We start from the raw sequence: 242655 nt of genomic DNA on the forward strand, positions 1-242655 counted from the left end.
ACGTATCCAGGTGTTAGAATGGCCAAGTCAAAGTCCAGACCTGAATCCAATGGAGAATCTGTGGAAAGAGCTGAAGACTGCTGTTCACAAACACTCTCCATCCAACCTCACTGAGCTCGAGCTGTTTTGCAAGGAAGAATGGGCAAGAATGTCAGTCTCTTGATGTGCAAAACTGATAGAAACATACCCCAAGCGACTTGCAGCTGTAATTGGAGCAAAAGGTGGCGCTACAAAGTATTAACGCAAGGGGGCCGAATAATATTGCACGCCCCACTTTTCAGTTTTTTATTTGTTAAAAAAGGTTTAAATTATCCAATAAATTTTGTTCCACTTCACGATTGTGTCCCACTTGTTGTTGATTCTTGACAAAAAAATTAAAATTTTCTATCTTTATGTTTGAAGCCTGAAATGTGGCGAAAGGTTGCAAGGTTCAAGGGGGCCGAATACTTTTGCAAGGCACTGTATATAGAACTAAATGCAAAATGACAGATGACAGCGGAGTTAGAACATGTATAGAGAACTAGATGCAAAATGACAGACTTGCCGGCATTAGTAAACAGCTGCCATCTTAAAGCAGTAGACTGCTATGGAAGGCTGTATTGTAGCGAACCTAATTAACTTTATATCTAAAATACTCCTAAATCGGCAAAATCTTGGCTTGAATCTATCTTTAAAACAGTTTTAAAACCTTCACATGTCGAAAGTAGACAGAAGGGAAATTATGGAATAAAATTGTTAGTCCAATGGAATATCTCAGTGCCCAGGTCACCCTGCCCCCCAGCTGAAAAGCCAGTTTATGCGGCAAAATTTGGTGGAATAACTGACATGTTTATTTGCACAAAACCCTGTACTGCGTCAGTAAGAGCGTAAGAGTAAGAGTACGTCGATAGGCAATGTCACCATGTTTTGTGTGCGTGCGGGCGCATATGTACGTGTGTGTGTAAGGAGAGAGTGATTAACATTCATTCATTTTCTATGCCGCTTTTCCCCACGAGGGTCGCGGAGGTAGTGATTAACACAAAGAAAGAGGTGAATTAGTAGACTAGACTTTTAATTTACAGTGGATAGGGTAGAGTAGGGTAGGGTAGGATATAGGATGTAGGGTAGGGTAGGGCAGGATATAAGGTAGAGCAGGGTAGGATATAGGGTAGGGTAGGATGTAGGACATGTACAATATAGGATACGGTAGGGTAGGGTAGGCTAGGATAGGGTAGGGTAGGGTAGGGTAGGATATAGAATCAGGGCCGTCCCAGCCTATACGCAGACTATGCAGCTGCTTAGGGCCCCTGACCACTAGGGGGCCCCCCAATCTGGCAATTGTTTGATTTATATTCTATTTTGTTTACTGCAGTTTGCTTTATTTGACTTTTGTGAGTTTTGATACTTGATTACAAGCTAAAGAAAAAAAAAGTTCTCCCTTCACTTCTTTCTTTCCTCTTTTAGAAAAAGGTTTGGCGCTATCTAGTGTAAGTACTGACAATCATTTGGGGTGAGAAATTTGAAGTATGCAGTGCAATATAATCAGATTAATATACAAAATATGGACGTATGGGTTGGATTGCATGTATGGGTTTCACAGTACACTGTGACGAAATGGTAGGATATAGGGTAGGGTAGGATATAGGATGTTGTGTAGGGTAGGGCAGGATATAAGGTAGAGTAGGGTAGGATATAGAGTAGGATGTAGGATATGTACAAATAGGGTAGGGTAGGGTAGGGTAGGGTAGGGTAGGGTAGGGTAGGGTAGGGTAGGGTAGGGTAGGGTAGGGTAGGGTAGGGTAGGGTAGGGTAGGGTAGGGTAGGGTAGAACATAGGATATGTCAGACATAGGATATAGGGTAGGGTAGGGTAGGGTAGGGTAGGATATAGCATATAGGGTAGGGTAGGGTAGGGTAGGGTAGGATATAGGGTAGGGTAGGGTAGGGTAGGGTAGGGTAGGGTAGGGTAGGGTAGGGTAGGGTAGGGTATAGCATCAATTATTCAGCTGATGCTCAATAATGGACAAGAGGAAGTGCATGTGTGAGAGAGATACTGACTTGCCATCAGGCCGAATAGGACTTATTATCATTGCAAACATGTACTGGAGTCAGTAGTGATGGATGGTTTACGCTCATGAAGGACACACAGCATAAATGAACCTGGAATGGGACATGCATAATCCTCCATCCGGAAAGCAAGTGTGTTGCCATGACAACACTAAGGTCAAGCGGAAAGTGTTGGAGGTTGATCTTGAGTCTTAGTTCCGGTTGGCACTTGTAATTGTCTAAAAATAAATAAATAAAATCAATTGACCTTTTCCTGCATTACATACATATTTACACTACTGTTCAGAGGTCTGGGGTAATACTTACAAATGTACAAAAAAATTGTGTCCATATTACTAGAGATCGACCAATATGGAATTTTATTTTTATGGATATATATTTTATTTTATGGAACGCCGATGCCGATTGCTGATATCCAAAGCCAATTTTTGTCCCCCGATATTTTAAACCCACCGGAACGTGACGACAAGATGTAAGCAAGTGAGAGTTTAAGAGGACGCTAACCATGCTAAAGTTAATGCTAACGTGAATGCTACACTAACACTACGAGTTACATTTCGGGGTGTCAAACTCATTTTGGTTCGCAGTCGGGCTGCAGATATTGATTATTTAAGTAATTGATTCATCTATCAATTAGGTAGTTCGAATCATAGTGTCATCGGATAACATTTAATGCGTTGCATATTACATTTCAGGAGATGTAAAAGAAAGGCTTGCTAGGATTGCATTTAGAAAAGAACTTAAATGCTACAAATTTCTAAATTGTTTATTTTACAATGCTTTTAACAAATCGTTCAAACACATATCCCACAAAAAATGCAAAAATACCTTTAGACTACATTACGAATGTATAAACAATTATATTAGCTAAAAACATACATTTCATTCATTGTTACTTATGGTATTTGGTAACACGTTATTTAACAGCGGCATCATAAGACCGTCATAAGACCAAATGCGCAATCATTAAGCTTTGAACCAATTGGCTGCAGAGCTTCATTGCTTCAAAAAGCTTCATTTGGCCATCACTGCTTCCTTGAGGGAGACACTCAACCTCTGCTCCCACCTGCTGTCAACACTGTTGTCGTCCAGCATGCCTCCTAGCATGCATTGTAGTGCTACAGATGTAAATAACAATCAAAATTCATGTTCTGTGCTAATTATTTCTTCAGTTACCGTTCTAGTTGTTTCATTCATTGTTAGTTATAGTTAGGGTTGTTCCGATCATGTTTTTTTGCTCCCAATCCGATCCCGATTGTTTTAGTTTGAGTATCTGCCGATCCTTGCTTTTTTTTTTTTGCTCCCAATTCAATTCCAATCATTCCCGATAATTTTTCCCGATCATATACATTTTGGCAATGCATTAAGAAAAAAATGAATAAAACTCGGACAAATATATACATTCAACATACAGTACATAAGTACTGTATTTGTTTATTATGACAATAAATCCTCAAGATGGCATTTACATTATTAACATTCTTTCTGTGAGAGGGATCCACGGATAGAAAGACTTGTAATTCTTAAAAAATAAATGTGACTTTGTATATTGTGACTAAATATTGCCATCTAGTGTATTTGTTGAGCTTTCAGTAAATGATACTGTAGCCATTTAACTCTTCCGCCCAAATGCATGATGGGAAGTGCAACCATGACTGTACGTAGTAGTACCAATTGATATATCGTCTCTGCGTTGGGAATTAACATAGGGTGTTAAGAAAAAGATCAATTACTACCTTTCTTCCCCACATTGCTACCCACGATATTTCTAATCGTAGAGAGAGGGATTGTAAGGCTTTAGCCAATAAAAAAAAAGGCTCCAAAGGCTGCCAAAATTCACTCTACTCATTTTAGGCTGCCTTTTAGCTCTATATATAGGTAAAACGGCGCCAATATAGATTGAATGCGACAATGCGTGAGTGGGTCGTGCAGCGCATGCGGTAATTGCGTTAAATATTTTAACGTGATAATTTTTTTTTTTAATTAATTACCGCCGTTAACGGGATAAATTTGATAACCCTACCTTAAGCCTAAAGACTCTGGATGAGTGTAACATATTATGTCTGTAACGTTAAATACAATTAGAAAACGATTTAGTTAAAAAATATCCTATTGTTGTCAATCGGAGGCAAGAAAAAAGCCTATGACGCAAATCCTAATCAGATCAATATTTTTAGAGTCCATGAAAACAGCGCATCCTATCATCATTTAAATCCAAAAACTAATCGGATTAAGAACATTTAGTCTATGTAAACATAGCCAATGTAAACTTGAGACTTCACTCCGGTCAGTCCAAAATTTGTAAACTCATACAGTGTATGTAAACAATTGGTTTCATTCGCGACACTCCTCAAACATGTTGCTCATAGACTGCTGACCTCCCAGCAGGTGATTGGCTGTGACCGACCCTCTCCCCATTGCCACGTGCCGTAGTTTCATTCACATTTAAAGCCTGGCCACAAAACAGCCATTAGACAAAGTGACACAAGGAGGATAAGAATGGACCAAGTCAAATACACCGGAACGCTTTTGCACATTGAGGACATGGGATCGAGACGTTTGTCCAGGGAAGCGGTGAAAAAGCTGATCTACCACTCTCAGGAGGCAAAGAAGCAAGCGTACTGCCCTTACAGCAAATTTAGAGTGGGAGCAGCCCTCCTGACTGTTGACAACTGCTTGTTTACAGGTAGTGTATACGATTCACATATTTAAGTTGCACTATAAACAGTCCATTTGGTCAAAATATATTCAGGGAGGGTCTTAAATGTACGTATATATATGTTTGTGGAAGTCTTCTTACCATATTGGGATGAATATACGCAATATAAGTGTGTGTGTATATGTATATAATTTCACACACACGCCTAATGTGCTCCAATACAGCACAGCATTTATTTTGAACAGGACTTACAGTTTAGACTAACTTAAAACTTAACTAGAACTTATAGCTTGATACAAGTGGAAATTCAGTTGAAACACGGAGGAAAAACACTTAACTTTTAAGTTATGTGTGTTATCAAGTGTAATGACATCTTTAGGTAAGAAATATATATATATATATATATATATATATATATATATATATATATATATATCAGGGCTGTCAAACGATTAAAAATTTTAATCGAGTTAATTACAGCTTAAAAATTAATTAATCGTAATTAATCGCAATTAATCGCAATTCAAACCATCTATAAAATATGCCATATTTTTCTGTAAATTATCGTTGGAATAGAAAGATAAGACACAAGACGGATATATACATTCAACATACGGTATATAAGTACTGTATTTGTTTATTATAACAATAAATCAACAAGATGGCATTAACATTATTAACATTCTCTTAAAGCGATCCATGGATAGAAAGATTTGTAGTTCTTAAAAGATAAATGTTAGTACAAGTTATAGAAATTTTACATTAAAACCCCTCTTAATGTTTTCGTTTTAATAAAATGTGTAAAATTTTCAATCAAAAAATAAACTAGTAGCCCCCCATTGTTGATGTCAATAATTACTTACACAATGCTCATGGGTGCTGAAGCCTATAAAATCAGTCGCACCCAAGCGCCAGCAGAGGGCGGCAAAACTCCATAAAACACAATTAACAAGTGGGCATTTCACTCTACTGTCATTTAAATCTGTCTGAGCAGGACGTGCGTTAATTGCGTCAAATATTTTAACGTGATTAATTAAAAAATTAATTACCGCCCGTTAACGCGATAATTTTGACAGCCCTAATATAAATATATACAATATATATATATACATATACATATTTTTGTTTTGTTGTTCTTTGTTTTCTCTATTGCTGACTGAGGCAATCGGCATTGAGAGTTCTGCCCTCCCGTTACATGTGTCAGGGAAGGATGTATACTATGTAACAAAACAAAAAACAAAACAAAAAAAACAGGTTGCAGGAAAATAGTTTATTTATTTTGATGATAATTGAGAACTCGGGGTGGGGTTTTTCTTTGTCCCACTCCCTTTCAGGCATTTTTTTGTTTTGTTTTGTTTCTTTTTTTCTCTGTGTTTCTTGAAAGGAAAGAACTGAATTCGTGAAAATGAATGTAACTGCCTGAAAAAAAAAAAAAAAATTCCTCTTGTCTTTAAATTTGTTGGCTATATTGATCAAAATCAACAGGAAGCGACCGAACATCAACACCAAATGACCTGTAATTCCCCAAAATGAAACTCATTGGTTTTCTTTGCCTGCCAAAGACGTCCAATACGTTTAAACTGGGAGGGATGACAGCAAATGAACCGAATTTCAAAAGGAAGTGACTGAAAATCAACAGCCAAGGACCTGAAATACCAAAAATGAAAAGCATTTCCTGACCCATGTACCGATAATTGTTGTATCGCTATTAGTGCTGCAACGATTAATCGATTACTTTGAGTAATTCGAATAGCAAAAAAGCTTTGAATCAAATTTAGCTGCTTTGAGTAATCGTTTAATTAGAGTGAGGTTGCCATGGTTGTTTGTTTTCTTCATGGGGGTTCATTTGGTTTTATGACGGTCTTATGATGTCACTTTCAAATAAAGTGTTACCTATAAAGTGTAAAGTCTTATCTGTAGCTCTGCAATGCATGCTAGGAGGCATGTAGGACGACAACAGTGTTGACAGCAGGTAGCAGCAGAGGTTGACTGTCTCCCTCAAGGGAGCAGTGATGGCCAAATGAAGCTTTTTGAAGCAATGAAGCTTTGCAGGCAGTTGGTTCAAAGCTTCATGGGGGTTCATTTGGTTTATGACAGTCGTATTTTGCCGCTGTCAAAAAAAGTAGAGATGTCTCGATCGGATCCGATCACATCATTTTCAAAGTATCGGAATCGGCAAAAAAATATCGGCCATGCCTTTTTTTAATATATATATATTTTTTAATTAAATCGTTTTCTAATTGTATTTAACGTTACAGACATAATATGTTACACTTATCCAGAGTCTTTAGTTTAGGCTTAAGGTAGGGTTATCAAATTTATTCCAATAATGGCGGTAATTAATTTCTAAAAAAATGTATCACGTTACAATATTTAACGCAATTAATGCGCTGCACGACCCACTCACGCATTGTCGCGCTCCATCTGTAATGGTGCCGTTTTGCCTATATAGAGAGCTAAAAGGCAGCGTAAAATGAGTAGAGTGAATTTTGGCAGCCTTTGGAGCCTTATTTTAATTGGCTAAAGCCTTACAATCCCTCTCCCTTCGGTCAGAAATATCATGGGAAGCAATGTTGGGAAGCAAGGTAGCAATTGATCTTTTTCTTAATACTTTATGTTATTTCCCAACGCAGAGAAGATATATCACTTGGTAGCACTACGCACAGTCATGGTTCCACTTCCCATCATGCATTTGGGTTGAATGGCTGCAGTATAATTTACTGAAAGCTCAACAAATACACTAGATGGCAATATTTAGTCACAATATACAAAGTCACAAGTCTTTCTATCCGTGGATCCCTCTCACAGAAAGAATGTTAATAATGTAAATGCCATCTTGAGGATTTATTGTCATAATAAACAAATACAGTACTTATGTACTGTATGTTGAATGTATATATTCGTCCGAGTTTTATTCATTTTTTTCTTAATGCATTGCCAAAATGTACTGTATATGATTGGGAAAAATTATCGGGAATGATTGGAATTGAATCGGGAGCACACAAAAAAAAAAAAAAAAAAAAAGCAATCGGATCGGGAAATATCGGGATCGGCAGATACTCAAACTAAAACGATCGGGATCGGATCGGGAGCAAAAAAACATGATCGGAACAACCATAATTTTAATGGTTTGATTTGAAAGTGTTTGCATTTAGTTTGATTGATTTGGGTGGATACACTGCCCTCTAATGGCAACAGTGAATATCACATAACTCATTTCACATGGCTGAATCCAGCTGCTTCCTGTTAAGCCCAACATAAGGCAAGTTTTTGTTTGAGCTGATATGTTTTTTAATGCATTTTTAATTAGTTTATAGGTATATTTAGGTGTTTTTGGTGGGAAAATGTGTTTGAACAATTTGGAGAATTGTAAAAAAACAAAAAAAAACAAAACGGTAGCATTTTATAGCATTTAAGCTAGCGGACTTTTGCTATGCATGTTAGCCAAATGTTCTTTTTATATATTTAGATCCTCATTTATTTTTTTATTTTTTTTTACAGTTTGAGGCTAACTTCAAGGTATTTTGTTTTGAAAGTGCAATACCGCATGTTTGAAGAAACGCTTGGGAATTTTATTTTGTATTGTGCAATCTTGGCAAGCCTTTGTTTTACTTCTCCTAAAATTGATTCTGCAACACATTAAATGTTCCTAATCCGATGACTCGATTATTCGAAGTAGCTAGTTGATAGATTAATCGACTACTGAAATAATCGACAGACAAAATGATTGCCATATTGTATCGCGAGCTCCAAGAAGTACCCACCTCTATTACATAACCACATAGGTTGCGAAACAATGTGATTTTTCACTTCAAAATCAGAACAAAAAAAAACAACATTAGATAACCTTTATGAGGGGTAATAAATAATTTCAGTGCTGAAAACTATAAATGTGTAAACAAAAAAGGCCGTAAAAAGGTGCACGTGGACCACTGTAATAAATAACTAGGCGGGTGGGTATTGCAGGAACGGCGGAAGGGGGGGCTGAGGTGGCAGGAGGTCACAGAACAGAGCAGAACATTGAGCAATGTGTTTTTTTGTTCCCGTTTTGCTCTTATGCCAGATAACGGGAAGGCACATTTAAAGTTTGAGCAAACATTTTAATGTGATGCAATCATAAACAACAATAATGGAGTTTTGATTTGAAATATGCTAACTGGTATTGTACAGTATATGGCGGAAAACACAGACAAGACTGAAAAAGCAGTTTTTGCTCTTGGACTCTTCTTGAAAAGAAACTGCAGTATTTTAAGCCAAAACAACTATTGTGTTTGATAGAAAAATATGTCTATATGCTGCCATAGCAGATTCATGGCGCATTAAGCCCCCAAACTATTTTTAATTTGTCCGTTTTACCCTGAAAACGCCCGTTTACAGACACCGCGCAACCGTTTTTGTTTCAACCTAGCCATAAAAATAAGGTAAGTAATTATATTTATTATTAAAAATGTCATTTTTGGCTTAGAATCTTTAATTTATGTCTAATATTTAGTTTAAAAAAACAAAACGTCTTTTAAAAATTATTCTAGGGCTGTCCAACACACCTACAGCTTAAAAATTAATCAATCATAATTAATCGCAATTAATCGCAATTCAAACCATCTATAAAATATGCCATTTTTCTGTAAATTATTGTTGGAATGTAAAGATAAGACACAAGAGGCTATATACATTCAACATAAGGTACATAGGGACTGTATTTGCTTATTATAACAATAAATCAACAAGATGGCATTAACATTATTAACATTCTGTTAAAGCGATCCATGGATAGAAAGACTTGTCGTTCTTAAAAGATAAATGTTAGTACAAGTTATAGAAATTTTATATAAGAACCCCTCTTCATGTTTTCGTTTTAATAAAATTTGTAAAATTTTCAATCAAAAAATAAACTAGTAGCCCGCCATTGTTGATGTCAATAATTACTTACACAATGCTCATGGGTGCTGAAGCCTATAAAATCAGTTGCACCCAAGCGCCAGCAGAGGGCAGCAAAACTCCATAAAACACAATTAACAAGTGGGCAGTTCACTGTACTGTCATTTAAATCTGTCTGAGCGGGGCATGTGCGTTAATTGCGTCAAATATTTTAACGTGATTAATTTAAAAAAGTTAATTACCGCCCGTTAACACGATAATTTTAACAGCCCTAAATTATTCACTCGCATATCTTAAACTTTTAAACAAATGACATCACAATGAAAAATTTGGCGTCTGTAAAAATGTCACGGATATCTACTTCATAACTATCGCTTAATTGTATTTTCTTTGTTACTGTCACATTTTCCCCGATATGTTAGATGATAAATAATCGATCCAAACAAGGATAAAATGAAAAATAACGTTGAGAAGGGTAACTATATGAAAAAGAAAATCTCAACCACTCCTTGTTGTCTGCGATTTCTGCATAGCGACCCTTTTTATATCACCATGTTTCACCCATAAAATCCCCCGAAATCTGGCTGTGGCCATTCACAGCTGTGTCTTGACAGTCGGTGATACATGCTACAAGGAGTTTTTAGATCGAAACAAGGTAAGTTCGCGCTAATATCTCGTTAAAATCGTGGCGTCTTTAATTCTGCTCTTGCGTGCTCTCGCCTCCAGCTAGGGTTTTGCTGTTAATTTTTTTTTTTTAAATGCCTTCCTGTTAAAAAAAAAAAAATCTACCCCCAGAAAATAGAGATTTTAAGCTTTCCAATGATGTATCACACATGCATATCGGACAATTTTGAAATTTGGCAAAATTGGGGGTCTCAGAGTGGAACTTCAAGTCACCTGAGTGTTTTCCGCCATATATATATTTTTTAAATTGATGGTTGCTTTGCATGGATTGTAGATACTCGTATTTTGTATCTTCATGACTTGACATTCCAGAGAACCTTCATGGCTTTTGTTGTCATCCAACACTTATTCACTTATTACGTCACTTAACGCCACCCAGCCAGGGATTTTCAATCATTATCAACAGTTGTGTTTGTGTTGTCGGGACTGTGCAAAGCTTTTAGCTATTCATAGGTTGTATGCTTGGCAAAACGTTAAGGTGGGGGCTGGGGGAGGCCAAAGAGTTGAGAGTGCAAAGGCTCTTTTGATTCCCAAAAAGAGCTACAGGTGCCGCCACCTGTGGATTTTAAAGCATTTTTTTTCCTGGCCCATATACCTGAACAGAACCATTGTACCGTAACAGTTTACAACTTTGTATTGGCACATAATGGACAAGGAGATTTTTTTTCTTCAGGACAAAATTAACTAAGGGGGGGGAGACAGTAAACAAACTTTTTACCACTTTTATTTGGAACACGAAAAAATCTAGGTTGCGTCCTATGTATATGAACGAGGAGGACAACGTTTTCCAAATTTAAAATGGTACTACTGGGCTGCTCAACTACAGTGGGGCAAATTTTAGTTCTCCTACTTGAAAAGATTAGAGAGGCCTGTAATTGTCAACATGGGTAAACCTCAACCATGAGAGACAGAATGTGGAAAAAAAACATGACATTGTTTGATTTTTAAAGAATTTATTTCCAAATTATAGTGGAAAATAAGTATTTGGTCACCTACAAACAAGCAAGATTTCTGGCTGTCAAAGAGGTCTAACTTCTTCTAACGAGGTCTAACGAGGCTCCACTTGTTACCTGTATTAATGGCACCTGTTTGAATTCATTATCGGTATAAACGACACCTGTCCAAAACCTCAGTCAGTCATACTCCAAATTCCACTATGGCAGTGCTTCTCAATTATTTTCTGTTACGCCCCCCCAAGCAAGACGTAAATGTTTCGCGCCCCCCCAAACTCTCCGCCGCTACAGTAAATAGTATTATTCGTCTATAAAATTACTATTATAAATATGAATCTGCCAAACGTTGTCCTTTTTTTCTAATAAAGAAAAAAAGTAACAGATCAACTTATAATAAAGTATAACTTTATTAACATTGTTTTGTTTGTAACAGAGAAGACTTGACGTGCATCAATTTGCCTGAATTTAAAAAAAAAAAGTCACATTCAAACTGTAAAAATACACTCATGGTATTTTTGACCATTTGATACAGAAAAATAAAATGTAATAAAATCCGTAAATAATAACAAATTCAGATTGATTAGAAACATTTACTCATGAGGACAATATGCCAAAAAATTTGACCGAAAAAACAAAAATGAATAACGGAAAAAAGACAGAAGGACAGTTTTTATTTTTGCAGCTCACACTCAGTATTACCTCCTTTGCAATGGTGTGGAGTCATTTTGCAATGAGCATGCTAACAATGCTCACTGGTTTACTGATATAACACTGACAAAGCAGGACTATTGTTGGCAATATTCGGCACGTTTTCGCTGAAAAACAATCAAGCGGCTTATCAATGAGATTGGGGTCGAATGTCTTTAAGTGGCGTCTTAACTGATTTGGCTTCTGGCAGTCCGCTATAATTATTTTCAGACACAGTAAACGGTAGTCTTTCCTCATCACCCCACTGTATTAAAAGTCAAAGCTAAAAGGCAAACGGCACGAAAAAAGCGCATTCTCGGCGGCCGAGGTAGAACCGTAGGTGAGGGCGGTCGTCGTCACGATCCCAAGCCGAAAATGGCACTCCTCGGGCGGCGACATGAGAACCAGACAAGACTCGCTGCGTGAGTGAGTCCGGTCGGAAAACGGCTTTCGAAAACGGCGGCGGCGCACTGCTCTTCATATCTGTTTTCTGTGTGCTGAGTGCTCTTCCTTAGTTCAAAAATACTGCACGCACTCTGAAAATGAGAGCGCCACTGCCACCCACTGAGTGGATGTGCAAGTACACTTTATTCCAGTCCGGCAAAAAAAAAAAAGAAAAGAAAAAAGCATGTTCCCCGAGGACACATGCGCCCCCCCTGGCATCGCTCTGCGCCCCCCCAGGGGGGCGCGCCCCACTATTTGAGAAGTACTGCACTATGGCCAAGACCAAAGAGCTGTCGAAGGACACCAGAGACCTGCACCAGGCTGGGAAGACTGAATCTGCAATAGGTAAAACACTTGGTGTAAAGAAATCAACTGTAGGAGCAATTATTAGAAAATGGAAGACATACAAGACCACTGATAATCTCCCTCGATCTGGGGCTTCATGCAAGATCTCACGCCGTGGCGTCAAAATGATAACAAGAACGGTGAGCAAAAATCCCAGAACCACTCGGGAGGACCTAGTGAATGACCTACAGAGAGCTGGGACCACAGTAACAAAGGCTACTAGCAGTAACACAAACGCGCCACCAGGGACTCAAATCCTGCACTGCCAGACGTGTCCCCCTGCTGAAGCCAGTACAAGTCCAGGCCCGTCTGCAGTTCGCTAGAGAGCATTTGGATGATCCAGAAGAGGACTGGGAGAATGCGTTACGGTCAGATGAAACCAAAATAGAACTTTTTGGTAGAAACACAGGTTCTTGTGTTTGGAGGAGAAAGAATACTGAAATGCATCAGAAGAACACCATATCCACTGTGAAGCATGGGGGTGGAAACATGCTTTGGGGCTGTTTTTCTGCAAAGGGACAAGGACGACTGATCTGTGTAAAGGAAAGAATGAATGTGGCCATGTATCGAGAGATTTTGAGCGAAAATCCCCTTCCATCAGCAAGGGCATTGAAGATGAGACGTGGCCTAGCCAGTATCCAGATCTCAACCCCATAGAAAATCTGTGGAGGGAGTTGAAAGTCCGTGTTGCCCAACGACAGCCCCAAAACATCACTGCTCTAGAGGAGATCTGCATGGAGGAATGGGCCAAAATACCAGCAACAGTGTGTGAAAAGCTGGTGAAGAGTTACAGAAAACGTTTGGCCTCCGTTATTGCCAGCAAAGGGTACATAACAAAGTATTGAGATGAACTTTTGGTATTGACCTAATACTTATTTACCACCATGATTTGCAAATAAATTCTTTAAAAATCAAATAATGTGATTTTCTGTTTTTTTTTTTTTTTCACATTCTGTCTCTCATGGTTGAGGTTTACCCATGTTGACAATTACAGGCCTCTCTAATATTTTCAAGTGAGAGAGAGAAGTTGCACAATTAGTGGTTGACTAAATACTTATTTGCCCCACTGTACATATCAGATTTACAATACATTTAAGATGTACATTTACAATTTAAATAAATATTTAGTTCGGGATTTACACATTCAAGTCCAATACTTATTTTTTAAGAATAAATATGTAAGTTGCCAAACAATGTTGTAAATGTGCAGAAAAAAAGTGACTGTAAAAATTTCACAATACGTTTTTAACACTGTGTGGCGCTAAATGTGAGAAAATGTTGTAATTTTCAGCATGATCTGCTTTACAAACAGCGCCCCATAGTAGTCAAAAATTTGACTCAACTGAGAGTAGAATTACTTCAAAATAATATTTATTACTCAAGTAAAAGTAGTCATCCTAAAAATGTACTGAACTACAAGTAAAAAACTATCATGAAAAGAATACTTAAAGCAAAACTAGGTAACTTTTCAACCTTTATAAAATATTTTCATAACACTTGTGATATGTCCACTAGAGCAGGGCGGTAAACCGAAAATTTACCGTTACCGAAATTCTTCAAGATGACCGATGTAATTTTTACCATGTTGGTAAATTCGCTAATTTAATAAAACAAGAAAATATAGTCTTTTCGTCCCGCTTTGACTCTGTGTTGTTCGGCTATGTTCATTCCCCTTTAAGAAAGCAGACAGTGTTCTTACGTATAGAGTCACGTGGTTTTCAGGAAGCCAAACAAACCGAAGCCCGGTACGCTAACGCTAGCGGCTAACGCTACATGTAAACGGGATGGAGTCGGGCTTAAGTTAGCTTCGGCAAACTTTCACCCGACATTAAGTAAACTCTCGGCGGGTTCCAGACGGGCTTTCACCCGCTATCCTCCCTGGTTCTCACAATATCAGGAGAGGATGCTTTCAGTGCTTTCTTCTGGTAGCTAAGCCATAGGCTAACGCTAGCGGCTAACAGCAATTACAAATGTACGCGATGGAGTCGGATAGCGGCGCTAACCTTGTCGAAACGGCTGAAATTAATGAGTGGACTGGCAATCATTATGTCACGTTATTTGGCATCGCTGTGTGATTTCTCTGAAAGCTTTCATGATGGTAAAGCACTCAGCACAAAGTATAATCCAACAGTGAAGCCTATATATGACAGTTTAATGGCCACAGCTATTTTTCCTGTATGTGTTTGCTTTATTCTGCCATCATAAAACCTTAAATGTTTCATTGGCATCAGAGCAACTTTAATCTGGTCGTGTCTGTGTGGGGGGTGTATGTATTAAAAAATGTTTCGGGAAAAAAAAAAAAAAAACTGAAACCTTGACGTAAACACTTGTGTTGAATAATTATGTCACAGCAGCCATTACCAATAAGTTGTCTGAAGTGTACTGTTGAAGCTGCAAGTCGTTTGTGTTTGAATGACATGTTTGCACAGTCGTCACATTGATTTTTATAATGTTGTACATTTTTCAAGTCATACAAGCTGTTATAAATGTTCACACTAGAATTCTTATTGTTTACAAGATTTTTTTTAATACTTAATGTTTAGTATGCATGTGCAATTGTTAAATTGAAAGCTGGTAAATAAATTTGACGAGAAACAGTTCATTTGTATTCCATGCATTGATTCAAATTTTCAAATTATACAACAGTCCGTTTGGGCGAATTTATCGTTATCGAGGTAAATCTGCTCAATTTATCGTGATACGTACTTAAGGCCATATCGCCCAGCCCTAATGTCCACTGACAACGAGTTGAATGATACCTCTTTTATATCTTGAGGGGGTCTGTATTAGAGGTTCAACTAATCAATTATCAAATTAATCGACAACTATTTTGATAACCAATGAACTAATTTGCTCTTGAAAACACGTATAGATACGTTCTATTTCTAAAGGTTTCTTTATTTATTATTTATTTTCCCTTCAGGCATGACAAATCCAAACATACATACAGCATTTATATGTGTTTACAATGAATTCAACCCGAAAAGAAAAGGGCAGCCGGAAGAAGCCAAAGCTTATTGAAACCCGCCCCCAGTATACCATAGGACGCAGAAAATATCGAATAACAATTTTTAATATTCAAATTACGTAGTGATTACAAGGATTTAAAAAAATTTTTTTATTTAACCATCCGCCCTTTGATTGTTCATTTTCCCAATAGTCCATTGTCGATCGTGGCAATGGGCTCGTTATGTTGATTAGATCCAGTAGATTAGTTCATAATTCAGTGGTTAGTTTATTCAGTTGATTCGATCCAGAAGATGGGGAAAAGCTGAGGACCGATGGCAGGCCGTGTCCGCCACCCCCCTTTCGTCGACTTAATCCTCGTCGCAGTTTTCATTCCTTGCTGCCTTGTTTCAGTGTCCCAAAAACGTATTTATACATCTGTTTTCCGAAATTTCCAGGTTCGCGGTGAATCAGTAACAGGTACACTTTTGCTCAATAGACAATGTTTATTGATTAGAAAATGCAGAATAAATGAGATTTATTGATTACAATCCAACAAAAGCAAGCAAAAAAGTATCAGCAAATGTCAACGATGACACTAGACTTGAGTTTCTCAACCCCAGAATCCCCACGTTACCGTTACAGCAAAACGAAATGTCCCTTAGCAATGAAAATCGCTTACCGTGACAAACGAGCGGGGAGCCAACACACTCCGGTAAGGCGGCGAAGGAACAAAGCCAGGCGATCCGTACGTGACCCACTGGCGGACTTCACGGGTCGCCCGGAAATGTTCGGTTTAGTAAGGACACACCCCTCGGAGGCAAAGATGCCAACTTCCGCCCCCGAGCGGCGCGGCCCCGTCCAATGACAAACATTAAAGCTATTTTTGGTTCAGCCCCCTTGAACAAGGACTTTTTACATGGGAAAAATGAGCTGTGCTGCAACAGATGTAAATATTATGGGTGTAAAACAAGTTATCTTGTGAGATTCTATGGGACCCAGGCGTGTAGTAAAACAATAAAACAAGTTATCTCGTGAGATTCCCTACTCAAGCGCGTCTCCTACCTATGGGACGAGGTGAAAAACAATAGATGTTGTTACAATCTATGTCACAGAAGCAATCATACATCACAAAGGCATAATGTAATATTTTCCCCCATTATTCCGCCCTTTGACCCGGATTGAATTTATCATACATCTTTTAGGTTTTTTTCACAAGAGACGTCTCTAGGTTCTGATCCAACTTAGCTCCAAAGCACAATGCTGAAAATCCATTTTAAACCAAAAAAGCTGGCCACTGGAGGGCAGTAGTGCATTTTGTAAGACCCGCAACCAGATTCTGTTTATTTATTTATTTTTTTAATGCCTTCCTGTTACAAATTTTTCTTCCCCCAGAAAATAGAGATTGTAAGCTTTCCAATGGTGTATCACATATACATATCGGACAATTTTAAAAGTTGGCCAAATTGTGGGTCTCAGAGTGGAACTTGAAGTCACCTGAGTGTTTTCCACCATAGACAAACATATATTAGCTGAAACAACTTACAGCCCAGGGTACAGTGTATCATTAATCATTAAAGAAAATACTTTTGGACTTTTTGGATAGTTGTTTTGGGGTACTTAATCCTTATTCAGACGGAAATCCGGTTCACGTCGCCAGCGTAGGAACGGGACTTGTTCGTACCCCGGGGACTACCTGTATAAAGATGTGTTTGGTAACCAGTGTTGTCACTGATTACTTGAAAAAGTAATTTAATTACCGATTACTGAATACGCCTCAAAAAAGTAATCTAGTTACTTAACTGATTACTTCATTATCAAAGTAACTCAGTTATCTATCAGTTACTTTTTACACATTTTTTCTCCCTTTGCCGCCTCAACATAAGAATGACAACAGAAAAATGTCATCACATGTAATTGACTTTCCGATGATTGAATTTAAAGGGGAATATCAGAATTTCGTGCTAGCTTAGCCACTCCGGAGCCCTGAAACTAACAAATATCTTACAAACTGCTTGGAATTTGTTGAAATCAACTCCACAGACCAACTAAACCCCGCTAACTCTAAGATCAAGCCTCATGTCAAAACTTCTGAATTTCGGGTTATGGTTAACAGCATATCAGTGCCAATGTAAAACAATGCAAACTGACGCCACAATAATCAACAACACACAAACGGATTGTACAGTGCAATAAACACAAAAGTGGTGGCGGGCGCGGATGCGCGTGCACAACCCGGAAGTACTCCTTCTCAACACACACGCGGTTAATTTGGCCACAAAACGTGGCGGCAACTAAGCACTTTACACTCAGTCGGACTTACAACACATCCCAGAGATGCTAAACAAACACATCACCTCACGGCATGAATGTGCAACACGCTTGCCAACTTGGAGCGATGACTGCCCGTCGTTGCTACGGCAAAGCTACGAAACGGCCGCGCATGTAGGGGGTCCAACCTTTTGCTGATACCCTCCAGAATAAAGGAAAAATACTCACCTTCATCCATGGATATCCACAGATCAACATTCCCTCGCAACGTCTCAATACTCGGCGCGAATGTCCACCTGCCTCAGTCCCACAACACGTGACGCGAGACCAAAACAGGAAATAGCTAAGAGGTTGTCATGGAAACATGTACCGGGAACCTTTTATTTTAGCATTTTCTATTCAAAATGCTCTTCGTACATGACTACAATATTCTTCATTCTACATACATTATGAGGCAATGAAAAAATAGTAAAGCAGAGACACTAATGAAACTAACTTTAATCAGATTACTGGTGTACAAAAATGAACGCGTTAGATTACTCGTTACTGAAAAAAGTAATCAGATTACAGTAACGCATTACCAGGGCCGGCCCAGCCTATACGCGGACTATGCAGCTGCTTAGGGCCCCTGACCACTAGGGGGCCCCCAATCTGGCAATGATTTAACTTATATTCTGTTTACTACAGTTTGCTTTATTTGACTTTTGTGAGTTTTGATACTTGGTTATTACTTGATGGACGTATGGGTTGGATTGCATGTATGGGTTTCACAGTACACTGAAACATGGAAATGGTGGGCAAAAAATATGGGCCCCTTGGCACTATTTTGCATAGAGCCCCCAAATGGCCTGGGCCGGCCCACTGACAACACTGTTGGTAACCCAAACAATGTTGTTTTTATTTCAATTTTAGTGAAAAATTGTCATGGAAAAACCAAGAATCCATCCAACAACAAAGATATTTCATCTCCTACTTTTGATCAGAAGATTGGAACATTAAAATGAATTTTGCACGGTTTCACGCAGGTTGCAACGTGGAGAACGCGTGCTACAACTTGGGCGTATGTGCGGAGAGGAACGCTATTTCAAAAGCTGTTTCTGAAGGCTACACGACATTCAAGGCCATTGCAATTGCTAGGTAAGATTTTTTTTTTTTTTTTTTAAGTATGATCTGAAGGTATGACACAATCACTATGTTCAAAAACATGACTTTGTCCTCAAACATATCTAATGTTTTTTCAATTTACAAAACAAGATTCTTTCTTCTGGGATGGACACTACGAAAATGTTGTCTTTTTCTTTCAGCCTGGGGAGATGTGTTCAAATGTAACCTGATGGTTTCTTTTTTTAATCTGTTTCTGTAGTGACTTGAGTGACCAATTCATCTCGCCATGCGGTGGCTGCAGACAGTTCATGAGAGAGGTAAAAACGGCACTTTAAGATAATAATGCTCAGTTTGCTGACAGTCGAAGACATTTGACAATATTTTAGAATCGGATATTATCTATCATTATTCCAGGCAAAAGTTAAAGAAGCAACCCCGAGCGCCTCAGACTGAACTAAACTGCACATGAGAGACTGAGGTCTAATGTAGACATGATTATTAGTTCCCAGACAGATGCAAACATGGACAGCAGTTAGTGAGAGGTAGTGAGAGGTTATGAGCGAAAAGTGGCGACGCAACCCAAATTTCCGCGTAAATCGGAATTAACCCTTGAAGTACCCCTAAATCTCAAAATAACTATCTAAAAATATGGTATTTTGTTTAATGATAGAGGCTACACTGCCCTGTGATGGCAGAGTTGGGTCTGGCTGGACTCTTGCCTTGTATTGACTGAGGAGCAGACTCGTCTGACGTGGGTAGACAAGGACATGGATATCTCTAGTTTGGCTCACATAAGGCTGTAAGTTGTTTCAGCTAATATATGTGTATAAATTTGTAATGAAGTTTACAGCTACAGTTTGTGGAGTTACATGTGAGCGATTTGCTATTAGAATTGTAAATACATTAGCATTCGTAGCATTTAAGATAGCGGACCTTTGTTCGGCAAATTAGGCTAATTTAATCTACTAAATTTACATATTGATCCGACAAGAAGGACCTTTGAACACCAATTGTTTGGTGTCAAGTGTTTTATTGTTAAAATGCGTGTCGTTTTGAACATAAGCGTACATATGTGTGTTACAGCTTTACAAATTATCAAAAGTGAAGGAAGTCAAAAGCTTCAAAATGCACAATTTCCTTGTTTGATGTCTGAAGATGAACAACTTCACGTTTAGAGAAAATGTAACCCCTTTCTTTCTTTGCTGCGACTCTGTGCTGTGTTGTTTTTTTAAAAATATTTCCAGGAGACGTGGATGGTTTCGACTTTTTATTGTCGGCACAATACACACGCATACAATGAGAGCTGGTCAGCCTCACAGGCCTCGCCACATGTCCTAGAGAATAATCAATATGGTTAATAATCACGTTAAAATATTTGACGCAATTAACGCACATGCCCCGCTCAAACAGATTAAAACGACAGAACAGTGTCATGTCCACTTGTTGTGTTTTTGTCTCCCTCTGCTGGCGCTTGGGTGCGACTGATTTTATGGGTTTGAGCACCACGAGCATTGTGTAATTATTGACATCAACAATGGCGAGCTAGTTTATTTTTTTATTGAAAATTTTACAAATTTTATCGAAACGAAAACATTAAGAGGGCTTTTAATATATAAAATTTCTATAACTTGTACTAACATTTATCTTTTAAGAACTACAAGTCTTTCTATCCATGGATCGCTTTAACAGAATGTTAATGCCATCTTGTAGATTTATTGTTATAATTTTATAGATGGTCTGAATTGCGATTAATTACGATTAATTAATTTTTGAGCTGTGATTAACTCGATTAAAAATTTTAATCGTTTGACAGCCCTAAAAAATGTATTTTAATAGTAGGGCAAAATTATTTTTCGAAAAGATCATGTGACTAGCAACTTAGACGGTCATTTGCTTTGCATATAATACACCCCCCCCCCCCAAAAAAAAATAGGGGAGGGTAATTATATTTTTCAAATGATTTTTTTTCTTTGATTGAAGCAACTTTTTTTGGGGATTGAATGATTTAGCCACAAATGTCCGACCCATAATATGACCCAAACACAAAAATGATTTCTTCAATCAAAGGCAACTTTTACAATGAAAAATTAAGTGTTTAAATGTAAATTTTTCAATCTCAAATATTTTTTCGCATTCAAAAACTTTTTAATGATTGAAATTTTTCTTTTTTGATTGAAGTGATTTTTCTTTTTGGAAATATTTTTTGGGAAGCAACTAACTTTTTGATTGAATAATAAAGACAAAAATGTCCTAGCCAAAATGTGGCACAAATCACAAATCAACATTAGTTCAATCAAAAAAGTTGCTTCCAAAAAAAAAAAAAAAAAAATCATCAAAGAAAAATAGCTTTCACATGCAGACACGTTTTTTGAGTTTCAAATTTATTTTTGCATTCACATTTATTTTGATGGAAGCGACTTTTTGGGGGTTGAAAATATATATTTTGATTGAAGCAACTTTTTTTTGATTGAATAATAAAGACACAAATGTTCCTCCATATGGCTCCGCCCAGGGGATATAATTTTCCACTGAGGTAACTACATTGGCACGACACCGGCAGACGTACCATATTCAATGGATGACGATCTTGACGAAAAGTATAGCTGTCCTAAGCAGCCTGATTTAGAATTCCCCTCTAGAATGATGGGAGACAAAAAAAACGCTCATTGTCAACTTATTATTATAAATATTCTTGTAAGTTAATTTTATTGCTGACACTGCATTTCGGGGTCACCAACATGTTGTGCCCCCCCGCCCCAAAAGTCATACTCCGCCTGTGGTCGTTCGTACCCTGGGGATTGTAATAAGTTTTATTGCTGATGCTGCGTTTCGTTTGAGTCCCCCCCACCCCCCACAAAAGTCAAACACTCCCTATGTGTGCCTTCCATTGTGGATAACAACACATTATATCATAATCAGCACGTTTAACACAGTATTTTCTCATTTGTATGTTAGTTCGGGCCAAGCTGGGACGTTTACCTGTCGAAGCCTGATGGATCGTACACGAAGATGAGCGTCAACCAGCTGCTGCCGGCCTCGTTTGGTCCCGAAGATCTGGACATGAAAAAAGTCCTGGACATCCCCAATGAATACTGAAACTTCTGTAAAGTTTGCATTTATAGCATTTTTTTTGTAGGTTAGAATTCTGTAGATTAGGCTTGTTGCTCAATATTTCCTTTGTATTTTATTGTAGATTATGTATATAAAGCAAACAATAAGTGCTTGTGTTCATTAGAAACGGGACGCTACGTTTAAACTCGCGATATGATGCACCTTGATATGCCAGGGTCACAATAAAAAATGTAAAAAAGCAATTCATTCAAACTTTTTGTTACATTTTGTGGATTTCGAGCTGTGAAAGAATGTAATCTAGTGCAAACTAAATACAGTAGCTTCCACAAAATTGAGTCTTGTCCATTAAAAAAAATGATTTATTGGTTGAAAAAAAGAAAATGCCATATACATAAACAATATATAAATAATTTAATAAATACACATTTTCAAACTCTTATCCCTTAACGCAATAAAAGACTCATTTTTCAGCAGCGAATCAATTCATACCACTAAAAAACAAGGTGTCATTACAAGCTCACTAAATGCTTTTTTTATGGAGTTGAACTTCAGATTTCATGCATTTTAAACGAAGCAGAAAAAATATGGATGGGTTTTAATGTTCAGGCTTCAACATCTTAACTGGTTCAATGATTTATTATTTTTCTAAGCGGTACCCGCCTCTGGTTCATGTCATGCAGAACTAAATATGTTCAACCAAACTGGATTGGGCGTCTATCGCCGTCAATGATAACAAGTGAGTTAACTTATTTGGCCAAAAATAAACTGGTTCGGCCCCACAGTCTCATAATGAACACACATTTTCGATGCCACTGCAGTTAAACATTTGTTCAGTATACATCTTAGTGATTGGACGATTCACTTCAAGTGCCTGTTGTGCCCTAAAATAATAATTAAAAAAAACAAAAAACATACAATTTTTTATTAGGCCATAGACTTCATAATTATATTGACAGCTTAGATTTGACGTTCACTGCACCACACCTTCAAGTAGGGGGCCATCCCACAATCTGCTTCGGTCATTCCAAGTCGGCCGCACCGACACATGCAGCGATCCAACGCCGGATCTAGGTTGAAAAAGTACGAAAGCTGTACCGCATACAAACAGTAAGGATTTTCTCAGGAGTGATTTGTTCGAGGACTCAAGGTAATTATTGTATTTTTTGTTTTTTCACAAAAATTTTCAACGTAAAAAGCTCTTTGTTGTAAGGCTGCCGCCACATTGTCGGACAGACTAGCATCATTCTTTGACATATTTACGTAAAATAAATGCTAACTGCACGTTTTTTTTGCTTTTACTCAAGAATCCAGACCGTTTTAAAAAGCTCTGTTTACATAAGGCGGCCGCTAAATTTGCTTACTGACTAGCACCATAGTCGGCAATATTTACATAAAATAAATGCTAACTGCACGTTTTTTTGCTTTTAACCAAGAATCCAGACTGTTTTACGGCCATATCTATAAAGAATTCAGGGATTTAGGCATTTATTTAGAAGAATTTCAACTGGAAAAACTGTTTACATATGGAGGCCGTCACACTGACTAACAGACTAGCATTGAACTTCAACATATTTACGTAAATAAATGCTAACTGCGCTGTTTTTTTGTCTTTAACAAAGAATCGAGACTGTTTTACATCCATATCTACAAAGAATTCAGGGATTTAAGCATTTTTTCCAAAAGAATTTTCAACAAAAAAAAAGCTCAGTTTACATAAGGCGGCCTCTACATTTACTTACTGACTAGCATCATACTTCGACATATTTCCATAAAATAAATGCTAATTGCACAGATTTTTTTTGCCATTAACCATGAATTGAGACTGTTTTACGTCCATATCTATAAAGAATTAAGGGATTTAAGTATTAATTGCCAAATATTTCAACACAAAAAGCTCTTTGTGGTGATAAGGCGGCGCCACAGTGACTCAAACACTTGCAGCACATTCGATATATTTACGTAAAATAAATGCTAACTGCACGTTTTTTGTTGCTTTTTTTTTTGCCTCTAACCAAGAATCGAGACTGTTTTACGTCCATGTCTATCAAGAATTCAGGGATTTAAGCATTTATTCACAAGAATTTTCACAGGAAAAGCTCAGTTTACATAAGGCAGCCGCCACATTGACCAAGAGACTAGCATCGTACTTCGACATATTTCCATAAAATAAATGCTAATTGCACAGATTTTTTTGCCATTAACCATGAATTGAGACTGTTTTACGTCCATATCTATAAAGAATTAAGGGATTTAAGCATTAATTGCCAAATATTTCAACACAAAAAGCTCTTTGTGGTGATAAGGCGGCGCCACAGTGACTCAAACACTTGCAGCACATTCGATATATTTACGTAAAATAAATGCTAACTGCACGTTTTTTGTTGCTTTTTTTTTGCCTCTAACCAAGAATCGAGACTGTTTTACGTCCATGTCTATCAAGAATTCAGGGATTTAAGCATTTATTCACAAGAATTTTCACAGGAAAAGCTCAGTTCACATAAGGCAGCCGCCACATTGACTAACAGACTAGCATTGTACTTCGACATATTTCTTATTGGCGCAGAGGTTACCGAACTTGCCTGCCGACTAGAATCGTCGCGGCGTGCGGGTTCGCGTCCCAGCCTAGTCAGAGGTGGGAGCGGAACGCGGGGCGGCACAGAACAGACTCGGGTTACAAATATCTATATAGAATTCTGGGATTTAAGCATTTATTCACAAGAACTTTCACTGGAAAAGCTCTGTTCACATATGGCGGCCGTCACATTGACTAACAGACTAGCATCGTACTTCGACATATTTACGTAAAATAAATGCTAACTGCACTGTTTTTTGTCTTTAACAAAGACTCGAGACTGTTTTACGTCCATATCTACAAAGAATTCAGGGATTTAAGCATTTTTTCCACAAGAATTTTCAACAAAAAAAAAGCTCCGTTTACATAAGGTGGCCTCTACATTTGCTTACTGACTAGCATCATACTTTGACATATTTACATAAAATAAATACTAAGTGCACAGATTTTTTGCCATTAACCATGAATTGAGACTGTTTTACAACCATATCTATAAAGAACTCAGGCATTTAAGCATTTATTGCCAAATATTTCAACATAAAAAGCTCTTTGTGGTGATAAGGCGGTGCCACAGTGACTTAAACACTTTCAGCACAATCGACATGTTTACGCAAAATAAATGCTAACTGCATGTTTTTTTTTTTGCTTTTAACCAAGAATCGAGACTGTTCATCTATCTATCAAGAATTTTGGGTTTTAAGCATTTATTCTAGGGCTGCAGCTATCGAATATTTTAGTAATCGAGTAATCGACTGAAGATTCTATCGATTAATCGAGTAATCGGATAAAACAAATATATTTTTAGGTGAAGAGCAATTATAAATATACATGAGAAACAAGACATTTAATCTAATCTTGAACCATTTTCAGTCAATCAATGTCTTTATTTTCGATGTATATTGTAGCTAGAATTAAAAAAAAAAGACTAATTCACTGCTTTCACTCAAAAAGCTTTTAGATCTTATTTAAAAAAAAATATATATATATATATATATATACATATATATATATATATTACCTAAAAATGCCGTTACGCTTGATAACACACATCACTTAAAAGTTAGGATTTTTTCCCACGTGTTTCAATTGAATTTCTCTTTGTGTCAAGCCATTTTTAAGTTCTAGTTAAGTTTTAAGTTAGTCTAAACTGTAATTCCTGATAAGATTTTGAGTTTTTGCAGTGTTCAAAATAAATGTATGATACAGGCTGTATTGGAGCACATTAGGGACCAGTGCTACTTGGTGTTTTATCCAGCAATGACTACTGAGCTAAAATTGATAGTTAGCATGATTAAGTTTTTATTTTACACCCTCATCACTCCACAATGCTATGTTATGTTAAAGCCTGTATGTAAGACACGTTAGCCACGCAACGACAGTGGTCATAATTAATTGAAACCTAGTCCTCCGCAGGGCTAACTTTACGTGAGCTAGTAGCGACAGTAACGTTAATCTTATATATTAGCGCTTAGCGCTCTTTATTAGCGCTTAGCGCTGTACTGCTTTAAGATGGCGGCTGTTTGATAACGCTGCCCAGACACGGCCGAGTCTGTCATTGCGCATCTAGTTCAACATACATGTGATCTTTATGAGACGCATCAGACGCTAGGTGTTACCAACTTAGCATCGTGCGGGCTAGTATTTGGCAACGTCGGCGTCGTTTGTGGCGGCTGTCAGCTGCAGTGTTTTTTTTTTCCCTTCTTCCTCTCCGCACGTGACAGCGCGTTGTCCCGCATTAAAAGTAGTCCGAGCAAAACGTGATGCTTAGAGCTGTCAAAATAAACGATTACTCGAGGTGAATAAAATTACTCGGATCAGTTTTTAAACTCGAGTTACTCGAGTTGCTCGAGTACTCGTTTCAGCTCTAATTTATTCACAAGAATTTTCACCGGAAAAGCTGTTTACATATGGCGGCCGCCTCATTGAGTAACAGACTAGCATCGTACTTCGACATGTTTACGCAAAATAAATGCTAACTGCATGTTTTTTTTTGCTTTTAACCAAGAATCGAGACTGTTTTACGTCCATATCTATCAAGAATTTGGGGTTTTAAGCATTTATTCACAAGAATTTTCACCGGAAAAGCTGTTTACATATGGCGGCCGCCTCATTGAGTAACAGACTAGCATCGTACTTCGACATATTTCCGTAAAATACATGCTAACTGCACTTTTTTTTTTTTTTTGCTTTTAACCAAGAATCGAGACTGTTTTACGTCCATATCTATAAAGAATTCAGGAATTTAAGCATTTATTCACAAGAATTTTCACCGAAAAAGCTCTGTTTACATAGGGCGGCAGCCGCATTGACTAACAGACTAGCATCGTACTTCGACCTATTTATGTAAAATAAATGCAAAATGCATTTTTTTTTTTTTTTTTGGCTTTAAACCAAGAATCGAGACTGTTTTACGTCCATATCTGGAAAGAATTCAGGGATTTACCCTAATTTTCGCACTATAAGGCGCACCTGACTATAAGCCTCAGCTCACCAAATTTGGCCTTGAAAGATGGAAAAGCGCTATATAAGTATAACACCAACACCAACGAAAACGGCATTTGTTCATAGATAAGCCGAACTGGACTATAAGCCGCAGCTGTCCTTACTGTATCATGGGATATTTACACCAAAAAATATTAACCGGTACAACCTTATTTGACAGCGGCATCATACAACCGACTGTCATAAGACCAAATGAACCATCATTAACTTTGAACCAATTAGTGCACAGCTTTATTGCTTCAAGAAGCTTCATTTGGCCATCACTGCTCCCTTGGGGGAGACAGTCAACCTCTGCTGCCACTTGCTGTTGACTGTTGTCATCCAACATGCCTCTTAGCATGCATTGCAGCGCTACAGATGTAAATAACAATCAAAAATCATGTTCTGTGCTAAATATTTCTTCAGTTACTGTTCCAATTGTTTCACCAATTGCTAGTTATGGTATTTGCTAACACTTTATTTGACAGTGGTGCCATAAGACTGTCATTACACAATCATAATTATGACATGTCTCTGTCCTAAGCATTCATGAATGCTTATAACAGATGTCATTAAGTGTTATCCGGCAAATGATCTCACTTTTGAATGGATGCAAAAGATCCAAGATGTCCATCTTGGATCTTTTGATTGAGTTAGTGACATAATTTGCCAAATGACACTTAATGACATAAGCATTCAGTAATGTCCATGATAGTGTCATGTCATAATTTTGATGATCTTATGACAGTCTTATGACACCGCTGTCAAATAAAGTGTTACCTAAAAAAAAAATCAACAAATAAGCCGCATTGGACTATAAGCCACAGGTATCAAAATGAAGGAAAAAAAGTAGCGGCTTATAGTCCGAAAATTACGGTAAGCATTTATTCACAATAATTTTCACCGGAAAAGCTCTGTTTAGATAAGGCGGCAGCCACACTGACTAACAGACTAGCATTGTACTTCGACGTATTTACGTAAAATAAATGCTAACAGCAAGTGTTTTGCTTTTAACCAAGAATCGAGACTGTATTATGTCTACATCTATATATAATTCAAGGATTTAAGCATTTATTCATTAGAATTTTCACTGGAAAAGCTCTGTTTACATATGGCGGCCGCGACATTGCTTAATAGACTAGCATCGTACTTTGACATTTACATCAAATAAATGCTAACTGCACGTTTTTTATGCTTTTAATCAAGAATCGAAACTTTTTTACGTCCATATCTATAAAGAATTCAAGGATTTAAGCATTTATTCACAAGAATTTTCAACGTAAAAAGCTCTTCGTTTGTGATTCCACTCGGTCAGCTTTGACGGCCACGCCAACAATGCAGGCCCTGCACCCTGTGTCCTGTCAATATATTATGAAGTCTATGATTAGGCGTGATATATATAAAAGCATTCCAAATGTTGGAAACTAGCAAATGATCACCACGCCAGCTCTGCACAGGCACAAAGAAACATCCGTAAAAGTTGCCTCCCTATCAGATGCAAATTTATATAAAAATGATATCAATCTTTTGTGCTGTAAAAAGTTTCATTTGTGCCACTATCGTTTTTACGACATTTACAAATCAGTTAAAGGTCAATCTGAGGTCAACCAGGCCCCTCATTTTGATTAAACCGTCTTAAAATGGAATCGTTTAATTAATTGGCTGATTAATCGATTAGAAAAATAATGGTTAGTTGCAGCCCTAAACGTAGCACAAATTATTGACATCATTTTAATATACATTTGCATCTGATGGGGAGCCAACTTCACGGAGGTCACAAAGAAACCTTAGTTAATAACTTCACAAACAGCAGAATTTTAACTTCAAACAAAAGAAAGAGCACTAAAGGTGAGTACAACCTCGGTTTTGTCGGCTTCAGCTCTCCGTGTAGATGTTTTCAGCAGGTTGAAGAGAAGGCCAGGACGGCACGTGCCATCTCGGCAGAGTGCCCTCCATCAGCCTTTCCATCCAAAGTCCCAGGCGATCGAGTTTGTGGTGTACTTCTATGCTCGTGGCTCTATTCGAGCCCTTCTTGAATCTCGCGTCCTCCCTGGAATGGGAACGGGATCGAGAGTCTGAACTAGACCGAGACCTGGATCGGGACTTTCTCCTGCTCCCGGAAGAGAAGGACGCATCGCTAAGGTCGTCCCCTGTGAAGACGGGTCTGAAATGGCAAAAATATTTCTTGTAACCGTTTAAAGCCAAGACGTGGCCAGGGTAGTCCGAGGAGTCCTCGTCCTCGTCTGAATAATCCCCGCAGGGTGACGCGTCGGAGCACGAGCGCAGAAGTAGGGGCATCCAGTGGCGGTGTTTGTCAGCGTTAAGGAAGGAGAAGTGGATTGTATGAGTCCTACGGTGAGGAAAAACATCCAAACAATCAAATAAGCACATTTCAAACAAAATCAAACTAATTATCTCATTTCCTCCCAAAAACGTATAAATATGTTCTATTTTTAATTGTTTCAGTGTCCCAAAGACGTATTTATACGTATTTTACGTTTTTTTTTTTTCCCAAAAAAGTCATCTTTGGGTTGTGATTCAATTGAGCTCTAAAGCACAAATCTGAAAATCCATTTTAAAGCAATAAAACTGGCCACTGGAGGGCAGTAGCGCATTTGGTAAGACCCGCAACCCTATTCAACGGCAACGAGAGCCGCAAAGTCGGGGCGCCGGCAGAAGACGACTGAATGAATGCCAGGCGGCGGACACCAAGCAGAACAACCGGTAGGACGCCTGGGATGCTGGGCGCTGGACGACCGAGCAGAACGACCGGGACCACTAGATGCCGTTGAGCCCGTGCTGCTCGCGAGCAGAGCCCACAGAGACTCAAAAAACTTCATCTTTTTGAAACGGGCAACGATGATGGAAAAGTTTAACCGGCCGTCGCGGCTACAATAGCGTCATCTTTCAGTTAGTTATGCGTAAATAAATTGTTACTTTGCTATCAAAAGCCCTATTTGTCTTGTTGTTTCTGTTATATTGTAAAATGAAAACATTATTCAGATGTTTGGGATGGAACTAAAGCAAAAATAGCTGTGTTAAAGTTATGTTTGAAATGTATGCTTTCACAAAAAGCTCAATTTCTCCGTTTTTTCATCAGAAATAGGAAAATCGCTCAAACTAAGCTATTTTCTAATGTTGATTTCTCAAGATTTGGAAAAAGATATGAACTTTCTTTTTTTCTGCTGAAAGAAGAGAGTCTAATCTTTCTTTTGGTGGGTTCCATGTTTATATAGCAATAGAACAGAATTTTCTGTGGGCCTTGCAAGATCAGTCAAAATCCAGTAAAACGGCCAGGGGCGAAGGGCCTTGCTCCGGTGAAAATCGCTGGGAGTGAATGAGTTACAGTGCCCTCCATAATTATTGGCACCCCTGGTTAAGATGTGTTTTTTAGCTTCTAATATTTTTTTTTAATTCAAATAATATGGGACATTAATGGAAAAAAAAGAGAAAAATCCAACCTTCAATACAAGTGCATTTATTCAGTGGGGAAAAAATCCCACATAAAGAAATAATCATTTGACATCAAATAATGTGTGTCACAATGATTAGCACCCCTGGTGTTAATACTTTGTACAACCCCCTTTTGCCAACAAAACAAGGTCTGGGGACTGAGATGGCCATGGGAGGAGCTTGATTTTGTGTCTGGTGAACCATTTCTGTGTAGATTTGGTCTCATCTGACCAAAGCACACGGTCCCAGGCTTCACCTGGGTCAGATGAGACCAAGATTGAGCTTTTTGGCAACAAACACTCTAATTGGGTCTGGCGTGCCACGAAAGATGCGCATGCTGAAAAGCACCTCATACCCACTGTGAAGTATGGGGGTGAGTCAGTGATGCTGTGGGGCTGTTTCGCTTCCAAAGGCCCTGGGAACCTTGTTAGGGTGCATGGCATCATGAATGCTTTGAAATACCAGGACATTTTAAATCAACATCTGTTGCCCTCTGCCCGAAAGCTGAAGATGGGTCGTCACTGGGTCTTTCAGCAAGACAATGACCCTAAACATATGGCCAAATCTACGCAGAATGGTTCACCAGTCACAAAATCAAGCTCCTCCCATGGCCATCTCAGTCCCCGGACCTTATTTTGTTGGCAAAAGGGGGTTGTACAAAGTATTAACACCAGGGTTGCTAATAATTGTGAAACACATTATTTGATGTCAAATAATTTTTTCTTTATGTGGGATTTTTTTCCTCACTGAATAAATGCACTTGTAATGAAGGTTGGCCTTTTCTCTTTTTTTCCATTAAGGTCCCATATTATTTGAATAAAAAAAAAATAGAAGCTAAAACACACATCTTAACCAGGGGTGTCAATAATTATGGAGGGCACAGTATGTGCAATTATAGGAGTATTATTTTAAATCTGGCTGCTCCTTACTCAAGACAACAAGAAATACATTATTACACATTCATACTACCTATGAACATAGTGGTGCTATCGTTAGCTAATTATATTTACCTGCGAATAATATGTGGGGGGCCTGATAACCGAGGAGAAAGAGTGTAATCACCTGTAAGAGTGGATATGTTGACATTCTGTTCTATGCTACCTGATCGCTAATCCTGGAACCGACAATGTCTTGACTTGAGTGGGTCTAATTGCACCTAGTCATGTGTGAACCCACTCGGACATGTGATAGTCCTGCAGAAAAGTGGAAATATTGTGTTGGGGGTACCCCTGGTCCCTGGCACCGCCCACACCAATCACAGGGGGAACGAGCGCGGCTAACGCCTCCTCCCGCAGCTCCGGCAAAGAGGCCACCGTCATCACCCCGGGACCTCGGGCAGTTCCCCAGACCAGCCACGCCCCCATTAACCAGGTCTCAGGGAAGGGACGAGGGAACGTGCTACCGCCGGCCCACACCTGCCCTGACATTTGCCTGCCTACCCAGACCCCCAGCTACCGCCGCAACCCCCCCCCCCCCCGGTGATGCAGCACACCGGGGGACCTCCACGGCCCACTAGGGCGGGGCAGGAAAGGATCCCTACCTGAAGGGGGCGACACCCCGCCGAGGCCCAAGGAGGATGCCCAGGTAGAAAAGGGCAAGGAAGGCGGAAGCATGAGAACGATTTTGACAATTTTTTTGCTCATGTTAATTCCCAAATAAGTTATCAATAACAATTCACGCAAGCTTTGCAAACCAAAAATCCAAGACGGTAATAAAGTCCAGTTATTGTCATAAAGACATATCAAACTCAAGACCTGAAGGCCAAGTAATGATAGATGTATTCATTATTATTTGCCTGGTTTGTTTTTAAAAGTGCTTTATTGAGTTTTTTTTTATTTTTTTTTACTCGTGACTGCCACCTCCGGCCTAAAGCGTAACTGCAGCTCGTGCATGGCGCGCATGCTTGTACGAGCACGGACATAAAGGAATGTGTGTTTGTTGCGTGATTGCTTATGATTAGAAGCAAGTCTTAAGTGGGTTAGAAAAGTGTTTTTGCAAAGATCAGCCCTCACCTGGTCACAAAGTCACAACTACAAACCAAACCTGAAAACTTGGTGTAATGACTGACTCAGACCTAAGTTTGGACAGCCATCTAACGTTTGTCACTAAATCTGCTTACAACCACCTAAAAAATATAGCCACAGTTAAAGAGCATATGACACGAGAAAAAGTCTTAAATGGCATTATTATGTGAATTAGAATCATATTTTGAGACGATTCGACTATATACAACAATTTAGCAAAGCACAGATGACGAGAAATTAGTTTTTTAATCTGCCGGTTAGCCACGCCTACCATTATAGGGCTTTAGCGTCCCCAACAGGTGGATGACGTCAGCGGTAGACTGGGCTCATCGGTTTTACTATTCAGCCCATTGAGGGGGAATTATTCAGAACGAGGAAAACGCGACGAAGAGAGCCGCAAAATGTCATTGTTTCAGTCTCTCTACTCCAATATTTTTACAGGATATTCTTTTTATCCAAGTATTTTCCCCAATTGCTAAATAAATGGCATGGTCATGACAAATAACAGTCTTGTGCTGAATGGAATATGAAATAATAAAAATGCATTTATTCAGGACGACATGGCAAAATTACTCCATAACGGTCAAAACTGTCGACTTCACCTTTACTGTCGCACCTCCCGAACGATATTTTATGACACCTAAATCGGACATATGTCATTTCCCTTCCCCGGCTTCGGAGAATGTAAACAAACCAGAAGGCGTGACAGCTAGCCAACATGCTAACCCGAACCGAGTGATGTTTCAAAGTCTTCGAAGCGGTAAATCACACATAACTATCCTGGATTATTTGACATGACGACCCGGTTGTCGATTGTTTTTGCGGATCGGCAAACCGCCCGGCGGAGAGCAATTTACAGTTCGTTCCCCGGAGGAGGGTGGCTGGAGTTGTTGTGCAGCTAACGGGCTGCTGCTAATGAGCATTAGGAGAGCTTTTTACATGCCTATCAATGATCAAACGTAAGTAGTCCTTCATTTAAAGGAAGTTTGTAGTGTTTACTTTGTAATCGCTGTATTCGTATTTGACATAACACAAAACAAGATGTTTACTCACTTCCTCGTAAGTCCAATGGCACAGTAAATATCCACGGTGAATGGGAACCTTTTGAAACTCCAAAAAGGCGCATACGCCTCTCCCTCATACAGAATGATTTTTCTGAAGCCGTTTGGCTGGCGTGATGCGAAAAATAAACGTATTAATCCCCAAAATCAGCTGAATCCTTCGTCCTCATACACAACAGTACGGCTGTTTAGTGAAGAGGACGTCTTCTACCGTACACGTCACAGCGCCCTCCTCCTCAATGCGAGACCGAAGCCGGAAGTCACTCATTTTCATGCCGCGGGATTCAAAAAACTAAATAAAAATAGCGATCGCTTCCACACACATCCAAGCGGCCCATATCATTCAGGGGCATAAAATACCGCGTGTATTATGAAATAAACATGCTTTTTCGTGTCACAGGCACTTTAAGGGGCTTTAGTTCAAACAAGACACAGTAAAACCTATCCATGCGTTCATTTGTAGTAGACTGGACTATTGTTATCGTATATTAACAGGTCTTAACAATGACAAAAATCAGGAAGCTCCCAGAGTCTTTACAAATACAAGGAAACTGGATGATATTATTAAATAGTTAAACTGGCTTCCTATGAATTAAAGTCAGAACAGAAAAGTCCATTTAATGATGCCAAATTGTTGTTAACAATGTTCATAATTCCTGAAAAACTTACCCAGAGAAAGAAAAGACTTCTTTGGCAAACTTGCGCAGCAAGGCATTCTTCGAGGCGTTGGTTAGCACAAGTACAACGTTGATGTGGCCCGGCCGCAGCTTGACTAAGTTACTGGTGTATGTGACGTCTGTCAACTCTGTCACCTCCACAAAATCCTTCTTGGGGGGACGGCTGCAAGGACCAAAAGGAAAAAAAAAAACTTTAAGAAACTACACACACACATACAGTGGGGATAATAAGTATTTAGTCAACCACTAATTGGGCAAGTTCTCCCACTTGAAAATATTAGAGAGGCCTGTAATCGTCAACATGGGTAAACCTCAACCATGAGAGACAGAATGTGGTAAAAAAAAAAACAGAAAATCACATTGTTTGATTTTTAAAGAATTAATTTCCAAATCATGGTGGAAAATAAGTATTTGGTCAATACCAAAAGTTCATCTCAATACTTTGTTATGTACCCTTTGTTGGCAATAACAGAGGCCAAATGTTTTCTGTAACTCTTCACAAGCTTTTCACACACTGTTGCTGGTATTTTGGTCCATTCCTCCATGCAGATCTCCTCTAGAGCAGTGATGTTTTGGGGCTGTCTTTGGGCAACACGGACTTTCAACTCCCTCCACAGATTTTCTTTTGGGTTGAGATCTGGAGACTGGCTAGGCCACTCCAGGACTATGAAATGCTTCTTACGAAGCCACTCCTTTGTTGCCCTGGCTGTGTGTTTAGGATCATTGTCATGCTGTAAGACCCAGCCACGTCTCATCTTCAATGCCCTTGCTGACGGAAGGAGATTTTCACTCAAAATCTCTCGATACATGGCCCCAGTCATTCTTTCCTTTACACAGATCAGTCGTCCTGGTCCCTTTGCAGAAAAACAGCCCCAAAGCATGATGTTTCCACACCCATGCTTCACAACGGGTATGGTGTTCTTCGGATGCAATTCAGTATTCTTTCTCCTCCAAACACGAGAACCTGTGTTTCAACCAAAAAGTTACATTTTGGTTTCTGACCATAACACATTCTCCCAGTCTTCTTCTGGATCATCCAAATGCTCTCTAGCGAACCGAAGACGGGCCTGGACGTGTACTTTCTTCAGCAGGGGGACACGTCTGGCAGTGCAGGATTTGAGTCCCTGGCGGCGCATTGTGTTACTGATAGTAGCCTTTGTTACTGTTGTCCCAGCTCTCTGTAGGTCATTCACTAGGTCCCCCCGTTTGGTTCTGGGATTTTTGCTCACCCTTCTTGTTATCATTTTGACGCCACGGGGTGAGATCTTGCATGGAGCCCCAGATCGAGGGAGATTATCAGTGGTCTTGTATGTCTTCCATTTTCCAATAATTGCCCCCACAGTTGATTTCTTTACACCAAGCGTTTTACCTATTGAAGATTCAGTCTTCCCAGCCTGGTGCAGGTCTACAATTTTGTCTCTGGTGTCCTTCGACAGCTCTTTGGTCTTGGCCATAGTGGAGTTTCGAGTGTGACTGACTGAGGTTGTGGGCAGGTGTCTTTTATGCCGATAATGAGTTAAAACGGGTGCCATTAATACAGGTAACGAGTGGAGCCTCGTTAGAAGAAGTTAGACCTCTTTGACAGCCAGAAATCTCGCTTGTTTGTAGGTGACCAAATACTTGTTTTCCACTCTAATTTGGAAATAAATTCTTTAAAAAACAAACAATGTGATTATCTGTTTTTTTTCCACATTCTGTCTCTCATGGTTGAGGTTTACCCATGTTGACAATTACAGGCCTCTCTAATCTTTTCAAGTAGGAGAACTTCACAATTGGTGGTTGACTAAATACTTATTTGCCCCACTTTATATACACTCCATACATACAGTATATACTAATATGTAATGCGGTTACCTGAAGGTAGCGGACCGATTTGATGTATCGTCGTCTGATTGAGGTTGCTCCTTTGTTGCCGGTTTCCGTGGTTTGGTCTCACCTGGTTCACTAAAATACAAAAAAGTGAACACCCAGGTCATTAAACATTGTTCTGCCCTATACAGTGGTATGATAAAGTATCTGAACCTCTTGGAATGTCTCACATTTCTGCATAAAACCACCATCAAATGTGATCTGAACTTTGTCAAAATCACACAGATGAAAAAACAGTGTCTGCTTTAACTAAAACCACCCAAACATTTATAGGATTTCATATTTTAAAGAGGATAGTAAGCAAACAATGACTGAAGGTGGAAAAATATGTAAGTGAACCATCACATTTATTATTTTGTGGCAGCAATCATTTCAACCAGACCTTTCCTGTAGCTGCAAATCAGTCTGGCACATCGATCGGGACTAATCTTGGCCCATTCTTCCCTACAAAACTGCTGTAGTTCTGTCAGATTCCTGGGATGTCTGGTATGAATCGCTGTCTTTAGGTCATGCCACAGCATCTCATTGGGGTTCAAGTCTGGACTTGACTTGGCCACTCCAGAACGTGTATTTTGTTCTTTTGAAACCATTCTGAAGTTGATTTACTTCTGTGTTTTGGATCCATGTCTCGTTACGGCCCCCATCCTCTTTTTAGCTTCAACTGTCTGACAAACGGCCTCAGGTTTTCCTGCAAAACTTTTGAATTCATTTTTCCATGAATGATTGCAAGTCATCCAGGCCCTGATGTAGCAAAACAGCCCCAAATCAAGATGCTCCCTCCACCATGCTTCACGGTGGGGATGAGGTGTCGATTTTGGTGAGCTGTACCATTTTTCCTCAACATATGACATTGTGCGGTATCCCCAAACAATTCGACTTTGGTTTTAGCAGTCCACAAAATATTTTGCCGAAACTTCTGCGGAGTGTCCAAGTGCCTTTTTCGCGAACATTAAACGAGCATCAATGCTTTTTTTTGACAGCAGTGGCTTCCTCCGTAGAGTCCTCCCATGAACACCATTCTTGGCCATAGTTTTACATATAGTTGAGATATTGGACTGTGCCAGTGATTTCTGTAAGTCTTTAGCAGACACTTTAGGGTTCTTTTTTTACCTCTCTGAGTATTCTGCGCTGAACTCTTAGCGTCATCTTTGGTGGACGGCCACTCCACGGGAGAGAAGCAACAGTGCCAAACTCTCTCCATTTGTAGACAACTTCTGTGACTGTCAATTGATAAACATCCAGACTTTTAGAGATGGTTTTGTATCCTTTCCCAGCTTTATACAAATCAACAATCGTTGATCGCGGGTCTTCTGACAACTCTTTTGATCGAGCCATGATGCATTATGCTTTTCATCAAGACATTTCTTACCAGGTGTGTGTTTTATAGTGGGCAGGGCAGCTTTAAACCAGTCATCAGTGATTGGGTACACACCTGACTTCAATTGTTTGGTCAAAATTGGTTTCGACTGCTCTTTAAGGCCATGTCCACATGTAGCAGGGTATTTGGCAAAAAGAAGATATTTTTTTAAAGTTTGACCTGTCATCCACATGCGCACGCAGGTTTAAACCAGGGTTCTTAAAAACGACGGAGAAGGTGAAGATTTGTGAATTCTGCGTTTGTGGCTCCATCATGTGGACACTGATAACCGAAGATTTACGTCACTGGCTGTGACAAATTTTGTCCTCACGTCACACATGAGACCAATTTTTACATTTGGAGTATATTAAATAGGCGCTTTTTTGCTTCCATTTTTTTTTTTTTTTTTTTTTACAAACTCTTGCTGTGCTTCTTATTGAATAATAGGTATTTTGGCAAGGCAAGGCAAGGCAAATTTATTTATATAGCACAAATCAACACAAGGCAATTCAAAGTGCTTTACATCACATGAAGACCATAAAAATCACATTTAAATCAACACAACGTAAAAACCAAGACAAATGATCGCATTTAATCACAGAATAAAAATAAATAAATAAAAATAAAACAAAAATACAAATAAAGCAAAAACTACTACTACTAATAATCATTGAAATCAGCAATGGAGATGAGCACAAGAGGAATAGAAGGCAGGTAGATTGAAATATATAGACAGTTATGGATATGCAGTGCTAAACAAAAGCGTTTTTAGCCCTGATTAAAAGGAGCTAACAGTTTGAGCATACTTCAGACGTTCGGGTAACTTGTTCCAGAGGTGAGGAGCATAATAACTAAATGCTGCCTCACCCTGCTTGGTTCTTGTTCTGGGAACATGCAGAAGACCCGTTCCAGACGACCTTAGGGGTCTAGATGTCTCATAGGAATCTAACAAGTCAAGCATGTATTTTGGTCCAAGGCCATTAAGTGTTTTGTAGACGAGCAGTAGTATTTTATAGTCTATCCTTTGACTTACTGGAAGCCAGTGTAGCGATTTCAAAACCGGTGTAATGTGGTCCAGCTTCCTTGTATTTGTGAGGACTCTGGCTGCAGCATTCTGTACTAGCAGCAGCTTCCTGACTGATTTTTTATCAAGACCTGTAAATATACCGTTGCAGTAGTCCAATCTGCTGAAAATGAATGCATGCATAAGTTTTTCCATGTCTTGTTGAGTCAGAAGCCCCTTAATTCTGGTTATATTTTTTAGGTGGTAATAAGCGGATTTAGTGACGGACTTTAGATGGCTATCAAATTTTAGGTCTGAGTCAATAATTACGCCAAGGTTTCTGACTTGATTTGTAGCTGTAAGTGACATTGTGCTAAGTTGGCTGCTTATCTTTGACCTTTCCTTTTTTGGCCCAAAAATGATCACCTCTGTCTTCTCCACATTTAACTGGAGAAAATTCTGGCACATCCATTCATTGATTTGACGAATGCATTTACTCAGGGAGACTAAGGGACTATAATCATGTGGGGACACAGAAATGTACAGTTGTGTGTCATCTGCATAGGCGTGATAGGAGATGTCGTACTGTTCCATTATCTGAGCTAACGGAAGCGTATAGATGTTAAATAAGAGTGGTCCAAGAATTGACCCTTGAGGGACTCCACACGTGAATTTGGTTCGTTCTGACTGATAGTTTCCAATTGACACAAAGAAATCCCTATCATGTAAATAGGATGTGAACCACTGAAGAATAGTGTCAGTAAGCCCTACCCACTGTTCCAATCTGCTGAGTAGTATGTTGTGATCAACCGTGTCAAATGCGGCGCTGAGATCCAATAGTAGCAGAACAGATGATTTGCCTGCATCAGTATTCCGACGAATATCATATAGGACTTTGATAAGCACGGTCTCGGTGCTGTGTTGTGGCCGAAATCCAGACTGAAATGAGTTAAAAAGATTGTTTTGCATCATAAAAGTCTGGATCTGTTCAAACACAACCCTTTTGATAATTTTCCCCAGGAATGTCAGATTTGATATTGGCCTGTAATTACTAATGATTGAGGCATCCAGAGTAGGTTTTTTTAGGAGAGGTTTTATTACTGCAGTTTTTAAAGTCTGAGGAAACTCTCCTGTTTGGAGGGAAGTATTTATAATCTGAAGTATGTCTGGGGCTATGCAATGAAAAACAGTTTTGAAAAAGTTTGAAGGAAGGATGTCAAGGCAGCATGTTGTGGGCTTTAATTTCGACACAATTTCTGTTAAAGTGGCATAGTCCAGGAGGCTAAACTGTCTAAGATTGACGTGGGGGACATTTTGGGAGGCGTTTAGTGTAACATTTGTTAATCCGGAGTTGCACACAGTCTGTCTAATCTTTAGTACTTTGTGTGTAAAGAATGCTGCGAAATTATTACGGGACACCTCAGATGCCAAATAATTTTGGACAAATATTTTATTGTTTTGAATGTACTTAAAAATGAATGAAAGCGGTTGGCTGTGGAAGTTTTTTTGTTTGTTTTTTTTCTCTACACAAACGTGCAGGTGATGACGCAATTATTTTTCCCCGACGTATTGGGGCAGAATCCTCGTTTAAAAAAAAAAAAAAAAAAACTGCTACGTGTGGACACGGCCTAAGTCTCCTTAGGCAGAGGGTCCACTTACTTATTTTACCCCTTTCTGTCATTGTTTGCCTGTTATCCTCAGTAAAATACAAAAACCTATAAATGTTTGGGTGGTTTCAGTTCAAGCAGACACTGATTTTACATCTGTGTGATTTTGACAAAGATAAGATCATATTTGATGATGATTTTATGCAAAAATGTGAGAAATTCCAAAAGGTTCAGATACTTTTTCATACCAGTGTAGTATAATTTATAGAGCAGAAAAAGCTTATTCCCCAACCTGAAGGCCTGGATGATGACCGTCCCGAAAAGAATGAATAGCGCCGAGAAGATCAATGAGAGGATGGGCATCATCTCTCGCCTTGAAAAAATAGTCATATTCAATCTTACTGGAATGTAGTTACATAACAGCATTACAGGTAGAATACATACTGATGAATGTAGTAGTCTTACCAGTTTGAGTAGAGAAGGTCATCATAAATTTGATGGATGTAATCACGAGCGGCGTTCATCCATTGAATCAGAAAAATCTAAATGGAAAATAAACATTTCAACCGGGGAAAAAAAGATTTGTGATTCACGTTGGTTTGAGCTGTCTTACAGGGGCCATCTCATTGTTGAGTTCTGGCAAAGTGGCATCCGAGGTCAGATAGGTGGGGTCCTTCTGAACCAGCTCCAGATGCTCGAGGAGACGGGATTTATCTTCTTCGCTGCCGTTCCACCCACCAATCACAGAGCGGTACAGCACCTTGCCAGCAGGGCTACGCCTCTCCAGAATAACCACCTGATAGAGGAAACATTCAATGGAATGCTACACTTTGGAAGTGACCCGACATCAACAGGAAGTGACCCCAAAATTAACAGGACGTGACACAATATCAACAGGAAATGACCCGGACATCAACAGAAGGTGCCCCCAACCTCAAAAGGAAAGGGGCCGTCCCACACTCAGCTTCATTTATTAGCAGTCGGTCACATGCACTGATTTAACGCCGGATTTAGGTTGAAAAAGTACGAAAGCTGTACCACATACAAACAGAAAGGATTGTCTCAGGAGTGATTTGTTCGAGGATTCATGGTAATTATTATATTTTTCGTACCATTTTGAAACGTGAAAAAAAATCAATGGGAGAAATTAGCCGCGACGGCATTGGCAATATTTACATAAAATAAATGCTAACTGCATGGTTTTGTTTTGCTTTTAACCAAGAAAAAAAACTGTTTTATCTCAATATCAATAAAGACTTCGGGGATTTAAGCATTTATTCATCTTACTTTTCATCGGAAAAGCTTCGTTTACACAAGGAGGCTGCTAGCTACATTCACTGACAGACTCACACTGTAGTTCGACATGTTTACGTAAAATAAATGCTAACTGCACATTTTTTTGCTTTTAACCAAAAATCGAGACTGTTTTACGTCTATATCTATAAAGAATTCGGGGATTTAAGCATTTATTCACAAGAATTTTCACCGGAAAAGCTGTTTACATATGGCGGCCACCTCATTGAGTAACAGACTAGCATCGTACTTCGACATATTTCCGTAAAATAAATGCGAACTGCACATTTTTTTATTCTTTCAACCGAGAAATGAGCCTCTTTTACATCAAAATCTCTAAAAATTCAGAGATTTAAGCATTTATTCACAAAAATTTTCACCGGAAAAGCTCTGTTTACATAAGGCGGCCGCTAGCTACATTCATTAACAGACTAGTATGGTACTTTGACACCTTCTACTTAAAATAAATGCTAACTGCACGTTTTTTTTGTTTTTTTTTTGCTTTTAACCAAGAATGGATACTATATATTGTTTTATGTCCATATCTATGAAGAATTTGAGGATTTAAGCATTAAATTACAAGAATTTTCACCGGTAAAGCTCTATTTAGATAAGGAGGCCGCTAGCTACATTCACTAACTGACTAGCATTGTACTTCGACATATTTACGTAAAATAAATGCTAACTGCTTGGTTTTGTTTTGCTTTTAACCAAGAATCGAGACTGTTTTAAGTCCGTATCAAAAAAGAATTCAGGGATTTAAGCATTAAATCACAAGAATTTTCAACGAAAAAAGCTTTTTGTGATTCCACTGTGTCAGCTTTGACGGCCTCGCCAACAATGCTGGTGCCCTATTTATCGGCCCCGCGTCCCGTCAATACATTATGAAGTCTACAAATGAAGTTAATTATTGACAGCTGATGGGTGCGTACACACCACTGACCTGTGGCGACACTACAGCCTGGTTGGGAAGCAGAGCCTGGCAGAGAGGCTGCTGCTGACGCTGGTAGACGTACGCAAAGCGTAGCACGTCTTTCCTGTTAAATGTGGCAAAGTCCAGGAAGGCCTTATTTGGAGGAAGGAATGCTTGGTCCTCGCTGGTAATCAGCAGTACGCAATACCTAAAGGACAGGGTCAAACTTTTATTTCAAAGTATTTTTTGGGCTGCAAAATGCCTTGTTTCGGAGAGACAGCGAAACCCAAAAGTGGTATTTGCCATGTGCGCATTTTTTATTTTTTTGCCTTGTGGCTTTTTTTTGCCATGTGGCAAAATGGATGTTGCCATGTGGCATTTTTTTTTTTTTGCTAAGTGGCAAAATTGATTTTGCCATGTGGCATTATTTTTGCCAAGTGGCTTTTTTTTTTTTGCAATGTCGCAAAATTGATTTTGCCATGTGGATTTTTTTTCCCCCATGTGGCAAAATGAATTTTGCCATGTAGCATTTTTTCTGGCATTTGACAAAATACATTTTGCCATGTGGCATTTTTTTGGTATGTGGCAAAATGGATTTGGATTTTGGGAAAATTTCTGCCTTGGTTGCCAGTTGAATATCAATGTGCTGTAATGCTAAGTGTATGGTCAAAAATCACAGCCACATATGAATCGAAAATTTGGATGTGCATAGCCATCAATGGCATGGACATGCATGGCCTTCAAAACTGCCATATACCCCCCAAAAAATGCGAAAAACAAATCCATTTCGCCACATACCAAAAAAAAGGCTAAATCAATTTTGCCACATGGCAAAAAAATGCCACATGGCAAAAAAAAAGAAATGCCACATGGCAAAATCAGTTTTGCCACATGGCAAAATTCATTTTGCCACATCGCGAAAATAATTCCACATGGCAAAATCCATTTTGCCACATGGCAAATACCACTTTTGATTCTCGGCCCTGTTGTTTTTTTGAGCGGTGGCAAGAACAGGAGATCTTTGATTCCTTACTTTCGCCGCCTGTGAAACTGCTTGATAGGACACAGCTCATCAAAGAGCTGCTGGTTGACAAGCCGGGGAACCTGTAGGAACTTGTTATTGGAGACAAACTCGTCCATCACCTGCCGCTTCATTCCCCTAGCCTGGATCAACAATTAACAAGAGAAGGTTTGCATGAAACCGCACTCACTAGCATGATGTCCAAAATACCAAAGAGGTCATAAGGCAAAAAGAACGCGATCTAACATGGCTTAATTCAACAGAGACCAGTAAAAGTACCTGTATGATGTCCACCGGCTTGCTGGTGTCCTCTTTAAATAGCAGCATGGTGGGGGCGTACGAATTGATGTTGAACTGGCTCAGAAGCTGAATATTGTGCGTGTCCCCCTGGTCCACGTAGCCAAAATGAACGTAGTCTCGGAAGGCAAATGCTGTTAACTGCAGAGGACAAGAATAGGAATTTCATTGGAATACATCAAATACATGTTTTAAATAAATACATATAAAAAAATAAAAAAGGAAAAGATGAAATAAAACAGAGAAAGGCAGGCACAGACAGCGAAAAAGACTGCGAAAGAAACACTGAGAAAGAAAAAGCAAGAGAAAAAAGAAAGATGGTAAGAAAATGAATGCGAAAGAAAAAAAGAATGAGAAAGAAAAAACAATAGAAAGAGATTGAGACAAAGAACCAGAAAGAGGAAAAAAAGAAAAAAGTCAGACAGATGAAAGAAAGAATAAGAAAAAGAAAGAAAGAAAGAAAAACATAAGGAAAAAGAAACAAAATTGGAAAAAGATTGAAAGAAATTGAAAGTGAGAAAAGAAAAAAGACAGAAAGACATGGAGACGGATAGAGGAAAAAAACTGAGCGAGAAAAAGAAAAAAAGGACAGACGGACAGATGAGAATGAAAAAGACCAAAAGAACGGAAAGAATGATAAAGAAAAAGGAAAAAGAAAAGAATAAAGAGAAAATGAGAAAACGAAAAAATAGAAAGAAATAGAGGGAAAGAGAAAGAAAGAAAGAAAGAAAGAAAGAAGGAAAGAAAAAGAAAAGGAAAAGAAAGGAAAAGAAAAGAAAAAAACAGAAAAAGGGAGAAAAAGAAATAAAGAAAAAGAAAAAAGAGGAAGAGAAAAAACAGGAAGGAAGAGAAAAGAAAAAGATTAAGAAAAAGAAAAACGACAAACAAAAAAGAAAAAAAGAAAATTATACAGAGGGAAAGAGAAAGAATGAGGGAAAGAGAAAGACAAAAAAGAGAAAAAAGAAAGAAAGAAAATGATACCGAGAGAAAGAAAGAATGAGAAAGAAAGAAAAAAGGAAAACGAGAAAGTGAGAAAAAGAGAATGGGAAAGGAGAAAGAAAGCAAGACAGAAACAAAGAAAAAGAAAGAGGGAAGGAGAAAGTGAGCGAGAGAGGAAGAGAAAAAAAGACAGTGAGAGAAAGAAAAAAGACAAGAAAGGAAAGAGAAAAGGACCGAGTGAGTGAGAGATAGATGGAAAGTGCGCGAAAGAGTAGGTGCTTTCAAATATCAAATGGAACTAAAGAATATTTACCATGAAAAAAAGCAATAATGTAGTGCTGTAAAAAAAAAAAAAATGGAAGAAGAAAAGGTGAAAAAGAAGCCTCACTCTGTAGACCATGGGGACGTTGGAGTCTTGGTCAAACAAAAGAACACTGGGCTTATTTTCAACATGCCAGTTGTCCAGAAAATGCTGGGAGTTGTCATCAGTGATCTACAGGTGAAAAAAAAATAGAAATAAATATTGTCTTTTGGCATTGGAAAAACACACAGACAGAAGCCAAGGGTAACAGACTGCATGAACTAATGGAAGTCATTTCACATGTTAAGAATTAACTGGAATGGGGGGGGCTTCAATATCTTGGGAAAAGTAAGTGTTCTGTATTTACACAATCCCTTATTAACATTTGCCTTGTTTTATACTACGTTTATTTATTATTACAGTACAAACAAAAAATCGACAGGTTGTGCTTTTATTTTAGTTAGGAATATTTATTCAATTCCTCATTGGATCCACTATAAAATGATTAATAATTACAAGTCGACCCAAATGGGATTTTTTTAAACGATAAATTCAGCCGATTGCTGATATATAAAGCTAATTTTGTAACCTGATGTTTAAGGCCAATATGCCAAAAAAGGTAATTGAAACACTCATGATATAAATGTCTATGTTAAAAGGTTTAATTTTTCTGTCATATTGGCCACTAGGTGGTGCCAAATCCCAATGAACAAAGATTATCACCCAAACAGTGAACATAACACTTGTTCTATTCCATTGGCGAAATATAACAGTTTATCTGCTGATATCGGCTCAATATATCGGTCGTTCCTGATATGATATTGGGCAAATTTGAAATAACAGCCCATATATTGGATTAGTAAATGTTCAATTTTTCTTCTGCTACTTCCTTTTGGAACACTGGCCAATATATCTGTCAACCTTGCATGACAACGGGAAAACTTGGGGGGGTGGGAGGTTTGGATTATTAGATGTTCAATTCTTCTGTAGCTACTTCCTTTTGTGACACTAGCCACTAGGTGGTGCAAAATCACCATGAACAAAGATCATTACCCAAACAGTGAACGAACAGTTATTCTATTGGCTATATAGACACTGAAATTGAAAAATATAAGTTCTATACATATTGGCCAATTACCAATCTTGAAAAAGTCTGTATATTATTTAACTGATTTATTGGTTGACGTTTAATTTTCAGTATCAAGAAGACACCAGGAATGCAATTTATTGTATTGTATTATATGTTAATACTAGTTATATTGGCTATATATCAGCTGATATCAGTCGATCTTACATGTCCATATATTGGCCCGATATTTTAGCCGGCCAACATATCGGTCAGCCTAATAAGAAATTCAGCGCACAAACAGCTAACATAAGTTCTATTATTTCAGCTGTACATCTTCTGATCTTGGAAAAAAAAAAGTTAATACATCAGTCAGCCGATATATCGGTCAACCATTAATTAGAATCATCAAGTACATCAAAGTAGATTCATTCCTTTTGAAAAAAATTTCTCAACACGTCATCGTAATTCATGAAATTTCATTTTTTTTTTGCCCCTATGCAACTCTAACAGGGAGTACCTGATAGCAGTAGATTTTTTTTTTTACCTTTTCCACCAGATTTGGTGGAAGAAGGTCATCAACGAACTGTCGCAGGTGCTGTCGAACGATGGCCTGACGGAAGAAGGTGACTCTGCCGTTCAACAGTCCGATAATGGAGGGAGCGCTGTGCGCTCCTAACTGGTTGGCCAGACGAAGCTCATAACCGAGGTCCACGATGCCAATACCGACACCTAGTGAAAAATGACAAGTTTACTTGACCTTCTTCTACATGTAGGACAATTCATTCAAATTTTCTAAATATTGCTTCATTAAAAATAAATACGGTAGTTTAGAGTACTGGAGAAGTCAGAGAGGTCCCCTCCTAACATTCACCAACATTAGCCAGTACTTATTCAGATTTTTGGATTTACAGTACCACAAAAATGAGAACTGTAACCAGATCAAAGACCACATGTATGACAATAAATTCAAAATTTCTAAATATTGGTAGAGTAAAAATGCATAGTTATGAATATGGGGATAGTCAGAAAGGTCCACTACTAATATTCACCAACCTTGGCCAAAATGAATTCAGGTGGATTTACAGTACCAAAAAAAAAAAAATTAGAACTGTAAACAGATCAAAGTCCCCATGTAGGACAATTCAATTTTTTAAAATATTGGTACAGTAAAAGTCAATAGTTTTGAGTATGGGAGTAGTCAGATAGGTCCACTTCTAATATTCACCATCCTTGTCCAGAACTTCTTCAGAATGTTTGATTTACAGTACAACAAAAATGAGAACTATAACCAGATCAAGTCCACATGTAGGACAATTAATTAAAAAAATTCTAAATATTGGTACAGTAAAAATGGCACAGTTTAGAGTATGGGAGTAGTCAGAAAGGCCACTGCGAATATTCACCAACCTTAGCCAGTACTTATTCAGATTTGTGGATTTACAGTACCACAAAAATGAGAACTGTAAACATATCAAAGTCCACATGTAGGACAATTAATTAAAATTTTCAAAATATTGGTAGAGTAAAAATGCAGTTTTGAGTATGGGAGTAGTCAAAGAGGTCCACCACTAATATTCATCAACCTTAGCCAGAACTTCAGAATTGTGGATTTACAGTACCACATAAAAAATAACTGTAACCTGATCAAATTATGCATGTAGGACTTTTAATCCATTTTTCTAAATATTTGTCCAGTAAAAATGCACAGTTTAGAGTATGGGAGTAGTCAGAGAGGTCCACTGCGAATAGTCACCAACCTTAGCCAGTACTTATTCAAAATTGCAGATTTACAGTACCACATAAATGAGAACTGTAATCTGGTTGAACTTCACATGAAGGACTTTAAATCATTTTTTCCCCCAAATATTGCTACAGAAAAAATGCATAGTTTTGAGTATGGGAGAAGTCAGAGAGGTCCACTTCTAATATTCACCATCCTTGTCCTTGACTTCTTCAGAATTGTGAATTTACAGTTCCACATAAATGAGAACTGTAACCTGATCAAAGTATACAGTACATGGAGGACTTTTAATTCCTTTTCTTACTATTTTTAAGTAGAATGCATAGTTTTGAGTATGGGAGTTGTCAAAGAGGCCCACTAGTAATATTCACCTACCTTAGCCAGTACCTATTCAGATTTGTGTATTTACAGTACCACAAAAATGAGAACTGTAACCTGTAACCAGATCAAAGTTCACATGTAGGACAAGTACGTCAAGTTTTCTAAATATTGGTACTGTAAAATAGCAAAATGAATAGTTTTGAGTCTGGGAGTAGTCAGAAGGGTGCACTACTAATATTCATCAACCTTATGGACCCTTGTGGATTTACAGTACCATATAAATGAGAACTGTAACCTGGTTAAAGTTGGCTTTTAAATCAATTTTTCCAAATATTGCAACAGTAAAATGCATAGTTTTGAGTATGGGAGAAGTCAGAGAGGTCCACTTCTAATATTTACCATCCTTGTCCTGGACATCTTCAGAATTGTGGATTTACAGTTCCACATAAATGAGAACTGTAACCGGAGCAAAGTATCCAGTACATGGAGGACTTTTAATTCCTTTTTCTTAATATTTTTAAGTAGAATGCATAGTTTCGAGTATGGGAGTTGTCAAAGAGGCCCACTACTAATATTCACCTACCTTAGCCAGTACTTATTCAGATTTGTGTATTTACAGTACCACAAAAATGACAACTGTAACCAGATCAGAGTCCACAAGTAGGACATTTAATTCAAATTGTCTAAATATTGGTACAGTAAAAATGAATAGTTTTGAGTATGTGAGAAGTCAGAGTGGTCTAATTCTAATATTCACCATCCTTATCCTGGACTGCTTCAGAATTGTGGATTTACAGTACCACATAAATGAGAACTGTAACCTGGTTGAAGGACTTTAAATCAATTTTTTCCAAATATTGCTACAGAAAAAATGCATAGTTTTGAGTATAGGAGAAGTCAGAGAGGTCCACTTCTAATAATCACCATCCTTGTCCTTGACTTCTTCAGAATTGTGAATTTACAGTTCCATATAAATGAGAACTGTAACCTGAACAAAGTATCCAGTACATGGAGGACTTTTAATTCCTTTTTCTTAATATTTTTAAGTAGAATGCATAGTTTCGAGTATGGGAGTTGTCAAAGAGGCCCACTACTAATATTCACCTACCTTAGCCAGTACTTATTCAGATTTGTATATTTACAGTACCACAAAAATGACAACTGTAACCAGATCAGAGTCCACAAGTAGGACATTTAATTCAAATTGTCTAAATATTGGTACAGTAAAAATGAATACTTTTGAGTATGGGAGAAGTAAGAGTGGTCCAATTCTAATATTCACTATCCTTGTCCAGAACTTCAGAATTGTGGATTTACAGTACTACATAAATGAGAACTGTAACCTGGTTTAACTTCACATGAAGGACTTTAAATCAATTTTTCCAAATATTGCTACAGAAAAAATGCATAGTTTTGAGTATGGGAGAAATCAGAGAGGTCCACTTCTAATATTTACCATCCTTGTCCTGGACTTCTTCAGAATTGTGCATTTACAGTACCACATAAATGAGAACTGTAACCTGGTTAAACTTCACATGAAGGAATTTAAATTAATTTTTCCAAATATTGCTACCAAAAAAATGCTTAGTTTTGAGCATAGGAGAAGTCAGAGAGGTCCACTTCTAATAATCACCATCCTTGTCCTTGACTTCTTCAGAATTGTGAATTTACAGTTGCACATAAATGAGAACTGTAACCGGAGCAAAGTATCCAGTACATGGAGGACTTTTAATTCCTTTTTCTTAATATTTTAAGTAGAATGCATAGTTTCGAGTATGGGAGTCCAATTCTAATATTCACTATCCTTGTCCAGAACTTATTCAGAATTGTGAATTTACAGTACCATAAAAATGAGAACTGTAACCTGTTTAAAGTTCACATGCAGAACCATTAAATCAATATTTCTAAATATTGCTACCGTAAAAATGCATAGTTTTGAGTCTGGGAGTAGTCAGAAAGGTCTACTACTAATATTCACCAACCTTAGCCAGTACTTATACAGATTTGTTGATTTACAGTACCACAAAAATGAGAACTGTAACCAGATCAAAGTCCACGCGTAGGACTTTTAATTCATTGTTCTAAATATTGGTAAGTTAAAGATGAATAATTTTGAGTCTGGGAGTAGTCAAAGAGGTCCGCTACTAATATTCACCAACATTAGCCAGTACTTATCTAAAATCGTGGATTTACAGTACCACAAAAATGAGAACTGTAACCTACCATCTACTAAAACGACCTGTTGCTAAGGTTGAATCGCATGATATTGTACTGACATGACAGCGCACATAATGTAGATGGAGCTGTTTTAAGATCAGTTGCCTAATCGATTTCATTTTTAAATGACGACAATAGTGGCGTTATATATTTAATAGTGTTGAGAGTGTTTTTAATGAGCTCACCAAGCGGCTCGAGTTCCTGCACAATCTCCTTCCACACAGGCTCTACACGGATACACGCAAAGCACCACTCGGAGGTGACCTTTATGAGGTAAGGCCTCTTGTGGCTATCTGGAAGGATGTCGCTGTTAAACTGGGCGTGGTGAAGCAAGTACTTGCTGTCTGCAAAGTCCCTTGACCTGAGAGACATAGAGAGAGGACATTGTCCATTTTCCCACTTTAAAATGTCGACAGGTGACCAGCATCCCACAATCGATTATTGGCAAACTCAGTGCTTTCATTGTGCAAACATCGTAACTTGAGACGATATAATTGATCGGTAATAAAAAAATGTAGTACCTGGTGAAATGGAAGGAAGTCTCGTCAAAGTAGAAATTGTGGAAACTGCGGAATTGTTGATGGTGCGACCGGCCAAAGGGCTGGTTTTCATCCACCTGCCCATAGCGGTCAAAGTTGGCCCTTCGCTCTTCGTTAGACAAAATCTGTGCAGGACAAATAGTTGTTGTTTGAATTGGATTTTCATAGACACCCACACTCAGTGGATTTGAGAGTTTTTCATCCTACGGAATTCCTGGGTCAACTCCTGTTCTGTAACCCGAAATCAATAGGAAGTGACCCGTAAATGCCCCAAACTCAACAGTGAGCGACTGAAAATCAACAGCAAATGACCTGAAATGCCCCAAATTAACACGATGTGACCCGTAAATGCCTCAAACTCAACATGAAGTAGGCATGTGCCGGTATGAGATTTTCACGGTACGATAACCGTGAGCAAAAATACCACGGTTTCACGGTATCACGGTATTGCAATTATAGCTCCAAAATTTTTAGATGTATGGGTTTTAAAAAAAAAAAAAAAACATTGAACAGGATTTTTTCAAAACATATTTGCAAATTGGAACATGAATATAATGTGAAAATAAATAAATTAACAAAAAATAACAAATATTATATAAAATTAAAATAAATAGAACCTAGACTATAGACCCTACCCACGTGACGTCACAACTCCGCTCTCCTGACTGGTGCCGCCCACTTGTCCGTCAACACATCGTGTTGACCTGTTACGGCTACGTACATTCATCCTATTTACGGCGTGTTTTTCTGCTCGTTAACATTAATAATCAAAATGGTGAAGGCGTGTGTGGCGGTCCGTTGCAATAACAGAGAAGATAGACGGAGAGACTTGAAGTTCTACCGGATTCCGAGAGACACGGAGAGGAGAGAGCGAGATGGGCTGCTGCAATTCGACGAGAAAACTGGGCTCCAAACGATTACCACAGATTATGTAGTAGTCATTTTATATCTGGTAAGATGCATTTAATATATATTTAGAGGGTTTTGGGCTGACAACCACAATTAAGATCATTGAGTGAGAGTGCTATCGCTAATCCATATAAACATTAAAAGCCCTAGCTCCATTGACAAATGACATGAAATACATTAGACTTGACAGTGGATGTTAGCAAGAACAAAAGATTTTGAATTGAAAACTTCGTAACTCACCTTTCCAAGCACAAGATAGATTCCTGCCGAATTTTCGTGGACGAGGACCTGTTTCACCCAACCAGCAACGTAGCATTTATAAGCCTCCAAGCTCTTAAAGTTTTTCAAACTTTCGTGAGAATAGTCTGATTTTGTGTGGACAAGATAGTTGTAAATATCAGGGTCAGGCAGAGACGGCGAAGGCAGCCGGTCAAAAATCATCGATTTAGGCATCAAATATGGATCTGGCGACTGTATAGAACGAAGCTTTTCCACATAACGCCTTTTATGCAACACATCCAGTGAGTTTACGGCATCAGAAAGCACCGGGTCTTCCATGAAATGCATTTTAAATTCCTCGATCAATTGAAACCAATGCTAATACAGAGACAAAATGACGGACAAGTGGGCGGAACCATACAGCGAGCACGTGGTTTTGTGATGTCGGTGGGTAGGGTATATACCCACAGCCACAGCTCAAGTTGCTCAATATTAGAGTAAGAACAAAATAATTGCTATAAAAAGTAAAAACACTTCTAAATAAAATTAAAAATATATACTGTATGACTTTTTTTTGAAGGGGGAAGCTCAAGTGAAGTTTCGCCATTTTCAGCCACTGTGTCAACTATAGTCTACATGATGCCATGCATTTGTGTTAAAAAGAACAAAATTCATAAGTTAATAAGTTAGTTAAAAATGCATAAGTTAGTTTTATAAATTAGTTAAAATGTAAATATTGTTGAGGAAAGGTTTCATCTAAAAAAATAAAATAAAATAAAAAGTGAGGAGTGAGACCTCCTCTCTCAATTAGGGATCTTTGACGCGCTTCTTTTTCTTTCCCCCCTTCATTCAAGCTTTTCTCTCACTCAGCGGCTGTGAGACATAAAAGAAGCTGCTCTCCCAGTTTAGCCTAGGCTAACATTCGTCTTTGTAAGTTTTAGTTAGTTTGTATATTGAATTTGAAAGGAAAATGTGTGTTTTGTTTTTGGCGAACTTTTTAATGGTGCTACTGCTATCCTGTTGAACCTAATCACACGTGGAAAAATACAATTGTAAAACGTTTTAAATGTATTTATTTGTATATTTCACCACGATTTGAGAGCTCAATAAATTGAAGAAAAGTACGCCTTGTGTTTGGAGGATTTGTTTTTGGGTTTGCTGGCTGTTTAGTGACAACAAACGGGAAGGGGTGAGCGGTGCCGCACCAAGCCACTTCGGCTGCATTTTGGCACATGAAAAATAGCGAATACCGTACTAAGGTATGACGGAAAATTTTAGTGGTTTTGAAACCGCGACGTTTTCACACCACAGTAAACCGTGAAACCGGTAACCGGCACATGTCTAACATGAAGTGACCTACAAGTCCACCAAAATCAACGGGAAGTGGCCTAAATGACCTCAAATTCCCCAACATGAACTCATTGGCTTCCACTGACGGCCATAGACGTCCAATTCATTTTAACTGTTTGTAAGTTTAGACGTTACTTCCTGGGGAGATTCATTTGGGGAGATTCTCAGGTCACTTCCTGTTCTGTAACCCTGAATGAACAGGAAGTGACCCGTAAATTCTCCAAAATCAACAGGAAGTGACCCAGAAATGCCCCAAAATCAACAGTGACTGAAAATCAACAGGAAGTGACCTGTTAATGCCCCAAATCGACAGGAAGTGACCCATAAAAGCCCCAAAATCATCAGGAAGTGACTGAAAATCAACAGGAAATGATGCAAAATGCCTCAAAATCTTTTCAGTAATCCATAACAGGAAGTTACCCGTCAATACCCCAAAATCGAAAGGAAGTGACCGAAAAACAACAGGAAATGACGCAAAATACCTGAAAACCTATTCAGTAACCCAAAATAAATACGAAGTGACCCGTCAATGCCCCAAAATTGACAGGAAATGACTGTAAATCAACAGGAAATGATGCGAAAAGCCTGAAATCCTTTTCACTAAGCCGAAATCAACAGGAAATGACCAGTCAATGCCCCAAAATCGACAGGAAGACACCCAAAAAGGCCCCAAAATCAACAGGACGTGACCGAAAACAACAGGAAATGACGCAAAATACCTGAAAACCTTCTCAGTAACCCAAAATCAACAGGAAGTGACCCGTCAATGCCCCAAAATTGACAGGAAGTGACTGTAAATCAACAGGAAATGATGCGAAAAGCCTGAAATCCTTTTCACCAAGCAAAAATCAACAGGAAATGACCAGTCAATGCCCCAAAATCGACAGGAAGTCACCCAAAAAAGGCCCCAAAATCAACAGCAGGTGACCGAAAACAACAGGAAATGACGCAAAATACCCGAAAACCTTCTCAGTAACCCAAAATCAACAGGAAGTAACCCGTCAATGCCCCAAAATCGATAGGGAGTGACCAGTAAATTTTCCAAAATCAACAGGAAGTGACCCAGAAATGCCCCAAAATCAAAAGTGAGTGACCGAAAAACAACAGGAAGTAACGCAATATACCTGAAAATCTTTTTAGTAACCCAAAATAAACAGGAAGTGATCCGTCAATGCCCCAAAATTGACAGGAAGTGACCCATAAAGGCCCTAAAATCAACAGGAAGTGACCGAAAAACAACAGGAAATGATGCAAAATACCTGAAAACCATCTCAGTAACCCAAAATCAACAGGAAGTGACCCGTCAATGCCCCAAAATCGACAGGAAGTCACCCAAAAAAGGCCCCAAAATCAACAGTAGGTGACCGAAAACAACAGGAAATGACGCAAAATACCTGAAAACCTTCTCAGTAACCCAAAATCAACAGGAAGTGACCCGTCAATGCCCCAAAATTGACAGGAAGTGACTGTAAATCAACAGGAAATGATGCGAAAAGCCTGAAATCCTTTTCACCAAGCAAAAATCAACAGGAAATGACCAGTCAATGCCCCAAAATCGACAGGAAGTCACCCAAAAAAGGCCCCAAAATCAACAGCAGGTGACCGAAAACAACAGGAAATGACGCAAAATACCCGAAAACCTTCTCAGTAACCCAAAATCAACAGGAAGTAACCCGTCAATGCCCCAAAATCGATAGGGAGTGACCAGTAAATTTTCCAAAATCAACAGGAAGTGACCCAGAAATGCCCCAAAATCAAAAGTGAGTGACCGAAAAACAACAGGAAGTAACGCAATATACCTGAAAATCTTTTTAGTAACCCAAAATAAACAGGAAGTGATCCGTCAATGCCCAAAATTGACAGGAAGTGACCCATAAAGGCCCTAAAATCAACAGGAAGTGACCGAAAAACAACAGGAAATGATGCAAAATACCTGAAAACCATCTCAGTAACCCAAAATCAACAGGAAGTGACCCGTCAATGCCCCAAAATCGACAGGAAGTCACCCAAAAAAGGCCCCAAAATCAACAGTAGGTGACCGAAAACAACAGGAAATGACGCAAAATACCTGAAAACCTTCTCAGTAACCCAAAATCAACAGGAAGTGACCCGTCAATGCCCCAAAATTGACAGGAAGTGACTGTAAATCAACAGGAAATGATGCGAAAAGCCTAAAATCCTTTTCACCAAGCCAAAATCAACAGGAAATGACCAGTCAATGCCCCAAAATCGACAGGAAGTCACCCAAAAAAGGCCCCAAAATCAACAGTAGGTGACCGAAAACAACACGAAATGACGCAAAATACCTGAAAACCTTCTCAGTAACCCAAAATCAACAGGAAGTAACCCGTCAATGCCCCAAAATCAATAGGGAGTGACCCGTAAATTCTCCAAAATCAACAGGAAGTGACCCAGAAATGCCCCAAAATCAAAAGTGAGTGACCGAAAAACAACAGGAAGTAACGCAATATACCTGAAAATCTTTTTAGTAACCCAAAATAAACAGGAAGTGATCCGTCAACGCCCAAAAATTGACAGGAAGTGATCCGTCAATGCCCCAAAATTGACAGGAAGTGACCCATAAAGGCCCTAAAATCAACAGGAAGTGACCGAAAAACGACAGGAAATGATGCAAAATACCTGAGAACCATCTCAGTAACCCAAAATCAACAGGAAGTGACCCGTCAATGCCCCAAAATCGACAGGAAGTGACCCATAAATGCCCCAAAATCAACAGTGAGTGAACGAAAAACAGGAAATGACGTAAAATACCTGAAAACCTTCTCAGTGACTCAAAATCAATACGAAGTGACTAGTCAATGCCCCAAAATCAACAGGAAGTGACCCGTCAATGCCCCAAAATCGATAGGGAGTAACCTGTAAATTCTCCAAAATCAACAGGAAGTGACCCAGAAATGCCCCAAAATCAACACTTACTGAAAATCAACAGGAAGTGACCTGTTAATGCCCCAAAATCGACAGGAAGTGACCCATAAAAGCCCCAAAATCAACAGTGAGTGACCAAAAAACAACAGGAAGTACCGCAACATACCTGAAATCTTTTCAGTAACCCAAAATAAACAGGAAGTGACCCATCAATACCCCAAAATCGACAGGAAGTGACCCATAAAGGCCCTAAAATCAACAGGAATTGACCGAAAAACAACAGGATATGATGCAAAATACCTGAAAACCTTCTCAGTTACCCAAAATCAACAGGAAGTCACCCGTCAATGCCCCAAAATCGACAGGAAGTGACCCATAAATGCCCCAAAATCAACAGTGAGTGAACGAAAAACAGGAAATGACGCAAAATACCTGAAAACCTTCTCAGTGACCCAAAATCAACACAAAGTGACTAGTCAATGCCCCAAAATCAACAGGAAGTGACCCGTCAATGCCCCAAAATCGATAGGGAGTAACCTGTAAATTCTCCTAAATCAACAGGAAGTGACCCAGAAATGCCCCAAAATCAACACTTACTGAAAATCAACAGGAAGTGACCTGTTAATGCCCCAAAATCAACAGGAAGTGACCCATAAAAGCCCCAAAATCAACAGTAAGTGACCGAAAAACAACAGGAAGTACCGCAAAGTACCTGAAAATATTTTCAGTAACCCAAAATAAACAGGAAGTGACCCGTATATGCCCCAATATCGACAGGAAGCGACCCATATATGCCCAAAAATGGACAGAAAATGACCGAAAAACAAGAGGAAATGACGCAAAATACCTGAAAATCTTCTCAGTAACCCAAAATAAACAGGAAGTGACCCGTCAATGCCCTCGACAGAAAGTGACTGATAATCAACAGGAAATTACGCAAAATAACTGAAAACCTTTTCAGTAACCCAAAATCAACAAGAAGTGACCGGTTAATGCCCCAAAACAAACAGGAAGTGACATGTAAATCCCCCAAAATCAACAGGAAGTGACTGAAAATCGACAGGAAATGATGCGAAATAACTCAAAACCTTTTCAGTAGGCCAAAATCAACAGGAAGTGACCTGTACATGCCCCCCAAATCAACAGGAAGTGACCCATAAACACCCCAAAATTAACAGGAAGGGATGGAAAATCACTATGAAATGTCCCAAAACAAACTGGCATTGGCTGCCATCGACTTAACACGTCACTTCCTGTTCATTGTAAGGAATTTATATGTCACTTCCTGTCGAGTTTGAGTCACTGCCTATTCATTTGGGGAGACTCCAGGGATAATTCCTGTTCTCGCACCAAAAATCAACAGGAAGTGACCCATAAATGAGCCAAAATCAACAGGAAGTGGCTGAAAAATCAAACGCCGTATCGCGAGATCATCATTATGGTGAGCCCACTATAACAAATCGAATCGTGATGTACCCGAAGGAATAAGGCACTGTATGTTCAAAGTCCAAAATTACACACACCTCGTATGACTTTGAAACCTTGATGAACATATTTTCAGCCTCGGGGTCTTTATTCTTATCCGGATGCCTGGAAAATACATTGGAAATGAGAAAGAGCAGGTTAAAATGGGTTGTGGTCAAACATTTACGTCACTCAACTCACCATTCTTTGGCAAGGATCTTATATGCCTTTTTAACTTCTGCCTGGCTGGCACTCCTGCTGACTCCGAGGACTTTATATGGGTCGTATCCTGAGGTCGTTTCTCCCAAACGAGCAGTCAAAACTAGCAGAAAGATGGCGAGCGTCCATAGGCACAGCCCGTGATGTCGGCTCGTTCCCCCAGGAGTCATCGCTTGTCACTTTTCGTTTATCCTGAGGAGGAATGGTTTAAAAACCAACGTCGCCAAGCTAAGCCGTCGCATTAATATCACCGTAGTGCCGTTCACGGTTAGCGTAGCAGCCGCATGCTAGTGTTTTAAAAGGCTATTTGCAGCTAATATGGTGCACGTTAGTAAAAAGCAGTTGTCATAAGAATTAGGTGAATAGCTTCCGGTTGTATATTTCAAAATAAAACCTATGTAACGCGTTTCTCTTTAAGCTGTACATCCGTATACGTCGCGTATATTAGAATAGATGTCTGATGCGCGCTATGAGCCATGTGGGACAGACGTTGTTTCTGGTCGGCCATTTTGTGTCGTAGTCATTTGCTAAATATAACATTATACAGTTGATTAAGGCCCAAGCAACAAGTGGTGCGCGAGCCCTGTTGTTCTGCAAATGTTGATTATTATTATTATTTTATTTTTATTTAATTATTTATATAAAAATGGCCAATTTGGAGGCCTTAACATGCTCGAAAACTCACCAAAATTTGCACATACATGCTGCTTGGTGTAAATTCAGATAATTTTGTGACCTTGCGAAAAAAGTAACAAAATGGCTCAGTGGCGCCCCCTTCAAATTTTCAAAAATGCCTCTCGCATTTGATTTTTTCAACGTAGTGATGAAATTTGGGGAGTCGATACCTTGTCCAAAACTGCTCCAAAAAGTATCTTGCACCAATATTCCAAATCCAACGAGAAATCAGGTATTTTGGATTGAATGTGAAATTTTTATCGATTTACAGGGTGCATATATGAGACATCGGCACCTAGGGAGTTAGGTGGATCCTCCTCAAAATTGGTAAGACTGTTCATGGGACATATGAGATCTGAAGTTATCAAAATGGTGAGTTTTCATTTACGGGCCTGACCTGTGCGGGTATTTTTTGGGCAACACGCCAAATTCAGTAAATGGCTAATAACTCCCTGAAACAAAGTGCAGTCTTTTTCATAACTGGCATGTATGTGAGGTATCCCAGCCTAACCACAAATGCATTGAAATATTACACATTAGGACTGGCGCCCCCTGTTGGGAACAGAAAACGGCCTTTTTACAAAACCGGCTCATTTTTTGTGGTACTCTCTCCAATTGGGTTTTTTCTCCTAGTTGTGTGAGCGTATCTTTAATCCCCCAAAAAAGAGGCGAGTTTCCAGCATGTTAGGTTATTATTAGATGATAAGAGGGGAACGATCTGTCACCACCCTGACCTGCGTGACATCTGAGTTTGCCTTATGTTCAAGTTGTGCCAAACTGCAAACCCGGGTCAACTGCTTGGAAGGCAGGTATGCTAACCACTATACCACCAACGCCTTGTACTAGTGAATGTGAAATTTTCATTGTCAGTTGGAACCATCTTATGAAGATGGCAACATGACGTTCCTATTGGAATCCCGAGTTGCAACCCTCTCAATGATCTGGACGAGCCACCACGCCCACCACCCAAAATTACTTCCTAATGGGCGCTGGAAGTGTACCTTGATGAGTAAAACATCTGCATTGGCTGGAAATCAAACACAGGTCAACTGCTTGGAAGGCAGCTTTTCAAAACTATACCACCAACACCCTGTATCAAGAAGAGTCCATTTGAAATTTTCAGTGACAGTTGAAACACTTTTCAGAAGATGACATGAAGTTTCGATTGGAAACCCTAGTTGCTCCCCACTTAATGATCTAGACAAGCCACCACAACCCGCACCCAAATTCACATCCCAATATATATCTGGCACACTGATCAAAGATTCTGCATTGGCCAGGAATCGAACCCAGGTCACCTGCTTGGAAGGCAGCTATGCTAACCACTATGCCACCGACGCCATGTCAATTTGGTGTCCATTTGAAATTTTCACTGCCACTTGAAATAATCTTCAGAAGATTCCAAATGGAATCCCGAGTTGCAACCCTCTTAAAAGGATCTAGACCAGGGATCTCCAACCCAGTCCTCAAAGGCCCGCTGTGGGTGCAGGATTTCATACCAACCAAACAAGATGACTACACTTTTTCACCAATCTGGTGTTTTACAAGTGCAATCAGTGTCGCTTGTTTGGCAGAAACCTCATTGGTTCAACTATCTGTGCTGGATCAACAGGAACAAAAACCACAACCCACAGCGGGCCTTAGAGGACCGGATTGAACACCACTGATATAGACGAGCCACCACAACCCCCACCCATACATAAATCACATCCCTTAGGATGCAATTTATGTAATTATGTAAACCATCGTTGTTGGCCAGGAATCAAACCCAAGTCAACTGCTTAGAAAGCAGCTATGCTAACCACTATAACACCAACACCTTGTGCTAGTAAACGTTCATTTGAAATTTTCACTGTCGGTTGGAACAATCTTCAGAGGATGAGAACATGAGGTTCCTATTGGAAACCGAGTGGCAACCCACTCAACAATCTAGACCAGTGGTCTCCAACCCTGTCCTCAAAGGCCCGCTGTTGATCGGGGTTTTTGTTCCTGCTGATCCAGCAGAGATAGTTGAACCAATGAGGTTTCTGATAAAACAAGCAGCATCTGACTGCAATCAAATTCTGATTGCACTTGTAAAACACCAGATTGGTAAAAAAAAAAAAAAAAATGTTGTCATCATGTTTGGTTGGAATGAAATCCTACTCCCACAGCAGGCCTTTGAGGACAAGGTTGGAGACCACTGATCTAGACTAAGCACCACAACCCATCATATCCTAATGGTTGTTGGGAAGCATCCCAGTTACTGTTTGAAGAGTCTGCGTTGGCCGGGAACCAAACCCAGGTCACATGCTTGGAAGGCAGCTATGCTAACCACTATACCACCAACACCTTGTAATGGTAAATGTCCATTCGGAATTTTCACTGTCGATTGGAACAATCTTCAGAAGATGACAAAATGAAGTTCTTGTTGGTCGTGGTTTTCGTTCCTGACGATCCAGCACAGATAGTTGAAACAATGAGGTTTCTGCTGAAACAAGCAGCACCTGACTGCAATCAACGGAACACACTTGTAAAAGATCTAGGCGAGCCACCACAACCCCCACATCTTGATGGATGTTAGAGTGGTACCACTCATTAAGTAAACCATCTGCGTTAGTTAGAGTGGTACCACTCATTAAGTAAACCATCTGCGTTAGCCGGGAATCGAACCCGGGTCAACTGCTTGGAAGGCAGCTATGCTAACCACTATACCACCAACGCATTGCATCATAAAATGTCCATTTCAAATTTTCAGTGTCAGTTAAAACAAGACGACATGAAGTTCCTACGGGAAACCCGAGTTGCAACCCTCTTAAAAGGATCTAGACAAGCCACCACAACCCCCACCCAAAATCACATCCTAAAGGGTGTTGGAGGGGTACCACTCATTAAGGAAACCATTTGCATTGGCCGGGAATCAAACCCGGGTATACCACCAACGCCTTGCCTCATGAAATGTCCATTTAAAAATTTCGGTGTCATTCAAAACACTCTTCAGAAGATGACATGAAGTTCCTATTGGAAATCCTAATTGCAACCCTCTAATTGATCTGGACCAGTGGTCCCCAACCCAGTTCTCAAAGGCCCGCTGTGGGTCATGGTTTTTGTTCCTGCCGATCCAGCACAGATAGTTGAACCAATGAGATTTCTGCTAAAACAAGCAGCACCTGACTACAATCAACTGAACACACTTGTAAAACACTAGATTGGTGAAAACTCATAGTGATCTTGTTTGGTTGGAATGAAATCCTGGAACCTCAGCGGGCCTTTGGGGACAGGGTTGGAGACAAATGTTCTAGAGGAGCCACAAAACCCCCCAACCAAAACCATATTCTCACAGATGTTGGAGTGGTACCACTCATTGAGTAAAACGTCTGCGTTGGCCGGGAATCGAACCCGGGTCAACTGCTTGGAAGGCAGCTATGCTAACCACTATACCACCAACGCCTTACATCAAGAAGCGTCCATTTAAAAATGTCGGTGTCATTCAAAACACTTTTCAGAAAATGTCATGAAGTTCCTTTTGGAAACCCTAATTGGAACCCTCTTAATGATCTGGACCAGTGGTCTCCAACCCGGTCCTCAAAGGCCGGCTATGGGCCATGGTCTTTGTTCCTGACGATCCAGCACAGATAGTGAAAACAACGAGGTTTCTGCTGAAACAAGCAGCACCTGACTGCAATCAACTGAACGCACTTGTAAAACACCAGGTTAGTCAATCAATCAATCAATCAACTTTATTTGTATAGCACATTTAAAAATCCGCCAAGGAGACCAAAGTGCTTTATATAGCAAAACACAGCAAAATAAGTCAACTTTGAAAGATAAAACAAACACATAAAATAAAATAAATAAAAGACGAGGTCATAAACTGTCATTGCACATTAAAAGCTGACGAAAAATAAAATGTTTGCAATGTAATGTAGTGAAAAACCATAGTCTTGTTTGGTTGGAATGAAATTCTGCACCCTGAGCAGGCCATTGAGGACTGGGTTGAAGACCAATGATCTCGACGAGTCACCAAAAACCCCCACCCAAAATCAAATCTTTATGGATGTTGGAGAGGTACCACTCATTAAGCAAACCTTCTGCATTGGCCGGGAATCGAACCCAGGTCAACTGCTGGGAAGGCAGCTATGCTAACCACTATACCACCAATGCCATATACTGGCAAATGTCCATTTGATTCTTTAACTGTCAGTTGAAACAATCTCCAGAAGGTGACAGAAGTTCCATTTGGAAACCCAAGTCGCAAACCACTCAATGATCCAGGCTAGTGGTCTCCAATCCTGTCCTCAAGAGCCCGCTGTGGGTCGGGGTTTTTGTTGCTGCCGATCCAGCACAGATAGTTGAACCAATGAGATTTCTGCTAAAACAAGCAGCACCTGACTACAATCAACTGAACGCACTTGTAAAACACCAGATTGGTGAAAACTCATAGTGATCTTGTTTGGTTGGAATGAAATCCTGGAACCTCAGCGGGCCTTTGGGGACAGGGTTGGAGACAAATGTTCTAGAGCAGGGGTCCCCAACCCAGTCCTCAAGGCCCACTGTGGGTCCTGGTTTTTGTTCCAGCCAATCCAGCAGAGACAGTTGAACCAATGAGGCTTCTGCTAAAACAAACCACACCTGACTGCAATCAACTGATTGCACTTGTAAAACACTAGATTGGGGAAAAAGTGTCTTGTTTGGTAGGAATGAAAACCTGCACCCACAGTGGGCCTTTGTGGAATAGGTTGGGGACCCCTGTTCTAGAGCAGCCACAAAACCCCCCACCCAAAACCATATTCTCACAGATGTTGGACTGGTACCACTCATTAAGTAAACCGTCTGCGTTGGCCGGGAATCGAAACCGGGTCAACTGCTTGGAAGGCAGCCATGCTAACCACTATACCACCAACGCCTTACATCAAGAAGCGTCCATTTAAAATTTTCAATGTCAGTTAAAACACTCTTCAGAAGATGACATGAAGTTCCTACGGGAGACCCTCGTTGCAACCCTCTTAAAATGATCGAGACAAGCCACCACAACCCCCACCCAAAATCACATCCTAGAGGGTGTTGGAGGGGTACCACTCATTAAGGAAACCATTTGCGTTGGCCGGGAATCAAACCTGGATATACCACCAACGCCTTGCCTCATGAAATGTCCATTTAAAAATGTCGGTGTAATTCAAAACACTCTTCAGAAGATGTCATGAAGTTCCTTTTGGAAACCCTAATTGCAACCCTCTTAATGATCTGGACCAGTGGTCCCCAACCCGGTCTCAAAGGCCCGCTGTGGGTCATGGTTTTTGTTCCTGCCGATCCAGCACAGATAGTTGAACCAATGAGATTTCTGCTAAAACAAGCAGCACCTGACTACAATCAACTGAACGCACTTGTAAAACACCAGATTGGTGAAAACTCATAGTGATCTTGTTTGGTTGGAATGAAATCCTAGAACCTCAGCGGGCCTTTGGGGACAGGGTTGGAGACAAATGTTCTAGAGCAGGGGTCCCCAACCCAGTCCTCAAGGCCCACTGTGGGTCCTGGTTTTTGTTCCAGCCAATCCAGCAGAGACAGTTGAACCAATGAGGCTTCTGCTAAAACAAACCACACCTGACTGCAATCAACTGATTGCACTTGTAAAACACCAGATTGGGGAAAAAGTGTCATCATCTTGTTTGGTAGGAATGAAAACCTGCACCTACAGTGGGCCTTTGTGGAATAGGTTGGGGACCCCTGTTCTAGAGCAGCCACAAACCCCCCCACCCAAAACCATATTCTCACAGGTGTTGGAGTGGTACACAAACCCCCCCACCCAAAACCATATTCTCACAGATGTTGGAGTGGTACCACTCATTAAGTAAACCGTCTGCGTTGGCCGGGAATTGAACCCGGGTCAACTGCTTGGAAGGCAGCTATGCTAACCACTATACCACCAACGCCTTACATCAAGAAGCGTCCATTTAAAATTTTCAATGTCAGTTAAAACACTCTTCAGAAGATGACATGAAGTTCCTACGGGAAACCCTCGTTGCAACCCTCTTAAAATGATCGAGACAAGTCACCACAACCCCCACCCAAAATCACATCCTAGAGGGTGTTGGAGGGGTACCACTCATTAAGGAAACCATTTGCGTTGGCCGGGAATCAAACCTGGATATACCACCAACGCCTTGCCTCATGAAATGTCCATTTAAAAATGTCGGTGTCATTCAAAACACTCTTCAGAAGATGTCATGAAGTTCCTTTTGGAAACCCTAATTGCAACCCTCTTAATGATCTGGACCAGTGGTCCCCAACCCGGTCTCAAAGGCCCGCTGTGGGTCATGGTTTTTGTTCCTGCCGATCCAGCACAGATAGTTGAACCAATGAGATTTCTGCTAAAACAAGCAGCACCTGACTACAATCAACTGAACGCACTTGTAAAACACCAGATCGGTGAAAATCATAGTGATCTTGTTTGGTTGGAATGAAATCCTGGACCCTCAGCGGGCCTTTGGGGACAGGGTTGAAGATGAATGTTCTAGAGGAGCCACAAAAACCCCCACCCAAAACCACATCTTCATGGATGTTGGAGTGGTACCACTCATTAAATAAACCCTCTGCGTTGGCCGGGAATCGAACCCGGGTCAACTGCTTGGAAGGCAGCTATGCTAACCACTATACCACCAACGCCTTACATCAAGAAACGTCCAATTAAAATTTTCAGTGTCAGTTAAAACACTCTTCAGAAGATGACATGAAGTTCCGACGGGAAACACTCGTTGCAACCCTCTTAAAGTGATCTAGACAAGCCACCACAACCCACACCCAAAATTACATCCTAAAGAGTGTTGGAGGGGCACCACTCATTAAGGAAACCATCTGCTTTGGCCGGGAATCAAACCCGGGTTAACTGCTTGGAAGGCAGCGATGCTAACCACTATAGCACCAACGCTTTGTATTGGTAAATGTCCATTTAAAATTTTCGGTGTCAGTTGAAACACTCTTCAGAAGATGACATGAAGTTCCTATGGGAAACCCTAGTTGCAACCCTCTTCTCGATGATCAAGAGTCCACCACAACCCACACCCGAAATTAGATACCAATAGACCCTACCCACGTGACGTCACAACTCCGCTCTCCTGACCGGTGCCGCCCACTTGTCCGGCAACACATCGTGTTGACCTGTTACGGCTACGTACATTCCTCCTATTTACGACGTGTTTTTCTGCTCGTTAACATTAATAATCAAAATGGTGAAGGCGTGTGTGGCGGTCGGTTGCAATAACAGAGAAGATAGACGGAGAGACTTGAAGTTCTACCGGATTCCGAGAGACACGGAGAGGAGAGAGCGAGATGGGCTGCTGCAATTCGACGAGAAAACTGGGCTCCAAACGATTACCACAGATTATGTAGTAGTCATTTTATATCTGGTAAGATGCATTTAATATATATTTAGAGGGTTTTGGGCTGACAACCACAATTAAGATCATTGCTACGCTAATCGCCGACAACATACACGTATGTATGTAGTGAGTGCTATCGCTAAACCATATAAACATTAAAAGCCCTAGCTCCATTGGCAAATGACATGAAATACATTAGACTTGACAGTGGATGTTAGCAAGAACAAAAGATTTTGAATTGAAAATTTCGTAACTCACCTTCCGAGCACAAGATTCCTGCCGAATTTTTGTGTACGAGGACCTGTTTCACCCAACCAGCAACGTAGCATTTATAAACCTCCAAGCTCTTAAAGTTCTTCAAACTTTCGTGAGAATAGGCTGATTTTGTGTGGACAAGATAGTTGTAAATATCAGGGTCAGGCAGAGACGGCGAAGGCAGCCGGTCAAAAATCATCGATTTAGGCATCAAATATGGATCTGGCGACTGTATAGAACGAAGCTTTTCCACATAACGCCTTTTATGCAACACATCCAGTGAGTTTACGGCATCAGAAAGCACCGGGTCTTCCATGAAATGCATTTTAAATTCCTCGATCAATTGAAACCAATGCTAATACAGAGACAAAATGACGGACAAGTGGGCGGAACCATACAGCGAGCACGTGGTTTTATGACGTCGGTGGGTAGGCTCTATAGGTGCTTGACACATACCTCTCACTAATTAAAGCATCTGCGTTGGCCGGGAATCGGACCGGGTTGAACTGTTTGGAAGGCAGCTATGTTAACCACTATACCACCATCACTACAAAAAATATTCCATTAAAATTTTCAGTGTCATTTGAAACACTCTTCAGAAGACTCTTCACAAGTTTCACATGTGGATTCACCGATCCCTTTGGAATTAGATAATAAAGCATCTTTTTTCTAATTCAAAACCAATATTTATCTAAGCTGGCAAGCTAATAATTCAGCAAATTCCCGTTCAAAATTCTTCTGCCCATTGGTCTGTTGTGTATTATATTGTACCAAGCACTAGTCAAACTTCCACTGAGCAAATCCATTCCTCTTCCCATCAGATCGAGGACTAGCAGTTATAAGAAACTGATTAAACCTGTAAATTTGGAGCAAAACATGGTTTAAAAAGCCACTTTGCCTAGATTTAATCAGCAAAAGAAAATAGGGGTCTGCGTTTCTTTCGTTCGACTTATTCACTGAAGCAGCAATGCTAACCACTATAGCACCAACGCCTTGCACTCCGCACGCTATTAAGAATTGTCCATTTTTAGGGCTGTCAAAATTATCACGTTAACGGGCTGTAATTAATCACGTTAAAATATTTGACGCAATTAACGCACATGCCCCTCTCAAACAGATTAAAATGACAGCACAGGTTCATGTGCAGTTACTTGTGTTTTTTGGAGTTTTGTCGTCCTCTGCTGGTGCATGGGTGCGACTGATTTTACGACCATGAGAATTATTGACATCAACAATGGCGACCTACTAGTTTATTTTTTTTGATTGAAAATTTTACAAATTTTATTAAAAGAAAAACATTACGAGGGGTTTTAATTGCGGCTGTCAAAATTATTGCGTTAAGGGGCGGTAATTAATTTTTTTAATTCATCACGTTAAAATATTTGACGCAATTAACGCACAAGTCCCGCTCAGACAGATTTAAATGACAGTAGAGTGAAATGCCCACTTGTTAATTGTGTTTTATGGAGTTTTGCCGCCCTCTGCTGGCGCTTGGGTGCGACTGATTTTATAGGCTTCAGCACCCATGAGCATTGTGTAAGTAATTATTGACATCAACAATGGCGGGCTACTAGTTTATTTTTTGATTGAAAATTTTACAAATTTTATTAAAACGAAAACATTAAGAGGGGTTTTAATATAAAATGTCTATAACTTGTACTAACATTTATCTTTTAAGAACTACAAGTCTTTCTATCCATGGATCACTTTAACAGAATGTTAATAATGTTAATGCCATCTTGTTGATTTATTGTTATAATAAACAATTGCAGTACTTATGTACAGTATGTTGAATGTATATATCCGTCTTGTGTCTTATCTTTCCAGTCCAACAATAATTTACAGAAAAATATGGCATATTTTATAGATGGTTTGAATTTGCAATTAATCACAATTAATTCATTTTTAAGCTGTGATTAACTCGATTAAAATTTTTAATCGTTTGACAGCCCTTATGTATTTATTTATTTATTTTCATATATAAATAGCTTTCATTGCTCATATATCCTCCTATCATCAAACATTTTGTTTTGTCATAAACGCCAGATATGCGGTACATTTACTGAATTCTTCCAAAATTAATATATTTTTTTAACCTGGTAAATGCCCAAACCAGCCATTTATCCACATCCAAGATGGTGGCGTCGTTGACATACTTCTTTGGTTGCAATGCGTTGAAGACAGCCACGGATGAAGCGCATGCGCAGTTTCATGAGAGGACTTATTCTCCCACCTTTTATTTAACATTTTTCTTTAAAAATGGGGACGACCCTTTAAAAAATATATATGAACCCAAATAAAATATGTAAATAAAATAAAATAAATTTAAAAAGCGCGTTTCCTATTTAAAATATATATTTCTTCTTTCGGGAGGCTACGTTTCCTGTTTCACCTCAGAACGAGTGGGAACGTCTGGCTCTTACCAGACAGTACGAGTTTAAATCTTACTTTAGCGAGTTTTATTTTGTCTTTGCACATTATATGCACAATGTGTCATGTTTTTTTTCGTGGAGAGAGTTGCCGGAGGGCGACACGGTAGCTAACGCCAACGTTAGCTTTACAAAGCTGCACGGCCTGCTGCGGCTCGACTATTCACAAACGGGCCACTTTGCTGCTCAGGTAAATACAGAAAACAACTTATTTTAAGACTGTAAGAACAACTACTAAGAACGGAAATGAAGAAAATGTGCGCAGCCTCCAAGCTAATAAGCTAGGCGTAAATGAAATGGAAATGTCGAACTGTCTGCTTACAATGTTATCTTGCGATGCTGATGGGGTAATTGTATTGCATCTGTAATGGTAACGTAGTTCTAGTTTGTCTACTCATATTCAGAGTACTCAAAATTTGAGATAATTCCTTGCTAGTCTTTACTACAATAGCCTGTAATAGGGATAGGAACCCATTGCTTCCTCACGATACGATTACGATACGATTTACGATACAAGACTCACGATAACGACGATCTCGATATTGCGATACAACAGTCATCGATACATGGGGCAGGAAATCATTCTCGGATATTCTACAAAACAACTAGTAAACAGAAAAACAATCTTTTCATCCTTCCGTTATTTGGAATGAGTTTATCATTAGTACCGTATAGGGAATGGGACGTACTACGTCACTGTTTGGACGCGCCTCCATGCTGGCAATATGATTTACTTCCGGTTCGGCAGAGTCAATGCGGATTGTAACGTGTGGTAGTGCTAAGCTAACTCTTTCGGTGTTTTAGAAAGAAAATATGGGTGGTTATTGTTGCGTTACCGGGTGCAACAGCATCTCCTACGACAAAAAAAGGGGTTAGGAAAAATGGACTCACTTTTCACTGTTTTCCTGCATGGAGGACCAAATATCAGATCACGAAGGTACGACGGATGGCTGGATTGCAGCGGTTCGTCGGAAAAGCATTTCTTATTATCATATTTCTGCTGGAATGAGAGTGTGTTCCTGTCATCTCTACTCTTGTAAGTTGAACGATTTATCCACTTTTGGTTTCAATACGTTTTTCTTTTTTTACACCGTTGTGTAAATCTGCCTCGGTAGCAATGCTCGCCTACTACGACTCACCTACCTGTTGTGTTCCTAGGTAAACCTGCTGACAACACATCCCGATTTGTCACCATCTCTCTTCTTGGATCATTTGACAAAGAAAATTTGTTCAATGGAGTGGTTCCATTTGTCCTGTGTCGGACTCAAACAAGCCCCTGCTGCAGACGCCATCTGGGTCTGCCCTTCTCGTCGATGAACTGCGGGCTTTTAACTTGTGAAAATGCAAGAACTGTAATGCACATATTTATTCTGCCTGGCTATTTAACTATGGCCAGTGACGTATTATTATTATTATTATTATTATTTTTAAACCACTTTGACAAAGACACGTTTCATTGTAATGTTGAATTTATATATTCTATTATTATTTTTAAATTATAATATTCTTATTTGCACTTATGGAGACTTTAGACTGTCAATTCAAATAGTGTTGGAAAAGTTGCAATACCTAAAATAGAAATGCAAGAACTGTAAAGTACATATTTTTACACCTTTATTTACCTAAGGCCACTGGATGTTTTTTAACTGCTTTGAAAAAATACAGGTTTTGTTGTGATCTTGTATTTATATAGTATATAGCTTTTTATAATGTATTATGTATTATAATATTTGCTGCCCCCTGCCAGAGTGTGGGCCATTTTGTACTAAAATGATTTTAAACTGTCAGTTCAAATACTGTGTTGGAGACTAGTACTTGCAATACTTAAAATGGAAATGCAAGAACTTTAAAGCACATATTTATCCTGTCTGGCAATTTACCCAAGGCCAGTAAATAGTGTTTTAAACTGCTTTGACAAAGACACGTTTATTGTGATCTTGTATTTGTGTATTACTTATAATTATATAATATTTGCTGCCACCGTCAGAGGGTGGGCCTTGTTTGCACTAATTTAAAGATTTTAAACTGTCAATTCAAATATCGTATTGGAGAAATTGCATTACTTGAAATAAATCTATTGCAACTTATCAGTCCCAGTTCTTGTCTACAACACTGTCCAAAAATTGTCAATGCATATTCCAAATAGAATAACAAAATTAAGTCACCTGACTTTGTAATTATTACACCTGTTTATTATGAAGACCTGAAGTAAACAACAAGCAGTTACAGTTTGTCAAGAAGTTGTTCAAGTCATGTTTTGGTATTCATATTTTATTGACTTTTCACAACAACACTTTGTAAGAGCAGAGCAAACTGAAGTTTCAGCGTGCACTCTTCGCCTTTCCAACCTCTCATAACGCTCCGATGTGGTGCGCTTGACCTCAGAATAACCCAAGAAGAGATATGGTGACCAATCGGGATGTGTTGTCAGCATTTCATATGCAGGTTTTCCTAGTAACACAACAGGTAGGTGAGGAGGAGTAGGTTAGCATTGCTACCGAGGCAGATTTACACAACAGTAAAAAAAACACACACAAAAAAAAACGTATTGAAACCAAAACGGATAAATCGTTCAACTTACAAGAATAGAGATGAGGGGAATACTCTCATTCCAGCAGAAATATGATCATAAGAAATGCTTTTCCGACGAACCGCTGCAATCCAGCCATCAGTCGTGCCTTCGTGATCTGATATTTGGTCCTCCATGCAGGAAAACGGTGAAAAGTGAGTCCAGTTTTCCTCGCCCTTTTTTTAGTCGTAGGAGAAGCTGTTGCACCCGGTAACACAACAATACACACCCATAATTTCTTTCTAAAACACCGAAAGAGTTAGCTTAGCACGACCACACGTTACAATTCGCATTGAGTCTGCCGACCCGGAAGTGAATCATATTGCCAGCATGGAGACGCGTCGAAACAATGACGTAGTACGTCCCATTCCCTATTGGCCCGGATATAAGACGGTATTTTTTGCATTGAAATAACACTGAAAAAGAGGGGGTCATCTTATATTTGCGGTCTAGACATTATACCCATTCACGACGCTAGATGGCGCCAGATATCATTGAAGCGATGTTCTGTCATGACAGATCTCAGCTACTCTGAAGTTTAACCAGTTTGCATTATTTTATTGCAATGTTTTTCCTTATTCAGATTTGTTTCAAGACTACAGTTACAGTTAGACTTCACTTTGATGGTTAATGCAGTTATTGCAATTTTGTTGTTTTATCACAATAGATTGGTTTATTTACATTTCAAAAACCAGAAGCCATTCATTTACGAATGTGATTGCATTTTGGTTTACATTAGGGCTGTCAAACGATTACAATTTTTAATCGAGTTAATTACAGCTTAAATATTGATTAATCGTAATTAATCGCAATTAATCGCAATTCAAACCATCTATAAAATATGCCATATTTTTCTGTAAATTATTGTTGGAATGGAAAGATAAGACACAAGATATACATTCAACATACGGTACCTAAGGACTGTATTTGTTTATTATAACAATAAATCAACAAGATGGCATTAACATTATTAACATTCTGTTAAAGCGATCCATGGATAGAAAGGCTTGTAGTTCATAAAAGATAAATGTTAGTACAAGTTATAGAAATTTTATATTAAAACCCCTCTTAATGTTTTCGTTTTAATAAAATTTGTAAAATTTTCAATCAAAAAATAAACTAGTAGCCCGCCATTGTTGATGTCAATAATTACTTACACAATGCTCATGGGTGCTGAAGCCTATAAAATCAGTCGCACCCAAGCACCAGCAGAGGGCGGCAAAACTGCATAAAACACAACAAGTGAGCGTTTCACTATACTGTCATTTAAATCTCTCTGAGTGGGGCATCTGCGTTAATTGCGTCAAATATTTTAACGTGATTAATTTAAAAAAAATAATTAACACCCGTTAACACGATAATTTTGACAGCCCTAGTTTACATATTTAAATGTTCAGATATTAAGATTTGAATGAGGCAAAATAACATGGTTTTTCTCTCAAATATATTGTTATAATCATTTGTTTCGGATGTACTGTAATTATTTTCTGTATAAAAAATCATTAGGTGTTCAAAAAGTCTTTTTTCCAACTTGAGTCTTGAAAAAGAGGGGGTCGTCTTATAATCAGGGCCGTCTTATATTCGGGCCAATACAGTACATGTCCAATCTGTTTGAAGTGGGAGAGATGGCAGTGAATACCTCCAACGGATTGGACATCTATGACCGTCAGTGGCAGCCAATCCATTCATTTTGGGGCATTTCACGTCATTTCCTGTTGATTGTCGGACAAGTGCAATTCCTTTTGGGGCTTTTATGGGTCACTTCCTGTTGATTTTGGGGCATTTTCAGGGTTACTTAACTCATTAACTCCAAGCCATTTTCACCGGAGCAAGGCCCTTCGCTCCCGGCTGTTTTACTGGATTTTGACTGATTTTGCAAGGCCCACAGAAAACATGGAACCTATCAAAGGAAAGATTAGACTCTGTTCTTTCAGCGAAAAAAAAAAAGTTAGTTCATATCTTTTTCCATTCTTTACAAATCAGCATCAGAAAATAGCTTAGTTTAAGCAATTTTCCATTTTCTGATGAAAAAACGGAGAAATTGAGCTTTTTGTAAAAGCATACATTTCAAACCTAACTTTGACTTTAACACAGCTATTTCTCGCTTTTTTGACACCCAAACATCTGAATAATGTTTTCGTTCTACAAAATAAGATAAACAACAAGAAAAATAGAGCTTTTGATCGCAAAGTAACACTTTATTTACACTAGAGATGTCCCGATCCGATATTTGGATCGGATCGGACGCCGATATGGGCAAAAAATGCGCATCGGTATCGGATTGGCCAACACGGAAAAATTCCGATCCAGTTTTTTTTAAAGTCTGGTCCGGGTTTTCCATCGCACCGATTTACATAATCCATTCCAGTTTTTGCTTCTGTTTCCCTAAAATCCGGTCCGCATTTTACGGCACACCTTCAACACACTACATTTACATTACCGTCTCCCAATTTACCGAGAGACCTAATCCGTAAAAATGTCAACTGTGTGGGATCATTTCACCTTAAAGGACGACAAAGACGAAGAGGCAGAGTGCAACATTTACCACAATAAAGTCAAGCGTGGTGGTAAAGCTGTAAGACGTTTTAATACAACCAACCTCATCAAGCATTTAGCGAAATACCGCCACAAACAATATGAGGAGTATGTTAAGAAAACCGAAGACAAAAAGAAAAGTCTTACGCAACTAACACTGGCAGAAACTTTTGCTATGCGTGACAAACTGGCACCCGACAGTCCTAAAGCCCAGGGAATAACAAGAGTCATTGCCGAAGAATTCATTCTGGATGACGAGCCATTATCTCTCGTGAGTAAAGACGCACCATCCAACACTTAGAACCACGGTACAACATGCCCAGCCGTCATTACATCCTTGAGCGATTCGGCCATGGAAGATTCGAGAACGATTCACAAACATCCAAATTCCGATTATTGAAATATGTCAAGTAAAGCGGAACTAATACACAGCGCGGTCTTCGGGACGCAATGAGAAACGGACCGCATTGCGTCCCGAGAGTAAACGTCATGTTTGTCATAGACCCGGGTCAAGCCAATGCTCAAGTCATGGCTTTAGCTCAACTCATGCCGCTGGATAAAAAACACAAGAGTACCTGATTGCTGCTAACAGCCGCTACAAAGTACGCCAACATCGTTTTACTATAGATAATAGATATCATATGTATATAGAACTAGATGCAAAATGACAGACTCGACGGCATTAGCAACAGCCGCCATCTTAAAGCAGGAGACTTCCCTAGTAGGCTGTTGTGAACCTTCCAAGTAAAGTTGCACCGATACCAGTATCGGTAGGGGGCGCCGATCCGGCCCGAATTGGTGGTATCGGTATCAATGAGTACCAACATTTAGGGCGCCGATACCATCTACTGGCATCACTTGAACGCAAATATACTGTCCTTCCCATCTGAGCTAACTTCCCAAATCATTACATATGTATGTCTTTGTCCCGAAATTACCAAACGATATCTACACCTTCGTCTTCAATACTACGGATGCATGTGATGTTACACTGCTCATCTAACATGGCATTCACAAACGATTAGCATGTGTATCGTTGCATATGTATGTATATATATATATATATATATATATATATATATATATATATAACCCACAAGTAGAACAAGTATTTGATACACTGCCAATGGGTTTTCCCATTGACTGTGTATCAAATACTTGTTCTCCCCACTGTATATATATATATATATATATATATACAGTACTGTGCAAAAGGAAAAGGCCAGAAAATAAATAACACGATTGAGGAAAAAAAAAAAATTCAAAATGGCCGGACCAAATGTGGAGGCGGGCCATATTTGGGCCGTGGGCCGCAGTTTGGGGACTCCTGGGTTAACGTGTATTATTTTACCATTACATTGAATTGCATGCCTTTTAGTTTTTGTGGCGCTTACACGCTCAAGTGGAGGCGCCCTTGCGCTTCCTCACGCATGAACGCGCTCACGTGAAGAAGCGCGCGCATACACCCAAAGAAGAAATGCCGCATCCAAGTGAGTGAGCGAGTTAGTGAGAGAGGGAAACACTTCTACGAGCCTACGTTCTTTGTTAATGTTAATATCTACAGAGGCAATGCCTGCATGGATCATCTTTTGTGTTGTTGTTGTTGTGTTTCCACTCTCGATCGGACACTTAAATCCAGTTGTGTCGTGGTTTGAACGATGTGCTAATGCTAGCGAACGAATGCTAACCATACTGTTATTAGCAGCTAATCATCGCTGATTTACGTTGATGCAAACCTGTTTGTTATTGGGGACGAAATGGATTTGTTTCATTTCTATTCTTAGTTTCACTCTTCAAGTGATGGTTGAATAAAGTCAGCAAATTATACCAACGTCTTCTGCATCGTCATTTGGGAGTTTAGCTAGCTGTATAGCCAGGACTGAGCCTTAGCCTCTCTGTGAGGACAGCGCAGTCGTATTCCCTCCCGATGCAGTTATCTCCACCTTGCAATGACACACTTTCGAGTGTTTGAACCTACGTGCTGTCATTGTTATGTTTATGGCTGCAATGCTCGTGCTTACCCGTCGTAACCTTTCATTTTCACACTCTTTCCTGGTGAAGTGTAGTCAAACTTTGGAGCGAGTGGTTCTTGGCGCCATGCTAGTTTGATGCGTCTGGACAACAACACACGTCACGACGCAATACGCGTCTTTAGGAATCGTTAAAGGGATCGTTAAGGCTTTTTCATTGTGATGTCGAGGCCTCGAAACACTCGGAACCGGTTCCGAATTGGAATCGGATTTTGATTCCCATCCCTAGTCACACCCCTAGCGAACTCAAATGTATTGTTGTTTTTTTTTTTTCTTCCTGTACGACAGGCCCAGCACCATGAATTTGGTACGTCTCGTGTGCCGCCACAAGACTGCGCTGTTCCTCTGCACTGTGTGCACCTTTGCCGTGGTCCTGGTCTTCTTGGCCAAATGTACCTCCGAAACCCTGAAGCAGGGTCACGCCGATCCACCGGGTTTAGCCCCTCGCGCAAGCGCTTTAAACCCCCATCCGGAGCAGCACGACCGAGCCGCTCCTCTCAAAGACGTGTCGGCGTTCCTCGTCGTCCTCATCACCACGGGTCCAAAGTACACAGAGCGCAGGAGTATCATCCGCAGCACGTGGCTGTCCAAGCGGGACTCTGACACCCTAGCCATGTTTGTCGTAGGAACCCTAGGATTGTCCGACGAAGACCTTCAGAACCTGAACGTAGAACAAGGACGGCATAAGGATCTGCTACTACTCCCAGACTTGAAAGATTCTTACGAGAACTTGACCGTGAAGCTGCTACACATGTACTCATGGCTGGACCGCAACGTACACTTCAAGTTCGTCCTCAAAGCGGACGACGACACGTTCGCCCGCTTGGATCTACTTAAAGACGAGCTACGAGGTAAAGAACCTTCTCGATTGTACTGGGGCTTCTTCTCGGGACGAGGCCGAGTCAAGACGGCGGGAAAGTGGCGGGAAGGTTCCTGGGAGCTTTGCGACTACTACCTCCCCTACGCGCTAGGCGGAGGCTACGTTCTGTCGTCGGATTTGGTACGATACGTGCGTCTGAACGCCGAATACTTGAAAATATGGCAGAGCGAGGACGTGTCTTTGGGCGCCTGGTTAGCGCCGGTGGACGTCCGGCGGACGCACGACCCGCGGTTTGACACGGAGTATAAATCCCGAGGTTGCAACAATAAGTACTTGGTGACGCACAAGCAAAGTCTGGAGGACATGTTGGAGAAGCACCAAATGCTACAGCGGGACGGGAGGTTGTGTAAGGAGGAAGTCAAGCTGCGGTTATCGTACGTCTACGATTGGAGCGTGCCGCCTTCGCAGTGCTGCCAAAGGAAGGAGGGCATTCCTTAATCTTGTCAAATTGACGTCCAAGTCTTTGACTGAGGGTGGACCGATATATCGGGCCGATATAGAGACAGCGAGAACCAAAAGTGGTATTTGCCATGTGGCAAAATGGATTTTGGCATGTGGCATTTTTTGGGTATGTGCATAGCCGTCAATGGCATAGCCTAACTTGGTTGCCAGTTGAATATCAATGAGCTGTAATGGTAAGTGGATGGCCCAAAATCAGCCTCATGTTCTTCTGCCATTTAAAATGAATGGAAAATTTGGACGTGCATAGCCGTCAATCACATAGCCTGATTAATGTGTCAGTGTAATGTCAATGAGCTGTAATGGTAAGTGGATGGCCAAAAATCACAGCCACACGTTCTTCTGCCATTTAAAATGGATGGAAAATTTGGACGTGCATGGCCGTCAATGGCATGGATGTGCATGGCCTGCAAAACTACCATATACCCCTCCAAAAAATGTCATATACCAACCAAAAAATGACAAACCAAAGTCAATTTTGCCACATACCAAAAAAAAAAAAAAACGGCTTATGGCAAAATCCATTTTGCCACATGGCAATAAGCAAAATCCATTTTGCCACATGGGAAATAAAATGCCACATGGCAAAATCCATTTTGCCACATGGCAAATAAAATGCCACATGGCAAAAGCCATTTTGCCACATGGCAAATAAAATGCCATATGGCAAATAAAATACCACATGGCAAAAAAACTGCCACGTGGCAAAATCCATTTTGCCACATGGCAAGTAAAATGCCACATGGCAAAACCCATTTTGCCACATACCAAAAACAAACAAAAAAACGGCATATGGCAAAATCCATTTTGCCACATGGCAATAAGCAAAATCCATTTTGCCACATGGCAAATAAAATGCCACATGGCAAAATCCATTTTGCCACATGGCAAATAAAATCCCACATGGCAAAATCCATTTTGCCATATAGCAAATAAAATGCCACATGGCAAAAATCTGCCACATGGCAAATTCCATTTTGCCACATGGCAAAAAAATGCCACATGGCAAAATCCATTTTGCCACATGGCAAAAAACTGGCACATGGCAAAATCCATTTTGCCACATGACAAAAAAAAATGCCACGTGGCAATATCCATTTTGCCACATGGCAAACAAACGCCACAGGGCAATATCAATTTTGCCAAGTGGCAAACAAATGCCACAGGGCAAAATAAATTTTGCCACATGGCAAAAGAATGCCATGTGGCAAAATCAATTTGCAAAAAAAAATGCCACATGGCAAAATCAATTTTGCCACATGGCAAATACCACTTTTGGTTCCCGGCCCTGCTACCAATATACAGACTGTTTTTTTTTTTCAAGATATATTTGTTAATATAATTACGTATACAGTGGTACTTTGATTTTAGGGGTGGGAACCTCTCGGTAGCTTACGATACAATACCAATTTGCGATACAAGGCTCACGATAACCATCTCACGATATGGCGATACGACAATTATTGCTAAATGGGGCGGGAAATTAATCTACAATACAAGTAATCAACAGAAAAATCATCTATTTTCATGCTTTTGGTATGAATAGGATTGAGTTTATCGCTAGAAGACGTCCAATCCACTTGAAGTGGGGGGGCGGCAGTGAATGAACAAACTCCCTGCCACCCTCCCACTTCAAGCGGATTGGACGTCTGTGGCAGTCAATGACAACCAATGGGTTTAATTTTGGGGCATTTCTGGTCATTTGCTGTTGATTTTCAGTCACTTCCTGTTGATTTTCGGGTATTTCTGGATCACGTCCTGTTGATTTTGGGGCATTTAGGAGTCACTTCCTGTTCATTTTGGGTTACAGAACAGGAGGTGACCCAAGAATCTCCCCAAATGATTAAGACGTGACTCAAACTCAAGAAGTGACCTGTAGGCAGCCAATGTCAAGCAATTCACATTACTTCCTGTTGATTTTGGCTTACTGTCAAGGAAGTTACTCAAGAGTGTCCCCAAATGAGTTGCAAGTGACTCCAAATCAACGGGATATCAATACTCAAACGAGATCAATACTCAAATGTGTTTTGCTCATACATCTTAGTCAAACGTTCACATGCATACTCGTCCAACTTTCGCACACATACTATCGTCAGAGGCGCGTACGCATACTATGTCAAATGTTCACAATTCTCAAGCGCGTTTTGCTTATACATACAAGTAATACGTTCGCACGCATACGAGTAAAACGTTTGCACGAACACTAGTCAATCATACGCACGCATGCTACTTAGATGTGCGCACATGAGTCAAACACTCGTACGCATACTAGTCAAAAACATTTTGAAACACGATAATGAATTCTTACACAAGCTGGTGACACAAATTTAGCTAATTGGATGCCATACACTGCACTAGTATGCATGCGAACATTTGACCAGTATGCGTGCGAACGTTTGACTAGTTTGTGTGAAAGGTAATCCTGAATTATTTCCATAATGGCCCCTCATGAACTTTCTCACACACAATCCTAAAGCACATTTTGCGTTTAGATTAGGGCTGTCAAACGATTAAAATTTTTATCGAGTTAATTACAGCTTAAAAATTAATTAATCGTAATTAATCGCAATTCAAACCATCTATAAAATATGCGATATTTTTCTGTAAATTATTGTTAGAATGGAAAGATAAGACACAAGATGGATATATACATTCAACATACGGTACATAAGGACTGTATTTGTTTATTATAACAATAAATCAACAAGATGGCATTAACATTATTAACATTCTGTTAAAGCGATCCATGGATAGAAAGACTTGTAGTTCTTAGAAGATAAATGTTAGTACAAGTTATAGAAATTTTATATTAAAACCCCTCTTAATGTTTTCGTTTTAATAAAATTTGTAAAATTTTCAATCAAAAAATAAACTAGTAGCCTGCCATTGTTGATGTCAATAATTACTTACACAATGCTTATGGGCGCTGAAGCCTATAAAGTCAGTCGCACCCAAGCGCCAGCAGAGGGCGGCAAAACTCCATAAACACAACAAGTGAGCGTTTCACTGTACTGTCATTTAAATCTGTCTGAGCGGGTCATATGCGTTAATTGCGTCAAATATTTTAACGTGATTAATTTAAAAAATTAACGCCCGTTAACACGATAATTTTGACAGCCCTAGTTTAGATACAAGTCGAAACGTTCACATACGTACAAGTCACCTAATTCTGACTGGCAAACATTTGACTTGTATGCCTGCGAACGTTGGACTTGTACGTGTAAGCAAAAACGGAGTATTGTGTGTGAGAACGTTTGACTATTGTACATGAGGGGTACTCCTGAATTATGTCCATAACGGCCCCTCACGAACTTTCTCATACACAATACTAAAACGCTCGCATGCATACAAGTCAAACGCTCGCATGCATACAAGCCAAACACAAAGTGATCTGTAAATGGCCACAAAAGACTGTGCTGAGAAAGTTTCAAACAGATTGGACGTCTATGACCGTCAGCAGCAGCCAATGCCAGACAACGAGTTCATTTTGGGGCATTTTATATAATTTCCTATTGATTTTCAGTCATTTACTTTTCCTTTTGGGGCATTTACAGGTTCTCAATCCTGTTTATTTTGGGGCATTTATGGGTCACTTTCTGTTAATTGTGGTTTACAGAACAGTAAGTGACTCCAGAAGGTCCCCAAATGAATAAGCAGTGACTCAAACTCAACAGGAAGTAACCTGTAAATGTCCTTAAATGAACATGAAGTTACCTGTAAATGCCCACACAACACGCTCTGGTTTCAGTGCCATTGACGGCGCTAGCTGTCCAATCAAGTCAAAATGAATTGGATGTCTAGCGTTATTAACGGCAATGTAGACACTATTCTAATGGAAGATTTTGGCAGCAACCTCTTGGTTCAGGTGCCACCTTTTTATATATCAATTCTTGGTGGGCGCAAATCGGTAACCTTTCGGGCTGCAAAGTATCACGATATATCGTGACACTTTTACTCAACATTCGAAATGAATCCGTTCCAGAGTTGTTTCCATATCATGATTTATTTGTATTTTGAACCACGTTTTACATGTACAGTGCCCTCCACAATTATTGGCACCCCTGGTTAAGATGTGTTTTTTAGCTTCTAATAATAATAATTCATATAATATGGGACCTTAATGTAAAAAAAGAGAAAAATCCAACCTTCAATACATTCAGTGGGGAAAAAATCCCACATAAAGAAATAATTATTTGACATCAAATAATGTGTGTCACAATTATTAGCACCCCTGGTGTTAATACTTTGCACAGCCCCCTTTTGCCAACAAAACAAGGTCTTGGGACTGAGATGTCCATGGGAGGAGCTTGATTTTGTGTCTGTACCATTTCTGTGTAGATTTGGCCATATGTTTAGGGTCATGGTCTTGCTGAAAGACCCAGTGACGACCCATCTTCAGCTTTCAGGCAGAGGGCAACAGATTTTGATTTAAAATGTCCTGGTATTTCAAAGCATTCATGATGTCATGCACCCTAACAAGGTTCCCAGGGCCTTTGGGAGCGAAACAGCCCACGCAAAGCACACGGTAGATGAGACCAAGATTGAGCTTTTTGGCAACAAACACTCTTAAGTCGGTCTGGCGTGCCATGAAAGATGCGCACGCTGAAAAGCACCTCATACCCACTGTGAAGTATGGGGGTGGGTCAGTGATGCTGTTTCGCTTCCAAAGGCCCTGGGAACCTTGTTAGGGTGCATGGCATCATGAATGCTTTGAAATACCAGGACATTTGAAATCAAAATCTGTTGCCCTCTGCCCGAAAGCTGAAGATGGGTCATCACTGGGTCTTTCAGCAAGACAATGAGCCTAAACATATGGCCAAATCTACACAGAAATGGTTCACCAGACACAAAATCAAGCTCCTCCCATGGCCATCACAGTCCCCAGACCTTGTTTTGTTGGCAAAAGGGGGTTGTACAAAGTATTAACACCAGGCGTGCTAATAATTGTGACACACATTATTTGATGTCAAATAATTATTTCTTTATGTGGGATTTTTTTCCCCACTGAATAAATGCACTTGTATTGAAGGTTGGATTTTTCTCTTTTTTCCATTAAGGTCCCATATTGTTTGAATAATAAAAAAAATAATATTAGAAGCTAAAAAACACATCTTAACCAGGGGTGCCAATAATTATGGAGGGCACTGTAAATTGCCTGATTCGTACCACGCTAAATTTTTAGAATCAGTGTAAAAGCGGAATAAAACGAGCCAAACACGGTACTAGCTAGCTAAATGCGGGAGTATTGCTTTCCTATTCTGTTAAGTGTCAACAATTGTCCTCAGTATCACTCAGTATTAACACAGAAATGTTAAAGGAATTGCTATTCAGTTGTTAAAGAGTTAAAGATCAATGTTTTTTGCACACAATGTTTTATATGGAGTTCATCTTCAGCCATGTCCATTGTTTTTAAATTATTCTATTTACCATTGAACCTTTTTGTAACATTTTGTACATAGTCTAAACTAGGATTGAGGGTATTTTAGTCCTGAATATTCAAACCTGCCATTGTGTTATTTGCTTCTTTTTTTTTTTTTTTCAAAAATGTATTTATTGTTAATTTATTATGCAGTTACGGCACAGTGAATTTGTTTGTCAAAGTTCATGTTTAATGGTACAATGTTCTGTTATTTTCATCCTTTTGCTGTGAATTGGAATGTGTTTATCACCAGTGGACGTCCAATCTGTCAAACAGATTGGACAACTAGTAAGGGAGTAACTCTTAATCAACAGAAAGTCACCTGTACATTCCCTAAAATGAACAGGAAGTGACCTGTAAATGCCCACAAGGCATACTCTGGGTTTCAGTGCCATTCGCAATGCTAGACATCCAATTAATTTGGACCGAATTGGATGTCTTTGGCCGTAAGTGGCAGCCAATAAGGGGCAATTCAGGTCATTTGCTGTAAAGAAAGTGACTCAAGAATGTCCCCAAATTAGTTGGAGGTGAATCCAAATCAACGGGTTATCAATACTCAAATGAGAGCAATACTGAAGTGTGTTTTGCTTATACATCCTAGTCAAAGGCTCGCATGAACACTAGTCAAATGTTCTTACAATTCTCAAGCGCGTTTTGCTTATACATACAAGTCATACATTCGCACACATACGAGTAAAACGTTTGTGCGAGCACTAGTCAAACGTGCCCACGCATCCTAGTCAGATGTGTGCACGAGTCAAACGCACGCATACTGGTCAAAAACATTTTGAAACACGATAATGAATTCTTACACAAGCTAGTGTGTACAAATTTAGCTAATTGGATGCCGTAGACTTCACTGGTATGCATGCGAACATTTGACAAGTATGCGTGCGAACGTTTGACTAGTGCGTGTGTGAAAGGTAATCCTGAATTATGTCCATAACTGCCCCTCATAAACTTTCTCACACACAAAACTAAAACGCATTTTGCGTTTAGATTAGGGCTGTTAAACGATTAAAATTTTTATCGAGTTAATCACAGCTTAAAAATTAATTAATCGTAATTAATTGCAATTCAAACCATCTATAGAATATGCCATATTTTTCTGTAAATTATTGTTGGAATGGAAAGCTAAGACACAAGACGGATAAATACATTCAACATACTGTACATAAGTACTGTATTTCTTTATTATAACAATCAACAAGATGGCTTTAACATTATTAACATTCTGTTAAAGCGATCCATGGATAGAAAGACTTGTTCTTAAAAGATAAATGTTACTACAAGTTATAGAAATTTTATATTAAAAGCCCTCTTAATGTTTTTGTTTTAATAACATTTTAAAATTTTCAATCAAAAAATAAACTAGTAGCTCGCTATTGTTGATGTCAACCAATAAAATCAGTCGCACCAAAGCACCAGCAGAGGGAGACAAAAAACACAAGTGGACAAGACACTGCTGTCATTTTAATCTGTTTGAGTGGGGCATGTGCGTTAATTGCGTCAAATATTTTAACTAGGGCTGTCAAAATTATCGCGTTAACGGGCGGTAATTAATTTTTGTAATTAATCACGTTAAAATATTTGACGCAATTCACGCACTTGCCGAGCTCAGACAGATTTAAATGACAGAAGAGTGAAAGGCCCACTTGTTGTGTTTTGCAGTTTTGCTGCCCTCTGTTGGCGCTTGGGTGTGAGTGATTTTATAGGCTTGAGCACCCTAAGAATTGTGTAAGTAATTATTGACATCAACAATGGTGGGCTACTAGTTTATTTTTTTATTGAAAATTTTACAAATTTCATTAAAACGAAAACATTGAGGTATTTTAATATAAAATTTCTATAACTTGTACTAACGTTTCAAGTCTTTCTATCCATGGATCGCTTTAACAGAATGTTAATAATGTTAATGCCATCTTGTTGATTTATTGTTATAATAAACAAATACAGTCCTTATGTACCGTATGTTGAACGTACAGTATACAGTGGGGAAAACCCATTGGCAGTGTATCAAATACTTGTTCTCCCCACTGTATATCCATCTTGTGTCTTATCTTTCCGTTCCAACAATAATTTACAGAAAAATATGGCATATTTTAGAGATGGTTTGAATTGCGATTAATTGCGATTAATTACGATTAATTGATTTTTAAGCTGTAATTAACTCGATTAAAAATTTTTAATGGTTTGACAGCCCTAATTTTAACGTGATTAATTAAAGAAATTAATCAACGCCCGTTAACGCGATAATTTTGACAGCCCTAGTTTAAATACAAGTCAGAATGTCCGCATGCCTAAGAGCCAAAGCGTTCGCATAGGTACAAGTCAACTAATTTTGACTGGCGAACATTTGACTTGTATGCCTGCGAACGTTGGATTTGTACGCGTAAGCAAAAGCGGAGTATTGTGTGTGAGAACGTTTGAGTAAGAGGCGTGCGAACATTCGACTCGTGTATGTGAAAGGTAATCAGGTGGCAGCCAATGAGTTAATTTTGGGGCAATACAGGTCATTTGCTGTTGATTTTCTGTCGCTTTCTGTTAATTTTGGGGCATTTCTGGGTCACCTTCTGGTAATTCTGGGGCTTTTACGGGTCACTTCCTGTTGATTTTAGGTAACTGAACAGGAAGTGACTCAAGAATGCCTGCGATTTAATAGGAAATGACTCAAAATCAACAGAAAGTAACCTGTAAGCAAACAGTCAGAATGAATTGGATATCTATGGCAGTCAATGGAAGCCAATGACTTCCATTTCGGGGCATTTTGGTCACTTCCTATTGATTCAGGGGCGTTTTATGCCACTGTTGATTCTGGGGTACTTCTCGGTCACTTCCTGTTGATTTTGAGGCATTTACAGGTCTCTTACTGTTGATTTTGGGTTTTGGACAAGGGGCTCTCATAAATGTCCTCAAAATAGTAGGAAGTGACTCAAAATCAACAGGAAGTAACCTGTAAACAAAATGAATTGGATGTCTATGGCAGTTAATGGAAGCTAATTAGTTCATTTTGGGTCATTTTGGTCACTTCCTGTTTATTCAGGGGTGTTTCGAGGTCACTTCCTATTGAATCTGGTGGACTTCTAGGTCACTACCTGTTGATTTTGAGGCATTTAAAGGGATTGATTTTGGATTACCGATCAGGAAGTAACTCAAGAATGTCCCCAAATGAATAGGAAGTGACTAAAAATCAACAGGGAGTAACCTGTAAACAAACAGTCAAAAGAAATGGGACTTTTAAGGCTGTCAATGGAAGCCAATGTGTTCATTTTCTGGCAATTTAGGTCCAAAAAATGACTTCCTGTTGATTTTAAGGCATTTAAGGGTCACATCCTGTTGATTTTAGGTTACAAAACTGGAAGCGACTTGCCTCAAATGAGAAGGAAGTGATCAGTAAATGCCCACGAGACATGCACTGGTTTCAGTGCCATTGACGGCGTCTGACGTCCAATCCAATCGAAATGAATTGAATGTCTAGCGCCGTCAATGGTAGCTAGTGCGCTAACGCAAACACTATGGAAAATTGACGCTGGGTCGATTCTTGTTGCTAACCTTTTGGGCTACAAAATATTGTGATATATGACCTTTTCCATGTATCGTCACACCCCTATAGCCTAGCATGCAGCAGCCCAATTGTCATTTTCAACAATGCCGACAAACGCGCTAGCACGTCACTTTTTTCCGCCTGTTCATATGACCACACCGCACATTCATAACTACTGTAACAATAAGGTGGATGATTATGTGACTTTGTTATTACTGTTTTGTTTTTAATTGTACAATGTCATCTTCCCTGGATGTCTTATTAAAACAAAGTGGTACTGTGACTGTCTCATGTATTAGCTAAGTTTATACATTTGCAGTATTAATTACATGATATAAGACGTTTTTTAATGATGACTGTCAGTTGAAGAACAAATTTATTCGTATAGCACAAGGTCATGCTAAGTGCTTAACATCACATACAATCCCAAAACAAAAATAGCATGGAATCATCAAGACCGTTCAAAACAAGAAATTGAACCAAAATTGACATCGCTAGGTGACTAGCGCAGTCAGTATGTAGTATGTGGTGCGCACTAGAAACAATCTTTGTAAACATTAGCATTATATAGCATTTAAGCTAGCGGACTTTTGCTATGCAAGTTAGCCAATTGTTCTTTTGTTGTACTTAATCCTTATTTAGTTTAATATCGTTTGAGGCTAAGATGCAGCTATCGATTAATTTTGTAGTCGATTATTAACTAGTTAGTTCAAATAATCGAGTAATTCGATCATCCGAACATTTAATGCGTTGCAGAATAAAGTTTAGGAGATGTAAAACAAAGGCTTGCTACGATTGCACTCTCAAAAGAGCATTAAATGAAAGAGGATCAAAGTACAACAAAAGATTTGGCTAACTTAGATCGCAAAAGTCCGCTAGCTTAAATGCTATAAAATGCTAACGTTTTTTTCTTTAAATGCTCTTATATCGTTCAAACACATATTTCCACAAAAACCGGCTAAATGCACCTAGAAACTAAATTACGAATGCTTCAAAAAACATTCGCTCAAACAAAAACTTACCTTCTGTTGGTCTTAACGGGGAGCAGCTGAATTCAGCCATGTTAATTGAGTTATTTCATATTCCCTGTTGCCAATAGAGGGCAGTGTATCCACCCAAATCAATAAAACTAAATGCAAGCACTTTCAAAACAAACTACTACAATGCCACTCTGATTAAACGAATACTCGAAGCAGCAAAATTTGATTCGAAGCTTTTTTCCCTAATCGATTACTCGAGTTTAGTGCTGCAACGATTAATCGATTAACTCGAGTATTCGATTAGAAAAAAATATTCGAATTAAATTTTGTTGCCTCAAGGATTCGTTTAATTAAAGTGGCGTTTTAATAGTTTATTTCGAAAGTGTTTGCATTTAGTGTTATTGATCAGGCTGGATACACTGCCCTCTGGTCTGCCTCTTTTCACGTGGCTGAATCCAACTGCTCCCTGTTAAGACCAACGTAAGTTAAGCTTTTGTTTGAGCTAATGTTTTTAATGCATTCGTAATTTAGTTTATAGGTATATTTAGCCGTTTTTTTTTTTTGTTTAGAGCATTGTAAAAAAACTTTAGCATTTTGTAGCATTTAAGTTAGCAGACTTTTTCTATGTAAGCTAGCCAATTGTTCTTTTGTTTTACATAGATCCTCATTTTTTAAAATAAACTTATTCCGTTTGAGGCTCAGCTCAGGTATTTTAATTTTTCATGTTCCCTAGCCGATTACTCGAACTAACTAGTCCATCAATTAATCGACTACTAAAATATTCGATAGCTGCACCCCAACTCGAGTTAATTGATTAATCAGTGCAGCACTAGATTGAAGTAAAGCTTAATTAAATCCCGGGTTATCAATTTTTAGCACCATGAAACTGCCCGTGTCTGATGCACACTTGAGCTATGGGGCGCCGTTAGTAAAGCAGCACACGCTAAGAATTACGACAACATTTTCTCACATTTAGCGCCACACAGTGTTTAAAATGGTGTGAAATTTTTAGAGTCACTTTTTTGTGTGTGCATATTTACAACATTATTTAGAAACTTAAATATTTATTTTTAAATATGTTTTGGACCTGATTGTTTAAATCCAGAACAAAATATTTAATTTAAGTCTTAAATATATATCCTAAATGTTAAATCAGGAAACGGAACTAAATATTTAGCTTAATATGCAAATCCACTTGACTGGAGACCGGAAGTAACAAAATAAAAGCTAGTGGAGCAACGCAGACTGTCTGTTTACGTTGCTTGAAAATGAATAAAACCTACTGTACGGTGGCAGTCTGCTCTTGGACATGAGTCATTGTAATAATAACAATATATAGGTAAAATACATATTTAGGATGAACTATTTAAAGAGTATTTTGTGTGCTCCAGCTTTTATTTTGTTACTTCCGGTCTCCAGTCATGTGAATTTGCATATTAAGCTAAATATTTAGTTCCAACCGTTTCCAGATTTAGCATTTAGGATATAATTTTAAGATTTAAATTAAACATTTAGTTCTGGATTTAAACACTCAGGTCCAAAACGTCTTATTTAAAAATTAATATTTAAGTTGCTCAATAATGTTGTAGATGTGCAAAAAAAAGTGATGATAAAAATTTCACACCACGTTTTAAACCCTGTGTGGCGCTAAATGTGAGAAAATGTCGTAATTTTCAGCATCAAACATATAAAAAAACTAAGTAAATGAAACTCGAAGTACAACAAAAGAACAGTTGGCTAACTTGGATAGCAAAAGTGCTTAAATGCTACATTATGTTAACGTTTACCAGATTGTTTCTGGTGCGCACTAGATGTTGCGATAGATGTATTTTTTCTGTCCATGGGAAGCTGTGTAAAACTCATCAAGCTAACTAGCACGTTAACATTCTCATCACATGTTAATTAGGAACAAATTCAGTGATGTCGAGTGCAGTGAAGTCATTTCTTTGTCGTGTAGGCCCCCTCTAGTTGGACCTAAAAAAGAAGGAATGTGAAGTTTAGCAGTGTTGTTCAAGATCAGTGTTGTTAATAACGGCGTTACAATATAACGGCGTTACTAACGGCGTTATTTTTTTCAGTAATGAGTAATCTAATTAATTACTTTTCTCATCTTGGCAACGCCGTTACCGTTACTGAGGCGGGAAAGGCGTGCGTTACTATGCGTTACTAAGTTGGTTAAATAAAAAAAAGTCTGAGAGAAACGGACTCACGGGGACGAGAGCAGAGCAGGAGTGGGGAAAACGCCGTTGCAACCGCGATGCTAGATGGCTCCAATAATACCTGACTGCAGCCATAGCCGACAAACTACGCCCACATGACACGGTAGATATCATATTATAGAACTAGATGCAATTGACAGACACTGCTGCATTGCCAACATGTTTTAAGGACTACATGCGTTTGTAAACAGCCGCCATCTTAAAGCAGTAGATCTATCAGGAAGGCCCTGATGTAGAGATCCTTCCTAGCGAACCTAAGTAATTTTTTTAAATGTAAAATGCTCCTAAATCGACAAAATCTCAACTTAAATCTATCTTTAAATGATGAAACAGTTTTAAAACTTACACATGTTTAAAGTAGACAGAAGGGAACTAATGCAATAACGGGAGAAATTTTAACAAATTTAACGATTGATTCACAACTTTAAATGACTTCCACACATAGCAAAGGTTACTAGCTAGTTATCGCAATACCCTTGTGTCTAGTTAAGTGGAGGGTAAAGAATTGGGGTTGGGCCAATTGTCCCCCAAACCCTTTAAGCTTCACATTGTGTGACCTGTTTTTTTTTTTTTTTTTGAGAAAAAAAAAAAAAAATCACTACTTACTTTGCCAAGTAACTAATTACTCTTACATTCAGGTAACTGAGTTACTAACGCAATTACTTTTTGGGAGAAGTAATTTGTAACTGTAATTAATTACTTTTTTAAAGTAAAATTAACAACACTGCATGGCACTAAATGCGTTAGTAGACAGCCGCCATCTTAAAGCAGTAGACTTTTTAGGACGGCTCTGTTGTAGAGAACCTTCCTAGCGAACCTAAGTAACTCTTTATCTAAAATACTTCTAAATCGGCAAAATCTTGACTTGAATCTATCTTTAAATGATGAAACAGTTTTAAAACTTTCAAATGTCGAAAGTAGAGAGAAGGGAACAAATGCAATAATGGGAGCAATTTTAACAACTTTTAACAGTTGATTCAGGGTAAAGGGTAAATTAGGGTAAAGAATTGGGCTCGAGCCAATTGTACCAAAAACCTTCACAAAAAACTTCACATAGTGTGGCCAATGTTTTTTTTTTTTTTTTTTTTTTTTTTGAGGGAAAAAAAAAAAGTAATTATCACCAATTACTTTGCCAAGTAACTAATTACTCTTACATTCAGGTAATTGAGTTACTAACGCAATTACTTTTTGGGAGAAGTAATTTGTAACTATAATTAATTACTTTTTTTCAGTAAGATTAACAACACTGTTCAAGATACATTTAAAAAGTAAAGAGTTATAGTGACTTCTCAGAAAAATGTAGCTCATTACTAGTTACTCAATGATGAAAGTACTTGAAGTTACTTTACTTTAAAAATACAGACGGTGCTGAATTATTAAAGGCTAGATGTCTGTTTACGTTACGCGAACCGGAAGTTGTTTGGTTTACGAGGTCTTTAACTTTTGGCATATCTGAATGCAGGTTGTTTAGAGTGAGAAGGGCCAACACCGCAGAATAGCGCCCTCTCTCACAGAAAGCAAAAAAGACATCTGTAAAATATGGGGGGCTGTAAGGGACATAATTAGTCAAACGTTCTCACACAATACTCACATATGTTTTGCTTATAAATACAAATCAAACGTTCGCACGCACACTAGTCAAACGTTCGCACGTATACTAGTCAAATGAGCGCACGCTTAGTAGTCAACCGTTTTTACACAATACTCAAATACGTTTTGCTAATACATACAAATCAAACCTTCGCAAGCACACTAGTCAAACGTTCGCACGTATACTAGTCAAATGAGCGCACGCATAGTAGTCAACCGTTTTTACACAATACTCAAATACGTTTTGCTTATACATACAAGTCAAACGTTCGCACGCATACTAGTCCACCGTTCGCACGCATACTAGTCCACCGTTCGCACGCATACTAGTCCAACTAGTCAAACATTCACATGCACAGTCAAACGTTCGCACGTATACTAGTCAAATGAGCGCACGCATAGTAGTCAACCGTTCTTACAAAATATTCAAATACGTTTTGCTTATACATACAAGTCAAACTTTCGCACATACTAGTCCAACGTTTGCACATATACTAGTCCAACGTTTGCACACATACTAGTCCAACGTTCGCACACATGCTAGTCCAACGTTTGCACACATGCTACTCCAACGTTTGCACGCATACTAGTCAAACATTCGCATGCTTATCAGTCAAACGTTCACATGCATACTAGTCAAATGCACGCACACATTCTCGTCAAACACGTATAGTAGTCAAATGTTTCGCACTCAATACTCAGATTATTTTGCTCACAGATACTAGCCAAATGTTCGCCCGTATACTAGTCAAATGTTTGCACACATACTAGTGAAACTTTCGCATGCATATCAGTCAAACGTTCACATGCATACTAGTCAAACGCACCCACACATTCTAGTAAAACACAAAGCTCAAAGCACTCAATACTCAAACATATTTTGCTTACACATACTAGTCAAATGTTCGCACGCATTGACTGGGATGTTGATGAACGTTTTACTTGTATGCGTGCTGCCATTTGACTTGTATGTCCCTAACGGCCCGCGTTTTGCTTTTACATAGTCAAACGCCTGCATCCATACTAGTCAAAAGATTTTGACTGGCAAAGATCTGACTTGTATGTGTGTGAACTTTTGACTAGTATGCCTGCGAACGTTTGACTTGTATGTGTGTGACCTGAAAAGGTTTTGGGGCATTTCAGGTCATTTCCTGTTGATTTTCAGTCACTTCCTTTTGCTGTTGGGGCATTTAAAGGTCACTTTCTGTTGATTTTCAGGCATTCATGGGTAGCTCCCTGTTGATTTTGGGTTAGTGACAAGGAAGTGACTCACGAAAGTCCCCAAAATCAACAGGAAGTAACCTGAAAATGCACTAAAATGAACAGAGAGTGACCTGTATATATATATAAAAAAAAAACTGAATGCTCTGGTTTCAGTGCCATTGACGATGGTAGACGTCCAATCTAGTCAAAATTGATTTAATGTCTCTGTCTATGTTAGTTTGGTTATGTAACAAAACGATTGTAAGGGAGTTTGTTCCAACACTGAAGATGAGCCAGGCAATGATTGCGCTATGGTGACGCTTCACCTTGAGCTGCTGGTTGCTTTTCCTGAGGCTGAGAATTTCCTCAGTGCACTTCTTTTCCTGCGCCTCCATTTTTTCAACCGCAAGTTTGACCACTTCTTCATATTTCTTTTTCTGCCGATCCAATTTCTGTCTCAGCTCCACATTTAAATGCTCCAAATCAGCAATCTGTTCATGTAAAAACACACACTGCTCAATAAATAGAAGTCAAGGTACGGATTAATTATCGATACGCAGGTCAGGAAATCATACTATGATACTCTTCAATACAATTAATAAACAGTTGTGAATTGAGATGAGTTCTTAACGAGTAGACGTCCGATCCGCTGCCATCCCTCCCACTTCAAACGGGTCGGACGTCTCAATGTCAGGCAATTTTGGTCATTTCCTGTTGATTTTAGGTCACTTCCTGTTGACTTGGGGGCATTTACAGGTTACTTGCATTTGATTTTGGGGTACTGAAAAGATTGTGGTGCATTTCACGTCATTTACTGTTGATTTTACATCACTTCCTGTTCATTTTGGGGCATTTACGGGTCACTTCCTGTTTATTTTTGGGGTACCAAAACCATTTAGGGGCATTTCACGTCATTCCCTGTTGATTTTCGGACACTTCCAGTTTATTTTGGGGCATTTATAGGTCACTTCCTCTTGAATTTGGGTTACCGAAACCGTTTAGGAGCATTTCACGTCATTTCCTGTTGAGTTTTGGTGACTTCCTTTTCCTTTTTTGGACATTTATGGGTCACTTCCTGTTGATTCGGAGTTGCTGAGTAGGTTTTGGGGCATGTTCTGCCATTGGTTGTTGACTTTTGGACACTACCTTTCCCTTTTGGGGCATTTACAGGGTCACTTCCTGTTGATTTCGGGGCATTTACAGGTCACTTCCTGTTAATTTTGGGTTACTAGGAAGGTTTTGGGGCGTTTCACATCATTTCCTGTTGATTTTCGGTCACTTCCTGTTGATTTGGGGGTTACTGAAAAGGAAATGACTCGGGAATGTCCCCACGTGAATAGGAAATGACCCAAAATCAACAGGAAGTGACCCATAAATGTCTCAAAATCAACAAGAAGTGACCAAAATGCAATTGGAAATGACATGAAATTTCCCCAAAAGCTTTTTAATGTCAATTGATGTTGCTTTTCGGACACTTCCTTTCGCTTTTGGGGCCTTTACGGGTCACTTCCTGTTGATTGTGGGTTCCTAAATAGGTTATGGGACATGTCGCATCATTCCCTGTTGTTTTTCAGTCACTTCCTGTTGATTTTGGGGCATTTATGGGTCACTTCCTGTTGATTTTGAGTCACTGAAAAGGTTTTGGGGCAACTCACGTCATTTCCTATTATTTTTCAGTCACTTCCTGTTGATTTTTGGTTACTAAAACGGTTTTGGGGCGTTTCATGTCATTTCCTGTTGATTTTTGGTCACTTACTGTTGATTATTGGAACTTTAGGAGTCACTTCCTGTTGATTTTGAGTCACTAAAACGGTTTTGGAGCATCTCATGTCATTTCCTGTTGATTTTCCATCCCTTCCTGTTCATTTTGGGGCATTTACGGGTTACTTCCTGTTGAATTTGGGTTACCGAAACAGTTTAGGAGCATTTCACTTCATTTACTGCTGAGTTTTGGTCACTTCCTTTTCCTTTTTGGGACATTTATGGTTCACTTCCTGTTGATTCGGAGTTGCTGAATAGGTTTTGGGGCATGTTCTGCCATTGCCTGTTGACTTTTGGACACTACCTTTCCCTTTTGGGGCATTTACAGGGTGACATCCTGTTGATTTTGGGGCATTTACAGGTCACTTCCTGTTAATTTTGGGTTACTAGAAAGGTTTTGGGGCGTTTCACATCATTTCCTGTTGATTTTCGGTCACTTCCTGTTGATTTGGGGGTTACTGAAAAGGAAATGACTCGGGAATGTCCCCACGTGAATAGGAAATGACCCAAAATCAACAGGAAGTGACCCATAAATGCCTCAAAATCAACAAGAAGTGACCAAAATGCAATTGGAAATGACATGAAATTTCCCCAAAAGCTTTTTAATGTCAATTGATGTTGCTTTTCGGACACTTCCTTTCCCTAATGGGGCATTTACGGGTCACTTCCGGTTGATTTTGGGTTACTAGAAAGGTTTTGGGGCATTTCACATCATTTCCTGTTGATTTTCGGTCACTTCCTGTTGATTTGGGGGTTACTGAAAAGGAAATGACTCGGGAATGTCCCCACGTGAATAGGAAGTGACCCAAAATCAACAGGAAGTAACCCATAAATGCCCCAAAATCAACAGGAAGAGACCAAAAAGCAATAGGAAATGATATGAAATTTGCCCAAAAGCTTTTTAATGTCAATTGATGTTGCTTTTTGGACACTTTATTTCCTTTTTGGGGCATTTACAGGGTCACCTCCTGTTGATTTTGGGGCATTTACAGGGTCACTTCCTGTTAATTTTGGGTTACTAGAAAGGTTTTGGGGCGTTTCACATCATTTCTTGTTGATTTTCGGTCACTTCCTGTTGATTTGGGGGTTACTGAAAAGGAAATGACTCAGGAATGTCCCCACGTGAATAGGAAGTGACCCAAAATCAACAGGAAGTGACCCATAAATGCCTCAAAATCAACAAGAAGTGACCAAAATGCAATTGGAAATGACATGAAATTTCCCCAAAAGCTTTTTAATGTCAATTGATGTGGCTTCCTTTCCCTTTTGGGGCATTTACGGGTCACTTCCTGTTGATTTGGGGGTTACTGAAAAGGAAATGACTCAGGAATGTCCCCAAGTGAATAGGAAGTGACCCAAAATCAACAGGAAGTGACCCATAAATGCCCCAGAATCAACAGGAAGTGACCAAAAAGCAATAGGAAATGATATGAAATTTCCCCAAAAGCTTTTTAATGTCAATTGATGTTGCTTTTCGGACACTTCCTTTCCCTTTTGGGGCATTTACGGGTCACTTCCTGTTGATTTTGGGGCATTTACAGGTCACTTCCTGTTAATTTTGGGTTACTAGAAAGGTTTTGGGGAGTTTCCCATCATTTCTTGTTGAGTTTCGTTCACTTCCTGTTGATTTGGGGGCATTTATGGGTCACTTGCTGTTGATTTGGTGGTTACTGAAAAGGAAATGACTCGGGAATGTCCCCACGTGAATAGGAAGTGACCCAAAATCAACAGGAAGTGACCAAAAAGCAATAGGAAATGATATGAAATTTCCCCAAAAGCTTTTTAAATGTCAATTGATGTTGCTTTTCGGACACTTTCTTTCCTTTTTGGGGCATTTACGGGTCACTTCCTGTTGATTTTGGGGCATTTATGGGTCACTTCCGGTTCATTTTAAGGTGTTTATGGGTCACTTCCTGTTGATTTTGGGTTACTGAAAAGGTTTTGGGGCAGTTGGAGTCATTTCCTGTTGATCATCATACATCTACTTTTTCTTTTGGGACATTTACGGGTCACTTCCTGTTGATTTTTGGGCATTCATAGGTCACTTCCTGTTGATTTTGAGTCCCTGTAAAGGTTTTGGGGCAGTTGAAGTCATTTCCTGTTGATCATCAGACATTTACTTTTTCTTTTGGGACATTTACGGGTCACTTCCTGTTGATTTTTGGGCATTCATAGGTCACTTCCTGTTGATTTTGAGTCCCTGTAAAGGTTTTGGGGCAGTTGGAGTCATTTCCTGTTGATCATCAGACATTTACTTTTTCTTTTGGGACATTTACGGGTCACTTCCTGTTGATTTTTGGGCATTCATAGGTCACTTCCTGTTGATTTTGAGTCTCTGAAAAGGTTTTGGGGCATCTCACGTCATTTCCTATTATTTTTCAGTCACTTTCTGTTGATACTGGGGCATTCATAGGTCACTTCCTGGTGATTTTGGGTTACTGAAACAGTTTTGGGGCGTTTCATGTCATTTCCTGTTGACTTTTGGTCACTTCCTGTTGATTATCGGAACTTTAGGAGTTACTTCCTGTTGATTTTGGGTCACTGAAAAGGTTTTGGGGCATTTCGCAGCGTTTTCTGTCAATTTTTGGTCACTTTCTTTCCCTTTTGGGGCATTTACGGGTCACTTCCTGTTGATTTTGGGGCATTTACAGGCCGCTTCCTGTTGATTTTGGGTTACTGAAAAGGTTTTGGGGCAGTTGGAGTCATTTCCTGTTGGTCATCAGACATTGACTTTTTCTTTTGGGACATTTACTGGTCACTTCCTGTTGATTTTTGGGCATTCATAGGTCACTTCCTGTTGATTTTGAGTCACTGAAAAGATTTTGGGGCATCTCACGTCATTTCCTATTATTTTTCAGTCACTTTCTGTTGATATTGGGGCATTCATAGGTCACTTCCGGGTGATTTTGGGTTACTAAAACGGTTTTGGGGCATTTCATGTCATTTCCTGTTGATTTTTGGTCACTTCCTGTTGATTATAAGAACTTTAGGAGTTACTTCCTGTTGATTTTGAGTCACTGAAAAGGTTTTGGAGCATTTTGCAGCATTTTCTGTCAATTTTTGGTCACTTCCACTTCCACTTTTGGGGCATTTACGGGTCACTTCCTGTTGATTTTAGGGCATTTACAGGTCGCTTCCTGTTGATTTTGGGTATTTTGGGGCATTTTCTCGTCATTTCCTGTTGATTTTTGGTCACTTCCATTTTCTTTTGAGGCATTTATGGGTCACTTCCGGTTCATTTTAAGGTATTTATGGGTCACTTCCTGTTGATTTTGGGTTACTGAAAAGGTTTTGGGCCAGTTGGAGTCATTTCCTGTTGATCATCAGACATTTACTTTTTCTTTTGGGACATTTACGGGTCACTTCCTGTTGATTTTTGGGCATTCATAGGTCACTTCCTGTTGATTTTGAGTCACTGAAAAGGTTTTGGGGCATCTCACGTCATTTCCTATTATTTTTCAGTCACTTTCTGTTGATATTGCGGCATTCATATGTCAGTTCCTGTTGATTCTGGGTTACTAAAACGGTTTTGGGGCGTTTCATGTCATTTCCTGTTGATTTTTGGTCGCTTCCTGTTGATTATCGAGCTTTAGGAATTACTTCCTGTTGATTTTGGGTCACTGAAAAGGTTTTGGGGCATTTCGCAGCATTTTCTGTCAATTTTTGGTCACTTCCTGTTGATTTTGGGGCATTTATGGGTCACTTCCGGTTCATTTTAAGGTGTTTATGGGTCACTTCCTGTTGATTTTGGGTTACTGAAAAGGTTTTGGGCCAGTTGGAGTCATTTCCTGTTGATCTTCAGACATTTTACTTTTTCTTTTGGGACATTTACAGGTCACTTCCTGTTGATTTTTGGGCATTCATAGGTCACTTCCTGTTGATTTTGAGTCACTGAAAAGGTTTTGGGGCATCTCACGTCATTTCCAATTATTTTTCAGTCACTTTCTGTTGATATTGCGGCATTCATAGGTCACTTCCTGTTGATTTTGGGTTACTAAAACGGTTTTGGGGCGTTTCATGTCATTTCCTGTTGATTTTTGGTCATTTCCTGTTGATTATTGGAACTTTAGGAGTTACTTCCTGTTGATTTTGGGTCACTGAAAAGATTTTGGGGCATTTCGCAGCATTTTCTGTCAATTTTTGGTCACTTCCATTTTCTTTTGGGGCATTTACGGGTCACTTCCTGTTGATTTTTGGGCATTTACAGGTTGCTTCCTGTTGATTTTGGGTTACTGAAAGGGTTATGAGTCAAGAATGTCCCCTCTGTTGAGTTCCCATCACTTCAGTTCACCATTTTGGAGCATTTTCTTGTCATTTCCTGTTGATTTTCGGTCATTCCCTTTACCGTTCAAGCATTTCTGGGTCACTTCCTTTTTAATTTTTGGTCATTTACGTATCACTTTGTGTTGATTTTGGGTTCCTGAAAAGGAAGTGACATAAGCGTGTCCCAAAATGAATAGGAAGTGACTCATAATCAACAGGAAGTCACCTTTAAATGCCCAGAAAAGACTGCTCTGATTTCAGTGGCATTGAGCTAACGTAGACACTATACTACCTGTGAGTTTCTTTACTTTTTTAACACTGCCACATCTTCGATATTTTGTCCAACTCCTACTCCTGATCGGCTGGAACATCAGATGACCAGGTACGTGGTTGGACAATTGAACTTTGCAAGACGGTACCGCTTGATGAATCAACCAATCAGGAAGTACCGTCTTGCTCGCAAGGCTAATCTGCTATCATTTTCAAGTCACACAGGTTTTGTGCATTTTAACATGAGCCAAAAAGTTGAATACCCTTTCTGTGTCTTACTTTGTCCTTCAGCGCCATTTTGTCCTGTTCATCATGCAGCGCTTTCCTCACACCGAAAACCATACTGCTCTCGTAGAACGTCTGATAAGCGGCGATGGTCATTCGGATCTCGTCTCTTACCCGCAGTAACAAGAGACCCCTCTCGGGACAATTGAGGACCACCTGTCTGATCAGCTCATCTAACAAAAGATCAAATTAGATACCTGAGTTTGAATGACCTGCCATTACTTACCATTGAGAGAATATGAACCACTATGAAGCTTCATTTGGCCATCAATGCTCATTGTGATACAGAAAATGTCTGCTGCCACTCACTGTTAACACTGTTGTCGTACAATATATTGCTACTCATGCCTCCAAGTAAAGATCGGGTCCGATCACGTCATTTTCATAGTATCGGAATTGGCAAAAAAATATCGGACATGTCTTTTAAAAAAAAAAAAAAAAAAAAAAAAAAAAAGAAATATAATATATATATTAGGGCTGTCAAACGATTAAAATTTTTAATCGAGTTAATTACAGCTTAAAAATTAATTAATCGTAATTAATCGCAATTAATCGCAATTCAAACCATTTATAAAATATGCCATATTTTTCTGTAAATTTTATATATATTCTGTAAAATAAATTGTTGGAATGGAAAGATAAGATAAGACAGCTAGTGAACGACGCCTTCATAATCAGACTTCTTCCTTTTTCATCTGATTTATTAATAAAATGGCCTCAAACCATTGTCCTCTTTAGACCATCGTAAAACTACAAAAAAAAAAAGTACACAAGCATTGCATTAGCAACAACGTTAGCTTAGCACGCTATACAGGTTCACTAAACATAGACAAAAAGCGTCTCATACAAAAAAATATAACATTTCGCTGACTAACATAATATGTACATTCTTTACAACAACCATACTTACGGACAAATCTTGTCCAAGGATCATATAAGCACAACATTACAACGTAGGCGTCAGCCCGAGACTTCGTGCAGACATATTGAACTGGCAAGAAAACAATAAACAATGTCGCAAAGCTCTTTATGTAGGATTTTTCCCCCACTGAATGAATGCACTTGTATTGAAGGTTGGATTTTTCTGTTTTTTTCCATTAAGGTCCCATATTATTTCAATTAAAAAAGATATATTAGAAGCTAAAAAACACATCTTTTTCAGGGGTGCCAATAATTATGGAGGGGACTGTACTTATCATTGAGAGAATATGAACCACTGTGAAGCTTCATTGCTTCAAGAAGCTTCATTTGGCCATCACTGCTCATTGTAATACAGAAAATCTCTGTTGTCGTACAACATATTGCGACTCATGCCTCCCAGCATGCATTTCGGTGCTACAGATATAAATAACATTAAAAAGTTATTTCTTCACTTACTGTTCCAGTTGTTTCATTGATTGCTAGCGATGCGATTTAGTTTGTTGTTATACGTTCATTTTATTTTCATTTTGAAACTGTGAGAGTGAATGACCTGCTATTACTTATGATAGAGAGAATATGAACCATCATGAAGCTGCATCACTGTGCATTGTTATACAGAAAATCACCACTGCCACTCGCTGTTAACACTGGCCTCCTGGCATGCAATGCGGTGCTACGGATCAAACTAAAGTATAAATTTCATGTTCTGTGCTTATTATTTCTTCAGTTACTGTTCCAGTTGTTTCATTGATTACGAGTGGTGTTCTTTAGTTTGTTCTTAGCCGATCATTTTAGTTTGTTTGGAAACCGTGAGTTTGAATAGCCTGCTATTACTTATCATTGAGAGAAAATGAACCCCCATGAAGCTTAGAACTAAGTGGTTGCTTCAACAAGCTTCACTTGGCCATCACTGCTCATTGGAATACAGAAAACCTCCACTGCCACTCGCTGTTATAACTGTACAACATATTGCCACTCGTGCCTCCTAGCATGCATTGTGGCGCTACAGTTCTGTGCTAATTATTTCTTCAATTATGGTTCCAGTTCTTCCATTGATTACCCGCGATGCTATTTAGATTATTGTTATGCGATCATTTTAGTTTTGTTTTGGGACCGTGAGTTTAAGTGACCTGCTATTTCTTCTCATTGAGAGAATATGAACCACCATGAAGCTTCATGGTGCTTCAAGAGCTTCATTTGGCAATTTTGCATTTTAATACAGAAAATCTTTGCTGCCACTCGCTGTCAACACTGTTGTCAAACAACATATTGCTACTCATGCCTCCCAGCACGCAATGTGTCGCTACGGATTTATATTATGTGCTCATTATTTCTTCAGTAACTGTTCTAGTTGTTCCATTGATTGCTCGTGATGCTACTTTGTTTGTTGTTATATGATAATTTTAGCTTGTCTTGAAACTGAGTTTGACTGACCTGCAATTACTTATCAATGAGAGAATATGAACCACCGTGAAGCTTCATTGCTTCAAGGAGCTTCATCTTTCCTCATTGTCATACAGAAAATCTCTGCGGCCAACACTATTGTCATACAACTTATTGCCACTCATGCCTCCCAGCATGCAATGTGTTGCTACGGATTTATATTATGTGCTAATTATTTCTTCAGTGACTGTTCTAGTTGTTCCATTGATTGCTAGTGATGCTACTTTGTTTGTTGTTATATGATAATTTTAGCTTGTCTTGAAACTGTGAGTTTGAATGACCTGCTATTACTAACATTAAGAGAATATGAACCACTATGAAGCTTCATTGCTTCAAGAAGCTTCATTTGGCCATTAATGCTCATTGTAATACAGAAAATCTCTGCTGTCGCTCGCCGTTAACACTGTTGTCGTACAATATATCGCTATTCATGGCTCCTAGCATGCATTGCGGCGCTACAGATGTAAATAACATTCAAAGTTCATGTTCTGTGCTAATTATTTTTTCAGTTACTGTTCCAGTTTGTCCATTGATTGCTAGTGATGCTATTTAGTTGGTTGTTATACGATCATTTTAGATTTGTTTTGGGACTGTGAGTTTAAATGACCTGCTATTGCTTATCATTGAGAGAACTTGAACCACCATGAAGCTTCATTGCTTCAAGAAGCTTCATTTGGCCATCACTGCTAATTATAATAGAGAAAATCAGCTGTTTTTCTATAGTGATATACGAGTCCTTACCAAAACATTCTGTATATAACTGCCTTCGCAACGGGCAGATTCCAGTCTCCATGGCACGCGTTTGCAGGAGCTTTTTGTCCAGTTCTTCCTCTACGCTGACCACATCCAAGCGGGTGGATGCTTCACCGCATACCTTCTGCACCCACTCTTTGTTGGCTTGCTCCCATTTCCTGGCAGGGAAAAAGCAACAATAAATAAATCTTGTCGGGGACACTGACTGAAGATGATTTCGCAAACCTGGGCGGAAAGATGACGTTGAGAATGTTCTCATTTTTCTGCTTGATTTCCTCGAGAGTGGATGTTATGGATTTCCGAGAACGTAGCGAGGATTCCGCAGACTGTTCAGGTTTCGGTTTCTGGATTAATTTAGCATTTCTCTGAAGCAAGATAAAAGAAGAAGAAAAAAAAAATTAGAACGAAACGGTTCAGTTGCTAATGGGAGTTTAAGAATTTAAGAGCCATTAAAACTGATGCTTTTGTGAGTAAGGGTATGACAATATATCGAAAAGACGACACTTTTCAGCCCAAAAGGTTTTTCGATATGCTCCCACCAAGAATCCATAAATCTTTTTACAGTGTCGTTTTAGGTGACACTGTTTTAAAAAAGGAACCATGACTTGTAAATGCCCCGAAATTAACAGGAAGAGACCACGATCAACAGGAAATTACATGAAATGCTCCAAAACTCTTACAGTAACCCAAAATCAACAGGAAGTGACCGAAAATCAACAGGAAATGACGTGATATGGCCCAAAACCTTTTCTGTATCCCCAAATCAACAGAAAGTGACCTGTAAATGCCCCAAAATCAACAGGAAGTGACCAAAAATCAAGAGGAAATGATCTGTAAGTGCCCCAAAATCTTTTCAGTAACCCAACAGCAACAGGAGGTGACCTGTGAATGCCCCAGAATCAACAGGAAGTGACCCAAAATCAAAATAAAATGACACGAAATGCCCCAACACTTCTCAGTAACCCAGATTCAACAGCAAGTGACCTGTAAATGCACCAAAATTAACAGCGAGAGACCACAATCAGCAGGAAATTACACGAAATGCTCCAAAACTCTTTCAGTAACCCAAACTCAAAAGGAAGTGACCTGTAAATGCCCCAAAATGAACAGGAAGTGACCAAAAATCAACAGGAAATGACGTGATATGCCCCAAAACCTTTTCTGTATCCACAAATCAAGAGAAAGTGACCTGTAAATGCCCCAAAATCAACAGGGAGTGACCGAAAATCAACAGGAAATGACGTGATATGCCCCAAAACCGTTTCTGTACCCCCAAATCAACAGAAAGTGACCTGTAAATGCCCCAAAATAACAGGAAGTGACCAAAAATCAAGAGGAAATGACCCGTAACTGCCCCAAAATCTTTTCAGTAACCCAAGAACAACAGGAGGTGACCTGTGAATGCCCCAGAATCAACAGGAAGTGACCGAAAATCAAAAGGAAATGACACGAAATGCCCCAAAAACTTGTCAGTAACCCAGATTCAACAGCAAGTGACCTGTAAATGCCACAAAATCAACAGTAAGTGACCAAAATGACCTGAAGTGCCCCAAAATAAACTCAATTAGAGCATCTAGTTCCACCCCTAGTGTACAGTATGAATGAGCTACAACGTGTCTGTCAATCAGAAAAACCCCGTGGGCCACATTGGACCCCCTGGCGGCCCGCGGGCCGTACATTTGACACACCTGGCCAACACGAATTAAAATATGAATGCAAATTTGAATAAACTGCATTCAGGCGTTTTATTTTCACACAACATTGGCATGCAACGAGTACTTTGTTCAGATGTCAATATAATAAAGGTACTACTTACCTTGGTTGATTTTTTATCTGCACTTCTGGGGATTAAAATGGGCCGATCGTATTTGAGCAGAGATTCTGCGGGTGCATTCATTGTGTGCACTATAAAATATTGAATAAAAATTCGGAAGAAATTCCCGAAAATCGAATCCTAGTTCTCATTTTGCTCGTTTTTGAGCATTTCATCACTTAAAACTGATGTTTCATGTTTTAATTTTTTGCTATTTGTAATCTCGCTACCGACGAATACGTCACCAGCAGTGACGTCACATCGTGTCATTGACGGCGTGTTTAAAAACAGACGTGACGTCGACGGAGCGAGACCGAGGGGGAAGTCCAATCTTCTCCTGTTTGTTTCAGTTATATTTTTGCCAGATTGTAATTTTAGCATAATGTTACTCTCCTAGCACTGCTGAGTCATCATGCTTTAATGCCTTTCTCCTATGCTAATCAGAACGGTTCGAAAACACTCTCTGCCCAATGCTGCCTTCAGGTGTTGAGGTAATTATGGGAAATACCACTTGTCCAGTGGGAAATTGTATGTGAACCCCTTCACAAGTCGTGTTTTGTACTGGAGATTTGCGCTCCGATATCAACAAGAAGTGACCTGATAGCAACAAGGAAATGATCCATAAACGACCCCAAATCAACAGGAAGTGACGCAGAAATTATCCCCAAATCTACAGGAGGTTGCCTGTTTAAAACTGAAATTGCTGAGGAGCTGGACTTGGCTAGTAGACCCTAGTCTTTTTCTTTTACAGTTATTTATTTTGTATATATATATACTTTTTTCTTCTTTCCTCCATTTCTCTCTTTTTTTTATACATTATTTTTTTTTATGTGATTGTAATTTTTTTATATTATGTACATGATTATGCGCTAGGCTTGTCTGTTACTTCTAAAGTAGTTTATCATTGTACCATGCCACTTACGTTGTAATGTTTGTTGTTGTTTGTCAATAAAAAAATCAACATGAAGCAAACTAATGTTAACTGAACTAATGAACTAATGTAAACTAATGTTAACTTAGCAAGAGGAAGTCAATTTACGTCAACAGGAAGTGATCCAAAAATGATCCTAAATCAACAGGAAGTGACCTGATAGCAACAGGACGTGAACTGACGTCAACAGGAAGTGATCCTAAAATGACTCTAAATCAACAGGAAGTGAACTGACGTCAATAGGAAGTGATTAAAAATGACCCTAAATCAACAGGAAGTGACCTGACATCAACAAGAAGTGACCCGGAAATGTCCCCAAATCAACAGGAAGTGAACTGATCTCAACAGGAAGTAACCTCGAAATGCTCCCAAATAAACAGGAAGTGACCTGACATCAACCGAAAGTGAACTGATGTCAACAGGAAGTGAACCAAATTAATCCGGGATTAACAGGAAGTGACCCAAATATGACCTCAGATCAACAGGAAGTGAACTGATCTCAACAGGAAGTAACCCCAAAACGCCCCCAAATAAACAGGAAGTGACCCAAAAATGACCCGAAATCAACAGGAAGTGATCTGATAGTAACCGGAAGTGAACTAATGTTAACTTAGCAACAGGAAGTCAATTTACGTCAACAGGAAGTGATTAAAAATGACCCTAAATCAATAGGAAGTGACCTGACATCAACAAGAAGTGACCCGGAAATGTCCCCAAATCAACAGGAAGTGAACTGATCTCAACAGGAAGTAACCTCGAAATGCTCCCAAATAAACAGGAAGTGACCTGACATCAACCGAAAGTGAACTGATGTCAACAGGAAGTGAACCAAATATGATCCGGGATTAACAGGAAGTGACCCAAATATGACCTCAGATCAACAGGAAGTGAACTGATCTCAACAGGAAGTAACCCCAAAACGCCCCCAAATAAACAGGAAGTGACCCAAAAATGACCCGAAATCAACAGGAAGTGATCTGATAGTAACCGGAAGTGAACTGATGTCAACAGGAAGTGACACAAATATGACCCTGGATTAACAGGAAGTGACCTGGCAGCAACAGGCAGTGAAGTGATCTCAACAGGAAGTAACCCCTAAATGCTCCTAAATCAACAGGAAGTGACCTGACATCAACAGTAAGTGACACAAATATGACCCCGGATTAACAGGAAGTGACCTGGCAGCAACAGGCAGTGAAGTGATCTCAACAGGAAGTAACCCCTAAATGCTCCTAAATCAACAGGAAGTGACCTGACATCAACAGGAAGTGACCCAAACATGACCCCAGATTAACAGAAAGTGACCTGATATCAAAGACCCCGAAATGCCCCAAAATCAACGGGAAGTGACGTGGCAGCAACAGGACGTGAACTAATGTCAACAGGAAGTGATCCAAAATTACCCCAAAATCAACAGGAAGTAACCTAATATCAACAGGAAGTGACCCATAAATGACCCCAGATCAACAGGAAGCAAACAGACGAACTGGCATCGCAATTTTTCCAGAACTAGCATTTTCTAGTTTATTATGATACCCGACTTTCTGAGTTGAGACGACCTTTTACCTTTCAAAATGGCGGAGAGTGAACAAAGTGATAGTTATAAAAAAATGAATTATGTGTACAAACAAATAAAGGCTTTTAACAATCGGTGAAACAATTTCACAAAATGAGTGGGACGAAACTAAAGTTTTTATCGAGATTTCCCGCCAATTTGCCCATTGTTTTGACACCAACATAATAACATCTGGTAGACAGTAACACAATTCTTATTTTTTTTACTTATTGTTTGCAATAATTTTTTCAGTTTTACATAGCGAAATGGATACAGTTTTAGCCCTTGGTGGACATTCTGTGTAGAACTCTCATGTAAATGTACTTGCAACTCGAAAATATTAAAATATAAATGTGGCAATTATGCTGTTAGCTAACGATTTAATATTTCGTAGGACCGTTACGAATTAGCGCGAAAGATGAGATAGGAGTAGTGAACCGAATGTACCACCAGGCGGCAGCAGTCGACTGTGTCACTTGCAAAGGAGTAAAAGAAGTAAACCGGAAATGTCAACCCAGTGACTTCGAAGTCGCTGTCGTTACCTTCACTCTTCCAAAACAAACGATGGCTTTTTAAAAGGCGCAAGTAACATTCCCGTAACGTCGATAAAAGGCCGCTGCGAATATGACAAATGGTAAGTGTTGTTCATGAAAAGGCGAGTTGCTTAAAATGTCAGCGGCAGAGTTAGCTCACGAAAGCTAACGTTAAGTTAGCTGTGGACGTGGCCCGGGAACTGTCGTTTCACAGTTATACCAACTGAGACAGCTTTACCTGTTTTTATCAAAATAGGACGTTTTTTCAAGTTGTACATTTAAATGACACCCGACCGCCGTTTGTGAAGCCATTTAGGAGTTAACGCCGACATATAAATGATCCCGAGTAACTACCTCTGACCAGCTGACTTGAAACTGATGCTAATTTGTTTACAACAGAACAACTTCAAATAGTTCATGTGCATGTACAACATTCAAAATCTTTTTTTACTCTGCCAGCATTTGAATGATGGCTGAGATGATTGTAATGCAAAAAAAAAAAAAAAAAAAAAAAAAATCAAAATGACAGTATAACTTTAAAAAGTCAATCAATGTACTGATAAAACAACAACAACAACAAACCCGCAGTGTCATTTTGATTTACACATCTGCCTCAAAGTTCTGAGGTTCTGACAATGTATTCAAAAAGGTGATATATCGTGGTACTTTGTAGCCTCAAAGGGAATCGATATGTTCCCGCCAAGAATCGATATATCGTTTTAAAAAGGTGTCACTGTTGAAAAAAAAAAAAAAAAACACACGGAACCAACAGGTCTTTAACTAAATTCTTTCATTATCAAACTGACTACGTTAGCTTACTGGCTGCTATTGAAGGCGCTAGACATCCAATTCATTTTGACTGGATTGGACATATTAGCAGGGGTGAAAGTGGTTGGAATTTCTTACTGGAACTCCCCGACGTGAAGGTTGCTACGGAGCCAGAAATGTCATTTTTAATTTCATTTTATTATTTATTTTTTTTGGGGGGGGGGTCAAAACTACTGAAATGCAAAGAAAACCTTTTTGGTCAGTTATTTCTATAACATATACATAAGCTGATTTTCAATCAAAATTGTATTTTTTCAATGATTTGCAAAATAAAAGTTAACAAAAACAGATATAACCCCGACCCCCACCTCCTAGTTTTTATTTTCCTTCATTTCCTCACATACTAAATGCCAAATCTCAATTTTAACTCCTTAAGAACATAGGATGTATATTAAAATTGAAGATAATGTAAACATTTACTTTTTGTATTTTTTTTATTATAAAGATATAAGTAACATACATTCAGAAAAATAAGTACAAATGACTTATATTACGCAGAGTGAAATGGAATATATTTTGAGGAACGTGCAAACATAGACGTGACTCATCTACATCAGACTCAGAAAACTGCAGCAGCTGGGGAAACCTCCATGCCGTCCGTGGAATAAAGTAAATAATAAATATTGGTGGAAATGGATTATGCTACACAAGCACTTTGTTATGTGTATGTAAATCTGATGTTGTCAGATTGTTTTCTTCTTGGAAATGAAATGCATGTATGGCAGCTTAGCATTTTTTTTTTTTTTTTAACATAACGTTTTGACAGTTCCCGTCATATTTTTGGAATCGAAGCACCGTGTACCGGAACAGCATTCCGTCCCTGAATCTTATAGCGGAACTACGTTCCTGACCCTTCTGGCCCACTTTCACCCCTGCATATTAGTTACACTTGATATAGATGACGTGCTGAAAACAATATGTACCATTGTTTAAAAAAATTTATAAGCGGTTACTCACGTGACTATTCTTTTCGCCGAATATTGTACTTCTTTCCTTTTACTTGAGTGCATATTTTGGATGACTACTTTGACTTTTACTTGAGGAATATTATTTTGAAGTAGCACTACTCTTACTTGAGTCAAATTTTTGGCTACTCTGCCCACCCTTGGATCTGAATGAGGTGTGTTTTTGTTTCAAACCAATTTGCACCTATTGTACCCTCCGTCCATAGTGTACTCTTTCGATGGGATCCTGGTGTTTGGGCTGCTCTTCATCTGCACGTGTGCATACTTCAAGAAGGTACCTCGCCTCAACAGCTGGCTGCTCTCGGAGAAAAAGGGAGTGTGGGGAGTCTTTTACAAAGGTAGGTAACTACATCCAAAGTGAGTGTTCACTTGTCCACGAATACTGTACAGGTAGACCCTGGGTTACAACTAGAGGTGTGCAAAATTTCGGGACGCAATGAGCAAGAACGGAGCGAGAGTAGCTAAACATCATGCTTCTCATTACCCGGCCCCTCGGGTAATGCCAATGCTCAACTCATGCCACGAGATAAAAAACACAACAACATACCTGACTGCTGCCGAAAAGCTGCTACAAAGTACATCCACATAATGTTACGGTAGATATCATTTATATAGGACTAGATGCAATTAGGCATGTGCCGGTTACAGGTTTCAAGGTTTACCGTGGTATGAAAACGTCACGGTTTCAAAACCACTAAAATTTTCCGTCATACCGTAGTACGGTATTTGCTATTTTACAAGTCTCAAAAATCTTGGAGCGGCAGCGCTCACCCTTCCCTCTCCGGTTGTTGATGTGTGTGTGTGTCAGTGACGCTATTCTGCTAAACACCAAAAAAGAAACAGTCCAAACAAAAGGCGTACCTTTCTTGAATTTATGGAGGTCTCAAATCATGGCAACTGAAATATACAGTTTTTAAACGTTGTACAATAGTATTTTACACGTGTGAGTAGCTTCATTAGCACAAACACAACAGAATGTGAGGAAGTCATCCATGAAAAAATTTGCCAAAAACAGAACACACATTTTCCTTTCAAATTCAAAATACAAATTGACGAAAAACTTACAAAGATGAATCTTAGCCTAGTCTTAGCTGGGAGAGCAACTTAGTCGAGGTTATAAATCTCACGGCCACTGAGAAACAAGCTTCAATGAAGAAAGCAGAAAATGTGCAGTATTTGCAAGTCCACTGCATTAGAGAATACTGCTCTGGTTGACCTGAAAAGACACGATAATTTCAGCATTGAGAACTTGTTAGAAAAAAAAAAAAAGTTACATTTTTTCTTAACAGTCACAAATTAAAATGTCCAATTATTTTTAATCACAAATTAAAATCTGCAATGAATTATTTTAATATGCACAAACTAAAATGTGTAATAATGAGTTTTTAAATTAACGTAATTGATTATTTTTTGAACATTCAAATTGAGATGTACAATTAATTTCTTAATCCATCTGTAAAAACATTAATCCATGTTTGTTATCCCAACCCATGAAACAAATACAAATATTAAATGATTCATTGATCAGTGTATGAAACATACCTGTAATTGCTGAGACTGAGGTATGTGTGGACTTTTGACCATTTGCTTCAGCCTGATTGGGGGATGGTGAAAAAGAACACAAAATTAAGGCAACAATTTCAAAATATAGGCACATAAATTACCAACCTTCAACACACCAGGTTGTTATAGCATCGAGTGTAATCTCTGCACTCTTTCTATCTGTATTCCTATATTAGGGTAGACCAATGTTAAAGTGGTGAAATAACAGGGAGAAATGTGATCTAGTCCTCTGATTTTTGCGATTAATGCATTTTAAAATAAATTTCAAATTATCAGTGCAGTTTGATCAAACATGGAGGGGGAGCACTGCACATGAAGAAAAGCAAATGGAAGGGCAGTTGACAAACACTCTAAAGCAGGGGTCCCCAAACCTTTTCCTGTGAAGGCCACATGACTTTTCCCTTCTCTGATGAGGGGCCGGGTCAGTTTGTAACAGAAAAAGTGTGACGATTGCAGCAGTGCCTAAATGTAAAAATGTATTTTTTTTAAGAAAGCCACAATTAAATAACCCTTTCTGGATTCTTCACGGAACAAAATAAAATAAAAATAATAATAACATAATATAATATCATATAATAATGAATAATAATAACACAATTAATTAAACAGATAATAATCAAATAACCCTGTCTGGGTTCTTCACAGAAAAAAGCCAGGAAATAATAACACTATTTTTGTTCAGGGGGCCAGACCAAATGTGGAGGCGGCCCGCGGGCCGTAGTTCGGGGACCCCTGCTCCAACGCAAGAACCGATTACGTTGGTGCACATAAAGTCTGACTGTGCATTTAGCTCTTACCTGAGCCGAAATATACAGGCTGAAGCTGACTTAATTCTAGCACTATCACTTTATCGACATTTCTAACATTTTTACGTGAGAAAGTAGCCGTTTAGCTCCACAACGTGCAAATTCGGCGCTACTCAAGCTAGCCGTAGTGACTAAAGCACTTCCTGTTATTTTCACAAAATAAAACACCCGCTAATGATAGAATTAGTGTTTTTATTTTTAAAACAGGAAGCGAACCTCCCCTCGGTCTAGCTAACTTAAAACCGCTCGGTAACACAGGAAGCGAACCCCCCCTCGGTCTAGCTAACTTAAAACCGCTCGGTAACTGTTTTAAAAACCTCTCCCATCGCCTAAAAACGTTAACGAGCCCCGTCTGCCAACTTAATTGCCAAGAATTCAAAACGCCGGCATAAAATGGTAGTCTACCATAAAATGTAGTCTACATTTGTTTCTGAAAATGACGAGGTTACTGTCACGGTCATATAGCATGCTTGCTAGCGGTGATATTTGATGTAATTGACACTTCTCCTCCCTGGCAGCACACAGGCTACTACGCTACAAGAAGACAAATCGACGGTTTACAAAAGAGTAAAATATTTACTTACCAAATCAGTGTGCTGAGGACAAGTAAACCCACAATGGCGAAAATAACTGAGAAAGGTGTTGGAATGAGCGCGAAAGTGATAGAACGCCCAAAGGACACTGGGTACAATAAATTATTTTTCTAATTTGACTTAACTCGGCTATATCAAGTTAAGTAAGTTCTCCAACCCCAAATTACTACTTACTTATTTAAAAGTAGTGTTCACAACAGGTTGATGAAAATTAAGTTTAGTTCACTTATCACATTTAATTAATTTGAATGTTAGCATTTACAGTGTACTTTTATACACGTATCCTAGCTACCACAATGTACAAGACATGGATTACACAAGGTGGGCTCTTTGGCCTGTACTGTATGTAAAGCACACGACAGCTCTGGATGCTAACAGTCTACATAATTGGGATAAGTTCGAAAACGCAATATGCTTACCTTGAATATCTGCTAATAAAACCGCAGTTCCCAACAGCATACACTCTCGCTCCCAACCGGAGTTCCCAACAGCATACCCTCTCTCGCTCTGTTGTCATTGAGACTTTTGCCCAACTTTTGTCTTATCAGGTATTTGCTCCATGCATTTTTCTCTGAATCTCGTCTTGTGAACAACCGACAGTGCTGTCCTGCTCCTCACTTTTCAGATCTGGTTCAAATAGGAAGGGTAGAACCGACGACATGTTGGGAAAGCTAACGATAGACACGCTGGAATTTCGGCATCGGGCACTGCGACGTAACAAGAATGGCGACCTTTCACTTAAAATAATTTGACTAACTTTATTAAAAACATTAAGAGGGGTTTTAATATCAAATTATTATAACTCATATTAACGTTTATCTTTTAAGAATTACAGTACTTGTCTTAAAAATAGAGGATCCCTTTAAATATCTGCAGAAACGCGATGTGTGTACTCACTTTTGTGATACACTGTATATGACCAATATAATAGGATAACTTCACTGTCTGCGTGGTGTCTGTTAAGATTTTGCACCACCTAGTGGCTCTTGTTACAAAAGGAAGAAGCAGAATAAAAATATAAATGGTAAATGGTGTTATACTTATATAGACTGCAAACATGTACTTGTCCTTCTCAAAAAATTAGCATATTGTGATAAAGTTCATTATTTTTTGTAATGTACTGATAAACATTAGACTGTCACATATTTTAGGTTCTTTACACACAACTGAAGTAGTTCAAGCCTTTTATTGTTTTAATATTGATGAAAAATCCCTATCTCAACAAATTAACACATTTCATCCAACCAATACAAACATTTTTTTCTTGACTTTTTTTGCCAAAATCATCAATATTAAAACAATAAAAGGCTTGAACTACTTCAGTTGTGTGTAATGAATCTTAAAATATATGAAAGTCTAATGTTTATCAGTACATTACAGAAAATAATGAACTTTATCACAATGTACTAATTTTTTGAGAAGGACTCCTACATTTATATAATCATTCACTGGCCTATCATAATGGACGTGTTTTCAAAAATAACCTATCGGCTCACAAAATCGGCAATTGGCCCCTTTTTTTAAATTATTATTATTATTTTTTTTAACAACTTATATTGAGGGACCTCTAGTTTAAATCTGTAAATGTCATCTTTTATTTTTTTCCTTTGTAGCTGCAGTCATCGGGACACGTCTTCATATATCGGTGGCCATCTCCTGTGTGATCATGGCGTTCTATTTGATCTTCCTGAAATGATGGCACGGAAAAGATCGGGAAGAAATTGGATCGGCGCAAGAAGTGGTCATGCGGGAGTCCTTGCGGGACAAGACGCGACAGCCGTGACGTCACGTTGCCTCGTGAACTGGCTTTGAAAGACGAGTCAGTGCCGCCCCCTTCTGGTGACGGGGTAAATGTCTCCCAAAACAGATGAAGTCATCCTGAATCCGCACCAGTTTTTTTAATACGAGAAGCCTTCTTCGTTCAGATAATTATTTATACCGAAGGTATGGCGTTGAGTGTATTTAGCCTGTACGACGTGAATTTAGAGTACTCTTCTGATCAAACTGAAAAGGATTCATTTAACACCTTTGCATTTATTGTACCTTTTGGTTTCCCTTCAGATCTTGTGGATTTGAAACCGGTTCTTAAACTACACAGCTCGGTCCGTCTAATTGCTTACTGTATGATAATTGTTTATAAGTCTGTACTGACTGCTGTTCTAAATGGAGATTTGTATAAATTGGACCAATGTGTGTGAACATGTCCTTAGAAATATACTTGGTTACAATAAATGAGGACAGTGGTTATGTAGAACTATTTCATGATATCATTCAAAGGAAATGTTGAGGCGGGAGTCCAATGGAACTTTGAGTAAAATACTAGAAACTACTACTAAGATCATGTCTATACATATTTAGCAAAAAGAAGATTTTTTTCCCTACGGTTTGGCTTATCATCCACACACACATTTAACACTTAGATGCACAAGTTACTGGACCCTACACTCTTCCATAAGTGGGTCAAAAATGGCCCATATTAGAACCAATGTGTTTTTATGCCAATTTGGTGAAGAATTATCATTTGTATATTAATTAGTATGATATTTAGGGCCACACAAGAATGATTTCATGCTTGACATATCTTTATGATTCAATTAACGTTTTTTGGAAAAAAACAAAAAACAAAAAAAAACAGACCAGCAATAGATTTCATCCTTCCTTGTATTTTATCAGCAATGATGATGAGCTCCCATTAGGGATGGGCGATACCAGTGATTTTGCATTCGATCCGATACCAAGTAATATTGCGATCCCTATCCGATATCGATATACAGTGGGGAGAAGTATTTGATACACTGCCAATGGGTTTTCCCATTGGCAGTGTATCAAATACTTGTTCTCCCCACTGTATATATATATATGCAGTGCCTTGCAAAAGTATTCGGCCCACTTGAATCTTGCTACCTTTCGCCACATTTCAGGCTTCAAACATAAAGATATGAAATTTAATTTTTTTGTCAAGAATCAACAAGTGGGACACAATCGGGAAGTGGAACAACATTTATTGGAAAATTTAAACTTTTTTAACAAATAAAAAACTGAAAAGTGGGGCGTGCAATATTATTCGGCCCCTTTACTTTCAGTGCAGCAAACTCACTCCAGAAGTTCAGTGAGGATCTCTGAATGATCCAATGTTGTCCTAAATGACCGATGATGATAAACAGAATCCACCTGTGTGTAATCAAGTCTCCGTATAAATGCACCTGCTCTGTGATAGTCTCAGGGTTCTGTTTAAAGTGCAGAGAGCATTATGAAAACCGAGGAACACACCAGGCAGGTCCGAGATAAAGTTGTGGAGAAGTTTACAGGAACATTCTGGAAGAAAACCTGTTGGTATCTGTACAAGACCTGAGACTGGGACGGAGATTTATCTTCCAACAGGACAATGATCCAAAACATAAAGCCAAATCTACAATGGAATGGTTCAAAAATAAACGTATCCAGGTGTTAGAATGGCCAAGTCAAAGTCCAGACCTGAATCCAATGGAGAATCTGTGGAAAGAGCTGAAGACCGCTGCTCACAAACACTCTCCATCCAACCTCACTGAGCTCGAGCTGTTTTGCAAGGAAGTATGGGCAAGAATGTCAGTCTCTCGATGTGCAAAACTGATAGAAACATACCCCAAGCGACTTGCAGCTGTAATTGGAGCAAAAGGTGGCGCTACAAAGTATTAACGCAAGGGGGCTGAATAATATTGCACGCCCCACTTTTCAGTTTTTTATTTTTTAAAAAAGTTTAAATTATCCAATAAATTTTGTTCCACTTCACGATTGTGTCCCACTTGTTGTTGATTCTTGACAAAAAATTAAAATTTGATATCTTTGTTTGAAGCCTGAAATGTGGCGAAAGGTTGCAAGGTTCAAGGGGGCCGAATACTTTTGCAAGGCACTGTATAGGTACAACGGCGCCATTATACATTGAACGCGACAATGCGTGAGTGAGTCGTGCAGTGCATGCGTTAATTGCGTTAAATCTTTTAACATGATTAATTTAAAAAGAATTAACGCGATAAATTTGATAGCCCTACTTTAAGCCAAAACTAAAGACTCTGGATGAGTGTAAGACATTTTGTCTGTAACGTTAAATACAATTAGAAAATGATTTAATTAAAAAATATTTATATATTAAAAAAAGGCATGTCCGATATTTTTTTTGCCGATTCCGATACTTTGAAAATGACGTGATCGGACCCGATCGGTACATCTTTAATTACCATGTTTCACCCATAAAATCCCCCAAAAATCCGGCTCTGGTCATTCACATATGTGTCTTGACACTCCATGATACATGCGACATGGAGTTTTTGGATCGAAACAAGGTAAGTACGCGATAATATCATGTTAAAGTCATGACGTCTGTACTTCTGCTCTCGCGTGCTCTCACCTCCAGATAGGGTTTTGCTGTTTAAAAAACCTTTAGGGGAAAAAAAAAAAAAAACCCTCCTGTCCAAAATTTTTCTTCCTCCAGAAAATTGAGATTTTAAGCTTTCCATTCATATCGGACAGCTTTAAAATTTTGCCAAATTGGGGGTCTCACTGCGGAAAGTCAGGTCACCTCGGTGTTTTCCGCTATTTATCTTCCCAAAACGTATGGAAAGAGTCTCTTGACATTTCCAGAACAGATACGTGTTATCTATGAAGCTGCTTGTTTACGCGACGACCCCGCAAATTCTCGCGAGACCTCACTACCGGGAGCGCGCTGTGACCAAGACAAATACGCGCTCACGTTTCCGCATGCCGAGCAGAACACGAAAGAGGGCGAACAATCCAGCCGTAACTCATCCAGCGCTTCGGAAGAGGAAGTTCCCTCCACCGAATAGGTGCAAAGAGCTTTTTTTGCACCATTTTTGCACCTCTCCTTCTCGTTTCCCCCCTTTCCAGAGTCAAAAAAAGCGTCAATTTTTACCGAGTTATCACCAAAGAGCAACCGGGCCGTCGTGGGTGCCACACGGGGAGGAGAAGGCACAAGTTTCCCCTCGCTGCGGAGCTATCTAAATCCGCAGGAATGTCACACGAGAGACCTACTTTTTACCGGCAGGAGCTCAACAAAACAATGTGGGAGGTCCCGGAACGGTACCAGAACCTGTCTCCGGTCGGATCGGGTGCTTACGGTTCTGTTTGGTAAGCAGCATTTGCATTCTAGAACCTTTGCAGGCTCTTTAGTTGTCATTGTTAAAGCCTTCCTTTCAACACCTGTTTCCTGAATCGTTCCAAATGTGCAGCTTTGTACTCTGTTTTCCTATACGTAGCAGCGTGTTTGTGCATGGTCCTTAAACGCATCACGGCCTTTTTTCACATATCTTCATTCCAGTTCAGGACATTGACAAAGCTAACATGTAGTCTGCATGCATTATGCATTTTCCAGTTGGGTGCAGTCGGGCTGCAGAGCGCTAGAAGGTCACGTGGTTTGCTGTAAGTAAAGGCGCCCCCCTTGTGCACAGTGAGGGCTTTGAATAGGGGGCTAGGGAAAAAAAACAGCACGGTGATGACACTAGAATGATGTCACTCCATGTAGTAGAACCATGACTCACTGTCCCAAGGTGAGGCGCAAAATTCTTAGTCATCACTAAATCCAGTCTTGGCAACTCAGTAGTTCTAGACTCACGGCAAAGCTAATTTATTAGTAGGGGTGTGATAATCTATCGAAAGGTGAAAAGGAGTTAGAAAAACATTATGATACGTTTTAAACATGTGACTGTCCCACCAACTTATTTCAAAACAAGAATAAAGTAGAAAAATGCTTGTCTTTATGAAATGCTTCAATGAGTGAGGCCACTGAAATCCGCTGAAGCTGCTCACTTACACACAATGAGTTGCCACATCAATGGTTTAACAAGGTAAACGATGATTGACGCATGTGGCGCTTTGACGTTTCAGTTTCCTGGCATCTCTGGCAAGATTAAAGCTTAACGTCTGTCAATCATCGTTAACTTTAACTCATTCACTCCCAGCAATTTTCACCGGAGCAACCCCCTTGGCAACTCAGTAGTTCTAGACTCATGGCAAAGCACACTGATTAGTAGTAGAGATGTCCCGATCACGTCATTTTCAAAGTATCGGAATCGGCAAAAAATATCGGCCATGACTTTTTTTAATATATATATATATATTTTTTTATTAAATCGTTTAGGGCTGCAGCTATCGAATATTTTAGTAATCGACTGAAAATTCTATCGATTAATCGGATAAAACAAATATATTTTTAGGTGAAGAGCAATTATAAATATACATGAGAAAACAAAGACATTTCATCTAATCTTGAACCATTTTCAGCCAATCAATGTCTTTATTTTCGATGTATATTGTTGAAAACAGCCAACAATTGCATCTCAGATGTAACTAGAATAAAAAAAAGACTAATTCACTGCTTTCACTCAAAAAACTTTTAGATCTTATTAAAAAAAAAAAAAAATATATATATATATATATATATATATATATATATACCTAAAAATGACGTTACGCTTGATAACACACATCACTTAAAAGTTAGGATTTTTTCCCCACGTGTTTCAATTGAATTTCTCTTTGTGTCAAGCCATTTTTAACTTCTAGTTAAGTTTTAAGTTAGTCTAAACCAGACATGTCCAAAGTCCGGCCCGGGGGCCGAATGCGGCCCGTTGTCAAATTTCATCTGGCCCCCAGCCTCTGTCATAAAATCAATAACGTCTGGCCCGAACACAAACTTTTAAAAAATTGGTCAGCAGTACTGCAACCAGGATATGAAGTAGTTCACACACAAAATGCTGCCCCTCATTTACCCACTAAAAGGCAGCAGCAGTTTAACCCTTTATTGCCAAATGTATCACAACTAAAATTTCATGATATTGAGACTAATTTAGAATTTTGACATTTCTTTCTGAAAAAAAAAAGTGATGGATGCAAGTCAACACATGCATCTGCAGGTTCCATGAGAAAAAAAACCCATGATTTAGCATGGGTTATAGATATAGAGCGCTTATTACACATATTCATTTTGACTTTTCTTTTTACAAATTTGAAAAAAAAAAAGTTTCATTAGGATCTTATTTTTTAAATTTAGGGATTCTCTGATAATTGCTTCATATTGGAGGTATTTAAGGGCTAAGCAACCTTACTCCGTGTGACCCATTACTTCCATTTTCTAAAATGGTGACAATCAACAAAAAAAAAGAAAGTTGACTGTGACGGCCGACGTTTCAGGGATAGGTGGAAATTAGACTATTTCTTCACTAAAATATGCAAAAACTGTGTCTGCCTCATTTGCAAAGAGACGTCACTGTTTTTAAAGATTTCAATGTGAGGCGATATTACCAAACAAGACACGCTGACATGTACGACAAGATTACAGGGAAGATACGCAGTGAGAAATTGAAGCAACTTGAAGCTAGTTTAATGTCACAGCAGCAGTATTTCGCAATAGCCCGAGAGTCGAAAGAGAAAAAAATAATTAAGCAAACGTGACACACTGAATGGCTTGCTAAAATTTGCTTGAATATATTGTTCTACGTAAAGGACGTCAGCCGAGGTCGGCCCCCCACATTTTTACCACACCAAATCTGGCCCCCTGTACAAAAAGTTTGGACACCCCTGGTCTAAACTGTAAGTCCTGATAGGATTTTGAGTTTTTGCAGTGTTCAAAATAAATGTATGATACAGGCTGTATTGGAGCACATTAGGGACCAGTGCTACTTGGTGTTTTATCCAGCAATGACTACTGAGCTAAAATTGATAGTTAGCATGATTAAGTTTTTATTTTACACCCTCATCACTCCACAATGCTATGTTATGTTAAAGCCTGTATGTAAGACACGTTAGCCACGCATCGACAGTGGTCATAATTAATTGAAACCTAGCACTCCGCAGGGCTAACGTTACGTGAGCTAGTAGCGACAGTAACGTTAATCTTATTTATTAGAACTTAGCGCTCTTTATTAGCGCTTAGCGCGCTACTGCTTTAAAATGGCGGCTGTTTACTAACTCTGCCCAGACGCGGCCGAGTCTGTCATTTCACTTCTAGTTCAACATACATGTGATCTCTATGAGACGCATCAGACGCTAGCTGTTACCAACGTAGCATTGTGCGGGCTAGTATTTAGCAACGTCGGCGTCGTTTGTGGCGGCTGTCGGCTGCAGTAAGTTTTTTTTTCTTTCCCTTCTTCCTCTCCGCACGTGACAGCGCGTTAGTCCGAGCAAAACGTGATGCTTAGAGCTGTCAAAATAAACGATTACTCGAGGTGAATAAAATTACTCGGATCAGTTTTTAAACTCGAGTTACTCGAGTTGCTCGAGTACTCGTTTCAGCTCTAAAATCGTTTTCTAATTGTATTTAACGTTACAGACATAATATGTTACACTCATCCACAGTCTTTAGTTTAGGCTTAAGGTAGGGTTATCAAATTTATCCCGATAACGGCGGTAATTCATTTTTTTTTTTTTTTTATAAATGTATCACGTTAAAATATTTAACGCAATTAATTAGGACTGCAGCTATCGAATATTTTAGTAGTCGATTAAACGATGGACTAGTTGGTTCGAATAATCAAGTAATCGGATAAGGAACATGAAAAATTAAAATACCTGAGCTGAGCCTCAAAACGGTATAATTTTTTTTTTTTTTTTTTAAATGAGGATCCATGTACAACAAAAGAACAACTGGCTCACTTACATAGAAAAAGTCCACTAGCTTAAATGCTATAAAATGCAAAAAAATTTTTTTTACAATGCTCTTAAAGGGTATGTAGTGCCCTGGGAAAATGTTAATATTCCATCATTTATCCATAAACGCATGCCTTTTGTATTCATATCATGCTACTTCGTGTAATTACACACAAGAAAATGAGAGAAATTTGGCTCGATTGTCAAGCTATAACAACCGGCGCCCGAGATCTGGCAGATTGTGTGCGTGACGTCACGACAAGTGAAGAGAGTGCCACCGGCCACTAGGGGGGCAGCGCCTGTCTGCATCAATAGAATTCCTTCTAGTGAGGGGAGAATTAGGTGTTTTAAGCTGTTTATGCTGATGCATTGTGTTCGTCCTACACATATTCCAGGTTCCCTCATGAAGAAACACCCCTCGTTGTCAATAAAAGAGAATTCAGAATTGACAGTGAGGGGTGTTTCTTCAACAAGAAAAAGGCTCAGTGCTTTAATACTGAATGGCGGCGATGATGGCAGACAATTTCGTTTCTAGTTTCAGCGACGAATCCGACGTAACGAATGTTCATCTAATGGTGACGAGGAGAGTTACGAAGCTTTAATCGGTGTTTAAGGTTACCAATTTGAGCCCAAACCAACGCCAATGCAGCGTAATGAAACGGTCAATGAGGGGAGCAATGACACTGATGAAACATCGGCAGCAGATCGTGTGGGAAACACCAACGATTTGTTTTGCATTTCTTTTTGTGAAGCTGATACACCGTGACTGCAAAATAAAGGAATGCATAGAATAATTATCATTTATTGCGCTATCATAACTTTTCACTCTGCCAACAGACACAAATATGAATGGGATCAGAGGATTTGTTCTATATATTTTACGAACGATAATTTATACATGTGTCCAGTCCTGTATCCAATGCGTGACATTTTTTTATTATAAAAGAGTACTCACTCTGGCCATTTCGAGCTTGGCTGCTCCCCTTCTTTGCTTAGCTTTAGCCTCCTTGGCCAGTCATCGTCCTCTTTCTTGATATCTCGGGACATTTAGGTGGCTGGTGTATGATGGGCACCGCATCTGCTTTGAGCAGCAATCTTGCAGCAAAACCCGATTTCACTTGTCCATAGTTCGAGAAGCTTTCAGGTGGAAAATAACAGAAAAGCGTGCCGGAGGCTGCGTCTAGAAAATTAGCCCTCTTTGCACGGACGAACTTTACCCATTGTCTGTGTAGTCCAGCTTTTTTTTTTTTTCGCGTTCAGGAACTCATGGATACTATATTCTGATAAATAACTATTTGTACACCACATAGCACAGCAGTTTTGAACCATTTTAGTGATGTTTTGGTCAAACAAACCCCAACGCTACTCTCTCGTCGTTAAAAAACAATGGCACCTGGCTCCGCCTCGACTGTCAATCACTTGTCGTGACGTCTCCGCCCCATTCGGCTGTTTCCGGAACACTTTCGGAAATGTTTGTCATTTTCGATCTATTTTCGATAATTGCTCATTAATGTGATTGATTTTTTTGTTAACTTTATCAATATTTGTTATCTTGGCACATAACGATTCTATTGATGTCTCACACCCCCTTTGCCGCTACATATCTTTAACAAATGGTTCAGACACATATTCCCACAAAAAACGGCTAAATATACCTATAACCTCAATTCTGAATGCATTAAAAACATTAGCGCAAACAAAAACTTAGCTTACGTTGGTCTTAACAGGGAGCACTTGGATTCAGCCATGTGAAAAGAGGCACACCAGAGGGCAGTGTATCCACCCTAATCAATAAAGCTAGATGCCATCACTTTCAAAATAAACCATTACAACGCCACTTTAATTAAACGAATACTCGAAGCAACAAAATTTAATTCGAATAAATTTTTTCTAATCGAATACTCACTTAATCGATTATTCGTTGCAGCACTACAATTAATGCATGCATTGCACGACCCACTCACGCATTGTCGCACTCAATCTGTAATGGCGCCAATTTATCTATACAGAGAGATAAAAGGCAGCGTAAAATGAGTAGAGTGAATTTTGGCAGCCTTTGGAGCTTTCCAACACAAAGATATATCAATTTGTAGCACTACGCACAGTCGTGGTTCCACTTCCCATCATGCATTTGGGTTGAATGGCTGCAGTATCATTTACTGAAAGCTCAGCATATACACTAGATGGCAATATTTAGTCACAATATACAAAGTCACACTTATCCTTTAAGAATTACAAGTCTTTCTATCCGTGGATCCCTCTCACAGAATGAATGTTAATAATGTAAATGCCATCTTGAGGATTTATTGTCATAATAAACAAATACAGTACTTGTGTACTGTATGTTGAATGTATATATTCGTCCGAGTTTTGTTCATTTTTTTCTTAATGCATTGCCAAAATGTATATGATCGGGAAAAATGATCGGGAATGATTGGAATTGAATCGGGAGCACAAAAAAAAAAGCAATGGGATCGGCAGATACTCAAACTAAAACGATCGGGATCGGATCGGGTGCAAAAAAACATGATCGGAACAACCCTAATTAGTAAGGGTGTGATAATCTATCGAAAAGGTGATATATCAAGATACATCAATGGAGTTGGAGTGCACGCCCCTCAGATGCAAATTTATCTAAGAATGATGCCAATGGTTTGTGCTACGTTTGTGTCTGTTTGTGCTGTAAAAGTTTCGTTTGTGCCAGTGTTTTGGCAGCCCTTTGAAATTGCGTCTGTCTAATACAGTGCAACCTCCACTCAGGGTCGTTCCTGACCAATTTGGTACCCTGGGCAACATATTTGTTGCCCCCCCCCCCTATTTTCACCACATATATTTAAAGGGATCCTCTATTTTTAAGTAATTCTTAAAAGTTAGTATGAGTTATAATAATTTGATATTAAAACCCCTCTTAATTTTTTTGTTAGGGTTGTTCCGATCATGTTTTTTTTGCTCCCGATCGTTTTAGTTTGAGTATCTGCCGATCCCGATATTTCCGATCCGATTGCTTTTTTTTGCGCCCGTTTCAATTCCAATACATTTTGGCAATGCATTAAGAAAAAAATGAATAAAACTCGGATGAATATATATACATTCAACATACAGTACATAAGTACTGTATTTGTTTATTATGACAAATCTTCAAGATGGCATTTACATTCTTAACATTCTTTCTGTGAGAGGGATCCACGGATAGAAAGACTTGTGACTTTGTATATTGTGACTAAATATTGCCGTATAGTGTATTTGTTGAGCTTTCAGTAAATGATACTGTAGGCATGCCCAAATGCATGATGGGAAGTGGAACCATGACTGTGCGTAGTGCTACCAATTGATATATCTTCTCTGCGTTGGGAAATAACATAAGGTGTTAAGAAAAAGATCAATTGCTACCTTGCTTCCCCACATTGCTTCCCATGATATTTCTAATCATAGGGAGAGGGATTGTAAGGCTTTAGCCAATTAAAAAAAGGCTCCAAAGGCTGCCAAAACTCACTCTAATAATTTTACGCTGCCTTTAATCTCTCTATATAGGTAAAACGGTGCCATTACAGATTGAGCGCGACAATGCGTGGGTGGGTCGTGCAGCGCATGCATTAATTGCGTGAAATATTTTAACGTGATACATTTTTTTCAAAATTAATTACCGCCGTTATCGGGATAAATTTGATAACCCTACCTTAAGCCTAAACTAAAGACTCTGGATGAGTGTAACATATTATGTTAAATACAATTAGAAAACGATTTAATAAAAAAAAAAAAAAAATTAAAAAAGGCACGGCCGATATTTTTTTGCAGATTCCGATACTTTGAAAATGACGTGATCGGACCCAATCGATCGGCATCCCGATCGATCGGGACATCTCTAGTCTGAACCATTTGTTAAGAGCGTTGTAAAAAAAACTTTAGCATTTTATAGCATTTAAGGTAGCGGAATTTTTCAATGTAAGATAGTAGAGGAGTTCCAAAAAATCGATTATTACATGCATCGCGATTCGACACGTGACGATTCGATTACGATTCATAAAGGTTAAAAAACGATTATTTTCACTCCTAACAACGCTCGTAGCGAAACGAAATTCAAGACACGTCTGCGGCCCGGACACCGTTAACGGACGCACACACAACGTTATGATGGATGCTCCCAGTTACTGGAAGATAGATTTACTCCTTTTTAAAAGACTGGAAAATAAATTTGTGTATATGGCAGGCAGGACCAGAAGCCGGTCGCGCTTTTGTGCGCATTTTTAGAGCGAGAGGGGAAGAGAGATAGTTCTTTGCTCGTTGCTCCTTGCCTTTCAGATGACCAGCTGTAGTTTTAAGGCATTTCAATTAAAAAAAAATATCCTGAGTGTGTTGCTAAGACCCGTGTGCATCTATAAGAGGTGAGTACAAGAACCCTCTTGTACTGTTTAGCCTTTATTGTTGTTGTTTTTGAGATGTTAATAGTTAGCGCCGAGCGCTAAGCTAATGAGCTAATTCGCTAACGTGTATTTCATATGCAGAACTTGTAAAACCATGATAAAGTACAGTGGTAACACTACAAACATGCGAAATAGAAAGAGAAGAAAGTGCGCGCGCTGTAATGAGTGTGAGTGTAGCAGTGTCAAGACCAGTTGAGATTTCCACCTGTTACTCCAAGAGGTAACACTGTGAAAACAAAGTATATTGGTTAAAAGAAGTCTTATTTCTAAAGACACTTTGTTTGTGTCCAGAAAATGTCGAATTCATTCCACCAGTGTAAATTTCATTGCATTGTTGAGAGAAATGAGTACTCCCTTTAAAATAGTTAAGCATTTTGCACTTTCTTGTAAAACGAAATAAATAAAAAAGCAGCTTAAGGGCAGCTTTTTGTTGTATGGGCATTATTCCATCTTTCCTGTTGAATCATAAGGATATTTTAAATAAATAATGGACATAAATTTGCTTGGCTGCTTTAGTAATCAGTGCTGCACGATGCATCGATAATCGTGATAACCGCGATAACCGCGATCATAGACGATATCGCGATAATCGATTAAAATCGAATCGTGGCGTCCTGAATCGTAATCGAATCGAATCGTGGGGTGCCTAAGATGGCACACCCCTATAAGATAGCCTATTGTTCTTTTGTTGTACATAGATCCTTATTTTTAGAAAAAAATATATACCGTTTGAGACTCAGCTCAGGTATTTTAATTTTTCATGTTCCTTATCCAATTACTCGATTATTCGAACTAACTAGTCCATCGATTAATCAACTACTAAAATATTCGATAACTGCAGCCCTAGTCAGATACGCGGCACTCAGCTATGCACTACTCGACATTTTTATACCTCGAAGCCAGAGGTGTTTAATCATATTGGTCGTGCAGCCACCTTCATATAGCGGTGTTGCAAATGTTGCCGTGAGTTGACTGGTCATTTTTCTTTGGGAATTTGAGCCAAACATTTGAGCGCCGCCGCACAGTGACTGCGATTGAAATCAAGTTGCAATGCACAAACACACACTTCATGTGGCTTCTTCTTCGAGGTGTTCGGCAGCTATTTTTTCCGGTCGGCGATTAAATTTTTTTAAAAATCGAGTGTTAGTCCCGGTTCCCATCGATGCTCGATGCCCAACTGACTTTTAAGTACCCCAAATTAACTATGGATAAAGTCCAAAAGTGTTGTAGTTTGTTTAATGGTGGAGGATACACTGCCCTCTGGTGGCAGCGTTGGGTCTGGCTGGACTGTCGCCTTGTATGACTGAGGAGCAGACTCGTCTGACATGGCTAAAGGACTGGTGTTCTCTGGTTTGGATCACAGAAGGCTGTAAGTTGTTTCAGCTAATATGTTTGTGTATGCATTTGTAATTAAGTTTACAGGCACAGTTTGTGGAGTTCCATGCGAGTGAGTTGCTATGGGAATTGTAAATACGTTAGCATTCATAGCATTTAAGCTAGCGGACGTTTGCAAGGCAAAATAGGCTAATTTACTCTATTAAATTTAAATATTGATTAGACTAGATGGTCGTTTGAACACCATTGTTTTGTGTCAAATGTTTTACTGTTAAAATGCGTGTCGTTTTGAACAAAAGTGTACATCTGACTGGAGACAAATTGGCTGACGAGATTCCGGCGGCGTAAAGTCGAAATCACCTAAGTCGAGTATGTCGTAAACCGGGGACTAACTGTATCTTAAAAATGATAGCAGCACAAACGTAGCACAAACGATTGAGATCATGTTTTATTAGGGCTGTCAAAATTATCGCGTTAAGGGGCGTAATTTTTTTTTTTTTTTTAATTAATCACGTTAAAATATTTGACGCAATTAACGCAGATTACCCGCTCAGACAGATTTAAATGACGGTACAGTGAAACACCATTTATTAATTGTGTTTTATGGAGTTTTGCCGCCCTCTGCTGGCGCTTGGGTGCGACTGATTTTATAGGCTTCAGCCATCCATGAGCATTGTGTAAGTAATCATTGACATCAACAATGGCGGGTTACTAGTTTATTTTTTGATTGAAAATTTTACAAATTTCATTAAAACGAAAACATTAAGAGGGGTTTTAATATAAAATTTCTATAAATTGTACTAACATTTATCTTTTAAGAACTACAAGTCTTTCTATCCATGGATCGCTTTAACAGAATGTTAATAATGTTAATGCCATCTTGTTGATTTATTGTTATAATAAACAAATACAGTCCTTATGTACCGTATGTTGAATGTACTGTATATATCCATCTTGTCTTGTCTTTCCATTTTAAAAATAATTTACAGAAAAATATGGCATATTTTATAGATGGTTTGAATTGCGATAAGCTGTAATTAACTCGATTAAAAATTTTAATCGTTTGACAACCCTAATTTTTTATAAAAATTGGCGTCTGATGGGGGGCGGGGCCAACTTCACAGAAGTGAAGGCTTCCATATTTTCAGTTGCATGTCATCTTGCAGTCTCGTGTTGTTGATTTCATAAAACTTGATCATTTTGACTTAATGTATTCTGATTAAAATTTTGTGTTAACGATTACAACTAAGAGGAAACTAGGCGGATAAATGTGGAACCCCACAGCACGCGGTGTACCGAGCATCTTTGCCGATGCACAGGAACAACTTGTTCTGCTTCTTGTTTAATTGCCTTTTGTGTGTCATTGTACCTATTTTTTTCTTTCCTTAAATTGTCACGCCAGTTCTGTTAGTTCCTGTCATAAACAAATGATATTACTGTTGCCAATAACGGTAAGCCCAATTGACTGCAATTGTTCTTTCCATTGTCAATAAGATAAGGCAAGACACAGGTTGGTTTCGTGTACATGTTGCACTTGATTAAAGTCAAACAATCCGTTTTGATGTGAAAATTGACTTCAAATCGGTTTTCATTTCATACCACTTAGTTTCCTGGAAATCAAGTTTGCAATAATTGGCAAACTTGCATAGCAAAAGTCCGCGAGCTTAAATTCTATAAAATGCTAATGATTACAACAATTGCCTAACTTGCATAGCAAAAGTCCGCGATCTTAAATACCATAAAATGCTTTTTTTTTTTTTTACAGCAATTGGTTAACTTGCATAGCAAGTCCCCTAACTTAAATGCCATATAATGCTAATGTTTACAACAATTGCCTAACTTGTATTGCAAAACTCCGCTAGCTTAAACGCTATACAAATGATAATGTTTACATCAATTGGCTAACTTGCAAAGCAAAAGTCCGCAAGCTTAAATGCTATATAATGCATTTTTTTACAACAATTGTCCAACTTGCATAGCAAAAGTCCCCTAACTTAAATGCCATATGATGCTAATGTTTACTACAATTGGCTAACTTGTATTGCAAAACTCCGCTAGCTTAAACGCTATACAAATGATAATGTTTACATCAATTGGCTAACTTGCAAAGCAAAAGTCCGCGAGCTTAAATGCTACATATTTCTAATGTTTACAACATTTGGTAAACTTGCATGGCAAAAGTCCGCTAACTTGAATGCAACATATTGCTAATGTGTACAACAATTGGCTAACTTGTACAAAAAACTTCGCTAGCTTAAATGCTATATAAATGAGGATGTTTACAACAATTGGCTAAATTGCAAAGCAAAAGTCCGCGAGCTGAAATGCTACATATTTCTAATGTTTACAACAATTGGCTAACTTGCAAAGCAAAAGTCTGCTAACTTAAATCGTATAGAATGCTAAAGTTGGCAACAATTGTCTAACTTGCATCACGAAAGTCCGGTCGTTTAAATGCTATGGAATGCTAAAGTTGGCAACAATTAGCAAACTCGCATAGCAAAAGTCCCCGAACTTAAATGCCATTTAATGCTAATGTTTACAACAATTGGCTAACTTGTATTGCAAAACTCCGCTAGCTTAAATGCTATATAAATGAGGATGTTTACAACAATTGGCTAAATTGCAAAGCAAAAGTCCGCGAGCTTAAATGCTACATATTTCTAATGTTTACAACAATTGGCTAACTTGCAAAGCAAAAGTCCGCTAGCTTAAATGGTATAAAATGCTAAAGTTTACAACAATTGTCTAACTTGCGTCACAAAAGTCCGCTAGTTTAAATGCTGTAGAATGCTAAAGTTTGCAACAATTGGCAAACTTGCATAGCAATAGTCCACGATCTTAAATTCTATAAAATGCTAAGGATTACAACAATTTCCTAACTTGCATAGCAAAAGTCCGCGATCTTAAATACCATAAAATGCATTTTTTTTTTTTTTACAATTGGTTAACTTGCATAGCAAGTCCCCTAACTTAAATGCCATATAATGCTAATGTTTACAACAATTGGCTAACTTGTATTGCAAAACTCCGCTAGCTTAAATGCTATATAAATGATAATGTTTATAACATTTGGTTAACTTGCATAGCAAAAGTCCTCTAACTTGAATGCAACATATTGCTAATGTTAACAACAATTGGCTAACTAGCGAAGCAAAAGTCCGCTAGCTTAAATGGTATAGAATGCTAAAGTTTACAGCAATTGTCAAACTTGCATCACAAAAGTCCGCTAGTTTAATTGCAATAGAATGCTAAGGTTTGCAACAATTGGCTAACTTGCATAGCAAAAGTCTGCCAGCTTAAATACTATATAATGTTAATGTTTACATTAATTGGCTAAGTTTCATAGCAAAAGTCTGCAAGCTTAAATGCTATAGAATGCTAACGTTTGCAACAATTAGCAAACTTGCGTAGCAAAAGTCCGCGAGTTTAAATGCAAAATATTGCTAATGTTAACAACAATTGGCTAACTAGCAAAGCAAAAGTCCGCTAGCTTAAATGGTATAGAATGCTAAAGTTTACAACAATTATCTAACTTGCATCACAAAAGTCCGCTAGTTTAAATGCTATAGAATGCTAAAGTTTGCAAGAATTAGGGGACTTTTGCTATGCAAGTTTGCTAACTTAAATGCCATATAACGCTAATGTTTACAACAATTGGCTAACTTGTATTGCAAAACTCCGCTAGCTTAAACGCTATACAAATGATAATGTTTACATCAATTGGCTAACTTGCATAGCAAAAGTCTGCCAGCTTAAATACTATATAATGCTAATGTTTACATTAATTGGCTAACTTGCATAGCAAAAGTCCGCAAGCTTAAATACTATAGAATGCTAACGTTTGCAACAATTAGCAAACTTGCATCGCAAAAGTCCGCCAGCTTAAATGCTATAAAATGCTAAGGTTTAAAACAATTGGCTAACTCACAAAGCAAAAGTCCGATAGCTTAAATGCAACATAATGCTAATGATTACCAGACACTGTCTGGTGCACACCAGATTGCTTAATAAGAAACATTATTTATTTATAAGATCTTAAGTTTTTTGAGTGAAAGGAGTGAATTTGTTGTTTTTCTAGTCGTATCTGATGCAATTGCTGGCTGTTTTCAACATCGAAAATAAAGACAGTGATTGTTTAAATATGGTTCAATTTTAGGTGAAATGTCTTGTTTTCTTATGTATAATTGGTCTTTACCTTCGAAAAAAAATGTTTTATCCGATTACTTAATTAATCGATGGAATCGTTCTGACCCATGGGTCAAAATCTCAAACTCTTGTATCCTGCTTTTATTTTGGTGACGGCTAGAGGCAGGTTGTGTCCTCTTTTTAGTCTTATGACCGCAGTTTCGGGTAACCGCAATCTAATCTAGGGTAAGCCAAGTTCAAGGCTGTTCGCTAGTCATTATGGTAACAACAATAACTGGCTTTTTATTCAAGAAAGGGGAGGAGTCTTCTTAGGTAAGGTGCCACAAAGTATATTTTTAGACTAGTGTTTGGTTTTATTCTTTTTAATAAGCTTGTGTGGGAAGTAATTACAAATATGTAATATGTATCGGAATGGCATCCTTTCATTCACTCTAGTGATTAGTCTGTACATCTGAAGAAGCTAGAAATTTGTGGAGAAATTGCGATGGTAACTTTGTTAGGATGCTTGATATGTTGAGTCACTTCCTGTTAAAATGGAGGGGTGTCAAGGTCACTTCCTGTTGATCATGGGGCATTTTGGGTTCATTTTCTGTCCATATTGGGTCACTTATGTGGATTTTGAAGCATTTCAGGGTCACTTCCTGCTGATTTTAAGGCATTCAAGGTCACTTCCTGTTCGTATTGGGTCACTTCCTGTTGATTTTAAGGCATTCAAGGTCACTTCCTGTTCACATTGGGTCACTTCCTGTTGATTTTGAGGCATTTCAGGGTCACTTCCTGTTGATTTTAAGGCATTCAAGGTCACTTCCTGTTCACATTGGGTCACTTCCTGTTAATTTTGAGGCATTTCAGGGTCACTTCCTGTTGATTTTAAGGCATTTCAGGGTCACTTCCTGTTCACATTGGGTCACTTCCTGTTAATTTTGAGACATTTCAGGGTCACTTCCTGTTGATTTTAAGGCATTCAAGGTCACTTCCTGTTTGTATTGGGTCACTTCCTGTTGATTTTGAGGCATTTCAGGGTCACTTCTTGTTCACATTGGGTCACTTCCTATTAATTTTGAGGCATTTCAGGGTCACTTCCTGTTGATTTTAAGCCATTCAAGGTCACTTCCTATACATATTGGGTCCCTTCCTGTTGATTTTGAGGCTTTCAAGGTCACTTCCTGTTCACATCGGGTCACTTCTGATTAATTTTTAGGCATTTCAGGGTCACTTCCTGTTGATTTTGAGGCATTTCAGGGTCACTTCTTGTTCACATTGGGTCACTTCCTAGTAATTTTGAGGCATTTCAGGGTCACCTCCTGTTGATTTTAAGCCATTCAAGGTCACTTCCTATACATATTGGGTCCCTTCCTGTTGATTTTGAGGCATTCAAGGTCACTTCCTGTTCGTATTGGGTCACTTCCTGCTGATTTTGTGGCATTTGACTTCCTGTTAATATTTGGTCACTTCCTGATGATTTTGTGGCATTACAGGGTAAGTACCTGTTGCTGTTGAGGCAGTTTGGAGTCGCTTTCTCTTGACTGGGGTGCTCACATTTTATTGATTCTGTTAAATAATTGCTATGGTAACCAAATAACTTCCTGATGATAGTGGGGTCATTTCGGGGTCACTTCCTGTTGATATGGAGGCTTTTCAGGTCACTTCCTGTTGATTCTGAGGGCATTCGGAGCCACTTTCTGCTGATTTGTTGCACTTCTGGGTCACTTCCTGTTGATTTGGGCATTTCCAGGTCTTTTCTTGTTCATATTGCTTCACTTCCTGTTGATTTTGAAGCATTTCAGGGTCACTTCCTGTTCATATTGGGTCACTTCCTGTTGATCTTGGGGCATTGTGAGTTCATTTTCTGTCCATATTGGGTCACTTTGTGTTGATTTTGAGGCATTTCGGGGTGACTCCCTGTTCACATTGGGTCACTTCCCATTAATTTTGAGGCATTTCAGGGTCACTTCCTGTTGATTTGAAGGCATTCAAGGTCACTTCCTGTTCGTATTGGGTCACTTCCTGCTGATTTTGAGGCATTCAAGGTCACTTCCTGTTCGTATTGGGCCACTTCCTGCTGATTTTGAGGCATTTCAGGGTCACTTCCTGTTGATTTTGAGGCATTTCAGGGTCACTTCCTGTTTATTTTAAGCCATTCAAGGTCACTTCCTATACATATTGGGTCCCTTCCTGTTGATTTTGAGGCTTTCAAGGTCACTTCCTGTTGACATTGGGTCACTTCCTATTAATTTTTAGGCATTTCAGGGTCACTTCCTGTTGTTTTTAAGGCATTCAAGGTCACTTCCTGTTCATATTGGGTCACTTCCTGTTGATACGGAGGGATTTTGGGGTCACTTCCTGTTGATTTTGTGGCATTTCAGTTCCTGTTGATATTTGGTCACTTCCTGTTGATTTTGGGGCATTCAAGGTCACTTCCTGTTCATATTGGGTCACTTCCTGTTGATCTTGGGGCATTTTGGGTTCATTTTCTGTCCATATTGGGTCACTTCGTGTTGATTTTGAGGCATTTCAGGTTCACTTCCTGTTGATTTTGAGGCATTGAAGGTCACTTCCTGTTCATACTGGGTCACCTCCTGTTGATCTCGGGGCATTTTGGGTTCATTTTCTGTCCAAAATTGGGTCACTTCGTGTTGATTTTGAGGCATTTCGGGGTCACTCCCTGTTCACATTGGGTCACTTCCCATTGATTTTGAGGCATTTCAGGGGCATTTCCTGTTGATTTTAAGGCATTCAACGTCACTTCCTGTCCGTATTGGGTCAATTCCTATTAATTTTGAGGTATTTCAGGGTCATTTCCTGTTGATTTTAAGCCATTCAAGGTCACTTCCTATACATATTGGGTCCCTTCCTGTTGATTTTGAGGCTTTCAAGGTCACTTCCTGTTCATATTGGGTCACTTCCTATTAATTTTGAGGCATTTCAGGGTCACTTCCTGTTGATTTTAAGGCATTCATGGTCACTTCCTGTTCATATTGGGTCACTTCCTGTTGATATGGAGGGATTTTGGGGGGTCACTTCTTGTTGATTTTGTGGCATTTCACTTCCTGTTGATATTTGGTCACTTCCTGTTGATTTTGGGGCATTACAGGGTAAGCACCTGTTGCTGTTGAGGCAGTTTGGAGTCGCTTTCTCTTGACTGGGGTGCTCACATTTTATTGATTCCGTTAATTAATTGCTATGGTAACCAAATAACTTCCTGAAGATTGTGGGGTCATTTCCTGTTCATATTGGGTCACTCTCTGTTGATATGGAGGCTTTTCGTGTCACTTCCTGTTGATTTTTGGCGCATTCGGGGTCGCTTTCTAGTGATTTGGTGCATTTCTGAGTCACTTCCTGTTGATTTTGGGCATTTCCGGGTCACTTCCGGTTCATATTGCATCACTTCCTGTTGATTTGGGGGCACGGAGGTATATGTCCTAAAGGAAATGACTAGTGTAGCGCAGTAAGAGTAGTGTTTCTTCTTCACAAATCAAACTAAGTATGGCGTGATAAAACTGGTCTTAGAAGTACATTTGTCTCAAAAACGTTACTCAAGTAACATGTCGGAACCTGTTTCTGCTTCACATTAAAAATGGGAGTTGATTAGGGGAAAAAAACAATAATGTCCATCTATTAGCAACCGATTCATCCATCTCATTGTTCCTTTTGAATGTTTATGGCCGCTTTGTGCTATTACTCTCCATTTTTATGAGGGACTAATTGGATTCTGTTTGCTAAGTCCTGTCTTGTTTGTTCTGGTGATCACCTTTACTTTAAAAAGACAAGGCGCGCGTGCTGCTTTGTCAATCCGTTTTTTTTCCAAGAGCGGGTTTACCACAAAGAGGCGACACGAGTTTCGTAAGGCTTTGGGACATAAAGTTGACTGGTTGTGTGCGATTAGCTCGCCGGGGCTGAAGAAGGGAAAAGACTCCACTTATCTTTATGTTGTTGCCGTGGCTGTTTTGGAACATCATTCAGTAGCAGTGACACACGGCAAACTTTGTAATTCTAGTAAACATGTAGTGGAGAAATGTAATTAAACTTCAAGGTCACGTTACACTCACGAACTGGATCATTTGCAGTGAAGCTGTCAATCCTGCATGTGGCCTATGTCTGCATATGTGTCTGGTCACAGATCTTGCAGTCCATCATTTATAAATGCAGCGTAACTAGCTGACCCAGGAGGAATGCGAGTTATTGTAAGGGGTTGATATTGCCTCAGTTATTACAGGCAATGCCCATCTGGCTCACGGCCTTTCTTCCGCTTCATTGTCTTCATTTGGCACTGTTGTCAAATGTCTTGGTTTTCAACATTGGCAGGCAAACATCCATTTAAAGGCTATCGCCTATTTTTTCTGTTGCCATATTTAGACAAATGGCATCATTCTGCAGCACATTCAAGTTACAATTTTACCTCTTGCACTCTCGCACCCTCACTCTTGCATTCACCCCCTCACACTTGGTCTCGCTCGCTCTTTTTCTTGAACTCACTCTCTCACTTCCTCTGGCGCTCACTCCCTAGATCTCGCTCCCTCTCGCACTCTCCCTCTCGCACTCGCACCCTAGATCTTGCTCACTCTCTTAGGCTCTCACACTTTTGCTTGCTCTCATGCATAGTCTCTCACTCCCTCTTTTTCCCGAACTCACTCTATCACTCTCTCACACTCGCTTACTCTCTCGTTCACTCTTTTGCATGCTCTCTCTCTCTCTCTCTCGCGATCGCTCCCTAGATCTCGCTCCCTCTCTCTCTTTCTCTTAGGCTCTCGCGCTTTTGCTTGCTCTCTGGCATAGTTTCTTGCTCACTTTTTTTCTTGAACTCACTCTATCACTATCTCTCGCACTCGCTCACTCTCTTGCATGCTCTCTCTCTCGCACACTCAGTCTCTCTCTCGCACTCGCACCCTAGATCTCGCTCACACTCTCACTCTTTCTCTTAGGCTCTCACGCTTTTGCTTGCTCTCTTGCATGCTCTCTCACTCTGTTTCCCGAACTCACTCTCTCTCGCACTCGCTCCCTAGATCTCGCTCCCTCTCTCACTCTTTCTCTTAGGCTATCGCGCTTTTGCTTGCTCTCTTGCGTAGTCTCTCGCTCACTCTTTTTCTTGAACTCACTCTATCACTATCTCTCGCACTCGCTCACTCTCTGGCTCACTCTCTTGCATGCTCTTTCTCTCTCGCACACTCGGTCTCTGTCTCGCACTCGCTCCCTAGATCTCGCTCCGTCTCTCACTCTTTCTCTTAGGTTCTCGAGCTTATGCTTGCTCTCTTGCATCTCTCGTTCGTTATCTTTTTCTTGAACTCACTCTATCACTATCTCTCACACTTGCTCACTCTCTTGCATGCTCTCTCTCTCTCTCTCACACACTCAGTCTCTCTCTCGCACTCGCTCCCTAGATGTAACTCCTTTTCTCACTCTTCGGGTCTCGCGCTTTTGCTTGCTCTCTTGCATAGTCTCTCGCTCACTCTCTCTTTTTCTGGAAATGCACTCTATCACTATCTTTCGCACTCGGTCACTCTCTTGCTCACTCTTTTGCCTGCTCTCCCATCTCGGCACGTTTTCTTGTGCACTTGCTCCAGCACTCGCTCTGTCAGTCACTCATTCTCGCACTCACCCTTGCATTCACCCTCTTGTGCTCACTCTCTCTCTCGCACTTACTTGCACTCTATTTTTCGTGCTCTCACTCTCGCTCCCTAGATGTCACGCTCTCTTTCTCTTACTCTCACACTTTTTCTTGCTCTCTCGCACGGTCGCTTGTGCAGTCTCTTGCACTTTCGCTCACTCGCTCACATTCAATCTCTTACTCACCCGCTCTCACTCTCGCACTCACTCTCTTGCACTTTTGCTCTCACATGCTCTCTCGCACACTCTCAATCTCTCTTGCATTCACGCTCTCGCTCTCGCTTTCTCGTGCGCTTGCTCTAGCTTACTCGCTCACTCACTCACTCTCTTGCTTTCTCTTGCACTTCCTCTCTCACTTCCTCTCACACTCACTCTCGCTCCCTAGATCACGCTCCCTCTTTCACTTTCTCTTACTCTCTTGCGCTTTTGCTTTCTCTCCCTCTCGAACGCTCGCGTAGTCTTGCACTCACGCTTTTGCATGCCTGCTCTCTCTCCCTCTCACTCACTCTCACTCTTTCACTCGCTCCCTCAATCACCTCCCTCTCAATCACTTTTTTTTTTGCGCGCCCACTCTCTCGCACTCTCATGTGCTTTCCCTCACACTCACTCTTGCTCTCTGGCTCGCTCTCGTTCTCACCCCCCGAAACACATCTTTTCTTCCTTTGGAAGTTGAAAAGAGGAAACTCTCCTTTGCATAAAAAAAAAAAAACATTTTACATAGTACAATAATAATAATAACCAAAAAAGTTATTTAATACAAAATCAGCCATGTGCATTTTTCCTCCCACTTTTAGTCTGCAAAAGCACTCTGTGTTGGCTAAGCTGAAGCATTACATGCAAAGTTGTCTCTGGGCATGTAGGGTAACATTGTGGGACACTTAATAGTTGGGGAAAGAGGCGGAGCTAGGTACCACCGACCGTTTCAGCAGCCTCCGCCGGCAGACAGGAGACTCAATGATTTCTCAAACACAGATGAATGGTTGAGATTAGTGCTGCAACGATTAATTGATTAACTCGAGTATTCGATTAGAAAAAAATATTCGAATGAAATTTTGTTGCTTCGAGTATTGGTTTAATTAAAGTGGTGTTGTAATGGCTTATTTTGAAAGTGTTTGCATTTAGTTTTATTGATTAGGGTGGATACACTGCCCTCTGGTCTGCCTCATTTCACATGGCGGAATCGAACTGTTCCCTGTTAAGACCAACGTAAACCAGGTTTTTGTTTGAGCTAATGTTTTTTAATGCATTCGTAATTTAGTTTATAGGTATATTTAGCCGTTTTTTTGTCGGAATATGTGTCTGAACTCTTTGTTAAGAGCATTATAAAAAAAAAACGGTAGCATTTTATAGCATTTAAGCTAGCAGACTTTTGCTATGTAAGTTAGCCAATTGTTCTTTTGTTGTATATTGATTAGAGCTGAAACGAGTACTCGAGTAACTCGAGTTTAAAAACTGATCCGAGTAATTTTATTCACCTTGGGTAATCGTTTATTTTGACAGCTCTAAGCATCACGTTTTGCTCGGACTACTTTTAATGCGGGATAACGCGCTGTCACGTGCGGAGAGGAAGAAGGAAAAAAAAAAACTTACTGCAGCCGACAGCCGCCACAAACGACGCCGACGTTGCTAAATACTAGCCCGCACTATGCTACGTTGGTACAGGTAGCGTCTGATAAGTCTCATAGAGATCACATGTATGTTGAACTAGATGCCCAATGAAAGACTCGGCCGCGTCTGGGCAGCGTTAGTAAACAGCCGCCATCTTAAAGCAGTAGAGCGCTAAGCGCTAATAAAGAGCGCTAAGCGCTAATAAATAAGATTAATGTTACTGTCGCTACTAGCTCATGTAACGTTAGCCCTGCGGAGGGCTAGGTTTCAATAAATTATGACCACTGTTGATGCGTGGCTAACGTGTCTTACATACAGGCTTTAACATAACATAGCATTGTGGCGTGATGAGGGTGAAAAATAAAAAATCAGTAATGCTAACTGTCAATTTTAGCTCAGTCATCATTGCTGGATAAAACACCAAGGACCACTGGTCCCTAATGTGCTCCAATACAGCCTGTATCATACATTTATTTTGAACACTGCAAAAACTTCTGTCAGGACTTACAGTTTAGACTAACTTAAAACTTAACTAGAACTTAAAAATGGCTTGACACAAATAGAAATTCATTTGAAACACTTGGGAAAAAATCCTAACTTTTAAGTGATGTGTGTTATCAAGCGTAACGGCATTTTTAGGTAAGATATATATATATATATATATATATATATATATTTTTTTAAATAAGATCTAAAAGTTTTTTGAGTGAAAGCAGTGAATTAGTCTTTTTTTAAAATTCTAGTTACATCTGAGATGCAATTGTTGGCTGTTTTCAACAATATACATCGAAAATAAAGACATTGATTGACTGAAAATGGTTCAAGATTAGATGAAATGTCTTGTTTTCTCATGTATATTTGTTATATTCGTTTTATCCGATTACTCGATTAATCGATAGAATTTTCAGTCGATTACTCGAGTACTAAAATATTAAGTAGCTGCAGCCCTAGTTAAGACCAACGTAAACCAGGTTTTTGTTTGAGCTAATGTTTTTTAATACATTCGTAATTTAGTTTATAGGTATATTTAGCCGTTTTTTTGTTGGAATATGTGTCTGAACCCTTTAAGAGCATTATAAAAAAGGTAGCATTTTATAGCATTTAAGCTAGCAGACTTTTTCTTTGTAAGTTAGCCAATTGTTCTTTTGTTGTATATTGATCCTCATTTAAAAAATATATATATGCTGTTTGAGGCTCAGCTCAGGTATTTTAATTTTTCATGTTCCTTATCCGAGGACTCGATTATTCGAACCAACTACTTCATCGATTAATCGACTACTAAACTAATCGATAGCTGCAGCCCTAGTTGAGATAACCACTCCAAATGTGTTTTTAACCAGGGAATGACCATAAAGCATGATTAAAAGCTCAAAAAGGTGAAATTTGCATGCAATCCCCCCTTTTAACCAAATGTGTTGACTAGCTGTCGTTAAGATAAGACGGCTATAGTTTTTCCCACTTTGTGTTGTTACCGTCACACCCATTTTTGTCTTGGCTTCTCTATGATGATATAGCTGAAAGTTACACAAGAAGAGTAAATGGCCCAACCGCCCACAGCTAAGCATGTGCTACACTCTGCAATAGATAGTTTGTCTGAGTTTGTTCAGTCTTGTCTTCACTCTTTGTTGACCGGGCGAAAATGTCGCAGACTGACGCAATGCATCTTTTAACAGCGACCTCTCTTGTCTTATAGTTCTGCGTTCGACGTGAAGACGGGCCTGAAGGTAGCAGTGAAGAAGTTGTCCAGACCTTTCCAATCCATCATCCATGCAAAAAGAACCTACAGAGAGCTGCGACTGCTTAAACACATGAAGCATGAAAATGTAAGTTGCTTTAAACACATTTAAAGTCTAAAGGTAATTGTTAAGAGATTCTTCGTAATCGTATGACTTTAATGGCGAGCTGATGACCAGAAAGTGTCAAAAGAAGAATTTTAAACCACCCTATCGTTGCATTTTTTTCCAGAAATCACCTGCAGACACAAGCCCACACACTTTCCGACATTATGCTACTTCCACATTGGCCACTTTAAAGTTACATAATCGCAGTAGCTTCTCAAAAACCTGCGGGCAATGGATGTAAGCTAAATGTGAAAGCAATCCATTTAGATTTTTTTTCCACTGAAAAAATAAGGGGAAGTTGGAGCGGGTCTATGTTAGTGATGCTCAATTCAAACCTTATTGGGGCCTGAGCAGAGAGAGCCCTATTGTAATGCAAAGGATTTTTTTTTTTTTCTCAACAAATGAAAATAGCCAATTTGTAGAGCTGAACATGCTCGAAAACTCACCAAAATTTGCACATACATGCGGCTTTGCGTAAATTTCGATAATTTTACATTGTTGCGAAAAAAAACTTTTTTTTTTTTTTCTAATTTAAAAAAAAGGCCCCTCCATTTAGATTTTTTCGACCTAGAGCGATGAAATTTGGGGAGTCGATACCTTTCGTAAAACTGCTCCAAAAAGTCTCTTGCACCCACATTCCAAACCCAACAGGAAATCGGATATTTTTGATTGAATGTGAAATCTTTATTGATTTACAGGGTGCACATTTGAGACCTTGTCACCTAGGGTGTTAGTTCGATCGTCCTTTAAAATTGGTGAAACTGTTCATGAGACATAAATGATCCTAAGTTATCAAAATGGTGAGTTTTCATTCACAGGCCTGACCTAGGCGGGGTGCCAAAGTCGGCCATTTTTTGGCAAAACACCTAATTCAGAAAGTGACCAATAAGTTAATAACTCCCTCATAAAACGTTCAATCGATTTCATTTTTTGGCATATATGTGAGGTATTGGAGCCTGAACATGACTGCATTGAAATATTAGCCTTTAGGCCTGGCGCCCCCTAGTGGGATCAGGAAATGCCCTTTTTTTACTAGACAGGCTCCTTATCCAAGGGAAAAGAGCTGAACATGCTCGAAAACTCACCAAAATTTGCACATACATGCGGCTTTGCGTAAATTTAGATAATTTTGCATTGTTGCGAAAAAAACGTAACATTTTTTTTTTTTAATTTTAAAAAAAGGCCCCTCCATTTAGATTTTTTCGACCTACTGTAGAGCGATGAAATTTGGGGAGTCGATACCTTTCGTAAAACTGCTCCAAAAAGTCTCTGTACCCATATTCCAAACCCAACAGGAAATCGGATATTTTTGATTGAATGTGAAATCTTTATTGATTTACAGGGTGCACATTTGAGACCTTGTCACCTAGGGTGTTAGTTCGATCGTCCTTTAAAATTGGTGAAACTGTTCATGAGACATAAGGGATCCTAAGTTATCAAAATGGTTTTGATCACAGCTTAAAAATTAATTAATCGCAATTCAAACCATCTATAAAATATGCCATATTTTTCTGTAAATTATTGTTGGAATGGAAAGATAAGACACAAGACGGATATATACATTCAACATACGGTACATAAGTACTGTATCTGTTTATTATAACAATAAATCAACAAAATGGCATTAACATTAACATTCTGTTAAAGCGATCCATGGATAGAAAGACTTGTAGTCTTAAAAGATAAATGTTTGTACAAGTTATAGAAATTTTATATCAAAACCCCTCGTTTTCGTTTTAATAAAATTTGTAAAATTTCCAATCGAAAAATAACTAGTAGGTCGCCATTGTTGATGTCTATAATTACACATTTCTCATGGTCATAAAATCAGTCGCACCCAAGCGCCAGCAGAGGGCGGCAAAACACAAGCAAAAAGTGCACACGACCCTATTCTGTCATTTTAATTTGTTTGAGCGGGGCATGTGCGTTAATTGCGTCAAATATTTTAACGTGATTAATTAAAAAAATTAACTACCGCCCGTTAACGCGATAATTTTGACAGCCCTAGTTTAAATAGTTTGACCAAACTGAGTATTATTTTGCATATCTTTGTATAGAGCGCTTTTCTTTTTGTAAACATTTTTTTTTTGAGAGTTACGGAATATCATTTTTGTTGTGCTTTCACCAAATGATACTGTAGCGACTTAACTGTTCTTACCTGCCCAAATGCATGATGGGAAGTTGACCATGCAACCATGACTGTCGGTGGTGGCAGTAAATGGTATATCTTATCTGCGTTGTGATCAATACATAGTGTTAAGAAAAAGCAACATTTATAATTGTTGTGGAAAGGATGCCAAAGCTTATATCTCTAATGAATGCCTGTGTCCTCACCACTGGCTTTACTCTGCCTCTTAGCTCTCATTATCCACAGTATGGCACCATTGTAGTCTGTTCGCGGCGATGCGCGAGTGGGTCCTTCCGCGTATGCGTTAATTATTTTAACGTGATTAATTAAAAAAAATACCGTCTGTTAACGCGATAATTTTGACAGCCCGAGTTATTATTATTTGGATTTTATTTACTTTTGTTCCATGAAGAAGCCAGAAAGAGTTATTTGATAGTGGCTTTCTGAAAAACAATAATTTTTTACATTTATACTGAAATAGCAGAGTCCACTTTAATAGATGGAGTATGTCATTTTTTTCCCTTTACACCTGCTCTTGAGCCACAATATGAGGGAATGTGTTATTTGCCATATTTTTTCATCATCATGTAGAAAATGACATGCAGTGTTTTGTTGTCTACGTGTTCTAAATTTATCAGCTTGATATATGACTTACCTTTTATTGGACAGTCAAAAAGAGAGATTCTGTTTTCATCCTGCTGTTGCCAGGAGACGACCAGCTTTTTGAGTTTGGAAAGCCGGAATGGACCAATCAGATAATTGTTGTGACTGGAGCCTAACCAATCAGCTTTGTGGGTGGGCTCAGCGATGGCACTGCTGTGTTTTTACAATATTATACTGTACTTATCCATGGCACTCTTGTTTTGGAGGGGGGCTTAAGGTTCTGCATCCTCATATGACCTCCTCAATGGCATGCTGTGAAACATTCTACTAACGGTCCTCAAATACAAATCTTGAAGGTCCACAATTATTTTTTTCATACAAGCATGGGTCCATTTATTAATGTCGGTCAAGTAGAAGGCAGGTCGAAGGTGGTAAAGGTGGTTTTCTTTTGACCAAACAAAAATTGTGATTAAATAAAAATAAATTGACCAAAAAAAAAAAAAACATGCAGGTACAATGTTTACACATGTAGAGTGGGGCAAAAAAGTATTTAGTCAACCACCAATTGTGCAAGTTCTCCTACTTGAAAACATCAGAGAGGCCTGTAATTGTCAACATGGGTAAACCTCAACCATGAGAGACAGAAAGTGACAAAAAAAACCCCAGAAAATCACATTGTTTGATATTTAAAGAATTTATTCGCAAATCATGGTGGAAAATAAGTATTTGGTCAATACCATAAGTTCATCTCAATACTTTGTTATGTACCATTTGTTGGCAATAACGGAGGCCAAACGTTTTCTGTAACTCTTCACAAGCTTTTCACACACTGTTGCTGGTATTTTGGCCCATTCCTCCATGCAGATCTCCTCTAGAGCAGTGATGTTTTGGGGCTGTTGTTGGGCAAAGTGGACTTTCAACTTCCTCCACAGATTTTCTATGGGGTTGAAATCTGGAGACTGGTTAGGCCACTCCAGGACCTTGAAATGCTTCTTATGAAGCCACTCCTTTGTTGCCCTGGCTGTGTGTTTGGGATCATTGTCATGCTGAAAGACCCAGCCACGTCTCATCTTCAATGCCCTTGCTGATGGAAGGAGACTTTCACTCAAAATCTCTTGATACATGGCCCCATTCATTCTTTCCTTTACACAGATCAGTCGTCCCGGTCCCTTTGCAGAAAAAAAGCCCCAAAGCATGATGTTTCCACTTCCATGCTTCACAGTGGGTATGGTGTTCTTCGGATGCAATTCAGTATTCTTTCTCCTCCAAACAAGAGAACCTGTGTTTCTACCAAAAAGTTCTATTTTGGTTTCATCTGACCATAACATATTCTCCCAGTCCTCTTCTGGATCATCCAAATGCTCTCTAGCGCAGGGGTCCCCAACCTTTTTTGCACCACGGACCGGTGTTATTTTGGTCTTTTTTTCACGGACCGGTGTTTTGACAAATTTTGCAACCCATCAAAAATTGCAACGATGCGGTTCTGCGCATGCACGTAACATAAAACATAGCCGCAAAATGCGCAAATGCAGCGATTCCAAAGTAAACACTACTAACTTTCTTGAAAGAAAGGAATATTAACTTACGTTTGAGTACATTGTTTACATGGAAGGACTTGTAGAAAAGTTCTCCTCAGATTCATCCTGCCATGTAAGCTTCACACAACAGCTGCACACCGCGCTCACCATTAACAACTTCGCCTTGTCGTTAAACATTAATTAAGAATCCCGCTTCACAAAAATACGATGTTGGAAATTGTAGCAAGGTTTTCAACGCTCTTGTCGCGATGTCAGGATATTCCAGAATGACTTTAATCCAGAACCTCGGTAGAGCTGTTGTCTCAAATGTACATTTAATAAGGTCGCCGTCATTTGTGATCTCTCTGTTTATTCACAAACGGGTCACGAATCCAATCCTTCGCAGTTTGTAGGTCTTCGAGGTTGTTGGCTCGTCAGGTGCCCTTTTCGCCGTAAAAATATTTCCAAAGACGTCTGTTTTCCTGTTATCTTCGCTCGTGTGGGGGCTAATTATTTCCGGGAACAAATGTGCTGCGCCGCGGCCTAGTAATACGCTATTATCGAGGACAAGCGCTCATAGATATATTATATACACAAACAAGATGTACTGCTAGCAGTCAAATCAATGGACTTCTATGACGACATTATAATCTATCCCGTAGTATTATATCTAGAGTAGACAGAGATATTGGTGTGTTAAGCAGGGGCACAGGGTTAATTCGGCCAGAATGCGGTCGTTATGAAATTATTTTTTTCTTTGTGGCCCGGTCGCAAATGCGCCACGGACCGGTACCGGTCCGCGGCCCGGCAGATGGGGACCCCAGCTCTAGCGAACCGCAGACGGGCCTGGACGTGTACTTTCTTCAGCAGGGGGACACGTCTGAAAGTGCAGGATTTGAGTCCCTGGCGCCGCATTGTGTTACTGATAGTAGCCTTTGTTACTGTGGTCCCAGCTCTCTGTAGGTCATTCACTAGGTCCCCCCGTGTGGTTCTGGGATTTTTGCTCACCGTTCTTGTTATCATTTTGACGCCACGGGTTGAGATCTTGCACGGAGCCCCAGATTGAGGGAGATTATCAGTGGTCTTGTATGTCTTCCATTTTCTAATAATTGCTCCCACAGTTGATTTCTTTACACCAAGCGTTTTACCTATTGCAGATTCAGTCTTCCCACACTGGTGCGGGTCTACAATTTTGTCTCTGGTGTCCTTTGACAGCTCTTTGGTCTTGGCCATAGTGGAGTTTGGAGTGTGACTGACTGAGCTTGTGGACAGGTGTCTTTTTTACCGATAATGAGTTAAAACAGGTGCCATTAATACAGGTAACAAGTGGAGCCTCGTTAGATCTCGTTAGAAGAAGTTAAACCTCTTTGACAGCCAGAAATCTTGCTTGTTTGTAGGTGACCAAATACTTATTTTCCACTCTAATTTGTGAATAAATTCTTTAAAAATCAAACAATGTGATTTTTTTTTTCTACACATTCTGTCTCTCATGGTTGAGGTTTACCCATGTTGACAATTACAGGCCTCTAATGTTTTCAAGTAGGAGAACTTGCGCAGTTGGTGGTTGACTAAATACTTTTTTGCCCCACTTCATATGATGAATTAGAACACACAAGCAAAGCTGCAGGCCACTATCATTTCGCGACTAAAGCCAGTGGTCAGTTGCTTGAACAAATTAAAGTCAGGATATTAAAAAACACTAAATATAACCTTGTATATCATTGTGTGTAAACATGATCTTTACCCTCTTTTTTGTCCTCCTTCAGGTGATCGGTCTGTTAGATGTTTTCACCCCTGCGACAAGCTTAGAAGAGTTCAGTGACGTGTAAGTCAAACTGTGGCTTTGAATTGCTACTGTTTAGTACAAACATCATATACCTTACATGTAGCGTTTTAGGTGAATGTAGGTTAAGCAGATGCACTTTGCACATTGGAGTTGTTTCCATAGCAACAGCCATCTGGCAGTCTGCATTTATGCGCGCAGACTACTCCAATGAGTGTGTACAGGGTCTCTGCGTGCGGGTGACGTCACAGATAAGTGGGATGAAGCTTGTTGCGCTTTTTGCTCTCTGTGGTTAAATGTCAGGTTGTCTACTCTTTCACATATCTCAATTACATGGATACATATGCACGCTTAGATAATTAGCCATCTGCAGATGTTTTTTTTTTTGCAGGTGTCACAAACTCATTTTGTCATTTTCCTGTATTTAGTATATTTTTTCTGCTTGTTGGTTTGTTAAAGTGCATGACCTAAAGGGGAAGTTGAGAATTTTGGACATTAGGCTTAGATTTTCAGTTAGTGGGGGTTTAATTAGTCAGTGGAGTTGGTTTCAAGAAATTCTGTCCAATTTGTTTGTAATTAAAGCTTGGTCCGCAGTGCGTTTGAGATTGCTTGTTCAAGTTAACGAGCGTTTAAGCTTTTATCTTGCTGAGAAGCTTGGGAGCGCTAACTTGAAAGGCGCCTAAGCCCTAACCCTGAATTTAAGCAATCTGGTGTGCACCAGATACTGTCTGGTAAACATTAGCATTATATAGCATTTAAGCTAATGGACTTTTGTTATGCAAGTTAGCCAGTTGTTGTAAACGTTAGAAATATGTAGCATTTAAGCTGGCGGACTTTGGCAATGCAAATTAGTCAATTGTTGTAAACTTTAGCATTAAGCTAGCGGACTTTTGCTATGCAAGTTAGCCAATTATTGTAAACATTAGCCTTATATAGCATTTAAATTGGCGGACTTTTGCTAGGCAAGTTAGCCAATTATTGTAAACATTAGCCTTATATAGCATCTAAATTGGCGGACTTTTGCTAGGCAAGTTAGCCAATTGTTGTAAACGTTAGAAATATGTAGCATTTAAGCTAGCAGACTTTTTGCTATGTAAGTTAGCCAATTGTTGTAAACATTAGCATTACTGGACTGTCTCAGGAAATTAGAATACACAATATTCTAATTTTTTGAGACAGTCCTGTGTATATATACTGGACTGTCTCAGGAAATTAGAATACACAATATTCTAATTTCCTGAGACAGTCAGGAAATTAGAATACACAATATTCTAATTTCCTTAGACAGTCAGGAAATTAGAATATTGTGTATTCTAATTTCCTGAGACAGTCCTGTATATATACACAGGACTGTCTCAAAAAATTAGAATATTGTGTATTCTAATTTCCTGAGACAGTCCAGTATATTGCATTTAAACTAGTGGACTTTTGCTATGCAAGTTAGCCAATTGTTGGAAACGTTAGAAATACTGTATGTAGCATTTAAGCTTGCGGACTTTTACTATGCAAGTTAGCCAATTATTGTAAACATTAGCCTTCTATAGCATTTAAGTTGGCGGACACTTGCTATGCAAGTTAGCCAATTGTTGTAATCATTAGCATTATATAGCATTTAGGCTAGCGGACCTTTGCTATGCAAGTTAGCCAATTGTTGTAAACATTATCCTTATATAGCATTTAAGCTAGCGGTCTTTTGCCATGCAAGTTAGCCAATTATTGTAAACATTAGCATTATATAGCATTTAAGCTAGCGGACTTTTGCGATACAAGTTAGCCAATTGTACACATTAGAAACATGTAGCATTTATGCTCGCAGACTTTTGCTACGCAAGTTAGCCAATTGTTGTAAACATTAGCCTTATATAACATTTAATTTGGCATACTTTTACTACCCAAGTTAGCCAATTGTTGTAAACATTGGCATTCTATAGCATTTAAGCTAGCGGACTTTTGCCATGCAAGTTAGCTAATAGTTGTAAACCTTAGCACTATATAGCATTTAAGCTAGCCCACTTTTGCTATTGCTAGTTTGCCAATTGCAACAATTGGCTAACTTGCACAGTAAAAGTCTGCTAGCTCAAATGCTAGATAATGCTCATGTTTACCTGATTGTTTCTGGTGCGCACCAGATTGCTTAAATGTATTTTATTTCTGCGTTGTCCCTTTAAGTAAGATAGATTGATTGATTGATCTGTAAGAGTCAAGTAATAATAGGAGAAAAGTGTAGTAGAATTACGGGATGACTTTGCGTGAAGTTTTTCATGGTACGTGGCCTTCAACTTTGCGACGTTAAGGTCTGTGTGAGCACAAAATGGCGATAGGTGTAGGACGGGCGACGCGATGTCGCAGGAAAAAACGTGGCCGGTCTAAACACAGCATTGTCATGAACTATTTTCAATAAATAATTGAGGCATTGTAACATGACAAGTAGTGTGCTGTAGAAAAAAGCTTGGTAGTCAGTCCTTCAGAGTGCCTGCTTCTTTTTTTGCAGCTATTTGGTGACCCATTTAATGGGGGCAGACCTCAACAACATTGTCAAGTGTCAGAAGCTGACGGATGACCACGTCCAGTTCCTGATCTACCAAATTCTCCGAGGACTAAAGGTGGGTCAAAGTAAAGATGAGTGTCAGACCCTGCCGATTGTTTGGATGTGTCGTAGGCAGATAGAAGTATTACTTCATTTATTACAGTTGAGCCAAACTCAATCTTTACTGTATTTACTAAAAAAATATTTGTACACCCAACTGAGCTGTTGTGAATTCAGAACATACGAGTTCAATTCCTTCTTATTTTCTTTGCAGTACATCCATTCGGCAGATATCATCCACAGAGTAAGTACTGCTGCTGTTGTGTAACTACTTAAGAAGCGCTGAGATCATATTTCCAACTAATGCATATGTGGCCGATACTGCTCGACCCGCTTAAAACGATAAACACGGCATCGAATTTCCGATGTTGTTTGTGTTGCGATGCTACATTGCCGCACATCACTTTGAGGTGATCTTCTCTCCTCCCCAGGACTTGAAGCCCAGTAATCTGGCTGTAAATGAAGACTGTGAGTTGAAGGTGTGTAGCCATTGCAAACCAAGTACCTGTACTGTTAAAAATCTACTGTATAACCGCTAGTCATGGATTAGGTACCTGCCTTATCTTTGCAAAACGCAGTCTTTTTGTTACAACTCCAGAGGTGGGTAGCAACACGTTACGTTTACTTGAGTAACTTTTGAGAAAAATGTACTTCTTAGTACTTCGTAGTTTTACCACACAATGCTTTTTACTTGAGTAGATTTGTTAAGAAGAAACAATACTCTTACTCCACTATTTTGGGCTCCACTAGAGTCATTACATTTTTCTGATTTTATTCTACATGTATACTTCATTTTTGCCAGAGATGCCTACAGTGGCTGTCAATGAGATGTCGCAAAAATTACCACATGACTCATTGTACCATTCAGAAATGACAATGTTTTTTCTCCACTAGAGGGCACTCATGCGGTGTAGTTCTGCCCTGAATTTGATGCTTTTTGTGCCATCTTTTTGTGACAATGTTGTGGTATTAGCTGTGCAATGACCGTGACATTTTCGTGCAAGCTTGAGTTGCACTTAGAAGTAAGCCTGGGCAATATGAAAAAAAAAATATTATCACGATAAAAGTTTTCTTTTCAGTCAAAATCAATAATTATCACGATATTTTTTCTTTCAAATTTGAAGCCTGATTTTTGCTCCTGAGTGAAAGTCGACATAATCAGACGCTACTTATATTGGAAGATTGCACAAAATTCAAAGTTAATAAAGTACAGAACATTACACAAAATCTGAGGTACAGATGCAGTCTCAAAAAATGATACAACCATAAATAAACAAAATACCGTATTGGCCCGAATATAAGACGGCCCTGATTATAAGACGACCCCGTCTTTTTCAAGACTCAAGTTTGAAAAAAGACTTTTTGAACACCAAATTAATTTTCATACAAAAAATAATTACAGTACATCTGAAACATGATTATAACAATATATTTGAGAGAAAAAGCATGTTATTTTACCTCATTCAAATCTTAATAACTGAACATTTAAATATGTAAAATGCAATCACATTCGTAAATGAATGGCTTCTGGTTTTTGAAATGTAAATAAACCAATCGATTGTGATAAAACGACAAAATTGCATTAATTGCATTAAGCATCAAAGTGAAGTCTAACTAACTGTAGTCTTGAAACAAATCTGAATAAGGAAAAACATTGCAATAAAATAATGCAAACTGGTTAAACTTTAGAGTAGCTGAGATCTGTCATGACAGAACATCGCTTCAATAATATCTGGCGCTATCTAGCGTCGTGAATGGGTATAGCGTCTAGACCGCGAATATAAGACAACCCCCACTTTTTCAGTCTTATTTCAATGCAAAAAAACACCATCTTTTATTCGGGCCAATACGGTAATTTTAATTAATACTTGGCAACATGTTAAAAGCAGGGCTGTCAAACGATTAAAATTCTTAATCGAGTTAATTACAGCTTAAAAATTAATTAATCGCAATTCAAACCATCTATAAAATATGCCCTATTTTTCTGTAAATTATTGTTGGAATGGAAAGATAAGACACAAGATGGATATATACATTCAACATACGGTACATAAGGACTGTATTTGTTTATTATAATAATAAATCAACAAGATGGCATTAACATTATTAACATTCTGTTAAAGCGATCCATGGATAGAAAGACTTGTAATTCTTAAAAGAAAAATGTTACTACATGTTATAGAAATGTTATATTAAAACCCCTCTTAATGTTTGTTTTAATAAAATTTGTAAAATTTTCAATCAAAAAATAAACTAGTAGCCCGCCATTGTTGTCAATAATTACTTACACAATGCTCATGGGTGCTGAAGCCTATAAAATCAGTCGCACCCAAGCGCCAGCAGAGGGCGGCAAAACTCCATAAAACACAATTAACAAGTGAGCGTTTCACTGTACCGTCAATTAAATCTGTCCTAGCGGGGCATCTGCGTTAATTGCGTCAAATATTTTAATGTGATTAATTTAAATAACTAATTAACGCCCGTTAACGCGATAGTTTTGACAGCCCTAGTTAAAAGTCTTTTCAGCATGCAGTCTTAAGGTGTCTGACAATAATGTCAACAAAATAAATAGACCAAAAAAATGTTCAGTTTCAAAGATTTGACAAATAAACAAGGCAGCCATTGCTTTAAAGGTTACAGGCCAGAAAAATAAGTCCACAGTATCAGACTTTAATAATTTTCCCTCCTGTACCGAATACCATCTCAGTTAGTTTCTGTTGCATCAGCGCTCTCTGTTGTTGGGGTGTTGTAACTACAGTTTAAATCTATTGACTTTTATCGAACCTTTTTATTATTTCTGTTGACAAAATTAATGTGACGATAAATATTGTTAATGTTTTATCGCCAAGGGTTAGTTAGAAGTACCGTACATCTTTCTCAAAAAGTGACTCAAGTAAATGTAACAGAGTAAATGTATCGTGCTACTACCTACCTCTGGATGTCATTTCTTTGAACAGATTCAAATGAAATAGCGCACCACAGAATTAAGATTCAGTATTTATCTTACATTTGCACAAATGTTTGGCTCATCTAGATCCTGGATTTTGGTTTGGCCCGGCACACGGATGATGAAATGACGGGCTATGTTGCCACTCGGTGGTATAGAGCCCCCGAGATCATGCTCAACTGGATGCACTACAACATGACAGGTACACATACCTATACGTCACACTTTAGCCTTCATTTTCCCCTTTGAGCTGTAGTCATTTAAAAACTTAATCCTGCTGCGTTAACAAAAAAATGTCAATGTATCTGTTTAAATAAAAGCCAATTTCATGACTGTAGCCTCACAATGTATTTCAAGTGATAAGGGCTTTTTTATACAACAAATATGTACCTAATGAATAATATATGACATAGAGTTGTCCAAAATTATCAGCCAAGTACCTGTATCCTTGATCGGGGGGAAAAAGCGTTTGATGTTGTTTTGGACAATAATCTTATATTGAACAGTTAAAACAAGCCCTTAATTAGGCTACAATAAAAGTTACAACAGTGTAGTGATTTTAATGCAAATATGTCATTGATACAATAAATAGAACATTAGAGAACTGTAACCTAATCAGAGTACAGATGTAGAACTCTTAATTCAAATTTTCTAAATATTGGTAAAGTAAAAAATGCATAGTTTTGAGTGTGGGAATAGCCAGAGAGGTCCACTACTAATATTTACCAACCATGGCCAGTACTTATTAAGATTTGCGGATTTACGGTACCACAAAAATGAGAACTGCAACCTGGTCAAAGTATACATGAAGGACTTTTAATTCATTATTCCAAATATTTGTAATGTAAAAATGCATAGTTTTGAGTACGGGAGTAGTCAGAGAGGTGTACTACTAATACTCACCATCCTTGGCCAGAGTTTAGTCAGAATTGTTGATTTACAGTACCAGAAAAATGAGAACTGTAACCTATAACCAGATCAAAGTCCACATTTAGGACATTTAACTCAAATTTTCTACATATTGGTACATTAAAAATGCACAGTTTTGAGTCTGGGAGTAGTCGGAGAGGTCTACTACTAATATTCACCATCCTTGTCCAAAACTTATGTAGAATTGTGGATCTACAGTACCACAAAAATGAGAACTGCAACCTGGTCAAAGTATACATGAAGGACTTTTCATTTATTATTCCAAATATTGGTACAGTAAAAATGCATAGTTTTGAGTATGGGAGTAGTCCAAGAGGTCTACGACTAACATTCACCATCCTTGGCCAGAACTTCTTCAGAATTATTGATTTCAGTACCAGAAAATGAGAACTGTAACCTGTAACTGTAACCAAATCAAAGTCCACATTTAGGATATTTAATTCAAATTTTCCTCATAATGGTACAGTAAACATGCATAGTTTTGAGTCTGGGAGTAGTCGGATAGGTCTACTACTAATTTTCACCATCCTTGGCCAGGACGTGCTTAAAATTGTGGATTTACAGTGTCACAAAAATGAGAACTGTAATCTGATTAAAGTGCACATGCGGTACTTCATTTTTCAAAATATTGATACAGTAAAAATGCAGTTTTGAGTATGTTAGTGGTCAGAGAGCTCTACTACTAATATTCACCAACCTTGGCCAGAATGTACTCAAATTTATGGATTTACAGTACCACAAAAATGAGAACTGTAACCTGGTTAAAGTTGCATGACCTTTAATTCATTTCCCAAATTATTGGTGCAGTAAAATGCATAGCTTTGAGTACGTAAGTAGTCAGAGATATCCACTACTAATATTCACCAACCTTGGCCTGATCGTACTCAAAATTGTGGATTTACAGTACCACAAAAATTACAACTGTAACCTGATTAAATTTCACATGTAGGACTTTTAATTGATGTTTCCAAATATTGCTACAGTAAAATTGCATAGTTTTGAGTATGGGAGTAATCATAGAGGTCTACTACTAATTTTCACCAAACTAGGCCAGAACTTATTCAGATTTGTGGATTCACAGTACCACAAAATCAAGAACGGTAACCTGATTAAAGTTCACATGCAGGACTTTTAAATCATTATTTCTAAATATTGGTACAGTAAAAATGCATAATTTTTAGTATGGGAGTAGTCAGAGAGGTCCAGTACTAATATTCATCAACCTTGACCAGTACATACAGTGGGGCAAATAAGTATTTAGTCAACCACTAATTGTGCAAGTTCTCTCACTTGAAAATATTAGAGAGGCCTGTAATTGTCAGCATGGGTAAACCTCAACCATGAGAGACAGAATGTGGGGGAAAAAACCCCCAGAAAATCAAATTGTTTGATTTTTAAAGAATTTATTTGCAAATCATGGTGGAAAATTAGTATTTTGTCAATACCAAAAGTTCATCTCAATACTTTATTATGTACCCTTTGTTGGCAATAACGGAGGCCAAACATTTTCTGTAACTCTTCACAAGCTTTTCACACACTGTTGCTGGTATTGTGGCCCATTCCTCCATGCAGATCTCCTTTAGAGCAGTGATGTTTTGGGGCTGTCGTTGGGCAACACGGACTTTCAACTCCCTCAGCAGATTTTCTATGGGGTTGAGACCTGGAGACTGGCTAGGCCACTCCAGGACCTTGAAATGCTTCTTACGAAGTCACTCCTTTGTTACCCTTGCTGTGTGTTTGGGATCATTGTCATGCTGAAAGACCCAGCCGCGTCTCATCTTCAATGCCCTTGCTGATGGAAGGAGATTTTCACTCAAAATCTCTCGATGCATGGCCCCGTTCATTCTTTCCTTTACACAGATCAGTCGTCCTGGTCCCTTTGCAGAAAAACAGCCCCGAAGCAGGATGTTTCCACCCCCATGCTTCACAGTGGGTATGGTGTTCTTTGGATGCAATTGAGAATTTCTTTCTCCTCCAAACACGAGAACCTGTGTTTTTACCAAAAAGTTCTATTTTGGTTTCATCTGACCATAACACATTCTCCCAGTCCTCTTCTGGATCATCCAAATGCTCTCTAGCGAACCGCAGACGGGCCTGGACGTGTACTGGCTTCAGCAGGGGGACACGCCTGGCAGTGCGGGATTTGAGTCCCTGGCGGTGCATTTTGTTACTGATAGTAGCCTTTGTTACTGTGGTCCCAGCTCTCTGTAGGTCATTCACTCGGTCCTCCCATGCGGTTCTGGGATTTTTGCTTCCCGTTCTTGTTATCATTTTGACGCCACAGGGTGAGGAGGGAGTTGAAAGTCTGTGTTGCCCAACGACAGCCTCAAAACATCACTGCTCTAGAGGAGATCTGCATGGAGGAATGGGCCAAAATACCAGCAACAGTGTGTGAAAAGCTTGTGAAGAGTTATAGAACACGTTTGGCCTCCGTTATTGCCAACAAAGGGTACATAATAAAGTATTGAGATGAAGTTTTGGTACTGACCAAATTAGGGCTGCAGCTATCGAATATTTTAGTAATCGAGTAATCGACTGAAAATTCTATCGATTAATCGAGTAATCGGATAAAACATATATTTTTTAGGTGAAGAGAAATTATAAATATACATGAGAAAACAAGACATTTCATCTAATCTTGAACCATTTTCAGTCAATCAATGTCTTTATTTTCGATGTATATTGTTGAAAACAGCCAACAATTGCATCTCAGATGTAACTAGAATTTAAAAAAGACTAATTCACTGATTTCACTCAAAAAACTTTTAGATCTTATTAAAAAAAAAATATATATGTATCTTACCTAAAAATGCCGTTACGCTTGATAACACACATCACTTAAAAGTTAGGATTTTTTCCCACATGTTTCAATTGAATTTCTCTTTGTGTCAAGCCATTTTTAAGTTCTAGTTAAGTTTTAAGTTAGTCTAAACTGTAAGTCCTGATAGGATTTTGAGTTTTTGCAGTGTTCAAAATAAATGTATGATACAGGCTGTATTGGAACACATTAGGGACCAGTGCTACTTGGTGTTTTATCCAGCAATGACTTCTGAGCTAAAATTGATAGTTAGCATGATTAAGTTTTTATTTTACACCCTCATCACTCCACAATGCTATGTTATGTTAAAGCCTGTATGTAAGACACGTTAGCCACGCATCAATAGTGGTCATAATTAATTGAAACCTAGCCCTCCGCAGGGCTAACGTTACGTGAGCTAGTAGCGACAGTAATCTTATTTATTAGCGCTTAGCGCTCTTTATTAGCGCTTAGCGCTCTACTGCTTTAAGATGGCGGCTGTTTACTAACGCTGCCCAGACGCGGCCGAGTCTGTCATTACGCATCTAGTTCAACATACATGTGATCTCTATGAGACGCATCAGACGCTACCTGTACCAACGTAGCATAGTGCGGGCTAGTATTTAGCAACGTCGGCGTCGTTTGTGGCGGCTGTCGGCTGCAGTAACTTTTTTTTTTTCCTTCTTCCTCTCCGCACGTGACAGCGCGTTGTCCCGCGTAAAAAGTAGTCCGAGCAAAACGTGATGCTTAGAGCTGTCAAAATAAACGATTACTCGAGGTGAATAAAATTACTCGGATCAGTTTTTAAACTCGAGTTACTCGAGTTGCTCGAGTACTCGTTTCAGCTCTAGACCAAATACTTATTTTCCACCATGATTTGCAAATAAATTCTTTAAAAATCAAACAATGTGATTTTCTGTTTTTTTTCCCCCCCACATTCTGTCTCTCATGGTTGAGGTTTACTCATGTTGACAATAACAGGCCTCTCTAATATTTTCAAGTGGGAGAACTTGCACAATTAGTGGCTGACTAAATACTTATTTGCCCCACTGTATTAAGATTTTTGTATTCACAGTACCACAAAAATTAGAACTGTAACATGATAAAAGTTACCATGCAGGACTTCTAGTTCATTATCCAAAATATTGGTACAGTAACAATTCGGTTTTGAGTATGGGAGTAGTAAGAGAGGTCTATTGAAGTCATTATGTCCTGTTAAAAAGTCATTGTTCGACAACTCTAATATGGCTGCTTTGCTTTTAAAAAAAAAAAAAGTTTTCTGTGAAAAAAGCATGTTGCAATGTTCAAAACCATTCACTACAGTTGTACAAGCAGTAAGACGAGTTACTGTTTTACTTTTTTTTTTAGTGGACATCTGGTCAGTGGGCTGCATCATGGCCGAACTTCTCACCGGACGAACGTTGTTCCCCGGCACGGATCGTATCCTTCCACTCTACTGCAACTATCAGCCTATTGGGTTATGGAGAATTTGGTACATGAGTCCTCACTGTGGATGAAGTGTATCATCGTTATGAGTGAGACTTTTTAAACTCAATTGGAATGAATGGCGTGTGTGTGAATGAACTTCTAATGAGAGCCCCCCTGCGGCCGTGAGCTCGTTGATGAGATAGAGCACCATGTGGTTTATGACTCACTGGTACCACTATTGTCTCTGTGATACAGTGCACCTTCTTGCTTCCCTGCCACTAAGCATTCCATTCACAGCAGCCAAGTGAAACAGAAATGGAGATGACTGCAAAAAGCATATCAACAGGTTTTATGCGCTCCATTAAAAAGCATTTACAGTCATTAAATGGATTTTGTCAAAATTAAAAAGTAGAGATGCCGATCGATCGGGTCCGATCATGTCATTTTCAAAGTATCGGAATCGGCGAAACAATATCGGACATGCCTTTTTTAAATATATATATATATATATATTTTAATTAAATCGTTTTCTAATTGTATTTAATGTTACAGACAAAATATGTTACACTCATCCAGAGTCTTTAGTTTAGGCTTAAGGTAGGGTTATCAAATTTATCCCGTTAACGGCGGTAATTAATTTTTTTAAAAAAGTATCACGTTAAAATATTTAACGCAATTAATGCATGCGCTGCACGACCCACTCATGCATTGTTGCGTTCAATCTGTAATGGCGCCGTTTTACCTATATATAGAGCTAAAAGGCAGCGTAAAATGAGTAGAGTGAATTTTGGCAGCCTTTGGAGCCTTTTTTTTTTAATTGACTAAAGCCTTTAAATCCCTCTCTCAACAATTAGAAATATCGTGGGAAAGCAATGTGAGGAAGAAAGGTAATAATTGATCTTTTTCTTAACACCCTATGTTATTTCCCAACACAGAGAAGATATATCAATTGGTACCACTACGCACAGTCATGGTTGCACTTCCCATCATGCATTTGGGCAGAACAGTTAAATGGCTACAGTATCATTTACTGAAAGCCCAACAAATACACTAGATGGCAATATTTAGTCACAATATACAAAGTCACAAGTCTTTCTATCCGTGGATCCCTCTCACAGAAAGAATGTTAATAATGGAAATGTCATCTTGAGGATTAATTGTCATAATAAACAAATACAGTACTTATGTATTGTATGTTGAATATATATTCGTCCAAGTTTTATTCATTTTTTTCTTAATGCATTGCCAAAATGTATATGATCGGGAAAAATTATCGGGAATGATTGGAAGTGAATCGGGAACAACAACAAAAAAGCAATCGGATCGGGAAATATCGGGACTAAAACGATCAGGATCGGTTCGGGAGCAAAAAAAACATGATCGGAACAACCCTATTAAAAAGCATGAAAACGCATTCAACTTGATGTTTGAGAGGCATTAAAAAGTATGTAAACATGATGGCTAATTATTTTTCATGTTGCCTTCAACGTGAATGTAGAAGCCTTCTGCCTTTCGACAATGGCTGGTCACAGCTTAGCACAACAGTTATGCTTATTGACCATTAGATGTCTCCAAACTAAGAAGCTTTGGATTTCTTATGTGAGCAGACCATTTGCATTCATGGTGCAAAAATGAAATGATAGAAAATAATGAATTATAAACTCTTGACTAGAGGAGTTCCAAAAAATCGATTTTTACATGCATCGCGATCCGACACGTGACGATTCAATCACGAATAATAAAAGTTCAAAAATGTTGATTTTCCCTCATAACTTTATGACAGCCGCTCGTAGCGGAACGAAATTCAAGACACGTCTTCCGCCCGGACACTTAACGGCGGCACGCACAATGTTATGATGGATGCTCCCGGTTACTGGGAGAGATTTACTCCTTTTTAAAAAAAAAAAAAAAATTGTGTATGAGACAGGTAGGCACAGATTCACGACCCAGCAAGTTATTTTTTAGAGCAAGAGGGGAAGAGAGATAGTAAGTTGCTATTTGTCTTTCATATGTCTAGCAGTAGATTAAGGCATTTCAATTAAAAAAATGTCCTGAGTGTGTTGCTAAGACCTGTGTGGGTCTATTAGAGGTGAGTACACGAACTCTCTTGTACTGTTTAGCCTTTATTGTTGTTTTTGAGATGTCTATAGTTAGCGCCGAGTGCTAAACTAATTAGCTAATTTGCTAATGTGTATTTTTTTTTTTTTTTTTTTTTTTTTTTTTTGAATAATTTTATTTTCATCATCATCGGTATCATTGACAATCATTGACAGTTACAAAATGTGATATGATTTGCCCGAAGGAACCGAAGAACAAGACAAAGTTGGACGGGAAGAAGCATATGCTTATCAGTTTCCCGTCCCCCATACATCTAAAGACGCACATTCAGACATGGTACATACATCAGATGGCCACAAAACTGTACAATAAACAATCTGGGTTTAGTAACTCAGCGTCCAGTCAAGCAGCTCTATTAATTTCAGGGCGTACAAGGTTATGGCTCTGTCATGTCCCTGACATTTTTACATCTGTTTGCTGTGGGAACATTTTGTTGTGGCAATGTGTGTGGCAAAAGTGATTATGTGTTATCACAGCTGGTGTGAGTAGCGACTCAAAATGCTTTTCTTATGCAATTGCCAGTTGCGCCACTGTGTCACCTGGGCTAGGCGTCAGTTGTAATCCAGAAATGAGCTCCTTTGCGCGTCGGCACTGGTCGAGATCGTCAGGCAAAATTTCCAGCCTCTTGATGCGAACATCTCCTCGACCGCCTGCTTGAGTTTCTCGTTTTCAGCGCAAATTAACTGGAGCTCTCTGACGATTTCTTGATTCTGGTTTTGAATCAAGCCAGTCAAGGAGAGCCCCAACGTATGTATGGAGGATTTTATTTCATCCAAGTCTCCAGGTTTCAAATTCTTTGGAGCCATAGTAGGAGTCGAGCTTGCTGGTCCTGAGCGCTTGAGAGTGCTTCAGGAGCTCAGAGAGTGCGTCTGTACTGGTGAAGTTCAGCCAAGTTCATATGCAGAACGTGTATAACCATGATTAAGTACAGCGGTAACACTGCAAACATGCGAAATAATACAGAAATCCGTTGTTGCAAGTGCTGCCTGGGAGCCGACAGGCATGTTTGCGGGTGGGGGGGGCAGGGAGAGAAGAAAGTGCCCGCACTGTAATAATGAGTGTAAGTGTTGCGATGTTGGAGGTTGTCAAACTTTTTTTATGTGCTCGGCAATAAACGCCACAGGTTAAAAGTGATCAAGAGCAGTTGTGATTTCCACCTGTCACTCCAAGAGTTACACAAGGGAGGTAACACTGTGAAAACAGAGTATATTGGTTAAAAGAAATCTTATTTCTAAAGACACTTTGTTTCTGTCCAGATGTGGAATTCATTCCACCAGTGTAAATTTTATTGTATTGTTGAAAGAAAGAAATACTCCCTTTAGAATTGTTAATGTTTTTGCACTTTCTTGTAAAAAAAAATTAATAAATAAAAAAGCAACTTAAGGACAGCTTTTTGTTGTATGGGCATTTTTGCATCGTTCCTGTTGAATCATATGGATATTTTAAATAAATAATGGACATAAATTTGTTTGGCTACTTTATTAATGAGTATTAATGTACAATGCATCGATAATCGTGATAATAGCGATAACCTTGATCATCGTTCAAAAATCGAACTGTAGCACTCTGAATCGTAATCAAATTGAATCGTGGGGTGCCTAAGATTGCACACCCCTACTCTTAACATACCTCATTCACTGTACTGAAGCTGTGTGTCTTTGCTGGTGTTTTGCACCATAAGCACTCTGTGATCCATTCATGATATGGCAATGTGGGGACACTATCACAGTATTGAATGAGGATATCTAACCAAACATTCTTACAACTTTGTCTTCGCTATGTATTTGTTCCCTCCTTGTGCACAATCTTTTATAATGCCCCTTGACTTGCACACCACAGATATAAACCAGTTGCAGCAGATTATGCGCCTGACGGGAACCCCGCCAGCCTCCCTCATAAGCAGGATGCCCAGTCACGAGGTGAGGCTTCCGACGTCCGAAAACATCCAGAAAACGTAGATGCATAGTACAGAACTGTGTTCTACCATTCACTTTGTATTGTCTGGAGAACAAATTTCTGCACTCACTTCAGAGGCGGAGCTTAGGGGGGGTTGCTGGGGGTGCAACCGGGCCCATGCTTCTAAGCGGCACGGTTTGCGGGCGTATATTAGGCGTGGTTGGGCAATGGAGGGTCAAACAGAAAGGTCAGATAATGGGTGGAGCTGCGATATTGTGTTTTAAGTGTTAAAATACAGTGGTTTATAAGTTGAAATGGTCAGATGTCGAGCGGGATTTTCCGATAAGAATACATTGTAATTAAATGAATTCGTTCCTCAGCCCAAAACCTACGCTAAAATCTTCATAAATACTGCAGGTACAATTACAAATAGCAACTAGATATGGGGACGTTTCGCAGGCAGGTACTGTTGATATCAGGTCACCTCAAGTTGATATAGAGACATTTTGGGGACACTTCCTGTTGATATCAGGTCACTTCCTGTTGATTTGGGGACATTTTGGGGACACGTCCTGTTGATATCGGGCCACCTCCTGTTGATTCAGTGACATTTGGGGACACCCACTGTTACATGGGTGTCAATGGCATCCCTTTAGAAATGAATGGGAAAGTTTGGTCATATGTAGAGTCAAATTTTACGTCGGACATTGAAAGGGTCATACGTCGATGCGGTCATATGTCGAGGTACACCTGTATATCTATCTGCCTGCAGGTTGTCTAGAGGGGCCCGCGAAAAATTTTACACTTGACGACCCCCCCCCCCCGGCCAAACACACACACACACACACTGGACTGAATCGTCTCAAGGGGCCTGAATAATTGCCCACTGGTACCCAATTTACCCTGGGCCCTGTTCACATTTGTTCCACCACTGACTGACTTCACCAATGTGCCATTTTGTAAGGAAAGGAAGTCACATGGCAATAATGTACTGAATCCTCGACAATATAAACTAATATTCAATTTTAACTAAAAGGAATGTTTTTATTTTCATTTACAGGCCAGAAACTATATTAAATCACTCCCCCACATGCCCAAGAGAAACTTCGCTGATGTATTTATTGGTGCCAACCCTCTTGGTAAGTAAATGTTCATTCATTTTATACAGTACTTGTCATGGCTCACTGAGTCCCTCTAGTGGTCATGGACTATAACATAACAACATAGCATTGTTTTTTCCCCCCATTTGTGTTGCATGTATTTTTCTAAAATCAAATTAAACCAATTTTAGGTCGCCGATTTCAAATCTGACATCCAATTTTTTCCTGTATGCTTTCGTTTTCATGCAAAATTCTGATGGTATTTTTATATTATTCAGATTCTTCCTATATAAACTATAGTTTGTCTTGGATGACTGATTTTCACATATTGGAGCACTTTGGCAGTAGAGCGCATCACATTGGTTGGTCTGCAGTTGTCTAAAGCATGGCATAACATGTATTATTTTTAGGGCTGTCAAACGATTAAAATTTTTAATCGAGGTTAATTACAGCTTAAAAACTAATTAATCGTAATTAATTGCAATTCAAACCATCTCTAAAATATGCCATATTTTTCTGTAAATTATTGTTGGAATGAAAAGATAAGACACAAGACGGATATATACATTCAACATACGGTATATAAGTACTGTATTTGTTTATTATAACAATAAATCAACAAGATGCCATTAACATTCTCTACTTAAAGCGATCCATGGATAGAAAAACTTGTAGTTCTTAAAATATAAATGTTAGTGCAAGTTATAGAACTTTTATATTAAAACCCCTCTTAATGTTTTCGTTTTATTAAAATTTGTAAAATTTTCAATCAAAAAATAAACTAGTAGCTCGCCATTGTTGATGTCATTAAACCATGCTCACTCCCCAAACCCATAAAATCATTTGGACCCAAGCACAAGCAGAGGGCACCAAACAACAAAAAACAGGTAACAAGTAACAAGCGGACATTACACTGCTGTCATTTTAATCTGAGTGGGGCATGTGCGTTAATTGTAGGGCTGCAGCTATCGAGTATTTTAGTAGTTGATTAATCGATGGACTAGTTTGTACGAATAATCGAGTAATCGGATAAGGAACGTGAAAAATTAAAACACGTGAGCTGAGCCTCAAACCATATGATTTAAAAAAAAAATGAGGATCTGTGTACAACAAAAGAACAATTGGCTATCTTGGATAGAAAAAGTCTGCTAGCTTAAATGCTATAAAATGCTAAAGTTTTTTTTTCATTTTTTTTTTTTTTTTTACGATGAATGAAATGAATGAATGAAATATTTATTGTCATCATCATCGGTATCATTGACAATATTTGACAATTACAAAATGTGATATGATTTGCCCGAAGGAAGGAACCGAAGAAGAAGACAGAGAGACAATAACAATGCTCTTAACAAGTGGTTCAGACACATATTCCCACAAAAAACGGCTAAATATACCTACAAACTAATGCATTAAAAAAACATTCGCTCAAACAAAAACTTTGCCAATGTTGGTCTTACCAGGGAGCAGTTGGATTCAGCCATGTGAAAAGAGGCAGACCAGAGGGCATTGTATCCACCCTCATCAGTAAAATTAAATGCAAACACTTTTAAAATCAACCATTACAGTGCCACTTCAATTAAACGAATACTCGAAGCAACAAAATTTAGTTCGAATATTTTTTTCTAATCGAATACTTGAGTTAATCGATTAATCGTTGCAGCACTACTTAATTGCGTCAAATATTTTAACGTGATTCATTAAAAAAATTAATTACCGCCCGTTAACGCGATAATTTTGACAGCCCTAATTATTTTGCGACATTGGACAAAAAACTGCAGTTAATGGAAACAAACTAAGGTGAGATTTGGATTCTGCACCCTAAAATCACGTGAGAAAAAGTGTTTGCATCCATGCAACATTTTTTTGTTCACCAGTTGTAATGGCTGGCAGGGCAGGATGAGTGCATAAAAAGTAAAAAATGGAGCAGACTTGCTCTTATGCACTTTTGATCCACCAAAAATAAAAAAATCCAGCTCAACCGCTTGTCACTCGGGAATGGAACGGACCACGCACACATGATCACACTTCACTCCCCAAAAAGTAGGTAGCAACTGAAGACGAAAGTTAACATAAAGAGGCGCCACAGTGTGATGGATGTGCTAAGGAACAAAGAGAATCACAGAAGTGAACGTTACATAGTCTCATCATAACGCAAGTAGGAATGGAAAAAATGGTATTTAATCCACTGTATATATTCATTTTTATAACATTGTGTTCTAGCTGTGGACCTGCTGGAGAAAATGCTGGTGCTAGACACGGACATACGAATCACGGCGTCCGAAGCGCTGGCCCACCCCTACTTTGCTCAGTACCACGATCCAGACGACGAGCCCGAAGCCGAGCCTTATGATCAGAGCTTCGAAAGCCGCGAGCTGGAAATTGAGGAGTGGAAGAGTAAGTACGCACATTTTGCTACATTGGGAACCGGCGAGCGTCCTCTTAATCTCTTAGCAGGTAATTCTAATGTTAATGCGACTCATAGACTTCATAATATATTGACGGGACACGGGGCGCATCAATAGGGGGCCTGCATTGTTGGCGTTGCCGTCAAAGCTGACCGAGTGGAATATGGACGTAAAACAGTCTGGATTTTTGGTTAAAAGCAAAAAAAAAGCCGTGCAGTTAGGGTTTATTTTATGTAAATATTGCGAAGTATGATGCTAATCAGTAAGCAAATTTAGTGGCTGCCTTATGTAAACAGAGCTTTTCCGGTGAAAATTCTTGTGAATAAATGCTTAAATCCCCTAATTCTTTCTAGATACGGATGTAAAACAAGTCTCGATTCTTGGTTGAAAGCAAAAAAAAGAAATAACCATGCAGTTAGCTTTTTTTTTTTAACGTAAATATGTCAAAGTACAATGCTGTCTGTTAGTGAATGTAGCTAGTGGCCGCCTGATGTAAACAGAGCTTTTCCATTGAAAATTCTTGTGAATAAATACATAAATCCCAGAATTCTTCATAGATATGGATGTAAAAGTCTCGATTTTTGGTTAAAAGCAACAACAACAAAAAAAACCCCATGCAGTTAGCATTTTTTTTATTTATCTACGTAAATATGTCAAAGTACAATGCTAGTCTGTTAGTGAATGTAGCTAGCGGCCTTATGTAAACAAAGCTTTTCCGGTGAAAATTCTTGTGAATAAATGCGTAAATCCCCAAATTCTTTATAGATATGAACGTAGAACAGTCTTGATTCCTGGTTAAAACCCAAAAACCTGCAGTTAGCATTTATTTTACTTAAATATTGCATACTATGATGCTAATCAGTAAGCAAATGTAGCGGCCACCTTATGAAAACAGCTTTTTCCGTTGAAAATTCTTGTGAATAAATGCTTAACTCCCTGAATTTTTTATAGATATGAAGGTAAAACAGTCATGATTCTTGGTTTAAAAAAAAAAAAAAAAAACCTTGCAGTTTGAGTTTATTTACGTAAATATGTAGAAGTACAATCGTAGTATGTTAGTGAATGTAGCTAGTGCTCGGCTGATGTAAACAGAGCTTTTCCGTTGAAAATTCTTGTAGATAAATGCTTAAATCCCTGAATTCTTTATAAATATGGATGTAAAACAGTCTCGATTCGTGGTTAAAAGCAAAAAAAAAAAGAAAAAGAAATAACCATGCAGTTAGCATTTTTTTTTTTTTTTTTTACGTAAATATGTCAAAGTACAATGCTGTCTGTTAGTGAATGTTGCTAGTGGCCGCCTGATGTGAACGGAGCTTTTCCGTTGAAAATTCTTGTGAGTAAATGCTTAAATCCCTGAATTCTTGATAGGTATGGACGTAAAACAGTCTCGATTCTTGATTAAAAGCAAAATAAACTGGGCAGTCAGTATTTATTTTACGTAAATATTGTGAAGTATGACGCTAGTCAGTAAGCAAATGTTGCGGCCGCCTGATGTAAACGGAGCTTTTACGCTGAAAATTCTTGTGAATAAATGCTTAAGTGTCTGTGGACTGTGTCCCGTCTATATCATTATGAAGTTTATGGCTCTGCGTTTCTTTACCTTCACTGAACCCCTTAGACTTACTCACCTGGGGTTCGATCGAACCCAGGTTAAGAACCACTGATCTAGAGCCTACCTGTTAGCAAGAACAGGCTTACTACAAAAAGGCCAAGGCCAAACATGGCTAAATTATTTAAATATCCGTATTTCAGAAAAATAGGCCTACATGACTGTTGTGATATATATAAAAAAATTGCCATTTTTTCCCGGTCGTTCATTGTCAGACAGAAGCAGCACGGCAAAACACCACGCTAAAAATAAGTAAAAATATCAAAATGGCTTACCTCTTCGGGGCAGCCAATGGATCAGGATTGTCATCTATAGGAACATGGCCCCCAACAAAATGTTTACGGCATATCAGTCAATCAACTTTATTTGTATAGCACATTTAAAAAATCCGCCAAGGAGACCAAAGTGCTTTACATACCATAAAACAGCAAAATAAGTTAACTTTCAAAGATAAAACAAACGCAAAAATAAAATAAACAGTCATTGCACATTAAAAGCTGAAGAAAAATAAAATGTTTTAAGGCGTGATTTAAAATCCATAAGTGAAGGGGCCTGTCTAATAGTAAGTGGTAATTGGTTCCACAGCCTGGGCGCCATCACTGCAATTGCACGGTCACCCCTAAGCTTCAGCCTTGATCTTGGGACTTCTAGAAGCAGGTGGTCAGCTGATCTGAGGGTTCTGGTTGAACTGTAAGGCTGAAGCAGTTCTGACAGATATGGCAGCGCAAGATTATTCAAACATTTAAAAACAAATAATAATATCTTAAAATGTATTCAGTAATGTACTGGGAGCCAGTGAAGAGATGCTAAAATCGGGGTGATATGTTCGCGCCTGCGGGTTCAAGTTAGGAGACGAGCAGCAGAGTTTTGCACAAGTTGTAGACGGGCCAGTGAAGCCTGACTGACACCTGCATACAAAGAATTACCATAATCCAGCCGAGTTATGAAAAAAGCATGGATCAATTGCTCCAAATCAGAGTGTGAAACAATAGATTTCACCTTAGCAATCTAGCGAAGCTTATAAAAACAGTCACGTACAACGCACGAAATCTGTTTCTCAAATTTAAAATCAGAATCAAATTGGACACCTAGATTTTTGACACAATTCTTAAGAAATGGAGACAATGAACCGAGGTCAACATTCAGGGAGGCCTGGCTACTTGGTCTGAACACCATGACTTCAGTCTTGCTGTCATTCAAGCTTAAAAAATTAAGTGAAAGCCACGACTTTATGTTGTTGAGGCATTCAATGAGTTGACAGAACGTGCCATTGGAAAATAGATCTGACAGTCATCAGCATACAAATGAAATAAAACACCATGTTTCCTAAAAACAGAACCAAGAGGCAATAAATAAAGCGAAAGTAAAAGAGGGCCGAGGACAGATCCCTGGGGAACCCCATGTGGAAGCGATGCCTTTTTGGAGATAAAATTGCCCATTTTCACAGAAAAACTCCGTTCATTTAGGTATGACTTGAACCATTCAAGAACGATACCTTGAACACCCACACTGTGTTCGAGACGAGAAATTCAAATCTCATGGTCTACGGTATCAAATGCTGCAGATAAATCTAAAAGAACTAAAACAACAAACTTGCCAGAGTCTGTTGCCAAAAGTATATCATTTGATACCCTTAAAAGTGCCGACTCAGTGCTGTGGCGGGATTTCAAACCAGACTGGAATGGTTCCGAAATCTGGTTTTCTTCAAGGAATGGTAGCAGCTGACTACACAGTAGATAACCTTTTCAAGTATTTTAGAAGGCCTCTTTTCTTCAATAAAGGTTGTACTACTGCTTGCTTAAAGCAGTGTGAAGCAGCATATGAAGGTGAATGGCTTCACCCTGCTGGCATTAAACTGGTCTTTTGGACGTCCGCACAAGTTTATTCATGGTTTACATTTTGGTAACACTTTACAATAAGGGTCCCCTTTATATCCCATTTTAAGACAAGAACTGATGTTTGAGTAACATTACAATAATTCATCTAATCCCTTATTAAACATTGAGTAATATATTAATTAACATTAGTTAATGCATTCATTAATGCATAGCCAGACAGTAACTAATGATTTGGTAAAATTAAAAACACATATAAGCCTATTTAGGGTTAGGGTTTAGGATTAGGGTTTGTTAACTTGAGCATTTAAAATTTCTTAGTTAAGGGACACTTGTGCTACACTTTACAAAAAGGGTCCAAAAAACATTCAGTAATGGTTAATTAAAGTTAAGTAATACTTATGAGGTACGTTCACGTGAAATAATGCCATACTTAAGGTTAGGCTATAATATACATAATACATAACATTAATTCACATATACATTAGTGCATTGCAAAATAGTTATTAAATGTATACTGGTACTAGTAAGTGATTATGTTATTTTAAAATGAGAAACATTTCTCTTTGAGTCCTTGGGTGCTGCTAACCTAACCTTAAGTATGGTATTATTTCATGTGAACGTACCTCATAAGTATTACTTAACCTTTATTAACCATTACTGAATGTTTTTTGGACCCTTATTGTAAAGTGTAGCACATGTGTCCCTTAACTAAGAAATTATAAATGCTTAAGTTAACAAACCGTAACCCTAAACCCTAACCCTAAATAGGCCTATACAGTATATGTTTTTAATTTTACCAAATCATTAGTGACTGTCTGGTTATGCATTAACTAATGTTGATTAAGGGACCCTTATTGTAAAGTGTTACCTACATTTTCTCCCTCTGAGTTTTTGGCTTCGGGAAACGTATGAAGAAAACATCCTTCATATATGGACGGTCGTATTGCCTGGAGTCGTTTCTACTAGGCCTGAACGATATTGGAAAAAACTATTGTTGCGATTTTTTTTAGGTTTGCAATATATTGCGATATTATATTGCGATATAAAAAAAAAAAAAAAGATCTATCTTTTTTAAAGAAATTTTCACTAAATGACTTGAATAGCTGTTTGGAAATACTTTACATAACACACCGTGACCACAGTGTATTTATATAATACCGTTTAATTTGTGAATGATGAAGATTTCTGTATGAAGGTATCCAGGAAGTCATGTCTGCACAAAATAGATCATTTATTGAATACAATATTTTACACTTCAACAGCAGCAAATACATTAAATGATAAATAAAAGAGCAGGTGCATTAGTCCCCTAAGTTTTTGACAAAATATAACAATAAATAAAAACTTCTGTAAAATAACAACAAAGTTGTCAACATATTTGAACAAAAATATTAAATATGACAAATAAAAGAGTTGTTCACAAACTATAACAATAAATAAAAACCTCAGTAAAACAACAAAGTTGTCAACATATTTGAACAAAAATATTAAATATGACAAAAGAGTTCACAAACTATAAAAATAAATAAAAACCTCAGTTAAACAACAAAGTTGTCAACATATTTGAACTTAAATATTAAATCTGACTAATAAAAGTGCAAGTGCATTAGTCCCCTGAGTTGTTTACACAAAATATAACAATATAAAACTGCAAAACGGCAACAAAGTTGTAAAAATATTTCAACAAAAATATTAAGTATCAAAACTTTATGTGCAGCTGTACTATATATAGTTATTTGAAAAATACGGTTTACAATAAATTTAAATATAAAAGAAACAAACTCAACTGAACTTGTAAATAATTGAACTGAATAACTGCAAATAACTGATGAATAACAGAACCAAATTTCCTGCCTTCCTGATAGCTGTCACATGAATAAAAAGAAGAAAAGACATTCCTTCAGCTGTGTTATGTATTTGTCTGCATATCGTCCACCTTCCTTGCTCAGCAATTCTCAACTGGGTCTCATAGGTTTTTGGCCAAGACTATTAGTTTATCCACTATAGCAGGCTTGAGACAAGAACGTTGGCACGTAGCAATGTTCCCACCTGTGCTAAAAAGCCTCTGATGGGGAGCTCGTAGCAGGAATGCATAGATACCTGCGTTTTAAATGGTCCCACATGTTCGACGGATTACTTCTTGTTGAGGCAACCATGGCGAGGCACTGTCAACAGGGCTGTTTTTTGTTCCTTATATTCTTGTCGATAGCCAAAATACTTCCAAAACTCCTTTTGGAGACAGTCTTCCCTATTCAACGTGTTGCTTGCTTTCACTTTGAAAACGGCCCCTCCTCCCTCCGCTCTGCTGTTCGGCCCCTCCTCCCTCCACTCCGCTGTTGCAGGGGGAGGGGGAGGAGCCGATGACTTGCTGGAGAGAAAGAGAAGCTGTGCGCTTTTTTCCCCTCTCCTTCCTCAAAACAAACGTTTGTGGATTAAAAAAAATGAAATTAAAAAACTATCGCACGTCCTTGCGATGGGACTATTGCACATGCGCACATCGCGATGGCGATGTTTAAACGATATATCGTTCAGGCCTAGTTTCTACGAGTTCCTTAGCAGCAGTGTTTAATCGGCATGTTCTTTTTTGAAAGGTTACCGGTAGAAAACTAGCAGTACTAGCATGAGTTATATGTGAGTGCGCTTCTATGTTGACCCTCTTCCGGTTTACAATGGTGACGTCACGCAGCCTTGCTGTCTAAAAATAGCATTCGAGCGTTACACTATTAGCGACCAGTGAGCTAACCTAAACGCTATTCTAATGGAAGATTATGATAGCAGTTCCTTTTTTTATTTTAAACAGTGACACCTTTTTAAAATGATATTCGATTCTGGGCGAGAGCGTATTGATAACTTATATTTATTTTAGGGCTGTCAAAATTATCGCGTTAACGGGCGGTAATTAATTTTTTAAATTAATCACGTTAAAATATTTGACGCAATTAACGCACATGCCCCGCTCAGATTAAAATGACAGCACAGTGAAATGTGTACTTGTTTTTCGGAGTTTTGTCGCCCTCTGCTGGCGCTTGGGTGCGACTGATTTTATAGGCTTCAGCACCCATGAGCATTGTGTAAGTAATTATTGGCATCAACAATGGCGGGCAACTAGTTTATTTTTTGATTGAAAATTTTACAAATTTTATTAAAACGAAAACATGAAGAGGGGTTTTAATGTAAAATTTCTATAACTTGTACTAACCTTTATCTTTTAAGAACTACAAGTCTTTCTATCCATGGATCGCTTTAACAGAATTTTAATAATGGTAACGCCAGCTTGTTGATTTATTGTTATAATAAGCAAATACAGTACTTATGTACTGTATGTTTAATGTATGTATCCATCTTGTGTCTTATCTTTCCATTCCAACAATAATTTACAGAAAAATATGGCATGTTTTAGAGATGGTTTGAATTGCGATTAATTACGATTAATTAATTTTCAAGCTGTAATTAACTCGATTAAAAATTCGAATCGTTTGACACCCGTAATTTATTTATATTTATATTTTCAAACCCCTACTTCTCAGAAAATGTCTCGCATTGTGAGCATAGGATGGAAACACAATTTTGTCTCGTTACGTTTTAGTCTCCCGAAACACGTTTTAGCTCGTTATCATCTCCTCGTTATGACACAATTGTTCCTCAACAAAATATTTTCATCATAGTTGACAAAAACATCAACGATTAGAAGGCAGTTGCTTACGACAAGACTTATATTTGATTAACCTTCTCTCCTTTTTTTATCCCTGTTCCATAGGATTAACCTACGAAGAAGTGCTCAGCTTTGAGCCGCCATCTTTCGACAGGGACGAAATGGAATCGTAAGGAGATGGAGGCATTAACACCAACACGCTTGGACATAAATATGAAAATCTGTGCGTGTCACTCGGCCAGACTCCACACCATCATAATGTTCAAGTGCCTGCCATCTTTCAAATCTCCGGGTGTAATTTTCAGGGACTAAACTTGACTGTGTTGTTTTGCTCCCATCCTTCATTTTTCTGGTATTGTTTGTTGTTATTTTCCATCGAAACTCATACTTTAGCAAGATTATTTGATTTATTATATATCGAGCAAACTTTTATTTTGTTGATTATTTCAATACGCAATCAAACGGGCAGAATTTTCAAGAGCTATTTATAAAACGTATCCTCTTTCACTTTCATATTTTTGTACATAGAATTGTTTTAGAATGACAACAAAAGCAGTGTTTATACACACACACGTACTTCAGACATGCCAGTAAACCGTATTGGATCCACAGTATGAATGCTGGCATGTCATATTTAATAAATACAGTATGTGTGACACTACAGTATATGAAACAGTTGATACAACCGTTGGTTTTTATACCTTTTTCAGCTCGGTCCCACTATATCCAGTTAGCACTTTAGCACCCATGCATTGTTTGGACATATTTTCGCATCCTACAGGACCACTATACGGAGCCCCCTGGGTGCCAGGGTAGAAAAAAAAGAAAAAAAATTCCATCGCTGAACTGGATAATTTGGTAATCTGTACTGTTTTCCGAAATTTCCAGGTTCGCGGTGATTCTGTAACAGGCACACTTTTGCAAAATAGACAATGTTTATTGATTAGAAAATGCAGAATAAATTGGATTTATTGATTATAGTCCCACAAGAGCAAGCAAACAAGTACCAAAAACATGCATAACAAATGGCAACGACGACGCTAGATTTGAGTTTGTTAATCCCAGAATCCCCGCAAAACCGTTACAGCACAAGCAGGTGTTCCTTTAGCAATGAAAATCGCTTACCGTGACAAATGAGAGGGAGCCAACGCTCTGGTAAGGCGGCGAAGGAAGTCCGCCATCGGGTCACGTACGGATCGCCTGGCTTTGTTCCTTCGCCGCCTTACCGGAGCGTTGGCTCCCGCTCATTTGTCACGGTAAGCGATTTTCATTGTTAAGGAACATTTTGGTTGTCCTGTAATGGTAGAGCGGGGATTCTGGGATTGACAAACTGAAATCTAGCGTCATCGTTGCCATTTGTTATGCTTGTTTTTGATACTTGTTTGCTTGCTCTTGTGGGATTATAATCAATAAATCTCATTTATTCTGCATTTTCTAATCAATAAACATTGTCTATTTTGCAAAAGAGTGCCTGTTACTGATTCACCACGAACCTGGACATTTCGGAAAACATGTACCCACATTTTAGTAATATGTATGCACATATTACTTAACTGTACCCACAGATTACTAAACTGTGGGTACAGTTTTGTAATTTATTTAGTAATCCGTACTGACAGATCATTAAACTATGGGTACAGTTTTGTAATTTATTTCGTAATCCGTGCCCATTTATTAAACTGTGGGTATAGTTTCGTAAATTGTTTAGTAATCTGTTAGTACATATTCCGAAACTGTGGATACAGACTACTCAACTGTACCCAAAATTTAGTCATCCGTGGGTACCGTTTAGTCAAATGTACCCACAGATAACTAAACTGTGGGTACACTTTAGTAATCTGTACTCAGAATTTAGTCATTTGTAGCCACAGTTTAGTAATCTTTTGGTACAGTTTAGTAATCTAAACCCAAAATTTAGTCATCTGCCCCCACGCATTACTTAACTGTACACATAGATGACTAAATTGTGTACAGTTTTGTAATTTGTTCAGTAATCTGTACTAACAGATTACTAAACTGTACTCACATATTTTAATGTGTACCCACAGTTTAGTAATCTGTGGGTCCAGACAAACTTTGACTCACATATTTTAATCTGTACTGACACTTTGGTAATATGTACCACAGGTGACTAAACTGTGGGTACAGTTTAGTAATCTGTACTCACAGGTTAGAAATCTGTACTCTTTGGGTACAGTTAAGTAATCTGTACACAAAATTTAGTCATCTGTCTGTACATATTACCACAGATTACTAAACTGTGTGTACAGTTTAGTAATTTTTTAGTAATCTGTACTCAGATTACTAAACTGTACCTACATATTTTAATCTGTACGCACAGTTTAGTCAGAAGTACCCAGTTTTGTTATCGATATTATGAAATTTACCCACATATTTTAAAATGCACCCACAGTTAGGCAAACCGTGGGTACAGTTTAGAAATACGCGGGTCCAGTTCGTAATTTGTTTAGTAATCTGTACCCACAGATTACTAAACCGTACCCATAGTTTAGTAATTTGTGCGAGTACAGTTTTGTAGTCACTACCCACAGTTTAGTAATCTAGATTACTAAATATAGATAATCTAGATTACTAAACTGTACCCACATATTTTAATCTGTACCCACAGTTTAGTCATATGTAGCCACAGTTTAATAATCTGTAGCAACAGATTACTAAACTGTACTCACATATTTTAATGTGTACCCACAGTTTAGTAGTCTGTGGGTCCAGACAAACTATGACCCACATATCTTAATCTGTACCGACCTTTAGTAATATGTACCACAGGTGACTAAACTGTCGGTACAGTTTAGTAATCTGTACTCACAGGTTAGAAATCTGTACTCTTTGGGTACAGTCAAGTAATCTGTACCCAAAATTTAGTAATGTGTCTCTACATATGACCACAGATTACTAAACTGTGTGTACAGTTTAGTAATTTTTTAGTAATCTGTACTCATAGATTACTAAACTGTACCCACTTATTTTAATCTTTACCCACATTTTAGTCAGCAGTACCCAGTTTTGTTACCCAATTTACCCACATATTTTAAAATGCACCCACAGTTAGGCAAACTGTGGGTACAGTTTAGTAATATGCGGGTCCAGTTACGTAATTTGTAATTACGTAAGATTACTAAACCGTACCCACAGTTTATGAATTTGTGCGAGTACAGTTTTGTAATCACTACCCACAGTTTAGTAATCTAGATTACTAAATATAGATAATATATGTTACTAAATTGTACCCTCATATTTTAATCTGTACCCACAGTTAAATCATATGTAGCCACAGTTTAATAATCTGTAGCAACAGATTACTAAACTGTGGCTACAGATTAGCTAGGATTTTTTTTTTTTTTTTTTCCCAACCCTGGCACCCGGCGGGCTCCGTACCACTACGACATTGCTCGGGAAATTTGAAATGTTATCCACCACAATTTAAAATGACAGTATGCTTAAATCATACTGCATTTATAAATAACGAGTGTTCATTGAATGTTTTATGGATGTCAAGCTGTCTTATATTTATGATCTTTTCATCATATTTTGTGTATTGATGTTAAAAAATGTTATTTGTTTCAGAAAAAAGGATAAGTTTGGTTTATTTATGGGATGCAACCCTTGACCAGAAACTATGTATGTTCTATTAATCACTCTATGATGGCTGCAGTTTCCTTGTATCAGAAGATCCCTAATGGGAAAATGAAGCACATGTTTATTGTGCTGCCAAAATTCACTGCCATTTGCCAAATAGTACAGATGGCCATGCACAATCTTTCTCTGTTGTTTCAATGTCAAATTTCTGTATTTGTGCGTTTGAATGGAGTTTTTATGTCGTTTTATTTCCCTCTCAATGAATGCTCGAACCACAATTTGTCATCACATTTGAAGGGCACGCGCGAAGTGTGTATTGACTCACTGGATGCTGAAGTCTCGTGTCGACGACTTTGAGCGACGGTCTCATAATCCTGCCGGTTATGTCGACGTTCCATTTGATTATCGGTCATTGCTTTGTTGGCACCACTGTTCGCTTTGAAGGTATTTCTACTATGGTTATGATATACCTATCTGTAAAATACTTCCATGAGAAAATAAAGATGACTATTTTTTAAACTGGGAAAATGTCCACTCAGGATGATACGGTTGTTACAACTTTTAATACAGTATTGTGTAGTGCTGCAACGATTAATCGATTGAGTATTCGATTAGAAAAAAAGATCCGAATTAAAATTTTGCTGCTTGGAGTATTCGTTTAGTTAAAGTGGCGTTGTAATGGTTTGTTTTGAAAGTGTTTTGCATTTAGTTTTATTGCACTGCCCTCTAGTCTGCCTCATTTCACATGGCTGAATCCAGCTGCTCCCTGTTAAGACCAACATAAGATGTTTTTGTTTGAGCGAATTTATTATTATTTTTTTTTTATGCATTCGTAATTTAGTTTAAAGGTATATTTAGCCAATTTTTGTGGGAATATGAGTCTGGACCATTTGTTAACAGCATTGTAAACAAAAAAAAAAGTATTTTATAGCATTTAAGCTAGCAGGCTTTTGCTATGTAAGTTAGCCAATTGTTCTTTTGTTGTACATAGATCCTTATTTATTATTCTTATTTTTTAATACCATTTGAGGCTCGGCTCAGGTATTATAATTTTTTATGTTCCTTAAACCGATTACTCGATTATTCGAATTAACTAGTTCATCGATTAATCACCTACTAAAATAATCGATAGCTGCAGCCCAAGTATTGTGTAAGAAGTTCTTTTGCCATAAGGGGACACTATTTCATCATTATATTAGCCTATACCAGGGGTGCCCAGATAATAATAATAATACCATGATGTAGATAGCCAGTCACGTGACTTGTGACATAAAGGTTATGGAGTCCTGAGAAAAAAAGGGACCCAACAAGGCCATTGTGAATAATTTATTTCTTTGAAATACAAAGTCAACATCTAGGGCATACAAAATAGACTCAGGCCTTAAAGGGCGAAATATTGGCGGGTTTACAAACCCTATAAAAGTGGTTATAACTACAGGCTATAATTATTCAAAGTATGCCGTTAATTTATTGCTTCTCTGAATTGTATATCGTTCAAGCCGTTTGCGGTTCCGTTGCAAAATGGCCGACAAGTGATCCCCTTGTCCGTATGAACTCAGCGCACATGTGACATCTAGGTTTATACATATGCCATCTATGCTCGCTGTTCGCTGCGATGGAAAGTTGTAATATTTCCGACGTTTTGTGAACACAGCTCCTCTGACTGGTTTACCGCGATGGAAAGTAAACGTACGTAAGCTAACTTTTGAATATATATTTTCCACAGCAAATAGTCTATGAATTCGTTTTCGACAACATCACTGGCTTGTCGGCTTTGTCTCAAAACAACGGTTTCTCGTGTTTAGTGGGGAAAGTAAAAGTTGAAAGTTGGAACCTCACCATGCGCTTTCCGTTGTGCGTGGATTGTAGCATTTATGCTAGTTGTATCCGCGAGACCATGCGCTTAAACTTTAATATATTAGCTATCATTGACTTAACACGTTCCACTAAAAAAAATACACACTATGGCTTAATGTTAATGTTGTAGGCGTATATATTTTCTTGCTTTTTCCACTTAGCTAATTTGATATATGACTGGTTCCATTGAAACTGCCAACTAGCCTAATGAGCATAGGACTTTTTACATAAAACATACAACTTACTCCCGCAAGTTAGTCCTTATAAGAGATACTTGTATGCTTAACGTTGAACTATACCGGTAAGATTTGGACTCTTGTGTTGTTTTCCTCCTTGTTAGCAGCCCTACTTGCTTTGCAAGCGAGGAAGAAACGGACAAAGCCCCGGAAGACAGCAAGAAAGTAAGTTCTCACGCCACCAATGTCAAAAACTAAATCATGATTGGTCTGGAACTTGTTTTGGAAGTTATTCAACTTCATCGAATTCGTGCCATGCTTGACTGAAGACATACGCTGCCTTCAAGTGATGTGGTCATCATGGTAAATGCCACTTGTCGAAGGGAAAATTGCATGTTAGCGCCCTCTCAAGTCGTACTTTCTGCTGGGAAACAAGGATTTTATTATGGTACATACCCGTAACACAGTGCTTCTCAATTATTTTCTGTCACGACCCCCCAAGGAAGACGTAAATGTTTCGCGCCCCCCCAAACTCTCTGCCGCCACTGTAAATAGTATCATTTGTCTATAAAATTACTATTATAAATACGCATCTGCCTAACATTGTGTCCTTTTTTTCTAATAAAGAAAAAGGTAACATAGATCAACTTATAATAAAGTATAACTTTATTAACATTGTTTTTTTTGTAACAGAATACTTGACGTGTATCAATTTGCCTGAATTAAAAAAAAAAAAAAATTCACATCCAAACTAAAAAATACACTCAAGGTACATTTTTGACCATTTGATACAGAAAAATAAAATGTAATAAAATCAGTAAATAATACCAAATTAAAATTGATTAGAAACATTCACTCATGAGGCCAATGTGCCAAAAAATTTGACCGAAAAAACAAATCTGAATAAAAGGGGGGGGGGGAGTGTCCTTGGACAGGACAGTTTTAATTTTTGCTGCTCACAGTATTTGCCTCCTTTGCAATGGTGTGGAGTTATTTTGCAATTAGCATGCTAACAATGCTCACTGGCTTACTGATATAACACTGACAAAGCAGGACGATTGTTGGCAATATTCGGCACGTTTTCACTGAAAAAATCAAGCGGCTTAACAATGAGATTGGGGTCTAATGTCTTTAAGTGGCGTCTTAATTGATTTGGCTTCTTGCTGTCTGCTATAATTATTTTTAGACACAGTAAACAGTGGTCTTTCATCATCACCCACTGTATTAAAGGTCAAAGCTAAAAGGCAAACGGCACGAAAAAAGCGCATTCACGGCGGCCGAGGTAGAACCGTTGGTGAGGGCGGTCGTCGTGACGATCCCAAGCCGAAAATGGCACTTCTTGGGCGGCGACGTGAGAACCGGACAAGACAGTGGGTCGCTGCGTGAGTGAGTCAGGTCGGAAAACGGCTTTCGAAAACGGCGGTGGCACACTGCTCTTCATATCTGTTGTCTGTGTGTGCTGAGTGCTCTTCCTTAGTTCAAAAATACTGCGCGCACTCTGAAAATGACAGCGCCACTGCCACCTACTGAGTGGATGTGCAAGTACACTTTATTCCAGTACGGCAAAAAAAAAAAAAAAAAAAAAAACATGTTCCCCGAGGTCACATGCGCCCCCCCCTGGCATTGCTCTGTGCCCCCCCAGGGGGGCGCGCCCCACTATTTGAAAAGTATTGCCGTAACACAACACATTTGAGAGGGAACGAAACGTGGTATTTGATGTATGGCCAAATAGCTTTTGGCATATGGTATTTTTTTGGGGGCATATGGCAAAATAAATGGCTTTTGGCATATGTTTTTTTTCTTTTTTTTTTTTTTTTGCGAAATTGCTTTTGGCTTATGACATTTTTTTTAGGATATGGCAAAATGACTTTGGGCATTGGGCATTTTTTGACTAATGGCATTGTTTTACCATATGCCAAAAACTCTTTTGCCAAATGATAGTTTTTTTGCATGATAGTTTTCTTTTTGTTAATTACAAAATGGCTTTTGGCATATGGTATTTTTCTTTGGTATATGGCAAAATGGCCTTTGGCATGTCATTTTTTTGTATATGGCAAAATGACTTCAGGCATATGGCATTTTTTTACCATATGCCAAAAACTTTTGCCATATAATATTTATTTTTTTTGGCATATGGCACAATGGCTTTTGGCATATGGTATTTTTTTTGTATATGGTATTTTTTGACTAATGGCATTTCTTTGCCACTTTTGCCATATGATAGTTTTTGTTTGTATATAGCACAATGGCTTTTGGCATATGATGTTTTTGGCATATGGCAAAATGGCTTTTGGCATCTGGTATTTTTCTTTGGCATATGGCAAAATGGCTTTTGACATATGTCATTTTTTTGTATATGGCAAAATGACTTTAGGCATATGGCATTTTTTTGACTACTGGCATTTTTTTACCATATGCCAAAAACTTTTGCCATATAATATTTATTTTTTTGGCATATGGCACAATGGCTTTTGGCATATGGTATTTTTTGACTAATGGCATTTCTTTGCCACTTTTGCCATATGATAGTTTTTGTTTGTATACAGCACAATGGCTTTTGGCATATGATGTTTTTGGCATATGGCAAAATGGCTTTTGGCATCTGGTATTTTTCTTTGGCATATGGCAAAATGGCTTTTGACATATGTCATTTTTTTGTAGATGGCAAAATGACTTTAGGCATATGGTATTTGTAGATATAAGGTAAAAATGGCTTTTGGCATATGGTAGTTTTTTTTGGTATATGGCAAAATGGTTTTTGGCATATGTCATTTTTTTGGCATACGCCAAAACGGCTTCTGGCATATGGCATTTTTTGACTAATGGCATTTTTTTACCCTATGCCAAAACTGTTTTGCCATATCATAGTTTTTGTGTATAGCACAATGGCTTTTGGCATATGACTTTTTTGGCATATGGCAAAATGGCTTTTGGCATCTGGTATTTTTCTTTGGCATATGGCAAAATGGCCTTTGGCATGTCATTTTTTTGTATATGGCAAAATGACTTCAGGCATATGGCATTTTTTTACCATATGCCAAAAACTTTTGCCATATAATATTTATTTTTTTGGCATATGGCACAATGGCTTTTGGCATATGGTATTTTTTGACTAATGGCATTTCTTTGCTACTTTTGCCATATGATAGTTTTTGTTTGTATACAGCACTATGGCTTTTGGCATATGATGTTTTTGGCATATGGCAAAATGGCTTTTGGCATCTGGTATTTTTCTTTGGCATATGGCAAAATGGCTTTTGACATATGTCATTTTTTTGTAGATGGCAAAATGACTTTAGGCATATGGTATTTGTAGATATAAGGTAAAAATGGCTTTTGGCATATGGTAGTTTTTTTTGGTATATGGCAAAATGGTTTTTGGCATATGTCATTTTTTTGGCATACGCCAAAACGGCTTCTGGCATATGGCATTTTTTGACTAATGGCATTTTTTTACCCTATGCCAAAACTGTTTTGCCATATCATAGTTTTTGTGTATAGCACAATGGCTTTTGGCATATGACTTTTTTGGCATATGGCAAAATGGCTTTTGGCATCTGGTATTTTTCTTTGGCATATGGCAAAATGGCCTTTGGCATGTCATTTTTTTGTATATGGCAAAATGACTTTAGGCATATGGCATTTTTTTACCATATGCCAAAAACTTTTGCCATATAATATTTATTTTTTTTGGGCATATGGCACAATGGCTTTTGGCATATGGTATTTTTTTTGTATATGGTATTTTTTGACTAATGGCATTTCTTTGCCACTTTTGCCATATGATAGTTTTTGTTTGTATATAGCACAATGGCTTTTGGCATATGATGTTTTTGGCATATGGCAAAATGGCTTTTGGCATCTGGTATTTTTCTTTGGCATATGGCAAAATGGCTTTTGACATATGTCATTTTTTTGTATATGGCAAAATGACTTTAGGCATATGGCATTTTTTTGACTACTGGCATTTTTTTACCATATGCCAAAAACTTTTGCCATATAATATTTATTTTTTTGGCATATGGCACAATGGCTTTTGGCATATGGTATTTTTTGACTAATGGCATTTCTTTGCTACTTTTGCCATATGATAGTTTTTGTTTGTATACAGCACTATGGCTTTTGGCATATGATGTTTTTGGCATATGGCAAAATGGCTTTTGGCATCTGGTATTTTTCTTTGGCATATGGCAAAATGGCTTTTGACATATGTCATTTTTTTGTATATGGCAAAATGACTTTAGGCATATGGCATTTGTAGATATAAGGTAAAAATGGCTTTTGGCATATTGTAGTTTTTTTTTGTATATGGCAAAATGGTTTTTGGCATATGTCATTTTTTTGGCATACGCCAAAATGGCTTCTGGCATATGGCATTTTTGGACTAATGGCATTTTTTTACCATATGCCAAAACTGTTTTGCCATATCATAGTTTTTGTGTATAGCACAATGGCTTTTGGCATATGACTTTTTTGGCATATGGCAAAATGGCTTTTGGCATCTGGTATTTTTCTTTGGCATTGGCAAAATGGCTTTTGGCACCTGGTATTTTCTATGGCATATGGCAAAATGGCTTTTGGCACCTGGTATTTTCTTTGGCATATGGCAAAATGGCTTTTGGCATATTTCATTTTTTTGTAAATGGCAAAATGACTTTAGTCATATCGCGTTTTTTCATAGAAGGTAAAAATGGCTTTTGGCATATGGTATTTTTTTGACATAATGCGCACTGGCTTTTGGCATATATTTTTTTTTTGTATATGGCAAAATGACTTTAGGTATATGGCATTTTTTTTTTTTTTTTTTTTTTTTACAATATGCCAAAAACGCTTTTGCCATATGATAGTTTTTGTTCTTGTATATGGCACAAGGTCTTTTGGCATAAGGTTTTTGGCATATGTTATTTTTGTACATGCTAAAATGAATTTAGGCATATGGCATTTTTTTAACCATATGCCAAAAACCTTTGCCATATGGTTGTTTTTTTCATTATTGGCACAATGGCTTTTGGCATGTGGCATTTTTTTAAAAAGGCCTTTTTTGGCATATGGCAAAATGGCTTTTGGCATATGGTATTTTTTTATGTACTGCGTTTTATTTTTTTGCGCGGTGGGCATATGGCTTTTGGCATGTGGTATTTTTTGCAGGCCATGCACGTCCATGCAATGGACGCCCAATGCACGTCTAAATTTCTCATTCATTTTGAATGGCCGATTAATGTTGTTGTGTTTTTTTGACCATTCACTAACAATTACAATGTTTACCTGCCATTGCAAATGAATATAGTTTGGAAGTGCAATGTTGTCAATAGCATCGCCTTACTTGGGTGCCAGTTTAATGTCAATGCGCTGTAAAAGCCATCTTGCCATATACCGGTGTATATATATATATAAAAAAAAAAATGCATATGCTAAAAGCCATTTTGCCATAAACAAAAAAATGCCATATGTAAAAAAAAAAAAAAAAAAAAAATGCTATATGCCAAAATCCATTTTGCCTTATGCCAAAACCAATGCCTTATGCCAAAAGCCATTTTGACATGTACCAAATACCACCTTTCGTTCTCGGCCCTGCAGAAAAATCCTCTGTGCTGATGAGGGAACGTTTGTACTGCATTAGGTGGTTTTGTTTTGTTTTTGAGCCAGATGCCTAACGTTCTTGCACTCTTGTCAGCCTGATAGTAACTGATAATTGTTTCGTGGCATTTACCAGTAAGCATAAACAAGATAGTTGATGTGTGGTATTTTTGCAGTTTCTGGAAACATCATTACTTACATATTAGGGGTGGGAACCTATGGGTGCCTCAGGATATGACTGACGCATGATACGATATGGCGATGCAACAATTATCGATACACTGGTCAGGAAATCATTCTAGGATATTCTCCAAAACGACTAATAAAAAGACAAAGTATTTTCAGCCTTTTGTGAATTGTGATGAGTTTATTACGAGTAAATTGGACAGATTGTTCCTTTAAAAAAATTAGTGCTGTCAAACGATTAAAATTTTAATCGAGTTAATTACAGCTTAAAAATTAATTAATCGTAGTTAATCGCAATTCAAACCATCTATAAAATATGCCATATTTTTCTGTAAATTATTGTTGGAATGAAAAAAGACACAAGACGGATATATACATTCAACATACGGTACATAAGTACTGTATTTGTTTATTATAACAATAAATCAACAAGATGGCATTAACATTATTAACATTCTCTTGAACTGATCCATGGATAGAAAGACTTGTAGTTCTTAAAAGATAAATGTTAGTAGAAGTTATAGACATTTTATATTAAAACCCTCTTAATGTTTTCGTTTTATTAAAATTTGTAAAGTTTTCAATCAAAAAATAAACTTGTAGCTCGCCATTGTTGATGTCATTACACCATGCTCACTCACCAAACCCATAAAATCATTTGGACCCAAGTGCCAGCAGAGGGCGCCAAACAACAAAAAACAGGTAACAAGTAACAAGCAGACATTACACTGCTGTCATTTTAATCTGAGCGGGGCATGTGCGTTAATTGCGTCAAATATTTTAACGTGATTAATTTAAAAAAATATTTACCGTCCGTTAACGCAATAATTTTGACAGCCCTAATTAAAATACCTGGAAAAAATAAATATATGAGCATCTAAGTAGAACAAAAAACCAATTGGCTAACTTGATGAGCAAAAGTCCGCTAGCCTAAATGCTATAAAATGCTAACTTTTTTTTTTTTAAACAACGTTCTTAACAAATCATATATTCCCACAAATATCTGCTAAATATACCTATGAACTGAATTACGAATGCATAAAAAAACATATTAGTTCAAACAAAAACTTCTGTTGGTCTCAACGGGGAGCAGCTGTATTCAGTCATGTGAAATGAGTTATGTCACATTCACTGTTGACACGAGAGGGCAATGTATCCACTCTGAAGGGAATAGTATCTTTTCTCATATTTACCATTCGACTGTTTGTATTACTCTTAACACAATATAATCAATCAGGGAATAGTATCTTTTCTCGTATTTACTGTTTGACTGTTTGTATTACTCTAACACACCCAATGTAAAATAAATAGCATTTATATCATAGTTTAAGAAAAACAAGCAGAATGTTTGGCATAGGGCATAAGAGATACATGACGCCTTCTGACCACGGAAGCCCAAAGCGTGCATTATGCAGCTGACCGAGAAAGATTGAGGCTGATTACCAGGTGATCGGCAAGACATCTACAAGACCATGTCTGCAAACACCAAATCCCACAATCAGCTCTTCAGGACAGTCCAGAACACATGGTGGGATGTCCTGTACTACCACAACACCTAATAACAAAAACAACTCTAAGTTTGATAGTTCAGCGCCTCTCAGACAGTGAGGCGTGCTGAACCCCCGCCCCTCAGTTGCCTAATAAACCATGACCCAGCAACGGTGACACCCGAACTTGACCGCCCAAATCTGCAACGGAAGAAGACCCAAACACACCCTAGGGCTGCAGCTATCGAATATGTTAGTAATCGAGTAATCGACTGAAAATTCTATCGATTAATCGAGTAATCGGATAAAACAAATATATTTAAGGTGAAGAGCAATTATAAATATACATGAGAAAACAAGACATTTCATCTAATCTAGAACCATTTTCAGTCAATCAATGTCTTTATTTTCGATGTAAAACCATTAGATCTTATTTAAAAAAAAAAAAAATATATATATATATATATATATATATATATATATATATAATACCTAAAAATGTCATTACGCTTGATAACACACATCACTTAAAAGTAAGGATTTTTTTTACCACGTGTTTCAATTGAATTTCTATTTGTGTCAAGCCATTTTTAAGTTCCAGTTAAGTTTTAAGTTAGTCTAAACTGTAAGTCCTGATAGGATTTTGAGTTTTTGCAGTGTTCAAAATAAATGTATGATACAGGCTGTATTGGAGCACATTAGGGACCAGTGCTACTTGGTGTTTTATCCAGCAATGACTACTGAGCTAAAATTGATAGTTAGCATTATTGAGTTTTTATTTTACACCCTCATCACTCCACAACGCTATGTTGTGTTAAAGCCTGTATGTAAGATACGTTAGCCACGCATCGACAGTGGTCATAATTAATAGAAACCCAGCCCTCCGCAGGGCTAACGTTACGTGAGCCAAACGTTAATCTTATGTATTAGCGCTTAGCGCTCTACTGCTTTAAGATGGCGGCTGTTTACTAACGCTGCCCAGACGCGGCCGAGTCTGTCACTTCGCATCTAGTTCAACATACATGTGATCTCTATGAGACTCATTGGACGCTACCTACCTATCAACTAGCATCGTGCGGGCTAGTATTTAGCAACGTCAGCGTTGTTTGTTGCAGCTGTCGGCTGATGTAAGTTTTTTTTTTTTTTTTCTTGCTTCTTCCTCTACGCACGTGACATCAGCGCGTTGTCCCGCATTTAAAGTAGTCCGAGCAAAACGTGATGCTTTGAGCTGTCAAAATAAACAATTACTCGAGGTGAATAAAATTACTCTGATCAGTTTTTAAACTCGAGTTACTCGAGTTGCTCGAGTATTCGTTTCAGCTCTAACACACCCTTCTCCTTGCCCACGGCCCGCCACGTGAGAGCCTTCAAAATGACTGAATGTTTGACTAATCGTTGTCATTTTTCGCTCAGGAACCTTTTGTTGACTTGTGATATGGTGACCCTGGAACGAGTTTGCCTCCTCGCCTGGGTCTGTTGCTGTTTTGCCTTGACGTTTGATCGCTGCCGACCTGAATAAATTATCAACTTGTGTTTCAAAGCCTTTTTCCAGCTTTCAAAATGGAGTCAGTACAAGGGGTTAAGACTAAAGTGAACACACGGAGTTTGTCCTTTTGGCCGGGTTGGAGTGTGTCGCTGGCCGCGTCAGTCTCTAACTTTTCTGTAGCCGAAGTATTCCCATACCAGCGACTTTGTTTTTTTGATGGAGGAAAAAGTTGAGGTGTTGCACCTCCTCCAGCCATCGTGTAGCACATCTGACACTGAGCAACAATCGGAGGGGCAGTGGTGAGCCCTGCAACTACAAGCGAGGGATTTCTTCCTGCATTCGGAACATAAAAAATAGCTAGTACCGTAGGGACAATATGACGGAAAATTTTTGTAGTTTTGAAACCTTGACGTTTTCATACCACGGTATACCTTGAAATTGGTAACCGCCACAAGACATGCTCTGGCTTCAGTGGCATTGACGGTGCTAGATGTCCAGTCCAGTCAAAATTATTTGGATGTCGAGCGGCGTAGGTAGCAGCCGTTGAGCTAACGCAGACACTATTCTAATTGCATTTTTGTGAGTGGAATTCAAGAAATGTATTTCTCAGGAGATAAATGACAGAGTTTTCAAAACTCAGACACTGTTTTGTCATCTTTCGCCGCCTCTTAGTTGACTCAACTGCAGTTTATTACATAACCTTTCTTGCCTTTATCTGGAGGTTTGCTCCAGTGCTTTGTCCGTTCTGTGCTCACCCTGCGCGTTAACTCTCCCTCCATTCTTTCCCATCAAGTGTAATAATTCTGAAAACAAAATAAATGTTTCGTGAATCGAGGAGGGAAAAATGATGAAAGGGTTTTGAATAGGTGATAAAAATAAGCAAAATAAAAATGAAAACTGGGGAGAAGGGGGTAAACCTTGGTTCACTACATTTCTTTAAGCTGAGCAGAGTTCAGTATATTTTGTCCCAGTTTAATTAACGTTAACATAGTAGAAAACACATACAGGAGGACACTTCTAAGCATTTTCCGACTCGGGTTAGCAAATTCACACAGTTTAATGTAATGGAAGTGGTTAATTTGAGCTAGAACACACCTCTTGATTTTGGCCTCCCTGTGTTCCGGGATGTCATTTTCAAAGTATCGGAATCGGCAAAGAAATATCGGCCATGCCTTTTTTTAATATATATATACAGTGCCTTGCAAAAGTATTCGGCCCCCTTGAACCTTGCAACCTTTCGCCACATTTCAGGCTTCAAACATAAAGATATAAAATTTTAATTTTTTGTCAAGAATCAACAACAAGTGGGACACAATGGTGAAGTGGAACAAAATTTATTGGATAATTTAAACTTTTTTAACAAATAAAAAACTGAAAAGTGGGGCGTGCAATATTATTCGGCCCCCCTGCGTTAATACTTTGTAGCACCACCTTTTGCTCCAATTACAGCTGCAAGTCGCTTAGGGTATGTTTCTATCAGTTTTGCACATCGAGAGACTGACATTCTTGCCCATTCTTCCTTGCAAAACAGCTCGAGCTCAGTGAGGTTGGATGGAGAGTGTTTGTGAACAACAGTCTTCAGCTCTTTCCACAGATTCTCGATTGGATTCAGGTCTGGACTTTGACTTGGCCATTCTAACACCTTGATACGTTTATTTTTGAACCATTCCATTGTAGATTTGGCTTTATGTTTTGGATCATTGTCCTGTTGGAAGATAAATCTCCGTCCCAGTCTCAGGTTTTGTGCAGATACCAACAGGTTTTCTTCCAGAATGTTCCTGTATTTGGCTGCATCCATCTTCCCGTCCATTTTAACCATCTTCCCTGTCCCTGCTGAAGAGAAAGCAGGCCCAAACCATGATGCTGCCACCACCATGTTTGACAGTGGGGATGGTGTGTTCAGGGTGATGAGCTGTGTTGCTTTTACGCCAAACATATCGTTTTGCATTGTGGCCAAAAAGTTCAATTTTGGTTTCATCTGACCAGAGCACCTTCTTCCACATGTTTGGTGTGTCTCCCAGGTGGCTTGTGGCAAACTTTAAAGGAGACTTTTTATGGATATCTTTGAGAAATGGCTTTCTTCTTGCCACTCTTCCATAAAGGCCAGATTTGTGCAGTGTACGACTGATTGTTGTCCTATGGACAGACTCTCCCACCTCAGCTGTAGATCTCTGCAGTTCATCCAGAGTGATCATGGGCCTCTTGGCTGCATCTCTGATCAGTTTTCTCCTTGTTTGGAAGGACGGCCGGGTCTTGGTAGATTTGCAGTGGTCTGATGCTCCTTCCATTTCAATATGATGGCTTGCACAGTGCTCCTTGAGATGTTTAAAGCTTGGGAAATCTTTTTGTATCCAAATCCGGCTTTAAACTTCTCCACAACGGTATCTCGGACCTGCCTGGTGTGTTCCTTGGTTTTCATAATGTTCTCTGCACTTTAAACAGAACCCTGAGACTATCACAGAGCAGGTGCATTTATACGGAGACTTGGTTACACACAGGCGGATTCTATTTATCATCATCGGTCATTTAGGACAACATTGGATCATTCAGAGATCCTCACTGAACTTCTGGAGTGAGTTTGCTGCACTGAAAGTAAAGGGGCCGAATAATATTGCACGCCCCACTTTTCAGTTTATTTGTTAAAAAAGTTTAAATTATCCAATAAATGTTGTTCCACTTCACGATTGTGTCCCACTTGTTGTTGATTCTTGACAAAAAAATTAAATTTAATATCTTTATGTTTGAAGCCTGAAATGTGGCGAAAGGTTGCAAGATTCAAGGGGGCCGAATACTTTTGCAAGGCACTGTATATATATGTATATATATATATATATATATATATATATATATATATATATATATTTCCCTTTAAATACAATTAGAAAACGATTTAATTAATGTTACAGACATAATGTTACACTTATCCAGAGTCTTTAGGCTTAAGATAGGGTTATCAAATGTATCCCTATAACGGCGGTAATTAGGCTTAAGGTAGGGTTATCAAATTTATCCCTATAACGGCGGTAATTAATTTTTTAAAAGATGTATCACGTTAAAATAGTTAACGCAATTAATGCATGCGCTGCACGACCCGCTCGCGCATTGACGCGCTTCATCTGTTATGGCGCCGTTTTGCCAATACAGAGAGCTAAAAAGCAGCGTACAATGAATTTTGGCAGCCTTTGGAGTCATATTTTAATTGGCTAAAACCTTACAATCCCTCTCCCTATGTTTGGAAATATCATGGGAAGCAATGTGGGGAAGTAAAGTAGCAATTGATCTTTTTCTTAATACCTTGAATAATAACCCATCGCAGAGAAGATATATGAATTGGTAGCACTACGCACAGTCGTGGTTTCACTTGTCATGGTTCCACTTCCCATCATGCATTGGGCATGGCCTTCAGTATCATTTACTGAAAGCTCAACAAATACACTAGATGGCAATATTTAGTTACAATATACAAAGTCACATTTATCCTTTAAGAATTACAAGTCTTTCTATCCTTGGATCCCTCTCACAGAAAGAATGTTAATAATGTAAATGCCATCTTGAAGATTTCTTGTCATAATAAACAAATACAGTACTTATGTACTGTATTTTGAATGTATATATTCGTCCGAGTTTTATTCATTTTTTTCTTAATGCATTGCCAAAATGTATAGGATCGGGAAAAATTATCGGGAATGATTGGAATTGAATCGGGAGCAAAAAAAAGCAATCGGATCGGGAAATATCGGGATCGGCAGATATTTAAACTAAAACGATCGGGATTGGATCGGGAGCAAAAAAACATGATCGGAACAACCCTACAAATAAGTATTTAGTCAACCACTAATTGTGCAAGTTCTCCCACTTGAAGATATTATAGACGCCTGTAATTGTCAACATGGGTAAACCTCAACCATGAGGGACAGAATGTGGAAAAAAAACCCAGAAAATCACATTGTTTGATTTTTAAATAATTTATTTGCAAATCATGGTGGAAAATAAGTATTTGGTCAATACCAAAAGTTCATCTCAATACTTTGTTATGTACCCTTTGTTGGCAATAACGGAGGCCAAACGTTTTCTGTAACTCTTCACAAGCTTTTCACACCCCGTTTCAGACACTGTTGCTGGTATTTTGGCCCATTCCTCCATGCAGATCTCCTCTAGAGCAGTGATGTTTTGGAGCTGTCTTTGGGCAACACGGATTTTCAACTCCCTCCACAGATTTTCTATTGGGTTGAGATCTGGAGACTGGCAAGGCCACTCCAGGACCTTGAAATGCTTCTTACGAAGCCACTCCTTTGTTGGCCTGGAAGAGTTTTTTGCAATAATAATATGCATAAATTCATTTACAGAACAAATCCCAAGAATTGCATGTTGTTTATAAAAAATTAACGTCATTTTGAAAGAGTCGGAGATTTGTTGATGCACTGAAATGCTGGACCAGCAAATCTGTAAGATGTGCTTTAATGCTTTTGTACAATAACAGTATTCACAATAACAGTATTTACAATAATTAAAGCAATTACGTGTGTTTAAAACTAGGTGTTAGGATTGTTTTCTCATGTAACAGTTTATTCGCCTGTGCTTTAGTGTTTACACAATGAAAAGAGTAAGGTTTCTGTTTTCAGTAAACGTCACCATAATGTTTCATTCTGGTTTCTGTTCTCAGTAAAGAGTACCATAGCAGCTAAACGAAACTCACGTATGTGCAATAAAAGGCTGCGCTCCTCAGGGGGAGGGTAGAGAAGCTTGTTGTGAGCCACTCGCTCCGCAACAACCTTCCTCCTGACGGCCGTCAGCGTAAAAACGTATCTCTGTCTCCGTTCTGATTCTTTCTCCGTCCTCCCTCGGGTCTTTTATTATTTTCTTAGTACAATAGTAAGTAAGTTTAGACCTAACAAAATCACGTTTTATCCCGAGGAGGTCGATCGTTAGATAAAACTGGATATTAGAAGTTTATTGAGGAGTTGAAGGTGCTTTACGCACAGTATTGGCCTGAGGATGCAGATGCGCTGTATGAAGAGACTGAGGTTGAGTCGCTGTGGCCTACAGAAAGTGCGGAGATTCAGATGGAACAGACACGCCTGATGAACTGATGGGGTTATATGTGGCTGTCAATAGACCCTACCCACGTGACGTCACAACTCCACTCTCCTGAATGGTACCGCCCAATTGTCCGTCAAAACATCGTGTTAACCTGTTACGGCTACGTACATTCCTCCTATTTACGGCGTGTTTTTCTGCTCCTTAACATTAATAATCAAAATGGTGAAGGCGTGTGTGGCTGTTGGTTGCACTAACAGAGAAGATGGAAGGAGAGACTTGAAGTTTTACCGTATTCCGAGGGATCCAAAGAGGAGAGCGAAATGGACGGCTGCAATTCGACGTGAAAACTGGGCACCAAAAAATCACCACAGACTATGTAGTAGTCATTTTATATTCGGTAAGATGCATTTAAGATATATTTAGAGGGTTTTGGGCTGACAAATAACCACAATTAAGATCATTGCTAGGCTAATCGCCGACAACATACACGTATGTATGTAGTGAGAGTGCTATCGCTAAACCATATAAACATTAAAAGCCTTAACTCCATTGACAAACAACATGAAATACATTAGACTTGACAGTGGATGTTAGCAATAACAAAAGATTTTGAATTGAAAATTTCGTAACTCACCTTTCCAAGCACAAGATAGATTCCTGCCGAACGAGGACCTGTTTCACCCAACCAGCAACGAAGTATTTATAAGCCTCCAGGCTCTTGAAGTTTTTCAAATTTTCGTGAGAATAGGCTGATTTTGTGTGGACAAGATAATTGTAAATATCAGCGTAGCAGATGTCAGGCAGACAGGGCGAAGACAGTGGGTCGAAAAACATCGATTTGGGCATCAAATATGGATCTGGCGACTGTATAGAACGAAGCTTTTCCACATAACGCCTTTTATGCAACACATCCAGTGAGTTTACGGCATCAGAAAGCACCGGGTCTTCCATGAAATGCATTTTAAATTCCTCGATCAATTGAAACCAATGCTAATACAGAGACAAAATGACGGACAAGTGGGCGGAACCATACAGCGAGCACGTGGTTTTGTGACGTCGGTGGGTAGGGTCTATAGTATTCCCATTGCAAGTGCTGAATGTGAGTGCGGATTTTCTCAAACGAACTTGATTTGCACTCCCAACCGTGCTCCCTCTGCTCACACCCATCTCATCATATTTACTCTTCCTAAATCATGTTGGACCTCCACTGGTTAAATTCAATCCGGTCTCGTGCATGGGGTCGTGGGTGGCCAAAGGAACTGCCTCTGACACACGCTGTAAAACCCGAAATGGAGAGACAGAGGAGAATCAATCTTTTTAGCAGTAGTACACGAGATGCTGTTTTTTAACATCATTAGTGGTATGAGAGTGCTGCGTACCCTGTACTCGAGTACCACCAGTGACGTTAAACAACCGCATTAGTGTACTTTTGCGATTATATAACGGACCAACACATTTAAATCAGCATAAAATGTGTTCATCAACATGATCGGATAAATATGTTTGTAAACCACAGACTCAAGGCACAAATATAACGGCGTAGTGATACATTTGGTGATGAGTATGGAGGTAGATTTGTAAATGAGGTAGATTTGTCTCAAAAAGATTTACAAATCTACCTCCATAGATGACCAGAGAGCTTCCTCAAACCCACCCGTTATTATAATAAATAATAATAATGGGAGATTTGTTATTGTAATCTCCGTAAACCTGTGGTTATGTGGGCAATTGCCTGTACTGTGCAGAGTATAGCCTAATATAATTGTAAATTGTCATACCATTTATACCACGGTTATTAGAGCTGGGAATCTTTGGGCACCTAATGATTCAATTACGATTCAGAGGCTCCGATTCAATTATAAAACGATTATTGATGAAACCCCCCTCCTTTTTTTTATTTTTTTTAAATTAAATGTTTTGTACATTAGTTCCAAAATTGTTAAAAAATCCTCTCAGGCTAAACCAAACTACTATTTCAGTATCAAGTTAACATATAGCAGTAAACAAATATACAAAAATAACAGTAAATAAAAAACTAGTCCCCATTCTGAAACCGCAGCTTTAAACTACATTCAATTGATTTAATGTTGTGAATCAACTGTTAAAGTTGTTAAAATTGCTCCCGTTATTCCATAATTTCCCTTTTGTCTACTTTCGACATGTGAAAGTTTTAAAACTATTTTAAAGATAGATTCAAGTCAATGCTTTACCGATTTAGGAGTATTTTAGATAAAGATTTAATTAGGTTTGCTTGGAAGGTTCGCTACAACAGCCTTGCAGGGAAGTGTACTGCTTTAAAATGGCGGCCGTTTACTAACGGCCGCATCTAGCTTTTTGTAGATGTGCTGCTCACGCTACCGAATCAATGTTGCATCTAGTCCTATATAAATGATATCTACCATTACATTATGTGGATGACGTACTTTGTAGCAGCTTTTTGGCAGCAGTCGGGTATGTTGTTGTGTTTTTTTATCTCGTGGCATGAGTTCAGCAAGAGCCGTGAGTTGAGCATTGGCATTACCCGAGGGGCCGGGTAATGAGAAGCATGATGTTTAGCTACTCTCGCTGCGTTCTTCCTCGTTGCGCCCCGAAGACCGCGCGGAGTGTGTTGTACTTCCGCTTTACTTGGCATATTTCAATAATCGGAATTTGGATTAGTGCTGCAACGATTAATCGATTAACTCGAGTATTCGATTAGAAAAAAGTATTCGAATTAAATTTTGTTGCTTCGAGTATTCGTTTCATTAAAGTGGCGTTGTAATGGTTTATTTTGAAAGCGTTTGCATTTAGTTTTATTGATTAGGGTGGATACACTGCCCTCTGGTCTGTCTCTGTTCACATGGATGAATCCAACTGCTCCCTGTTAAGACCAACGTAAGCTAAGTTTTTGTTTGAGCTCATGTTTTTAATGCATTCATAATTTAGTTTATATCTATATTTAGCCGTTTTTTTTTTTGTGGGAATATGTGTCTGAACCATTTGTTAAGAGCATTGTACAAAAAAAAAAATACTTTAGCATTTTATAGCATTTAAGCTAGCGGACTTTTTCTATGTAAGTTAGCCAATTGTTCTCTTGTTGTACATAGATCCTCATTTCAAAAAAAAAATTCATACCGTTTGAGGCTCAACTCAGGTATTTTAATTTTTCCTGTTCCTTATCCGATTACTCGATTATTCGAACTAACTAGTCCATCGATTAATCGACTACAAAAATATTCGATAGCTGCAGCACTAATTTGGATGTTTGTGAATCGTTCTCGAATCTTCCACGGCCGAATCGCGAATAAGCTAAGAATCGGAAATTTTGCACACCTCGAACGGTTATTATCTGAAATTGAGGCTTGTAGGTCCCACAGCATGACAAGTGAGCAGTTGTGTGTTTCAGCACCATTTTCTGCGTATGTTCCGGGCCTGTGCCCGTCTCGTCATCACTGCGCTGTCAAATGTACTTTGCGTTCCGGCACCTTATGATTTACTAATTAAGCACTGTGTAATGGTTTTGCTAAACTGTGATGCAAGTTGGACTTGTAGTAGCAAAATTAGATTTCCTGTATGGCTCAAGTTTTATTTGAATCTTTTTTTGACACAAATCTGATTCCATTGAAGAGGAGCTCGATTCAGTCCCTCACCTGCATTGCAGTGCTGAGCCGCATTGCCCAATCGTCTCCCAGCTGCCAGTGCAGGGGGTGGGGCCAGAGGCTGACAGCAGCCAAGGAGACTTCTCGGTCACAGAATGAGAGAGAGAGAGCGGGTGGAAAAGCGGGCGCCTGCGAGTGAGCACTAATGCCCCGAACGCCAGCGCTAGTCTTCTCTTTGGCTTCTATTCCGCAACAGACCACTCTACTCATCTCAACTCTGCAATTCATTCTCCAGCGCTGCCCCCTTCATTTTTTTTTCCTCCTCCTCCTCCACTCTTGGCTGATGGAGTGAGAGCATCTTTGAACACCTGCTCTTTTTTCCTTCACTGTCCTGTCCTCTTGTCCGCATCTCATCCCATGGGTATCCGTGCATCCTGCAGGTAAGCAGGCAGAGGCGACAACCATTTTCTCAAATGTTGTCCACATGTTGAATTTTCATCATTTGAGTACCGTATCCTAATTTTCGCATTTGACCTATTGGGGTGTTAAAATTAGTGATTCACAATAATGCCTTTTCCAAACAATAACCATGTTTGTAATGAGGTCCTCCTTCTAGCCGATAACTGTTCATGTCAAGCAGATAATTTTATTAAAAGATATGCTGCATATAAAATCTTAAGTTATACAAAAGAGCAAATGTTATTGTGCGAAAATCGAATTTATTGCTACTTTTTTTTTACTTCAAATATGAACAAGTCGTAATTTCCATCATCTAAACCAGCGGTTGGGAACCTTTTTGACCAAGTGAGCCAAAAAAATCAACATATTTTAAAATATGATTCCACGAGAGCCATACAGTGTGTGTGTGTGTGTGTGTGTGTGTGTGTGTGTGTGTGTGTGTCTATATACTGTATGTACAATGAGGCAAATAAGTATTTAGTCAACCACCAATTGTGCAAGTTCTCCTACTTGAAAAGATTACAGGCCTGTAATTGTCAACATGGGTAAACCTCAACCATGAGAGACAGAATGTGAAAAAATAACAGAAAATCACATTGTTTGATTTTTAAAGAATTTATTTCCAAATTAGAGTGGAAAATAAGTATTTGGTCACCTACAAACAAGCAAGATTTCTGGCTGTCAAAGAGGTCTAACTTCTAACGAGGTTCCACTCGTTACCTGTATCAATGGCACCTGTTTTAACTCATTATCGGTATAAAAGACACCTGTCCCCATCTCAGTCAGTCACACTCCAAACTCCACTATGGCCAAGATCAAAGAGCTGTCAAAGGACACCAGAGACAAAATTGTAGACCTGCACCAGGCTGGGAAGACTGAATCTGCAATGGGTAAAACGCTTGGTGTAAAGAAATCAACTGTGGGGGGCAATTATTAGAAAATGGAAGACATACTGTACAAGGCCACTGATAATCTCCCTCGATCTAGGGCTCCATGTTCTGTGGCGTCAAAATGATAGGAAGAACGGTGAGCAAAAATCCCAGAACCACATGGGGGGGCTAGTGAATGACCTACAGAGAGCTGGGACCACAGTAACAAAGGCTACTATCAGTAACACAATGCGCCGCCAGGGACTCAAATCCTGCACTGCCAGACGTGTCCCCCTGCTGAAGCCAGTACACGTCCAGGCCGGTCTGCGGTTCGCTAGAGAGTATTTGGATGATCCAGAAGAGGACTGGGAGAATATGTTATGGTCAGATGAAACCAAAATAGAACTTTTTGGTAGAGACACAGGTTCTCATGTTTGGAGGAGAAAGAATACTGAATTGCATCCGAAGAACACCATATCCACTGTGAAGCATGGGGGTGGAAACATCATGCTTTGGGGCTGTTTTTCTGCAAAGGGACCAGGACGACTGATCTGTGTAAAGGAAAGAATGAATGGGGCCATGTATCGAGAGATTTTGAGTGAGTTTAATGCCCTTCCATCAGCAATGGATTCAGCCATGTGAAATGAGGCAGCCCAGAGTGCAGTGTATCTACCCAATTCAATCAAACTAAATGCAAACATTTTCAATATAAACCATTAAAACCGTACTTTAATTAGATGAATACTTGAAACAGCAAAATTTAATTCGAATCTTTTTTTTTTCTAATCGAATATCGAGTTTAGAGCTGAAACGAATACTCGAGTAACTCGAGTTTAAAAACTGATCAGAGTATTTTTATTCACCTCGAGTAATCGTTTATTTTGACAGCTCTAAGCATCACGTTTTGCTCGGACTACTTTTAGTGCGGGACAACGCGCTGATGTCACGTGCGTAGAGGAAGAAGCAAAAAAAAAAAAAAAAAATTTACTGCAACCGACAGCCGCTACAAACGACGCCGAGGTTGCTAAATACTAGCCCGCACGATGCTATGTTGGTAGCAGGTAGCGTCTGATGCGTCTCATACAGATCACATGTATGTTGAACTAGATGCGAAATGACAGAGTCAGCGACGTTAGTAAACAGCCGCCATCTTAAAGCAGTAGAGCGCTAAGCGCTAATAAAGAGCGCTAAGCGCTAATAAATAAGATTAACGTTACTGTCACTAGCTCACATAATGTCAGCCCTGCGGAGGGCTAGGTTTCTATTAATTATGAGTACTGTCGATGCATGGCTAACGTGTCTTACATACAGGCTTTAACATAACAGCGTTGTGGAGTGATGAGGGTGTAAAATAAAAACTTAATAATGCTAACTATCAATTTTAGCTCAGTCGTCATTGCTGGATAAAACACCAAGTAGCACTGGTCCCGAATGTTCCCCAATACAGCAGGTATCATACATTTATTTTGAACACTGCAAAAACTCAAAATCCTATCAGGACTTACAGTTTAGACTAACTTAAACTTAACTAGAACTTAAAAATGGCTTGACACAAATAAAAATTCAATTGAAACACGTGGGGAAAAAATCCTAACTTTTAAGTGATGTGTGTTATCAAGCGTAATGGCATTTTTGGGTAAGATATATACATATATATATATATATATATATATATTAATAAGATCTAAAAGTTTTTTGAGTGAAAGCAGTGAATTAGTCTTTTTTTTTTTTTTTTTTTTAATTCTAGTTACATCTGAGATGCAATTGTTGGCTGTTTTCAACAATATGCATCGAAAATAAAGACAGTGATTGAAAATGGTTCAAGATTAGATGAAATGGCTTGTTTTCTCATGTATATTTATAATTGCTCCTCACCTAAAAATATATTTGTTTTATCCGATTACTCGATTAATTGATAGAATTTTCAGTCGATTACTCGATTACTAAAATATTCGATAGCTGCAGCCCTACTCGAGTTAATCGATTCATCGTTGCAGCACTAGTGTTGATGAGCTGAAGATCCACATTCAAGCGTTCCATCTTGTATTGTTTATTTTTTTTCTGTTAGACTAGACTAGAGGAAGTCAACAAGCATGCCCCAACACCATACGATTATAATGCCACACCCCTCTAGTGGGTTGGCAGTAAATTACAGAGCAACGCGTTCCTTCACCGCAGAACTGTCGAATGCTCATTGACGCCGTAGTCACTTCGCTGTCATTGCAACGCAGGAGCATAACTCAGGCTTAATCGTTTCAACTCTAAACCTAGCACAAACGGATGACATTTTTCTATTAATTTGCGTCTGATGGGGGGGCAGCTTCATTGAGGCCCTGCCATCATCCATAAATCGTTTGTTCACTCAGTCACTGTCACTGAGAATTTGACAGCGCCTTGGGTTGTTCGAGTTTTACAATGGGGCGAGGCTTTGCGATTGGTCTATTGGGATTCGTGCTTTGGCCAATTTGCATTCGTGCTTTAGCATGTGGGGAACGTTTTGTGCCAGTTTGCATTCATGTTTTTTTTTCCTTTGCAGACCGTTTGGACAGTGGCGCCACCAGGGGGTGGGCATGGCCACCCCTATAAATTTGTTGGCCACCCCACTAGCCACCACGCTTGCCAGTATATCGTTAGATTGTTGTAGCATCAGTTATGCATTTCATCCCAAATGAATGCATTTATTTTCTTTTGTTAAATGTAGGGCTGTCAAATTTATCGCGTTAACGGGCGGCAATTAATTTTTTTAATCACGTGAAAATATCACAATTAACGAATTTGCGGTTCGACTCACGCAATGCCGCAAACAGGCTACAATGGCGCCGTTTTACTTATATACAGAGATAAGAGGCAGTGTCAAGTGAGTGGAGTAGATACAAGCATTCATTGGGGCCGTGATTTTAATTGGCAAAAGCTTTGTCATCTCTCCCACAGTAACTAAAAATATTGTGGGAAGCGACGTGGGGACGAATGACAGGAGTTGATCTTTTTCTTAACACCCTGTAGTGTACCCAACGCAGAGAAGATATAGCATTTGCAGCCACCACACACAGTCGTGGTTGCACCACTTCCCATCGTGCATTTGGGCAGAACAGTAAAGTCGCTACAGTATCATTTACTGAAAGTTCAAATAGATGAAATGGCAATATTTAGTCACAATATACAAAACAAACTCACATTTATCCTTTAAGAATCACAAGTCTTACTATCCGTGGATCACTTTCACAGAAAGAATGTTAATGTTAATGCCATCTTGTGGATTTATTGTTATCATAAACAAATACAGTACTTATGTATGTACAGTATGTTGAATGAATATATCCGTCTTGTCTTATCTTTCCATTCCAACAATAATTTACAGAAAAATATGGCATATTTTGGAGATGGTTTGAATTGCGATTAATTACAATTCATTTTTAAGCTGTTATTAACTCGATTAAGAATTTTAATCGTTTGACAGCCCTAGTTAAATGTACACCTTATGCCTAATACAGTGCCTTGGAAAAGTATTCGGCCCCCTTGAATCTTGCAACCTTTCGCCACATTTCAGGCTTCAAACATAAAGATATGAAATTTAATTTTTTTGTCAAGAATCAACAACAAGTGGGACACAGTCGTGAAGTGGATCAACATTTATTGGATAATCTAAACTTTTTTAACAAATAAAAAACTGAAAAGTGGGGCGTGCAATATTATTCGGCCCCTTTACTTTCAGTGCAGCAAACTCACTCCAGAAGTTCAGTGAGGATCTCTGAATGATCCAATGTTGTCCTAAATGACCGATGATGATAAATAGAATCCACCTGTGTGTAATCAAGTCTCTGTATAAATGCACCTGCTCTGTGATAGTCTCAGGGTTCTGTTTAAAGTGCAGAGAGCATTATGAAAACCAGGGAACACACCAGGCAGGTCCGAGATACTGTTGTGGAGAAGTTTAAAGCCGGATTTGGATACAAAAAGATTTCCCAAGCTTTAAACATCTCAAGGAGCACTGTGCAAGCCATCATATTGAAATGGAAGGAGCATCAGACCACTGCAAATCTACCAAGACCCGGCCGTCCTTCCAAACTTTCTTCTCAAACAAGGAGAAAACTGATCAGACACGCAGCCAAGAGGCCCATGATCACTCTGGATGAACTGCAGAGATCTACAGCTGAGGTGGGAGAGTCTGTCCATAGGACAACAATCAGTTGTACACTGCACAAATCTGGCCTTTATGGAAGAGTGGCAAGAAGAAAGCCATTTCTCAAAGATATCCATAAAAAGTCTCCTTTAAAGTTTGCCACAAGCCACCTGGGAGACACACCAAACATGTGGAAGAAGGTGCTCTGGTCAGATGAAACCAAAATTGAACATTTTGGCCACAATGCAAAACGATATGTTTGGCGTAAAAGCAACACAGCTCATCACCCTGAACGCACCATCCCCACTGTCAAACATGGTGGTGGCAGCATCATGGTTTGGGCCTGCTTTTCTTCAGCAGGGACAGGGACGATGGTTAAAATGGACGGGAAGATGGATGCAGCCAAATACAGGAACATTCTGGAAGAAAACCTGTTGGTATCTGCACAAGACCTGAGACTGGGACGGAGATTTATCTTCCAACAGGACAATGATCCAAAACATAAAGCCAAATCTACAATGGAATGGTTGAAAAATAAACGTATCCAGGTGTTAGAATGGCCAAGTCAAAGTCCAGACCTGAATCCAATGGAGAATCTGTGGAAAGAGCTGAAGACTGCTGTTCACAAACACTCTCCATCCAACCTCACTGAGCTGGAGCTGTTTTGCAAGGAAGAATGGGCAAGAATGTCAGTCTCTCGATGTGCAAAACTGATAGAAACATACCCCAAGCGACTTGCAGCTGTAATTGGAGCAAAAGGTGGCGCTACAAAGTATTAACGCAAGGGGGCCGAATAATATTGCACGCCCCACTTTTCAGTGTTTTTTGTTAAAAAAGTTTAAATTATCCAATAAATTTTGTTCCACTTCACGATTGTGTCCCACTTGTTGTTGATTCTTGACAAAAAATTAAAATGTTATATCTTTATGTTTGAAGCCTGAAATGTGGCGAGAGGTTGCAAGGTTCAAGGGGGCCGAATACTTTTGCAAGGCACTGTATATATACAACGCAATAAAAACAGAATTGTTGTGGAACTCAAAACGTTGACAGGACAGTTATGGACTATGCACATGAAATCATTAGTAACATCAAATATTACACAATACACCAAAGTATATCAGTAGCCGTGTCCTTGAGTCTGATAGTTTTCCCCTGACCTTTTTACTGCAATAATATAATGAAAACCTGAAATTATGGCTTTTAGTTTTGGCCACCCCAAGATTTTAAGTGGCCCCATCTGGCCACCCCTATGAAAAATTTCTGGAGGCACCACTGCGTTTGGAATTGGTGTTGCGGCAGTTTGCGTTCTTGCTTTTTTCTTTTTGCAAAGCGTTTGGACTTTGCAGTTTGCCTTGCACTTCTCAGACACTCTATAAAACCTTGTTTCTTATATTTCAATCGACTATGTTCCCATTTGCTCATCACAACCTGAGCCCTTCAACCTTGCATCCCCATCAAATGTTCAGCAAAACGGTTAATGTTTAATGATATTAGGTCTTGGTCGAAAGATTCTCATGTTATAGTTGCGGTCACTCATTTTGACACATTCTGCCCTTTGCGTTTGACTGACTTTGTGCTCTTGTCTCAATGTAAAATGATGTTTGAGATGATTATGATTCTCAAACGGTTGTTTAGACATTGCCGTTGTTGCCTTTGAGCAAGTGGCGTGTAGTTGGACTCGTTATGATTACAATTAGGCAGTGTTTTTATCCAGCAGCCAAGTATTGCAAAGATATGCTTGTTAATTAGGGGGTAGCTAGAGGGGGAAACTGTGCCGACCCCAATTCCAGTGGTGCCCTCTCGAGTATTAGCTGCTATTTTTGTAACGACTGAGGCGAAGACTTCCCAAATGATGAGAGGACAAATTGGGGATAATGTCAAATTTGCAATGCGGCATTTTTCGTAAGAGCTTCTTGAGTTCTTGGAGTCGCGTAGAGCAGTTACAACTAGGGCTGTCAAACTGTTAAAATTTTTAATCGAGTTAATTACAGCTTTAAAATTAATGACCGTAATTGTCGGACTATAAGCCGCTACTTTTTTCCTTCATTTTGAATCCTGCGGCTTAAAGTCCTGTGCGGCTTATTTGTTGATTTATTTCGGTTAAAATGGAACACTTGACTTGACAGCGGTGTCATAAGACTGTCATAAGACCATCATAATTATGACATGACACTGTCATGGGCATTACTGAATGCTTATGACATTAAGTGTCAACTGGCAAATCATGTCATGTACTCCATTTATGTCCAGCTTGAATGTTTACATCCAAAAGTGAGATAATTTGCCAGATAACACTAAATGACATCTGTTATAAGCATTTATAAATGCTCATGACAGTGTCATATCATAATTATCATTGTCTAATGACAGTCTTATGGCGCCACTGTCAAATATAGTGTTACCAAATACCATAACTAGCAATAATGAAACAACTGGAACAGTAACTGAAGAAATAATTCGCACAGAACATGAATTTTGATGGTTATTTGCATCTGTCGCGCTGCAACGCATGCTAGGGGGCATGTTGGACAACAGCAGTGTTGACTGCAGGCGGTAGCAGAGGTTGACTGTCTCGCCCAAGGGAGCAGTGATAACCAAATGAAGCTTCTTGAAGCAATGAAGCTTTGCAACCAAGTGGTTCAAAGCTTCATGGGGGTTCATTTGGTCTTATGAAAGTTGTTTGATTTTGCTGTCAAATGAAGTATTACCGGTTAATATCTCTTGGTGTTAATATCCCATAATACAGTGAGGACAGCTTTGGCTTATTGTCCGGTGTGGCTTATCTATGAACAAATGCCGTTTTCATGCCCATTTTTGTGGGTGGCGGCTTACAGTCAGGTGCGCCTTATAGTGCGAAAATTAGGGTAATCGTAATTAATCGCTATTAATCGCAATTGAAACCATAAATTGTTGGAATGGAAAGATAAGACACAAGACTGATATATACATTCAACATACGGTACATAAGGACTTTATTTGTTTATTATAACAATAAATCAACAAGATGGCATGAACATTATTAACATTCTGTTAAAGCGATCCCTGGATGGAGGGACTTGTAGTTCTTAAAAGATAAATGTTAGTGCAAGTTATGGAAATTATATATTAAAACCCCTCTTAATGTTTTCGTTTGAATACAGTTTGTAAAATTTTCAATCAAAAAATAAACGAGTAGCCCGCCATTGTTGATGTCAATAATTACTTACACAATGCTCATGGGTGCTGAAGCCTAGAAAATCAGTCGCACCCAAGCGCCAGCAGAGGGCGGCAAAACTCCATAAATCACAATTAACAAGCAGTTCACTGTACTGTCATTTAAATCTGTCTGAGTGGGGCATCTGCGTTAGTTGCGTCAAATATTTTAACGTGATTAATTAAAAAAATTAATTAACGCCCGTTAACGCAATAATTTTGACAGACCTAGTTACAACAACATGAACGTACGGCGTTTGTCTAAGAGGTCAATTGCCAGCATTACTTTATCCCCAATATTGAGTTTTTCTTTGTGCCCTCTGACGTTATATCTCTTTACCTTTAGACCAGAACCCCAGGGCCTTGGTGGCTGCTCCAAGCCAAGTAAGCCAGAACAGTCCGTACCTGATCAGGATCAGGATGAGGAAAAGGAGATCCTGGGCTCGGACGACGATGAACAAGAGGACCCCTGTGACTACTGCAAGGGTAACAAAAATATATATATTTCTGTTATCATCGAAAGGTATTATCTCATCCTTTCTGATCATTGTTTGGTCAGGAGGATATCACCATGTGAAGATTGGAGATCTTTTCAACGGGAGGTACTATGTGATCCGAAAGCTTGGCTGGGGGCACTTTTCCACCGTGTGGCTAGCCTGGGACATCCAGTAAGTTGTTGATTGACTGCAAAAAAAATATCTTTGATTGCGGGTTTGAAGCTATATGTAAACAATAATACATTGGTACATATGTGTGGAAGCGTATTGCTGCTACCCAAAAAAAGTCCATTATCACGACCTTTTAACAGATATTGTCCGATACCAATTTCAAACCGATATACAGTGGGGCAAATAAGTATTTATTCAACCACTAATTGTGCAATTTCTCCCATTTGAAAATATTAGAGAAGCCTGTGATGGTCAACATGGGTAAACCTCAACCATGAGAGACAATGTGGGAAAAAACACCAGAAAATGACAGTTTGATTTTTAAAGAATTTATTTGCAAATCATGGTGAAAAATAAGTATTTGGTCAATACCAAAAGTTCATCTCAGTACTTTGTTATGTACCCTTTGTTGGCAATAATGGAGGCCAAACGTTTTCTGTAACTCTTCACAAGCTTTTCAGACACTGTTGCTGGTATTTTGGCCCATTCCGCCTTGCAGATCTCCTCTAGAGCAGTGATGTTTTGGGGCTGTCGTTGGGCAACACGGACTTTCAACTCCCTCCACAGATTTTCTATGGGGTTGAGATCTGGAGACTGGCTAGGCCACTCCAGGACCTTGAAATGCTTCTTACGAAGCCACTCCTTTGTTGCCCAGGCTGTATGTTTGGTATCATTGTCATGCTGAAAGACCCAGCCACGTCTCATCTTCAATGCCCTTGCTGACGGAAGATTTTCACTCAAAATCTCTCAATACATGGCCTCATTCATTCTTTCCTTTACACAGATCAGTCGTCCTGGTCCTTTTGCAGAAAAACAGCCCCAAAGCATGATGTTTCCACCCCCATGCTTCACAGTGGGTATGGTGTTCTTCGAATGCATTCAGTATTCTTTCTCCTCCAAACACGAGACCTTGTGTTTCGACCAAAAAGTTCTATTTTGGTTTCATCTGACCATAACGCATTCTCCCAGTCCTTTTCTGGATCATCCAAATGCTCTCTAGCGAACCGCAGACGGGCCTGGACGTGTACTGGTTTCCGCAGGGGGACACATCAGGCAGTGCAGGATTTGAGTCCCTGGCGGCGCATTCTGTTGCTGATAGTAGCCTTTGTTACTGTGGTCCCAGCTCTCTGTAGGTCATTCACTAGGTCCTCCGTGTGGTTCTGGGATTTTTGCTCACCGTTCTTGTTATCATTTTGACACCATGGGGTGAGATCTTGCATGGAGCCCCAGATCGAGGGAGATTATCAGTGGTCTTGTATGCCAGCCTGGTGCAGGTCTACAATTTTGTCTCTAGTATTCTTCGACAGCTCTGGTTGGTCTTGGCCATAGTGGAGTTTGGAGTGTGACTGACTGAGATGGTGGACAGGTGTCTTTTATACCGATAATGAGTTAAAACAGGTGCCATTAATACAGGTAACGAGTGGAGCCTCGTTAGACGTCGTTAGAAGAAGTTAGACCTCTTTGACAGCCAGAAATCTTGGTTGTTTGTAGGTGACCAAATACTTATTTTCCACTCTAATTTGGAAATAAATTCTTTAAAAATCAAATAATGTGATTTTCCGTTTTTTTTTTCCCACATTCTGTCTCTCATGGTTGAGGTTTACCCATGTTGACAATTACAGGCCTCTCTAATCTTTTCAAGTAGAAAAACTTGCGCAGTTGGTGGGTGACTAAATACTTATTTGCCCCACTGTATGCAGTTGTGGACTTAACATAATTGGGCTAATTGTATTGTGATGCTCCACTAGATGCTTTAATTATAATGGTAATGCAGGTTTTTATATACCACGTTTTTACATAATTGTCATGTTTTACATATCGCTTTTTAAATGATAATTATAACACTTTTACGTAACGTGTTTTTACATGATAGTGTCAATAATCACCTTTTTACATGTCATTTTTACATGAGTTATCACTTTTTTCGATAACACCTCTTCACATGATAATTACATTTTTACATAATTATCACATTTTTATGTGATAATGATCATGTTTTTACATGATTATCACATTTCCACGAGTTATCAAGTTTTTCTATACTACGCTTGTCAGGAGTTCGGGCAGGCAGGTGGTGTGGACCCAAATGCAGGGAAACAAAAACGCCGCAAGCCAGGTGACGGTGAACTCAAAAAACGTTTTAATAATAACTGACAAAAACACAAAGTACAACCAAAAGGAATGGGGATCAAAAAGGCAATGTTCAAACAAAACTTACTTATTTGGAGGGACTGGTACACGAGGGCTTGGACAAGACTTGACATCGACATTGAGAATGACGCAACAAGGAGTGAAAAGAAACTGGGAGCTTATATACACACAGAGACAAGGGGTAACGAGACAACGAGGAACAGATGGGTGACACAGAAGGATGCAGGTTGGCGGATACACTAGGAGCAGTCACAACAGATGAAATCAATGGGCAATCACAGGAACACACTAGGAGGGAACCAATACAAAACCTAACGTTTTTACATAATTTATCTTCTAAAAACGTGATACATTTTTAACTGATGATAATCACATTTTTACATGCTAATGAACACATTTTTGACATGAGTTATCACTTTTTTAGATACCACATTTTTACATGTTTTTACAAGATAATGATTACATTTTTACATGATAATTATCAGGGTTTTACACGATAATATAACGTTTTTACACGTTTTAAATGATAATAATCACATTTTTTACATGAATTATCATTTTTTTTAGATATCACGTTTTTACATGATCTCACGTTTTTCCATAATTGTTTTTGCATATGACATTTTTACATAATATGATGTTTTTACATGATTTTGAGGTTTTTACAGATCATTTTTACATGATGAAAATCACATTTTGCCTGATAGCATGTTTTACATGATAAATATCACATTTTTAAATGATAGCTTTTCATGATACAGTGATGTGAAAAACGTGATAACGAGCATGTAAAAAAAAACGTCATACTGGACTTTTTTTTTTCTGTGGCAGCAATTCGCTTCCGTACATACGTACAAACAATTGTAATTGTCTAAAAAAAAAAAACCCTGTAATGTATTTTTGTGTCCGCACCTCGCAGGGAGAAGCGTTTCGTAGCCATGAAGGTGGTGAAAAGTGCTGAACATTACACCGAAACTGCTTTGGACGAGATCAAGCTTCTCAAATCTGTAATAATAATCCGGACGATCAGTGTTTTTTTTTTTTTTTTTTCTGTTTGCTTCGATTCTTCCAATTTTACACTTATACGTGTGCCCATGTCCTTTGTTTCAGGTTCGACACACAGACGCCGATGATCCCAACAGGGAGAGAGTGGTGCAGCTTCTAGATGACTTCAAAATTTCTGGCGTGAACGGCACTCGTATCTTTTACTATGAAATTTTGCTAAGATGATATAATATTGAGATGTATTGAGAGTTTAAGCATATAGTCCCGTCCCTGCAGACAACAATTGGTGTCCACTTCTAATGTTTCCCCATCGTTTTTGTTAAAGAAAAGTGAACAATTCTGCTACAATAGGACATAGAACAGGGTGACTTTTGCATGGTCTCTGTGCACAGCTATTTGTGGGTCGTCTGCTGACAGCTCCCTGTGCGCATTGGCACATCCTTGGGTGTCACAGGCTCTGATGCATTGACGTTGGCACCATTCCTTTTTTCTCTCCTACAGCATCTAGTCTGCAGCTGTTCTATCTGACAGCACGCCCACATATCCTCCGGATATCATTATCATTATTTTGCAGTAGATGAAGTTCATGATCGTTCGTACGTGTAACTACGCTAGGCGTCCAATACATTTTTGACTCTCCCAGTCAAGATGAATTGGAACCTTTCCTGAGTCACGGCACATTTTTACATTGGAAAATATCTCATAGCACACCACAAACAAAAATGTTCCAAAATGACTTTCTGTACAGTGCTGTACAAAATAGTCCATCAACTTGTTTTGAAGCGACGGGTGTTTCGTTTGGGTTTGACGTTTAAGCTTGCTTAGCACCATGGCGCTGTTTGGATAGCCGCTCGTGTTGCGTTCAAGAACTGCTCGGATTTCTAGCCGTCAGCCACCTTGCTGTCCTTGACATTGTGTTGGAATAAAACAAAGGGAGAGGATTGACGGTCGTCACGTTTGGTTAAAATGGAAAGGACGCTTTCGTGTATATCGACTAAGGCTGCAGCGATCGATTATTTTAGTAGTCGATTAATCGAGGAAGTTATTAGTTCGAATAATCGAGTAATCGAATAAGGAACATGAGAAATTAAAATACCTGAGCTGATCCTCAAACGGTATAAAAAATAAATGTACAACAGAAGAACAATAGGCTAATTTACATAGCAAAAGTCTGGTAGATTAAATGCTATAAAATGCTAACTTCTTTTTTTGACAATGCTCTTAAATGGTTCAGACTCATATTCCCACAAAAAACTGCTAAATATACCTATAAACTAAATTACAAATGCATTAAAAAGCATTAGCCCAAACAAAAACTTAGCTGACGTTGGTCTTAACAGGGAGCAGTTGGACTCAGCCATGTGAAATGAGGCAGACCAGAGGGCCGTGTATCCACCCTAATCAATAAAATGAAATGTAAACACTTTCAAAATAAACTATTACAACACCACTTTAATTAAACGAATACTCGAAGCAACAAAATTTAATTCGAATATTTTTTTCTAATCGAATACTCGACTTAATCGATTAATCGTTGCAGCACTAATATCGACACTTGACGAGTCTAATTAAATGATTTACAGTAGACGTGCTGGTGTCCACATTGTCGCGGACAGCAAGGTGGTTATGGCTGGAAATGCGAGCAGTTCTTGAACGTGACATGAGCAATACCTCGCCATGTTTTTTTTTTTTTTTTTGTGCAATGACAATGAAGGAAATCTATCATCTATCCATAATCTATCATCTAGGGGTCTATCATCTAGCTGTCATCTAGCTAGCTAACATCTTGCTATTATTGATCTATCATCTAGTGATCTATCATCTACATATCTATCATCTACTAATTTATTATCTAGCTATATCATCTAGTTATATCTATCATCGAGCTATCCATCATCTGGCTATCATCTAGCTAGCTATCATCTGGGCGTCATCTATCATCTGGCTATCATCTATCGTCTACGTATCATCTAGCTATATCATTTATCTAGCTATATCATCTACTGTACCTATCATCTAGCTATATCATCTGCCATCTAGTTATATTGAACGCGACAATGCGTGAGTGGGTCGTGCAGCGCATGCGTTAATTGCATTAAATAATTTTACGTGATTCATTTTAAAAAATTAATTACCGCCGTTAACGCGATAAATTTGATAGCCTTACTTTAAGCCAAAACTAAAGACTCTGGATGAGTGTAAGACGTTTTGTCTGTAACGTTAAATAGAAAACGATTTAATTAAAAAATATAAATGTAGTAAAAAAAAAGGCATGTCCGATATTTTTTTGCCGATTCCGATACTTTGCAAATGACGTGATCGGGACATCTTTAGTGCCAATACTTTTGTCCGGCCTATTTTTGGAGTTTTGTGCAAAATGATAATGATTTTTTCCCTCATCCTCTTTTGTGTTTTTGTCATTGGAAGCAAAATAAATGAAGCTATTGCTACCAAAGCATTTGTCATTGCAATCATTTTCTGGGAGAAATTGAGCAAAATTTCACAGAATTGCAGAGGTGCCAATACTTTTTGGCCAGCAGTGGATGATAGCTATCTAGCTATATCATCTGTCATCTAGCTCTATCCACATTATTTATCTCTATCCTTCTTTCCTTACTTCCATCCTTAGGGCTTATTGTTTATTTCATTTTTTTGGTTGACAGTTATACGCTTCCGTACAAAATAGCCCTTCCCCTAAAAAGGGTTAACTAAATGACACCTGCTTCTGTCCATCCTTGACTTGCATAACGCCAGATGTATGCATGGTGTTTGAAGTGTTGGGGTACCATCTACTTAAGTGGATCATCAAATCAAATTATCACGGCCTTCCCTTGCCTTGTGTTAAAAGTATCATTAGACAGGTACTGTAGTCCAAAATCTAATTTCATTGTTTTTTTTCTTTCTTATGATGGTTGACTTTCACTTTTATACAGGTCCTCCAGGGTTTAGACTACCTCCACAAAAAATGTAAAATCATACACACGGACATCAAACCGGAAAACATTCTTTTGACCGTAGACGAGTCTTACGTCAAGAAGATGGCTGTCGAAGCGACGCAGTGGCAAAAGTCTGGCGTGGCACCACCGTCTGGTTCTGCAGGTCATATTTTTATTTCCTACTCTCGTCAGTTTCATTCGATCAGATTCGCTTGTCTTGCTAAGTTGTTTGAATTTCCTGCTCCAAAATGACTCCTCCCTATTCTTCAATTGACATTACGAAGCAGAAGTGAGATTATTTATGACCAGATTCAATGTAAACACTCCTAAAGTTGCAGAGTGCCACTGATAGCTGTGAGTTAGTTTACTGTGAATGTGTGAATGACCACCTTGCTCTGAGGTAGACGTGTCGATTACCGGTTTCAAGGTATACCGTGGTATGAAAACGTCACGGTTTCAAAACCGCAAAAATTTTCCGTTGTACCGTCCCTATGGTAATAGCTATTTTTTATGTCCCATAAATGCAAAAATTACCTTTATCCACTTTACTTGGCCTACAGTGTGGCAAATAAGTATTTAGTCAACCACTAATTGTGCAAGTTCTGCCACTTGAAAATATTAGAGAGGCCTGTAATTGTCAACATGGGTAAACCTCAACCATGAGAGACAGAATGTGGGGAAAAAAACTGAAAATCACATTGTTTGATTTTTAAAGAATTTATTTGCAAATCATGGTAGAAACTAAGAATTTGGTCAATACCAAAAGTTCATCTCAATACTTTGTTATCTACCCTTTGTTGGCAATAACGGAGGCCAAACGTTTTCTGTAACTCTTCACAAGCTTTTCACACACTGTTGCTGATATTTTGGCCCATTCCTCCATGCAGATCTCCTCTAGAGCAGTGATGTTTTGGGGCTGTCGTCGGGCAACATGGACTTTCAACTCCCTCCACAGATTTCTATGGAGTTGAGATCTGGAGACTGGCTAGGCAACTACAGCACCTTGAAATGCTTCTTACGAAGCTACTCCTTTATTCTTTAAGGATCTCCATTAGTCTCTACCAAAGTAGAGACTATTCTTCCTGGGGTCCATTCACAGTAATTCTACAATATATACAAAACAATTAATAGCATAAAGCAGGTTTACATTTCTACAGTGTGGAAAAAAAATAAAGCGGCTGCATATATTTACAATGGCTAAATAAGCATCACTTCCTTACAAATTATAGATTTTTTAAGACTTGTTTTAAAAGAAATGTGATTGCTTGTTGTAAGAATTTCAGGAGGCAGTAAATTCCAGGATGAAACAGCTCGATAAATAAATGTTCTTTTAATTGCATTTGTTTTTGGCAGCGGCAAAATAAACGTGGCACTCGAAGCACGTCTTGTGTTAAACCCATGTCTGTTACAGGTGGTCTGAAGTTTAGAGAACAGGCTAAAAGGTTTGTGTGAGATCCAGATTTTGTGCAAAGAAAGCACAGTACTATATGTCAATCTGCCCTGGCTGTGTGTGTGGGATAATTGTCATGCTGAAAGACCCAGCCTTGTCTCATCTTCAATGCCCTTGCTGACGGAAGGAGATTTTCACTCAAAATCTCTCGATACATGGCCCCATTCCTTCTTTCCTTTACACGGATCAGTCGTCCTGGTCCCTTTGCAGAAAAACAGCCCCAAAGCATGATGTTTCCACCCTCATGCTTCACAGTGGGTATGGTGTTCTTCGGATGCAATTCAGAATTTCTTTCTCCTCCAAACATGAGAACCTGTGTTTCTACCAAAAAGTTCTATTTTGGTTTCATCTGACCATAACACATTCTCCCAGTCCTCTTCTGGATCATCCAAATGCTTTCTAGCGAACGGCAGACGGGCCTGGACGTGTACTTTCTTCAGCAGGGGGACACGTCTGGCAGTGCAGAATTTGAGTCCCTGGCGGCGCATTGTGTTTCTGATAGTAGCCTTTGTTACTGTGGTCACAGCTCTCTGTAGGTCATTCATTAGGTCCCCCTGTGTGGTTCTGGGATTTTTGCTCACCGTTCTTGTTATCATTTTGACGCCACGGGGTGAGATCTTGCATGGAGCCCCAGATCGAGGCAGATTATCAGTGGTATTGTATGTCTTCCAATTTCTAATAATTGCTACCACAGTTGATTTCTTTACACCAAGCGTTTTACTTATTGCAGATTCAGTCTTCCCAGCCTGGTGCAGGTCTACAATTTTGTCTCTGGTGTCTTTAGACAGCTCTTTGGTCTTGGCCATAGTGGAGTTTGGAGTGTGACTGACTGAGTCGTGGACAGGTGTCTTTTATACCGATAATGAGTTAAAACAGGTGCCATTGATACAGGTAACGAGTGGAACCTCGTTAGAAGTTAGACCTCTTTGACAGCCAGAAATCTTGCTTGTTTGTAGGTGACCAAATACGTATTTTCCACTCTAATTTGGAAGTAAATTCTTTAAAAATTAAACAATGTGATTTTTTTTTCTTTTTTCCACATTCTGTCTCTCATGGTTGAGGTTTACCCATGTTGACAATTACAGGCCTCTCTAATTTTTTCAAGTAGGAGAACTTGCACAATTGGTGGTTGACTAAATACTTATTCTCCCCACTGTATTTCAATCATTGGAATTTAGATGTCGGCGAATCGTTCTCGAATCTTCCACGGCCGAATTGGAAATAATCTAAGAATCAGAAATTTCCCACACCTCTGTGTATCCACAGTGTATCCACCCTAATCAATAAAACTAAATGCAAACACTTTCAAAATAAACCGTTACAACGCCACTTAAACGAATACTCGAAGCAACAAAATTTCGAATATTTTTTTTTGAATCGAATACACGAGTTAAGCGATTAATTGTTGCAGCACTACACGTGCTTTTTATGGAAAATAATTCAATTATTTTTGTTCTGATGGTAATAATGTTGAGCTGTGGCTGTGTGTTTACGCTCACCTAAAGGACGACATTTATTTTATTTTAAATATTTTTTGTTATTTTTTAAATTTGCTAATGTTTTGGAAAATTAAAATCCTGTTCAATTTTTTTTTTTAACGTAGACATCTCAAAGTAACACATTTAAGAGCTATAATTGCAATACCGTGAAACCGTGATATTTTTTATTAAGGTTATCATTAGTGTTGCACCGATACCATTTTTTGGCCCCGATACCGATACCTGGCTGTGCAGTATCGGCTGATACCGATACCACCCCGTTTATATATATATATATTTTTTTTTTCCCAAAGAGCTACATAATTGGATGTGAAATCATTGCTATCAAGGCTTTGTCAGGCTGTTGCTTACCTTTGCAAAATAGGAAAAAATACACTAAACCCTAGTAGACAATAGTTGAATATACCTTTGGCTCTCAATGGCCAAAATAGTGCTAAATTTGTGAAATTAATAAAACATGTATAATACTAGCCCAACAGTAAGAAAGTAAAAATAAATTAATAATAATAAACTCTGAATGAACTGAATAAACTTTTTTAAACCTCTCAAAGTCCAAACAGTGCAACTTTCATGAAATTATTGTCACATTCTGCTGCTGGTTAGATTGTGTTTTGTTGCTGGGTGTGGGGGCGTGGCACTTGAATCCAATGCAGGCTCATCAACGCAGGTGATCTCAGAGAAGGCTGCCGAGATATTTGCTTTGCTGATCGCTATTTGACATCTGGCACAATAATCTCGCTACATTTGCTTGTTATGCCCCTGCATTGGGTTTTTCTGTTAGTGTGCTGCTCTCGTTTGTAACCGCTGCCTATCGTCTTAGTTTGTTCGTCGACCTGCTGTCACGGACTCCTTTTGTTATTTCTACTATCCCGCGATCGCGTGTTATTTTTTGTTTGCAATCATTAAACCCTTTTATGTATCCCCCGCTTGTTGTCTGCTCGAGGTTCAACCTTGTTTCCGCATTTGCGGACGCTAACAATTATAAGTAATAACAATTGACCACAGCATCCCGTCTCTCCTTTTTTTTCGGGAGGTGGTAGTCCCTTATTTCTATCTCTGAAAGGTGGCAACCCTACTTTGGAAACACTTCCCAAATTACTGTGGCATTTCTTTCATTAAAAGACAATAAAAGTAAAGTAGACGAAGTGAACTGACCAGAGATAGTTGCTCCGATCCAGCACCCTGCTTCGTCTGGATAGCAGTCCTGCTCTTGCAGGCTCAAACTCGTTGTGTTCGTTCACGTTTCGTCTTCAAATGTTTTATCAAGTTCGAGGTATTGAAACTGGCCGATTTAACTCCACATCTCCAAACTTTCAGGCCGCAAATCGTGCATGCAGCCATTGATTTTAATCGACGGGATTTCTATTTGGAAATATTTCCCGAGCGCCGCCATATTTCCTGGTTTGTTTTTCGTCCATATGAAAAAGCCCCCTTTTGATTGGTCAGGAGTGGCTATTGGCCCGCTCTCATTGGTCTGGAGCAGGCCAATAGCGATAGCTGCTTGGTGTTCACGTGTCATCACACAACACAGAGACAGAGTGTAGTGAGTGCCAGGAGGAGAAAAAGGCTGTGGTCAAATGTTATAATAATGGACCGGTAAATGGTATCGGCGCCGTCTTTGTTGGTACTCGCCGATACCAATACCACCATTTAGGGCCGGATCGGCGCCCCCTGCCGATACTAGTATCGGTATCGGTGCATCTTTAGTTATCATACCATCAGAATCTCTTAAGCGGCACATGCCTACTCTGAAAAGTGAGAGACCGCCTCTGCATGAGTCTGTTAATACATGCGAGTGCGAGTCAGCCCCCACAGAGGTGATGGATGTATCGCTCATGTCCTTCCCAGTAATGTAATCCTCCTCCCATTTTCTTTCTTCCCACAGTGAGTACAGCTCCACAACCAAAGCAGGTATTTTTTGCTTGTTTAAAAAAAACAAAAAAAACCTGACTCAGATGTCTAAATGCAAAATACACTTTGAGTCAAAAAAGAATACAGGTGCTTATTCTTTTGGTCTGTCTCTCAAGGTCGCCAAAATGTCAAAGAATAAAAAGAAGAAAATGAAGAAGAAGCTAAAGAAGCAAGCGGCACAGCTAGAAAAAGAAGAAGTAGGAATGACAGAAGAGGGAGAGGAGGACACGGCGGAAACGGCATCTGACGTATCCTCTGCCCCCGTTTCTGTGTCGGCTACTCTGCAGAATGACACCAACCCTTTTATCGCAGGTGAGTTGCTTAACAGTGCTTAACTCATTCACTCCCAGCCATTTTCATTGGTGCAACTCCCTTCGCTCCCGGCCGTTTTACTGGATTTTGACTGATTTTGCAAGGCCCACAGAAAATTCTGTTCTATTGCTATATAAACATGGGACCCACCAAAAAATAAGATTAGACTATCTTCTTTCAGCAGGAAAAAAAAGTTAGTTAATATCTTTTTCCATTCCTTAGAAATCAGCATTAGAAAATAGCTTGGATTGAGCAATTTTCCAATTTCTGATGAAAAAACAGAGAAATTGAGCTTTTTGTGACAGCATAGATTTCAAACATAACTAGCAAATTAACAATTTATTTACACATAACTAAACTATTAAACTGAGAGATGACGCTGTTGTGGGCATGACAGCCGGGGTAAACTTTCCCTCATTGCCGCCTATCATCAAGATGGATTTTTTTTACTTTCTTTTGTGGTGACCACTGCCTCGTGGCAGAGTTCGTCTGGGGAACTTTTGTTCCTGGGGGAGAACTGGTTTGGCCGTGCGCATTTCCGTGCAGGACACTGGAGGGGGCGGGGGACGCATGCGGCCGAGCACGGCGACGCGGGCTCTGCTCGGCGAGCAGCACGGACACAACGGCATCGTCCGCTGCACTGATGGTCCCGGTCGTTCTGCTCGGTCGTCCAGCGCCTGCCATCCCGTGCGTCCTCGAGGTTGTTCTGCTCGGTCGTCTTTCGCCCCGGCCATGCGGACAGGCCGTTCGTTCCGTTGAGTCTGGTTGCGGGTCTTACCAAATGCGCGACTGCCCTCCAGTGGCCAGTTTTATTGCTTTAAAATGGATTTTCAGCCTTGTGCTTTGGAGCTAAATTGCATCAGAACCTAGAGATGTCTCTTGTGGGAAAAAAAACATAAAAGGCATATAAATATGTCTTTGGGATACTGAAACAATTAAAAATAGAACATATTTATATGTTTTGGGGAACAAATAAGTTAACTTTGCAAACTGTAACCAGAAAAGTAGATATTCATCATTGTTAATAAGAAATTTGCATTATCCTATTTGCTGGGGCCTAAAAGTGCCTATGACAGGATTAAAAAAAAGTCTTAAATAGCATTATTATGTGAATTAGAATCATATTTTGAGACGATTCGACTATATACAACAATTTGGCAAAGCGCAGATGATAAGAAATTAGTCTTTTAATCTGCCACTTAGCCACGCGTGTCATTATAGCATCCACAGCTGGAGAATGACGTCGGCGGGGTCACGATTTCAGCTGATTTATAATTCAGCCCAATTGAGAGGGAAGATTCTGAACGAGGAAAATACGTCACAGAGCAGCAAAATGTCATCATTGGTTCAATCCCTCCAATAATTTTACAGGAGATTATTTTTATCCATGTATTTTTCCCCAATTGCTAAATAAATGCTATGGTCATGACAAAACCCAGCCTTGTGCTAAATGGAATATGACATTTTCAAAATGCATTTATTCAGTTCGACATGGCAGAATTACTCCATAATGGTCAAATCGACTCCTTGCACCTCTACTGTATAACTATATTTAATGCCACCGTAGTTAGTCCAGCTTTTGTCATTTCGCTGCCCTGGCTTTGGAGAGCATAAACAAACCAAGAGGCGTGACAGCTAGCCGACATGCTAACCCGAACCGAACGGCGTTTCAAAGCCTTATTCTTGCCCTTCGAAGCGAAAAATCACACAAAACTACCCCGGATTATTTCACCCGACGGCGTGGTTGTCGATTGTCTTCACTGATCGGCAACTTCCCCGACGGCGATCAAGTTACAACTCGTCGTTCCCCTGCTTCGAGCAGGAGAGCTCGTTTGCCAGGGGAAGCAGCTGGAGAATGTTTGTCCGGCTGACGTTGGAGGAGCACGTAGCTGCCTGAGCCCAACCCGTGGATAGTGGTCTATTGCCGGGCACACGAAGAGGGCAGAGGGGACTGGAAGTCTGGACGATATGGAGACCTGCATGAGCATATGCTGAGTAGGGTATAGTACTCTCTCGACGGGCACGAAAAGAGGACCGAGGGGGGTTTACGATTAGCCGCCGGTCATCGGCCGAGTGGCATTTTCTCGTTGGACAAGGAGCATTGTCAGCCACAAACGTGTGCCGTTACCAGGTATTTGACATTTGACAAAACCACATACAAGATGCCCAGTGTTGTCACAGATTACTTAAAAAAGTAATTGAATTACTGATTACACCACAAAAAAGTAATCTAGTTACTTTACCGATTACTTTATTATCAAAGTAACTAAGTTACTTTTTACCAATTTTTCTCCTTTTGCATCACATGTAATTGAATTTTTCACATAAGTCTTAATCTTTGAGTTAGCGGGGGTTTAATTAGTCGATGGAGTTGATTTCAACCACCATTGACTCGCGCTAGCTTAGCCACCCCGGAGTCCTGAAACTAACAAATAACTGACAAACTGCACGGAATTTGTTCAAATCAACTCCAACGACTAAATAAACCCCCGCTAACTCCAAGATAAAGCCTAATGTCAAAAATTCTGAACTTCCCCTTTAAAATAAAGACCTAGCTGTTAAAATATTGTCTATAAAGGTTGTAAAGCAATAAAACAAACAATAAAAATTAATGAAATGAACAAGAATCCTACATCGTATTTCACAATGGGTCAAAATCATTTTTCGAGCAGATCATTTGACTAGCACCTAAGACACTAACTTTTGCTTTGCTAAGCCAAAACTACACCTATGGAGGCAAGATGGATATTTAGAATTACTTTAAACCTAAGCTTTCAAACGCAACCAACAACAACTGAGCTTGAACAGTTTTATATATATATGTATATATACAGTATTGGCCAAAAGTTTGGCGACACCTCAAACAAAGGTGGATACTTTGAAGAATGTAGACTATAAAACCTGTTTTCAGTTATTTCACTTTTTTGGCCATTCCACATGTAGAGGATTTACAATAGTAGTGAAAATATATAAAACGTAAAAACTTGTTACCTGTAGACTGTATCGGGTTTTGTCACGTTGTACTGTAATTCCAAGTGCTTCTTTGTTGATTTGGCGACCAACAGTCATTTTCAGCCAGCGTAAAGTTTGCAGCGCACGGAGATATTTTTGTCATCTTTACTGGACAGAAATGTGAAGTAATGGCCGTATGTCCAGTGAGCAAAGGCATCCATTTGCGGTATACGGTGCCTTGCAAAAGTATTCGGCCCCCTTTGAATCTTTCGCCACATTTCAGGCTTCAAACATAAAGATATAAAATTTTAATTTTTTGTCAAGAATCAACAACAAGTGGGACACAATCGTGAAGTGGTACAAAATTTATTGGATAATTTAAACTTTTTTAACAAATAAAAAACTGAAAAGTGGGGCGTGCAATATTATTTGGCCCCCTTGCGTTAATACTTTGTAGCGCCACCTTTTGCTCCAATTACAGCTGCAAGTCGCTTGGGGTATGTTTCTATCAGTTTTGCACATTGAGAGACTGACATTCTTGCCCATTCTTCCTTGCAAAACAGCTCGAGCTCAGTGAGGTTGGATGGAGAGTGTTTGTGAACAGCAGTCTTCAGCTCTTTCCACAGATTCTCGATTGGATTCAGGTCTGGACTTTGAGTTGGCCATTCTAACACCTGGATACGTTTATTTTTCAACCATTCTATTGGAGATTTGGCTTTATGTTTTGGATCATTGTCCTGTTGGAAGATAAATCTCCGTCCCAGTCTCAGGTCTTGTGCAGATACCAACAGGTTTTCTTCCAGAATGTTCCTGTATTTGGCTGCATCCATCTTCCCGTCAATTTTAACCATCTTCCCTGTCCCTGCTGAAGAAAAGCAGGCCCAAACCATGATGCTGCCACCACCATGTTTGACAGTGGGGATGGTGCGTTCAGGGTGATGAGCTGGGTTGCTTTTACGCCAAACATATCATTTTGCATTGTGGCCAAAAAGTTCAATTTTGGTTTCATCTGACCAGAGCACCTTCTTCCACATGTTTGGTGTGTCTCCCAGGTGGCTTGTGGCAAACTTTAAAGGAGACTTTTTATGGATATCTTTGAGAAATGGCTTTCTTCTTGCCACTCTTCCATAAGGGCCAGATTTGTGCAGTGTAAGACTGATTGTTGTCCTATGGACAGACTCTCCCACCTCAGCTGTAGATCTCTGCAGTTCATCCAGAGTGATCATGGGCCTCTTGGCTGCGTGTCTGATCAGTTTTCTCCTTGTTTGAGAAGAAAGTTTGGAAGGACGGCCGGGTCTTGGTAGATTTGCAGTGGTCTGATGCTCCTTCCATTTCATTATGATGGCTTGCACAGTGCTCCTTGAGATGTTTAAAGCTTGGGAAATCTTTTTGTATCCAAATCCGGCTTTAAACTTCTCCACAACAGTATCTCGGACCTGCCTGGTGTGTTCCTTGGTTTTCATAATGCTCTCTGCACTTTAAACAGAACCCTGAGACTATCACAGAGCAGGTGCATTTATACGGAGACTTGATTACACACAGGTGGATTCTATTTATCATCATCGGTCATTTAGGACAACATTGGATCATTCAAAGATCCTCACTGAACTTCTGGAGTGAGTTTGCTGCACTGAAAGTAAAGGGGCCGAATAATATTGCACGCCCCACTTTTCAGTTTTTTATTTGTTAAAAAAGTTTACATTATCCAATAAATGTTGTTTCACTTCACGATTGTGTCCCACTTGTTGTTGATTCTTGACAAAAAAATTAAATTTCATATCTTTGTTTGAAGCCTGAAATGTGGCGAAAGGTTGCAAGATTCAAGGGGGCCGAATACTTTTGCAAGGCACTGTACATACATTATGAGGCAAAAACAGAATAGTAACGCACAGGCACTAGGGAAACTAACTTTAATCGGATTACTGGCTTGGAAAAATGAACGCGTTAGATTACTCGTTACTGAAGAAAATAATCAGATTACAGTAACGCGTTACTGACAACACTGAAGATGCCACATGCAGCACATTTGGTTGGCGTGATGCGAAAAATAAGCGAATTATTCCGCAAAATCAGCTGAATCCGCAGTCCATCTGCATGCTATAAAGCAGTGCTGTATTGTGAGATGCTAACCCGGGTGATGTCATATTCGCATTCCTCATCAAAACAGGAAGTCGCTTCCAGTCGCTTCCAACACATATCCAAGCGGTCCATTTCATTCAGGAGCATAAAATACCGCGTGAAATATGAAATAAACATGCTTTTTTACGTCATAGGCACTTTAATTGCAAAACCGCATATACAGTATCGGAATTTGTTTTACATCGATATGGGATTTTCGAAGTATCGGAATATCGGTAAAAAGTCATTAGCGGACAACTCTACTCCGACGCTTTCGTATCTCAAAATACCACTGTACATTAAAGTGCATGTGACACGAAAAAGCATGTTTATTTCATAACTCCTGTAATGATTAATAATATTATGCTCCTGAATGATATGGACCGCTTGAACGTGTGTGGAAGCGATCGCTATATTTATTTAGTTTTTTGAATCCCGCGCCATGAAAATGAGTGACTTCCGGCTTCGGTCTTGCATTAGGGAGGAGGGCGCTGTGACGTGTACGGGTGAAGGCGTCCTCTTCACTAAACAGCCGTACTGTTGTGTATGAGGACTAAGGATTCATCTGATTTTGCAGATTAATACGTTTATTTTTCGCAACACGCCAGCCAAACGGCTGCAGAAAAATCTTGCTTTATGAGGGAGAGGCGTGTGCGCCTTTTTGGAGTTTCAAAAGGTTCCCATTCACCGTGGATATTTGCCAAAACAAGCCCTACTACTGTGGGACCATTGGACTTACGAGGAAGTGAGTAAACATCTTGTCTTGTAATATGTCAAATATGAATACAGCGATTACAAAGTAAAGACTACAAACTTTCTTTAAATAAAGGACTACTTAAGTTTGATCATTGATAGGCATATAAAAAGCTCTCCTCAGGCACATTAGCTGCACGTTAGCTGCACAACAACTGCAGCCACCTTCCTCCGGGGAACGAACTGTAAATTGCTCTCCGCCGGGCGGTTTGCCGATCCACGAAGACAATCGACAACCCAGTCGTCATGTCAAATAATCCGGGCTAGTTATGTGTGATTTTCCGCTTCGAAGACTTTGAAACATCACTCGGCTCGGGTTAGCATGTCGGCTAGCTGTCACGCCTCTTGGTTTGTTTACATTCTCCGAAGCCGGGGAAGGGAAATGACATATGTCTGATTTAGGTGTCAGAAAATATCGTTCGGGAGGTGCGACAGTAAAGGTAAAGTCGACAGTTTTGACCATTATGGAGTCATTTTGCCATGTCGTCCTGAATAAGTGCATTTTTATTATTTCATATTCCATTTAGCACAATACTGTTACAGTGCCTTGCAAAAGTATTCGGCCCCCTTGAATCTTGCAACCTTTCGCCACATTTCAGGCTTCAAACATAAAGATATGAAATTTATTTTTTTTGTCAATAATCAACAACAAGTGGGACACAATCGTGAAGTGGAACAACATTTATTGGATAAGTTAAACTTTTTTAACAAATAAAAAACTGAAAAGTGGGGCGTGCAATATTATTCGGCCCCTTTACTTTCCTAGCAGCAAACTCACTCCAGAAGTTCAGTGAGGATCTCTGAATGATCCAATGTTGTCCTAAATGACCCATGATGATAAATAGAATCCACCTGTGTGTAATCAAGTCTCCGTATAAATGCACCTGCTCTGTGATAGTCTCAGGGTTCTGTTTAAAGTGCAGAGAGCATTATGAAAACCAAGGAACACACCAGGCAGGTCCGAGATACTGTTGTGGAGAAGTTTAAAGCCGGATTTGGATACAAAAAGATTTCCCAAGCTTTAAACATCTCAAGGAGCACTGTGCAAGCCATCATATTGAAATGGAAGGAGCATCAGACCACTGCAAATCTACCAAGACCCGGCCGTCCTTCCAAACTTTCTTCTCAAACAAGGAGAAAACTGATCAGAGATGCAGCCAAGAGGCCCATGATCACTCTGGATGAACTGCAGAGATTTACAGCTGAGGTGGGAGAGTCTGTCCATAGGACAACAATCAGTCGTACACTGCACAAATCTGGCCTTTATGGAAGAGTGGCAAGAAGAAAGCCATTTCACAAAGATATCCATAAAAAGTCTCGTTTAAAGTTTGCCACAAGCCACCTGGGAGACACACCAAACATGTGGAAGAAGGTGCTCTGGTCAAATGAAACCAAAATTGAACTTTTTGGCCACAATGCAAAACGATATGTTTGGCGTAAAAGCAACACAGCTCATCACCCTGAACACACCATCCCCACTGTCAAACATGGTGGTGGCAGCATCATGGTCTGGGCCTGCTTTTCTTCAGCAGGGACAGGGAAGATGGTTAAAATTGACGGGAAGATGGATGCAGCCAAATACAGGAACATTCTGGAAGAAAACCTGTTGGTATCTGCACAAGACCTGAGACTGGGACGGAGATTTATCTTCCAACAGGACAATGATCCAAAACAAAGCCAAATCTACAATGGAATGGTTCAAAAATAAACGTATCCAGGTGTTAGAATGGCCAAGTCAAAGTCCAGACCTGAATCCAATCGAGAATCTGTGGAAAGAGCTGAAGACTGCTGTTCACAAACACTTTCCATCCAACCTCACTGAGCTCGAGCTGTTTTGCAAGGAAGAATGGGCAAGAATGTCAGTCTCTCGATGTGCAAAACTGATAGAAACATACCCCAAGCGACTTTCTCTGTAATTGGAGCAAAAGGTGACGCTACAAAGTATTAACGCAAGGGGGCCGAATAATATTGCACACCCCACTTTTCAGTTTTTTATTTGTTAAAAAAGTTTAAATTATCCAATAAATTTTGTTCCACTTCACCATTGTGTCCCACTTGTTGTTGATTCTTGACAAAAAATTTTTTAAAAATTATATCTTTATGTTTGAAGCCTGAAATGTGGCGAAAGGTTGCAAGGTTCAAGGGGGCCGAATACTTTTGCAAGGCACTGTATTTGTCATGACCACATGCCATTTATTTAGCAATTGGGGAAAATACTTGGATAAAAAGAATATCCTGTAAAAATATTGGAGTAGAGAGACTGAAACGATGACATTTTGCAGCTCTCTTTGTTGCGTTTTCCTCGTTCTGAATAATTCCCCCTCAGTGGGCTGAATAGTAAAACCGAAGAGCCCATTCACCCGCTGACGTCATCCACCCGTTGGGGACGCTAGAGCCCTATAATGGTAGGCGTGGCTAACCGGCAGATTAAAAGACTAATTTCTCGTCATGTGCGCTTTGCCAAATTGTTGCATATAGTTGAATCGTCTCAAAATAGGATTCTAATTCACATAATAATGCTATTTAAGACTTCTTTTTTTTTTCTCCTGTCGTATGCTCTTTAAATGTTCTTGGTGAATGTAATGAAGTAGCTGGTGATTTAATTTGCTGTTACAGAGTCTCCTGCCCTAAAGCTACCCCCGCAGACTTCAGAGACAGCTGTACTCACAGATGGCGCCGCCAACGAAGAGAGCAACACTGAGATGAAGTGCAACGGCAACACCTATTCACCTGTTAGAAAAGTCAATTTTGAAAGTGGGACCAAGCTGTCAACGGAAGAGCTAGAGGACCAACCGAATGCAAACCAGGTAGATGATGGAACGGAGACTCTTGACGCAGTATGTCACAAACGTGACCTTGAAAGTTGTAACGGTCCTTCTGAGCACCCCGAGCATCCGTCGCAAGAAAATCTGCAGCCACCTGCTTCCCTCAGCGAATATGTTGCCAACCCGGAGCTGAATGATGCTGTCCAAGCAAAGAGTAAGGAGGAAGAGATGGACATTCAAGGGGAGAACAAAACGCAAGGTGAAGATGTCAAGAACAGCCGAAATGGTGAGTTGGTCCAAATATCCGGGTTTCTGCAGGTCCTTAAAAGCAATTCAAATGTCTTAACATCTAGATAATCAAGGTTTTAAATGTAATAGAAAATTGCAGTACTCATTAAATTTTTTACTCGCAACTGCCACCTCAGGCCTAAAGCGTAACTGCAGGCAGTGATCATCTTCGAGCATGACGCAGATGCTTGCACGAGCCTGTACATAAAGCAACCAGTGTTTGGCACATCAAATCGGCACCAGAAATGTTAAAACGGTTAGCAGCAAGTCTTTAAGTGGGTTGGAAAAGTGTTTTTGCCAAGCAGTGACTTGGCGGAGGCTCTGTGAAGCAGCACTGCTGCTGTGGGAACGTGCACAAGTGCATGTTCACCTAAGTATTTTGAATTAACTCTGAAAATTCATTATGCGTTGTGAAGGAATCTGACCTTTTAGCCAGATTGCCGGAATCATGCCAACCAACGACCTGGGCCGGCGAGAATCCAAAAACCCGGCCAAAAGGCCAAACTCTGCACCTTAGTCTTAACCCCTTGTACTGACTCCATTTCGAAATCTGGAAAAAGGATTCGAAACACAAGTTGACAATTTATTCAGGTCGACAGCGATCGAACTGCAAGGCAAAATGGCAACAGACCAAGGCGAGGAGGCCGACTGGTTCCAGGGTCGCCATATCACAAGTCAAAAAAAGGTTCCCGAAAAAATGACCACGATTAGTTAAGCATACAGTCTTTGAAAGGCTCTGGTGAGGCGAGCCGTGGTCCTGAAGAAGGGTGTGTTTGGCCGTTGTTTAGGACAATCTTTTATCGCAGTTAGGGCTGTTTAGTTCACAGTTGCCAGTTCACTGTTACTGGGGCAACCGCAGTGGGAGATTTTGCCCGCCTCAGCGTCAAAGGGGCGCTTGGAGTCTTATCAGTCGTGTTATCAGTTGGATATTCTCTGGTGTTCCTTGAATAGTGCTAGGTTTGGGCCTCAAGCATCGATGAGAACCGGTTCTATCGCGCCGATGCTCCCGGGATCGTTCAAATTTTAAAATTTCAATTACATGTGTCGATGCCCTGACCGCCGAGTTGAAAAAATTGCTCAAGTTCAAAGACTGATATTTTTATACAAGTTAAAAAGTAGCAGTTTGAGGAGTTCATATAATTTAAAAAAATCATCAACAAGTTAATTCTCTAATATAAACCATGCTTTTTTTTTTACCCTGCCTCTTAAAAGAATCTGAATCAAAATGTGGAATCGTAATATGAACCGTTCAATTTCAAACGATGCCCAACCGTTGTTGGGACAGGAAGTCCCACCATTTGTTCTGGACTCTCCTGAAGAGCTGATAGCGGGATCTGGTGTTGCAGACATGGGCTTGTAGATGTCTGGCCTATTACCTGGTTGTCAGCGTCCATCTTGCTCAGTCAGCTGCATGACGCATGCTTTGGGTTTACGTGGTCAGAAGGCGTCATGTATCTCTTATGCCCTATGTCAAATATATTCTGCTTGTTTTCATTAAACTATGATATAAATATATATATTTTTTATCTTGGGTGTTTAAGAGTAATTCAAACAATCGAACGGTAAATCCAAGAAAAGATACTATTTCTTTCAATTGGTACCTCTACTTATGAAATTGTTTGATTCTGGAAGTAGTTTCTTAACTTATAGTAATAAAAATTAATATACTCATGTAAAACTATTGGAACACCAGGGGCGAATGAAGACGACGCTGGGATACACACACACATACAGCAGAGGTCCCTCTCAGCCAATTGGATGCCAGAATTGCTAGGCATTATCCAATTGCAGAGCAGCTATAAGTATGTCACGTTTAGAGGCAATATTTTCCCATTTGAAGCATGTCTTAACCTGAAAATTCTGTATGTAGAGACATCCGTAAGTAGAGGAACCACTGTAATACCTTTTAAGTTGTGCTGTTTCTCATTAGTTTCTCCAATTGGTCTGTGGTATTTTCTTTCTTTCCACCCACCTTTGTCCTTTCTCTTGCCACAGAATCGCCTACTAGCTTGTTAGTAAACCCCTTGGATCCTCTGAATGCTGACAAGTTGCAGATTAAGATTGCTGACCTTGGAAATGCCTGCTGGGTGGTGAGTGTTAAAACACTGCGCAGTTGCATCTTCATAGATTTTGTCATAAATATGTCCACTGTGAAAAATCCATTTCCGCCTTTCGCAGCACAAGCATTTTACAGACGATATCCAGACTCGGCAGTATCGTTCACTCGAGGTGCTGTTAGGGTCTGGCTACGGCACACCGGCAGATATTTGGAGCACGGCCTGCATGGTAACTCGAACAAATGCAAACACACAGGATGACTTTGTAATCAGAATTCTAAAACGGTTGTTCTTAACCTGGGTTCGGTGATGGTTCAGACACGTAGGACCGCATTTTTATACATCCGCTGACTTAATCTAGGTAAAGTGGGGTTTTAGACCAGGTTTTGGACTAATATTCACCCAATTTACAGACTTTAATTCCATTTCTTTCAACTGCTAGGCCTCTATCTGATGGGAGGATAAACTGGTTTTCTCAGTGGAAGGTATACTCCAGGGCATGGGCGAGCTCGGCGGTTGCCTAGGGTGCCTCTAGTGGCAGGGGCATCAAATTGCTTGGAAATCACGACTATGCTTCCAGAACATTTTCGAACATATTGAAGTGCCTGTGACAGCGTAGAAAAATCTTAAATAACATTATTATGTGAATTACACTCATATTTTGAGACAATTCGACTATATACAACAATCTGGCAAAGTGCAGATGACTAGAAATTAGTCTTTTAATCTACTAATTACAGGATATTCTTTTTATCATTTTAACTATTTTTCGGCAGTTGCTAAATAAATGGTATGGTCATGACAAATAACAGCCTTATGCTAAATGGAATATGAAATATTAAAAATGAATTTATTGAGTACAACAGGGCAAAATTACTGCATAATGGTACTAAACTGTCAACTTCTTGAACCTATTTTTCATATTTTATGCCACTGGAGTTAGTCTGGCTTTTGCCATTTCCCTGCCCCGGCTTCGGAGAGCGTGAACAAATTTTGGCAAAAAGGCACTTGGTACTCCAGAAGTTTTGGCAAAATATTTTGTGGACTGATGAAACCAAAGTCGAATTGTTTGGGAGTAACACACAACGTCATGTGAGGAGGAAAAACGGAATGGCTCAGCAACATCAACACCTCACCGTGAAGTCTGGTGGAGGGAGCATCACGATTTGGGGCTGTTTTGCTGCCTGAGGGCCTGGTGAGCTTGCAATCATTAATAGGAGAATGAATTCAAACGTTTTGCAGGAAAACCTGAGGTAGTCTGTCAGACAGTTGAAGCTAAAAAGAGGATAGATGCTGCAACAAGACAATGATCCAAAACACAGAAGTAAATAAACTTCAGAATGGTTTCAGAAGAACAAAACACATGTTCTGGAGTGGCCAGGTCAAAGTCCAGACTTGAATCCTATTGAGATGCTGTGTGTGGCATGACCTAAAGACAGCGATTCATGCCAGATGACTGAACTACAGCAGTTTTGTAGAGAAGAATGGGCCAAGAGTAGTCCTGATGGATATGACAGACTGATCTGCGGATACAGGAAGCGTCTGGTTGAAGTTATTGCTGCCACAAAATATTACCATAATTTCCGGACTTTAAGCCGCTACTTTTTTCGTTCATTTTGAATCCTGCGGCTTATAGTCCAGTGCGGCTTATTTGTTGATTTATTTGGGTTAATTGGCAACACATGCCTCCTAGCATGCATTGCAGCACTACAGATGTAAGTAACAATCAAAATTCATGTTCTGTGCTAATTATTTATGCATTTACTGTTCCAGTTTCATTAATTGCTTGTTATGGTATTTGGTAACACTTTATTTGACAGCTGCGTCATAAGACTGTCATAACACTGTCATAGTTATGACATAAGACTATCATGGGCATTACTGAATGCTTATGACAGATGTCATTAAGTGTCGTCCAGCAAATTATGTTACCAACTCCATTTATGTCCAGCTTGGATCTTTTAAATCCATTCAAAGTGAGATAAAATTGCCGAATAAAACTAAATGATATCTGTTATAAACATTTGTTAATGCTCATGACAGTGTCATGTCATAATTATGTCTAATTGTCTAATGACAGTCTTATGGCGCCACTGTCAAATAAAGTGTTACCAAATACCGTAACTAGCAATTAAAGAACAGGAACGGTAATTGAAAAATAATTAGTACACAACATTTAAGAATGTATTTTGATTGTTATATACATCTGTTGCGCTGCAATGCATGCTAGGAGGCATGTTGGACAACAACAGTGTCGACAGCAGGTGGCATAAAAGATTGACTGTCTCCCCCAAGGGAGCAGTGATAGTCAAATGAAGCTTCTTGAAGCAATGAAGCTTTGCAAACAATTGGTTCAAAGCTTCATGGTGGTTCATTTGGTCTTCTGACCATCGTATGATGCTGCTATCTAATGAAGTGTTACCGGTTATTTTTTGGTGTAAATATCCCATAATACAGTGAGGACAGCTGCGGCCTACAGTCCAGTGCGGCTTATCTGTGAACAAATGCCGTTTTCCCGTCACATTTGGTGGGTGGCGGCTTATAATCAGGTGCGCCTTATAGTGCGAAAATTACGGTAAATGTGATGCTTCACTTATTTTCCCCCCTTCTGTCATTGTTCACATACTATCCTCATTAAAATATGAAAACCTATAAATGTTCAGGTCGTTTTAAAGCAGACACTTTTTCATCTGTTCGATTTTGACAAAGATCATTATCACATTTGTAGTGATTTTATGCCGAAATGTGAGAAATTCCAAAAGGTTCAGATACTTTTTCAAACCACTGTAGGATAGAACTTTGGATAAACATTGAAGTGTTGTCATGGTTTTTCACCCTTCCAGGCCTTCGAACTAGCAACAGGAGACTATTTGTTTGAGCCCCACTCTGGAGAAGATTATTCCAGAGATGACGGTTTGTTTTTTCTGCTCTTGAGGGCAGACATAATGATCATAAATATCATGTAACACTTTAAATAGAGCCCAAACTGAGTATGACTCTGTTTTCACGGTGAATCGTGTGTCTGCCTACAGATCACATAGCTCTGATCATCGAGCTGCTCGGCAAAGTTCCACGTAAGCTCATCACGGCGGGCAAATACTCCAAGGTGTTTTTCACCAAGAAGGGTAAACAAACAAACAAACACACACACACACACACACACCCTATCGCGTCTGTTGTATTTTCGTCCAAAAGAATGAAATAAAAATTCAAAGGGCTGCCGAAACCAACACTGGTCAATTTTCACCCAGCTCCTTCCAAAACTTACCAATGACTTTCCATAGTGACCACAAGATGGCAGCAAAGCACGGGTTCCTTATTGGCTTTTACAGCCATGATGTTGCCACAGCAACACGATTAGTATTCAAGTTTGGCCTGAGTACAAAAACTGGCAATTTGAGATTTTTTTCCCAGCAAAAATAGAGGCTAGGATAGACTTTTTCAATATCTTAAAATGGTCAATAAGTTGAGGGACACTAAATTGAAAATCAGATGCTCTACAGAATATTTCAGAGCTACCGTCTCTCTCTTGAAATGTCGTTATTCCACAGGGGACTTGCGACATATCACCAGGCTGAAACCATGGGGCATGTTTGACGTGTTGGTGGAGAAGTACGAGTGGTCCAAAGAAGAGGCTCAATGCTTCAGCAGCTTCCTACAGCCCATGCTGGACCTCGTCCCGGAAAGGAGGGCCACGGCGGCTGAGTGCCTCTCGCACGCGTGGCTGGCATAAGTCCACCGATGCACGTATATTATTTACCTAAACAGGATAAGTGTGAATATTCCGGGTATAAACGGACAACACATTTGTCTGCAAAATGCTGTGACTGACAGTACGCGACCTTCAAACGCAACCTACACACCAGTTCACTCTCTTGATAGGGAGCTACAGCGATTGCTATCAAAATCCCTGTTTTTTTTTCCAAGGCAAAATGTGCAGTCCTGTTTACCTTTGCATTAACGGTGCCATCTTTTTATAACTTAAGTTGTCAAAAGCCATCAAACTAAGCCAATAAAATACTTGTGAAAGACTAGGAAGCCTATAAACATTTCTACATTTGTACACAATTTGAAGAGGAATAGATTTGATACGTTTTGCTATTGAGGTTTTCAGTTCGGCACAAAGTAATGACTACAATCAATAGGACACTAGATTTTTTTGAAACCACAAATGCACAAGCAGTTGCCTTTCAGTTTTTTTTCTTTCTAACTGCATGGAAATGAGCCCTACTTAAATGTTGTTCAACAAACCCACTACTCTCACCTGAAAAGGAATTGGCTTATACTGTAGTTTATCTGTCACGTTTCACCCTTAAGCTGTTTGTTTCTGTAGGTAAGAAGAATAAAAGATTAAAAGTCTAGTTTGAGTGTTTGTCCTGACTCGTGACTGCCTAAGGTACATTTACATCTACGCTGGAGCTATTGTTTGTTTTCTTTTTTTGACGTTTGATGGCAGGGCGGAGATATGTTTTCAAAGTTGGGGTGACAATGAAATGGCATATGTGAGAACAACTGCCGTATGCCAATAGCCATTTTATCATATGCAAAAAAAAAAATGGGATATGCAGAAAAAAAACTGCCATATGCCAAAAGCCATTTTGCCCCATGTAAAAAAAAAAAACATGCCAAAAGCCATTTTGCCATATGTCAAAACTACCATATGCTTAAAAAAAACTGCCATTTGCCAAAAGCCATTTTGACACATGCCATAACACCCTATGCCAAAGCCATTTTGCAATATGCAAAACAAAACCGGCCATATGCCAGAACTGCGATATGCAAAAAAAAATAAATGAATAAAAAAATTAAACCATAAAAACTGCCATATGTCAAAAGCCATTTGCCATATGCCAAAACAACTGCCATCTACCCAAAAAGCTGCCATATGGCACAAGCCATTTTGCCATATGCCAAAAAAAGCTGACATATGCCAAAAGCCAAAACTGTGATATGTTAAAAAAAAAAATCAATAAAAACTGCCATATGTCAAAAGCCATTTTGCCATACGACAAAACAACTTTCATGTCAAAACAACTGCCATCTACCCCAAAAAAAAGCTGCCATATGCCACAAGCCATTTTGCCATATGCCAAAAAAAGCTGTCATTGCCAAAAGCCATTTTGCAGTATGAAAAACAAAACCGGCCATATGCCAAAACTGCGATATGTTAAAAAAAATCAATAAAAAAATTAAACAATAACAACTGCCATATGTCAGAAGCCATTTTGCCATATGACAAAACTGCCATGTCAAAAGTACCATCTACCCAAAAAAGCTGCTATATGCCACAAGCCATTTTGCCATATGCCAAAAAAACTGCCATATACCAAAAGCCATTTTGCTATATGCAAAACAAAACTGGCCATATAACAAAACAACTGCCATATGTAAAAAAAGGCATATGCCAAAAGCCATTTTGCCCAATGTCAAAAAAACTGCCATACACCAAAAGGCATTTTCCCATACGTCAAAACTGCCATGTGCTTAAAAAAAACTGCCATGTTCCAAAAGCCATTTTGCCACATGCAAAAACAACTGCCGTTGGTCACAGCAACTGCCATCTGCCCATAAAAACTGCCATACACCAAAACCATTTTACCGCATGCCAAAAAAGAACGCCCTATTGTTAAAAGACATTTTGCCATATGTAAAAATACCACTTTTAGTTCTCGCCTTCTCTCAGATATTGACCAATAAAAACCAACAGCGAGAGCAGCGCGCCTCCAGATGGGTGCTGCACACTCTTGTCAAGGAGGTGCGGATATGTAAGCCCCTGATATTAAGCTAAATTTTGGTGTTTTTGAGCTTGGTAAGCTTCCGTTAACAGTGCGGTCAATTTTATTGCTTGTTTTTCCATTCTGCAAGTCAATGACTTTTTTTCTTTGAAAATTGATTCAGTTCTCTATGTATTTTGTGACATCAGTTCTAGAACATTTCTCTTTTGAAAAACACAGCAAACTTTCATCCAAGTAGGGGTTTGTTGAGGGCAAATTCAATGTAGACACGGTGAACTCGTACGGACTCAAATTGTCTCGCTACGGCAGTCGGTTTCTTGTAGACTCATGCTTTATCTGTAGTAGAGAGAGAGAGAGAGATCAACTTCATCTTGGCTTCTCGCATCCTCATTTTGCGCATTCTCCCTTCAATAGCTCGTACCTTTCTCCTCCACCTGGAAGTCCTCGGGCAGCAGGTTGTCCTGTCTGCTGCCCAGGCTGAAAGCCAAGAAAGCCAGGATGAGTGAGTCCATGATGCTAATGATGGCCAGGATGTAGGCCCAGCGCACCGTGCAGTTGCCCAGGGTGTATTTATCGGTCCGCTGGCCACACATTCGCTTCACCTCCTCCGAGTCCCAGCCGTCGGGGTAGATCATGCAGCCGATCACCATGCAAGCGCCTGACACGGAGAAAGAGGGCGGTGACCCTGAGTTCAGGCTAGCGCCGTACAACCGAATTGACGAATGAAAACTGTCAGATCAGGTGCATAGCTCACATTTGTCATCCAAACGATACATTTTCTTTCGCGTTTGTCCTCGTTAGGGTCGCTGGTGAACATACTGCAGGACGGTTACACGCGTAGACCGATTTGGATTCTTAAATTAAGTCTGTTTTGAGGCTTGCTTGCATGCACAACTAAGTCAAATTGATCAGTCATTTCTTTACCATGAATGCTTGTTTTGGAGACATCCATAGGTCACTTTAAGTATAGCAGATGTGCTAACAGTGACCAGTAAATGGTGTTATACTTATATAGCACTTTTCCACCTTTCAAGGCGCTCAAAAGTGCATAAGGACTGCAGGCTTGTACATTTATTTGTTGAAATTGGTCCACTTCCTGTTGATTTGGGAGGATTTTGAAGTCACTTTCTGTTGATTTGGAAATATTTGGGGGTCATTGCTTGTTGATATCAGTTCACTTCCTGTTATCTTTTCAGTCCCTGTTGATATCAGGTCACTTCCTGTTGATTTGGGGGTGTTTCGGGGTCACTTCCTGTTAATATAAAGTAAGCCTGAATGATATATCGTTTAAACATCGCCATCGCGATGTGTGCGATAGTCCCATCGCAAGCACGTGTGATCGTTTTTTTGTTTTGTTTTATTTTTTTATCCACATACGCCGTGCTTTCTGCTCTGCGCACAGCCTCACACCCTCCCTCTCCCAGCCCTTTGTTCCTCACAGTCACTGCAGCACTTGCTTATTAAAGTTAACGATGCTCGTTGTCTTAGATCTTGCCAAAGAAGGGGACTTCAAAGCGGAGCAATGTGTCAATCATCGTTTAACTTGTTAAACAGCGCTGGAATGAATGTGTGTGTGTGTGTTTGTGTGTGTGTGTGTGTGGGGAGACGTTGGAGACATATAAATGCCAGAAGTGATCATGAGGAGTTTGAAATTTTGACGTCACTCCAAGAGTCACAGCTAAGGTAAATAAAGAGAAGCATTTAATAAATGGTAAATGGTGTTATACTTATATAGCGCTTTTCCACCTTTCAAGGCGCTCAAAGCGCTTTACACTATCTCACTATTCACCTACTGGTGACGCAGCACGCATTATTCTACTACAGTACTTTATTGTTGTTTAAAAATGATTTGGTTGGACAGTTGTGTTTAAAACTGATATTATGACATTTGAAGTGCTTAAAAACCATATATTTATATACATTTATCACTTTGGGGGGAAAAAGTGAGGAAAAAAAATGTCTTATATGTATCTCTCTCCAATGCTAAATCTGAATAAATACATTGAGCACAAAAAACGCACACACACAAAAAAAAAATGGGGGGGGGGGGGGTGCAGTACTTCGCGGTTTTTCACTTATCGCGGCGGGTTCTGGTCCCCATTAACCGCAAAAAACGAGGGATCACTGTACACTGTGGTGATGGTGAGTCATCCAAAGTCTTTCCAAACAGCTATTCATCTAGTGAAAATTTCTTTTAAAAAATATATATTTTGTTTTTAATATCGCAATATAATATCGTAATATATCGCAACCCCCCCAAAAATTGCAACAATAGTTTTTTCCAATATCGTTCAGGCCTAATATAAAGTCACTTCCTGTTGATTTGGGGACATTTCGGAGTCCCTTCTTGATTTGGGGGAGTTTTGAGGTCACTTCCTGTTAATATCAAGTCACTTCCCGTTGATTTGTGGGTATTTCAGAGTCACTTTTGATATCGGGTCGCATCCTGTTGATTTGTGGGCACTTTGGAGTCACTTCCTGTTGATATCTCTTTCGTCCATGTTGATATCAGGTCACTTACTGCAATTTGAGGGTATTTCGAGGTCACTTCCTGTTGATTTTGGGGGATTTTAGGTTCACTTGTTGATTTTGAGGCATTTTAGGGTCAATTCATGTTATTTCGATGCATTTCAGGGTCACTTCATGTAGATATGGGGTCACTTACTGTTGATTTTGGGCCATTTCAGGGTCACTGCCTCTTCCTGTTCATTTGAGGGCAGTTGGGGGTCACTTCCTGTTCATATTGGGTCACTTCCTGTTGATTTTGAGGCATTTTAGGGTCAATTCATGTTTATTTCGATGCATTTCAGGGTCACTTCCTGTAGATTTAGGGTCACTTATTGTTGATTTTGGGCCATTTCAGGGTCACTGCCTCTTCCTGTTCATTTCAGGGCAGTTGGGGGTCACTTCCTGTTCATATTGGGTCACTTCTTGTTGATTTTGAGGCATTTTAGGGTCAATTCATGTTTATTTCGATGCATTTCAGGGTCACTTCCTGTAAATATGGGGTCACTTACTGTTGATTTTGGGCCATTTCAGGGTCACTGCCTCTTCCTGTTCATTTGAGGGCAGTTCGGGATCACTTCCTGTTCATTTTTGGTCACTTCCTGTTGATTTTGAGGCACTTTATGGTCAATTCATGTTTATTTCAATGCATTTCAGGGTCACTTCCTGTAGATATGGGGTCACTTACTGTTGATTTTGGGCCATTTCAGGGTCACTGCCTCTTCCTGTTCATTTCAGGGCAGTTCGGGGTCACTTCCTGTTGATTTTGAGGCATTTTAGGGTCAATTCATGTTTATTCCGATGCATTTCAGGGTCACTTCCTGTTGATTTTGAGGCATTTTAGGGTCAATTCATGTTTATTCCGATGCATTTCAGGGTCACTTCCTGTAGATATAGGGTCACTTGTTGTTGATTTTGGACCATTTCAGGGTCACTGCCTCTTCCTGTTCATTTGAGAGTATTTTGAGGTCACTTCCTGTTGATTTTGGGGAATTTTAGGTTCGCTTCCTGTTGATTTTGAGGCATTTTAGGGTCAATTCATGTTTTTTTCGATGCATTTCAAAGTCACTTCCTGTAGATATGGGGTCACTTACTGTTGATTTTGGGCCATTTCAGGGTCACTGCCTCTTCCTGTTCATTTCAGGGCAGTTTGGGGTCACTTCCTGTTGATTTTGAGGCATTTTAGGGTCAATTAATGTTTATTTCGATGCATTTCAGGGTCACTTCCTATAGATATAGGGTCACTTATTGTTGATTTTGGGCCATTTCAGGGTCACTGCCTCTTCCTGTTCATTTGAGGGCAGTTCGGGGTCACTTCCTGTTGGTTTTGAGGCATTCAGAGTCAATTCTTATTGATTTAGAAGCATTTTGTAGATATGAGGTCGCTTACTGCTTATTTTGGGCCATTTCAGGGTCACTTCCTCTTCCTGTTGATTTAAGGACATTTTGAGCTCACTTTTCATATTGGGTCACTTCCTGTTGATTTTAGGACAAGTCGGGGTCACTTCCTGTTGGAAATAAATGGGAAATTTTGGCCATTAGAAATAAATGAGAAATTTTTGGGCAAATTTTGGCCAAAGCGTAACTCTTTAGCAAAACTTTTGTGCCCCTTAGTGTCCTGAATTTTTTAATGTATAAGTGATGTGAGTTGGACAAAATTTGTAGGACAAGTAGTGTTTTGAATTTTTTTTTTCTTCTAAAAACACATTTTTGGCCGAACAATCTTTTTTAGTGTCAAATGAAAGAGAGCATATGTCGCGTGAGCTTAAAAGCCACCATCAAATGCATTTCAGTTATCTTATTGTATTATATGCCATTGCGGGTGTGTCTAATGTTGCGAGCCGTGTCTGTTTTGTCCCAAAGTTGCGTTTGCTCACTGACTGGAGGCCAACTGCATCCAGGCGCAGATCTTGTACACACTGCCCGCGTTGCAAAAGAAGAAGAGGCTGAAGCAAACGATGCTGCCCACCACCAGCAGAGTGGAAATACCCACGAAGAACATGGCCGTCTTGAAAGCCCCGGACGGGATGGAGCCGAAGTCCAGGGCGCTTCCTTTGCAAGTGAGTTCCGAGGTGAGCGCGTTGCCGATGCAGTAGTGGAAGAGACCGAAGTAACCGGCCTGGGGCGTGTTGACGCTGTCGCCGATCCAATAGGGCTGGATGAACACCACCACCGTGATGACGGCGAACGTGATGGTGAACACGGTCCACAGAACGCCCACGGCGCGGGCGTTTCTGACATAGTTGGTGTGGTAGATCTTAGCTGCCTCCTGAGCCGGTAACATGGTCATTTTTTAGAACTTTCTGCTATCAAAAGGAGATTGAGGGCACCGCAAAAACAGCTTTCATCCGAACAATGGGTTTGGAGCGGCGTACCGCCTTATAAATGACCCACTTGTGTCAATCATGCATGATTCATGGTAACATGACTACTCACCGGTCAGGTGGCGGCCAGAATCAGCTGATACTTTCACTCACTAAGTATCACATTCATTCGCTTTTTAACTTATTGACAGTGATAAGCGCTAAATTCATGGCAAAATGGCTTTTGCCATGCGGCATTTAAAAAAAAACATTTTTAGTATGTGGCATTTATGGGGGGTATATGGCATTTTTACAGGCCATGCACGTCCATGCCATTGACAGCTATGCACATCCAAATTTTCTATTCATTTTAAATGACAGAAAAACGTGTGGCTGTGATTGTGCATTGACATTCAACCCGCACCCAAATAAGGCTATGCCATTGAATGCTATGAAAGTCCAAATTTTCCACTCATTTTAAATTTTTAGAAAAACGTGTGGCTATGATTTTTGACTATACACTTACCATTAGAGCGCATTGACATTCAACTGGCACCCAAACAAGGCTATGTTGAATATCAATGCGCTGTAATGGTAAGTGTATGGCCAAAAATCACAGCCACACGTTTTCTGCCATTTAATGCCATGAATGGAAAATTTGGATGTGTATAGCCGTCAATGGTATGGATGTGCATGGCCTGCAAATATGCCATTTACCCCAAAAATGCCACATACCCCCCCAAAAAAAAAAAAAAAAAAAAAAAATAGACAAACCAAAATCCATTTTGCCACATGGCAAAAAAATGCCACATGGCAAAATCTATTTTGCCAAATGGCAAAAAAATGCCACATGGCAAAAAATTCCACATGGCGAAATTCATTTTGCCAAATGGCAAAAAAAAAAATGCCACATGGCAAAAAAAAAAGAAAAGCCACATGGCAAAATCCATTTTGCCAAATGACAAAAAAAAGAAGAAAAAAAACCACATAGCAAAAGAAATGCCACATTCCAAAATCCATTTTGCCACATGGCAAAAAAAAATGCCACATGGCAAAATCCATTTTGCCAAATGGCATAAAAAAAATGCCACATGGCAAAAAAAAATGCTACATGTCAAAATCTATTTTGCCACATGGCAAAAAAGGCCACATGGCAATATCAATTTTGACACAAGGCAAAAAAATGCCACATGGCAAAATCCATTTTTCCACACGGCAAAAAAAATGCCAAATGGCAAAATGCATTTTGCCACTTGGCAAATATCACTTTTCATTCTCGGCCCGGCTGAAGGATTGTGAGTACATAATGACCATTTATGTTGAAACATGAACAATCACCGTTAGTCCTCCAATATTCAAATGGATGCATCCTGGCTATATGTTAGTTCGTCAAATAGACTTGTTTGGCTGTAGGAGACCTACTAAAAATACTTGAGTTTAATTTAACATACTGTCAGGTGTCGAGGACAAGCAGGCGAGGAACAAGGCGTTGGTGGAACCAACCAAATGCAAGGAAATAAGGACGCCAGTCAGGGTGGTCAAAAATGCTTTAGTTGCACCTACGCCCACCTGAAGACAATAAGGCCAAACAAGTTGAAGCAACCATTTAAAAAACGTACAGTACTATACCGTACGATACTAACTGTACCTGTTTTTTGTTGTTTTTTTTTAGTATGTGGCATTTTGAGGGGATATAAGGCATTTTTTGCACACCATGCACGTCCATGCCATTGACGGCTATGCACGTCCAAATTTTCCATTCATTTTAAATGGCAGAAAATCGCGTGGCTGTGATTTTTGACTATACACTTACAATTAGAGTGCATTGACATTCAACCCGCACCCAAATACGTAACCACATTAAGCCCCCCCCTCAAAAAAATCATTTGATGAGAAAAAAAAAAATCGAAGCATTATTCGTTCAAAGAGTTTGACTGCCCTCTGGTGGAGAAAATCGTTCAGAGTTTGAATAGTGACGAGTTTCTTTACAATTACTATTTTGAAAGTGAAAATATCATATTTACGGTTTTACGCGGTCAATCAGAGCCAAATAAAAACTGGGAGAGAGGTTAAAATCTGTGCTTTTGAGTCATGTTGAGGGCAGCGCTCTATATCAAATTATTTTTTACGGTGCAGTAAAGACACCACATGATTGAAAAGGCTGGCATAGGGTTGCCACCTTTCAGAAATAGAAATAAGGGACGCCCCCCTCGCGCCCAAAGCCTTACGGGCGAAAAAAAGGGGCATCCCCAAAACTCCTAAAATGCATAGAAATGTATGTATTTTTAGATGACAAAACTGTATTGTGCACTATGTGGGCATGGCAGTTTCCTTGCAGCAGATTGTTTTGTTTTTTTCTGCAGGTTAGTGAAAACGAAGTTGTGAATATTGTAATTAACATTTGTGTTGTCGGCACTGAATCCGGTCACGTGATCCATTGACAAGCCAAATTTCTTAAGGGAATGTTCCAGGAGAGCTACAATTCCAGCAGCTGTCTCGTCTGCATTATCTATGAAGTCCAGCATTTTGTCGGTGAGCCCAGACTCTGGACTGAAGTACTGGACAGCAAGGGGAAGCATCTTCCTGCTCAATTTATTTGAGGAATAGGTCTGTATGGAGAATGGGATGGGTGACGTTAAGATCTTCAGCACATCACCCACTGCCTTGGCCCCAGGACTTGTTTCAACAGTGCCTCTTGCTTGTTCTGCCCAAAGTCATTTTCTTCACCATTTTGGAATCACATAAAAATCTTCTGATTGAGCCTGTGTCCACAGTCAGCACTATTGTAGCTCTGGCTGGCTACATTTTACTGTGTGGTATACCTGTGTCACCTCAGCTGCAGTAATTTAGAGGGTAGGAGTGGGATGATGTCAAATTCAATATCAATCAATCAATAGATAGTATATATCCGCAGTAGGACTATTTATTCAGTGTTTATTTGCAGTTAATCTATTATGAATAATTCCAAATGATCATTAGTTAGCGTATCAAAATAAAATGTTCTTTATGGGTACATAAATTCATTCCATATTGATTGATAATAAATGCATGTTTAAAAAAAAAAAAAAAATCAACATTCCTGAAAATAAACCGTAGTAGCAACTGAAATAGCCTAGCTATGCTCCTATCAATGCAAGATGTATGAAGGTAAATATAAATATAGCCTATATGTTATCCATATACAAGAGCATAATAACATACCAAATCAAGCTCAGGGGATGTTTCAGGTACAAATAATTGTGACGAAGGCTCCTCTGGGATCTTATATTCCGTTTGTGGAGGTCTCCTGCAGCATGCTGTTTTACACCTCTGTGAGACACTGCAAAAACTTGCCTGCCTGCCTTGCAGTTCGCTTTATAATCATCATCAGTGACTATCGAGCCACGGGTTCCCTTCTTCCCACTCCACTGTATTTTTTGGAGACGTTTCCCCTTTTGAGGATGAGGTGGGGTGTCCTGAGCTTCTGCTGCTGAAGAAGACATTTTTGTTTTGAAAACGCGCAGGGCGGTGCGCTGAACAAAGCGAGCGAGGTAACTAGGCAACGAACCGGCAGATAACTATCTTGCTGTCTTTAATATCTACTGCCCTTTTTGTTCATTATTGTTGCCTCAGTGGTCACTCATGAGCGCAGGAGGTGTTGGTTTGTGTGTGACAGACGTGCATGGGCTGGGAGCGCCACCGGAGCCGCAGGTCGCGCGGGGTCGCCCCATGGGACAATTGTGAAATACGGAAGAAACTGCGTTCCGTATTGGTTCAATACGGAACGCAACTTTTAATTCCCAATTACGGAACGATTCCGTATTTTAAGGGACGGGTGGCAAGCCTAGGCTGACGTGAAGATAGAACGGCAACCTAGTGTCTGATTAGTATAATGGACTCATGTGAATTTTGGAACTATATCATTATTATTATAACTCACTGGCTGCCATTGACATTGCATTTATGTGATTTGGCCCACTATTGTCAATGGCAGCCAATGAATTCATCTTGCGTCACATCTCAATTGAATTCTTTCCACCCAATTCAGTGAAACTAAAATTAGATGACAAATGTGAACCTCATGAAATGAATTTTCCGGAGTAAAAACAGTCACATTTTTACAACAGATTTTGTTCCCACAAATAGTTTACGAACATGTGGATTCTATTTCACAACATTACTAGAAAACGACATAGAGTCATATTTTTCTTTTGGACACTGGATGGCAGCACAGAACTGTAGAAACTGCTCAAACTGTCTGTAGTTTGTGTTGGTTTACTATCGTGTGTAATCAATACTTTAAAGCAAAAAGAACAACAGGAATAATACATTTGATGCAGACTTGTTCTGACATTGCTTTGAAGAAGCAACTCTAATGCATACTAATGACATATTTGACCTCCAAGCAACCGCCCCCCCCCCCCCAAAACCTAATCAGCCAATGCTCCCATTCAATAAACCTCATGGATGGATGAATAATACGTTATGTGACGCTGATGTTTCCCCTGTGGAGTGACACCTAATATTTACTCTCCTCTAGTTGACTTCATTCTATATAGTTGTTTTCCCACTTGATCTTACAGTGAAAGTGTATGAAATTGATGTATAGCTCTGTATGTGTATGCCAGTGTGTGTTCCGACGTGTCGATGCACTTAGTGTTATTAAGTGATGGGTGAGGGGAAGGCTGTTTATAATCAAGTTGTTTTTTTTCCCGGGAGCAGCAATCCAATTTACTTCTACCGAATGGGGTTTATGTGAGTGTGAGTTGTTTGCAAATGAAGATTTGATGGTTTCTTTGCTTACTTGTGTTTTATGTTGCACTGCGTCGCTGTTCAGTTTGCTCTACGTATCAGTCAAATGGGTGATTCCCATGAAAGCTACGCATTACGGTAATGAAGGACATTTGCCAAACCGAGCTTTAAAAAAGCAGACTGCTATGATGATTTTTTTTTTCATCCCTAATATTTTATTTACAGAAAAATATAACTATTTTGGGGCAAAAGGCAGACGTCACCATCTTTCAACTCAAAATTTCAGGTTTTCAAGACCCTAAAATCTTCAAAGACATAGTTTAGGTTAGCTTTTCGAGAATCAGCCAAATATATTGATCCTTAAAAATAAAGCGGTCCACCATTTAAACATTTTTTTCTCCCAACATTCCTGACAGTGTCAGATGAATGCATGACCGAAGAAGATTTGAAGATTTCAAGACCACATAGATTGAGTTTAGCAAATCCATTTTGCCACATGGCAAAAAAAAAAAAAAAAATACCAAATGGCAAAATCAATTTTGCCACAGGGCAAAAAAATGCCACATGGCAAAATCCATTTTGCCACATGGCAAAAAAATGCCACTTGGCAAAGAAAATGCCACAAGGCAAAATAATGCCACATGGCAAAAAAAAATGCCACATGGCAAAAAAAGGCCATGTCAATTTTGCCACATGGCAAAAAAAGGCCACATGGTAAAATCCATTTCGCCACATGGCAAAAAAAATGCCACATGGCAAAAAAATGCCATATGGTGAAATCCATTTTGCCACATGGCAAAGAAAATGCCACATGGCAAAAAAATGCCACATGGCAAAATCAATTTTGCCACATGGAAGAAAAATACCACATGGCCAAAATCAATTTTGCCACGTGGCAAAAAAAAAAAAAAGCCATATCGCAACATCCATTTTGCCACATGGCAAATACCACTTTTCGTTCTCGGCCCTGCTGAAAGATTGCGAGTCTGTCGTCACCATTTACATTGAAACATGAACATTCACCATTAGTCCTCCAATATTCAAATGGATGCATCTTGGCTATATGTTAGTTCGTTAAAGAGACTTGTTTGGCAACCGCCCCTGGCAAACCGAGCTTAAAAAAAGCAGAATGCTATGATGATGATTTTTTTTTTCATCCCTAATATTTTGTTTACAGCAAAATATCTATTATAACTATTTTGGGCCAAATGGCAGACATCACCATCTTTCAACTCAAAATTTCAGGTTTTCAAGACCCTAAAATCTTCAAAGACATAGTTTAGCTTAGCTTTTCGAGAATCAGCCAAATATACTGATCCTTAAAAGAAAAGCGGTCCACCATTTAAACATGCTTTTTTTCCCCCCAACATTCCTGACAGTGTCAGATGAATGCATGACCGTCTACCAAAAAAAGATGGTTGCTTGCATACTTGTCGGAACTCGAATATGAAGGATTCCTCCAGACCACAGAGGAAGAGTAAATATAGAAGATTTCAAGACCACATAGACTGAGTTTAGGATGCTTACTAAATTTGACAAAGCCACAAAAACATTTCTAAAACAATGCGGATTTCTCGGGATCGTGTCTAAATGAGGAACACCATAGAAGAAAGGGGTGAAGTTAATGTTCACCCAAGAAAGATGGCGCTGAAGGGGCCCAGAATAACTGAACTTTTTCCTTTTACCAAGACATTTTGGACAATTCTGTGACAGGAGTTCGGGGGAAACTATTTCCTTTTACCAAATAAAAAAAAGGTGGTTCCACAATTTACATAGTGGTGACCTCGCCGTAGTGTACTATACCACACTATCTCTTGCTATAGCGTACTGTACAGTATGGTACTATACTACTGGTACTATACCATACTATACCGTAATGTACCTCACTGCACCACACCATACCATGCTGTACTCAACCGTACTATACAGTACGATACCATACTGTACTATACCATACTATACTGTACTGTACTTTACTATACCATGCTACATCTTGCTATAGTGTACTGTACCATACTGTACAGCACATACCAGAATGTACTATACCATACTATACCGTAATGTACCGTACCATTCCATACTGTACTATACCGTACTTTACCATACTACACAGTATGATCCCATACTGTAGTATACCGTACTATACCATACTATACCATACTGCACTTCACTATACCGTACTGTACAGTACCATAATGTACTGTACCGTACTATACCATACTATACTGTACGAAACCTTACAGTATTGTACCATACTATACCGTACTGTACTTTACCGTATTATAGAATACTGTACTATACCATACTTTGCCATACTGTACTGTACTATACAATACCATACTGTACATTACTACACTGTTCTGCACACTACCATACCATACTGTACCGTTCTATGCCATACTATGCTGTACTGTACTATACCGTACTGTACTATGCTATACCATATACCGTACTTTACCATACTATACAGTACGATTCCATACTGTAGTATACCGTACTATACCATACTGCACTTCACTATACCGTACTGTACAGTACCATAATGTACTGTACCGTACTATACCATATATACTGTACGAAACCTTACTGTATTATACCATACTATACCGTACTGTACTTTACTATACCATACTATACA

At 39.1% G+C, this 242655-nt stretch overlaps 8 protein-coding genes and 6 non-coding genes across 21 annotated transcripts; 5 read left to right on the top strand and 9 right to left on the bottom strand.

The window, feature by feature from the left end:
* The first annotated feature begins 4506 nt into the window (after window positions 1-4506).
* Window positions 4507-22419, top strand: LOC130921664 (cytidine deaminase-like). Its single transcript, XM_057845816.1, has 4 exons — window positions 4507-4731; window positions 18938-19049; window positions 19276-19333; window positions 21972-22419. The coding sequence occupies exons 1-4, from the start codon at window positions 4545-4547 to the stop codon at window positions 22110-22112; spliced, it is 498 nt and encodes a 165-aa protein (XP_057701799.1). The 5' UTR covers window positions 4507-4544; the 3' UTR covers window positions 22113-22419.
* A 21-nt stretch (window positions 22420-22440) lies between these two features.
* Window positions 22441-58242, bottom strand: LOC130921663 (dnaJ homolog subfamily C member 16-like). 3 transcript variants are annotated; one of them, XM_057845814.1, is made up of 16 exons: window positions 57873-58242; window positions 57731-57797; window positions 50826-50968; window positions 50490-50665; window positions 46570-46754; window positions 45044-45148; window positions 43699-43857; window positions 43432-43562; window positions 42429-42606; window positions 40806-40988; window positions 40658-40734; window positions 40485-40565; window positions 36211-36300; window positions 34349-34519; window positions 29001-29491; window positions 22441-28499 (listed from the first exon to the last, which is right to left on the bottom strand). In XM_057845814.1, exons 1-15 carry the CDS (start codon window positions 58058-58060, stop codon window positions 29017-29019), a joined length of 2409 nt encoding a protein of 802 aa, XP_057701797.1. In that variant the 5' UTR covers window positions 58061-58242; the 3' UTR covers window positions 22441-28499; window positions 29001-29016. The 3 variants fall into 3 exon arrangements, with proteins under 3 accessions (XP_057701797.1, XP_057701798.1, XP_057701796.1); XM_057845815.1 differs by having other exon boundaries at window positions 22441-29305; XM_057845813.1 differs by having other exon boundaries at window positions 22441-29491.
* A 2954-nt stretch (window positions 58243-61196) lies between these two features.
* Window positions 61197-61268, bottom strand: trnag-ucc (transfer RNA glycine (anticodon UCC)). The gene has a single exon. It is a non-coding gene; the product is annotated as a tRNA-Gly (tRNA).
* A 654-nt stretch (window positions 61269-61922) lies between these two features.
* On the bottom strand, window positions 61923-61994 carry trnag-ucc (transfer RNA glycine (anticodon UCC)). Its single transcript has one exon. It is a non-coding gene; the product is annotated as a tRNA-Gly (tRNA).
* Window positions 61995-62636: 642 nt separating this feature from the next.
* trnag-ucc (transfer RNA glycine (anticodon UCC)) lies at window positions 62637-62708 on the bottom strand. Its single transcript has one exon. It is a non-coding gene; the product is annotated as a tRNA-Gly (tRNA).
* A 670-nt stretch (window positions 62709-63378) lies between these two features.
* trnag-ucc (transfer RNA glycine (anticodon UCC)) lies at window positions 63379-63450 on the bottom strand. The gene has a single exon. It is a non-coding gene; the product is annotated as a tRNA-Gly (tRNA).
* A 955-nt stretch (window positions 63451-64405) lies between these two features.
* Window positions 64406-64477, bottom strand: trnag-ucc (transfer RNA glycine (anticodon UCC)). The gene has a single exon. It is a non-coding gene; the product is annotated as a tRNA-Gly (tRNA).
* Window positions 64478-65138: 661 nt separating this feature from the next.
* On the bottom strand, window positions 65139-65210 carry trnag-ucc (transfer RNA glycine (anticodon UCC)). Its single transcript has one exon. It is a non-coding gene; the product is annotated as a tRNA-Gly (tRNA).
* A 3249-nt stretch (window positions 65211-68459) lies between these two features.
* b3galt6 (UDP-Gal:betaGal beta 1,3-galactosyltransferase polypeptide 6) lies at window positions 68460-77936 on the top strand. Of its 4 annotated transcripts, XR_009064501.1 has the most exons (3): window positions 68460-68797; window positions 69523-69643; window positions 69766-70659. XR_009064501.1 is itself a non-coding variant. In XM_057847138.1 (2 exons), the coding sequence occupies exon 2, from the start codon at window positions 76040-76042 to the stop codon at window positions 77057-77059; it is 1020 nt and encodes a 339-aa protein (XP_057703121.1). In that variant the 5' UTR covers window positions 68466-68797; window positions 76030-76039; the 3' UTR covers window positions 77060-77936. The 4 variants fall into 4 exon arrangements, 2 of the variants coding, with proteins under 2 accessions (XP_057703121.1, XP_057703120.1); XR_009064500.1 differs by having other exon boundaries at window positions 69523-70659; XM_057847138.1 differs by lacking the exons at window positions 69523-69643; window positions 69766-70659 and adding an exon at window positions 76030-77936 and having other exon boundaries at window positions 68466-68797.
* Window positions 77937-88616: 10680 nt separating this feature from the next.
* Window positions 88617-103634, bottom strand: LOC130922109 (axonemal dynein light intermediate polypeptide 1-like). Its single transcript, XM_057846637.1, has 6 exons — window positions 103548-103634; window positions 101957-102096; window positions 101720-101889; window positions 98609-98787; window positions 92362-92526; window positions 88617-88997 (listed from the first exon to the last, which is right to left on the bottom strand). Exons 1-6 carry the CDS (start codon window positions 103626-103628, stop codon window positions 88962-88964), a joined length of 771 nt encoding a protein of 256 aa, XP_057702620.1. The 5' UTR covers window positions 103629-103634; the 3' UTR covers window positions 88617-88961.
* A 2862-nt stretch (window positions 103635-106496) lies between these two features.
* Window positions 106497-113738, top strand: tmem167b (transmembrane protein 167B). The gene is made up of 3 exons (XM_057846219.1): window positions 106497-106664; window positions 108563-108694; window positions 112932-113738. The coding sequence occupies exons 1-3, from the start codon at window positions 106655-106657 to the stop codon at window positions 113012-113014; spliced, it is 225 nt and encodes a 74-aa protein (XP_057702202.1). The 5' UTR covers window positions 106497-106654; the 3' UTR covers window positions 113015-113738.
* Window positions 113739-116036: 2298 nt separating this feature from the next.
* Window positions 116037-171188, top strand: mapk14b (mitogen-activated protein kinase 14b). 2 transcript variants are annotated; one of them, XM_057846364.1, is made up of 12 exons: window positions 116037-116439; window positions 138766-138895; window positions 144928-144986; window positions 147436-147547; window positions 147746-147775; window positions 147963-148010; window positions 150566-150680; window positions 155574-155645; window positions 159591-159670; window positions 160708-160786; window positions 162968-163141; window positions 170357-171188. In XM_057846364.1, the coding sequence occupies exons 1-12, from the start codon at window positions 116324-116326 to the stop codon at window positions 170422-170424; spliced, it is 1083 nt and encodes a 360-aa protein (XP_057702347.1). In that variant the 5' UTR covers window positions 116037-116323; the 3' UTR covers window positions 170425-171188. The 2 variants fall into 2 exon arrangements, with proteins under 2 accessions (XP_057702347.1, XP_057702348.1); XM_057846365.1 differs by lacking the exon at window positions 116037-116439 and adding an exon at window positions 123892-124337.
* Window positions 171189-175376: 4188 nt separating this feature from the next.
* On the top strand, window positions 175377-229104 carry srpk1b (SRSF protein kinase 1b). 2 transcript variants are annotated; one of them, XM_057845641.1, is made up of 17 exons: window positions 175377-175540; window positions 176049-176109; window positions 202225-202364; window positions 202438-202546; window positions 205617-205704; window positions 205808-205895; window positions 208457-208563; window positions 208636-208801; window positions 213473-213498; window positions 213615-213810; window positions 222250-222440; window positions 222516-222684; window positions 224682-224776; window positions 224865-224972; window positions 227587-227656; window positions 227776-227868; window positions 228295-229104. In XM_057845641.1, the coding sequence occupies exons 1-17, from the start codon at window positions 175528-175530 to the stop codon at window positions 228474-228476; spliced, it is 1902 nt and encodes a 633-aa protein (XP_057701624.1). In that variant the 5' UTR covers window positions 175377-175527; the 3' UTR covers window positions 228477-229104. The 2 variants fall into 2 exon arrangements, with proteins under 2 accessions (XP_057701624.1, XP_057701622.1); XM_057845639.1 differs by having other exon boundaries at window positions 175379-175540; window positions 222250-222684.
* Window positions 229105-230339: 1235 nt separating this feature from the next.
* Window positions 230340-235357, bottom strand: lhfpl5a (LHFPL tetraspan subfamily member 5a). Its single transcript, XM_057845642.1, has 3 exons — window positions 234865-235357; window positions 230900-231136; window positions 230340-230814 (listed from the first exon to the last, which is right to left on the bottom strand). The coding sequence occupies exons 1-3, from the start codon at window positions 235271-235273 to the stop codon at window positions 230804-230806; spliced, it is 657 nt and encodes a 218-aa protein (XP_057701625.1). The 5' UTR covers window positions 235274-235357; the 3' UTR covers window positions 230340-230803.
* Between the last annotated feature and the right edge of the window lie 7298 nt (window positions 235358-242655).

The sequence above is a fragment of the Corythoichthys intestinalis genome, chromosome 9 (assembly GCF_030265065.1).
Source record: "Corythoichthys intestinalis isolate RoL2023-P3 chromosome 9, ASM3026506v1, whole genome shotgun sequence".
Taxonomy (NCBI): Eukaryota; Metazoa; Chordata; class Actinopteri; order Syngnathiformes; family Syngnathidae; genus Corythoichthys; species Corythoichthys intestinalis.

Excerpts from the sequence above, each read along its gene's own strand:
- LOC130921664 (XM_057845816.1), top strand. The coding sequence starts at position 4,545 with ATGGACCAAGTCAAATACACCGGAACGCTTTTGCACATTGAGGACATG. Across the intron at positions 19,050-19,275 it reads AAGGCCATTGCAATTGCTAG|TGACTTGAGTGACCAATTCA; the intron begins GTAAGATTTTTT and ends CTGTTTCTGTAG. Across the intron at positions 19,334-21,971 it reads GCAGACAGTTCATGAGAGAG|TTCGGGCCAAGCTGGGACGT; the intron begins GTAAAAACGGCA and ends TTTGTATGTTAG.
- LOC130921663 (XM_057845814.1), bottom strand. The coding sequence starts at position 58,060 with ATGACTCCTGGGGGAACGAGCCGACATCACGGGCTGTGCCTATGGACG. Across the intron at positions 43,858-45,043 it reads ACGTCCCCATGGTCTACAGA|TTAACAGCATTTGCCTTCCG; the intron begins GTGAGGCTTCTT and ends TGTCCTCTGCAG. Across the intron at positions 34,520-36,210 it reads AATCGGTCCGCTACCTTCAG|CCGTCCCCCCAAGAAGGATT; the intron begins GTAACCGCATTA and ends TGGTCCTTGCAG.
- b3galt6 (XM_057847137.1), top strand. The coding sequence starts at position 73,963 with ATGACGAGCCATTATCTCTC. Across the intron at positions 73,983-76,029 it reads ATGACGAGCCATTATCTCTC|GCCCAGCACCATGAATTTGG; the intron begins GTGAGTAAAGAC and ends CCTGTACGACAG.
- LOC130922109 (XM_057846637.1), bottom strand. The coding sequence starts at position 103,628 with ATGAATGCACCCGCAGAATCTCTGCTCAAATACGATCGGCCCATTTTA. Across the intron at positions 101,890-101,956 it reads AACGTCATCTTTCCGCCCAG|GAAATGGGAGCAAGCCAACA; the intron begins GTTTGCGAAATC and ends TTTCCCTGCCAG. Across the intron at positions 98,788-101,719 it reads GTTATATACAGAATGTTTTG|ATGAGCTGATCAGACAGGTG; the intron begins GTAAGGACTCGT and ends ATCTTTTGTTAG.
- tmem167b (XM_057846219.1), top strand. Across the intron at positions 108,695-112,931 it reads GTGGGGAGTCTTTTACAAAG|CTGCAGTCATCGGGACACGT; the intron begins GTAGGTAACTAC and ends TTTCCTTTGTAG.
- mapk14b (XM_057846364.1), top strand. The coding sequence starts at position 116,324 with ATGTCACACGAGAGACCTACTTTTTACCGGCAGGAGCTCAACAAAACA. Across the intron at positions 116,440-138,765 it reads GGTGCTTACGGTTCTGTTTG|TTCTGCGTTCGACGTGAAGA; the intron begins GTAAGCAGCATT and ends CTTGTCTTATAG. Across the intron at positions 147,548-147,745 it reads AAATTCTCCGAGGACTAAAG|TACATCCATTCGGCAGATAT; the intron begins GTGGGTCAAAGT and ends TTTTCTTTGCAG.
- srpk1b (XM_057845639.1), top strand. Across the intron at positions 205,705-205,807 it reads AGATCAAGCTTCTCAAATCT|GTTCGACACACAGACGCCGA; the intron begins GTAATAATAATC and ends CCTTTGTTTCAG. Across the intron at positions 224,973-227,586 it reads TTTGGAGCACGGCCTGCATG|GCCTTCGAACTAGCAACAGG; the intron begins GTAACTCGAACA and ends TCACCCTTCCAG.
- lhfpl5a (XM_057845642.1), bottom strand. The coding sequence starts at position 235,273 with ATGACCATGTTACCGGCTCAGGAGGCAGCTAAGATCTACCACACCAAC. Across the intron at positions 231,137-234,864 it reads CTGGATGCAGTTGGCCTCCA|GCGCTTGCATGGTGATCGGC; the intron begins GTCAGTGAGCAA and ends TCTCCGTGTCAG.